Source organism: Oncorhynchus nerka, linkage group LG24 (genome assembly GCF_034236695.1).
Source record: "Oncorhynchus nerka isolate Pitt River linkage group LG24, Oner_Uvic_2.0, whole genome shotgun sequence".
Classification (NCBI taxonomy): domain Eukaryota; kingdom Metazoa; phylum Chordata; class Actinopteri; order Salmoniformes; family Salmonidae; genus Oncorhynchus; species Oncorhynchus nerka.
In genome coordinates, this window is record NC_088419.1 from 100,108,370 (window position 1) to 100,396,727 (window position 288,358).

The 288,358-nt window shown below is 47.0% G+C and overlaps 4 protein-coding genes across 9 annotated transcripts in view; 2 read left to right on the forward strand and 2 right to left on the reverse strand.

Annotated features, from left to right (window-relative positions):
* The window catches only part of herc2 (HECT and RLD domain containing E3 ubiquitin protein ligase 2), a 326,293-nt gene extending 269,469 nt beyond the window's left edge, over window positions 1-56,824 (reverse strand). The window contains 8 exon segments of the mRNA XM_065008536.1: window positions 4,956-5,060; window positions 6,124-6,265; window positions 7,882-7,982; window positions 8,262-8,484; window positions 45,590-45,721; window positions 49,019-49,112; window positions 52,906-53,015; window positions 56,719-56,824. Of these exon segments, the coding sequence (XP_064864608.1) occupies window positions 4,956-5,060; window positions 6,124-6,265; window positions 7,882-7,982; window positions 8,262-8,484; window positions 45,590-45,721; window positions 49,019-49,112; window positions 52,906-52,977 (869 nt within the window). The 5' untranslated portion in view covers window positions 52,978-53,015; window positions 56,719-56,824.
* Window positions 56,825-96,948: 40,124 nt separating this feature from the next.
* On the forward strand, window positions 96,949-119,184 carry LOC115125934 (magnesium transporter NIPA2-like). 2 transcript variants are annotated; one of them, XM_065009401.1, is made up of 6 exons: window positions 96,949-97,155; window positions 98,982-99,215; window positions 110,536-110,592; window positions 110,726-110,816; window positions 114,480-114,640; window positions 118,112-119,184. In XM_065009401.1, exons 2-6 carry the CDS (start codon window positions 99,077-99,079, stop codon window positions 118,762-118,764), a joined length of 1,101 nt encoding a protein of 366 aa, XP_064865473.1. In that variant the 5' UTR covers window positions 96,949-97,155; window positions 98,982-99,076; the 3' UTR covers window positions 118,765-119,184. The 2 variants fall into 2 exon arrangements, with proteins under 2 accessions (XP_064865473.1, XP_064865474.1); XM_065009402.1 differs by lacking the exons at window positions 96,949-97,155; window positions 98,982-99,215; window positions 110,536-110,592; window positions 110,726-110,816; window positions 114,480-114,640 and adding an exon at window positions 114,650-115,957 and having other exon boundaries at window positions 118,112-118,199.
* Window positions 119,138-242,147, reverse strand: LOC115121238 (cytoplasmic FMR1-interacting protein 1 homolog). Of its 5 annotated transcripts, XM_065009396.1 has the most exons (31): window positions 241,925-242,145; window positions 222,275-222,395; window positions 222,088-222,177; window positions 208,834-208,911; window positions 208,618-208,719; window positions 206,479-206,660; window positions 186,325-186,421; window positions 185,490-185,618; window positions 181,413-181,517; window positions 175,763-175,854; window positions 175,561-175,678; window positions 174,317-174,439; window positions 173,961-174,086; window positions 164,933-165,099; window positions 164,702-164,849; window positions 162,356-162,509; window positions 160,801-160,957; window positions 160,618-160,714; window positions 155,059-155,135; window positions 153,506-153,614; window positions 150,823-150,942; window positions 149,841-150,040; window positions 149,185-149,272; window positions 147,700-147,843; window positions 137,205-137,295; window positions 134,960-135,090; window positions 130,955-131,027; window positions 130,410-130,504; window positions 125,791-126,029; window positions 120,944-121,091; window positions 119,138-120,693 (listed from the first exon to the last, which is right to left on the reverse strand). In XM_065009396.1, the coding sequence occupies exons 2-31, from the start codon at window positions 222,389-222,391 to the stop codon at window positions 120,529-120,531; spliced, it is 3,762 nt and encodes a 1,253-aa protein (XP_064865468.1). In that variant the 5' UTR covers window positions 222,392-222,395; window positions 241,925-242,145; the 3' UTR covers window positions 119,138-120,528. The 5 variants fall into 5 exon arrangements, with proteins under 5 accessions (XP_064865468.1, XP_064865470.1, XP_064865469.1 ...); XM_065009400.1 differs by lacking the exons at window positions 119,138-120,693; window positions 120,944-121,091 and adding an exon at window positions 124,040-124,136 and having other exon boundaries at window positions 241,925-242,147; XM_065009398.1 differs by lacking the exons at window positions 222,088-222,177; window positions 222,275-222,395; window positions 241,925-242,145 and adding an exon at window positions 221,660-221,692.
* LOC135564268 (uncharacterized) lies at window positions 229,650-230,354 on the forward strand. The gene has a single exon (XM_065008537.1). The coding sequence runs from the start codon at window positions 229,650-229,652 to the stop codon at window positions 230,352-230,354; it is 705 nt and encodes a 234-aa protein (XP_064864609.1).
* Window positions 242,148-288,358: the final 46,211 nt, after the last annotated feature.

Below are 288,358 nucleotides of genomic sequence, written 5' to 3' on the forward strand. Positions count from 1 at the left end.
CGGCCAGAGAGGCCAGGTACTGTATGATATGAGGGCTGTGGTAGGTGCTGTCCCACAGACACAGCAGGACAGCAGCTGGCTGGAGAAGACCGGCCAGAGAGGCCAGGTACTGTATGATATGAGGGCTGTGGTAGGTGCTGTCCCAGAGACACAGCAGGACAGCAGATGGCTGGAGAAGACCGGCCAGAGAGGCCAGGTACTGTATGATATGAGGGCTGTGGTAGGTGCTGTCCCAGAGACACAGCAGGACAGCAGCTGGCTGGAGAAGACCGGCCAGAGAGGCCAGGTACTGTATGATATGAGGGCTGTGGTAGGTGCTGTCCCACAGACACAGCAGGACAGCAGCCGGCTGGAGAAGACTGGCCAGAAAGGCCAGGTACTGTATGATATGAGGGCTGTGGTAGGTGCTGTCCCAGAGACACAGCAGGACAGCAGCCGGCTGGAGAAGACCGGCCAGAGAGGCCAGGTACTGTATGATATGAGGGCTGTGGTAGGTGCTGTCCCACAGACACAGCAGGTACTGTATGATATGAGGGCTGTGGTAGGTGCTGTCCCAGAGACACAGCAGGACAGCAGCCGGCTGGAGAAGACTGGCCAGAAAGGCCAGGTACTGTATGATATGAGGGCTGTGGTAGGTGCCGTCACAGAGAATGAGTCACAAAAGTATTTATTGTTTCCTCGTCTCCACATCAAAAGACATTGGTGACATTGACATCTAGCCACTTAGCTAGCTAGTTAGGAAAGCACAAAAACACTGGACCCCCGAGCCGGATATAATTTAATTTACACATCTTACATTTCTTACAGTTATACTAGAATTAAGTATCAGTATCTCATCAGGAGGGGTCCTACCTCATAGTGAGTATCAGTGTCTCATCAGGAGGGGTCCTACCTCATAGTGAGTATCAGTATCTCATCAGGAGGGGTCCTACCTCATAGTGAGTATCAGTGTCTCATCAGGAGGGGTCCTACCTCATAGTATCAGTATCTCATCAGGAGGGGTCCTACCTCATAGTGAGTATCAGTGTCTCATCAGGAGGGGTCCTACCTCATAGTGAGTATCAGTGTCTCATCAGGAGGGGTCCTACCTCATAGTGAGTATCAGTGTCTCATCAGGAGGGGTCCTACCTCATAGTATCAGTATCTCATCAGGAGGGGTCCTACCTCATAGTATCAGTATCTCATCAGGAGGGGTCCTACCTCATAGTGAGTATCAGTGTCTCATCAGGAGGGGTCCTACCTCATAGTGAGTATCAGTATCTCATCAGGAGGGGTCCTACCTCATAGTGAGTATCAGTGTCTCATCAGGAGGGGTCCTACCTCATAGTATCAGTATCTCATCAGGAGGGGTCCTACCTCATAGTGAGTATCAGTGTCTCATCAGGAGGGGTCCTACCTCATAGTGAGTATCAGTGTCTTGTCAGGAGGGGTCCTACCTCATAGTGAGTATCAGTGTCTCATCAGGAGGGGTCCTACCTCATAGTATCAGTATCTCATCAGGAGGGGTCCTACCTCATAGTGAGTATCAGTGTCTCATCAGGAGGGGTCCTACCTCATAGTGAGTATCAGTGTCTTGTCAGGAGGGGTCCTACCTCATAGTGAGTATCAGTATCTCATCAGGAGGGGTCCTACCTCATAGTGAGTATCAGTATCTCATCAGGAGGGGTCCTACCTCATAGTGAGTATCAGTATCTCATCAGGAGGGGTCCTACCTCATAGTGAGTATCAGTATCTCATCAGGAGGGGTCCTACCTCATAGTGAGTATCAGTATCTCATCAGGAGGGGTCCTACCTCATAGTGAGTATCAGTATCTCATCAGGAGGGGTCCTACCTCATAGTATCAGTATCTCATCAGGAGGGGTCCTACCTCATAGTATCAGTATCTCATCAGGAGGGGTCCTACCTCATAGTGAGTATCAGTATCTCATCAGGAGGGGTCCTACCTCATAGTGAGTATCAGTATCTCATCAGGAGGGGTCCTACCTCATAGTGAGTATCAGTATCTCATCAGGAGGGGTCCTACCTCATAGTGAGTATCAGTGTCTTGTCAGGAGGGGTCCTACCTCATAGTGAGTATCAGTATCTCGTCAGGAGGGGTCCTACCTCATAGTGAGTATCAGTGTCTCATCAGGAGGGGTCCTACCTCATAGTGAGTATCAGTGTCTTGTCAGGAGGGGTCCTACCTCATAGTGAGTATCAGTGTCTCATCAGGAGGGGTCCTACCTCATAGTGAGTATCAGTGTCTTGTCAGGAGGGGTCCTACCTCATAGTGAGTATCAGTGTCTCATCAGGAGGGGTCCTACCTCATAGTGAGTATCAGTGTCTCATCAGGAGGGGTCCTACCTCATAGTGAGTATCAGTGTCTTGTCAGGAGGGGTCCTACCTCATAGTGAGTATCAGTGTCTCATCAGGAGGGGTCCTACCTCATAGTGAGTATCAGTGTCTCATCAGGAGGGGGAGGAGTATCAGTGTCTTGTCAGGAGGGGTCCTACCTCATAGTGAGTATCAGTGTCTCATCAGGAGGGGTCCTACCTCATAGTGAGTATCAGTGTCTCATCAGGAGGGGTCCTACCTCATAGTGAGTATCAGTGTCTTGTCAGGAGGGGTCCTACCTCATAGTGAGTATCAGTATCTCATCAGGAGGGGTCCTACCTCATAGTATCAGTATCTCATAAGGAGGGGTCCTACCTCATAGTGAGTATCAGTATCTCGTCAGGAGGGGTCCTACCTCATAGTGAGTATCAGTGTCTCATCAGGAGGGGTCCTACCTCATAGTGAGTATCAGTGTCTTGTCAGGAGGGGTCCTACCTCATAGTGAGTATCAGTATCTCATCAGGAGGGGTCCTACCTCATAGTATCAGTATCTCATCAGGAGGGGTCCTACCTCATAGTATCAGTATCTCATCAGGAGGGGTCCTACCTCATAGTATCAGTGTCTCGTCAGGAGGGGTCCTACCTCATAGTATCAGTGTCTCATCAGGAGGGGTCCTACCTCATAGTGAGTATCAGGAGGGGTCCTACCTCATAGTGAGTATCAGGAGGGGTCCTACCTCATAGTGAGTATCAGTGTCTCATCAGGAGGGGTCCTACCTCATAGTGAGTATCAGTATCTCATCAGGAGGGGTCCTACCTCATAGTGAGTATCAGTGTCTCATCAGGAGGGGTCCTACCTCATAGTATCAGTATCTCATCAGGAGGGGTCCTACCTCATAGTGAGTATCAGTATCTCATCAGGAGGGGTCCTACCTCATAGTGAGTATCAGTGTCTCATCAGGAGGGGTCCTACCTCATAGTATCAGTATCTCATCAGGAGGGGTCCTACCTCATAGTATCAGTATCTCATCAGGAGGGGTCCTACCTCATAGTGAGTATCAGTGTCTCATCAGGAGGGGTCCTACCTCATAGTGAGTATCAGTGTCTTGTCAGGAGGGGTCCTACCTCATAGTGAGTATCAGTATCTCATCAGGAGGGGTCCTACCTCATAGTATCAGTATCTCATCAGGAGGGGTCCTACCTCATAGTGAGTATCAGTGTCTCATCAGGAGGGGTCCTACCTCATAGTGAGTATCAGTATCTCATCAGGAGGGGTCCTACCTCATAGTATCAGTATCTCATCAGGAGGGGTCCTACCTCATAGTGAGTATCAGTATCTCATCAGGAGGGGTCCTACCTCATAGTATCAGTATCTCATCAGGAGGGGTCCTACCTCATAGTGAGTATCAGTGTCTCATCAGGAGGGGTCCTACCTCATAGTATCAGTGTCTTGTCAGGAGGGGTCCTACCTCATAGTATCAGTATCTCATCAGGAGGGGTCCTACCTCATAGTGAGTATCAGTATCTCATCAGGAGGGGTCCTACCTCATAGTATCAGTGTCTCATCAGGAGGGGTCCTACCTCATAGTGAGTATCAGTGTCTTGTCAGGAGGGGTCCTACCTCATAGTATCAGTGTCTCATCAGGAGGGGTCCTACCTCATAGTGAGTATCAGTATCTCATCAGGAGGGGTCCTACCTCATAGTGAGTATCAGTATCTCATCAGGAGGGGTCCTACCTCATAGTGAGTATCAGTATCTCGTCAGGAGGGGTCCTACCTCATAGTGAGTATCAGTATCTCGTCAGGAGGGGTCCTACCTCATAGTGAGTATCAGTATCTCATCAGGAGGGGTCCTACCTCATAGTATCAGTATCTCATCAGGAGGGGCCCTACCTCATAGTATCAGTATCTCATCAGGAGGGGTCCTACCTCATAGTATCAGTGTCTCATCAGGAGGGGTCCTACCTCATAGTATCAGTATCTCATCAGGAGGGGTCCTACCTCATAGTAGCAGTATCTCATCAGGAGGGGTCCTACCTCATAGTGAGTATCAGTATCTCATCAGGAGGGGTCCTACCTCATAGTGAGTATCAGTATCTCATCAGGAGGGGTCCTACCTCATAGTATCAGTATCTCATCAGGAGGGGTCCTACCTCATAGTGAGTATCAGTATCTCATCAGGAGGGGTCCTACCTCATAGTGAGTATCAGTATCTCATCAGGAGGGGTCCTACCTCATAGTATCAGTATCTCATCAGGAGGGGTCCTACCTCATAGTATCAGTATCTCATCAGGAGGGGTCCTACCTCATAGTATCAGTATCTCATCAGGAGGGGTCCTACCTCATAGTATCAGTGTCTCATCAGGAGGGGTCCTACCTCATAGTATCAGTATCTCATCAGGAGGGGTCCTACCTCATAGTAGCAGTATCTCATCAGGAGGGGTCCTACCTCATAGTGAGTATCAGTATCTCATCAGGAGGGGTCCTACCTCATAGTGAGTATCAGTATCTCATCAGGAGGGGTCCTACCTCATAGTATCAGTATCTCATCAGGAGGGGTCCTACCTCATAGTGAGTATCAGTATCTCATCAGGAGGGGTCCTACCTCATAGTATCAGTATCTCATCAGGAGGGGTCCTACCTCAGAGTGCCCCTCTGTACTGCCAGCTCCAGCAGGATGGCCAAGGCCAGGTGTTGGTCCTGTAGTGGGATGCTGCCTTTGGTACTGCCACTTCCATGGACGTCACTGGAAACCAACCAGTTTAAATAACACGTCACTAGAAACCAACCACAGTCAGTTTAAATAACACGTCACTAGAAACCAACCACAGTCAGTTTAAATAACACGTCACTAGAAACCAACCACAGTCAGTTTAAATAACACGTCACTAGAAACCAACCACAGTTTAAATAACACGTCACTAGAAACCAACCACAGTCAGTTTAAATAACACGTCACTAGAAACCAACCACAGTCAGTTTAAATAACACGTCACTAGAAACCAACCAGTTTAAATAACACGTCACTAGAAACCAACCACAGTCAGTTTAAATAACACGTCACTAGAAACCAACCACAGTCAGTTTAAATAACACGTCACTAGAAACCAACCACAGTCAGTTTAAATAACACATCACTAGAAACCAACCACAGTTTAAATAACACGTCACTAGAAACCAACCAGTTTAAATAACACGTCACTAGAAACCAACCACAGTCAGTTTAAATAACACGTCACTAGAAACCAACCAGTTTAAATAACACGTCACTAGAAACCAACCAGTTTAAATAACACGTCACTAGAAACCAACCAGTTTAAATAACACGTCACTAGAAACCAACCACAGTCAGTTTAAATAACACGTCACTAGAAACCAACCACAGTCAGTTTAAATAACACGTCACTAGAAACCAACCACAGTCAGTTTAAATAACACGTCACTAGAAACCAACCAGTTTAAATAACACGTCACTAGAAACCAACCAGTTTAAATAACACGTCACTAGAAACCAACCACAGTTTAAATAACACGTCACTAGAAACCAACCACAGTCAGTTTAAATAACACGTCACTAGAAACCAACCACAGTCAGTTTAAATAACACGTCACTAGAAACCAACCAGTTTAAATAACACGTCACTAGAAACCAACCAGTTTAAATAACACGTCACTAGAAACCAACCAGTTTAAATAACACATCACTAGAAACCAACCAGTTTAAATAACACATCACTAGAAACCAACCACAGTTTAAATAACACGTTACTGGCAGATCCAAGACAAACCAGACAGCAGGTAGTACTGACCTGAGGAACTTAGTGGCTCTCTCCACGACCTCCAGCCAGACCGACGACACGGTGCCCTCGTCAAACAGAGTGGCTTCTGGGAGGGCCCGCAGAGCGTCCAGGGACTCCTGGAGCAGCTCACTGCACAGGTCCGCGTCGTCACCTGATCAAAGCACCAATATGTTAGACACCACGGGACACTGGGGCTGGGAATGACCAGGGACAATACGATATGATCACCATGCTTAGGCACCAATATGTTAGACACCACGGGACACTGGGGCTGGGAATGACCAGGGACAATACGATATGATCACCATGCTTAGGCACCAATATGTTAGACACCACGGGACACTGGGGCTGGGAATGACCAGGGACAATACGATATGATCACCATGCTTAGGCACCAATATGTTAGACACCACGGGACACTGGGGCTGGTATGCTGTAGTGTTAAGATTTCCCTTCACTGGAACTAAGGGGCCCGAACCATGAAAAAGGGGGCATGGGAGGGTAGAAGGGGACATGGGAGGGTAGAAGGGGACAGGGGAGGGGGCAGGGGAGGGTAGAAGGGGGCAGGGGAGGGTAGAAGGGGGCAGGGGAGGGTAGAAGGGGGCAGGGGAGGGTAGAAGGGGACAGAGGAGGTAGAAGGGGACAGGGGAGGGTAGAAGGGGACAGGGGAGTGGACAGAGGAGGGTAGAAGGGGGCAGGGGAGTGGACAGAGGAGGGTAGAAGGGGACAGCGGAGGGTAGAAGGGGACAGGGGAGGGTAGAAGGGGGCAGGGGAGGGTAGAAGGGGGCAGGGAGGGTAGAAGGGGGCAGGGGAGGGTAGAAGGGGGCAGAGGAGGTAGAAGGGGACAGGGGAGGGTAGAAGGGGACAGGGGAGTGGACAGAGGAGGGTAGAAGGGGGCAGGGGAGTGGACAGAGGAGGGTAGAAGGGGACAGGGGAGGGTAGAAGGGGACAGAGGAGGGTAGAAGGGGACAGGGGAGGGTAGAAGGGGACAGGGGAGGGTAGAAGGGGCAGGGGAGGGTAGAAGGGGACAGGGGGAGGGTAGAAGGGGGCAGGGGGCAGGGGAGGGTAGAAGGGGGCAGGGGGGAGGGTAGAAGGGGGCAGGGGAGGGTAGAAGGGGGCAGGGGAGGGACAGGAAGGTAGAAGGGGGCAGGGGAGGGTAGAAGGGGGCATGGGAGGGTAGAAGGGGGCAGGGGAGGGTAGAAGGGGGCAGGGGAGGGTAGAAGGGGGCAGGGGGAGGGTAGAAGGGGGCAGGGAGGGACAGGAGGGTAGAAGGGGGCATGGGAGGGTAGAAGGGGGCAGGGGAGTGGACAGGGGAGGGTAGAAGGGGGCAGGGGAGGGGCAGGGGAGGGTAGAAGGGGACAGAGAGGGTAGAAGGGGGCAGGGGATGGTAGAAGGGGACAGGGAGGGTAGAAGGGGACAGGGGAGGGTAGAAGGGGGCAGGGGAGGGTAGAAGGGGGCAGGGGAAGGGGGACCACGGAGGGTCTGACACTCTGAACCATGTTGACTATGTGATGTCACCAGTAAAGGAGGCAGTCTACAGACTACGTGAAGGGTTGTCTAGACGATGGAGAGGAGGCTGTCTACAGACTAAGTGAAGGGTTGTCTAGACGATGGAGAGGAGGCAGTCTACAGACTAAGTGAAGGGTTGTGTCTAGACGATGGCGAGGAGGCTGTCTACAGACTAAGTGAAGGGTTGTCTAGACGATGGAGAGGATGCTGTCTACAGACTAAGTGAAGGGTTGTCTAGACGATGGAGAGGATGCTTACCAGACCTCCAGGCTCGTCGTAGGAAGGCAAAGGCGAAGGAGAGAGCTGCTCTGGAGCCGACTCTGGCCAGACCCTCCACACCCTTGCTGGCTGGCCGGGGACTAGAGAGAGAGAGAGAGAGAGAGAGACCTTTAACCCCAAGATGACACATGACTCAGATCAAGCGTATCATCTAAAGGGGAATGTTTCAGATGAATCACTTGCACTGGTGTGGCCCAGTCAGCGTAGCTAACAGTGAGATGACAGAACCATGGCTGCTACTTCCTGTACCATGGCTGCTACTTCCTGTATCATGGCTGCTACTTCCTGTATCATGGCTGCTACTTCCTGTTACCATCACTTGCAATACTGGATGAGCGTTTTCTCGGTTTACAGTGTACCTCTTGTTGTCTACGATGGGTGGAGGGGGGCTGGGGGGGCTCTTCCACCGGACCTTGTACTTCGCTTCCATCATACTGTGGCTCAGGGATATGAGGTATCTCTCTAGGATGACCAGGCGCTGGCGTAGACGCAGGGCAGACAGCGTGCTCTTAGCCATCTGAGCCGATAGCTTCTGTTGGTCATCTACCAGCACCATCAGACAGTCCTTCAGCTCCGTCTCATCTGAGAGAGACAGAGAGAGAGAGACACAGAGACATCAGGTGCTGTGAGTAGTAGAAATACAGTTTCATTACCAAACATGATTCCTTTACTAGTTGCAAACTTATTTTAGGGATAACATCCATAAGAGCATAACAAGCTCAGCATCAGATGTTTCAGTATGTCTCCGTGACGGCCCTACAGCCCCGTCTCCGTGACGGCCCTACAGCCCCGTCTCCGTGACGGCCCTACAGCCCCGTCTCCGTGACGGCCCTACAGCCCCGTCTCTGTGACAGCCCACAACGGCTTGTTCCCCATAACGACTTGTTCCCCACAACACCCCATAACGACCTGTTCCCCACAACGACCTGTTCCCCACAACGACCTGTTCCCCACAACGACCTGTTCCCCACAACGACCTGTTCCCCACAACGACTTGTTCCCCACAACACCCCATAACGACTTGTTCCCCACAACGACTTGTTCCACACAACGACTTGTTCCACACAACGACTTGTTCCACACAACGACTTGTTCCACACAACGACTTGTTCCCCACAACACCCCATAACGACTTGTTCCCCACAACGACTTGTTCCCCACAACGACTTGTTCCCCACAACGACCTGTTCCCCACAACGACCTGTTCCCCACAACGACCTGTTCCCCACAACACCCCATAACGACTTGTTCCTTCCCCACAATGACTTGTTCCTTCCCCACAACGACTTGTTCCTTCCCCACAACGACTTGTTCCTTCCCCACAACGACTTGTTCCTTCCCCACAACGACTTGTTCCTTCCCCACAACGACTTGTTCCCCACAACACCCCATAACGACTTGTTCCCCACAACGACTTGTTCCCCACAACGACTTGTTCCCCACAACATCCCATAACGACTTGTTCCCCACAACGACCTGTTCCCCACAACGACCTGTTCCCCACAACACCCCATAACGACCTGTTCCCCACAACACCCCATAACGACTTGTTCCCCACAACGACTTGTTCCCCACAACGACTTGTTCCCCACAACACCCCACAACGACTTGTTCCCCACAACACCACACAACGACTTGTTCCCCACAACGACCTGTTCCCCACAACACCCCATAACGACTTGTTCCCCACAACGACGTGTTCCCCACAACACCCCATAACGACTTGTTCCCCACAACGACAAAGCGAATACATGTTTTTAGACATTTTTGCTAAATTATTGAAAATAAAATACTGAAATGTAAAATGTATACTGTTCGTCAAACATCTCATTCCAAAATCATGGGCAATATTCTTGTTCTTATTATTATGGGATGAGTTGGACCGCAGAGTGAAGGAAAAGCAGGCAAAAAGTGCTCAGCATATGTTGGAAATTCTTCAAGAATGTTGGAAAAGCATTCCTCATGAAGCTGGTTGAGAGAATGCCAAGAATGTGCAAAGCTGTGGCTACTTTGGGTAGCTACTTTGAAGAATCCATGTGTTATTTCATAGTTTTGATGTCTTCATTATTATTCTACAATGTAGAAAATAGTAAAAATAAAGAAAAACCCTTGAATGAGTAGGTGTGTCCAAACTTTTGACTGGTACTGTATATATAGCAGCTAACTGACATCATCTAGATACAACACCTGTATATTTGGGGAGGTTCTCCCTTTCTTCTCTGCAGATTCCCTCAAGCTCCGTCAGGCTGGATGGGGAGCGTCACTGCACAGCTATTTTCAGGTCTCTCCAGAGATGTTCAAATCGGGTTCTGTCTGGGTCACTCAAGGACATTCAGAGACTTGTCCCGAAGCCACTCCTGCATTGTCTTGGCTGTGTGCTTGAAGCTGTGTGCTTAAGGTTGTTGGAAGATGAACATTGAGTTCTGCAGAGATGGTTGTCCTTCTGGAAGGTTCTCCCATCTCCACAGAGGAACTCTGGAGTTCTGACAGAGTGACCATCAGGTTCTTGGTCACCTCCCTGACCAAGGCCCTTCTCCCCCAATTACTCAGTTTGGCCGGGAGGCCAGCTCTAGGAAGAGTCTTGGTGATTCCAAACTTCTTCCATTTTAAGATTGATGGAGGCCACTGTGTTCTTGGAGACCTTAAATGCTGCAGAAATGTTTTGGTACCCTTCCCCCGATCTGTGCCTCTACACAATCCTGTCTCGGAGCTCTACAGACAATTCCTTTGACCTCTTGGCTTGGTTTTGGCTCTGACATGCAGTCAACTGTGGTACCTTATATAGACAGATGTGTGCCTTTCAAAATCATGTTGAATCAATTGGCCACCATGTCCTTTCTTTTGCCTTTGCCTCCCTTATCTCACCTCATTTGCTCACATCGTATATAGACTTGTTTCTACTGTATTATTGACTGTATGTTTGTTTTTACTCCATGTGTAACTCTGTGTCGTTGTATCTGTCGAACTGCTTTGCTTTATCTTGGCCAGGTCGCAATTGTAAATGAGAACTTGTTCTCAACTTGCCTACCTGGTTAAATAAAGGTGGGGGGGAAAAAAAAAAATATATATATATATATATTGTAATTAATTTATCACAGGTGAACTCCAATCAAGTTCTACAAACATTTCAAGGATGCAGTTTGAACTAGCAAAATTATTTTGTCAGACAACTTAAGCAGCTACTATCTCAGACAGTACAGTATGGGGAACAGAGATAACGTTAGAGGGTTGTCTGGCTGCTACCATCTCAGACAGTACAGTATGGGGAACAGAGATAACGTTAGAGGGTTGTCTGGCTGCTACTATCTCAGACAGTACAGTATGGGGAACAGAGATAACGTTAGAGGTTGTCTGGCTGGCTGCTACTGGCTGCTACTGGCTGAGCAGAGATCTGCTGAGTCTAGTGTGTCTGGCTGGCTGCTACTGGCTGCTACTGGCTGCTACTGGCTGCTACTGGCTGAGCAGAGATCTGCTGGGTCTAGTGTGTCTGGCTGGCTGCTACTGGCTGAGCAGAGATCTGCTGGGTCTAGTGTGTCTGGCTGGCTGCTACTGGCTGAGCAGAGATCTGCTGGGTCTAGTGTGTCTGGCTGGCTGCTACTGGCTGCTACTGGCTGAGCAGAGATTAGTCGACGACTTTAAGGAATTTAAAACTATCATCAACAAAAAACTTTAAGTAACATACCCAACTGAAATATGTTATTATTTCATAGTTACTTCCTTATCTTTCTATTGCTGTCTACCAATGTGGACCTGGTAGAGACAATGGAATGTTCACTATTTTTTAGCTTTGGAATTCCCTTTAAAAAGCAAACATAATAAAAACATCTTTTGAATGTAATGACTCTGCGCTACTGACTCAGCGCTACTGACTCAGCGCTACTGACTCAGCGCTACTGGCTCAGCGCTACTGGCTCTGCGCTACTGGCTCTGCGCTACTGGCTCTGCGCTACTGGCTCTGCGCTACTGGCTCTGCGCTACTGGCTCTGCGCTACTGGCTCTGCGCTACTGGCTCTGCGCTACTGGCTCAGCGCTACTGGCTCTGCGCTACTGGCTCTGCGCTACTGGCTCAGCGCTACTGGCTCAGCGCTACTGGCTCAGCGCTACTGGCTCAGCGCTACTGGCTCAGCGCTACTGGCTCAGCGCTACTGGCTCAGCGCTACTGGCTAAGCACTACTGGCTCTGCACTACTGGCTCAGCACACAGTACAGTACTATAATCAGGACTGGACAGGAGAGAATAGGGGCCACCCGGCTGGGCTGGTCCAGACAAGGACTCCCACCACCAAGTGCTTAATGCGTATCTCCTGCAGCCAGACATGCACCACCATGCTGCCACACCCAGCCCTGTGGATTGGAAACAGAGAAAGAAACCGACCGAGGCGCCAACATGTTGTATTTTTTAAGGCCCATTAAGGATCCCCATTAATATCTGCCAAAGCAGCAGCTACTTTTCCTGGGGTCCATTAAGGATCCCCATTAATATCTGCCAAGGGGTCCAGCGAAATGAAGGCAGGTAGATAATGTAACAAATACATTACATAACAGATTTCACAATACATTAAGGGTTCTCTCAGACCACTACTCTACAATACATTAAGGGTTCTCTCAGACCACTACTCTACAATACATTAAGGGTTCTCTCAGACCACTACTCTACAATACATTAAGGGTTCCCTCAGACCACTACTCTACAATACATTAAGGGTTCTCTCAGACCACTACTCTACAATACATTAAGGGTTCTCTCAGACCACTACTCTACAATACATTAAGGGTTCCCTCAGACCACTACTCTACAATACATTAAGTGTTCCCTCAGACCACTACTCTACAATACATTAAGTGGTTCCCTCAGACCACTACTCTACAATACATTAAGGGGTTCATTAAGGGTTCCCTCAGACCACTACTCTACAATACATTAAGGGTTCTCTCAGACCACTACTCTACAATACATTAAGGGTTCCCTCAGACCACTACTCTACAATACATTAAGGGTTCTCTCAGACCACTACTCTACAATACATTAAGGGTTCCCTCAGACCACTACTCTACAATACATTAAGGGTTCCTCAGACCACTACTCTACAATACATTACAAAGGGTTCTCTCAGACCACTACTCTACAATACATTAAGGGTTCCCTCAGACCACTACTCTACAATACATTAAGGGTTCTCTCAGACCACTACTCTACAATACATTAAGGTTCTCTCAGACCACTACTCTACAATACATTAAGGGTTCTCTCAGACCACTACTCTACAATACATTAAGGGTTCTCTCAGACCACTACTCTACAATACATTAAGGGTTCTCTCAGACCACTACTCTACAATACATTAAGGGTTCTCTCAGACCACTACTCTACAATACATTAAGTTCTCTCAGGTTCTCTCAGACCACTACTCTACAATACATTAAGGGTTCTCTCAGACCACTACTCTACAATACATTAAGGGTTCCCTCAGACCACTACTCTACAATACATTAAGGGTTCTCTCAGACCACCACTACATTAAGGGTTCTCTCAGACCAATACATTAAGGGTTCCCTCAGACCACTACTCTACAATACATTAAGGGTTCTCTCAGACCACTACTCTACAATACATTAAGGGTTCCTCAGACCACTACTCTACAATACATTAAGGGTTCCCTCAGACCACTACTCTACAATACATTAAGGGTTCCCTCAGACCACTACTCTACAATACATTAAGGGTTCTCTCAGACCACTACTCTACAATACATTAAGGGTTCTCTCAGACCACTACTCTACAATACATTAAGGGTTCTCTCAGACCACTACTCTACAATACATTAAGGGTTCTCTCAGACCACTACTCTACATTAAGGGTTCTCTCAGACCACTACTCTACACTCAGACCACTCTACAATACATTAAGGGTTCTCTCAGACCACTACTCTACAATACATTAAGGGTTCTCTCAGACCACTACTCTACAATACATTAAGGGTTCTCTCAGACCACTACTCTACAATACATTAAGGGTTCTCTCAGACCACTACTCTACAATACATTAAGGGTTCTCTCAGACCACTACTCTACAATACATTAAGGGTTCTCTCAGACCACTACTCTACAATACATTAAGGGTTCTCTCAGACCAATACATTAAGGGTTCTCTCAGACCACTACTCTACAATACATTAAGGGTTCTCTCAGACCACTACTCTACAATACATTAAGGGTTCTCTCAGACCACTATACAATACATTAAGGGTTCTCTCAGACCACTACTCTACAATACATTAAGGGTTCTCTCAGACCACTACTCTACAATACATTAAGGGTTCTCTCAGACCACTACTCTACAATACATTAAGGGTTCTCTCAGACCACTACTCTACAATACATTAAGGGTTCTCTCAGACCACTACTCTACAATACATTAAGGGTTCTCTCAGACCACTACTCTACAATACATTAAGGGTTCTCTCAGACCACTACTCTACAATACATTAAGGGTTCTCTCAGACCACTACTCTACAATACATTAAGGGTTCTCTCAGACCACTACTCTACAATACATTAAGGGTTCTCTCAGACCACTACTCTACAATACATTAAGGGTTCTCTCAGACCACTACTCTACAATACATTAAGGGTTCTCTCAGACCACTACTCTACAATACATTAAGGGTTCTCTCAGACCACTACTCTACAATACATTAAGGGTTCTCTCAGACCACTACTCTACAATACATTAAGGGTTCTCTCAGACCACTAGGGTTCTCTACAATACATTAAGGGTTCTCTCAGACCACTACTCTACAATACATTAAGGGTTCTCTCAGACCACTACTCTACAATACATTAAGGGTTCTCTCAGACCACTACTCTACAATACATTAAGGGTTCTCTCAGACCACTACTCTACAATACATTAAGGGTTCTCTCAGACCACTACTCTACAATACATTAAGGGTTCTCTCAGACCACTACTCTACAATACATTAAGGGTTCTCTCAGACCACTACTCTACAATACATTAAGGGTTCTCTCAGACCACTACTCTACAATACATTAAGGGTTCTCTCAGACCACTACTCTACAATACATTAAGGGTTCTCTCAGACCACTACTCTACAATACATTAAGGGTTCTCTCAGACCACTACTCTACAATACATTAAGGGTTCTCTCAGACCACTACTCTACAATACATTAAGGGTTCATTAAGGGTTCTCTCAGACCACTACTCTACAATACATTAAGGGTTCTCTCAGACCACTACTCTACAATACATTAAGGGTTCTCTCAGACCACTACTCTACAATACATTAAGGGTTCTCTCAGACCACTACTCTACAATACATTAAATACATTAAGGGTTCTCTCAGACCACTACTCTACAATACATTAAGGGTTCTCTCAGACCACTACTCTACAATACATTAAGGGTTCTCTCAGACCACTACTCTACAATACATTAAGGGTTCTCTCAGACCACTACTCTACAATACATTAAGGGTTCTCTCAGACCACTACTCTACAATACATTAAGGGTTCTCTCAGACCACTACTCTACAATACATTAAGGGTTCTCTCAGACCACTACTCTACACTCTACAATACATTAAGGGTTCTCTCAGACCACTACTCTACAATACATTAAGGGTTCTCTCAGACCACTACTCTACAATACATTAAGGGTTCTAAGGGTTCTCTCAGACCACTACTCTACAATACATTAAGGGTTCTCTCAGACCACTACTCTACAATACATTAAGGGTTCTCTCAGACCACTACTCTACAATACATTAAGGGTTCTCTCAGACCACTACTCTACAATACATTAAGGGTTCTCAATCAGACCACTACTCTACAATACATTAAGGGTTCTCTCAGACCACTACTCTACAATACATTTCTCTCAGACCAGGGTACAATCTCTCAGACCACTACTCTACAATACATTAAGGGTTCCTCAGACCACTACTCTACAATACATTAAGGGTTCTCTCAGACCACTACTCTACAATACATTAAGGGTTCTCTCAGACCACTACTCTACAATACATTAAGGGTTCTCTCAGACCACTACTCTACAATACATTAAGGGTTCTCTCAGACCACTACTCTACAATACATTAAGGGTTCCTCAGACCACTACTCTACAATACATTAAGGGTTCTCTCAGACCACTACTCTACAATACATTAAGGGTTCTCTCAGACCACTACTCTACAATACATTAAGGGTTCTCTCAGACCACTACTCTACAATACATTAAGGGTTCTCTCAGACCACTACTCTACAATACATTAAGGGTTCTCTCAGACCACTACTCTAGGGTTCTCTCAGAATACATTAAGGGTTCTCTCAGACCACTACTCTACAATACATTAAGGGTTCTCTCAGACCACTACTCTACAATACATTAAGGGTTCTCTCAGACCACTACTCTACAATACATTAAGGGTTCTCTCAGACCACTACTCTACAATACATTAAGGGTTCCTCAGACCACTACTCTACAATACATTAAGGGTTCTCTCAGACCACTACTCTACAATACATTAAGGGTTCTCTCAGACCACTACTCTACAATACATTAAGGGTTCTCTCAGACCACTACTCTACAATACATTAAGGGTTCTCTCAGACCACTACTCTACAATACATTAAGGGTTCTCTCAGACCACTACTCTACAATACATTAAGGGTTCTCTCAGACCACTACTCTACAATACATTAAGGGTTCTCTCAGACCACTACTCTACAATACATTAAGGGTTCTCTCAGACCACTACTCTACAATACATTAAGGGTTCTCTCAGACCACTACTCTACAATACATTAAGGGTTCTCTCAGACCACTACTCTACAATACATTAAGGGTTCTCTCAGACCACTACTCTACAATACATTAAGGGTTCTCTCAGACCACTACTCTACAATACATTAAGGGTTCTCTCAGACCACTACTCTACAATACATTAAGGGTTCTCTCAGACCACTACTCTACAATACATTAAGGGTTCTCTCAGACCACTACTCTACAATACATTAAGGGTTCTCTCAGACCACTACTCTACAATACATTAAGGGTTCTCTCAGACCACTACTCTACAATACATTAAGGGTTCTCTCAGACCACTACTCTACAATACATTAAGGGTTCTCTCAGACCACTACTCTACAATACATTAAGGGTTCTCTCAGACCACTACTCTACAATACATTACAAGGGTTCTCTCAGACCACTACTCTACAATACATTAAGGGTTCTCTCAGACCACTACTCTACAATACATTAAGTGGTTCTCTCAGACCACTACTCTACAATACATTAAGGGTTCTCTCAGACCACTACTCTACAATACATTAAGGGTTCTCTCAGACCACTACATTAAGGGTTCTACAATACATTAAGGGTTCTCTCAGACCACTACTCTACAATACATTAAGGGTTCTCTCAGACCACTACTCTACAATACATTAAGGGTTCTCTCAGACCACTACTCTACAATACATTAAGGGTTCTCTCAGACCACTACTCTCAGACAATACATTAAGGGTTCTCTCAGACCACTACTCTACAATACATTAAGGGTTCTCTCAGACCACTACTCTACAATACATTAAGGGTTCTCTCAGACCACTACTCTACAATACATTAAGGGTTCTCTCAGACCACATTAGGGTTCTCTCAGACCACTACTCTACATTAAGGGTTCTCTCAGACCACTACTCTACAATACATTAAGGGTTCTCTCAGACCACTACTCTACAATACATTAAGGGTTCTCTCAGACCACTACTCTACAATACATTAAGTGTGTTCTCTCAGACCACTACTCTACAATACATTAAGTGTGTTCTCTCAGACCACTACTCTACAATACATTAAGGGTTCTCTCAGACCACTACTCTACTATACATTAAGGGTTCTCTCAGACCACTACTCTACAATACATTAAGGGTTCTCTCAGACCACTACTCTACAATACATTAAGGGTTCTCTCAGACCACTACTCTACAATACATTAAGGGTTCTCTCAGACCACTACTCTACAATACATTAAGGGTTCTCTCAGACCACTACTCTACAATACATTAAGGGTTCTCTCAGACCACTACTCTACAATACATTAAGGGTTCTCTCAGACCACTACTCTACAATACATTAAGGGTTCTCTCAGACCACTACTCTACAATACATTAAGGGTTCTCTCAGACCACTACTCTACAATACATTAAGGGTTCTCTCAGACCACTACTCTACAATACATTAAGGGTTCTCTCAGACCACTACTCTACAATACATTAAGGGTTCTCTCAGACCACTACTCTACAATACATTAAGGGTTCTCTCAGACCACTACTCTACAATACATTAAGGGTTCTCTCAGACCACTACTCTACAATACATTAAGGTTCTCTCAGTTACATTAAGGGTTCTCTCAGACCACTACTCTACAATACATTAAGGGTTCTCTCAGACCACTACTCTACAATACATTAAGGGTTCTCTCAGACCACTACTCTACAATACATTAAGGGTTCTCTCAGACCACTACTCTACAATACATTAAGGGTTCTCTCAGACCACTACTCTACAATACATTAAGGGTTCTCTCAGACCACTACTCTACAATACATTAAGGGTTCTCTCAGACCACTACTCTACAATACATTAAGGGTTCTCTCAGACCACTACTCTACAATACATTAAGGGTTCTCTCAGACCACTACTCTACAATACATTAAGGGTTCTCTCAGACCACTACTCTACAATACATTAAGGGTTCTCTACAGACCACTACTCTACAATACATTAAGGGTTCTCTCAGACCACTACTCTACAATACATTAAGGGTTCTCTCAGACCACTACTCTACAATACATTAAGGGTTCTCTCAGACCACTACTCTACAATACATTAAGGGTTCTCTCAGACCACTACTCTACAATACATTAAGGGTTCTCTCAGACCACTACTCTACAATACATTAAGGGTTCTCTCAGACCACTACTCTACAATACATTAAGGGTTCTCTCAGACCACTACTCTACAATACATTAAGGGTTCTCTCAGACCACTACTCTACAATACATTAAGGGTTCTCTCAGACCACTACTCTACAATACATTAAGGGTTCTCTCAGACCACTACTCTACAATACATTAAGGGTTCTCTCAGACCACTACTCTACAATACATTAAGGGTTCTCTCAGACCACTACTCTACAATACATTAAGGGTTCTCTCAGACCACTACTCTACAATACATTAAGGGTTCTCTCAGACCACTACTCTACAATACATTAAGGGTTCTCTCAGACCACTACTCTACAATACATTAAGGGTTCTCTCAGACCACTACTCTACAATACATTAAGGGTTCTCTCAGACCACTACTCTACAATACATTAAGGGTTCTCTCAGACCACTACTCTACAATACATTAAGGGTTCTCTCAGACCACTACTCTACAATACATTAAGGGTTCTCTCAGACCACTACTCTACAATACATTAAGGGTTCTCTCAGACCACTACTCTACAATACATTAAGGGTTCTCTCAGACCACTACTCTACAATACATTAAGGGTTCTCTCAGACAATACACTACTCTACAATACATTAAGGGTTCTCTCAGACCACTACTCTACAATACATTAAGGGTTCTCTCAGACCACTACTCTACAATACATTAAGGGTTCTCTCAGACCACTACTCTACAATACATTAAGGGTTCTCTCAGACCACTAGGGTTCTCTCTACAATACATTAAGGGTTCTCTCAGACCACTACTCTACAATACATTAAGGGTTCTCTCAGACCACTACTCTACAATACATTAAGGGTTCTCTCAGACCACTACTCTACAATACATTAAGGGTTCTCTCAGACCACTACTCTACAATACATTAAGGGTTCTCTCAGACCACTACTCTACAATACATTAAGGGTTCTCTCAGACCACTACTCTACAATACATTAAGGGTTCTCTCAGACCACTACTCTACAATACATTAAGGGTTCTCTCAGACCACTACTCTACAATACATTAAGGGTTCTCTCAGACCACTACTCTACAATACATTAAGGGTTCTCTCAGACCACTACTCTACAATACATTAAGGGTTCTCTCAGACCACTACTCTACAATACATTAAGGGTTCTCTCAGACCACTACTCTACAATACATTAAGGGTTCTCTCAGACCACTACTCTACAATACATTAAGGGTTCTCTCAGACCACTACTCTACAATACATTAAGGGTTCTCTCAGACCACTACTCTACAATACATTAAGGGTTCTCTCAGACCACTACTCTACAATACATTAAGGGTTCTCTCAGACCACTACTCTACAATACATTAAGGGTTCTCTCAGACCACTACTCTACAATACATTAAGGGTTCTCTCAGACCACTACTCTACAATACATTAAGGGTTCTCTCAGACCACTACTCTACAATACATTAAGGGTTCTCTCAGACCACTACTCTACAATACATTAAGGGTTCTCTCAGACCACTACTCTACAATACATTAAGGGTTCTCTCAGACCACTACTCTACAATACATTAAGGGTTCTCTCAGACCACTACTCTACAATACATTAAGGGTTCTCTCAGACCACTACTCTACAATACATTAAGGGTTCTCTCAGACCACTACTCTACAATACATTAAGGGTTCTCTCAGACATTAAGGGTTCTCTCAGACCACTACTCTACAATACATTAAGGGTTCTCTCAGACCACTACTCTACAATACATTAAGGGTTCCTCAGACCACTACTCTACAATACATTAAGGGTTCTCTCAGACCACTACTCTACAATACATTAAGGGTTCTCTCAGACCAATCTACAATACATTAAGGGTTCTCTCAGACCACTACTCTACAATACATTAAGGGTTCTCTCAGACCACTACTCTACAATACATTAAGGGTTCTCTCAGACCACTACTCTACAATACATTAAGGGTTCTCTCAGACCACTACTCTACAATACATTAAGGGTTCTCTCAGACCACTACTCTACAATACATTAAGGGTTCTCTCAGACCACTACTCTACAATACTCCTCAGACCACTATACAATACATTAAGGGTTCTCTCAGACCACTACTCTACAATACATTAAGGGTTCTCTCAGACCACTACTCTACAATACATTAAGGGTTCTCTCAGACCACTACTCTACAATACATTAAGTGGTTCTCTCAGACCACTACTCTACAATACATTAAGGGTTCTCTCAGACCACTACTCTACAATACATTAAGGGTTCTCTCAGACCACTACTCTACAATACATTAAGTGGTTCTCTCAGACCACTACTCTACAATACATTAAGGGTTCTCTCAGACCACTACTCTACAATACATTAAGGGTTCAATCTCAGACCACTACTCTACAATACATTAAGGGTTCTCTCAGACCACTACTCTACAATACATTAAGGGTTCTCTCAGACCACTACTCTACAATACATTAAGGGTTCCTCAGACCACTACTCTACAATACATTAAGGGTTCTCTCAGACCACTACTCTACAATACATTAAGGGTTCTCTCAGACCACTACTCTACAATACATTAAGGGTTCTCTCAGACCACTACTCTACAATACATTAAGGGTTCTCTCAGACCACTACTCTACAATACATTAAGGGTTCTCTCAGACCACTACTCTACAATACTCTACAATACATTAAGGGTTCTCTCAGACCACTACTCTACAATACATTAAGGGTTCTCTCAGACCACTACTCTACAATACATTAAGGGTTCTCTCAGACCACTACTCTACAATACATTAAGTGTGTTCTCTCAGACCACTACTCTACAATACATTAAGGGTTCTCTCAGACCACTACTCTACAATACATTAAGGGTTCTCTCAGACCACTACTCTACAATACATTAAGGGTTCTCTCAGACCAACTCTACAATACATTAAGGGTTCTCTCAGACAATACACTCAGACCACTACTCTACAATACATTAAGTGGTTCCTCAGACCACTACTCTACAATACATTAAGGGTTCTCTCAGACCACTACTCTACAATACATTAAGGGTTCTCTCAGACCACTACTCTACAATACATTAAGGGTTCTCTCAGACCACTACTCTACAATACATTAAGGGTTCCTCAGACCACTACTCTACAATACATTAAGGGTTCTCTCAGACCACTACTCTACAATACATTAAGGGTTCTCTCAGACCACTACTCTACAATACATTAAGGGTTCCTCAGACCACTACTCTACAATACATTAAGGGTTCTCTCAGACCACTACTCTACAATACATTAAGGGTTCTCTCAGACCACTACTCTACAATACATTAAGGGTTCTCTCAGACCACTACTCTACAATACATTAAGGGTTCTCTCAGACCACTACTCTACATTAGGGTTCTCTCAGACCACTACTCTACAATACATTAAGGGTTCTCTCAGACCACTACTCTACAATACATTAAGGGTTCTCTCAGACCACTACTCTACAATACATTAAGGGTTCCCTCAGACCACTACTCTACAATACATTAAGGGTTCTCTCAGACCACTACTCTACAATACATTAAGGGTTCTCTCAGACCACTACTCTACAATACATTAAGGGTTCTCTCAGACCACTACTCTACAATACATTAAGTGTGTTCTCTCAGACCACTACTCTACAATACATTAAGGGTTCTCTCAGACCACTACTCTACAATACATTAAGGGTTCTCTCAGACTACACATTAACTCAGACCACTACAATACATTAAGTGTGTTCCCTCAGACCACTACTCTATACATTATACATTAAGGGTTCTCTCAGTTCTACAATACATTAAGTGTGTTCCCTCAGACCACTACTCTACAATACATTAAGGGTTCTCTCAGACCACTACTCTACAATACATTAAGGGTTCTCTCAGACCACTACTCTACAATACATTAAGTGTGTTCCCTCAGACCACTACTCTACAATACATTAAGGGTTCTCTCAGACCACTACTCTACAATACATTAAGGGTTCTCTCAGACCACTACTCTACAATACATTAAGTGTGTTCCCTCAGACCACTACTCTACAATACATTACATTAAGACCACTACTCTACAATACATTAAGGGTTCTCTCAGACCACTACTCTACAATACATTAAGGGTTCCTCAGACCACTACTCTACAATACATTAAGGGTTCTCTCAGACCACTACTCTACAATACATTAAGGGTTCTCTCAGACCACTACTCTACACATTAACCAGACACTACTCTACAATACATTAAGGGTTCTCTCAGACCACTACTCTACAATACATTAAGGGTTCTCTCAGACCACTACTCTACAATACATTAAGGGTTCTCTCAGACCACTACTCTACAATACATTAAGGGTTCTCTCAGACCACTACTCTACAATACATTAAGGGTTCCCTCAGACCACTACTCTACAATACATTAAGGGTTCTCTCAGACCACTACTCTACAATACATTAGGGTTCTCTCAGACCACTACTCTACAATACATTAAGGGTTCTCTCAGACCACTACTCTACAATACATTAAGGGTTCTCTCAGACCACTACTCTACAATACATTAAGGGTTCTCTCAGACCACTACTCTACAATACATTAAGGGTTCCCTCAGACCACTACTCTACAATACATTAAGGGTTCTCTCAGACCACTACTCTACAATACATTAAGGGTTCTCTCAGACCACTACTCTACAATACATTAAGGGTTCTCTCAGACCACTACTCTACAATACATTAAGGGTTCCCTCAGACCACTACTCTACAATACATTAAGGTGTTCCCTCAGACCACTACTCTACAATACATTAAGGGTTCTCTCAGACCACTAGACAATACACTCAGACCTCTACAATACATTAAGGGTTCTCTCAGACCACTACTCTACAATACATTAAGGGTTCTCTCAGACCACTACTCTACAATACATTAAGGGTTCAATCTCAGACCACTACTCTACAATACATTAAGGGTTCTCTCAGACCACTACTCTACAATACATTAAGGGTTCCCTCAGACCACTACTCTACAATACATTAAGGTTCTCTCAGACCACTTCCCATTAAGTGTGTTCAGACCACTTCTACAATACATTAAGGGTTCCCTCAGACCACTACTCTACAATACATTAAGGGTTCCCTCAGACCACTACTCTACAATACATTAAGGGTTCTCTCAGACCACTACTCTACAATACATTAAGACCACTGTCTCAGTACAATACATTAAGGGTTCTCTCAGACCACTACTCTACAATACATTAAGGGTTCCCTCAGACCACTACTCTACAATACATTAAGGGTTCTCTCAGACCACTACTCTACAATACATTAAGGGTTCCCTCAGACCACTACATTAAGGGTTCCCTTCTACAATACACAATACATTAAGGTGTTCCTCAGACCACTACTCTACAATACATTAAGTGTTCCTCAGACCACTACTCTACAATACATTAAGTGTTCCCTCAGACCACTACTCTACAATACATTAAGTGTCAGGTACAATACATTAAGGGTTCTCTCAGACCACTACTCTACAATACATTAAGGGTTCCTCAGTTCCCTCAGACCAATACATTAAGTGTTCCCTCAGACCACTACTCTACAATACATTAAGGGTTCCTCAGACCACTACTCTACAATACATTAAGGGTTCCTCAGACCACTACTCTACAATACATTAAGGGTTCTCTCAGACCACTACTCTACAATACATTAAGGGTTCCTCAGACCACTACTCTACACATTAAGGGTTCTCTCAGACCACTACTCTACAATACATTAAGGGTTCTCTCAGACCACTACTCTACAATACATTAAGGGTTCTCTCAGACCACTACTCTACAATACATTAAGGGTTCTCTCAGACCACTACTCTACAATACATTAAGGGTTCCCTCAGACCACTACTCTACAATACATTAAGGGTTCCCTCAGACCACTACTCTACAATACATTAAGGGTTCCTCAGACCACTACTCTACAATACATTAAGGGTTCCTCAGACTCTACAATACATTAAGGGTTCTCAGACCACTACAATACATTAAGTGTGTTCCCTCAGACCACTACTCTACAATACATTAAGTGTTCCTCAGACCACTACTACAATATACATTAAGGGTTCTCTCAGACCACTACTCTACAATCTCAGACCACTACTCTACAATACATTAAGGGTTCTCTCAGACCACTACTCTACAATACATTAAGTGTTCTCTCAGACCACTACTCTACAATACATTAAGTGTTCCCTCAGACCACTACTCTACAATACATTAAGTGTTCCTCAGACCACTACTCTACAATACATTAAGGGTTCTCTCAGACCACTACTCTACAATACATTAAGGGTTCTCTCAGACCACTACTCTACAATACATTAAGGGTTCTCTCAGACCACTACTCTACAATACATTAAGGGTTCTCTCAGACCACTACTCTACAATACATTAAGGGTTTCTACTCTACAATACATTAAGGGTTCTCTCAGACCACTACTCTACAATACATTAAGGGTTCTCTCAGACCACAATACATTAGGGTTCTCTAGACCACTACTCTACAATACATTAAGGGTTCCCTCAGACCACTACTCTACAATACATTAAGGGTTCCTCAGACCACTACTCTACAATACATTAAGGGTTCTCTCAGACCACTACTCTACAATACATTAAGGGTTCTCTCAGACCACTACTCTACAATACATTAAGGGTTCTCTCAGACCACTACTCTACAATACATTAAGGGTTCCTCAGACCACAGACAATACATTAAGGGTTCCCTCAGACCACTACTCTACAATACATTAAGGGTTCTCTCAGACCACTACTCTACAATACATTAAGGGTTCTCTCAGACCACTACTCTACAATACATTAAGGGTTCTCTCAGACCACTACTCTACAATACATTAAGTGTTCCTCAGACCACTACTCTACAATACATTAAGGGTTCTCTCAGACCACTACTCTACAATACATTAAGGGTTCTCTCAGACAATACATTAAGGGTTCCCTCAGACCACTACTCTACAATACATTAAGTGTGTTCCTCAGACCACTACTCTACAATACATTAAGGGTTCTCTCAGACCACTACTCTACAATACATTAAGGGTTCTCTCAGACCACTACTCTACAATACATTAAGGGTTCTCTCAGACCACTACTCTACAATACATTAAGGGTTCTCTCAGACCACTACTCTACAATACATTTCAGACCACTACTCTACAATACATTAAGGGTTCTCTCAGACCACTACTCTACAATACATTAAGTGTTCCTCAGACCACTACTCTACAATACATTAAGTGTTCCCTCAGACCACTATACAATACATTAAGGGTTCTCTCAGACCACTACTCTACAATACATTAAGGGTTCTCTCAGACCACTACTCTACAATACATTAAGGGTTCTCTCAGACCACTTCTCTCAGACCACTACTCTACAATACATTAAGGGTTCTCTCAGACCACTACTCTACAATACATTAAGGGTTCTCTCAGACCACTACTCTACAATACATTAAGGGTTCTCTCAGTTCTCTCAGACCACTACTCTACAATACATTAAGGGTTCTCTCAGACCACTACTCTACAATACATTAAGGGTTCCTCAGACCACTACTCTACAATACATTAAGTGTGTTCCCTCAGACCACTACTCTACAATACATTAAGGGTTCTCTCAGACCACTACTCTACAATACATTAAGGGTTCTCTCAGACCACTACTCTACAATACATTAAGGGTTCTCTCAGACCACTACTCTACAATACATTAAGGGTTCTCTCAGACCACTACTCTACAATACATTAAGGGTTCCCTCAGACCACTACTCTACAATACATTAAGGGTTCCCTCAGACCACTACTCTACAATACATTAAGTGTGTTCTCTCAGACCACTACTCTACAATACATTAAGGGTTCTCTCAGACCACTACTCTACAATACATTAAGTGTGTTCCCTCAGACCACTACTCTACAATACATTAAGGGTTCTCTCAGACCACTACTCTACAATACATTAAGGGTTCTCTCAGACCACTACTCTACAATACATTAAGGGTTCTCTCAGACCACTACTCTACAATACATTAAGTGTGTTCCCTCAGACCACTACTCTACAATACATTAAGTGTGTTCCCTCAGACCACTACTCTACAATACATTAAGGGTTCTCTCAGACCACTACTCTACAATACATTAAGGGTTCTCTCAGACCACTACTCTACAATACATTAAGGGTTCTCTCAGACCACTACTCTACAATACATTAAGGGTTCCCTCAGACCACTACTCTACAATACATTAAGGGTTCCTCAGACCACATCTACAATACAGGGTTCCCTCAGACCACTACTCTACAATACATTAAGGGTTCTCTCAGACCACTACTCTACAATACATTAAGGGTCTCTCAGACCACTACTCTACAATACATTAAGTGTGTTCCTCAGACCACTACTCTACAATACATTAAGTGTTCCCTCAGACCACTACTCTACAATACATTAAGTGTTCTCTCAGACCACTACTCTACAATACATTAAGGGTTCTCTCAGACCACTACTCTACAATACATTAAGGGTTCTCTCAGACCACTACTCTACAATACATTAAGGGTTCTCTCAGACCACTACTCTACAATACATTAAGTGTTCTCTCAGACCACTTCTACAATACATTAAGTGTTCCCTCAGACCACTACTCTACAATACATTAAGTGTTCCTCAGACCACTACTCTACAATACATTAAGGGTTCCCTCAGACCACTAAGGGTTCTCTCAGACAATACATTAAGGGTTCTCTCAGACCACTACTCTACAATACATTAAGGGTTCTCTCAGACCACTACTCTACAATACATTAAGGGTTCCTCAGACCACTACTCTACAATACATTAAGGGTTCTCTCAGACCACTACTCTACAATACATTAAGGGTTCTCTCAGACCACTACTACAATACATTAAGGGTTCTCTCAGACCACTACTCTACAATACATTAAGGGTTCCCTCAGACCACTACTCTACAATACATTAAGGGTTCCCTCAGACCACTACTCTACAATACATTAAGGGTTCCCTCAGACCACTACTCTACAATACATTAAGGGTTCCCTCAGACCACTACTCTACAATACATTAAGGGTTCTCTCAGACCACTACTCTACAATACATTAAGTGTGTTCCCTCAGACCACTACTCTACAATACATTAAGTGTTCCCTCAGACCACTACTCTACAATACATTAAGTGTTCCCTCAGACCACTACTCTACAATACATTAAGTGTTCTCTCAGACCACTACTCTACAATACATTAAGGGTTCTCTCAGACCACTACTCTACAATACATTAAGGGTTCTCTCAGACCACTACTCTACAATACATTAAGTGTTCTCTCAGACCACTACTCTACAATACATTAAGTGTTCCCTCAGACCACTACTCTACAATACATTAAGTGTTCCCTCAGACCACTACTCTACAATACATTAAGGGTTCCCTCAGACCACTACTCTACAATACATTAAGGGTTCTCTCAGACCACTACTCTACAATACATTAAGGGTTCTCTCAGACCACTACTCTACAATACATTAAGGGTTCTCTCAGACCACTACTCTACAATACATTAAGGGTTCCCTCAGACCACTACTCTACAATACATTAAGGGTTCTCTCAGACCACTACTCTACAATACATTAAGGGTTCTCTCAGACCACTACTCTACAATACATTAAGGGTTCTCTCAGACCACTACTCTACAATACATTAAGGGTTCCCTCAGACCACTACTCTACAATACATTAAGGGTTCCCTCAGACCACTACTCTACAATACATTAAGGGTTCTCTCAGACCACTACTCTACAATACATTAAGGGTTCTCTCAGACCACTACTCTACAATACATTAAGGGTTCTCTCAGACCACTACTCTACAATACATTAAGGGTTCCCTCAGACCACTACTCTACAATACATTAAGGGTTCCTCAGACCACTACTCTACAATACATTAAGGGTTCTCTCAGACCACTACTCTACAATACATTAAGGGTTCTCTCAGACCACTACTCTACAATACATTAAGGGTTCTCTCAGACCACTACTCTACAATACATTAAGGGTTCTCTCAGACCACTACTCTACAATACATTAAGGGTTCTCTCAGACCACTACTCTACAATACATTAAGGGTTCTCTCAGACCACTACTCTACAATACATTAAGGGTTCTCTCAGACCACTACTCTACAATACATTAAGGGTTCCCTCAGACCACTACTCTACAATACATTAAGTGTGTTCCCTCAGACCACTACTCTACAATACATTAAGGGTTCCCTCAGACCACTACTCTACAATACATTAAGGGTTCTCTCAGACCACTACTCTACAATACATTAAGGGTTCTCTCAGACCACTACTCTACAATACATTAAGGGTTCTCTCAGACCACTACTCTACAATACATTAAGTGTTCCCTCAGACCACTACTCTACAATACATTAAGGGTTCTCTCAGACCACTACTCTACAATACATTAAGTGTTCCCTCAGACCACTACTCTACAATACATTAAGTGTTCCCTCAGACCACTACTCTACAATACATTAAGGGTTCTCTCAGACCACTACTCTACAATACATTAAGGGTTCTCTCAGACCACTACTCTACAATACATTAAGGGTTCTCTCAGACCACTACTCTACAATACATTAAGGGTTCTCTCAGACCTCTACTCTACAATACATTAAGGGTTCTCTCAGACCACTACTCTACAATACATTAAGGGTTCTCTCAGACCACTACTCTACAATACATTAAGGGTTCTCTCAGACCACTACTCTACAATACATTAAGGGTTCTCTCAGACCACTACTCTACAATACATTAAGGGTTCTCTCAGACCACTACTCTACAATACATTAAGGGTTCCCTCAGACCACTACTCTACAATACATTAAGTGTGTTCCCTCAGACCACTACTCTACAATACATTAAGGGTTCTCTCAGACCACTACTCTACAATACATTAAGGGTTCTCTCAGACCACTACTCTACAATACATTAAGGGTTCTCTCAGACCACTACTCTACAATACATTAAGGGTTCTCTCAGACCACTACTCTACAATACATTAAGGGTTCCCTCAGACCACTACTCTACAATACATTAAGGGTTCCCTCAGACCACTACTCTACAATACATTAAGTGTGTTCTCTCAGACCACTACTCTACAATACATTAAGGGTTCTCTCAGACCACTACTCTACAATACATTAAGTGTGTTCCCTCAGACCACTACTCTACAATACATTAAGGGTTCTCTCAGACCACTACTCTACAATACATTAAGGGTTCTCTCAGACCACTACTCTACAATACATTAAGGGTTCCCTCAGACCACTACTCTACAATACATTAAGTGTATTCCCTCAGACCACTACTCTACAATACATTAAGTGTATTCCCTCAGACCACTACTCTACAATACATTAAGGGTTCTCTCAGACCACTACTCTACAATACATTAAGGGTTCTCTCAGACCACTACTCTACAATACATTAAGGGTTCCCTCAGACCACTACTCTACAATACATTAAGGGTTCTCTCAGACCACTACTCTACAATACATTAAGTGTTCTCTCAGACCACTACTCTACAATACATTAAGGGTTCTCTCAGACCACTACTCTACAATACATTAAGGGTTCCCTCAGACCACTACTCTACAATACATTAAGGGTTCTCTCAGACCACTACTCTACAATACATTAAGGGTTCCCTCAGACCACTACTCTACAATACATTAAGGGTTCTCTCAGACCACTACTCTACAATACATTAAGGGTTCTCTCAGACCACTACTCTACAATACATTAAGGGTTCTCTCAGACCACTACTCTACAATACATTAAGTGTGTTCCCTCAGACCACTACTCTACAATACATTAAGGGTTCTCTCAGACCACTACTCTACAATACATTAAGTGTGTTCCCTCAGACCACTACTCTACAATACATTAAGTGTGTTCCCTCAGACCACTACTCTACAATACATTAAGGGTTCTCTCAGACCACTACTCTACAATACATTAAGTGTATTCTCTCAGACCACTACTCTACAATACATTAAGGGTTCTCTCAGACCTCTACTCTACAATACATTAAGTGTGTTCCCTCAGACCACTACTCTACAATACATTAAGGGTTCTCTCAGACCTCTACTCTACAATACATTAAGTGTGTTCCCTCAGACCACTACTCTACAATACATTAAGTGTGTTCCCTCAGACCACTACTCTACAATACATTAAGGGTTCCCTAAGACCACTACTCTACAATACATTAAGTGTGTTCCCTCAGACCACTACTCTACAATACATTAAGGGTTCCCTCAGACCACTACTCTACAATACATTAAGGGTTCTCTCAGACCACTACTCTACAATACATTAAGGGTTCTCTCAGACCACTACTCTACAATACATTAAGGGTTCTCTCAGACCACTACTCTACAATACATTAAGGGTTCTCTCAGACCACTACTCTACAATACATTAAGTGTTCTCTCAGACCACTACTCTACAATACATTAAGGGTTCTCTCAGACCACTACTCTACAATACATTAAGGGTTCTCTCAGACCACTACTCTACAATACATTAAGGGTTCCCTCAGACCACTACTCTACAATACATTAAGTGTGTTCCCTCAGACCACTACTCTACAATACATTAAGGGTTCCCTCAGACCACTACTCTACAATACATTAAGGGTTCTCTCAGACCACTACTCTACAATACATTAAGGGTTCTCTCAGACCACTACTCTACAATACATTAAGGGTTCTCTCAGACCACTACATTAAGTGTTCCCTCAGACCACTACTCTACAATACATTAAGGGTTCTCTCAGACCACTACTCTACAATACATTAAGTGTTCCCTCAGACCACTACTCTACAATACATTAAGTGTTCCCTCAGACCACTACTCTACAATACATTAAGGGTTCTCTCAGACCACTACTCTACAATACATTAAGGGTTCTCTCAGACCACTACTCTACAATACATTAAGGGTTCTCTCAGACCACTACTCTACAATACATTAAGGGTTCTCTCAGACCTCTACTCTACAATACATTAAGGGTTCTCTCAGACCACTACTCTACAATACATTAAGGGTTCTCTCAGACCACTACTCTACAATACATTAAGGGTTCTCTCAGACCACTACTCTACAATACATTAAGGGTTCTCTCAGACCACTACTCTACAATACATTAAGGGTTCTCTCAGACCACTACTCTACAATACATTAAGGGTTCCCTCAGACCACTACTCTACAATACATTAAGTGTGTTCCCTCAGACCACTACTCTACAATACATTAAGGGTTCTCTCAGACCACTACTCTACAATACATTAAGGGTTCTCTCAGACCACTACTCTACAATACATTAAGGGTTCTCTCAGACCACTACTCTACAATACATTAAGGGTTCTCTCAGACCACTACTCTACAATACATTAAGGGTTCCCTCAGACCACTACTCTACAATACATTAAGGGTTCCCTCAGACCACTACTCTACAATACATTAAGTGTTCCCTCAGACCACTACTCTACAATACATTAAGTGTGTTCTCTCAGACCACTACTCTACAATACATTAAGGGTTCTCTCAGACCACTACTCTACAATACATTAAGTGTGTTCCCTCAGACCACTACTCTACAATACATTAAGGGTTCTCTCAGACCACTACTCTACAATACATTAAGGGTTCTCTCAGACCACTACTCTACAATACATTAAGGGTTCCCTCAGACCACTACTCTACAATACATTAAGTGTATTCCCTCAGACCACTACTCTACAATACATTAAGTGTATTCCCTCAGACCACTACTCTACAATACATTAAGGGTTCTCTCAGACCACTACTCTACAATACATTAAGGGTTCTCTCAGACCACTACTCTACAATACATTAAGGGTTCCTCAGACCACTACTCTACAATACATTAAGGGTTCTCTCAGACCACTACTCTACAATACATTAAGTGTTCTCTCAGACCACTACTCTACAATACATTAAGGGTTCTCTCAGACCACTACTCTACAATACATTAAGGGTTCCCTCAGACCACTACTCTACAATACATTAAGGGTTCTCTCAGACCACTACTCTACAATACATTAAGGGTTCCCTCAGACCACTACTCTACAATACATTAAGGGTTCTCTCAGACCACTACTCTACAATACATTAAGGGTTCTCTCAGACCACTACTCTACAATACATTAAGGGTTCTCTCAGACCACTACTCTACAATACATTAAGTGTGTTCCCTCAGACCACTACTCTACAATACATTAAGGGTTCTCTCAGACCACTACTCTACAATACATTAAGTGTGTTCCCTCAGACCACTACTCTACAATACATTAAGTGTGTTCCCTCAGACCACTACTCTACAATACATTAAGGGTTCTCTCAGACCACTACTCTACAATACATTAAGTGTTCTCTCAGACCACTACTCTACAATACATTAAGTGTATTCTCTCAGACCACTACTCTACAATACATTAAGGGTTCTCTCAGACCTCTACTCTACAATACATTAAGTGTGTTCCCTCAGACCACTACTCTACAATACATTAAGGGTTCTCTCAGACCTCTACTCTACAATACATTAAGTGTGTTCCCTCAGACCACTACTCTACAATACATTAAGTGTGTTCCCTCAGACCACTACTCTACAATACATTAAGGGTTCCCTAAGACCACTACTCTACAATACATTAAGTGTGTTCCCTCAGACCACTACTCTACAATACATTAAGGGTTCTCTCAGACCACTACTCTACAATACATTAAGGGTTCTCTCAGACCACTACTCTACAACACATTAAGTGGGTTCCCTCAGACCACTACTCTACAATACATTAAGTGTGTTACCTCAGACCACTACTCTACAATACATTAAGGGTTCTCTCAGACCACTACTCTACAATACATTAAGTGTGTTACCTCAGACCACTACTCTACAATACATTAAGTGTGTTACCTCAGACCACTACTCTACAATACATTAAGGGTTCTCTCAGACCACTACTCTACAATACATTAAGTGTGTTCCCTCAGACCACTACTCTACAATACATTAAGGGTTCTCTCAGACCACTACTCTACAATACATTAAGTGTTCCCTCAGACCACTACTCTACAATACATTAAGTGTATTCCCTCAGACCACTACTCTACAATACATTAAGGGTTCTCTCAGACCACTACTCTACAATACATTAAGTGTGTTCCCTCAGACCACTACTCTACAATACATTAAGTGTGTTCCCTCAGACCACTACTCTACAATACATTAAGGGTTCTCTCAGACCACTACTCTACAATACATTAAGTGTTCCCTCAGACCACTACTCTACAATACATTAAGTGTATTCCCTCAGACCACTACTCTACAATACATTAAGGGTTCTCTCAGACCACTACTCTACAATACATTAAGTGTGTTCCCTCAGACCACTACTCTACAATACATTAAGTGTGTTCCCTCAGACCACTACTCTACAATACATTAAGGGTTCCCTCAGACCACTACTCTACAATACATTAAGTGTGTTCCCTCAGACCACTACTCTACAATACATTAAGGGTTCTCTCAGACCACTACTCTACAATACATTAAGGGTTCTCTCAGACCACTACTCTACAACACATTAAGTGGGTTCCCTCAGACCACTACTCTACAATACATTAAGTGTGTTACCTCAGACCACTACTCTACAATACATTAAGGGTTCTCTCAGACCACTACTCTACAATACATTAAGTGTGTTACCTCAGACCACTACTCTACAATACATTAAGTGTGTTACCTCAGACCACTACTCTACAATACATTAAGGGTTCTCTCAGACCACTACTCTACAATACATTAAGTGTGTTCCCTCAGACCACTACTCTACAATACATTAAGGGTTCTCTCAGACCACTACTCTACAATACATTAAGTGTTCCCTCAGACCACTACTCTACAATACATTAAGTGTATTCCTCAGACCACTACTCTACAATACATTAAGGGTTCTCTCAGACCACTACTCTACAATACATTAAGTGTGTTCCCTCAGACCACTACTCTACAATACATTAAGTGTGTTCCCTCAGACCACTACTCTACAATACATTAAGGGTTCTCTCAGACCACTACTCTACAATACATTAAGTGTTCCCTCAGACCACTACTCTACAATACATTAAGTGTATTCCCTCAGACCACTACTCTACAATACATTAAGGGTTCTCTCAGACCACTACTCTACAATACATTAAGTGTGTTCCCTCAGACCACTACTCTACAATACATTAAGTGTGTTCCCTCAGACCACTACTCTACAATACATTAAGGGTTCCCTCAGACCACTACTCTACAATACATTAAGTGTGTTCCCTCAGACCACTACTCTACAATACATTAAGGGTTCTCTCAGACCACTACTCTACAATACATTAAGGGTTCCCTCAGACCACTACTCTACAATACATTAAGGGTTCTCTCAGACCACTACTCTACAATACATTAAGGGTTCTCTCAGACCACTACTCTACAATACATTAAGGGTTCTCTCAGACCACTACTCTACAATACATTAAGTGTTCCCTCAGACCACTACTCTACAATACATTAAGGGTTCCCTCAGACCACTACTCTACAATACATTAAGGGTTCTCTCAGACCACTACTCTACAATACATTAAGGGTTCCCTCAGACCACTACTCTACAATACATTAAGGGTTCCCTCAGACCACTACTCTACAATACATTAAGGGTTCCCTCAGACCACTACTCTACAATACATTAAGGGTTCTCTCAGACCACTACTCTACAATACATTAAGGGTTCTCTCAGACCACTACTCTACAATACATTAAGGGTTCTCTCAGACCACTACTCTACAATACATTAAGGGTTCTCTCAGACCACTACTCTACAATACATTAAGGGTTCTCTCAGACCACTACTCTACAATACATTAAGGGTTCTCTCAGACCACTACTCTACAATACATTAAGGGTTCTCTCAGACCACTACTCTACAATACATTAAGGGTTCTCTCAGACCACTACTCTACAATACATTAAGGGTTCCCTCAGACCACTACTCTACAATACATTAAGTGTGTTCCCTCAGACCACTACTCTACAATACATTAAGGGTTCTCTCAGACCACTACTCTACAATACATTAAGGGTTCTCTCAGACCACTACTCTACAATACATTAAGGGTTCCCTCAGACCACTACTCTACAATACATTAAGGGTTCCCTCAGACCACTACTCTACAATACATTAAGTGTTCCCTCAGACCACTACTCTACAATACATTAAGTGTATTCCCTCAGACCACTACTCTACAATACATTAAGTGTGTTCCCTCAGACCACTACTCTACAATACATTAAGTGTGCTCCCTCAGACCACTACTCTACAATACATTAAGTGTGTTCCCTCAGACCACTACTCTACAATACATTAAGGGTTCTCTCAGACCACTACTCTACAATACATTAAGGGTTCCCTCAGACCACTACTCTACAATACATTAAGGGTTCTCTCAGACCACTACTCTACAATACATTAAGGGTTCTCTCAGACCACTACTCTACAATACATTAAGGGTTCTCTCAGACCACTACTCTACAATACATTAAGTGTTCCCTCAGACCACTACTCTACAATACATTAAGGGTTCTCTCAGACCACTACTCTACAATACATTAAGGGTTCTCTCAGACCACTACTCTACAATACATTAAGTGTTCCCTCAGACCACTACTCTACAATACATTAAGGGTTCCCTCAGACCACTACTCTACAATACATTAAGGGTTCTCTCAGACCACTACTCTACAATACATTAAGGGTTCTCTCAGACCACTACTCTACAATACATTAAGGGTTCTCTCAGACCACTACTCTACAATACATTAAGGGTTCTCTCAGACCACTACTCTACAATACATTAAGGGTTCTCTCAGACCTCTACTCTACAATACATTAAGGGTTCTCTCAGACCACTACTCTACAATACATTAAGGGTTCTCTCAGACCTCTACTCTACAATACATTAAGGGTTCTCTCAGACCACTACTCTACAATACATTAAGGGTTCTCTCAGACCACTACTCTACAATACATTAAGGGTTCTCTCAGACCACTACTCTACAATACATTAAGGGTTCTCTCAGACCACTACTCTACAATACATTAAGGGTTCTCTCAGACCACTACTCTACAATACATTAAGGGTTCTCTCAGACCACTACTCTACAATACATTAAGGGTTCTCTCAGACCACTACTCTACAATACATTAAGGGTTCTCTCAGACCACTACTCTACAATACATTAAGGGTTCTCTCAGACCACTACTCTACAATACATTAAGGGTTCTCTCAGACCACTACTCTACAATACATTAAGGGTTCTCTCAGACCACTACTCTACAATACATTAAGGGTTCCCTCAGACCACTACTCTACAATACATTAAGTGTGTTCCCTCAGACCACTACTCTACAATACATTAAGGGTTCTCTCAGACCACTACTCTACAATACATTAAGGGTTCTCTCAGACCACTACTCTACAATACATTAAGGGTTCTCTCAGACCACTACTCTACAATACATTAAGGGTTCTCTCAGACCACTACTCTACAATACATTAAGGGTTCCCTCAGACCACTACTCTACAATACATTAAGGGTTCCCTCAGACCACTACTCTACAATACATTAAGTGTTCCCTCAGACCACTACTCTACAATACATTAAGTGTATTCCCTCAGACCACTACTCTACAATACATTAAGGGTTCTCTCAGACCACTACTCTACAATACATTAAGTGTTCTCTCAGACCACTACTCTACAATACATTAAGGGTTCCCTCAGACCACTACTCTACAATACATTAAGGGTTCTCTCAGACCACTACTCTACAATACATTAAGGGTTCTCTCAGACCACTACTCTACAATACATTAAGGGTTCTCTCAGACCACTACTCTACAATACATTAAGGGTTCTCTCAGACCACTACTCTACAATACATTAAGGGTTCTCTCAGACCACTACTCTACAATACATTAAGGGTTCTCTCAGACCACTACTCTACAATACATTAAGGGTTCCCTCAGACCACTACTCTACAATACATTAAGGGTTCTCTCAGACCACTACTCTACAATACATTAAGGGTTCCCTCAGACCACTACTCTACAATACATTAAGTGTTCCCTCAGACCACTACTCTACAATACATTAAGGGTTCCCTCAGACCACTACTCTACAATACATTAAGTGTGTTACCTCAGACCACTACTCTACAATACATTAAGGGTTCCCTCAGACCACTACTCTACAATACATTAAGGGTTCTCTCAGACCACTACTCTACAATACATTAAGGGTTCTCTCAGACCACTACTCTACAATACATTAAGTGTGTTCCCTCAGACCACTACTCTACAATACATTAAGGGTTCTCTCAGACCACTACTCTACAATACATTAAGGGTTCTCTCAGACCACTACTCTACAATACATTAAGGGTTCTCTCAGACCACTACTCTACAATACATTAAGGGTTCCCTCAGACCACTACTCTACAATACATTAAGGGTTCTCTCAGACCACTACTCTACAATACATTAAGGGTTCTCTCAGACCACTACTCTACAATACATTAAGGGTTCTCTCAGACCACTACTCTACAATACATTAAGGGTTCTCTCAGACCACTACTCTACAATACATTAAGTGTGTTCCCTCAGACCACTACTCTACAATACATTAAGTGTTCCCTCAGACCACTACTCTACAATACATTAAGTGTTCCCTCAGACCACTACTCTACAATACATTAAGTGTTCCCTCAGACCACTACTCTACAATACATTAAGTGTGTTCCCTCAGACCACTACTCTACAATACATTAAGTGTTCCCTCAGACCACTACTCTACAATACATTAAGTGTTCCCTCAGACCACTACTCTACAATACATTAAGTTTGTTCCCTCAGACCACTACTCTACAATACATTAAGGGTTCTCTCAGACCACTACTCTACAATACAATACTGTTATCGTGTGTGTGTAGGTTACGTGTGTAAGCATGTGTCTGTGCCTGTGTTTGTGTTGCTTCACAGTCCCTGCGGTTTTAGGCTGGGTTTCTGCACTTTGTGACGTCAGTTAATGTAACAAAGAGCTTTATAAATAAACGTCATTGATTGATTTCAACATGTTAATATCTTTCACAAATACAAGTAGCAATTTAGTCAGTTTCTCCTCCACAATCCAGGAGAGATTGACATGCATATTATTAATGCTCTCTGTGTACATTTAAAGCTGCAATGTGCCACTTTTTGGGTGACCCGACTAAATTCACATAGAAATGTGTGCTATAGATATGTCATTCTCATTGAAAGCCAGTCGAACTGACTGTAACTAACTGCAGCTCTATGTTAAGTGTTGCAGTCATTTCAGTCACTGTAGTAGCTGACGTGTATAGTGTTAAGTCATCCGCATACATAGACACTCTGGCTTTACTCAAAGCCAGTGGTATGTCGTTAGTAAATATTTTTTTAAAGTAAGGGGCCTAGACAGCTGCCCTGGGGAATTCCTATTTCTACCTGGATTTTGTTGGAAAGGCCTCCATTAAAGAACACCCTGTGTGTTCGGTCAGACAGGTAACTCTTGATCCATTAAGCTTTTTCTTGAGTGGGCAGCTTGATGAAAGCCAGTCAAGATTTAAAAATCACCCAGAAAATATACCTCTGTTGATGTCACATACATTAACAAGCATTTCACACATGTTATCCAGACACTGACTGTTAGCATTTGGTGGTCTATAGCAGCTTCCCACCAGAAAAGGCTTTAGGTAAGGCATATTAATCTGTAGATCCTCTCTAATACGAACATACGTGGCAACACCTCCACCATCGGCATTCCTGTCTCTTCTGAAGATGTTGAAACCATATACAGCTACCACTGTATCGTTTAAAGGAATTATCTAAGTCAGTTTCAGAGATAGTCAGTATGTGAATGTTATCCTTTATTATGACCAGACTAGACCCAGTAGAGCATACCGTGGGGGTTTGGGGATAGGGCCAGACTCGACCCAGCAGAGCATACCGTGGGGGTTTGGGGATAGGCCCAGACTAGACCCAGCAGAGCATACCGTGGGGGTTTGGGGATAGGACCAGACTAGACCCAGCAGAGCATAATGTGGGGGTTTGGGGATAGGACCAGACCCAGCAGAGCATACCGTGGGGGTTTGGGGATAGGGCCAGACTCGACCCAGCAGAGCATACCGTGGGGGTTTGGGGATAGGACCAGACTCGACCCAGCAGAGCATACCGTGGGGGTTTGGGGATAGGGCCAGACTCGACCCAGCAGAGCATACCGTGGGGGTTTGGGGATAGGGCCAGACTCGACCCAGCAGAGCATACCGTGGGGGTTTGGGGATAGGGCCAGACTCGACCCAGCAGAGCATACCGTGGGGGTTTGGGGATAGGGCCAGACTCGACCCAGCAGAGCATACCGTGGGGGTTTGGGGATAGGGCCAGACTCGACCCAGTAGAGCATACCGTGGGGGTTTGGGGATAGGGCCAGACTCGACCCAGCAGAGCATACCGTGGGGGTTTGGGGATAGGACCAGACTCGACCCAGCAGAGCATACCATGGGGGTTTGGGGATAGGGACAGACCCAGCAGAGCATACCGTGGGGGTTTGGGGATAGGGCCAGACTCGACCCAGCAGAGCATAATGTGGGTTTTGGGGATAGGACCAGACCAGACCCAGCAGAGCATACCGTGGGGGTTTGGGGATAGGACCAGACCCAGCAGAGCATACCGTGGGGGTTTGGGGATAGGACCAGACCCAGCAGAGCATAGCGTGGGGGTTTGGGGATAGGACCAGACTAGACCCAGCAGAGCATACCGTGGGGGTTTGGGGATAGGACCAGACCCAGCAGAGCATAGCGTGGGGGTTTGGGGATAGGACCAGACTAGACCCAGCAGAGCATAACGTGGGGGTTTGGGGATAGGACCAGACCAGACCCAGCAGAGCATACCGTGGGGGTTTGGGGATAGGACCAGACCCAGCAGAGCATAGCGTGGGGGTTTGGGGATAGGACCAGACTAGACCCAGCAGAGCATAACGTGGGGGTTTGGGGATAGGACCAGACCCAGCAGAGCATACCGTGGGGGTTTGGGGATAGGACCAGACTAGACCCAGCAGAGCATAGCGTGGGGGTTTGGGGATAGGACTAGACTAGACCAAGCAGAGCATACCGTGGGGGTTTGGGGATAGAACCAGACCCAGCAGAGCATAGCGTGGGGGTTTGGGGATAGGACCAGACTAGACCCAGCAGAGCATACCGTGGGGGTTTGGGGATAGAACCAGACCCAGCAGAGCATACCGTGGGGGTTTGGGGATAGGACCAGACTAGACCAAGCAGAGCATACAGTGGGGGTTTGGGGATAGAACCAGACCCAGCAGAGCATACCGTGGGGGTTTGGGGATAGGACCAGACTAGACCCAGCAGAGCATACCGTGGGGTTTGGGGATAGGACCAGACTAGACCCAGCAGAGCATACCGTGTGGGTTTGGGGATAGGACCAGACTAGACCCAGCAGAGCATACCGTGGGGTTTGGGGATAGGACCAGACTAGACCCAGCAGAGCATACCGTGGGGTTTGGGGATAGGACCAGACCCAGCAGAGCATACCGTGGGGTTTGGGGATAGGACCAGACCAGACCCAGCAGAGCATACCGTGGGGTTTGGGGATAGGACTAGGCTCAGCAGAGCATACCGTGGGGGTTTGGGGATAGGACCAGACTAGACCAAGCAGAGCGTACCGTGGGGGTTTGGGGATAGGACCAGACCAGACCCAGCAGAGCATACCGTAGGGGTTGGTGCTGGAGTTGGAGTGGTACCCAAATGAAACACTAGACATAACCGTCCTGGCCTGCAGTCTGTCCAGTCATTTGATAGTCCAGTCACACCTCGCGTGCCAGGAGAGGCACACCAGCAGGAGACCAGTCAGAATTCAGAGGGGACAGCCAGGTGGGGAAAGGGTCACTATTCCAATATCTCAGTCACATGTAGAAGTGGAGAGTCCATTGCTGTCAACACAGCACTCCATTTTAACATTACACTATCCTCTGGGCTTGTATACAAAAAAGCAGCTACAACGTCTGATGTCAGAACTGCAATTAGCAAGAGATGCATTATTTAAAACCATGATTGTGATGATTTCGTCTGAGACAACAACATCTCAGACCGAAACAGCAGCCTACAAGCAGTAAGCAGGTTGAAGACTCGAGTCAAGTAGGGTTGCACATATTCAGGAGGTGGAAACTTTCTGTGGAAATTAACGGGAATATATGGGAATTACCATTTAAAATGTAGATGTTTATACCATTGGATATATTTACCTTAACATAAGTAGACATAATTGTAAATGATTCATTCCTTCCAATAGAAAAAAAAAAAAAACCTATTTAGTTACGAATTGAACTTTAATTAAATTAGTTGACTCTTCACATGGGATGATTTCACTGAACAACAAAGCAAATATTGAATGATCCATCGCATCTCCCAAAAACATTTTCAACATACATCTGTAAAATGATAGTCTAGAAACGAAAGCTTTGGTTGTCTTCCTCTCAGACTTCCATGTCTTCTCCCTGCACCTCCTCCATGTCCACCTCTTGAACATCAGACTCTGAGGCCTCATCTTCACTGTCACTTTCCAACCTTGAGGATGGCTCGTTGTCAGGCTCAAAAAGCATCAGATTTGCCTGGATGACCACCAATGTTTCAACCCTTATATTGGTCAGCCTGTTGCGTGCTTTGGTGTGTGTGTTCCCAAACAAGGACCAGTTGCGCTCTGAGGTGGCTGATGTTGGTGGGATTTGGAGGATGATGGAGGCAACAGAGGAAAGAGCCTCAGATCCACAAAGTCCCTTCCACCAGGTGGCTGATGAGATATGTTGGCATGACTGCCATATCGCATCTCCATCCCAAAGCCCTTGGTTGGAAGTGTACTTCGCCAGACTGCCAAGAACCTTGCCCTCGTCCAGGCCAAGGTGGCGAGACACGGCAGTGATGACACCATAGGCCTTGTTGATCTCTGCACCAGACAGGATGCTCTTGCCAGCATACTTGGGGTCCAACAGGTACGCTGCGGCGTGTTTGGGCTTCAGGCAGAAGTCCTCACGCTTTTTGATGCATTTCAGAACAGCAGTTTCCTCTGCTTGGAGCAACAGTGAAGTGGGCAGGGCAGTACGGATTTCTTCTCTTACATCTGCAAGCAGAGTCTGAACATCAGACAGGACGGCATTGTCACCCTCAATCCGTGCAATGGCTACTGCTATAGGTTTCAGGCTGCTTACCACTCTCTCCCAAAATACACCATCCAGGAGGATCCTCTTGATGGGGCTGTCCATATCGGCAGACTGTGATATGGCCATTTCTCGGAGAGACTCCTTCCCCTCCAGGAGACTGTCAAACATGATGACAACACCACCCAACGGGTGTTGCTGGGAAGCTTCAATGTGGGGCTCTTATTCTTCTCACTTTGCTTGGTGAGGTAGATTGATGACCATTCACATACTTAACCATTTACTTGGCTCTCTTGTAGAGTGTATCCATTGTATCAGTGCCATGATGTCCTTGAGGAGCAGATTCAATGCATGAGCAGCACAGCCAATGGGTGTGATGTGAGGGTAGGACTCCTCCACTTTAGACCAAGCAGCCTTCATGTTCGCAGCATTGTCTGTCACCAGTGCAAATACCTTCTGTGGTCCAAGGTCATTGATGACTGCCTACAGCTCATCTGTAATGTAGATATCGGTTTGTCTATTGTCCCTTGTGTCTGTGCTCTTGTAGAATACTGGTTGAGGGGTGGAGATGATGTCATTAATTATTCCTCGCCCACGAACATTCGACCACCCATCAGGGATGATTGCAATACAATCTGCTTTTCTAGGATTTGCTTGACCTTCACTTGAACTCTGTTGAACTCTGCATCCAGCAAATTAGTAGATAAAGCTGTTTGGAGGGGTGTATGCTGGGTGAAGAACGTTCAGAAATCTCTTCCAATACACGTTGCCTGTGAGCATCAGAGGTGAACCAGTTGCATACACAACTCGAGCAAGACATTCATCAGCATTTCTCTGACTACGTTCCTCCATTGAGCCAAAAAAATGTATGATTCTAGGAGGACCATGAGCTGTTGCTGTCAATAAGGTGTCTGATTCCAGGAGGACCATGAGCTGTTGCTATCGATAAGGTGTCTGATTCTAGGAGGACCATGAGCTGTTGCTGTCAATAAGGTGTCTGATTCCAGGAGGACCATGAGCTGTTGCTATCGATAAGGTGTCTGATTCTAGGAGGACCATGAGCTGTTGCTATCGATAAGGTGTCTGATTCCAGGAGGACCATGAGCTGTTGCTATCGATAAGGTGTCTGATTCTAGGAGGACCATGAGCGGTTGCTATCAATAAGGTGTCTGATTCTAGGAGGACCATGAGCGGTTGCCATCAATAAGGTGTCTGATTCTAGGAGGACCATGAGCTGTTGCTATCAATAAGGTGTCTGATTCCAGGAGGACCATGAGCTGTTGCTATCAATAAGGTGTCTGATTCTAGGAGGACCATGAGCGGTTGCTATCAATAAGGTGTCTGATTCTAGGAGGACCATGAGCGGTTGCTATCGATAAGGTGTCTGATTCTAGGAGGACCATGAGCTGTTGCTATCAATAAGGTGTCTGATTCTAGGAGGACCATGAGCTGTTGCTATCGATAAGGTGTCTGATTCCAGGAGGACCATGAGCTGTTGCTATCGATAAGGTGTCTGATTCTAGGAGGACCATGAGCTGTTGCTATCAATAAGGTGTCTGATTCTAGGAGGACCATGAGCGGTTGCTATCAATAAGGTGTCTGATTCTAGGAGGACCATGAGCGGTTGCCATCAATAAGGTGTCTGATTCTAGGAGGACCATGAGCTGTTGCTATCAATAAGGTGTCTGATTCTAGGAGGACCATGAGCTGTTGCTATCGATAAGGTGTCTGATTCCAGGAGGACCATGAGCTGTTGCTATCAATAAGGTGTCTGATTCTAGGAGGACCATGAGCGGTTGCTATCAATAAGGTGTCTGATTCTAGGAGGACCATGAGCTGTTGCTATCAATAAGGTGTCTGATTCTAGGAGGACCATGAGCTGTTGCTATCGATAAGGTGTCTGATTCCAGGAGGACCATGAGCTGTTGCTATCAATAAGGTGTCTGATTCTAGGAGGACCATGAGCGGTTGCTATCGATAAGGTGTCTGATTCTAGGAGGACCATGAGCTGTTGCTATCAATAAGGTGTCTGATTCTAGGAGGACCATGAGCGGTTGCTATCGATAAGGTGTCTGATTCTAGGAGGACCATGAGCGGTTGCTATCAATAAGGTGTCTGATTCATCATTTACACCTCGCCCCCAGTCCCATGTCTCGATGATTGAGTGATGGATAAACACCCACCTGGCTGCCGCCCCCAGTCCCATGTCTCGATGATAGAGTGATGAACAGATGTCGACACTTCCTCCTCTTCCTTCTTCTCTTTATCGTTGGATTCTTCCTTCTTCTGAGTACCGAAGCAATCAGTGCAGTCTTCTGGAGGGAGGAGACAAACATACGCAGCATTACAGAACCATCACATTCATCTCCTCGCATCAAATTTATTTATATAGCCCTTCTTACATCAGCTGATATCTCAAAGTGCTGTACAGAAACCCAGCCTAAAACCCCAAACAGCAAGCAATGCAGGTGTAGAAGCACGGTGGCTAGGAAAAACTCCCTAGAAAGGCCAGAACCTAGGAAGAAACCTAGAGAGGAACCAGGCTATGTGGGGTGGCCAGTCCTCTTCTGGCTTCTGGCATCCTAGCTCCTAAGCAAACAATAAATCCTGGCTTCTTTAACAAGGTGGTGCTGATGAGTGATGCTTTGGACTCACAGATTTAAAAAATGTTTGTTTTTGAACACCTGTAACTGCCATTTCCTGCAATCCAGAGTCATAAACGATAACAAATAAAGTAGCAAACACAGTAAGTGCAAATTAATTATTTAAGTTTCATTTAAAATATTTTTCACAGTATTTTTCCTAGAATTATCCTAGCTATTTAATTTTTCAATGGTCAACAGATCAGGGACCATAAATATGAGGGCCAGGCGAGAGCAACTCAAGTAATTCACAGTGTGCTCACATATTGTGTGAGTGAGTCGGAATGCCGATTAATTAGGGCCGATTTCAAGTTTTCATAACACTCGGTAATCGGCATTTTGGGACACCAATTAGACAGATCATGGCCGATTACATTGCATTCCACGAGGACTACCTGTTACCTGTGACTACCTGTTACTCCACGAGGAGACTGCGTGGCAGGCTGACTACCTGTTACTCCACGAGGTGACTGCGTGGCAGGCTGACTACCTGTTACTCCACGAGGTGACTGCGTGGCAGGCTGACTACCTGTTACTCCACGAGGTGACTGCGTGGCAGGCTGACTACCTGTTACTCCACGAGGTGACTGCGTGGCAGGCTGACTACCTGTTACTCCACGAGGTGACTGCGTGGCAGGCTGACTACCTGTTACTCCACGAGGAGACTGCGTGGCAGGCTGACTAACTGTTACTCCACGAGGAGACTGCGTGGCAGGCTGACTACCTGTTACTCCACGAGGTGACTGCGTGGCAGGCTGACTACCTGTTACTCCACGAGGTGACTGCGTGGCAGGCTGACTACCTGTTACTCCACGAGGAGACTGCGTGGCAGGCTGACTACCTGTTACTCCACGAGGAGACTGCGTGGCAGGCTGACTACCTGTTACTCCACGAGGTGACTGCGTGGCAGGCTGACTACCTGTTACTCCACGAGGTGACTGCGTGGCAGGCTGACTACCTGTTACTCCACGAGGTGACTGCGTGGCAGGCTGACTACCTGTTACTCCACGAGGTGACTGCGTGGCAGGCTGACTACCTGTTACTCCACGAGGTGACTGCGTGGCAGGCTGACTACCTGTTACTCCACGAGGTGACTGCGTGGCAGGCTGACTACCTGTTACTCCACGAGGAGACTGCGTGGCAGGCTGACTACCTGTTATGTGAATGCAGCAAGGAGCCACGGTAAGGTAAACTTATCTTATAAAAAACAATCAATCTTCACATATTACTAGTTTAACTAGTGACTATCATCAACCATGTGTAGTTAACTAGCTTGTCCTGGGTTGCATATAATCAATGTGGTGCCTGTTAATTTATCGTCCAATCACAGCCTACTTCGCCAAACGGGGGATGATAGGGCTAGACCCCTTTTTTCTCCACTTCCTGTCTGAATGACGTGCCCAAAGTAAACTGCCAGTTGCTCAGGCCCTGAAGCCAGGATATGAATATAATTGGTACCATTGGAAAGAAAACACTTTGCAGTTTATAGAAATGTTAAAATAATGTAGGAGAATATAACACAATAGATACGGTAGGAGAACATACAAAGAAAAAAACAATTTGAGAGAGAGATAACATCCTCTTAGAAAATGCATGAGAAAGGTCATATTGTCAAATAGATGGATCCCTGGATGCCTTTCCTATGGCTTCCACAGGGTGTCAGCAGTCTGTTCAAGGTTTCAGGCTTAATTTTTGTCCAAAAGGAAAAGGCATGCTGTCGCACAAGGTTAGTAGCTACATTTTACAACAGATACAGGGTTTCCGGATACTCCCGTAAAACCCAGCTCATTGGCTATCTAGCTAGCTTCGTTTGACCCCAATTGGTACTTATTTGACAATGATACAGTTGATCAAATGAAGAACGGCCGCGTCATCGGCGTGCCATAAGGGCGTCGCTCTCTGACCATATTTGGTGTCCTATAGGATATGCTACACCCCTAATGATATAGTGAAGTCTGGTTACGTTCTAGGATCTCTGAGGAATAAATATGAACGTGATTTGACTGGTTGAAATAACCTTTAGGGTTAGATTTTCACAGATTCCTTTCTTTGCAAAATGAACAAGTGGGGGGGGGAAATAGATTGCGCATTCTATATGGACCTTTTTAGGATATGAAAAAGTATTTTATCTAACAAAACGACACTTCATGTTATCTCTGGGACCCTTTGGATGATTAATCAGAGCAAGACTTCAGAATGTAAGTACACATTTCACCTTCAGAGATGAATTTATCAAACCTTTCGTGGTGAAAAAAAGTGTTTTGTTGTTAGGAGCTCTCCTTAAACAATAGCATGGCATTTTTTCACAGTAATATCTACTGTAAATTGGACAGTGCAGTTATATTAACAAGAATTTAAGCTTTCAGACGATATATAGACACTTATATGTTCCGACATTTGTTGTTTCTCTAGAATCTGCGATGGTGACACAAGGCGCTGCATGGTTCACAACTGTCCCGACAATGGGACGCCTATCCCCAAGAAGCCTATCAACTCCTGAGATTAGGCTGGCAATACTAAAGTGCCTATTAGAACATCCAATAGTCAAAGGTACATGAAATACACATGGTAGAGAGAGAAATAATCCTATAATAACTACAACCTAAAACTTCTTAAACAGGGTATATGGAAGCAACAGCTTTCATATGTTCTGAGCAAGGAATGTTTTATATGGCACATATTGCACTTTTACTTTCTTCTCCAACACTTTGTTTTTGCATTATTTAAACCAAATTGAACATGATTCATTATTTATTTGAGACTAAATAGATTTTATTGATGTATTATATTAAGTTAAAATAAGTGTTCATTCAGTATTGTTGTAATTGTCATTATTACAAATAAATAAATATATATATATAGAAAAAAAAATAGTTTAAAAAATAATAATAATATACTAATATATTTAAAAGGTCCAGGGGTATTGTTGTCATGGAAAGGTACAGGGTAGATGGGTATTGTAGTTCCTACCTGGGTGAGCCGATTCTTCTCCATTGAAAGTGATCTCTTCATCCTTCACCATCTCATTCCACATCTCACTCAGCCCTTCTGGAGAGAACACTCGCTGCCACAGGAAAACACATCAACTTAGAGTTTATACCGTGCCTTTCAAAACATACCCACACGGAAACAGTCAGAACAACAACGGCCTAGCCAAGGAATAGGGCGCCCAGGTCAACAGTAGTGCACTATATAAGGAATAGGGCGCCCAGGTCAACAGTAGTGCACTATATAAGGAATAGGGCGCCCAGGTCAACAGTAGTGCACTATATAAGGAATAGGGCGCCCAGGTCAACAGTAGTGCACTATATAGGGAATATGGCTCTGGTCTAAAGTAGTACACTATATAGGGAATATGGCTCTGGTCTAAAGTAGTGCACTATATAGGGAATATGGCTCTGGTCTAAAGTAGTGCACTATAAAGGGAATAGGGCTCTGGTCTATAGTAGTACCACTATATAGGGAATAGGGCTCTGGTCTATAGAAGTGTATTATATAGGGAATAGGGCTCTGGTCTATAGTAGTACCACTATATAGGGAATAGGGCTCTGGTCTATAGTAGTACCACTATATAGGGAATAGGGCTCTGGTCTATAGAAGTGTATTATATAGGGAATAGGGCTCTGGTCTATAGAAGTGTATTATATAGGGAATATGGCTCTGGTCTAAAGTAGTGCACTATAAAGGGAATAGGGCTCTGGTCTATAGTAGTACCACTATATAGGGAATAGGGCTCTGGTCTATAGAAGTGTATTATATAGGGAATAGGGCTCTGGTCTATAGTAGTACCACTATATAGGGAATAGGGCTCTGGTCTATAGTAGTACCACTATATAGGGAATAGGGCTCTGGTCTATAGTAGTACCACTATATAGGGAATAGGGCTCTGGTCTATAGTAGTACCACTATATAGGGAATAGGGCTCTGGTCTATAGAAGTGTATTATATAGGGAATAGGGCTCTGGTCTATAGTAGTACCACTATATAGGGAATAGGGCTCTGGTCTATAGAAGTGTATTATATAGGGATGTTGTCAGGGACATAACGTGGGCAGTAGGTTGAATAATGTTGTCAGGGACATAACGTGGGCAGTAGGTTGAATAATGTTGTCAGGGACATAACGTGGGCAGTAGGCTGAATAATGTTGTCAGGGACATAACGTGGGGCAGTAGGTTGAATAATGTTGTCAGGGACATAACGTGGGCAGTAGGTTGAATAATGTTGTCAGGGACATAACGTGGGGCAGTAGGCTGAATAATGTTGTCAGGGACATAACGTGGGCAGTAGGTTGAATAATGTTGTCAGGGACATAACGTGGGGCAGTAGGTTGAATAATGTTGTCAGGGACATAACGTGGGGCAGTAGGCTGTTGTCAGGGACATAACGTGGGCAGTAGGTTGAATAATGTTGTCAGGGACATAACGTGGGGCAGTAGGCTGAATAATGTTGTCAGGGACATAACGTGGGGCAGTAGGTTGAATAATGTTGTCAGGGACATAACGTGGGGCAGTAGGCTGTTGTCAGGGACATAACGTGGGGCAGTAGGTTGAATAATGTTGTCAGGGACATAACGTGGGGCAGTAGGCTGTTGTCAGGGACATAACGTGGGCAGTAGGTTGAATAATGTTGTCAGGGACATAAGTAGGTTGAATAATGTTGTCAGGGACACGTGGGGCAGTAAGGTCAGGGACATAACGTGGGGCAGTAGGTTGAATAATGTTGTCAGGGACATAACGTGGGGCAGTAGGTTGAATAATGTTGTCAGGGACATAACGTGGGCAGTAGGTTGAATAATGTTGTCAGGGACATAACGTGGGCAGTAGGTTGAATAATGTTGTCAGGGACATAACGTGGGCAGTAGGTTGAATAATGTTGTCAGGGACATAACGTGGGCAGTAGGTTGAATAATGTCAGGGTCAGGGACATAACGTGGGCAGTAGGTTGAATAATGTTGTCAGGGACATAACGTGGGCAGTAGGTTGAATAATGTTGTCAGGGACATAACGTGGGTTGAATAGGTTGAATAATGTTGTCAGGGACATAACGGGGGCAGTAGGTTGAATAATGCAGTAGGTTGAATAATGTTTGTCAGGTTGAATAATGGACATAACGTGGGCAGTAGGTTGAATAATGTTGTCAGGGACATAACGTGGGGCAGTAGGCAGAATAATGTTGTCAGGGACATAACGTGGGGCAGTAGGTTGAATAATGTTGTCAGGGACATAACGTGGGCAGTAGGTTGAATAATGTTGTCAGGGACATAACGTAGGGTGAATAATGTTGTCAGGGCAGTAGGTTGAATAATGTTGTAAGGGACATAACGTGGGGCAGTAGGTTGAATAATGTCAGGGACATAACGTGGGGCAGTAGGTTGAATAATGTTGTCAGGGACATAACGTGGGCAGTAGGTTGAATAATGTTGTCAGGGACATAACGTGGGGCAGTAGGTTGAATAATGTTGTCAGGGACATAACGTGGGGCAGTAGGTTGAATAATGTTGTCAGGGACATAACGTGGGCAGTAGGCTGTTGTCAGGGACATAACGTGGGGCAGTAGGCTGATAGATAGATATATTGCTGAAGTTACTGAATGAATAGCGTGCCATTTGAAGGTCTGGGAAAACAGCGCAATTAAATCCATGTGTCAATGAGTGAAGAAATAAAGGCTTACGCTACTCACATTGCTTCATCAAGTAATCCAAGACCTATTGACTTAAATGGACTAACAGCCAAAACAGGCTTTCAAAGATTCAGCTTCCAATGTCAATAACATGGCCGACACCAGGCAGACGAACATCCAAGTCATGTGTCGGACAGGAAGGAACTGGAAAACTCTCAGCCCGTGTCCTAAACAGTATCCCATTCTCTATATAGTGCACTACTTCTGACCGGAGTCCTGTGGGCCTACATACGAAACAGGCTGCTATTTGGGATACACATTTGGACATCGTTGAGAGCTGCCAGTCTAATTATGGTAACAAGCATTTAGAGGAATACTTGTGCAATACTAGATCAGATGTCGGGAAGAAAAATAAACACAAACGTCACATTGCATAATTTCACACAGTCAGCTTGAATGTTTAAAAGGGACACTTCAAGGATTTTGTCAATGAGGCCATTTAGCCAACTCCGCTGGCAGAAACCCATAGACTTCTCGTCAATTGCGTTAAAAGTTCATCTGACTCTGGGGAAGTAGATAAAGGGCATCATTGCCAACATCCTGAAGTATCCCCTTTAAACTGCAGTGGGCCCAATGCTGGAGTTCTGCAGCTTACTTTGATCGAAACCAGTATCCCCTTTAAACTGCAGTGGGCCCAATGCTGGAGTTCTGCAGCTTACTTTGATCGAAACCAGTATCCCCTTTAAACTGCAGTGGGCCCAATGCTGGAGTTCTGCAGCTTACTTTGATCGAAACCAGTATGCCCTTTAAACTGCAGTGGGCCCAATGCACATATTGGATATAGACCGGTTGAGGAAGACCGATTCATTGGCCCGATAATACCATCACTACCACAGGGTAACTGTGCTAATCTTCCATCTGAGATCAGAGACCCAGTCAGTCTCACTAGATTACTCCAAAATACAGAAGGGAACTGAAAGCAAACATAATAAATAAACCTGGAATCAGGTGTATTGTGTGGGGCGTACACACCCAGTAGCCTTGCAGGAGGACAGGTTGGCGACCCCTGCAGGGTGTTCATCTCTAGGCAACACATCTACCTCCATGTTCAAGGTTTTAAATAATAAAAAGGTGGTGTCGACATGATGTTTAAAAGAACGAAAACACGATCACCGTTTCATTGTACAATAGGCCTGCTTTCCAGCCAAGAGGTGTCATGGCAGTGAAGAGAGTCTTACCTGCAAGTCTATCTTCAGCCATTTGTCATGGAACCTCAGTTGGGCATCCAGTGTAAAATACGGAGTAGGCATATTTACGTTTTCTCTCCTGGCTGCAACCGCACCAAAACCTAGAAATAGAAGAAAATTATTCAACACAAATACGGCCTCAGTACATCAGCAGCTAGCTATCTTTGACATTTTAAAAGCCTGTTTCCTAGGTGACGATACTCAGCTAGCGAACACGTTTGCAAGCTAGCTATGTTTGTAACAAGGGCAGGACTATTTTTAACAATTTAATAATTATTTTGTGGGGGCCAATAATAGTAAACGGTTGCATAATGCCAGCCACATAGAGCCGTGATATCTGGCAAACAAAATTGGGGTAACTAGCACATGAGCTAGGTAGCTGATGAAGCTAGCTCGCAATGGGGTTAGATGTTTGTCTTCCCCAAAAGCCAGAGACAGCAATATTTAGTAGTTTCATCTTATCATCGTGGCCAAGGAAACACAAAGTATGTTATCGTCCCTGAAGTGAATTAACCTTGAATTCAGAATTGAACTTCTTCAGGAAAACAGCCATAATGCTGCAACATGATCATGTGGTCGTATTTTCCAAGCTAAAACACAGTACAGTTCACACACACACAGCATTTCTTAAATCTACGTTTGTTTGGTTTCAGTCATTTCTGTTAATTCATTCAAATATTTATTATTATTATTATTACAGACTTCCTGTTCTCATTGTCGGAGGGGGACTCGTGAAAAAGAAGTTTTGGTTTATTTAATTTATCAGTTGTCAATTTATTCATTGTCTTTTGTTTGAAGCGTTCCTGGCAATGTTGAGTAAAGGACATAGAAGTAGGTCTGTGCTACCTGGCCATGTTGAGTAAAGGACATAGAAGTAGGTCTGTGCTACCTGGCCATGTTGAGTAAAGGACATAGAAGTAGGTCTGTGCTACCGGGCCATGTTGAGTAAAGGACATAGAAGTAGGTCTGTGCTATCTGGCCATGTTGAGTAAAGGACATAGAAGTAGGTCTGTGCTACCGGGCCATGTTGAGTAAAGGACATAGAAGTAGGTCTGTGCTACCTGGCCATGTTGAGTAAAGGACATAGAAGTAGGTCTGTGCTACCTGGCCATGTTGAGTAAAGGACATAGAAGTAGGTCTGTGCTACCTGACCTGCACGCAAATGTAGACTTATAAAATGTGCCCATGTGATAGTATGGTCTGATGGTCTTAACTCACCACCACTAATGAGCTGTGGAGCATAAGTAACATGTCTCTTCACCTCAAAACAGCAGGTAAACAAGGTCTGTTTTTACATCCATTGAGAATGACAATACAGACCACTTGACATTTCACACATTATTTTAACATTACAGCCAAATTCTAAATGGATTAAAGCAAAAACTGGTTATTTTATTTTTTCCGATTTATTAAAAATTAAAAATAAATTTAAACAAAAATCACATTTACACACTTAAATATTCAGACCCTTTACTCTGTATTTTGTCTAGAGTTTCTCTGTGGAGATGGGAGAACTTTCTGGAAGGACAACCATCTCTGCAGCACTCCACCAATCAGGCCTTTATGGTAGAGTGGCCAGTTGGAAGCCACTCCTCAGTAAAAGGCACATGACAGCCCGCTTGGAAAGGCACCTAAAGACTCTCAGACCATGAGAAACAAGATTCTCTGGTCTGATGAAAAAAAGATTGAACTCTTTGGCCAGAATGCCAAGTGTCATGTCTGGAGGAAACCTGGCACCATCCCTACGGTTAAGCATAGTGGTGGCAGCATCATGCTGTGGGGATGTTTTTCAGGGACTGGGAGACTAGTCAGGATCAAGGGAAAAATGAATGGAGCAAAGTACAGAGAGATCCTTGATGAAAACCTGTTCAGGACCTCAGACTGGGGCAAAGGTTCACCTTCCAACAGGACAACGACCCTAAGCACACACCCTAGACAACGCAGGATTGGATTCGGGGCAAGTCTAATATAATTTTTCCATAGGCACAAAAAGCATGTTTCTCTCAAATGCTGTGCACATCCCTGTTAGTGAGCATTTCTCATTTGCCAAGATAATCCATCCACCAGACAGGTGTGGAAAATGAAGCTGGTGAAAGAGCATGATCATTACACAGGTGCACCTTGTGCTGGGGGCAACAAAAGGCCACTCTAAAATGTGCAGTTTTGTCACAACACAATGCCACATACGTCTCAAGTTGAGGGAGCGTGCACTTGGCATGCTGACTGCATGAATGTCCAACAGAGCTGTTGCCACAGAATTTAATGTTAATTTCTCTACCATAAGCCATAATGTTGTTTTAGAGAATTTGGCAGCGTGTCCAACCAGCCTCATTACCACGTGTAACCACGCCAGCCAAGAACCTCCACATCCAGCTTCTTCACCTGCGGGATCGCCTAAGACCGGCCACCTAATGAAACTGAGGAGTATTTCTGTCTGTCATAAAGCCATCTTGTGGGGGAAAAACTCATTCTAATTGGCTGGGCCTGGCTCCCCAGTGGGTGGGCCTTTGCCCTCCCACATGAAATCCATAGATTAGGGCCTAATGAATTTATTTCATTTGACTGATGTCCTGATATGAACTGTAACTCAGTAAAATCGTTTAAATTGTTGCCTTTATATTTTTGTTCAGTATATTTATATTCCCGCCTCTGACATTGCTCGTTCTGATATTTCTTAAGTTTTGTGGGTTGTGTATTTTTTTTTATTATTATTGCTAGGTATCACTGCACTGTTGGACCTAGAAACATAAGCATTTCGCTGCACCTGCGGTTCTCTTTTATTTACGTTACCTTTATTTAACTAAGCAACAGGGGCCTGGGATTATAAAAATTGAAATATAGGGCAAAACACACATCACAACAAGAGACACATCACTACATAAAGAGAGACCTAAGACAACAACATAACAAGGCAGCAACACAACATGACAAACACAGCATGGTAGCAACACAACAACAACAATATGGCACAATCATTATTACGATAACATCTGCACATCTGTGTACGTGAACAATAAACTATGGTTTGAAATTTGAAAATGCGTTATACTCCGACTTTTCCCAATTACATGGAAAGACTGAACGACTGCTCGTTTATGTAAACTGGCAGATATTGTCATTGTGCTAAGCTAGCAGGAGCAGCCATTATGGAATGGGGTCGCGTTGAACAACAAAGGCGCTGATTGGCTGACACCGCCGTTCCAAGATGGCTGCTGTGGCTTCTATCATGAGGACAAAAAAAAAAAAAAAAGGACCGTGGTCCGGAAAACGAGCTATCCGCCGTTCAATCTTCTCCGTGTAACGTTAACAGTTGGGCTATTTGGACAATTCGGAGTTTAATGTATTTCTCATCCCCGGATAGAGGTACATTTTCTCCGAGCTTTATCTACCGCCGGCTCCGCGGTGTCTTTATATAATATACACGGGAATGATGTCCGACCGTAGTGCAGCTGTAAGCAAAGCGGTTCGGATCTGCAGGCTACTGTTTGGCTAGCTAAATGTTACTTCGACAGTAAGACAACGTTATAGCTACAAAACATATCTACACTAGTTACCACACACTTGTTTTTAGCTAAACTGTTGGATTACTTGATGTGTAATCATACTAGCGTTAGTGTTCGGTTAACCATAAATACATGAGTTTACTTTAGCGATGCGGCTAGCTGCATCCAAGCTAACTAACTTAACGCGCTAGGTCATAACAACTGCAAGGACAGAAGCGTTTCACGTCCTATACACTCGCCGATGTCGCTCACTTCATCTACATTTATACGACAAAATGTATGCAATTAGTTTTGTCCTTACTTGCAAGTTTTTCTTGTTTCTATTCTGGCCCCCTCCAGTCCTAACACGGGCTTTGCTGCATTACCAGGTCGTCCATATTGGACCCATGTGATTGACAGCTGAACCTTCCAGGGCGTCGAAACAGATGACGTAGCCAGACTACAGCCAGTCACCGGGACGTGTTAGAATATTGTGCATGCGTCCTTCATTCCTCCCTTGTTTCCTTGAAGTAGCCTAATTATTGAACGAACGTCACTACAACTTTAGAGAACGTTCCCTTTATTTAAATTGTCTCATAAGGTCATAAACTAACGTTTTCATATGAATAATACCGTGATTTCGCCGCAAAACAGAATGCTGCATTCATGGCAAATCAGAGGGTGATGACGCTTAATGGTATCATACAAACACTGCATGTGTTTCATTATTTTTTAGGTGGGTCCTATCTAAAAGATGGCGGTGCAGCGGTACTCTCTCCAGTAAGTAGTCTAGTTTACAGCTTCACCTCCTGGCATGTTTTAGCTGAAGTAGTCTACATGATCATGTTTTAAATGAGGCATATTTTCCTAACCCGAGTGGTGCAGTGGTCTAAGACACTGCAGTACCTGGTTCGAATCCAGGCTGCATCACATCCAGCCGTGATTGGGAATCCCATAGGGTGGCGCACAATTGGCCCAGCGTCGTCTGGGTTTGGCCAGGGTAGGCCTTCATTGAAATAAGAATTGGTTCTGAACTGGTTAAACTGGTTAAATTTAAATTATACAAAAAAAACATTATACTGCACCATTACTACTCATTGATTACATAATAGTTTCAAATCAAATTGTATTTGTCAGTTGTGCCGAACACAACAGGTGTGGACCTTACAGTGAAATGCTGAATACAACAGGTGTAGACCTTAGTGAAATGCTGAATACAACAGGTGTAGTAGACCTCACAGTGAAATGCTGAATACTACAGGTGTACACCTTACAGTGAAATGCTGAATACTACAGGTGTAGACCTACCTTACCTACAAGCCCTTAACCAACAATGCAGTTTTAAGGAAATACCAACAACAACAAGAGATAAGAATAACAAATCATTAAAGATTAGCAGTAAATGTATTATATTTATTTTCTATAGCCTTTATTTTAACTAAGCATGTCAGTTAAGAACAAAATCTTATTTACAATGACGGCCTACCTAAAGGCCTCCTGCGGGGACGGGGGCCTGGGAGTTAATTTTTTGGGGAAATACAGTAGAAATATAGGACAAAACACACATCACAACAAGAGCGAACACAACACGACATAAAGAGAGACCTAAGACGACAACATAGCAAGGCAGCAACACATGACAACACAGCATGGTAGCAACGGAACATAACATGGTAGCAGGACAACATGACAACAACATGGTAGCAGCACAACATGACAACACAGCATGGTAGCAGCACAACATGACAACAGCATGGTAGAAACACAACATGGTACATGGTACAAACATTATAGGGCACAGACAACAGCACAAAGGGTAAGAAGGTAGAGACAACAATACATCACACAAAGCAGCCACAACTGTCAATAAGAGTTTATGATTGAGTCTTTGAATGAAGAGATGGCGATAAAACTGTCCAGTTTGAGTGTTTGTTGCAGCTCGTTCCAGTTGCTAGCTGCAGCGAACTGAAAAGAGGAGCGACCCAGGGATGTGTGTGCTTTGGGGACCTTTAACAGAATGTGACTGGCAAAACGGGTGTTGTATGTGGAGGATGAGGGCTGCAGAAGAAATCTCAGATATCTCAGATAGGGGGGAGTGAGGCCTAAGAGGGTTTTATAAATAAGCATCAACCAGAGGGTCTTGCAGAGATGACCAGTTTACAGAGGAGTATAGAGTGCAGTGATGTGTCCAATTTTTTTTATTTTACCTTTATTTAACCAGGCAAGTCAGTTAAGAACAAATTCTTATTTTCAATGACGGCCTAGGAACAGTGGGTTAACTGCCTGTTCAGGGGCAGAACGACAGATTTGTACCTTGTCAGCTCGGGGATTTGAACTTGCAACCTAAGAAGCATTGGTGCATTGGTGGCAAAACTGATGGCCGAATGGTAAAGAACATCTAGCCGCTCCAGAGGTGTGGACTCGAGTCACAAATATGATGACTTGCAACTCGACTGTCTTTAACACAAATGACTTGTGACTTGCCTTGGACTTGAGCCTTTTGACTCGACCTGACTTGATACCCTCCCCAACCCTCCCTAAGCCCAAATAATAAAAATGATGCTATTTAAAAGTGTGCAGCGCATCAACTCTTCATTTAACGGATTACAGTTTGAATCGGACAGCAGCCAATCAAATTGTGCCAGCTGAGAAAAATTTGTGCTTTGCAAGTGCAGAGGAACATCGGCGGGTGAATTCAGATGGAGCCCTTGGAAAGATGATACCCCAAAGTATTGTTTTCGGATATAAAGACGATGCTGTATCAACAAAAAAACGGATTGCAAAACATACAGGAAGAAAATTACAGACGGAGGCGCAGCAAAATGTAATATACTATTACTCTTATTAAAAATATGAAATGGTATTCAATTTGGTGAAGAGCACATTATGACTTGTTTAGGACTCAACTCAAAGTTTAGGACTTGAGACTTGACGGTCTTGACTCGGACTTGATCTGGGACCTGACTTGGGACTTACTTGTGACTTGTAAAACAATGACTTGGTCCCACCTCTGGCCGCTCGAGATCACCCTTACCTGCCGATCTATAAATTACATCTCCGTAATCTAGCATGGGTAGGATGGTCATCTGAATCAGGGTTAGTTTGGCAGCTCGGGTGAAAGAGGAGTGATTACGATAGAGGAAACCAAGTCTAGATTTAATTTCAGCCTGCAGCTTTGTTATGTGCTGAGAGAAAGACAGTGCACCGTCTAGCCGTACTCCCAATACTCTCCCATACTTGTATGAGGTGACTACATCTGTCACGCTCGTCGAAATGATTGGACCAAGGCGCAGCAGCACGCGTAGAGTTCCACATATTTTAATAAATCAAAACTCACCGGACAAAACAATAAAGCACACACGAAACGTGACGATAACAGTGCTACTAGGCAAATAAACATAGTCAAGATCCCACAAATCACAATGGGGAAAATGGCTACCTAAATATGATCCCCAATCAGAGACAACGATAAACAGCTGTCTCTGATTGGGAACCATACCAGGCCAACATAATCCATTAATCACCCAGATGACCCACCCTAGTCACTATCGCGCCCCAACCAACATAGAGAATGAACAGCTCTCTATGGTCAGGGCGTGACAACATCAAGCTCTAAACCCTCAGAGGTAGTAATCACACCTGTGGGGAGAGGGGCATTTTTCTTACCAAAGCACATGACCTTTGTTTTGGAGCTGTTCAGAACAAGGTTAAGGGCAGAGAAAGCTTGTTGGACACTAAGAAAGCTTTGTTGTAGAGTGTTTAATACAAAATCCAGGGAGGGGCCAGCTGAGTTTAAGACTGCATATGAATGGATGAGAGAGTGGATGAGAGAGCTTCCTACTGCCTGAGCTATGTTGTTGATGTAAATTGAGAAGAGCGTGGGGCCTAGGATTGAGCCTTGGGGAACTCCCTTGATGTCAGGCAGTGGCTGAGACAGCAGATGTTCTGACTTTATACACTGCACTCTTTGAGAGAGGTAGTTAGCAAACCAGGCCAAAGACCCCTCAGAGACACCAATACTCCTTAGCCGGCCCACAAGACTGGAATGGTCTACCATATCAAAAGCTTTTTCCAAGTCAATAAAAATAGCAGCACAATATTGCTTAGAATCTAGGGCAATGGTGACATCATTGAGGACCTTAAAGTTTGCAGTGACACATCCATAAATAACAATAAGGCGGCTATGTACAGGGGGCACCGGTGTCGAGGTAATTGAGGTAATATGTACATGTAGGTAGAGTTATTAAAGTGACTATGTGTAAATAATAACAGAGTAGCAGCAGCGTAGAAGAAGGGGGGGCAATGCAAATAGTCTGGGTAGCCATCTGACTAGATGTTCAGGTGTCACGCCTTGGTCAATATGTTTTGTGTTTTCGTTATATATTTTGGTCAGGCCAGGGTGTGACATGGGTTATGTGTTGTGTTCGTATTGGGGTTTTATAGCATTGGGGTGTGTCTAGTTAGGCTTGGCTGCCTGAGGCGGTTCTCAATCAGAGTCAGGTGATTCTCGTTGTCTCGGATTGGGAACCATATTTAGGTAGCCTGAGTTTCACTTTGTATCTTGTGGGTGATTGTTCCTGTCTTTGTGTAGTGTGCACCAGATAGGCTGTTATAGGTTTCACGTTCCGTTTGTTGTTTTCGTCTTTGTAAATTATTTCATGTATCGTTCCGTTTTCATTCATTAAAGACATGAGTAACCACCACGCTGCATTTCGGTCCGCCTCTCTTTCAGCAAACGAAGAACGCCGTTACACAGGAGTCTCATGGTTTGGGGATGGAAGCTGTTTAGAAGCCTCTTGGACCTTGACTTGGCGCTCCGGTATGATACTGCACATGGGTACACTTTTTCAAAAACAAAATAAATATATAATTTTTGATATTCCTTGAATGCACTGACCTCTTGTGAATTTCTTCCAACAGTGATTATGGACCGGATTGGGGACTTCCTGACCTATAACCCCTGCTGTGAGGGTCACACTTGTAGGAACCCTGGGGTGCTGGTTTAGTGAGAATTATTGTTTGGCATGTTATCTTTGAGTGTGTAACTTAAATCAAATCAAATGTCACATGAGCCGAATACAACCGGTGTAGTAGACCTAACCATGAAATGCTGAATACACCAGGTGTAGTAGACCTAACCATGAAATGCTGAATACACCAGGTGTAGTAGACCTAACCATGAAATGCTGAATACACCAGGTGTAGTAGACCTAACCATGAAATGCTGAATACACCAGGTGTAGTAGACCTAACCATGAAATGCTGAATACACCAGGTGTAGTAGACCTAACCATGAAATGCTGAATACACCAGGTGTAGTAGACCTAACCATGAAATGCTGAATACACCAGGTGTAGTAGACCTAACCATGAAATGCTGAATACACCAGGTGTAGTAGACCTAACCATGAAATGCTGAATACAACAGGTGTAGTAGACCTAACCAGGAAATGCTACTTTACAAGCCCTTAACCAACAATGCAGTTCAAGAAAGAGTTAAAATATTTAATAAATAAACAAAAGTTTAAAAAAATTAAATACTAATAATGTAATAAAATAACAATAATGAGGCTATATACAAGGGGTACTGGTTAGTAACAAGGCTATATACAAGGGGTACTGGTTAGTAATGAGGCTATATACAAGGGGTACTGGTTAGTAACGAGGCTATATACAAGGGGTACTGGTTAGTAACGAGGCTAACAAGGGGAGGCTATATACAAGGGGTACTGGTTAGTAACGAGGCTATATACGAGGGTACTGGTTAGTACTGGTTAGTAACGAGGCTATATACAAGGGGTACTGGTTAGTAACGAGGCTATATACAAGGGGTACTGGTTAGTAACGAGGCTATATACAAGGGGTACTGGTTAGTAATGAGGCTATATACAAGGGGTACTGGTTAGTAATGAGGCTATATACAAGGGGTACTGGTTAGTAACGAGGCTATATACAAGGGGTACTGGTTAGTAATGAGGCTATATACAAGGGGTACTGGTTAGTAACGAGGCTATATACAAGGGTACGAGGCTATATACAAGGGGTACTGGTTAGTAATGAGGCTATATACAAGGGGTACTGGTTAGTAAGGAGGCTATATACAAGGGGTACTGGTTAGTAACGAGGCTATATACAAGGGGTACTGGTTAGTAACGAGGCTATATACAAGGGGTACTGGTTAGTAATGAGGCTATATACAAGGGGTACTGGTTAGTAACGAGGCTATATACACAAGGGGTACAGCTATCAAACTGGTTAGTGGAGACTATAACGAGGCTATATACAAGGGGTACTGGTTAGTAACGAGGTCAAGGGTACTGGTTAGGAGGCTATATACAAGGGGTACTGGCTATATACAAGGGTACTGGAGTAACTGAGGCTATATACAAGGGTACTGGTAGTAGGAGGCTATATACAATGTGGAGGCTATATACAGGCTATATACAAGGGGTACTGGTACAGGTACAAACTGTGGAGGCTATATACAAGGGGTACTGGTTAGTAACAGGCTATATCAAGGGGTAATTAGGAGGCTATATACAAGGGCTATATACAAGGGGTACTGGTTAGTAATGAGGCTATATACAAGGGTACAATGTGGAGGCTATATACAAGGGTAGGGGTACTATATGGTTAGTAACGAGGCTATACAATACAAGAGGCTATATACAGGTTAGTAATGAGGCTATATACAAGGGTACTGGTTAGTAATGAGGCTATATACAAGGGGTACTGGTTGTGGAGGCTATATACAAGGGGTACTGGTTAGTAACAGCTATATACAAGGGGTACTGGTTAGTAATGAGGCTATATACAAGGGGTACTGGTTAGTAAGGAGGCTATATACAAGGGTCACTGGTTAGGAGGCTATATACAAGGGGTACTGGGTACAGGTATACAAGGGGTACTGGTTGGAGGCTATATACAAGGGTACTGGTTAGTATATACAAGGGGAGGCTATATACAAGGGGTACTGGTTAGTCAATGTGGAGGCTATATACAGGGGTACTGGTACATATACAATACAAGGGGGAGGCTATATACAAGGGGTACTGGTAATGAGGCTATATACAAGGGTCTGGTTATAACGAGGCTATATACAGGGGTACTGGTTGAGTCAATGCTATATACAAGGGGTAACTGGAGGCTATATACAGGGGGTACTGGTTAGTCAATGAGGCTATATACAAGGGGAGGCTATATACAAGGGGTACTGGTTAGTAAGAGGTCACAAGGGGTACTGGTTAGTAGTAGGGGTAGGGCTATATACAAGGGGTACTGGTACGAGGCTATATACAAGGGTACTGGTTAGTATGTGGAGGCTATATACAGGGGTACTGGTTACGAGGCTATATACAAGGGTACTGGTTAGTGGAGGCTATATACAAGGGTACTGGTAACGAGGCTATATACAAGGGTACTGGTAACGAGGCTATATACAAGGGGTACTGGTTAGTAACGAGGCTATATACAGGGGGTTACTGGTTACTGGTACAGGAGGCTATATACAAGGGGTATGTTGGAGGCTATATACAAGGGGTACTGGTTACAGAGTCAACTGTGGAGGCTATATACAAGGGGTACTGGTTAGTAACGAGGCTATATACAAGGGTAATGTGGAGGCTATATACAGGGGTACTGGTTAGTACAGAGTCAATGTGGAGGCTATATACAAGGGTACTGGTTAGTAACGAGGCTATATACAAGGGGTCACTGGTTAGGAGGCTATATACAAGGGGTACTGGTTAGTAAGAGTCAATGTACTGGTTAGGAGGCTATATACAAGGGGTACTGGTTAGTGGTACAAGGGGTAGAGTCAATGTGGAGGCTATATACAAGGGGTACTGGGTAACAGAGTCAGTGTGGAGGCTATATACAAGGGGTACTGGTTAGTAACGAGGCTATATACAAGGGGTAGTCAATGAGGCTATATACAAGGGGTACTGGTTAGTAACGAGGCTATATGTACTGGGAGGCTGGTACTGGTTAGTAATGAGGCTATATACAAGGGTACTGGTTAGTAATGAGGCTATATACAAGGTACTGGTTAGTAGGAGGCTATATACAAGGGGTACTGGTTACAGGAGTCAGGCTATATACAAGGGTACTGGTTAGTAACGAGGCTATATACAAGGGTACTGGGTACTATATACAAGGGGTACTGGTTAGTAACAGCTATATACAAGGGTACTGGTTATGGAGGCTAGTACAAACTGGTTAGGAGGCTATATACAAGGGGGGGTACTAGTAACGAGGCTATATACAAACTGGTTAGGAGGCTATATACAAGGGTACTGGTTAGTACAGGCTAGTCAATACTGGAGGCTATATACAGGGGTACTGGTTAGTAACGAGGCTATATACAAGGGGTACTGGTTAGTAACGAGGCTATATACAAGGGGTACTGGTTTAGAGGCTATAATAGGCTATATACAAGGGGTACTGTTAGTAATGAGGCTATATACAAGGGGTACTGGTTAGTAACGAGGCTATATACAAGGGGTACTGGTTGGAGGCTATATACAAGGGGTACTGGTTAGTAACGAGGCTATATACAAGGGGTACTGGTTAGTAACGAGGCTTTATTTAACCAGGTACTGGTTAGTTGAGGCTATATACAAGGGGTACTGGTTATTTAAGGAGGCTATATACAAGGGGTACTGGTTAGAACAGGCTATTTAACAAGGTACTGGTTAGTTGAGGCTATAACAAGGGTACTGGTTAGTAACGAGGCTATATACAAGGGTACTGGTTAGTTGAGGCTATATACAAGGGGTACTGGTTTATGAGGCTATATACAAGGGGTACTGGTTAGTTGAGGCTATATACAAGGGGTACTGGTTTAATGAGGCTATATACAAACTGGTTAGTAATGAGGCTATATACAAGGGGTACTGGTTAGTAACGAGGCTATATACAAGGGTACTGGTTAGTAATGAGGCTATATACAAGGTACTGGTTAGTTGAGGCTATATACAAGGGGTACTTGAGGCTATATTACTGGTTTAACGAGGCTATAACAAGGTACTGGCTAGTAACGAGGCTATATATACAAGGGTACTGGTTAGTTGAGGCTATATACAAGGGGCTGGTTAGAACACCTTTATTTACCAGGTAGGCTAGTTGAGGCTATGTACAAGGGGTACTGGTTATTGAGGCTATATACAAGGGTACTGGTTAGTAACGAGGCTATATACACCTTTAGGCTATATACAAGGGTTTAACGAGGCTATATACAAGGGGTACTGGTTAGTAATGAGGCTATATTTAAGGGTACTGGTTAGTAATGAGGCTATATACAAGGGGTACTGGTTAGTAATGAGGCTATATACAAGGGGTACTGGTTAGTAAGGAGGCCTACAAGGGTACTGGTTAGTAATGAGGCTATACAAGGGGTACTGTTGAGAAAGGGGTACTTTAGGCTATATACAAGGGGTACTGGTTAGTTGAGGCTATATACAAGGGGTACTGGTTTAACCAGGCTATATACAAGAACACTGGTTAGGTAACGAGGCTATATACAAGGGGTACTGGTTAGTAACGATTATATACAAGGGGTACTGGTTAGTTGAGGCTATATACAAGGGTACTGTTAGGTTAGTTGAGGCTATAACAGGGTACTGGTTATAACGAGGCTAACAAGGGGTACTGGTTAGTAACGAGGCTATTTAACAAGGGGTACTGGTTAGTTGAGGCTATATACAAGGGTACTGGTTAGTAACGAGGCTATATACAAGGGTTGTTAGAAGGAGGCTATATTATTTAACCAGGCTATATACAAGGGGTACACCTTTATAACGAGGCTTATACAAGGGTACTGGGTAGGCTATATACAAGGTACTGGTTAGAACAGGCTATATACAAGGGTACTGGTTTAACGAGGTACAAGGGGTAGGTTAGTTGAGGCTATATACAAGGGGTTTGGTTTAACCAGGCTATATACAAGGGGTACTGGTTAGTTACAAGGGAGAACGAGGCTTTATTTAACAAGGGGTACTGGTTAGTTGAGGAACTGGTTAGTAGGAGGCTATATACAACCTTTATTTAACGAGGCTATATACAAGGGGTACTGGGTAGGAGGCTATATAGTTAGTAATGAGGCTATATACAAGGGGTAGGTTAGTTGAGGCTATATACAAGGGGTACTGGTTAGTAACGAGGCTATATACAAGGGGTACTGGTTGTAACACCTTTAGGCTATATACAAGGGGTACTGGTTAGTAATGAGGCTATATACAAGGGGTAGGCTAGTTAGAATGAGGCTATATTTAACCTGGGTAGGCTATATGGGTACCTTTAGTAACCAGGCTATATACAAGGGTACTGGTTAGTAGGAGGCTATATACAAGGTAGGCCAGTTAGTAATGAGGCTATATACAAGGGGTACTGGTTAGTAATGAGGCTATATACAAGGGGTACTGGTTAGTAACGAGGCTATATACAAGGGGTACTGGTTAGAGTTAATTTGTTTTTTAAATTTATTTTATTTCACCTTCAGTTGAGAACACCTTTATTTAACCAGGTAGGCTAGTTGAGAACACCTTTATTTAACCAGGTAGGCCAGTTGAGAACACCTTTATTTAACCAGGTAGGCTAGTTGAGAACACCTTTATTTAACCAGGTAGGCCAGTTGAGAACACCTTTATTTAACCAGGTAGGCTAGTTGAGAACACCTTTATTTAACCAGGTAGGCCAGTTGAGAACACCTTTATTTAACCAGGTAGGCTAGTTGAGAACACCTTTATTTAACCAGGTAGGCCAGTTGAGAACACCTTTATTTAACCAGGTAGGCTAGTTGAGAACACCTTTATTTAACCAGGTAGGCTAGTTGAGAACACCTTTATTTAACCAGGTAGGCTAGTTGAGAACACCTTTATTTAACCAGGTAGGCTAGTTGAGAACACCTTTATTTAACCTGGTAGGCCAGTTGAGAACACCTTTATTTAACCAGGTAGGCTAGTTGAGAACACCTTTATTTAACCTGGTAGGCCAGTTGAGAACACCTTTATTTAACCAGGTAGGCCAGTTGAGAACACCTTTATTTAACCTGGTAGGCCAGTTGAGAACACCTTTATTTAACCAGGGAGGCTAGTTGAGAACACCTTTATTTAACCAGGTAGGCCAGTTGAGAACACCTTTATTTAACCAGGTAGGCTAGTTGAGAACACCTTTATTTAACCTGGTAGGCCAGTTGAGAACACCTTTATTTAACCAGGTAGGCCAGTTGAGAACACCTTTATTTAACCAGGTAGGCTAGTTGAGAACACCTTTATTTAACCAGGTAGGCTAGTTGAGAACACCTTTATTTAACCAGGTAGGCTAGTTGAGAACACCTTTATTTATTTAACAAGGTAGGCCAGTTGAGAACACCTTTATTTAACCAGGGAAGCCAGTTGAGAACACCTTTATTTAACCAGGTAGGCTAGTTGAGAACACCTTTATTTAACCAGGTAGGCTAGTTGAGAACAAGTTCTCATTTGCAACTGCGACCTGGCCAAGATAAAGTAAAGCAGTGTGAACAGACAACACAGAGTTACACATGGAGTAAACAATTAACAAGTCAATAACACAGTAGAAAAAAAGGGGAGTCTATATACATTGTGTGCAAAAGGCATGAGGAGGTAGGCGAATAATTACAATTTTGCAGATTAACACTGGAGTGATAAATGATCAGATGGTTATGTACAGGTAGAGATACTGGTGTGCAGAAAAGTAAATAAATATAAACAGTATGGGGATGCGGTAGGTAAAATGGGTGGGCTATTTACCAATAGACTATGTACAGCTGCAGCGATCGGTTAGCTGCTCAGATAGCAGATGTTTGAAGTTGGTGAGGGAGATAAAAGTCACCAACTTCAGTGATTTTTGCAATTCGTTCCAGTCACAGGCAGCAGAGAACTGGAACGAAAGGCGGCCAAATGAGGTGTTGGCTTTAGGGATGATCAGTGAGACACACCTGCTGGAGCGTGTGCTACGGGTGGGTGTTGCCATCGTGACCAGTGAACTGAGATAAGGCGGAGCTTTACCTAGCATGGACTTGTACATGTAGGTAGGGGTAAAGTGACTATGCATAGATCATAAACTCCTGTTTTGTTTTACTACGGGGGTTACAGTGATATAATGTTCCCCTCAACGTATGACTGTTGATCACTGGATGTCCTGGGGGCCTCATATCTCCTTCAGCTGGATGTCCTGGGGGCCTCATATCTCCTTCAGCTGGATGTCCTGGGGGCCTCATATCTCCTTCAGCTGGATGTCCTGGGGGCCTCATATCTCCTTCAGCTGGATGTCCTGGGGGCCTCATATCTCCTTCAGCTGGATGTCCTGGGGGCCTCATATCTCCTTCAGCTGGATGTCCTGGGGGCCTCATCTCCTTCAGCTGGATGTACTGGGGGCCTCATATCTCCTTCAGCTGGATGTCCTGGGGGCCTCATATCTCCTTCAGCTGGATGTTCTGGGGGCCTCATATCTCCTTCAGCTGGATGTCCTGGGGGCCTCATATCTCCTTCAGCTGGATGTCCTGGGGGCCTCATATCTCCTTCAGCTGGATGTCCTGGGGGCCTCATATCTCCTTCAGCTGGATGTCCTGGGGGCCTCATAACTCCTTCAGCTGGATGTCCTGGGGGCCTCATAACTCCTTCAGCTGGATGTCCTGGGGGCCTCATATCTCCTTCAGCTGGATGTCCTGGGGGCCTCATATCTCCTTCAGCTGGATGTCCTGGGGGCCTCATATCTCCTTCAGCTGGATGTCCTGGAGGCCTCATATCTCCTTCAGCTGGATGTCCTGGGGGCCTCATATCTCCTTCAGCTGGATGTCCTGGGGGCCTCATATCTCCTTCAGCTGGATGTCCTGGGGGCCTCATATCTCCTTCAGCTGGATGTCCTGGGGGCCTCATAACTCCTTCAGCTGGATGTCATGGGGGCCTCATATCTCCTTCAGCTCTCCTTCAGCTGGATGTCCTGGGGGCCTCATCTCCTTCAGCTGGATATCCTGGGGGCCTCATATCTCCTTCAGCTGGATGTCCTGGGGGCCTCATATCTCCTTCAGCTGGATGTCCTGGGGGCCTCATATCTCCTTCAGCTGGATGTCCTGGGGGCCTCATCTCCTTCAGCTGGATATCCTGGGGAAGCTGGGCTGTGTGATGTGTTGCTCTGGTTCTGTCGTGCTCATCACACTCTCCCCTAAATCAAAGAGTGTCACCTCTAGTCTGGAGCTGGAGGAGAGGCTGGCTGGCTCAGGTGGGTGGGACCAGGACATGTCTATTACGTCTCAAATGGCACCCTATTCCCTATATAGTGCACTACTTTAGACCAGAACCCTATTCCCTATATAGTACACTACTTTATAGTAGTAGGGAATGAGATGACATTTATGACACATACAGTGACTGCTCCTGACTTATATGGTCAGAAAGGTACATTTAACTATAGTTTTCACATTTTGATTTGTGCCACAGTATCAAATAGTTCATGTAATTGCCCTCCACAAGAATCCATGATGGTTGTTGGGGGAGGATGATGAGTAGAGTACCGAGGTGAGTCCGTCTCTCCATGCAGTGTTTGTAACCTATGGCTCACTGTTTTAAAAAATGTGGCAGCATTTATTTATATAAAGGAAATCCATCTCAATTCTCAGCTTCCTCGTGTGTTTTTCAATGTGTGTTTTAAAAGACAGCATGTCATCAATCCAAATACCCAAATACTTAAAGCAGATTGGAGCCAAATGTGTTTGAAAAACTTTCAAGGTGAAACGGTCAATAGTTCAGAATATGGCAATGAAAAAGGGGACTTTGTATTAGTGTTGTTCACTAAAATATTAATCTAGATAGTTTCCGCTAGAATGAGAGGAAGTGTTATTTCACAGGACCTATTTCTACGCGTGTGTGAAGAATCACCTTTTCTCCCAAAAAGCGATAATCAACTAGATTAAACTGGATTAAGCTAGAATAAACTGGATTAAGCTAGAATAAACTGGATTCAACTAGAATAAACTGATTAAACTAGATTAAATTTAGAATTAAACTGGATTAAACTAGATTAAACTGGATTAAACTGGATTAAACTGGAATAAACTGGATTAAACTAGATTAAAACTGGATTAAACTGGAATAAACTAGATTAAACTGGATTAAACTGGATTAAACTAGAATAAACATTATTATTTGTATTAAACTAGAACATCACTGGATTAAATTAAAAAAATTTGGATTAAACTAGAATAAACTAGATTAAACTAGAATAAACTAGATTAAACTAGATTAAAACTGGATTAAACTAGAATAAACTGGATTAAACTAGAATAAACTGGATTAAACTAGAATAAACTGGATTAAACTAGAATAAACTGGATTAAACTGGATTAAACTGGATTAAACTAGAATAAACTGGATTAAACTGGAATAAACTGGATTAAACTGCTGTCTGAATATCATCATTATTATTTGTATTTCTTTCTTGGCGGACATCAGGGGAATAATTAAAAATCATTTGTCGACTACAAATTGACCGCACCAAGGCCAAACAGATGTAATATTTGACTAAAACTTAATCATTTCAAACATTGCAAAGACCAAACAGATGTAATATTTGACTAAAACTTAATCATTTCAAACATTGCAAAGGCCAAACAGATGTAATATTTGACTAAAACTTAATCATTTCAAACATTGCAAAGACCAAACAGATGTAATATTTGACTAAAACTTAATCATTTCAAACATTGCATCCATTTTGTATATGATGATCTGCAATAGAAATCTCTGAACACACTTGTAGGCGACATCGACATTAGCTAGCATAGGTCAACATGGTAAAGTGACGTTTTCAATCAAATTCACTCGAGCGGGGTCTTCAACCTAGAGTGGGGTACGGAAGCCATCTTTATCAATTGAAAGGGTTGTTACTACCTGCTACAGCCACAAATTCATAAACCCCGCCGATTTCTGCATTTCTACAATCTTATTTTAACCCTAACCCCACTGCTGACTTTATGCCTAACCCTCATCTTAAATTCAGCCAAAAATGCTAATTTTAGCTGTGGAATCTAACTTTCTGGCTGTGGAATCTAGCTTTGTGGTTTAAACTAGTGGAAACCCATTGAAAGCAGTGCAGCCAAGCAAAAAATTTTTTTTTAAGTATTTTAGCGTTGGTCCAAATGTTGTGAATGGTATATATTCATGTCATAGTCACCAGTCAAATCCATTAAACTCAAATGTTACTTCAACTTCAACCAGTGAATGCTAGCAATGGCTAGCTATTCTACAGGTCTGTGTTAACACGCTAATAACAAACCCTGCACACACATTTTGTTTATTTTTTGCAGTAGGTTGATAACGATTTCACCGAAGTATGTTTGTATCAGACATTTCAAACAACATTCACAGCTAAATGAGAAAACATTCATGGTATTTAATTTAAGAGCACGAACAAGGCAACCTTGGGGTTAATTTGAATGGGAGCCAACGTCAGATTGAGAGATTTTTACATCCGTACGGCCCATGTGACTTATGTGAACGTCAATCCGCGAGCTCATGCGCAGAAACATGTCATTGGGTCTAATATTTATGTCGTGCCTAACAAAAAGAAAAACTTGTCCGTTTTACAAGGTTGTAGTAATGGCAGGTTCAGCAACTTAAGGCATTGTCTCCAATCAAGGTTTTGCCTTTAGAATTGAAGAAAATTAACAACTAAGAACCCATTTTTCACATTTCCCATTGACTTGCCAAACCAAACTCCGACCTGGGGTGTAGCCTTACAACGAAAAACGTTTACCATTTTAAGAACCAAATGGAATGAAACGGGAAGGGACCTACCTGATTTTGTCCAATAGAAACTCTTGTTTTTGTTGCAAAACGTTTTCCCGTTTGGAGTAAACCGTTTCCTTTGTAAAACATTTTGCAACAGATTATACGTTTTCCAACAGAGTCGGCATAATGAATACACTCCGGTGTTGGAGAGCATCAAAACTCACTGATCTACAAATAATATTGAGTAGTTATTGTGGAAGGACCACCAGAGGGCAGGCTGGGCTCAGGGATAGCAGCCCAACAAGGCATGGGAGACAAGGTAACCAGAGGGCAGGCTGGGCTCAGGGATAGCAGCCCAACAAGGCATGGGAGACAAGGTAACCAGAGGGCAGGCTGGGCTCACGGATAGCAGCCCAACAAGGCATGGGAGACAAGGTAACCAGAGGGCAGGCTGGGCTCAGGGATAGCAGCCCAACAAGGCATGGGAGACAAGGTAACCAGAGGGCAGGCTGGGCTCACGGATAGCAGCCCAACAAGGCATGGGAGACAAGGTAACCAGAGGGCAGGCTGGGCTCAGGGATAGTAGCCCAACAAGGCATGGGAGACAAGGTAACCAGAGGGCATGATGGGCTCAGGGATAGTAGCCCAACAAGGCATGGGAGACAAGGTAACCAGAGGGCAGGCTGGGCTCAGGGATAGCAGCCCAACAAGGCATGGGAGACAAGGTAACCAGAGGGCAGGCTGGGCTCACGGATAGCAGCCCAACAAGGCATGGGAGACAAGGTAACCAGAGGGCAGGCTGGGCTCACGGATAGCAGCCCAACAAGGCATGGGAGACAAGGTAACCAGAGGGCAGGCTGGGCTCACGGATAGCAGCCCAACAAGGCATGGGAGACAAGGTAACCAGAGGGCAGGCTGGGCTCAGGGATAGTAGCCCAACAAGGCATGGGAGACAAGGTAACCAGAGGGCAGGCTGGGCTCACAAGGATAGCAGCCCCAACAAGGCATGGGAGACAAGGTAACCAGAGGGCAGGCTGGGCTCACGGATAGCAGCCCAACAAGGCATGGGAGACAAGGTAACCAGAGGGCAGGCTGGGCTCACGGATAGCAGCCCAACAAGGCATGGGAGACAAGGTAACCAGAGGGCAGGCTGGGCTCACGGATAGTAGCCCAACAAGGCATGGGAGACAAGGTAACCAGAGGGCAGGCTGGGCTCACGGATAGCAGCCCAACAAGGCATGGGAGACAAGGTAACCAGAGGGCAGGCTGGGCTCACGGATAGCAGCCCAACAAGGCATGGGAGACATCAGCCAACAAGGTAACCAGAGGGCAGGCTGGGCTCACGGATAGCAGCCCAACAAGGCATGGGAGACAAGGTAACCAGAGGGCAGGCTGGGCTCACGGATAGCAGCCCAACAAGGCATGGGAGACAAGGTAACCAGAGGGCAGGCTGGGCTCACGGATAGCAGCCCAACAAGGCATGGGAGACAAGGTAACCAGAGGGCAGGCTGGGCTCACGGATAGCAGCCCAACAAGGCATGGGAGACAAGGTAACCAGAGGGCAGGCTGGGCTCACGGATAGCAGCCCAACAAGGCATGGGAGACAAGGTAACCAGAGGGCAGGCTGGGCTCACGGATAGCAGCCCAACAAGGCATGGGAGACAAGGTAACCAGAGGGCAGGCTGGGCTCACGGATAGCAGCCCAACAAGGTAACCAGAGGGCAGGCTGGGCTCACGGATAGTAGCCCAACAAGGCATCTGGAGAGTAGTGGTGTGATGGGTCAGATCTGGAGAGTAGTGGTGTGATGGGTCAGATCTGGAGAGTAGTGGTGTGATGGGTCAGATCTGGAACATAGTGGTGTGATGGGTCAGATCTGGAACATAGTGGTGTGATGGGTCAGATCTGGAGCCTAGTGGTGTGATGGGTCAGATCTGGAGAGTAGTGGTGTGATGGGTCAGATCTGGAACATAGTGGTGTGATGGGTCAGATCTGGAGAGTAGTGGTGTGATGGGTCAGATCTGGAACATAGTGGTGTGATGGGTCAGATCTGGAACATAGTGGTGTGATGGGTCAGATCTGGAGAGTAGTGGTGTGATGGGTCAGATCTGGAACATAGTGGTGTGATGGGTCAGATCTGGAGAGTAGTGGTGTGATGGGTCAGATCTGGAACATAGTGGTGTGATGGGTCAGATCTGGAGAGTAGTGGTGTGATGGGTCAGATCTGGAGAGTAGTGGTGTGATGGGTCAGATCTGGAGAGTAGTGGTGTGATGGGTCAGATCTGGAGAGTAGTGGTGTGATGGGTCAGATCTGGAGAGTAGTGGTGTGATGGGTCAGATCTGGAGAGTAGTGGTGTGATGGGTCAGATCTGGAGAGTAGTGGTGTGATGGGTCAGATCTGGAACATAGTGGTGTGATGGGTCAGATCTGGAGCCTAGTGGTGTGATGGGTCAGATCTGGAGAGTAGTGGTGTGATGGGTCAGATCTGGAACATAGTGGTGTGATGGGTCAGATCTGGGGCGTAGTGGTGTGATGGGTCAGATCTGGAGAGTAGTGGTGTGATGGGTCAGATCTGGAACATAGTGGTGTGATGGGTCAGATCTGGAACATAGTGGTGTGATGGGTCAGATCTGGAGTGTGATGGGTCAGATCTGGAGAGTAGTGGTGTGATGGGTCAGATCTGGAACATAGTGGTGTGATGGGTCAGATCTGGAGAGTAGTGGTGTGATGGGTCAGATCTGGAATAGTGGTGTGATGGGTGGTGTGATGGGTCATAGTGGTGTGATGGGTCAGATCTGGAACATAGTGGTGTGATGGGTCAGATCTGGAGAGTAGTGGTGTGATGGGTCAGATCTGGAGAGTAGTGGTGTGATGGGTCAGATCTGGATCTGGAGAGTAGTGGTGTGATGGGTCAGATCTGGAAGTAGTGGTGTGATGGGTCAGATCTGGAAGTAGTGGTGTGATGGGTCAGATCTGGAGAGTAGTGGTGTGATGGGTCAGATCTGGAGAGTAGTGGTGTGATGGGTCAGATCTGGAACATAGTGGTGTGATGGGTCAGATCTGGAACATAGTGGTGTGATGGGTCAGATCTGGAGAGTAGTGGTGTGATGGGTCAGATCTGGAGAGTAGTGGTGTGATGGGTCAGATCTGGAGAGTAGTGGTGTGATGGGTCAGATCTGGAACATAGTGGTGTGATGGGTCAGATCTGGAGAGTAGTGGTGTGATGGGTCAGATCTGGAGATTAGTGGTGTGATGGGTCAGATCTGGAGAGTAGTGGTGTGATGGGTCATATCTTATTGGTGTCCTTTAGTAGTGGTTTCTTTGCAGCAATTCGACCATGAAGGCCTGATTCACACATTCTTCTCTGAACAGTTGATGTTGAGATGTGTCTGTTACTTTTCTTTGGTCTGCAATCTGAGGTGCAGTGAACTTTAATGAACTTATCTTCTGCAGCAGAAGTAACTCTGGGTCTTCCATTCCTGTGGCGGTCCTCATGAGAGCTAGTTTCATCATAGCGCATGATGGTTTTTGCAACTGCACTTGAAGACATTTTCTGGATTGACTGACCTTCATGTCTTCAAGTAATGATGGACTGTTCTTGGGCTTTTACCAAACAGGGTTATCTTCTGTATACCACTCTACCTTGTCACAACACAACTCATTGGCTCAAACGCATTAAGAAGGAAAGAAAATCCACAAATTAACTTTTGACAAGGTACACCTGTTACTTTAAATGCATTCCAGGTGACTACATCATGAAGCTGGTTGAGAGAATGCCAAGAATGTGCAAAGCTGTCATCAAGGCAAAGGCTGGCTACTTTGAAAAATCTCAAATATAAAATATATTTTGATTTACTTATCATGTAGTAACCAAAAAAGTTTTGAGTTATTTCATAGTTTTGATGTCTTAACTATTATTCTACAATGTAGAACATAGTAAAACAACAACAACAACAACAACACTGGAATGAGTGGGTGTGTCCTAACTTTTGACTGGTACTGTATGTTTGTCCCATAAAATATTTGGCATGGGTCCCCAGATCCTCAAAAAGTTCTACAGCTGCACCATCGAGAGCATCCTGACCGGTTGCATCACCGCCTGGTACGGCAACTGCTCGGCATCTGACCATAAGGCGCTACAGAGGGTAGTGCGTACGGCCCAGTACATCACTGGGGCCAAACTTCCTGCCATCCAGGACCTCTATACCAGGCGGTGTCAGAGGAATGCCCATCAAATTGTCAGACTGTTTTCTCTGCTACCACACGGCGGTACCGGAGCGGCAAGTCTAGGACCAAAAGGCTCCTCAACAGCTTCTACCCCCAACCAAGCCATAAGACTGCTGAACAACTAATCAAATGGCCACCGGACTATTTACATTGACCCCCCCCCCCCACTGACTATTTACATTGACCCCCCTCCATTTGTTTTGTACACTGCTGCTACTCGCTGTTTGTTATCTATGCATAGTCACTTCACCCCCACCTACATGTACGAATGATCTTGACTAACCTGTAACCCTCCACACTGACTCGGTGCCCCCTGTATATAGCCTCCACACTGACTCGGTACCGGTACCCCCTGTATATAGCCTCCACACTGACTCGGTACCGGTACCCCCTGTATATAGCCTCCACATTGACTCTGTACTGGTACCCCCTGTATATAGCCTCCACATTGACTCGGTACCGGTACCCCCTGTATATAGCCTCCACACTGACTCTGTACTGGTACCCCCTGTATATAGCCTCCACATTGACTCGGTACCGGTACCCCCTGTATATAGCCTCCACACTGACTCGGTACAGGTACCCCCTGTATATAGCCTCCACATTGACTCTGTACCGTAATACCCTGTATATAGCCTCCACATTGACTCGGTACCGGTACCCCCTGTATATAGCCTCCACATTGACTCTGTACCCCCTGTATAGCCTCCACACTGACTACAGGTACCCCCTGTATATAGCCTCCACATTGACTCTGTACCGTAATACCCTGTATATAGCCTCCACATTGACTCTGTACCGGTACCCCCTGTATATAGCCTCCACATTGACTCTGTACCGGTACCCCCTGTATATAGCCTCCACATTGACTCTGTACCGGTACCCCCTGTATATAGCCTCCACATTGACTCTGTACCGGTACCCCCTGTATATAGCCTCGTTATTGTTATTCTTATTGTGTAACTTTTTTGCATTATTGTTTTTACTTTACATGGTCGAATAATAATAAGGCAGAACAGTTGAAACTGGAGCAGCAGCACGGCCAGGTGGACTGGGGACAGCAAGGAGTCATCATGTCAGGTAGTCCTGAGGCATGGTCCTAGGGCTCAGGTCCTCCGAGAGAGAGAAAGAAAGAATTAGAGAGAGCATACTTAAATTCACACAGGACACCGGATAAGACCGGAGAAGTACTCCAGATATAACAAACTGACCCTAGCCCCCCCGACACAAACTACTGCAGCATAAATACTGGAGGCTGAGAGAGGAGAAGTACTCCAGATATAACAAACTGACCCTAGCCCCCCGACACATAAACTACTGCCGCATAAATACTGGAGGCTGAGACTCCACACACAGAGACGCATACACAGCTCTCCCTCGCCCTCCATTTTGCAAATCTGACCATAATTCTATCCTCATGATTCCTGCTTACAAGCAAAAACTAAAGCAGGAAGAACCAGTGACTCGGTCAATAAAGAACTGGTCAGATGACGCAGATGCTAAGCTACAGTACTGTTTTGCTAGCACAGGCTGGAATATGTTCCGGGATTGAGGAGTACACCACATCAGTCACTGTCTTCATCAATAAGTACATCAATGACGCCCCCCCAGTGACTGTACATACATACCCCAACCAGAAGCCATGGATTACAGGCAACATCCACACTGAGCTAAAGGGTAGAGCTGAGGCTTTAAAGGAGCGGGACTCTAAACCGGAAGCTTTTAAGAAATCCCGCTATGCCCTCCGACGAACCATCAAACAGGCAAAGCGTCAATACAGGACTAAGATTGAGTCATACTACACCGGCTCTGACGCTCGTCAGATGTGGCAGGGCTTGCAAACTATTACAGACATCAAGGGGAAGCACAGCCGAGAGCTTCCCAGTGACACGAGCCTACCGGATGAGCTAAACTACCTCTATGCCCGCTTTGAGGCAAATAACACTGAAACAAGCATGAGAGCACCAGCTGTTCCGGATGACTGTGTGATCACGCTCTCCGCAGCCGATGTGAGTGAGAACTTTAAACAGGTCAACATTCACAATGACGCAGGGCCAGACAGATTACCAGGACATGTACTGCGAACAGGCGCTGACCAACTAGAAAGTGTCTTCACTGACTTTTTCAATCTCTCCCTGTTCGAGTCTGTAATACCAACATGTTTAACCTGTAGTGACACCCCATCCCGTGAACGGGGCCGTTGTCATCATCATCTGACACTAATTAGCATAACGCAACGGACATAAATCTTCCTAGAAAATATTCCTATTCATGAAAATCACAAGTGAAATATATTGGAACACAGCTTAGCCTTTTGTTAATCACACTGTCATCTCAGATTTTCAAAATATGCTTTACAGCCAACGCTAGACAAGCATTTGTGTAAGTTTATCATAGCCTAGCATAGCATTTGGATGTTTTCACTCACGAGACTCCCAGGTAGACAGCCAAAGTTCATTTTTTCCCAAAATATTATTTTTGTAGGTGAAATAGCTCCGTTTGTTCTTCACGTTTGGCTGAGAAATCACCCGGAAATTGCGGTCACCACAACTCTGAAAAATATTCCAAATTAGCTCCATAATATCGACAGAAACATGGCAAACGTTGTTTAGAATCCATCCTCAAGGTGTTTTTCACATATCTATTCGATAATATATCAACCGGGACAATTGGTTTCTCAGTAGAAGCGATTGGAATAATGGCTACCTCTGTATTTTACACGAGAATCTCTCTCGGAGCCACCATGTGACCACTTACGCAATGTGGCCACCTACGGCTATTCTTCAACAGAAATGCGTAAAACTACGTCACAATGCTGTAGACACATTTACATTTACATTTAAGTCATTTAGCAGACGCTCTTATCCAGAGCGACTTACAAATTGGTGCATTCACCTTATGACATCCAGTGGAACAGTAGTGCATCTAAATCTTTTAAGGGGGGAGGGGTGAGAGGGATTACTTTATCCTATCCTAGGTATTCCTTAAAGAGGTTTGGGGAATACACCTTGGGGAATACGTAGAAAGCGTAAGCTCGTTGATGGTACATTTACAGCTGAATAGGGAGTCATTGGAACGCAGTCCTTTCAAAACCTGGGGCACTTCCGGATTGGATTCTTCTCAGGCTTTCGCCTGCAACATCAGTTTTGTTATACTCACAGACAATATGTTTACAGTTTTGGAGTGTTTTCTATCCAAAGCTGTCAATTATATGCATATTCTAGCATCTTTTCCTGACAAAATATCCCGTTTACTACGGGAACGTTTTTCAAAAATGAAAATACTGCCCCCTAACACCAAGAGGTTTTAATTAAGCAGACCTCCATAGTCCCTGTGCCCAAGAACACGAAGGTAACCTGCCTAAATGACTCATCCCAGACCCTAGACCCACTAGCATACTGCCCAACAGATCCCCTGTAGCCACCTGAAGTGTATTTGACTGCTGAAGGCTGGTCATGGCTCACATCAAGACAGAAATCATCCCAGAAACCCTAGACCCACTCCAATTTGCATACTGCCCAACAGATCCACAGATAATGCAATCTCCATTACACTCCACACTGCCCTTTCCCACCTGGACAAAAGGAACACCGACAGTGGGGAGAACAAGTATTTGATACACTGCTGATTTTGCAGGTTTTCCTACTTACAAAGCATGTAGAGGTCTGTAATTGTAACTGTGAGAGACCAAATCTAAAAACAAAAATCCAGAAAATCACATTGTATGATTTTTTTAGCCAGGAATTAATCTCAAGGTCCTGGAGTGGCCTTGCAGTTTTTTGGAGGGAGCTACAAAGGTTATCAAAGCCCCGAACAATGAAGGAGAGGTCTGTATGGAGGTTGCTGCTCCCTGGTCAAGAACTACAGGAAATGTATGATCTCTGTAAGCAAACAAAGGTTAAAACTGTGCACCAAATATTAAGTTCTGCTTTTCTGATGTATCCAATACTTATGTCAACAAAAATGCAAATGAATTACCCAAAAAATCACAATGTGATTTTTTGGATGCTTTTTTTGTTTTAGTCCATGATTTCTTTCAATCTCCTTCCCTCAGTTGAAGAAGTGTACCTATTAATTAGACCTCTACATGCTTTGCTTTTCTGCCGATTTTGCAGGTTATCAAATAGTTGTTCTCCCCTGTATGTGAGAATGCTATTAATTGACTACAGATCAGCGTTCAACACCATAGTCCCCTCAAAGTTAATTACTAAGTTAAGGAACATGGGACTAAACACCTCCCTCTGCAAGTGGATCCTGGACTTCCTGACAGGTCGCCCCCAGGTGGTAAGGGTATGTAACAACACATCCGCCACGCTGATCCTCAACACATCCTCAACACAAGGGCCCCTCAGAGGTGCGTGCTCAGTCCCCTCCTGTACTCCCTGTTCACTCATGACTGCATGGCCAGGCACGACTCCAACACCATCAAGTTTTCTGACGACACAAAAATGGTAGGCCTGATCACCGACAACGACGAGACAGCCTTTGGGAGGTCAGAGACCCGGCTGTGTGGTGCAAGGACAACAACCTCTCCCTCAACGTAATCAAGACTAAGGAGATGATTGTAGGCTACAGGAAAAGGAGGACAGAGCACGCCCCCATTCTCATCGACGGGGTTGTAGTGGAGCAGGTTGAGAGCTTCAAGTTCCTTGGTGTCCACATCACCAACAAACTAACATGGTCCAAGCACACCAAGACAGTCGAAGACGGCTCGACAAAACCTATTCCCCCTCCGGTAACTGAAAAGATTTGGCATGGGTCCTCAGATCCTCAAAAGGTTCTACAGCTGCACCATCGAGAGCATGGTTGCATCGGTTGCATCGCTGCCTGTTATGGCAACTGCTCGGCCCCCGACTGCAAGGCACTACAGAGGGTAGTATAAACAGCCCTGTACATCACTGGGGCCAAGCTTCCTGCCATCCAGGACCTCTATACCAGGCGGTGTCAGCCACCCTGGTCATAGACTGTTCTCTCTGCTATCGCACGGCAAGCGGTACCGGAGCGCCAAGTCTCGGTCCAAGAGGCTTCTAAACAGCTTCTACCCCCAAGTCATAAGACTCCTGAACATCTAATCAGATGGCTTCCTAGACTATTTGCATTGCCCCCCCATCCCTTCTTTATACCACTGTTACTCTCTGTTGTCATCTATGCATAGTCACTTCAATATGATTATCGAAAACTTCAACAAGCATTTCTCAACGGCTGGCCATGCCTTCCTCCTGGCTACTCCAACCTCGGCCAACAGCTCCGCCCCCCCCCCCCCCCCGCAACTACACGCCCAAGCATCTCCAGGTTCTCCTTTACCCAAATCCAGATAGCAGATGTTCTGAAAGAGCTGCAAAACCTGGACCCGTACAAATCAGCTGGTCTTGACAATCTGGACCCTCTATTTCTGAAACTATCCGCCGCCATTGTCGCAACCCCTATTACCAGCCTGTTCAACCTCTCTTTCATATCGTCTGAGATCCCCAAGGATTGGAAAGCTGCCGCAGTCATCCCCCTCTTCAAAGGGGGAGACACCCTGGACCCAAACTGTTACAGACCTATATCCATCCTGCCCTGCCTATCTAAGGTCTTCAAAAGCCAAGTCAACAAACAGGTCACTGACCATCTCGAATCCCACCGTACCTTCTCCGCTGTGCAATCTGGTTTCTGAGCCGGTCACGGGTGCACCTCAGCCACGCTCAAGGTACTAAACGATATCATAACCGCCATCGATAAAAGACAGTACTGTGCAGCCGTCTTCATCGACCTTGCCAAGGCTTTCGACTCTGTCAATCACCATATTCTTATCGGCAGACTCAGTAGCCTCGGTTTTTCTGAAGACTGCCTTGCCTGGTTCACCAACTACTTTGCAGACAGAGTTCAGTGTGTCAAATCGGAGGGCATGCTGTCCGGTCCTCTGGCAGTCTCTATGGGGGTGCCACAGGGTTCAATTTTCGGGCCGACTCTTTTCTCTGTATATATCAATGATGTTGCTCTTGCTGCGGGCGATTCCCTGATCCACCTCTACGCAGACGACACCATTCTGTATACTTCCGGCCCGTCCTTGGACACTGTGCTATATAACCTCAAAACGAGCTTCAATGCCATACAACACTCCTTCCGTGGCCTCCAACTGCTCTTAAACACTAGTAAAACCAAATGCATGCTTTGCAACCGTTCGCTGCCTGCACCCGCACGCCCGACTAGTATCACCACCCTGGATGGTTCCGACCTAGAATATGTGGACATCTATAAGTACCTAGGTGTCTGGCTAGACTGTAAACTCTCCTTCCAGACTCATATCAAACATCTCCAATCTAAAATCAAATCTAGAGTCGGCTTTCTATTCCGCAACAAAGCCTCCTTCACTCACGTTGCCAAACTTACCCTAGTAAAACTGACTATCCTACCGATCCTCGACTTCGGCAATGTCATCTACAAAATGGCTTCCAATACTCTACTCAGCAAACTGGATGCAGTTTATCACAGTGACATACGTTTTGTTACTAAAGCACCTTATACCACCCACCACTGCGACCTGTATGCTCTAGTCGGCTGGCCCTCACTACATATTCGTGGCCAGACCCACTGGCTCCAGGTCATCTACAAGTCCATGTTAGGTAAAGCTCCGCCTTATCTCAGTTCACTGGTCACGATGGCAACACTGTGATGTAGAAGTCCGTCACTGGCCGCGGGCAGCATTTGGTTCTTTAACGCACACACATATTCATCACTCCTCCCTGCGCTGTTGTAAGATAAGTTAACAATGTGGGTCGACACACAAATTAACTTCTGTCTTGGTGCACACTTGTCAATGTTCATATTTGAGAGATACAATAATTATTATACTTATCAATGTTGTGGATGAGCGCATTGTTTGTTTGTTCTGTTCCTCTCTCTCCATCTCTGTAGCTTCCGGGTATGCTGGAAAAGGACCCGAGCTAAGGGAATTGGGTTGGCTTTATAGTGCCTGTCCCAAATGGCTCATTAATGCATATGGGCATATTGAAAGATATTGTCAGTACTCTACTCAGCAAACTGGATGCAGTTTATCACAGTGCCATACGTTTTGTTACTAAAGCACCTTATACCACCCACCACTGCGACCTGTATGCTCTAGTCGGCTGGCCCTCGCTACATATTCGTGGCCAGACCCACTGGCTCCAGGTCATCTACAAGTCCATGTTAGGTAAAGCTCCGCCTTATCTCAGTTCACTGGTCACGATGGCAACACCCACCCGTAGCACGCGCTCCAGCAGGTGTGTCTCACTGATCATCCCTAAAGCCAACACCTCATTTGCCCGCCTTTTGTTCCAGTTCTCTGCTGCCTGTGACTGGAACGAATTGCAAAAATTGCTGAAGTTGGAGACTTTTATCTCCCTCACCAACTTCAAACATCTGCTATCTGAGCAGCTAACCGATCGCTGCAGCTGTACATAGTCTATTGGTAAATAGCCCACCCAATTTTGTCTACCTCATCCCCATACTGTTTATATTTATTTACTTTTCTGCTCTTTTGCACACCAGTATCTACCTGTACATGACCATCTGATCATTTATCACTCCAGTGTTAATCTGCAAAATTGTATTTATTCGCCTACCTCCACATGCCTTTTGTACACAATGTATATACTCTCTTTTCTTAACTAGCCTACCTGGTTAAATAAAGGTGAAATAAAAAAATAACTCTACCTACATGTACATATTACCTTAAATAACCGGTGCCCCCACACATTAACTCTGTATCGGTACACCCCTGTATATAGCCTCCACACTGACTCTGTATCGGTACCCCCTGTATATAGCCTCCACATTGACTCTGTACCAGTACCCCCTGTATATAGCCTCCACATTGACTCTGTACCGGTACCCCCTGTATATAGCCTCCACATTGACTCTGTACCGTAACACCCTGTATATAGCCTCCACATTGACTCTGTACCGTAACACCCTGTATATAGCCTCCACATTGACTCTGTACCGGTACCCCCTGTATATAGCCTCCACATTGACTCTATACCGGTACCACCTGTATATAGCCTCCACATTGACTCTGTACCGGTACCCCCTGTATATAGCCTCCACATTGACTCTGTACCGGTACCCCTGTATATAGCCTCCACATTGACTCTGTACTGGTACCCCTGTATATAGCCTCCACATTGACTCTGTACCAGTACCCCTGTATATAGCCTCCACATTGACTCTATACCGGTACCCCCTGTATATAGCCTCCACATTGACTCTGTACCGGTACCCCTGTATATAGCCTCCACATTGACTCTATACCGGTACCCCTGTATATAGCCTCCACATTGACTCTGTACCGGTACCCCCTGTATATAGCTCCACATTGACTCTATACCGGTACCCCTGTATATAGCCTCCACATTGACTCTATACCGGTACCCCCTGTATATAGCCTCCACATTGACTCTATACCGGTACCCCCTGTATATAGCCTCCACATTGACTCTATACCGGTACCCCCTGTATATAGCCTCCACATTGACTCTATACCGGTACCCCCTGTATATAGTCTCCACATTGACTCTGTACCGTAATACCCTGTATATAGCCTCCACATTGACTCTGTACCGTAATACCCTGTATATAGCCTCCACATTGACTCTGTACCGTAACACCCTGTATATAGCCTCCACATTGACTCTGTACCAGTACCCCCTGTATATAGCCTCCACATTGACTCTGTACCGGTACCCCCTGTATAAAGCCTCCACATTGACTCTGTACCGTAACACCCTGTATATAGCCTCCACATTGACTCTGTACCGTAACACCCTGTATATAGCCTCCACATTGACTCTGTACCGTAACACCCTGTATATAGCCTCCACATTGACTCTGTACCGTAACACCCTGTATATAGCCTCCACATTGACTCTGTACCGGTACCCCTGTATATAGTCTCCACACTGACCGGCACCGGTACCCTGTATATAGCCTCCACATTGACTCTGTACCGGTACCCTGTATATAGCCTCCACATTGACTCTGTACCGGTGCCCCCTGTATATAGCCTCCACATTGACTCTGTACCGGTACCCCTGTATATAGCCTCCACATTGACTCGGCACCGGTACCCCCTGTATATAGCCTCCACATTGACTCTGTACTGTAACACCCTGTATATAGCCTCCACATTGACTCTGTACCGGTACCCCTGTATATAGCCTCCACATTGACTCTGTACCGTAATACCCTGTATATAGCCTCCACATTGACTCTGTACTGTAACACCCTGTATATAGCCTCCACATTGACTCTGTACCGTAACACCCTGTATATAGCCTCCACATTGACTCTGTACCGTAACACCCTGTATATAGCCTCCACATTGACTCTGTACCGGTACCCCCTGTATATAGTCTCCACATTGACTCTGTACCGGTACCCCCTGTATATAGCCTCCACATTGACTCTGTACCGTAACACCCTGTATATAGCCTCCACATTGACTCTGTACCGGTACCCCCTGTATATAGTCTCCACATTGACTCTGTACCGGTACCCCCTGTATATAGCCTCCACATTGACTCTGTACCGTAACACCCTGTATATAGCCTCCACATTGACTCTGTACCAGTACCCCCTGTATATAGCCTCCACATTGACTCTGTACCGTAACACCCTGTATATAGCCTCCACATTGACTCTGTACCGTAACACCCTGTATATAGCCTCCACATTGACTCTGTACCGTAATACCCTGTATATAGCCTCCACATTGACTCTGTACCGTAACACCCTGTATATAGCCTCCACATTGACTCTGTACCGTAATACCCTGTATATAGCCTCCACATTGACTCTGTACCAGTACCCCCTGTATATAGCCTCCATATTGACTCTGTACCAGTACCTCCCTGTATATAGTCTCCACATTGACTCTGTACCAGTACCTCCCTGTATATAGTCTCCACATTGACTCTGTACCAGTACCTCCCTGTATATAGTCTCCACATTGACTCTGTACCAGTACCTCCCTGTATATAGTCTCCACATTGACTCTGTACCAGTACCTCCCTGTATATAGCCTCCACATTGACTCTGTACCAGTACCTCCCTGTATATAGTCTCCACATTGACTCTGTACCAGTACCCCCTGTATATAGTCTCCACATTGACTCTGTACCAGTACCTCCCTGTATATAGTCTCCACATTGACTCTGTACCAGTACCCCCTGTATATAGTCTCCACATTGACTCTGTACCAGTACCCCCTGTATATAGCCTCCACATTGACTCTGTACCAGTACCCCCTGTATATAGCCTCCACATTGACTCTGTACCGTAATACCCTGTATATAGCCTCCACATTGACTCTGTACCAGTACCCCTGTATACAGCCTCCACATTGACTCTGTACCGTAATACCCTGTATATAGCCTCCACATTGACTCTGTACCAGTACCCCTGTATATAGCCTCCACATTGACTCTGTACCGTAATACCCTGTATATAGCCTCCACATTGACTCTGTACCAGTACCCCCTGTATATAGCCTCCACATTGACTCTGTACCGTAATACCCTGTATATAGCCTCCACATTGACTCTGTACCAGTACCCCCTGTATATAGCCTCCACATTGACTCTGTACCAGTACCCCTTGTATATAGCCTCCACATTGACTCTGTACCGTAATACCCTGTATATAGCCTCCACATTGACTCTGTACCAGTACCCCTGTATATAGCCTCCACATTGACTCTGTACCGTAATACCCTGTATATAGCCTCCACATTGACTCTGTACCAGTACCCCTGTATATAGTCTCCACACTGACTCTGTACCGGTACCCCTGTATATAGCCTCCACATTGACTCTGTACCGGTACCCCTGTATATAGCCTCCACATTGACTCTGTACCGCAACCCCCTGTATATAGCCTCCACATTGACTCTGTACCGGTACCCCCTGTATATAGCCTCCACATTGACTCTGTACCGGTACCCCTGTATATAGCCTCCACATTGACTCTGCACCGGTACCCCCTGTACATAGCCTCCACACTGACTCTGTACCGGTACCCCTGTATATAGCCTCCACATTGACTCTGTACCGGTACCCCTGTATATAGCCTCCACATTGACTCTGTACCGGTGCCCCCCTGTATATAGCCTCCACATTGACTCTGTACCGGTGCCCCCTGTATATAACCTCCACATTGACTCTGTACCAGTACCCCCTGTATATAGCCTCCACATTGACTCTGTACCGGTACCCCCTGTATATAGCCTCCACATTGACTCTGTACCGGTACCCCCTGTATATAGCCTCCACATTGACTCTGTACCAGTACCCCCTGTATATAGCCTCCACATTGACTCTGTATCGGTACCCCCTGTATATAGTCTCCACATTGACTCTGTACTGGTACCCCCTGTATATAGCCTCCACATTGACTCTGTACCAGTACCCCCTGTATATAGCCTCCACATTGACTCTGTACCGGTACCCCCAAGGTCTACTACACCTGTTGTATTCAGCATTTCACTGTGAGGTCTACTACACCTGTTGTATTCAGCATTACACTGTAAGGTCTACTACACCTGTTGTATTCAGCATTACACTGTAAGGTCTACTACACCTGTTGTATTCAGCATTACACTGTGAGGTCTACTATACCTGTTGTATTCAGCATTACACTGTGAGGTCTACTACACCTGTTGTATTCAGCATTTCACTGTGAGGTCTACTACACCTGTTGTATTCAGCATTACACTGTGAGGTCTACTACACCTGTTGTATTCAGCATTTCACTGTGAGGTCTACTACACCTGTTGTATTCAGCATTTCACTGTGAGGTCTACTACACCTGTTATATTCAGCATTTCACTGTGAGGTCTACTACACCTGTTGTATTCAGCATTTCACTGTAAGGTCTACTACACCTGTTATATTCAGCATTACACTGTAAGGTCTACTACACCTGTTGTATTCAGCATTTCACTGTAAGGTCTACTACACCTGTTGTATTCAGCATTTCACTGTGAGGTCTACTACACCTGTTGTATTCAGCATTACACTGTAAGGTCTACTACACCTGTTGTATTCAGCATTACACTGTAAGGTCTACTACACCTGTTGTATTCAGCATTTCACTGTGAGGTCTACTACACCTGTTGTATTCAGCATTTCACTGTAAGGTCTACTACACCTGTTGTATTCAGCATTTCACTGTGAGGTCTACTACACCTGTTGTATTCAGCATTACACTGTGAGGTCTACTACACCTGTTGTATTCAGCATTTCACTGTGAGGTCTACTACACCTGTTGTATTCAGCATTTCACTGTGAGGTCTACTACACCTGTTGTATTCAGCATTTCACTGTGAGGTCTACTACACCTGTTGTATTCAGCATTTCACTGTGAGGTCTACTACACCTGTTGTATTCAGCATTACACTGTGAGGTCTACTACACCTGTTGTATTCAGCATTTCACTGTGAGGTCTACTACACCTGTTGTATTCAGCATTTCACTGTGAGGTCTACTACACCTGTTGTATTCAGCATTACACAGTGAGGTCTACTACACCTGTTGTATTCAGCATTTCACTGTGAGGTCTACTACACCTGTTGTATTCATCATTTCACTGTGAGGTCTACTACACCTGTTGTATTCAGCATTTCACTGTGAGGTCTACTACACCTGTTGTATTCAGCATTTCACTGTAAGGTCTACTACACCTGTTGTATTCAGCATTACACTGTGAGGTCTACTACACCTGTTGTATTCAGCATTACACTGTGAGGTCTACTACACCTGTTGTATTCAGCATTACACTGTGAGGTCTACTACACCTGTTGTATTCAGCATTACACTGTGAGGTCTACTACACCTGTTGTATTCAGCATTACACTGTAAGGTCTACTACACCTGTTGTATTCAGCATTTCACTGTGAGGTCTACTACACCTGTTGTATTCAGCATTTCACTGTAAGGTCTACTACACCTGTTGTATTCAGCATTACACTGTGAGGTCTACTACACCTGTTGTATTCAGCATTACACTGTAAGGTCTACTACACCTGTTGTATTCAGCATTACACTGTGAGGTCTACTACACCTGTTGTATTCAGCATTACACTGTGAGGTCTACTATACCTGTTGTATTCAGCATTACACTGTGAGGTCTACTACACCTGTTGTATTCAGCATTTCACTGTGAGGTCTACTACACCTGTTGTATTCAGCATTACACTGTGAGGTCTACTACACCTGTTGTATTCAGCATTTCACTGTGAGGTCTACTACACCTGTTGTATTCAGCATTTCACTGTGAGGTCTACTACACCTGTTATATTCAGCATTTCACTGTGAGGTCTACTACACCTGTTGTATTCAGCATTTCACTGTAAGGTCTACTACACCTGTTGTATTCAGCATTTCACTGTAAGGTCTACTACACCTGTTGTATTCAGCATTTCACTGTAAGGTCTACTACACCTGTTGTATTCAGCATTTCACTGTGAGGTCTACTACACCTGTTGTATTCAGCATTACACTGTAAGGTCTACTACACCTGTTGTATTCAGCATTACACTGTAAGGTCTACTACACCTGTTGTATTCAGCATTTCACTGTGAGGTCTACTACACCTGTTGTATTCAGCATTTCACTGTAAGGTCTACTACACCTGTTGTATTCAGCATTTCACTGTGAGGTCTACTACACCTGTTGTATTCAGCATTACACTGTGAGGTCTACTACACCTGTTGTATTCAGCATTTCACTGTGAGGTCTACTACACCTGTTGTATTCAGCATTTCACTGTGAGGTCTACTACACCTGTTGTATTCAGCATTACACTGTGAGGTCTACTATACCTGTTGTATTCAGCATTACACTGTGAGGTCTACTACACCTGTTGTATTCAGCATTTCACTGTGAGGTCTACTACACCTGTTGTATTCAGCATTACACTGTGAGGTCTACTACACCTGTTGTATTCAGCATTTCACTGTGAGGTCTACTACACCTGTTGTATTCAGCATTTCACTGTGAGGTCTACTACACCTGTTATATTCAGCATTTCACTGTGAGGTCTACTACACCTGTTGTATTCAGCATTTCACTGTAAGGTCTACTACACCTGTTATATTCAGCATTACACTGTAAGGTCTACTACACCTGTTGTATTCAGCATTTCACTGTAAGGTCTACTACACCTGTTGTATTCAGCATTTCACTGTGAGGTCTACTACACCTGTTGTATTCAGCATTACACTGTAAGGTCTACTACACCTGTTGTATTCAGCATTACACTGTAAGGTCTACTACACCTGTTGTATTCAGCATTTCACTGTGAGGTCTACTACACCTGTTGTATTCAGCATTTCACTGTAAGGTCTACTACACCTGTTGTATTCAGCATTTCACTGTGAGGTCTACTACACCTGTTGTATTCAGCATTACACTGTGAGGTCTACTACACCTGTTGTATTCAGCATTTCACTGTGAGGTCTACTACACCTGTTGTATTCAGCATTTCACTGTGAGGTCTACTACACCTGTTGTATTCAGCATTTCACTGTGAGGTCTACTACACCTGTTGTATTCAGCATTTCACTGTGAGGTCTACTACACCTGTTGTATTCAGCATTACACTGTGAGGTCTACTACACCTGTTGTATTCAGCATTTCACTGTGAGGTCTACTACACCTGTTGTATTCAGCATTTCACTGTGAGGTCTACTACACCTGTTGTATTCAGCATTACACTGTGAGGTCTACTACACCTGTTGTATTCAGCATTTCACTGTGAGGTCTACTACACCTGTTGTATTCATCATTTCACTGTGAGGTCTACTACACCTGTTGTATTCAGCATTTCACTGTGAGGTCTACTACACCTGTTGTATTCAGCATTTCACTGTAAGGTCTACTACACCTGTTGTATTCAGCATTACACTGTGAGGTCTACTACACCTGTTGTATTCAGCATTACACTGTGAGGTCTACTACACCTGTTGTATTCAGCATTACACTGTGAGGTCTACTACACCTGTTGTATTCAGCATTACACTGTGAGGTCTACTACACCTGTTGTATTCAGCATTACACTGTAAGGTCTACTACACCTGTTGTATTCAGCATTACACTGTAAGGTCTACTACACCTGTTGTATTCAGCATTACACTGTAAGGTCTAGTACACCTGTTGTATTCAGCATTACACTGTAAGGTCTACTACACCTGTTGTATTCAGCATTTCACTGTGAGGTCTACTACACCTGTTGTATTCAGCATTACACTGTAAGGTCTACTACACCTGTTGTATTCAGCATTACACTGTAAGGTCTACTACACCTGTTGTATTCAGCATTTCACTGTGAGGTCTACTACACCTGTTGTATTCAGCATTTCACTGTGAGGTCTACTACACCTGTTGTATTCAGTATTTCACTGTGAGGTCTACTACACCTGTTGTATTCAGCATTTCACTGTAAGGTCTACTACACCTGTTGTATTCAGCATTTCACTGTAAGGTCTACTACACCTGTTGTATTCAGCATTACACTGTGAGGTCTACTACACCTGTTGTATTCAGCATTTCACTGTGAGGTCTACTACACCTGTTGTATTCAGCATTTCACTGTGAGGTCTACTACACCTGTTGTATTCAGCATTACACTGTAAGGTCTACTACACCTGTTGTATTCAGCATTTCACTGTGAGGTCTACTACACCTGTTGTATTCAGCATTTCACTGTAAGGTCTACTACACCTGTTGTATTCAGCATTTCACTGTGAGGTCTACTACACCTGTTGTATTCAGCATTACACTGTGAGGTCTACTACACCTGTTGTATTCAGCATTTCACTGTGAGGTCTACTACACCTGTTGTATTCAGCATTTCACTGTGAGGTCTACTACACCTGTTGTATTCAGCATTTCACTGTGAGGTCTACTACACCTGTTGTATTCAGCATTTCACTGTAAGGTCTACTACACCTGTTGTATTCAGCATTACACTGTGAGGTCTACTACACCTGTTGTATTCAGCATTTCACTGTGAGGTCTACTACACCTGTTGTATTCAGCATTTCACTGTGAGGTCTACTACACCTGTTGTATTCAGCATTACACTGTGAGGTCTACTACACCTGTTGTATTCAGCATTTCACTGTGAGGTCTACTACACCTGTTGTATTCATCATTTCACTGTGAGGTCTACTACACCTGTTGTATTCAGCATTTCACTGTGAGGTCTACTACACCTGTTGTATTCAGCATTTCACTGTGAGGTCTACTACACCTGTTGTATTCAGCATTACACTGTGAGGTCTACTACACCTGTTGTATTCAGCATTACACTGTGAGGTCTACTACACCTGTTGTATTCAGCATTACACTGTGAGGTCTACTACACCTGTTGTATTCAGCATTACACTGTGAGGTCTACTACACCTGTTGTATTCAGCATTACACTGTAAGGTCTACTACACCTGTTGTATTCAGCATTACACTGTAAGGTCTACTACACCTGTTGTATTCAGCATTACACTGTAAGGTCTACTACACCTGTTGTATTCAGCATTTCACTGTGAGGTCTACTACACATGTTGTATTCAGTATTTCACTGTGAGGTCTACTACACCTGTTGTATTCAGCATTTCACTGTAAGGTCTACTACACCTGTTGTATTCAGCATTTCACTGTAAGGTCTACTACACCTGTTGTATTCAGCATTACACTGTAAGGTCTACTACACCTGTTGTATTCAGCATTTCACTGTAAGGTATACTACACCTGTTGTATTCAGCATTTCACTGTGAGGTCTACTACACCTGTTGTATTCAGCATTACACTGTAAGGTCTACTACACCTGTTGTATTCAGCATTACACTGTAAGGTCTACTACACATGTTGTATTCAGCATTACACTGTAAGGTCTACTACACCTGTTGTATTCAGCATTACACTGTAAGGTCTACTACACCTGTTGTATTCAGCATTACACTGTAAGGTCTACTACACCTGTTGTATTCAGCATTTCACTGTGAGGTCTACTACACCTGTTGTATTCAGCATTACACTGTGAGGTCTACTACACCTGTTGTATTCAGCATTTCACTGTGAGGTCTACTACACCTGTTGTATTCAGCATTTCACTGTGAGGTCTACTACACCTGTTGTATTCAGCATTTCACTGTGAGGTCTACTACACCTGTTGTATTCAGCATTTCACTGTAAGGTCTACTACACCTGTTGTATTCAGCATTACACTGTGAGGTCTACTACACCTGTTGTATTCAGCATTTCACTGTGAGGTCTACTACACCTGTTGTATTCAGCATTTCACTGTGAGGTCTACTACACCTGTTGTATTCAGCATTACACTGTGAGGTCTACTACACCTGTTGTATTCAGCATTTCACTGTGAGGTCTACTACACCTGTTGTATTCATCATTTCACTGTGAGGTCTACTACACCTGTTGTATTCAGCATTTCACTGTGAGGTCTACTACACCTGTTGTATTCAGCATTTACACTGTGAGGTCTACTACACCTGTTGTATTCAGCATTTCACTGTGAGGTCTACTACACCTGTTGTATTCAGCATTACACTGTGAGGTCTACTACACCTGTTGTATTCGGCATTACACTGTGAGGTCTACTACACCTGTTGTATTCAGCATTACACTGTGAGGTCTACTACACCTGTTGTATTCGGCATTACACTGTGAGGTCTACTACACCTGTTGTATTCAGCATTCCACTGTGAGGTCTACTACACCTGTTGTATTCAGCATTACACTGTGAGGTCTACTACACCTGTTGTATTCGGCATTACACTGTGAGGTCTACTACACCTGTTGTATTCAGCATTTCACTGTGAGGTCTACTACACCTGTTGTATTCAGCATTTCACTGTGAGGTCTACTACACCTGTTGTATTCAGCATTACACTGTGAGGTCTACTACACCTGTTGTATTCAGCATTTCACTGTGAGGTCTACTACACCTGTTGTATTCAGCATTTCACTGTGAGGTCTACTACACCTGTTGTATTCAGTATTTCACTGTGAGGTCTACTACACCTGTTGTATTCAGCATTTCACTGTAAGGTCTACTACACCTGTTGTATTCAGCATTTCACTGTGAGGTCTACTACACCTGTTGTATTCAGCATTTCACTGTAAGGTCTACTACACCTGTTGTATTCAGCATTTCACTGTAAGGTCTACTACACCTGTTGTATTCAGCATTTCACTGTAAGGTCTACTACACCTGTTGTATTCAGCATTACACTGTAAGGTCTACTACACCTGTTGTATTCAGCATTTCACTGTAAGGTCTACTACACCTGTTGTATTCAGCATTTCACTGTGAGGTCTACTACACCTGTTGTATTCAGCATTACACTGTAAGGTCTACTACACCTGTTGTATTCAGCATTACACTGTAAGGTCTACTACACATGTTGTATTCAGCATTACACTGTAAGGTCTACTACACATGTTGTATTCAGCATTACACTGTAAGGTCTACTACACCTGTTGTATTCAGCATTACACTGTAAGGTCTACTACACCTGTTGTATTCAGCATTACACTGTAAGGTCTACTACACCTGTTGTATTCAGCATTACACTGTAAGGTCTACTACACCTGTTGTATTCAGCATTACACTGTGAGGTCTACTACACCTGTTGTATTCAGCATTACACTGTAAGGTCTACTACACCTGTTGTATTCAGCATTACACTGTAAGGTCTACTACACCTGTTGTATTCAGCATTACACTGTAAGGTCTACTACACCTGTTGTATTCAGCATTTCACTGTAAGGTCTACTACACCTGTTGTATTCAGCATTACACTGTAAGGTCTACTACACCTGTTGTATTCGGCGCATGTGACTAATAACATTAGATTTGAAAACCCACATGGACTAGAATGGATTTCCATGTCCTGGCGTAGTACATTCTGGAACAGCTTAGTGATGTAATTTACTCTCGCTCCTGGATGGGACACACCAGGAACAGTCACATTTCTTACCATGGAGCTGCCCAAAATCACAGCTGGCAATAAGGACAAGGAAATCCGCCCACTCCCATGCTTCACAGGACGGTGCCTCCAACAGATGGAGAAGCCCCACTCCCATGCATCACAGGATGGTGACTCCAACAGATGGAGAAGCCCCACTCCCATGCATCACAGGATGGTGCCTCCAACAGATGGAGAAGCCCCACTCCCATGCATCACAGGATGGTGACTCCAACAGATGGAGAAGCCCCACTCCCACGCTTCACAGGATGGTGCCTCCAACAGATGGAGAAGCCCCACTCCCATGCATCACAGGATGGTGCCTCCAACAGATGGAGAAGCCCCACTCCCACGCTTCACAGGATGGTGCCTCCAACAGATGGAGAAGCCCCACTCCCACGCTTCACAGGATGGTGCCTCCAACAGATGGAGAAGCCCCACTCCCACGCTCCACAGGATGGTGCCTCCAACAGATGGAGAAGCCCCACTCCCACGCTTCACAGGATGGTGCCTCCGACAGATGGAGAAGCCCCAATCCCACGCTTCACAGGATGGTGCCTCCAACAGATGGAGAAGCCCCACTCCCACGCTTCACAGGATGGTGCCTCCAACAGATGGAGAAGCCCCGCTCGATCCAGAGCGGGGACGGAAGATTGCCAACGTCGACTTCAAAATCGTAGGGGAAGGAGTAGGAGTAGGCACAGTTGCCGCAGACACAGGTACCGCCAGGGGCAAGGAAGATCAGGCTCCAGGGTGGCGAACAACTATTTGTTGTTTGTATCCGTTCTTGGCCTCTCGTTGGGAGTTTAAACTGCTTTGCGGGAGGCCACTGTCTTCGGCTTCCACGGCTCGTTACATGCAACCATCGTTGATAACCATGCTCCTCTTGCTGTGCTCCTTTGACTCCTCTGTCAAATGGGGGAGGAGAAGTAGGAGATGGCTCCCCTGGTAAAGAAACTCAAGGCAACACCGACCAGTTGGATAATGACAAACGACAAGACGGAGATGCATCCAGCATGCGCAAACATCGTCCAGCCACCAGTGTAGAAAAGGTAAACATTCCACTCTGTTTTCCCCCAGTTTCTAACGTAAACTGGCAACCTACGTGAGGCCGGCTGCGACAGAGCCTGGGCGCGAACCCAGAGTCTCTGGTGGCACAGCTAGCGCTGCGATGCAGTGCCCTAGACCACTGCGCCACCCGGGAGGCTTGGGCCTCCAAGACTTAACGGCACGAGCACGGCAAGGACGACTGTCTCCAGGAAATATCTCGCCATCACAGGATCCTTCTGAGCCTATGTAGGGACCTGATTAAAACAGAAGAGCTGATTTGATTTCATTAGCATTGTTTTTTTTTTTATTGTACTTTTTTTTTAACACCGCATTTTTTTCCTTCTCCTTTTTGGATCCATTTATCCACCTGTACAGTAGGTGGCGGAATGCACATATCATTGTTGCGAACGGCATTCTACCAAAGAAGAAGAACAGCAGCAGCTCTGGACGTCGTTAATCACGTGGTAATGTTATTTTGAAAGGAACGTCCATACGTCGTGTCGGATAAGTAATGCGTCAGAGCGTACCGGAACTGCCTTTGGTAGCTGGTGCTTTGGAAACCGCATCGGTATCAATCGTCCCATCACTAGTAACGACCCGTGTGGTTGCGTCAACCTTGCTGTCAAGTTGGGTCGTAACAAAATGTGAAGAGATCTAGCTAACGATGTGATTAATATATAGTTAGCAAATTACCAACGTCTTATTGGTCAAACAAGGGATCTTTTTTTGCCAGGTATTTCGTATGGAAACATACCGAGGATATTAATGTTTACGATAGCATGCCAGTCAGCTAGCTTGCTAACGTTTAGTTATTTGGGCACGTTTACAAATAATGTCAGTTTGCTAAACTAGCTCAGTAGCTGGTACAGTTGTCAACGGATTAGCCTTATGCTAAAAATCTAGCTAGTGTCGTTCTGAGGTAGACAAGAAGGATTAAGCTTTAGCTCAATAAAATTACAAGTTAGATATGTTAACGTTAGTTAGTTAATGAGTTACTAGTCAAAGTGTTGTCACTAGCGAAATGCATGTGCTTCTAGTTCCGACAATGCAGCAATAACCAACGAGTAATCTAACCTAACAATTCCACAACAACTACCTTATACACACAAGTGTAAAGGAATGAATAAGAATATGTACATAAAGATATATGAATGAGTGATGGCCGTGCGGCATAGGCAAGATGCAGTAGATGGTATAGAGTACAGTATATACATATTGGGAGGCAGGTAGCCTAGTGGTTAGAGAGTAGGACCGGGAGGCAGGTAGCCTAGTGGTATGAGAGTTGGACCGGGAGGCAGGTTCCTAGTGGTTAGAGAGTTGGACCGGGAGGCAGGTAGCCTAGTGGTATGAGAGTTGGACTGGGAGGCAGGAAGCCCAGTGGTTAGAGTTGGACCGGGAGGCAGGTAACCTAGTGGTTAGAGAGTTGGACCGGGAGGCAGGTAGCCTAGTGGTTAGAGAGTTGGACCGGGAGGCAGGTAGCCTAGTGGTTAGAGAGTTGGACCGGGAGGCAGGTAGCCTAGTGGTTAGAGAGTTGGACCGGGAGGCAGAAGCCCAGGTTGGACCGGGAGGCAGGTAGCCAGTGGTTAGAGAGTTGGACCGGGAGGCAGGTAGCCTAGTGGTTAGAGAGTGGACCGGGAGGCAGGTTAGTGGTTAGAGAGTTGGACCGGGAGGCAGGTAGCCTAGTGGTTAGAGAGTTGGACCGGGAGGCAGGTAGCCTAGTGGTTAGAGAGTTGGACTGGGAGGCAGGTAGCCTAGTGGTTAGAGAGTTGGACCGGGAGGCAGGTAGCCCAGTGGTATGAGAGTTGGACCGGGATGCAGGAAGCCTTCTTTACCAGTGAGGAACTCGGAGCTTATCATTCTACGAGTTTAAAAGTCTGAAAGGTCATAGTTCCGAGTTGTCTTGAATGCGGAATTTCTGCAATCTAAATCACTTCCATAATTCTTGACTCATTGAATATTCATGAGTACATGTTGCGGAAGTGGCAGATTGGATTGATCCACATAGTCTTTGCACACAGATAGTCAATGTGCCATTTCTATAATGGAACCAACCAACTAGCCTAATTGGGAAATGGTCAGGTAGCCTAATTGAGAAATAGCCAGGTAGCCTAATTGGGAAATGGCCAGGTAGCCTAATTGGGAAATGGTCAGGTAGCCTAATTGGGAAATGGTCAGGTAGCCTAATTGGGAAATGGTCAGGTAGCCTAATTGGGAAATGGTCAGGTAGCCTAATTGGGAAATGGTCAGGTAGCCTAATTGGGAAATGGCCAGGTAGCCTAATTGGGAAATGGCCAGGTAGCCTAACTGGGAAATGGTCAGGTAGCCTACCTGGGAAATGGCCAGGTAGCCTAACTGGGAAATGGTCAGGTAGCCTACCTGGGAAATGGCCAGGTAGCCTAACTGGGAGATGGCCAGGTAGCCTAACTGGGAGATGGCCAGGTAGCCTACCTGGGAGGACTCTGATTTGACAATTTAATTACTAACATTAACAGTTGTAAACTTGATGTATATTGAGTTCCTAGGTACATTGATGTATGAGTCTTGTTTTGCTTACTAAAGGTACTTGGGTTGGTGACAAGTGCTCAGCTGGTCAGGAACTGCTGTGTGTGGTGGTCAATGTAACAGACAGTACGAACAACTCATCCAGCGTCGCCATGGGCCAGGACAGAGGGAAGTATGATTTCTACATCGGCCTGGGACTAGCCATCAGCTCCAGCCTCTTCATAGGAGGAAGCTTCCTCCTCAAGAAGAAAGGACTACTCCGCCTGGCCAGGAAGGGACAGTGCAGAGCAGGTAGTGTTTTTGTGTTCAGTCTAGGAAAGTTGACCATTAATCAGTGAAATGGTTAAAATACATTAATTTGCATAATTTAGTTGAATTAAATTGCTGCGTGTGTGTGTTCTCGATAGTCATGTATCTCACTTATCACGCGCATACAGAGCCTAGTTTGATGAGCGGAATAGCCTATCATCTGTCAGACAATGCGAGAGCAGCTCCTCAAAAAGCTGGTACTGGAGTGAAATGTGCTTTGGTAAGGCCAGTCATTGGTAAGGCCAGTCATTGGTAAGGCCAGTCATTGGTAAGGCCAGTCATTGGTAAGGCCAGTCATCGGTAAGGCCAGTCATCGGTAAGCCCAGCCATCGGTAAGCCCAGCCATTGGTAAGGCCAGTCATTGGTCAACCCAGTCATTGGTCAACCCAGTCATTGGTAAACCCAGTCATTGGTAGGGCCAGTCATTGGTAGGGCCAGTCATTGGTAAGTAGAGTCATTGGTAAGGCCAGTCATTGGTAGGGCCAGTCATTGGTAGGGCCAGTCATTGGTAAGGCCAGTCATTGGTAAGTAGAGTCATTGGTAAGGCCAGTCATTGGTAAGTCCAGTCATTGGTAAGTCCAGTCATTGGTAGGGCCAGTCATTGGTAAGGCCAGTCATTGGTAAGGCCAGTCATTGGTAAGGCCAGTCATTGGTAAGCCCAGTCATTGGTAAACCCAGTCATTGGTAAGTAGAGTCATTGGTAAGGCCAGTCATTGGTAGGAGCTCAGTCATTGGTAAGGCCAGTCATTGGTAAGGCCAGTCATCGGTAAGGCCAGTCATCGGTAAGGCCAGTCATCGGTAAGCCCAGCCATCGGTAAGCCCAGCCATTGGTAAGGCCAGTCATTGGTCAACCCAGTCATTGGTCAACCCAGTCATTGGTCATTGGTAGGGCCAGTCATTGGTAGGGCCCAGTCATTGGTAAGGCCAGTCATTGGTAGGGCCAGTCATTGGTCATTGGTAAGGCCAGTCCAGTCATTGGTAAGGCCAGTCATTGGTAAGTCCAGTAGAGTCATTGCCAGTCATTGGGCCAGTCATTGGTAAGGCCAGTCATTGGTAGGGCCAGTCATTGTCATTGGTAAGGCCAGTCATTGGTAAGGCCAGTCATTGGTAGTCATTGGTAGAGTCATTGGTAAGGCCAGTCATTGGTAGGGCCAGTCATTGGTAGAGCCAGTCATTGGTAGGGCCAGTCATTGGTAGGGCCAGTCATTGGTAGGGCCAGTCATCGGTAGGGCCAGTCATTGGTCAACCCAGTCATTGGTAAGTAGAGTCATTGGTAGGGCCAGTCATTGGTAAGCCCAGTCATTAAGCCCAGTAAACCCAGTCATTGGTAAGTAGAGTCATTGGTAAGGCCAGTCATTGGTAGGAGCTCAGTCATTGGTAAGGCCAGTCATTGGTAAGGCCAGTCATTGGTAAGGCCAGTCATTGGTAAGGCCAGTCATTGGTAAGGCCAGTCATTGGTAAGGCCAGTCATTGGTAAGGCCAGTCATTGGTAAGGCCAGTCATTGGTAAGGCCAGTCATTGGTAAGGCCAGTCATTGGTAGGGCCAGTCATTGGTAAGGCCAGTCATTGGTAAGGCCAGTCATTGGTAAGGCCAGTCATTGGTAGGGCCAGTCATTGGTAGGGCCAGTCATTGGTAGGGCCAGTCATTGGTAGGGCCAGTCATTGGTAAGGCCAGTCATTGGTAAGGCCAGTCATTGCGCAACAAATAACAATTCTAAATGCAAACGCGTGTTAACTGTTTTGATGGCCACGATTACAAATATATATTTTTATTTCTCAACTTGTAATTAAAGCACACCTCCCATTCAGAAAACCAGTCAGTAAATGAACACCATTTGCCTCATGCAGCATGACACGTCTCCTTCACGTTGAGTTGATCAGGCTGTTGATTGTGGCGGGAAACTGGAATACGTTGTCGTACACGTCGATCCAGAGCATCCCAAACATGCTCAATGGGTGACATGTCTGAGTATGCAGGCCATGGAAGAACTCGGACATTTTCACCTTTCAGGAATTGTGTTCAGATCCTTGCGGCATGGTACCGTGCATTATCATGCTGAAACACGAGGTGATGGTGGAGGATGAATGGCACGACAATGTTAAAGGAATTAAATAGCTCCATGTTTTAATACCCAATTCAAATTAAACACTCTGTCAATTCATAAGGATTTGTAATTCCCTTATTCTATAATGATAGACAGAGCCCAGTTTTAAAATCATACAGCAGAGTTTATTCACGAGAGTACTGCCACAATACAGGTTTACCACAGGTTATAAACTGAAAATGACGTCCTTAGTTCCAGCCCCAATCCGTGCCATCTCCGTTCCAGTACAAAGGCTGTATCTCCAGCCTTCCCACATCCGCCTCCCTACCAATTTAATATAATTTACGACTCAAGGCCTTCCCGTGCAGATAAGCATTCATTTACATTTACATTTAAGTCATTTAGCAGACGCTCTTATCCAGAGCGACTTACAAATAGCAGTCTGAAGATTTGTACCAAGGAACAGACAGTCATTGTTCTAACTTTTGACCACATTCACACACACATTATTTTCAGAACTGGGATCAAGAAAGAAAACTCATACATATACAGAATAGTATTCTGATTAGTACATATACAGTAACATAATAGTATTCGGATTAGTCAGTCCTGATTGAAATGTATACATAATTAGTCATCATTGATAAAAAATTCCCTTAACAGACAATGGGCCACAGGATCTCGTCACGATATCTCTGTGCATTCAAATTGCCGTCGATAAAATGCAATTGTGTTCGTTGTCCGTAGCTTATGCCTGTCCATATCATAACCCCACTGCCACCAAAGCGCTCGCCCACATAACGCCATACTGTCTGCCATCTGCCCGGTACAGTTGAAACCGGGATTCACCTGTGAAGAGAACAGTTCTCCAGCGTACAAACCCCCAGTTTCATCAGCTGTCTGGGTGGCTGGTCTGTCTGTCTGGGTGGCTGGTCTCAGACAGCTGTGGGTGGCTGGTCTCAACTGGTCCACAGTTTCATCTGTCCGGGTGGCTGGCAGACAAACCCCAGTTTCATCTGGGTGGCTGGTCTCAGACAAACCCACAGTTTCATCAGCTGTCTGGGTGGCTGGTCTCAGACAAACCCACAGTTTCATCAGCTGTCCGGGTGGCTGGTCTCAGACAAACCCACAGTTTCATCAAACAAACCCACAGTTTCATCAGCTGTCCAGACAAACCCACAGGTGGCTGGTCTCAGACAAACCCACAGTTTCATCAGCTGTCTGGGTGGCTGGTCTCGACAAAGGTGGCCCCAGTTTCATCAGCTGTCCGGGTGGCTGGTCTCAGACAAACCCACAGTTTCATCAGCTGTCTGGGTGGCTGGCAGACAAACCCACAGTTTCATCAGCTGTCCAGGTGGCTGGTCTCAGACAAACCCACAGTTTCATCAGCTGTCGGGTGGCTGGTCTCAGACAGCCCCACAGTTTCATCAGCTGTCCAGGTGGCTGGTCTCAGGTTTGGCTGGTCTCAGACAAACCCACAGTTTCATCAGCTGTCTGGGTGGCTGGTCTCAGCTGACAAACCCACAGTTTCATCAGCTGTCTGTGGCTGGCTGGTCTCATCTGAGGTGGCTGGTCTCAGACAAACCCACAGTTTCATCAGCTGGTCTCAGACAAACCCACAGTCAGGTGGCTGGTCTCAGACAAACCCACAGTTTCATCAGCTGTCTGGGTGGCTGGTCCCAGACGAACCCACAGTTTCATCAGCTGTCTGGGTGGCTGGTCTCAGACAAACCCACAGTTTCATCAGCTGTCCAGGTGGCTGGTATCAGACCAACCCACAGTTTCATCAGCTGTCCGGGTGGCTGGTCTCAGACAAACCCACAGTTTCATCAGCTGTCCGGGTGGCTGGTCTCAAACGTTTCATCATCAGACAAACCCCCGTCAGGTCCTGGTGGAAGAAAACAGATCAGCTGGAGGTCTGGTCTGGAATGGCGTGGTTTACACGTGGTCTGCAGACAAAACAGATTTCTGGAATGGCGTGGTTGGCTGGTCTCGGATTGTAAGACCGGTTGGACGTACTGCCAAATTCTCTAAAATGACATTGGAGGCGGCTTATGGTAGAGAAATTAACATTACATTTTCTAGCAACAGCTCTGGTGGACATTCCTGCAGTCAGATTTGCCCACTCCCTCAAAACTTGAGACGTCTGTGGAATTGTGTTGTGTGACAAAACTGCACATTTTGGAGTGGCCTTTTATTGCCCCCCCAGCACAAGGTGCACCTGTGTAATGATCATGCAGTTTCTTAATATGCCACAACTGCCAGGTGGATGGATTATCTTGGAAAAAGGAGAAATGCTCACTAACAGGGAATGTGTGCGCACAATTGGTATTAAACATTTCTGGGATCTTTTATTTCAGCTCTTGAACATGGGACCAACACTTCACATGTTGCGTTTATATTTTTGTTCAGTATAATATGACTAGGGTTGTGCTTTTTGTCTTCTGGACAATGAAAGAAAGATGATATGACAACCAATAGAACAGGAGAGAAATTCTGGTGAATGGCATGAGGAAATGTTTCTGAAATAACTGCCTCCACATTGCTATGGCTACTTTGAAGGAAGGTAAACATTGTGAAGTGGTGGACGACGGCCTGATAGCCAACCTTCTGTTGACTATAGCCAACCTTCTGTTGACTATAGCCAACCTTCTGTTGACTATAGCCAACCTTCTGTTGACTATAGCCAACCTTCTGTTGACTATAGCCTCTGCACTCCAGTGGAGAATGGGAGGCGCGCTTGAATTAAATGCTGGCTTCAATATACATCATTGAGGTCGCTCTTGCTGCTGGTGAGTCTCTGATACACTTCTACGCAGACGACACCATTCTGTATACTTCCGGCCCTTCTTTGGACACTGTGTTAACAACCCTCCAGGCAAGCTTCAATGCCATACAACTCTCCTTCCGTGGCCTCCAATTGCTCTTAAATACAAGTAAAACTAAATGCATGCTCTTCAACCGATCGCTACCTGCACCTACCCGCCTGTCCAGCATCACTACTCAGGACGGTTCTGACTTAGAATACGTGGACAACTACAAATACCTGGGTGTCTGGATAGACTGTAAACTCTCCTTCCAGACCCATATCAAACATCTCCAATCCAAAGTTAAATTTGGCTTCCTATTTCGCAACAAAGCATCCTTCACTCATGCTGCCAAACATACCCTTGTAAAATTGACCATCCTACCAATCCTCGACTTTGGCGATGTCATTTACAAAATAGCCTCCAATACCCTACTCAACAAATTGGATGCAGTCTATCACAGTGCAATCCGTTTTGTCACCAAAGCCCCATATACTACCCACCATTGCGACCTGTACGCTCTCGTTGGCTGGCCCTCGCTTCATACTCGTCGCCAAACCCACTGGCTCCATGTCATCTACAAGACCCTACTAGGTAAAGTCCCCCCTTATCTCAGCTCGCTGGTCACCATTGCATCTCCCACCTGTAGCACACGCTCCAGCAGGTATATCTCTCTAGTCACCCCCAAAACCAATTCTTTCTTTGGCCGCCTCTCCTTCCAGTTCTCTGCTGCCAATGACTGGAACGAACTACAAAAATCTCTGAAACTGGAAACACTTATCTCCCTCACTAGCTTTAAGCACCAACTGTCAGAGCAGCTCACAGATTACTGCACCTGTACATAGCCCACCTATAATTTAGCCCAAACAACTACCTCTTTCCCTACTGTATTTTATTTATTTTGCTCCTTTGCACCCCATTATTTTTATTTCTACTTTGCACATTCTTCCATTGCAAAACTACCATTCCAGTGTTTTACTTACTATATTGTATTTACTTTGCCACCATGGCCTTTTTTGCCTTTACCTCCCTTCTCACCTCATTTGCTCACATTGTATATAGACTTGTTTATACTGTATTATTGACTGTATGTTTGTTTTACTCCATGTGTAACTCTGTGTCGTTGTATGTGTCAAACTGCTTTGCTTTATTTTGGCCAGGTCGCAATTGTAAATGAGAACTTGTTCTCAACTTGCCTACCTGGTTAAATAAATAAAATAAAATAAATTAGATATACTGTAGCATGTAGCTCTGTGGCATACTGTAGCATGTAGCTCTGTGGCACTTAGACATACTGTAACATGTAGCTCTGTGGCATACTGTAGCATGTAGCTCTGTGGCACTTAGACATACTGTAACATGTAGCTCTGTGGCACTGAGATATACTGTAACATGTAGCTCTGTGGCACTTAGACATACTGTAACATGTAGCTCTGTGGCACTGAGATATACTGTAACATGTAGCTCTGTATGGCACTGAGATATACTGTAGCATGTAGCTCTGTATGGCACTGAGATATACTGTAACATGTAGCTCTGTGGCACTTAGACATACTGTAACATGTAGCTCTGTATGGCACTGAGATATACTGTAGCATGTAGCTCTGTATGGCACTGAGATATACTGTAGCATGTAGCTCTGTGGCACTTAGACATACTGTAACATGTAGCTCTGTATGGCACTGAGATATACTGTAGCATGTAGCTCTGTGGCACTTAGACATACTGTAACATGTAGCTCTGTGGCACTTAGACATACTGTAACATGTAGCTCTGTATGGCACTGAGATATACTGTAACATGTAGCTCTGTATGGCACTGAGATATACAGTAACATGTAGCTCTGTGGCACTTAGACATACTGTAACATGTAGCTCTGTGGCACTTAGACATACTGTAACATGTAGCTCTGTGGCACTTAGACATACTGTAACATGTAGCTCTGTGGCACTGAGATATACTGTAACATGTAGCTCTGTGGCACTTAGACATACTGTAACATGTAGCTCTGTGGCACTTAGACATACTGTAACATGTAGCTCTGTATGGCACTGAGATATACTGTAGCATGTAGCTCTGTGGCACTGAGATATACTGTAACATGTAGCTCTGTGGCACTTAGACATACTGTAACATGTAGCTCTGTATGGCACTGAGATATACTGTAGCATGTAGCTCTGTGGCACTGAGACATACTGTAACATGTAGCTCTGTGGCATATTGTAGCATGTAGCTCTGTATGGCACTGAGATATACTGTAACATGTAGCTCTGTGGCATACTGTAGCATGTAGCTCTGTATGGCACTGAGATATACTGTAACATGTAGCTCTGTATGGCACTGAGACATACTGTAACATGTAGCTCTGTGGCACTTAGACATACTGTAACATGTAGCTCTGTGGCACTTAGACATACTGTAACATGTAGCTCTGTGTGGCACTGAGATATACTGTAGCATGTAGCTCTGTGGCACTTAGACATACTGTAACATGTAGCTCTGTGGCATACTGTAGCATGTAGCTCTGTATGGCACTGAGATATACTGTAACATGTAGCTCTGTGGCATACTGTAGCATGTAGCTCTGTATGGCACTGAGATATACTGTAGCATGTAGCTCTGTATGGCACTGAGACATACTGTAACATGTAGCTCTGTGGCACTTAGACATACTGTAGCATGTAGCTCTGTATGGCACTGAGATATACTGTAACATGTAGCTCTGTATGGCACAGACATACTGTAACATGTAGCTCTGTGGCACTTAGACATACTGTAGCATGTAGCTCTGTATGGCACTGAGACATACTGTAACATGTAGCTCTGTATGGCACTGAGATATACTGTAGCATGTAGCTCTGTGGCACTGAGACATACTGTAACATGTAGCTCTGTGGCATATTGTAGCATGTAGCTCTGTATGGCACTGAGATATAATGTAACATGTAGCTCTGTGGCATACTGTAGCATGTAGCTCTGTATGGCACTGAGATATACTGTAACATGTAGCTCTGTATGGCACTGAGACATACTGTAACATGTAGCTCTGTGGCACTTAGACATACTGTAACATGTAGCTCTGTGGCACTTAGACATACTGTAACATGTAGCTCTGTGGCACTGAGATGTACTGTAACATGTAGCTCTGTGGCACTTAGACATACTGTAACATGTAGCTCTGTGGCACTTAGACATACTGTAACATGTAGCTCTGTATGGCACTGAGATATACTGTAGCATGTAGCTCTGTAACATGTAGCTCTGTGGCACTTAGACATACTGTAACATGTAGCTCTGTGGCACTGAGACATACTGTAACATGTAGCTCTGTGGCATATTGTAGCATGTAGCTCTGTATGGCACTGAGATATACTGTAACATGTAGCTCTGTGGCATACTGTAGCATGTAGCTCTGTATGGCACTGAGATATACTGTAACATGTAGCTCTGTATGGCACTGAGACATACTGTAACATGTAGCTCTGTGGCACTTAGACATACTGTAACATGTAGCTCTGTGTGGCACTGAGATATACTGTAGCATGTAGCTCTGTGGCACTTAGACATACTGTAACATGTAGCTCTGTGGCACTTAGACATACTGTAACATGTAGCTCTGTGGCATACTGTAGCATGTAGCTCTGTATGGCACTGAGATATACTGTAACATGTAGCTCTGTATGGCACTGAGATATACTGTAACATGTAGCTCTGTGGCATACTGTAGCATGTAGCTCTGTATGGCACTGAGATATACTGTAGCATGTAGCTCTGTATGGCACTGAGACATACTGTAACATGTAGCTCTGTGGCACTTAGACATACTGTAGCATGTAGCTCTGTATGGCACTGAGATATACTGTAACATGTAGCTCTGTATGGCACTGAGACATACTGTAACATGTAGCTCTGTGGCACTTAGACATACTGTAGCATGTAGCTCTGTATGGCACTGAGACATACTGTAACATGTAGCTCTGTATGGCACTGAGATATACTGTAACATGTAGCTCTGTGGCACTTAGACATACTGTAGCTCTGTGGCACTGAGATATACTGTAACATGTAGCTCTGTATGGCACTGAGACATACTGTAACATGTAGCTCTGTGGCACTGAGATATACTGTAACATGTAGCTCTGTGTGGCACTGAGACATACTGTAACATGTAGCTCTGTGTGGCACTGAGACATACTGTAACATGTAGCTCTGTGTGGCACTGAGATATACTGTATGGCACTGAGACATTCTGTATGGCATATCGTTAGGTTGAATTTGTACATTTGAGGCAGGGCTCGAGAAAGCGGGTACGTTCATATTTGAGCAGCTCATAGATCACTGCACCTGTACATAGACCATCTGTAAATAGCCCATCCAACTACCTCATCCCCATACTGTGATTTATCTTGCTCCTTTGCACCCCAGTATCTCTACTTGCACACTCATCATCTATCACTCCAGTGTTTAATACTAAATTGTAATTATTTTGCCACTATGGCCTATTTATTGCCTTACCTCCCTTATCTTACTACATTTGCACACACTGTATATAGACCTTTTCTACTGTGTTATTGACTGTATGTTTGTTTATTCAATGTGTGACTCTGTGTTGTTGTTTGTGTCACACTGCTTTGCTTTATCTTGGCCAGGTCACAGTTGTAAATGAGAACTTGTTCTCAACTTGCCTACCTGGAGCTGGGAGAACATGTTGCTGTTTTAAAGTACATTTTGCCATGGAGCTGAGAGAACATGTTGCGGTTATAAAGTACATTTTGCCATGGCTAATACTATGTTCTTTTGCGCAAACATAATAATTCTCAACTTTCAAATGTCCCTGAGTGTCTAGCTTTTATTTTGGTGATTGGTAGTTCTCAAAGATTCTGAAACATTATATAGGTCCATTATTTTCTCTCCATACTTCATATCTGGGTTTAGTCATTTTACAATCCCTAATTATTCTACATTTGTGTTGTACAGTTTGGACTCGACAAACGGCCTGCCCAAGGATTTCAATGGCAGGAAAATCCCTTTGCGCTATAGCTCAGTATGCCGTGTGGCTCGGTTGAATGTGTACACTTTGAGTCGCTCATCGAGAGGGACTTTAACACTAAAACCCAGCCCTTTCCATGCTGTTTGACAGGTGTGTGTGGGGGGGGGGGGGGGGGGTTAACTGGGTGTGATCTGAATTGTTGACAACCTGTCTTGTCTTGCGAGTCCAGCTTAGAATGTGAAAGCAACTGACTGGTACAAGCATGCAGAAGGCTGAGTTGACACTTGATCACTACCTTCTATATAAACACCCAAATGGTACCCTATTCCCTATGTAGTGCACTACTTTAGACCAGAGCCCTATGGTTCCCTATGTAGTGCACTACTTTAGACCAGAGCTCTATGGTACCCTATTCCCTATGTAGTGCACTACTTTAGACCAGAGCTCTATGGTACCCTATTCCCTATGTAGTGCACTACTTTAGACCAGAGCCCTATGGTACCCTATTCCCTATGTAGTGCACTACTTTAGACCAGAGCCCTATGGTACCCTATTCCCTATGTAGTGCACTACTTTAGACCAGAGCCCTATGGTACCCTATTCCCTATGTAGTGCCCTATGGTACCCTATTCCCTATGTAGTGCACTACTTTAGACCAGAGCCCTATGGTACCTTATTCCCTATGTAGTGCACTACTTTTAGACCAGAGCCCTATGGTACCCTATTCCCTATGTAGTGCACTACTTTAGACAAGGGCCCTATGGTACCCTATTCCCTATGTAGTGCACTACTTTAGACCAGAGCCCTATGGTACCCTATTCCCTATGTAGTGCACTACTTCAGACCAGAGCCCTATGGTACCCTATTCCCTATGTAGTGCACTACTTTAGACCAGAGCCCTATGGTTCCCTATGTAGTGCACTACTTTAGACCAGAGCCCTATGGTACCCTATTCCCTATGTAGTGCACTACTTTAGACAAGAGCCCTATGGTACCCTATTCCCTATGTAGTGCACTACTTTAGACCAGAGCCCTATGGTACCCTATTCCCTATGTAGTGCACTACTTTAGACCAGAGCCCTATGGTACCCTATTCCCTATGTAGTGCACTACTTTAGACCAGAGCCCTATGGTACCCTATTCCCTATGTAGAGCCCTATGGTACCCTATTCCCTATGTAGTGCACTACTTTAGACCAGAGCCCTATGGTACCCTATTCCCTATGTAGTGCACTACTTTAGACCAGGGCTCATAGGAAGTGGTGCCCTTTGGGACACAGACCAGATAAAGATGCAGCTAGTGTCATACAGGGTCAAAGTTCACTGTGGCCAAACCTTCAGCGTGACGACATCAGAGCATGTAACCCTGGTAGTTACCATAACACCCTAGACAGTCCACTGATATGGTGCAACCCTGGTAGCATTTGAATAGTAATATAGTTCTGTTGTTTTTCTGTTTAGGCCAGGGCGGACACACATATCTTAAAGAATGGCTCTGGTGGGCTGGCTTATTATCAAGTAAGTGAACATTTCTACACTAAGATGACCTGTTTCAGTTCACAGTTTCCATCTTGTTTTCTGTGGTTTTGTTTTACTAGATGTATTTCTGTTCACCTTCGTATGTGGGGTTGATATATCTGTGTTTTCACAGTGGCGGCTGGAGAAGGGGCGAACTTTGCGGCTTACGCCTTCGCTCCTGCTACTCTCGTCACCCCTCTGGGGGCCCTCAGTGTGCTGGTCAGGTAGGTCACCCCTCTGGGGGCCCTTAGTGTGCTGGTCAGGTAGGTCACCCCTCTGGGGGCCCTCAGTGTGCTGGTCAGGTAGGTCACCCCTCTGGGGGCCCTCAGTGTGCTGGTCAGGTAGGTCACCCCTCTGGGGGCCCTCAGTGTGCTGGTCAGGTAGGTCTGAACTACAGACAGAAGGTAGATCATTAATGTACAGGGTGAACAGGAGGGGCCCCAGTATTGACCCTTGGGGCACGCCCACATCATAGCTAAGAGTGGGCGACAGCTCATTGATCACTCTGACACACTGGGTTCTGCCTCCAAGGTATGATTTCATCCATCTCAAGGCATCGGGTGAAAGGTTGAACTTGGACAGTTTTGTGATGAGTATTTTTCCATTACTATTAGGCTTGGGTGATATACCGGGGTATTTCGAAATACCGACGTTATGCTTTTCAATACCCAAAATATGAATGGATTTTTATGCCGTATCTCCCAGCCCTAACTTTCTGTTTCCTATTTGTATCACGTTAAATATTAGCCACTATCAGTATGGACAGGCAGAGGTGATGAAGACGGTGTTGACAGACAGCAACTTAGTTTGTGTTATTTCAGAACGTACATACAGCTGGATATCAGAGCGGCGGTAACTCACCCGCATTACCACCAGAAATACCACTTTCAAGAATTGGATCCTTTGTTCGTACCCCCAAGGCCATTTAACTTATCCCAGAGGCTGCTCCACGATGCCGCCGGTGGAGAAGAGGTATTGGGAGAGATAACCCGGAGTGGACTTCTAGTCTGACTCTGGAGGCATGCACACCGTCCACCTCTTCTGAGTCTATTGCTATCTAATGTTGAGTCTCTGAACAATAGAGTAGACAAGCTCAGGGCGAGGATCTCCTTCCAGAGAGACATCAGGGACTGCAACATACTTTGTTTCACAAAATCATGGCTCTCTCTGGATATACTGTCCTCGTCCATACAGCCAGCTGGGTTCTCAGTTTATCAAGCAGACAGGAATATAGAACTCTCCGGGAAGAAGAAAGGTCGTGGTGTATATGTTTCATGATTAACTACTGTGATTGTGACATACAGGAACTCAAGTCCTTTTGTTCACCCGACCTAGAATCCCTCACAATCAAATGCCGATCCTATTACCTCCCGAGAGAATTCTCTTCAGTCGTCACAGCCGTGCATATATCCCCTCAAGCCGATACCACAATGGCCCTCAAAACTTGGCTGTAGTGTTTACAGACATATAACATTTCTCCCTCTCCCAGTCTGCTGTCCCCCACATGCTTCAAGATGGCCACCATTGTTCCTGTCCACAAGAAAGAAAAGGTAACTGAACTAAATGACTACGCCACCCCAATAGATCCACAGATGATGCACTGCCCTGTCCCCTCTGGACAAGAGGAATACCCCTGTAAGAATGCTGTTCATCGACTACAGCTCAGCATTCAACACCATAGTACCCTCCAAGCTCATCATTAGGTCTGGGCCTTGGGTCTCAACCCTGCCCTGTGCAACTGCAGCCACCACCATGCTTGACAATATGAAGAGTGGTGTGTTGTGTTGGATTTCCCCCCAAACATAACACTTTTGTATTCAGGACATAAAGTTCATTTCTTTACCACATTTTTTGCAGTATTACTTTAGTGCCTTATTGCAAACAGGATGTATGTTTTATTCTGTACAGGCTTCCTTTTCACTCAATTAGTCAATTAGTTTAGTATTGTGGAGTAACTACAAGGTCCTGAGCAACAGGCAGTTAGATTTGGGTATGTCATTTTAGGTGAAAATTGAGCACAGTGAGTCCATGCAACTTCTGTGCCTTTTCACTCCTGAACTCATTGAGGCTTTGCTCTAACAAAGGGACTGAATAGGAATTGACTCATGACATTTCAGCCTTTCATTTTGTAATTTGTAAACATTTCTAAAAACATCATTCCATTTTGACATTATGCAGTATTGTGTGTAGGCAAGTGACATTGTATCCATTTCACGCCAAACCAAAATATAAACACAACATGTGAAGTGTTGTTCCCATGTTTCATGAGCTGAAATAAAAGATCCCAGAAATGTTCCATAGGCACAAAAAGCTTATTTCACTCAAATGTTGTGCACATCCCTTGTTAGTGAACATTTCTCCATTTGCCCAGATAATCCATCCACCTGACAGGTGTGGAAAATGAAGAAGCTGATTAAACAGTATGATCATTACACAGGTGCACCTTGTGCTGGGGACAATAAAAGGCCACTCTACAATGTGCAGTTTTACATGTCTCAAGATTTGAGGGAGCGTGCATGTCATGTTGACTGCAGGAATATTTGCCAGAGAATTCCGCCCAACAGCCCAACTCCAGTCCCCCAACAGCCCAACTCCAGTACCCCAACAGCCCAACTCCAGTACCTCCAACAGCCCAACTCCAGTACCTCCAACAGCCCAACTCCAGTACCTCCAACAGCCCAACTCCAGTACCTCCAACAGCCCAACTCCAGTCCCCCAACAGCCCAACTCCAGTACCTCCAACAGCCCAACGCCAGTCCCCCAACAGCCCAACTCCAGTCCCCCAACAGCCCAACTCCAGTACCTCCAACAGCCCAACTCCAGTCCCCCAACAGCCCAACTCCAGTCCCTCCAACAGCCCAACTCCAGTACCTCCAACAGCCCAACTCCAGTCCCCCAACAGCCCAACTCCAGTCCCCCAACAGCCCAACTCCAGTCCCCCAACAGCCCAACTCCAGTCCCCCAACAGCCCAACTCCAACAGCCCAACTCCAGTCCCCCAACAGCCCAACTCCAGTCCCCCAACAGCCCAACTCCAGTCCCCCAACAGCCCAACTCCAGTCCCCCAACAGCCCAACTCCAGTCCCCCAACAGCCCAACTCCAGTCCCCCAACAGCCCAACTCCAGTCCCCCAACAGCCCAACTCCAGTACCTCCAACAGCACACGTTATTGTAACCCCGGGCAAACCTGATTCAACTCCAGGTTTTGATGATTAGTTGACCAGTTGAATCAGGTGTGCTCGTCAGTTAGGCCGGTTGGACCATATGGTCTAACAGTGATGGAAAGGTGTGTGTGTTGTTGCAGGGCTGTGTGTCCATGATGTGTGTGTGTTGTTGCAGGGCTGTGTGTCCATGATGTAACGGTGTGTGTGTTGTGTGTCCATGATGTAAAGGTGTGTGTGTTGTGTGTCCATGATGTAAAGGTGTGTGTGTTGTTGCAGGGCTGTGTGTCCATGATGTAACGGTGTGTGTGTTGTTGCAGGGCTGTGTGTCCATGATGTAAAGGTGTGTGTGTTGTTGCAGGGCTGTGTGTCCATGATGTAACGGTGTGTGTGTTGTGTGTCCATGATGTAAAGGTGTGTGTGTTGTGTGTCCATGATGTAAAGGTGTGTGTGTTGTGTGTCCATGATGTAAAGGTGTGTGTGTTGTGTGTCCATGATGTAAAGGTGTGTGTGTTGTTGCAGGGCTGTGTGTCCATGATGTAAAGGTGTGTGTGTTGTTGCAGGGCTGTGTGTCCATGATGTAAAGGTGTGTGTGTTGTTGCAGGGCTGTGTGTCCATGATGTAAAGGTGTGTGTGTTGTTGCAGGGCTGTGTGTCCATGATGTAAAGGTGTGTGTGTTGTTGCAGGGCTGTGTGTCCATGATGTAACGGTGTGTGTGTTGTTGCAGTGCGGTGCTGTCCTCGTACTTCCTGACCGAGCGTCTGAACCTGCACGGGAAGCTGGGCTGTCTGCTCAGTATCTTGGGTTCTACTACCATGGTGATCCACGCCCCTCAGGAGGAAGAGATCAACAGTCTGGACCACATGGCTCGGAAACTGGTCCAGCCAGGTCAGTACCAGACAGGAGAGGGAAACTGGTCCACCCAGGTCGGTACCAGACAGGAGAGGGAAACTGGTACAGCCAGGTCAGTACCAGACAGGAGAGGGAAACTGGTCCACCCAGGTCGGTACCAGACAGGAGAGGGAAACTGGTACAGCCAGGTCAGTACCAGACAGGAGAGGGAAACTGGTCCACCCAGGTCAGTACCAGACAGTAGAGGGAAACTGGTCCACCCAGGTCGGTACCAGACAGGAGAGGGAAACTGGTCCACCCAGGTCAGTACCAGACAGGAGAGGGAAACTGGTCCACCCAGGTCAGTACCAGACAGGAGACGGAATCTGGTCCACCCAGGTCGGTACCAGACAGACAGTAGAGGGAAACTGGTCCACCCAGGTCAGTACCAGACAGGAGATGGAAACTGGTCCACCCAGGTCAGTACCAGACAGGAGACGGAATCTGGTCCAACCAGGTCAGTACCAGACAGGAGAGGGAAACTGGTCCAGCCAGGTCGGTACCAGACAGGAGAGGGAAACTGGTCCACCCAGGTCGGTACCAGACAGACAGGAGAGGGAAACTGGTCCAGTCAGGTCGGTACCAGACAGGAGAGGGAAACTGGTCCACCCAGGTCGGTACCAGACAGACAGGAGAGGGAAACTGGTCCACCCAGGTCGGTACCAGACAGGAGAGGGGAAACTGGTCCACCCAGGTCAGTACCAGACAGGAGAGGGAAACTGGTCCACCCAGGTCGGTACCAGACAGACAGGAGAGGGAAACTGGTCCACCCAGGTCAGTACCAGACAGGAGAGGGAAACTGGTCCACCCAGGTCGGTACCAGACAGGAGAGGGAAACTGGTACAGCCAGGTCAGTACCAGACAGGAGAGGGAAACTGGTCCACCCAGGTCGGTACCAGACAGGAGAGGGAAACTGGTCCACCCAGGTCGGTACCAGACAGGAGAGGGAAACTGGTCCAGCCAGGTCGGTACCAGACAGGAGAGGGAAACTGGTCCACCCAGGTCGGTACCAGACAGACAGGAGAGGGAAACTGGTCCAGTCAGGTCGGTACCAGACAGGAGAGGGAAACTGGTACAGCCAGGTCAGTACCAGACAGGAGAGGGAAACTGGTCCACCCAGGTCGGTACCAGACAGGAGAGGGAAACTGGTCCACCCAGGTCAGTACCAGACAGGAGAGGGAAACTGGTCCACCCAGGTCGGTACCAGACAGGAGAGGGAAACTGGTACAGCCAGGTCGGTACCAGACAGACAGTAGAGGTAAACTGGTCCACCCAGGTCGGTACCAGACAGGAGAGGGAAACTGGTCCAGCCAGGTCGGTACCAGACAGGAGAGGGAAACTGGTCCACCCAGGTCGGTACCAGACAGACAGGAGAGGGAAACTGGTCCAGTCAGGTCGGTACCAGACAGGAGAGGGAAACTGGTACAGCCAGGTCAGTACCAGACAGGAGAGGGAAACTGGTCCACCCAGGTCGGTACCAGACAGGAGAGGGAAACTGGTCCACCCAGGTCAGTACCAGACAGGAGAGGGAAACTGGTCCACCCAGGTCGGTACCAGACAGGAGATGGAAACTGGTACAGCCAGGTCGGTACCAGACAGACAGTAGAGGGAAACTGGTCCACCCAGGTCAGTACCAGACAGGAGAGGTAAACTGGTCCACCCAGGTCGGTACCAGACAGGAGAGGGAAACTGGTCCTCCCAGGTCGGTACCAGACAGGAGAGGGAAACTGGTCCTCCCAGGTCGGTACCAGACAGGAGGAGATCATTTGGGATAGAGAACAAGGTCCTTCGGTTTAACCTTTGTAATGGGAGTAATTATTTTCCTGTATTTGAGTGACTTATGGATTGATATGATAAACATGGTGAGTGATATATAATACACATGGTTGTGTAGTTGACCAGTGATATATAATACACATGGTTGTGTAGTTGACCAGTGATATATAATACACATGGTTGTGTAGTTGACCAGTGATATATAATACACATGGTTGTGTAGTTGACCAGTGATATATAATACACATGGTTGTGTAGTTGACCAGTGATATATAATACACATGGTTGTGTAGTTGACCAGTGATATATAATACACATGGTTGTGTAGTTGACCAGTGATATATAATACACATGGTTGTGTAGTTGACCAGTGATATATAATACACATGGTTGTGTAGTTGACCATGTATGTTTGAGTACCATATTTATACGGCTGTTAGTCTATAATTATCTGTTTTAGGTACTGCTGTTCTTACCGTCTGACCTGTTTATCGCTGTTGGATTCTGGGTTCAACATGGAACATTGCTGTCCTAGAGACGGGTTTTTACACCAGAGGATTCTGGGTTCAACATGGAACATTGCTGTCCTAGAGACGGTTTTTACACCAGAGGATTCTGGGTTCAACATGGAACATTGCTGTCCTAGAGACGGGTTTTTACACCAGAGGATTCTGGGTTCAACATGGAACATTGCTGTCCTAGAGACGGGTTTTTACACCAGAGGATTCTGGGTTCAACATGGAACATTGTCCTAGAGACTGGTTTTTACACCAGAGGATTCTGGGTTCAACTTGGAACATTGCTGTCCTAGAGACGGGTTTTTACACCAGAGGACTCTGGGTTAAACTTGGAACATTGCTGTCCTAGAGACTGGTTTTTACACCAGAGGATTCTGGGTTCAACATGGAACATTGCTGTCCTAGAGACTAGTTTTTACACCAGAGGATTCTGGGTTAAACATGGAACATTGCTGTCCTAGAGACTGGTTTTTACACCAGAGGATTCTGGGTTAAACTTGGAACATTGCTGTCCTAGAGACTGGTTTTTACACCAGAAGGTAATGGTTGTCGGTAGGAACCAGATGGATGGGAGGAAGTCACAGGATTGCTAGAGGGGATATCTGTGGATTAGGCAAATGAGGGGTTGAAGTCAGATCCCCTTTAGGGAGAAATGATGGTTCATTACCCTATCACTTCCTCTTCCTGTGGAACCATAAGATGTAAGGATTGGAGAGGAGGAGGAGTATATACATACTAGTTGTGGTGGGAAGAATTCAACCTCCATAGTGTCTGTTTAGGTATTTACTCTGAATTAGAACTGAATGTTGTGGTTAAAGTTTGTCTTCAGACACCGATTCTGTAGCAGTGGATATTGTGACTTCCTACAAGCCTCTGGCTGGTGTTTACAGAACATTTGGTGCCGTCTGATTTAATATATATTTTAGAATGTTACTTTTTCTATGCTGGATGTTGCAACTTGATTTATGATCAACTTTATCCCGGACTGCTCTTTTAATCCCCTTTACAAGTGGTCTTTTGTAGCTCAGTTGGTAGAGCATGGTGCTTGTCATGCCAGGGTAGTAGGTTTGATTCCTGGGACCACTCATTTGTAAAAGTGTATGCACATGATTAAGTCGCTTTGGATGAAAGCATCTCCTTCGTTATGTTTCTAATGATCCTTCCTCTTCCTCAGGTTTCCTGGTGTTTGCCACCTTCGTCATCATCGTAGCGCTCATCTTCATCTTGGTGGTGGGCCCTCGGCACGGCCAGACCAACATCATGGTGTATATTACCATCTGCTCTGTGATAGGAGCTCTGTCGGTGTCGTGTGTGAAGGGGTTGGGCATCGCCATCAAAGAGGCCATAGCTGGGAGGTCCGTGGTGTGGAACCCTTTATCCTGGGTGTTACTGCTCGGGCTGGTGGCCTGCGTCTCCACTCAGATCAACTACCTGAACAAGGCTCTGGATATCTTCAACACCTCCCTGGTCACACCCATCTACTACGTGTTCTTCACCACCTCAGTCCTCTCCTGCTCTGCCATCCTCTTCAAGGAGTGGGAGCACATGGCTACTGCTGATGTTATCGGGACTCTGAGTGGGTTCCTGACCATTATAGTTGGTATCTTTCTGCTCCATGCCTTTAAGGACCTTAGTGTGAGCCTGTCCACGCTGGCGGTGTCCATCAGGAAGGACGAGAGGCCCGGGCCGGCAGCTAACGGAGTGGCAACACACGGCAGCTACGAACTGCTACGCAATGACTCCACAGACATGAACCTGAAGGAGAAGGAGGTGGGCCTGCCGTTTGACAGTCTGTCCCGGAGGAACGGTGATATGACAGCCTCTTAGAGGACCTAGCTGGCGGTCTGGTGTAGTTCTACTGACTAGGACCATTAACATTGGTGTGAACGTTTGGAGACACTCGACTCTAGGAAAGAAAAGAAAACCTGTGCCATGGATGGACCAACTGATTGTATTTCCCTTCTGTTTCCCTGGATATCTGACTGCGTGGACGGAGCTTCATAGAGCGGTCAATGTTTAACCAGCCACCGAGTGTCTACAAATCCACAGATTTATTTAGGTAAAATATTCAACCCCTGTGGAGATCCCAGGTCTTTGTCTGGTCAATATGACACTTGAAAGGAAGAGTTCTGAAAATCACCATTAACCTTTTTGTTGTTGTATTGTTTGCATAAAAAAATAAGTTCTCAAGAACAAGGCAGAGATTTGTTATATATTTATTGAATTAAAAATGATTCCAAAAAGGCACAGTGAATAAATGGTTATAAGTAAGAACTTGGTTTCCTTTAAGCTGCTGATGTTTAACGAATCACACTACTTCTCATTGACTACAGGCTACTGTTCACCAATTACATCCCACCACCGCAAACCCCCTTAAATAATCATTTGATAGTTTTAAATGCTCCATAAAACAGACGAGTTTAGAATGAAAACGGCTATTAAGATCATAAGGCACAATTAGGTACAAGCAGTTTGTCAGGGAAGTTAGACCTCACGCCTTGTTCACACTGGCAGTTAGAAGTGATCTGCTTCCTCACGCCTTGTTCACACTGGCAGTTAGAAGTGATCTGCTTCCTCACGCCCTGTTCACACTGGCAGTTAGAAGTGATCTGCTTCCTCACGCCCTGTTCACACTGGCAGTTAGAAGTGATCTGCTTCCTCACGCCCTGTTCACACTGGCAGTTAGAAGTGATCTGCTTCCTCACGCCCTGTTCACACTGGCAGTTAGAAGTGATCTGCTTCCTCACGCCCTGTTCACACTGGCAGTTAGAAGTGATCTGCTTCCTCACGCCCTGTTCACACTGGCAGTTAGAAGTGATCTGCTTCCTCACGCCTTGTTCACACTGGCAGTTAGAAGTGATCTGCTTCCTCACGCCCTGTTCACACTGGCAGTTAGAAGTGATCTGCTTCCTGCCGTCTGAACAGCCACACTGGCAGTTAGAAGTGATCTACTTCCTGCCGTCTGAACAGCCAAAACACACACGGAAGCAGATCTTTCAAGCCACATTTGTAGGGGACTTGCCTGAACGGTCAAATCTGATTTATTTCCCCAACATATCTTGTTGCTTGCTAGCTACTCTTGACAGTTTGACGAGAACATGTGGTAACTAACTAGCGTGTTATTTAGAAACGAATGAGTGATTGTGCCAGAAAGCCCAACGGCTAGCTAGTTGACTGCTGTGGCGAGCCAGAGAGGACTCCTTTTGAAAAGTTGGATCATCTCATCCTTCGAGGCAGGGGGTGTCAAACTCACCACCACCAATCAGCACACACCTGTTGTTACTATGACAACCAGCGTAGCCACGTCAGCAGTCTGAACACACATCTAGTTTGAGCATTATAAGGCATTAAGTGTGAACAAGGCTTTAGTCTCACTGCTGCTTTAAAACCTAAAAAGGTGGAAGAAGCAGATTAAGGAATATTGTGTGTCTAGTCTGATGGGTTTACGTTCCAAAAGGCACCCTATTCCCTATGTAGTGCCGTTTATATAAAGTAGTGTCCTATATAGGGCATAGGGTGCCATTTCAGACACATCCTTTGTGTCTAGTCTGACATGGGATGGTACTATATTGAAACGTGCACCGGTCAATCTCAGTTGCTGGCCAGTGATTGGTGGATAGGAGGCTGGAAACACCGGACGTGCTCCACTGGCATGTTCTCGCCATCGCCTGACTTCAGGTACTTGTTCAGGATGGCAAAGATCTCATCGTTGAGGACCTGGAACTTGCGGATTCTGTCCACCATCTTTTTAAGAGGCTGAGGAAGGAGAGGGAAAGTGATCATTGATCTAGAAGACAGAGGTGGATACCAAAAATACCCGACACCCCCTTGAAAAGTGTAAAATGTGCCCCATATTGACGAGGAACCAAAGGTAAGGGACTGACTAGAACTTATCCAATGACAAATGTTAGTTCTCGTTGCAAAACGTTTTTGCTACGGTTTGCACTAATGAACATGTTTGGGATCTGAAGGTTCTAGTGTCGCTGACCCCTGACCCTCCACTCACCACACTCTTGATGATCTCATCCTTTCCATCGTGTTTCTGCACCTTCAGCAGGTGATAGCTGAAGTCCAGGATGTCAAAGCGTCTCTGTTGACCCAGTAGGGAGATGATCATACAGCCGGCCCAGTGGAGACCGTCCCCGAAACACTGCCTGGAAAATACAACACAGGTTATACACCCAGCCCAGTGGAGACCGTCCCCGAAACACTGCCTGGAAAATACAACACAGGTTATATACCCAGCCCAGTGGAGACCGTCCCCGAAACACTGCCTGGAAAATACAACACAGGTTATATACCCAGCCCAGTGGAGACCGTCCCCGAAACACTGCCTGGAAAATACAACACAGGTTATATACCCAGCCCAGTGGAGACCGTCCCCGAAACACAGGTTATATACCCAGCCCAGTGGAGACAGTCCCCGAAACACAGGTTATATACCCAGCCCAGTGGAGACCGTCCCCGAAACACTGCCTGGAAAATACAACACAGGTTATATACCCAGCCCAGTGGAGACCGTCCCCGAAACACTGCCTGGAAAATACAACACAGGTTATATACCCAGCCCAGTGGAGACCGTCCTCGACACACAGGTTATATACCCAGCCCAGTGGAGACCGTCCCCGAAACACTGCCTGGAAAATACAACACAGGTTATATACCCAGCCCAGTGGAGACCGTCCCCGAAACACAGGTTATATACCCAGCCCAGTGGAGACAGTCCCCGAAACACAGGTTATATACCCAGCCCAGTGGAGACAGTCCCCGAAACACAGGTTATATACCCAGCCCAGTGGAGACCGTCCCCGAAACACTGCCTGGAAAATACAACACAGGTTATATACCCAGCCCAGTGGAGACCGTCCCCGAAACACTGCCTGGAAAATACAACACAGGTTATACACCCAGCCCAGTGGAGACCGTCCCCGAAACACTGCCTGGAAAATACAACAGAGGTTATAAACCCCCATCCAGTGGAGACCGTCCCCGAAACACTGCCTGGAAAATACAACACAGGTTATACACCCAGCCCAGTGGAGACCGTCCCCGAAACACTGCCTGGAAAATACAACACAGGTTATATACCCAGCCCAGTGGAGACAGTCCCCGAAACACTGCCTGGAAAATACAACACAGGTTATATACCCAGCCCAGTGGAGACCGTCCCCGAAACACTGCCTGGAAAATACAACACAGGTTATATACCCAGCCCAGTGGAGACAGTCCCCGAAACACTGCCTGGAAAATACAACACAGGTTATATACCCAGCCCAGTGGAGACCGTCCCCGAAACACTGCCTGGAAAATACAACACAGGTTATATACCCAGCCCAGTGGAGAAAGTCCCCGAAACACTGCCTGGAAAATACAACACAGGTTATATACCCAGCCCAGTGGAGACCGTCCCCGAAACACAGGTTATATACCCAGCCCAGTGGAGACCGTCCCCGAAACACAGGTTATACACCCAGCCCAGTGGAGACCGTCCCCGAAACACTGCCTGGAAAATACAACACAGGTTATATACCCAGCCCAGTGGAGACCGTCCCCGAAACACTGCCTGGAAAATACAACACAGGTTATACACCCAGCCCAGTGGAGACAGTCCCCGAAACACAGGTTATATACCCAGCCCAGTGGAGACCGTCCCCGAAACACTGCCTGGAAAATACAACACAGGTTATATACCCAGCCCAGTGGAGACCGTCCTCGACACACAGGTTATATACCCAGCCCAGTGGAGACCGTCCCCGAAACACTGCCTGGAAAATACAACACAGGTTATATACCCAGCCCAGTGGAGACCGTCCCCGAAACACAGGTTATATACCCAGCCCAGTGGAGACAGTCCCCGAAACACAGGTTATATACCCAGCCCAGTGGAGACCGTCCCCGAAACACTGCCTGGAAAATACAACACAGGTTATATACCCAGCCCAGTGGAGACCGTCCCCGAAACACTGCCTGGAAAATACAACACAGGTTATACACCCAGCCCAGTGGAGACCGTCCCCGAAACACTGCCTGGAAAATACAACAGAGGTTATAAACCCCCATCCAGTGGAGACCGTCCCCGAAACACTGCCTGGAAAATACAACACAGGTTATACACCCAGCCCAGTGGAGACCGTCCCCGAAACACTGCCTGGAAAATACAACACAGGTTATATACCCAGCCCAGTGGAGACCGTCCCCGAAACACTGCCTGGAAAATACAACACAGGTTATATACCCAGCCCAGTGGAGAAAGTCCCCGAAACACTGCCTGGAAAATACAACACAGGTTATATACCCAGCCCAGTGGAGACCGTCCCCGAAACACAGGTTATATACCCAGCCCAGTGGAGACCGTCCACGAAACACAGGTTATACACCCAGCCCAGTGGAGACCGTCCCCGAAACACTGCCTGGAAAATACAACACAGGTTATATACCCAGCCCAGTGGAGACCGTCCCCGAAACACTGCCTGGAAAATACAACACAGGTTATACACCCAGCCCAGTGGAGACAGTCCCCGAAACACAGGTTATATACCCAGCCCAGTGGAGACCGTCCCCGAAACACTGCCTGGAAAATACAACACAGGTTATACACCCAGCCCAGTGGAGACAGTCCCCGAAACACAGGTTATATACCCAGCCCAGTGGAGACAGTCCCCGAAACACAGGTTATATACCCAGCCCAGTGGAGACCGTCCCCGAAACACTGCCTGGAAAATACAACACAGGTTATATACCCAGCCCAGTGGAGACCGTCCCCGAAACACAGGTTATATACCCAGCCCAGTGGAGACCGTCCCCGAAACACTGCCTGGAAAATACAACACAGGTTATATACCCAGCCCAGTGGAGACCGTCCCCAAAACACAGGTTATATACCCAGCCCAGTGGAGACCGTCCCCGAAACACTGCCTGGAAAATACAACACAGGTTATATACCCAGCCCAGTGGAGACCGTCCCCGAAACACTGCCTGGAAAATACAACACAGGTTATATACCCAGCCCAGTGGAGACCGTCCCCGAAACACAGGTTATATACCCAGCCCAGTGGAGACCGTCCCCGAAACACAGGTTATATACCCAGCCCAGTGGAGACCGTCCCCGAAACACAGGTTATATACCCAGCCCAGTGGAGACCGTCCCCGAAACACAGGTTATATACCCAGCCCAGTGGAGACCGTCCCCGAAACACTGCCTGGAAAATACAACACATGTTATACACCCAGAGATCACCCCCCTCTATACAGAGCAGAGATCACCCCCTCTATACAGAGCAGAGATCCCCCTCTATACAGAGCAGAGATCACCCCCTCTATACAGAGCAGAGATCACCCCCCTCTATACAGAGCAGAGATCAGCAGAGATCCCCCTCTATACAGAGCAGAGATCCCTATACCTCTATACAGAGCAGAGATCACCCCCTCTATACAGAGCAGAGACCCCCCCTCTATACAGAGCAGAGATCACCCCCTCTATACAGAGCAGAGACCCCCCTCTATACAGAGCAGAGATCCCCCCTCTATACAGAGCAGAGATCACCCCCTCTATACAGAGCAGAGATCACCCCCTCTATACAGAGCAGAGATCACCCCCTCTATACAGAGCAGAGACCACCCCCTATACAGAGCAGAGACCACCCCCCTCTATACAGAGCAGAGACCCATACCCCCTCTATACAGAGCAGAGATCAGCCCCCTCTATACAGAGCAGAGATCACCCCCTCTATACAGAGCAGATCACCCCCTCTATACAGAGCAGAGATCCCCCCCTCTATACAGAGCAGAGATCACCCCCTCTATACAGAGCAGAGATCACCCCCTCTATACAGAGCAGAGATCACCCCCTCTATACAGAGCAGAGATCACCCCTCTATACAGAGCAGAGATCCCCTATACAGAGCAGATCCCCCTCTATACAGAGCAGAGATCACCCCCTCTATACAGAGCAGAGATCACCCCCTCTATACAGAGCAGAGATCCCCCCTACAGAGCAGATACAGAGCAGAGATCCCCCTCTATACAGAGCAGAGATCACCCCCTCTATACAGAGCAGAGATCATTCTATACAGAGCAGAGATCCCCCCTCTATACAGAGCAGAGATCCCCCTCTATACAGAGCAGAGATCACCCCCTCTCTATACAGAGCAGAGATCACCCCCTCTATACAGAGCAGAGATCCCCCCTCTATACAGAGCAGAGATCACCCCCCCTCTATACAGAGCAGAGATCACCCCCTCTATACAGAGCAGAGATCCCCCCCTCTATACAGAGCAGAGATCACCCCCCTCTATACAGAGCAGAGATCACCCCCTCTATACAGAGCAGAGATCCCCCCTCTATACAGAGCAGAGATCACCCCCCTCTATACAGAGCAGAGAGACAGAGCCCCCCTCTATACAGAGCAGAGATCACCCCCTCTATACAGAGCAGAGATCACCCCCCTCTATACAGAGCAGAGATCACCCCCTCTATACAGAGCAGAGATCACCCCCCTCTATACAGCAGAGATCACCCCCCTCTATACAGAGCAGAGATCACCCCCCTCTATACAGAGCAGAGATCACCCCCTCTATACAGAGCAGAGATCACCCCCCTCTATACAGAGCAGAGATCACCCCCTCTATACAGAGCAGAGATCCCTCCCCCCCTCTATACAGAGCAGAGATCCCCTCCCCCCTCTATACAGAGCAGACATCCCCCCCTCCCCCCTCTATACAGAGCAGAGATCCCCCCCCCTATACAGAGCAGAGATCACCCCCCCTCTATTCAGAGCAGAGATCCTCCCCCTCTATACAGAGCAGTGTAAACCCCTCAGGGATCCTTCTAGACCGATGCTGTGTCACTACTCACTCCACGGTGAACTCGTGTGCTCCTACAGGGATGCAGTAAACAAACTGCATGGCGCTCCACAGCCGGTGAAACTCCACACACTCGTCCACGTGCATCACGCCGTTGCTGGGCAACGGGCCGCGCCAGATGGGGTCGTCCAGGAAACCGCGGACGCGAGTCAGGATGACCTCGAACATGGACAGGCCACAGCACAGACGCTCTTTGGTCAGCAGGTCACCTTCACGGGCTATGGCTATTTGCTACGGGGGGAGACGGAGGAAGAGGAGGGAGGGAGACGGAGGAAGAGGGTAGAGATGAGATTCCGTGTACAGCCACAGAAGTATGGGGCAGTACTGGTGTTAACTAAGGCAGTGTGATGGTACCTGTGGGGTTCCCAGGGCTGGTGTTAACTAAGGCAGTGTGATGGTACCTGTGGGGTTCACTAAGGCAGTGTGATGGTACCTGTGGGGTTCCCAGGGCTGGTGTTAACTAAGGCAGTGTGATGGTACCTGTGGGGTTCCCAGGGCTGGTGTTAACTAAAGCAGTGTGATGGTTCCCAGGGCTGGTGTTCACTAAGGCAGTGTGATGGTACCTGTGGGGTTCCCAGGGCTGGTGTTTACTAAAGCAGTGTGATGGTACCTGTGGGGTTCCCAGGGCTGGTGTTAACTAAGGCAGTGTGATGGTTCCCAGGGCTGGTGTTAACTGATGGTTCCCAGGGCTGGTGTTTACTAAGGCAGTGTGATGGTACCTGTGGGGTTCCCAGGGCTGGTGTTAACTAAGGCAGTGGTGTTTACTAAGGCAGTGTGATGGTACCTGTGGGGTTCCCAGGGCTGGTGTTAACTAAGGCAGTGTGATGGTACCTGTGGGGTTCCCAGGGCTGGTGTTAACTAAGGCAGTGTGATGGTACCTGTGGGGTTCCCAGTACTGGTGTTTACTAAGGCAGTGTGATGGTACCTGTGGGGTTCCCAGGGCTGGTGTTTACTAAGGCAGTGTGATGGTACCTGTGGGGTTCCCAGGGCTGGTGTTAACTAAGGCAGTGTGATGGTACCTGTGGGGTTCCCAGGGCTGGTGTTAACTAAGGCAGTGTGATGGTACCTGTGGGGTTCCCAGGGCTGGTGTTTACTAAGGCAGTGTGATGGTACCTGTGGGGTTCCCAGGGCTGGTGTAATCTAAGGCAGTGTGATGGTACCTGTGATGGTTCCCAGGGCTGGTGTTTACTAAGGCAGTGTGATGGTACCTGTGATGATTCCCAGTACTGGTGTTTACTAAGGCAGTGTGATGGTACCTGTGGGGTTCCCAGGGCTGGTGTTAACTAAGGCAGTGTGATGGTACCTGTGGGGTTCCCAGGGCTGGTGTTTACTAAGGCAGTGTGATGGTACCTGTGGGGTTCCCAGGGCTGGTGTTAACTAAGGCAGTGTGATGGTTCCCAGGGCTGGTGTTAACTAAGGCAGTGTGATGGTACCTGTGATGGTCCCCAGGGCTGGTGTTTACTAAGGCAGTGTGATGGTACCTGTGGGGTTCCCAGTGCTGGTGTTTACTAAGGCAGTGTGATGGTTCCCAGTACTGGTGTTAACTAAGGCAGTGTGATGGTACCTGTGGGGTTCCCAGGGCTGGTGTTTACTAAGGCAGTGTGATGGTACCTGTGGGGTTCCCAGGGCTGGTGTTAACTAAGGCAGTGTGATGGTACCTGTGGGGTTCCCAGGGCTGGTGTTTACTAAGGCAGTGTGATGGTACCTGTGGGGTTCCCAGGGCTGGTGTTAACTAAGGCAGTGTGATGGTACCTGTGATGGTTCCCAGGGCTGGTGTTTACTAAGGCAGTGTGATGGTACCTGTGATGATTCCCAGTACTGGTGTTTACTAAGGCAGTGTGATGGTACCTGTGGGGTTCCCAGGGCTGGTGTTAACTAAGGCAGTGTGATGGTACCTGTGGGGTTCCCAGGGCTGGTGTTTACTAAGGCAGTGTGATGGTACCTGTGGGGTTCCCAGGGCTGGTGTTAACTAAGGCAGTGTGATGGTTCCCAGGGCTGGTGTTAACTAAGGCAGTGTGATGGTACCTGTGGGGTTCCCAGTGCTGGTGTTTACTAAGGCAGTGTGATGGTTCCCAGTACTGGTGTTAACTAAGGCAGTGTGATGGTACCTGTGGGGTTCCCAGTGCTGGTGTTTACTAAGGCAGTGTGATGGTTCCCAGTACTGGTGTTAACTAAGGCAGTGTGATGGTACCTGTGGGGTTCCCAGGGCTGGTGTTAACTAAGGCAGTGTGATGGTACCTGTGGGGTTCCCAGGGCTGGTGTTTACTAAGGCAGTGTGATGGTACCTGTGGGGTTCCCAGGGCTGGTGTTAACTATGGCAGTGTGATGGTACCTGTGGGGTTCCCAGGGCTGGTGTTAACTAAGGCAGTGTGATGGTACCTGTGGGGTTCCCAGGGCTGGTGTTAACTAAGGCAGTGTGATGGTACCTGTGGGGTTCCCAGGGCTGGTGTTAACTAAGGCAGTGTGATGGTACCTGTGGGGTTCCCAGGGCTGGTGTTTACTAAGGCAGTGTGATGGTTCCCAGGGCTGGTGTTTACTAAGGCAGTGTGATGGTACCTGTGGGGTTCCCAGGGCTGGTGTTAACTAAGGCAGTGTGATGGTACCTGTGGGGTTCCCAGGGCTGGTGTTAACTAAGGCAGTGTGATGGTACCTGTGGGGTTCACTAAGGCAGTGTGATGGTACCTGTGGGGTTCCCAGGGCTGGTGTTAACTAAGGCAGTGTGATGGTACCTGTGGGGTTCCCAGGGCTGGTGTTAACTAAGGCAGTGTGATGGTACCTGTGGGGTTCCCAGGGCTGGTGTTAACTAAGGCAGTGTGATGGTACCTGTGGGGTTCACTAAGGCAGTGTGATGGTACCTGTGGGGTTCCCAGGGCTGGTGTTTACTAAGGCAGTGTGATGGTACCTGTGGGGTTCCCAGGGCTGGTGTTTACTAAGGCAGTGTGATGGTACCTGTGGGGTTCCCAGGGCTGGTGTTAACTAAGGCAGTGTGATGGTACCTGTGGGGTTCCCAGGGCCGGTGTTTACTAAGGCAGTGTGATGGTACCTGTGGGGTTCCCAGGGCTGGTGTTAACTAAGGCAGTGTGATGGTACCTGTGGGGTTCCCAGGGCTGGTGTTAACTAAGGCAGTGTGATGGTACCTGTGGGGTTCCCAGGGCTGGTGTTAACTAAGGCAGTGTGATGGTACCTGTGGGGTTCCCAGGGCTGGTGTTAACTAAGGCAGTGTGATGGTTCCCAGGGCTGGTGTTAACTAAGGCAGTGTGATGGTACCTGTGGGGTTCCCAGGGCTGGTGTTAACTAAGGCAGTGTGATGGTACCTGTGGGGTTCCCAGTACTGGTGTTTACTAAGGCAGTGTGATGGTACCTGTGGGGTTCCCAGGGCTGGTGTTAACTAAGGCAGTGTGATGGTACCTGTGGGGTTCCCAGGGCTGGTGTTTACTAAGGCAGTGTGATGGTACCTGTGATGGTTCCCAGGGCTGGTGTTAACTAAGGCAGTGTGATGGTACCTGTGGGGTTCCCAGGGCTGGTGTTAACTAAGGCAGTGTGATGGTACCTGTGGGGTTCACTAAGGCAGTGTGATGGTACCTGTGGGGTTCCCAGGGCTGGTGTTTACTAAGGCAGTGTGATGGTTCCCAGGGCTGGTGTTAACTAAGGCAGTGTGATGGTACCTGTGGGGTTCCCAGGGCTGGTGTTTACTAAGGCAGTGTGATGGTACCTGTGATGGTTCCCAGGGCTGGTGTTAACTAAGGCAGTGTGATGGTACCTGTGGGGTTCCCAGGGCTGGTGTTTACTAAGGCAGTGTGATGGTACCTGTGGGGTTCACTAAGGCAGTGTGATGGTACCTGTGGGGTTCCCAGGGCTGGTGTTAACTAAGGCAGTGTGATGGTTCCCAGGGCTGGTGTTAACTAAGGCAGTGTGATGGTACCTGTGGGGTTCCCAGGGCTGGTGTTAACTAAGGCAGTGTGATGGTTCCCAGGGCTGGTGTTAACTAAGGCAGTGTGATGGTTCCCAGTACTGGTGTTAACTAAGGCAGTGTGATGGTACCTGTGGGGTTCCCAGGGCTGGTGTTAACTAAGGCAGTGTGATGGTTCCTGTGGGGTTCCCAGGGCTGGTGTTTACTAAGGCAGTGTGATGGTACCTGTGGGGTTCACTAAGGCAGTGTGATGGTACCTGTGGGGTTCCCAGGGCTGGTGTTAACTAAGGCAGTGTGATGGTACCTGTGGGGTTCCCAGGGCTGGTGTTAACTAAGGCAGTGTGATGGTTCCTGTGGGGTTCCCAGGGCTGGTGTTTACTAAGGCAGTGTGATGGTACCTGTGGGGTTCACTAAGGCAGTGTGATGGTACCTGTGGGGTTCCCAGGGCTGGTGTTAACTAAGGCAGTGTGATGGTACCTGTGGGGTTCCCAGGGCTGGTGTTAACTAAGGCAGTGTGATGGTTCCCAGGGCTGGTGTTAACTAAGGCAGTGTGATGGTACCTGTGGGGTTCCCAGGGCTGGTGTTAACTAAGGCAGTGTGATGGTACCTGTGGGGTTCCCAGGGCTGGTGTTAACTAAGGCAGTGTGATGGTACCTGTGGGGTTCCCAGGGCTGGTGTTTACTAAGGCAGTGTGATGGTACCTGTGGGGTTCCCAGGCGTTCTATCAGAGGAACCAGGTGCAGGGCTGTGTACTTAGCCTCCAGGCGTTTCATCTTGGCATCAAGACGCTCACCCTCTGAGAAGAGACAAGAGATCCACTCAGACAGAATGACACATGCACCACTCAGTAGTGATCCACTCAGACAGACAGTAGTGATCCACTCAGACAGACAGTAGTGATCCACTCAGACAGACAGTAGTGATCCACTCAGACAGACAGTAGTGATCCACTCAGACAGACAGTAGTGATCCACTCAGACAGACAGTAGTGATCCACTCAGACTGACAGTAGTGATCCACTCAGACAGACAGTAGTGATCCACTCAGACAGACAGTAGTGATCCACTCAGACAGACAGTAGTGATCCACTCAGACAGACAGTAGTGATCCACTCAGACAGACAGTAGTGATCCACTCAGACTGACAGTAGTGATCCACTCAGACAGACAGTAGTGACCCACTCAGACTGACACGTGCACTAGTCTGACACTAACACACAGCACAGAATAAATAAAGACATTATTACCTTTGACATGGACCCTGGGCAGAATGTTCTGGAACGGTGCGGCGTGAAGCAGGTCACACACTTCCTCCTGCGACTGAGAGGAAACACATATCATCACAGCTAGTGCCTTCAGAACGTATTCACACGAAAGGACATTCTCCACATTTCGTTGTGTTACAGCCTGAATTTAAAATGAATTACATTGAGATTGTGTCAGTGGCCTACACACAATACCCCATAATGTCAAAGTGAAATTATGTTTAGACATTTTTATAAATGAAAGCGGCCGGTACTAGCTCTCAGGCTAGTATGAAAGGCGGCCGGTATGAGGGTTAGCTCTCAGGCTAGTATGAAAGGCGGCCGGTATGAGGGTTAGCTCTCAGGCTAGTATGAAAGGTGGACGGTATGAGGGTTAGCTCTCAGGCTAGTATGAAAGGTGGACGGTATGAGGGTTAGCTCTCAGGCTAGTATGAAAGGCGGCCGGTATGAGGGTTAGCTCTCAGGCTAGTATGAAAGGTGGACGGTATGAGGGTTAGCTCTCAGGCTAGTATGAAAGGTGGACGGTATGAGGGTTAGCTCTCAGGCTAGTATGAAAGGTGGACGGTATGAGGGTTAGCTCTCAGGCTAGTATGAAAGGTGGACGGTATGAGGGTTAGCTCTCAGGCTAGTATGAAAGGTAGCCGGTATGAGGGTTAGCTCTCAGGCTAGTATGAAAGGTGGCTGGTATGAGGGTTAGCTCTCAGGCTAGTATGAAAGGCGGCCAGTATGAGGGTTAGCTCTCAGGCTAGAATGAAAGGTGGCCGGTATGAGGGTTAGCTCTCAGGCTAGTATGAGAGGCGGCCAGTATGAGGGTTAGCTCTCAGGCTAGTATGAAAGGTGGCCGGTATGAGGGTTAGCTCTCAGGCTAGTATGAAAGGCGGCCAGTATGAGGGTTAGCTCTCAGGCTAGAATGAAAGGTGGCCGGTATGAGGGTTAGCTCTCAGGCTAGTATGAGAGGCGGCCAGTATGAGGGTTAGCTCTCAGGCTAGTATGAAAGGCAGCCAGTATGAGGGTTAGCTCTCAGGCTAGTATGAAAGGCGGCCAGTATGAGGGTTAGCTCTCAGGCTAGTATGAGAGGCGGCCATTATGAGGGTTAGCTCTCAGGCTAGTATGAAAGGTGGCCGGTATGAGGGTTAGCTCTCAGGCTAGTATGAAAGGCGGCCAGTATGAGGGTTAGCTCTCAGGCTAGTATGAAAGGCGGCCGGTATGAGGGTTAGCTCTCAGGCTAGTATGAGAGGCGGCCATTATGAGGGTTAGCTCTCAGGCTAGTATGAAGGTTAGCTCTCAGGCTAGTATGAGAGGCGGCCATTATGAGGGTTAGCTCTCAGGCTAGTATGAAAGGCAGCCAGTATGAGGGTTAGCTCTCAGGCTAGTATGAAAGGCGGCCGGTATGAGGGTTAGCTCTCAGGCTAGTATGAAAGGCGGCCAGTATGAGGGTTAGCTCTCAGGCTAGTATGAAAGGCAGCCAGTATGAGGGTTAGCTCTCAGGCTAGTATGAAAGGTGGCCAGTATTTGGGAGAGAAAATATCTATAGACTTCCAAAAGTACTCGCACTCAAAACCATGAAGAGGATTAACCCAAGGAGGCGGAGATGCAAAAATAATATAATTCACGTTTAAAAGAATATCATTAATTTAATCCATATGAAGGTGGTAATACAACTACAGGTTAGTTTCAGCCTGATGCCTTCATCAGGGCTGAACAAACAGATGGTGGTTAACAGGATTTATTCATGACTACGGTACCTCATCTCTCTACCCCTCATCTCTGTACCCCACACATCTCTGTACCCCACACATCTCTGTACCCCACACATCTCTCTACCCCACACATCTCTCTACCCCTCATCTCTCTACCCCTCATCTCTCTACCCCACACATCTCTCTACCCCACACATAATCTACCCCACACATCTCTCTACCCCACACATAATCTACCCCACACATAATCTACCCCACACATAATCTACCCCACACATAATCTACCCCACACATACAATTATCTGGAAGGTCCCTCAGGTCGAGCAGTGAATTTCAACCACAAAGACCAGGGAGGTTTTCCAATGCCTCACAAAGAAGGGTCCTAAACCTAACCTATTGGTAGATGGGTAAAAAACAAAAACAAACCGACATTGAATATCCCTTTGAGCATGGTGAAGTTATTAATTACACTTTGGATGGTGTATCAATACACCCAGTCACTACAGAGATACAGGCATCCTTCCTAACTCAGTGTATCAATACACCCAGTCACTACAAAGATACAGGCATCCTTCCTAACTCAGTGTATCAATACACCCAGTCACTACAAAGATACAGGCATCCTTCCTAACTCAGTGTATCAATACACCCAGTCACTACAGAGATACAGGCATCCTTCCTAACTCAGTGTATCAATACACCCAGTCACTACAGAGATACAGGCATCCTTCCTAACTCAGTGTATCAATACACCCAGTCACTACAAAGATACAGGCATCCTTCCTAACTCAGTTGCCGGAGAAGAAGGAAACTGCTCAGGGATTTCACCATGAGGCCAATGGTGACTTTAAAACAGTTACAGAGTTTAATGGCTGTGACAGGAGAAAACTGAGGATGGATCAACAACGTTGTAGTTACTCCACAATACTAAACTAATTGACACAGTGAAAAGAAGGAAGCCTGTACAGAATAAAATATATTCCAAAACATGCACTAAGGTAAAAAATGTGGCAAAGAAATTATCTTTATGTCCTGAATACAAAGTGTTATGTTTGGGGTAGTACTTCTTCATATTTGCAAGCACAGTGGTGGCTGCATCATGTTATGGGTATGCTTGTCATCATTAAGGGCTAGTGAGTTAAGGATAAAAAAGAAACAGAATGGAGCTAAGCAAAGGCAAAATCCTAGAGGAAAACCTGGTTCATTCTGCTTTCCAGACGCTGGGAGATGAATTCACCTTTCAGCAGGACAATAACCTGGTTCATTCTGCTTTCCACCAGACACTGGGAGATGAATTCACCTTTCAGCAGGACAATAACCTGGTTCATTCTGCTTTCCAGACGCTGGGAGATGAATTCACCTTTCAGCAGGACAATAACCTGGTTCAGTCTGCTTTCCACCAGACACTGGGAGATGAATTCACCTTTCAGCAGGACAATAACCTAAAACACAAGGCCACATCTACACCAAGACAACACTGAATGTTCCCGAGTGGTCTAGTTACAGTTGTGACTTAAATTGTCTTGAAAACCAACTTGACAGAGCTTGAAAATATTGTTCAATCCAGGTGTGCAAAGCTCTTAAGAGACTTACCCAGGAAGACTCACAGCTGTAATCACTATTAGAGACTTACCCAGAAAGACTCACAGCTCTTAGAGACTTACCCAGAAAGACTCACAGCTCTTAGAGACTTACCCAGAAAGACTCCCAGCTGTAATCACTCTTAGAGACTTACCCAGAAAGACTCACAGCTCTTTGTTCAGGGGAACAGTGGGTTAACTGCCTTGTTCAGGGGAACAGTGGGTTAACTGCCTTGTTCAGGGGAACAGTGGGGTTAACTGCCTTGTTCAGGGGAACAGTGGGTTAACTGCCTTGTTCAGGGGAACAGTGGGGTTAACTGCCTTGTTCAGGGAAACAGTGGGGTTAACTGCCTTGTTCAGGGGAACAGTGGGTTAACTGCCTTGTTCAGGGGAACAGTGGGTTAACTGCCTTGTTCAGGGGAACAGTGGGTTAACTGCCTTGTTCAGGGGCAGAACCACAGATTTGTACCTTGTCAGCTCGGGGTTCCAGTTACTAGTCCAACGCACTAACCACGAGGCCGCCCGCCGTCCCCCCAAAAAACACATTTTCACTTTTTCATTATGGGGTTTTGTGTGTAGATGAGAGAGATGTTTTTATTTATTCCGGCTCTATATGGAATAAGTCAGGCGGTAGGAATACTTTCTGAAGACAACATCTAGCCCAGCGAAGAAGAATGGCTGCCAATCAGTGTGGTTGAAGATCTTACCAGGCTCTGTTCGCTGAGCAGACAGAAGAGGAGAGCATTGCCGACTTCTCTGAGGTTTTGGAAACAGACCGTCTTCAACTCGGCGTACTCCACTATGTCCTTCAGCTGGTGGTGGAAAAACTCCAGGATCCCTGGCAGGGAGGAGAGGCGGATATTGTTAGGTTAGATTACTTGTTAGATATTACTGCACGGTCGGAAACTAGAAGCACAAGCTTTTCGATACACTCGCATTAACATCTGCTAACCAGGTGTATGTGACAAATAACATCTGCTAACCATGTGACCAATAACATCTGCTAACCATGTGACCATTAACATCTGCTAACCATGTGACCAATAACATCTGCTAACCATGTGACCAATAACATCTGCTAACCATGTGTATGTGACCATTAACATCTGCTAACCATGTGACCATTAACATCTGCTAACCATGTGACCAATAACATCTGCTAACCATGTGTATGTGACCATTAACATCTGCTAACCATGTGACCATTAACATCTGCTAACCATGTGACCAATAACATCTGCTAACCATGTGTATGTGACCATTAACATCTGCTAACCATGTGACCAATAACATCTGCTAACCATGTGTATGTGACAATTAACATCTGCTAACCAGGTGTATGTGACCAATAAATCTGCTAACCATGTGTATGTGACCAATAACATCTGCTAACCATGTGACCATTAACATCTGCTAACCATGTGTATGTGACCAATAACATCTGCTAACCATGTGACCATTAACATCTGCTAACCATGTGACCATTAACATCTGCTAACCATGTGTATGTGACCATTAACATCTGCTAACCATGTGTATGTGACCAATAACATCTGCTAACCATGTGTATGTGACCATTAACATCTGCTAACCATGTGTATGTGACCAATAACATCTGCTAACCATGTGACCAATAACATCTGCTAACCATGTGACCAATAACATCTGCTAACCAGGTGTATGTGACCAATAACATCTGCTAACCATGTGACCAATAACATCTGCTAACCCTGTGACCATTAACATCTGCTAACCAGGTGTATGTGACCAATAACATCTGCTAACCATGTGACCATTAACATCTGCTAACCATGTGTATGTGACCAATAACATCTGGTAACCATGTGACCAATAACATCTGCTAACCATGTGACCATTAACATCTGCTAACCATGTGACCATTAACATCTGCTAACCATGTGTATGTGACCAATAACATCTGCTAACCATGTGACCATTAACATCTGCTAACCAGGTGTATGTGACCATTAACAACTGCTAACCATGTGTATGTGACCATTAACACCTGCTAACCATGTGTATGTGACCAATAACATCTGTTAACCATGTGTATGTGACCAATAACATCTGCTAACCCTGTGACCATTAACATCTGCTAACCATGTGTTATGTGACCATTAACATCTGCTAACCAGGTGACCATTAACATCTGCTAACCAGGTGTATGTTACCATTAACATCTGCTAACCATGTGACCAATAACATCTGCTAACCATGTGACCAATAACATCTGCTAACCATGTGACCAATAACATCTGCTAACCATGTGACCAATAACATCTGCTAACCAGGTGACCATTAACATCTGCTAACCAGGTGACCATTAACATCTGCTAACCAGGTGTATGTTACCATTAACATCTGCTAACCATGTGACCAATAACATCTGCTAACCATGTGACCAATAACATCTGCTAACCATGTGACCAATAACATCTGATAACCATGTGACCAATAACATCTGATGACCATGTGACCAATAACATCTGCTAACCATGTGACCAATAACATCTGCTAACCATGTGACCAATAACATCTGCTAACCATGTGTATGTAACCAATCAAATTGGATTTGATTTACATCAGCTAAACAGCTAGCTACTGTCGTCTACTTTGCTAAAACCTTTAATTACATAAAGATATGTCAAGACAATGAAGAAAGGTCCCTCTCCGGACTCACCCGGCGAGCCGTACTGAGGGGGGTTAATGACATACTGCACTCACCTGGCGAGCCGTACTGAGGGGGGTTAATGACATACTGCACTCACCTGGCGAGCCGTACTGAGGGGGTTAATGACATACTGCACTCACCTGGCGAGCCGTACTGAGGGGGGGTTAATGACATACTGCACTCACCTGGGGGTACTTAATGACATACTGCACTCACCTGGCGAGCCGTACTGAGGGGGGTTAATGACATACTGCACTCACCTGGCGAGCCGTACTCGTGGCGAGGGAGACGGCAGATCTTAGGCATCACCTCCATCAGGGTCTTCACATACTGCATGATGGTGCCCTGGAGCTGAGGGAGGGGGGGGGTGGCAGGGTTAATAACATACTGCATGATGGTGCCCTGGAGCTGAGGGGGTAATAACATACTGCATGATGGTGCCCTGGAGCTGAGGGAGGGGGTGGCAGGGTTAATAACATACTGCATGATGGTGCCCTGGAGCTGAGGGGGGTAATAACATACTGCATGATGGTGCCCTGGAGCTGAGGGGGGCAGGGTTAATAACATACTGCATGATGGTGCCCTGGAGCTGAGGGGGGACAGGGTTAATAACATACTGCATGATGGAGCCCTGGAGCTGAGGGGGGGGGGGTTAATAACATACTGCATAATGGTGCCCTGGAGCTGAGGGGGGCAGGGTTAATAACATACTGCATAATGGAGCCCTGGAGCTGAGGGGGGTTAATAACATACTGCATGATGGAGCCCTGGAGCTGAGGGGGGGGGTTAATAACATACTGCATGATGGTGCCCTGGAGCTGAGGGAGGGGTTAATAACATACTGCATGATGGTGCCCTGGAGCTGAGGGGGGCAGGGTTAATAACATACTGCATAATGGTGCCCTGGAGCTGAGGGGGGCAGGGTTAATAACATACTGCATAATGGTGCCCTGGAGCTGAGGGGGGCAGGGTTAATAACATACTGCATAATGGTGCCCTGGAGCTGAGGGGGCAGGGTTAATAACATACTGCATAATGGTGCCCTGGAGCTGAGGGGGGTTAATAACATACTGCATGATGGTGCCCTGGAGCTGAGGGGGAGGTTAATAACATACTGCATGATGGGGGGTTAATAACATACTGCATGATGGTGCCCTGGAGCTGAGGGGGTTAATAACATACTGCATGATGGTGCCCTGGAGCTGAGGGGGTAATAACATACTGCATGATGGTGCCCTGGAGCTGAGGGGGGTTAATAACATACTGCATGATGGTGCCCTGGAGCTGAGGGGGGTTAATAACATACTGCATGATGGAGCTGAGGGGGGCAGGGTTAATAACATACTGCATGATGGAGCTGAGGGTGGGGGGCAGGGTTAATAACATACTGCATGATGGAGCTGAGGGTGGGGGGCAGGGTTAATAACATACTGCATGATGGAGCTGAGGGGGGGGGCAGGGTTAATAACATACTGCATGATGGGGGGCAGGGTTAATAACATACTGCATGATGGGGGGGGCAGGGTTAATAACATACTGCATGATGGGGGGGTTAATGACATACTGCATGATGGAGCTGAGGGGGGGGGCAGGGTTAATAACATACTGCATGATGGAGCTGAGGGGGGCAGGGTTAATAACATACTGCATGATGGAGCTGAGGGGGCAGGGTTAATAACATACTGCATGATGGAGCTGAGGGGGGCAGGGTTAATAACATACTGCATGATGGAGCTGAGGGGGGCAGGGTTAATAACATACTGCATGATGGAGCTGAGGGGGGGGGGCAGGGTTAATAACATACTGCATGATGGAGCTGAGGGGGGGCAGGGTTAATAACATACTGCATGATGGAGCTGAGGGGGGAGGGTTAATAACATACTGCATGATGGGGGGGGCAGGGTTATAATGATGGTGTTCCATTCCACCCCACCATTCCACCACCCCTCCTCCATTCTACCCTCCTCCATCCCACCCCACCATTCCACCACCTCCTCCTCCATCCCACCCCACCATTCCACCACCCCTCCTCCATCCCATCCCACCATTCCACCACCCCTCCTCCATCCCACCCCACCATTCCACCACCCTCCTCCATCCCACCCCACCATTCTACCCCTCCTCCATCCCATCCCACCATTCCACCACCCCTCCTCCATTCTACCCCTCCTCCATCCCATCATTCCACCACCCCTCCTCCATTCTACCCCTCCTCCATCCCACCCCACCATTCCTCCTCCATTCTACCCCTCCTCCATCCCATCATTCCACCACCCCTCCTCCATCCCATCCCACCACCCCACCATTCCACCACCCCTCCTCCATCCCACCCCACCAGTCCACCACCCTCCTCCATCCCATCCCACCAGTCCACCACCCCTCCTCCATCCCACCATTCTACCCCTCCTCCATCCCATCCCACCATTCCACCACCCCTCCTCCATTCTACCACCCCTCCATCCCACCCCACCATTCCACCACCCCTCCTCCATTCTACCACCCCTCCATCCCACCCCACCATTCCACCACCCCTCCTCCATTCTACCCCTCCTCCATCCCACCCCACCATTCCTCCATCCCACCATTCTACCCCTCCTCCATCCCATCCCACCATTCTACCACCCCTCCATCCCACCCCACCATTCCACCACCCCTCCTCCATTCTACCCCTCCTCCATCCCACCCCACCATTCCACCACCCCTCCTCCATTCTACCCCCTCCCCACCATTCCACCACCCCTCCTCCATTCTACCACCCCTCCATCCCATCCCACCATTCTACCACTCCTCCTCCATCCCACCATTCTACCCCTCCTCCATCCCACCCCACCATTCCACCACCCCTCCTCCATTCTACCACCCCTCCATCCCACCCCACCATTCCACCACCCCTCCTCCATCCCACCCCACCATTCCACCACCCCTCCTCCATTCTACCCTCCCCACCATTCCACCACCCCTCCTCCATTCTACCACCCCTCCATCCCATCCCACCATTCTACCACTCCTCCTCCATCCCACCATTCTACCCCTCCTCCATCCCACCCCACCATTCCACCACCCTCCTCCATTCTACCACCCCTCCATCCCACCCCACCATCCCTCCTCCATCCCATCCCACCATTCCACCACCCCTCCTCCATCCCACCCCACCATTCCACCACCCTCCTCCATTCTACCCCTCCTCCATCCCACCCCACCATTCCACCACCCCTCCTCCATCCCATCCCACCATTCCACCACCCCTCCTCCATTCTACCACCCCTCCATCCCACCCCACCATTCCACCACCCCTCCTCCATTCTACCCCTCCTCCATCCCACCCCACCATTCCACCACCCTCCTCCATTCTACCACCCCTCCTCCATCCCACCCCACCATTCCACCACCCCTCCTCCATCCCACCCCCACCATTCCACCACCCCTCCTCCATCCCACCCCACCATTCCACCACCCCTCCTCCATTCTACCCCTCCTCCCATCCCACCATTCTACCACCCCTCCTCCATCCCATCCCACCATTCCACCACCCCTCCTCCATCCCATCCCACCATTCCACCACCCTCCTCCATCCCATCCCACCATTCCACCACCCCTCCTCCATCCCATCCCACCACCCCTCCTCCATCCCACCCCACCAGTCCACCACCCTTCCTCCATCCCATCCCACCAGTCCACCACCCCTCCTCCATCCCATCCCACCAGTCCACCACCCCTCCTCCATCCCATCCCACCAGTCCACCACCCCTCCTCCATCCCACCCCACCAGTCCACCACCCCTCCTCCATCCCACCCCACCATTCCACCACCCCCTCCTCCATCCCACCATTCTACCCCTCCTCCATCCCACCCCACCATTCCACCACCCCTCCTCCATCCCATCCCACCATTCCACCACCCCTCCTCCATTCTACCACCCCTCCATCCCACCCCACCATTCCACCACCCCTCCATTCTACCACCCTCCATCCCACCCCACCCCACCATTCCACCACCCCTCCTCCATTCTACCCTCCTCCATCCCACCCCACCATTCCACCACCCCTCCTCCATTCTACCACCCTCCATCCCACCCCACCATTCCACCACCCCTCCTCCATTCTACCACCCCTCCATCCCACCCCACCATTCCACCACCCCTCCTCCATTCTACCCCCTCCTCCATCCCACCCCACCATTCCACCACCCTCCTCCATCCCACCCCTCCTCCATCCCATCCCACCATTCCACCACCCCTCCTCCATCCCACCCCTCCTCCATCCCATCCCACCATTCCACCACCCCTCCTCCATTCTACCACCCCTCCATCCCACCCCACCATTCCACCACCCTCCTCCATTCTACCACCCCTCCATCCCACCCCACCATTCCACCACCCCTCCTCCATTCTACCCTCCTCCATCCCACCCCACCATTCCACCACCCCTCCTCCATTCTACCACCCCTCCTCCATCCCACCCCACCATTCCACCACCCCTCCTCCATTCTACCCCTCCTCCCATCCCACCATTCTACCACCCCTCCTCCATTCACCCCTCCTCCATCCCACCCCACCATTCCACCACCCCTCCTCCATCCCACCCCACCATTCCACCACCCCTCCTCCATCCCATCCCACCACCCCTCCTCCATCCCACCATTCTACCCCCTCCTCCATCCCATCCCACCATTCCACCACCCCTCCTCCATTCTACCACCCCTCCATCCCACCCCACCATTCCACCACCCCTCCTCCATTCTACCACCCCTCCATCCCACCCCACCATTCCACCACCCCTCCTCCATTCTACCCCTCCTCCATCCCACCCCACCATTCCTCCATCCCACCATTCTACCCCTCCTCCATCCCATCCCACCATTCTACCACCCCTCCATCCCACCCCACCATTCCACCACCCCTCCTCCATTCTACCCCTCCTCCATCCCACCCCACCATTCCACCACCCCTCCTCCATTCTACCCCTCCCCACCATTCCACCACCCTCCTCCATCTCCATCCCATCCCACCATTCTACCACTCCTCCTCCATCCCACCATTCTACCCCCTCCTCCATCCCACCCCACCATTCCACCACCCCTCCTCCATTCTACCACCCTCCATCCCACCCCACCATCCCTCCTCCATCCCATCCCACCATTCCACCACCCCTCCTCCATCCCACCCCACCATTCCACCACCCTCCTCCATTCTACCCCTCCTCCATCCCACCCCACCATTCCACCACCCCTCCTCCATCCCATCCCACCATTCCACCACCCCTCCTCCATTCTACCACCCTCCATCCCACCCCACCATTCCACCACCTCCCACCCCTCCTCCATCCCACCCCACCATTCCACCACCCCTCCTCCATTCTACCACCCCTCCTCCATCCCACCCCACCATTCCACCACCCCTCCTCCATCCCACCCCACCATTCCACCACCCTCCTCCATCCCACCCCACCATTCCACCACCCCTCCTCCATTCTACCCCTCCTCCCATCCCACCATTCTACCACCCCTCCTCCATCCCATCCCACCATTCCACCACCCCTCCTCCATCCCATCCCACCATTCCACCACCCCTCTCCATCCCATCCCACCATTCCACCACCCCTCCTCCATCCCATCCCACCACCCCTCCTCCATCCCACCCCACCAGTCCACCACCCTTCCTCCATCCCATCCCACCAGTCCACCACCCCTCCTCCATCCCATCCCACCAGTCCACCACCCCTCCTCCATCCCATCCCACCAGTCCACCACCCCTCCTCCATCCCACCCCACCAGTCCACCACCCTCCTCCATCCCACCCCACCATTCCACCACCCCTCCTCCATCCCACCATTCTACCCCTCCTCCATCCCACCCCACCATTCCACCACCCCTCCTCCATCCCATCCCACCATTCCACCACCCCTCCTCCATTCTACCACCCCTCCATCCCACCCCACCATTCCACCACCCCTCCATTCTACCACCCCTCCATCCCACCCCACCCCACCATTCCACCACCCCTCCTCCATTCTACCCCTCCTCCATCCCACCCCACCATTCCACCACCCCTCCTCCATTCTACCACCCCTCCATCCCACCCCACCATTCCACCACCCCTCCTCCATTCTACCACCCCTCCATCCCACCCCACCATTCCACCATCCTCCCACCTCCTCCATCCCACCCCACCATTCCACCACCCCTCCTCCATCCCATCCCACCATTCCACCACCCTCCTCCATCCCACCCCTCCTCCATCCCATCCCACCATTCCACCACCCCTCCTCCATTCTACCACCCCTCCATCCCACCCCACCATTCCACCACCCCTCCTCCATTCTACCACCCCTCCATCCCACCCCACCATTCCACCACCCCTCCTCCATTCTACCCTCCTCCATCCCACCCCACCATTCCACCACCCCTCCTCCATTCTACCACCCCTCCTCCATCCCACCCCACCATTCCACCACCCCTCCTCCATTCTACCCCTCCTCCCATCCCACCATTCTACCACCTCCTCCATTCTACCCTCCTCCATCCCACCCCACCATTCCACCACCTCCTCCTCCATCCCACCCCACCATTCCACCACCCCTCCTCCATCCCATCCCACCATTCCACCACCCCTCCTCCATCCCACCATTCTACCCCCTCCTCCATCCCATCCCACCATTCCACCACTCCATTCTACCACCCCTCCATCCCACCCCACCATTCCACCACCCTCCTCCATTCTACCACCCCTCCATCCCACCCCACCATTCCACCACCCCTCCTCCATTCTACCCTCCTCCATCCCACCATTCACCCCTCCTCCATCCCATCCCACCATTCTACCACCCCTCCATCCCACCCCACCATTCCACCACCCCTCCTCCATTCTACCCTCCTCCATCCCACCCCACCATTCCACCACCCCTCCTCCATTCTACCCCCTCCCCACCATTCCACCACCCCTCCTCCATTCTACCACCCCTCCATCCCATCCCACCATTCTACCACTCCTCCTCCATCCCACCATTCTACCCCTCCTCCATCCCACCCCACCATTCCACCACCCCTCCTCCATTCTACCACCCCTCCATCCCACCCCACCATTCCACCACCCCTCCTCCATCCCACCCCACCATTCCACCCCCCTCCTCCATTCTACCCCTCCTCCATCCCACCCCACCATTCCACCACCCCTCCTCCATCCCATCCCACCATTCTACCACCATTCCACCACCCTCCTCCATTCTACCACCCTCCATCCCACCCCACCATTCCACCACCCCCTCCTCCATTCTACCCCTCCTCCATCCCACCCCACCATTCCACCACCCCTCCTCCATCCCATCCCACCATTCCACCACCCCTCCTCCATCCCACCCCACCATTCCACCACCCCTCCTCCATTCTACCCCTCCTCCATCCCACCATTCCACCACCCTCCTCCATCCCATCCCACCATTCCACCACCCTCCTCCATTCTACCACCCTCCATCCCACCCCACCATTCCCTATCCTCCATCCCACCCCACCATTCCACCACCCCTCCTCCATTCTACCACCCTCCTCCATCCCACCCCACCATTCCACCACCCCTCCTCCATCCCACCCCACCATTCCACCACCCCTCCTCCATTCTACCCCTCCTCCCATCCCACCATTCTACCACCCCCTCCTCCATCCCATCCCACCATTCCACCACCCCTCCTCCATCCCATCCCACCATTCCACCACCCCCCTCCTCCATCCCATCCCACCATTCCACCACCCCTCCTCCATCCCATCCCACCATTCCACCACCCCTCCTCCATCCCATCCCACCACCCTCCTCCATCCCACCCCACCAGTCCACCACCCTTCCTCCATCCCATCCCACCAGTCCACCACCCCTCCTCCATCCCATCCCACCAGTCCACCACCCCTCCTCCATCCCATCCCACCAGTCCACCACCCTCCTCCATCCCACCCCACCAGTCCACCACCCCTCCTCCATCCCACCCCACCATTCCACCACCCCTCCTCCATCCCACCATTCTACCCCTCCTCCATCCCACCCCACCATTCCACCACCCCTCCTCCATCCCATCCCACCATTCCACCACCCCTCCTCCATTCTACCACCCCTCCATCCCACCCCACCATTCCACCACCCCTCCATTCTACCACCCCTCCATCCCACCCCACCCCACCATTCCACCACCCCTCCTCCATTCTACCCCTCCTCCATCCCACCCCACCATTCCACCACCCCTCCTCCATTCTACCACCCCTCCATCCCACCCCACCATTCCACCACCCCTCCTCCATTCTACCACCCTCCATCCCACCCCACCATTCCACCACCCCTCCTCCATTCTACCCCTCCTCCATCCCACCCCACCATTCCACCACCCCTCCTCCATCCCACCCCTCCTCCATCCCATCCCACCATTCCACCACCCCTCCTCCATTCTACCACCCCTCCATCCCACCCCACCATTCCACCACCCCTCCTCCATTCTACCACCCCTCCATCCCACCCCACCATTCCACCACCCCTCCTCCATTCTACCCCTCCTCCATCCCACCCCACCATTCCACCACCCCTCCTCCATTCTACCACCCCTCCTCCATCCCATCCCACCATTCCACCACCCCTCCTCCATTCACCCCTCCTCCCATCCCACCATTCTACCACCCCTCCTCCATCCCATCCCACCATTCCACCACCCCTCCTCCATCCCATCCCACCATTCCACCACCCCTCCTCCATCCCATCCCACCATTCCACCACCCCTCCTCCATCCCATCACCCCTCCTCCATCCCACCCCACCAGTCCACCACCCTTCCTCCATCCCATCCCACCAGTCCACCACCCCTCCTCCATCCCATCCCACCAGTCCACCACCCCTCCTCCATCCCATCCCACCAGTCCACCACCCCTCCTCCATCCCATCCCACCAGTCCACCACCCCTCCTCCATCCCACCCCACCAGTCCACCACCCCTCCTCCATCCCACCCCACCATTCCACCACCCCTCCTCCATCCCACCATTCTACCCCTCCTCCATCCCACCCCACCATTCCACCACCCCTCCATCCCATCCCACCATTCCACCACCCCTCCTCCATTCTACCACCCCTCCATCCCACCCCACCATTCCACCACCCCTCCATTCTACCCCTCCTCCCATCCCACCATTCTACCACCCCTCCTCCATCCCATCCCACCATTCCACCACCCTCCTCCATCCCATCCCACCATTCCACCACCCTCCTCCATCCCATCCCACCATTCCACCACCCCTCCTCCATCCCATCACCCCTCCTCCATCCCACCCCACCAGTCCACCACCCTTCCTCCATCCCATCCCACCAGTCCACCACCCCTCCTCCATCCCATCCCACCAGTCCACCACCCCTCCTCCATCCCATCCCACCAGTCCACCACCCTCCTCCATCCCATCCCACCAGTCCACCACCCTCCTCCATCCCACCCCACCAGTCCACCACCCTCCTCCATCCCACCCCACCATTCCACCACCCCCTCCTCCATCCCACCATTCTACCCCCTCCTCCATCCCACCCCACCATTCCACCACCCTCCATCCCATCCCACCATTCCACCACCCCTCCTCCATTCTACCACCCCTCCATCCCACCCCACCATTCCACCACCCTCCATTCTACCACCCCTCCATCCCACCCCACCCCACCATTCCACCCCTCCTCCATTCTACCCCTCCTCCATCCCACCCCACCATTCCACCACCCCTCCTCCATTCTACCACCCCTCCATCCCACCCCACCATTCCACCACCCCTCCTCCATTCTACCACCCCTCCATCCCACCCCACCATTCCACCACCCCTCCTCCATTCTACCCCTCCTCCATCCCACCCCACCATTCCACCACCCCTCCTCCATCCCACCCCTCCTCCATCCCATCCCACCATTCCACCACCCCTCCTCCATTCTACCACCCCTCCATCCCACCCCACCATTCCACCACCCCTCCTCCATTCTACCACCCCTCCATCCCACCCCACCATTCCACCACCCCTCCTCCATTCTACCCCTCCTCCATCCCACCCCACCATTCCACCACCCCACCTCCATTCTACCACCCCTCCATTCCACCACCCCTCCTCCATTCTACCACTCCTCCTCCATCCCACCCCACCATTCCACCACCCCTCCTCCATTCTACCCTCCTCCCATCCCACCATTCTACCACCACCCTCCTCCATTCTACCCCTCCTCCATCCCACCATTCCACCACCCCTCCTCCATCCCACCCCACCATTCCACCACCCCTCCTCCATCCCATCCCACCAGTCCACCACCCCTCCTCCTCCATCCCACCCCACCAGTCCACCACCCTCCTCCATCCCACCCCACCATTCCACCACCCTCCTCCATTCTACCCCTCCTCCATCCCACCCCACCAGTCCACCACCCTCCTCCATCCCATCCCACCAGTCCACCACCCTCCTCCATCCCACCCCACCATTCCACCACCCCTCCATCCCACCCCACCATTCCACCACCCCTCCATCCCACCCCACCAGTCCACCACCCCTCCTCCATCCCATCCCACCAGTCCACCACCCCTCCTCCATCCCACCCCTCCATCCCACCCCACCATTCCACCACCCCTCCATCCCATCCCACCAGTCCACCACCCCTCCTCCATCCCACCCCACCATTCTACCCCTCCTCCATCCCGTCCCACCATTCCACCACCCCTCCTCCATCCCACCCCACCATTCCACCACCATTCTACCCCTCTCCTTTCTCACCAGGCTCTTGACCACTTTCAGCAGCTCCTCCATGACCACAGCGATGCCCTGGTACCCCAGCAGACGACACATGGCCTTGATGTGAGGAGGACCAACAAAGTGTCTGTAGAAACCAAAGATACTGCTGTACGCCAGGTTCAGAGCCTGTAGAGAGGGGAGAGGTAGAGGGAGACAGGAAGTTAAGGGCCTGTGGAGAGGGGAGAGGTAGAGGGAGACAGGAAGTTAAGGGCCTGTGGAGAGGTAGAGGGAGACAGGAAGTTAAGGGCCTGTATCTATATCCACAGTAAAACGAGTTCTATATCGACATAACCTGAAAGGCCTCTCAGCAAGGAGGAAGTGGTCTAGGGCACTGCATTGCAGTGGTAGCTGTGCCACCAGAGACTCTGGGTTCCCAGGCTCTGGTATTGTTTGATGTTCTACGTCTGTTTGAGACCAGATAAACCAATAGCCGACATTTGAGACCAGATAAACCAATAGCCGACATTTGAGACCAGATAAACCAATAGCAGACGTTGGATACCAGATAAACCAATAGCAGACGTTGGATACCAGATAAACCAATAGCAGACGTTTGATACCAGATAAACCAATAGCAGACGTTGGATACCAGATAAACCAATAGATACCAGATAAACCAATAGCAGACGTTGATACCAGATAAACCAATAGCAGACGTTGGATACCAGATAAACCAATAGCAGTCGTTGGATACCAGATAAACCAATAGCAGACGTTTGATACCAGATAAACCAATAGCAGACGTTGGATACCAGATAAACCAATAGCAGACGTTTGATGTTCTACGTCTGTTTGGCTGAAACACATAATAAGTGTGTGAACGGCTAGAGAGAGTTTGATTTCAGGTAGTTTTACAGGGAGTTAGGGGTCAGGGATTAGGGTTGTACTGACCTTTGACCCGTACTGGGGCTGGGTAGGGTTGAACTGACCTTTGACCCGTACTGGGGCTGGGTAGGGTTGTACTGACCTTTGACCCGTACTGGGGCTGGGTAGGGTTGAACTGACCTTTGACCCGTACTGGGGCTGGGTAGGGTTGTACTGATCTTTGACCCATACAGGTACTGGGGCTGGGTAGGGTTGTACTGATCTTTGACCCATACAGGTACTGGGGCTGGGTAGGGTTGTACTGACCTTTGACCCGTACAGGTACTGGGTAGGGTTTTACTGACCTTTGACCCGTACAGGTACTGGGTAGGGTTGTACTGACCTTTGACCTGTACAGGTACTGGGGCTGGGTAGGGTTGTACTGACCTTTGACCCGTACAGGTACTGGGGCTAGGGCTGGGTACTGGGGCTGGGGGTTGTACTGACCTTGACCCCTGGTACTGGGTAGGGTTGTACTGACCTTTGGTACTGGGGCTGGGTAGGGTTGTACTGACCTTTGACCCGTACAGGTACTGGGGCTGGGTAGGGTTGTACTGACCTTTGACCCGTACAGGTACTGGGGCTGGGTAGGGTTGTACTGACCTTTGACCCATACAGGTACTGCGGCTGGGCGTTGGGTGGCTTGTCCCTCTGGAACTCCTGTGAGAACGGCAGGACCGTGCGGACGAACCTAGAGAGTGGTTGTTTAAAAAAAAAGCTGTGATGGAAACAGGAAGTTTTGATGTCATTTTGTAAATGCTGACAGAAAGTTTGTTAGACATGGTGTGATCTTTTTCTGTTGGTAACATTGTTCATGAGGGAAATGGCAGGGGAAATGTGGAGTCCCGCGATGATAGGGTGTGTGTGGTCTTCTCACTACAACTCAGGGAACTATGCTGATAGGGTGTGTGTGTGGTCTTCTCACTACAACTCAGGGAACTATGCTGATAGGGTGTGTGTGCAGTAGGTGTGTGTAGTTGTGTAGCAGTAGTTGGGTGTAGTTGTAGCAGTAGGTGTGTGTAGTTGTGTAGTATTAGTTGTGTGTAGTTGTAGTATTAGTTGTGTGTAGTTGTAGCAGTAGTTGTGTGTAGTTGTGTAGTATTAGTTGGTGTAGTTGTAGCAGTAGTTGTGTGTAGTTGTGTAGTATTAGTTGTGTGTAGTTGTAGTATTAGTTGTGTGTAGTTGTAGCAGTAGTTGTGTGTAGTTGTGTAGTATTAGTTGTGTGTAGTTGTAGCAGTAGTTGTGTGTAGTTGTGTTACCTGTTGGTAGATCCGTTGTAGCAGTAGTTGGGGAGGAAATCGTAGTTGAGTTCCCAGAAGACATGGAGTGTGATGCGTCCGTAGGGGGCGGAGACATTGTGATTGGCCTCCCGGAACATGGCGTCCATACTGTCCAGCGTCAGGAACTTAGACAGCAGCTTGTGGGTCATACGGTTGATGTTCATCAGACCTTCTAGTTCCTGTTACAAGGAGGAGAAGAAGACAGCTTGTGGGTCATACGGTTGATGTTCATCAGACCTTCTAGTTCCTGTTACAAGGAGAAGAAGACAGCTTGTGGGTCATACGGTTGATGTTCATCTTGACCCCTCCTGTCTCAGCCTCCAGTATTTATGCTGCAGTAGTTTATGTGTCGGGGGGGCTAGGGTCAGTTTGTTATATCTGGAGTACTTCTCCTGTCTTATTCGGTGTCCTGTGTGAATCTAAGTGTGCTCTCTCTAATTCTCTCTTTCTTTCTCTCTCGGAGGACCTGAGCCCTAGGACCATGCCCCAGGACTACCTGACATGATGACTCCTTGCTGTCCCCAGTCCACCTGGCCGTGCTGCTGCTCCAGTTTCAACTGACCTGAGCCCTAGGACCATGTCCCAGGACTACCTGACATGATGACAGTTTCAACTGTTCTGCCTTATTATTATTCGACCATGCTGGTCATTTATGAACATCTTGGGCCATGTTCTGTTATAATCTCCACCCGGCACAGCCAGAAGAGGACTGGCCACCCCACATAGCTTGGTTCCTCTCTAGGTTTCTTCCTAGGTTCTGGCCTTTCTAGGGAGTTTTTCCTAGCCACCGTGCTTCTACACCTGCATTGCTTGCTGTTTGGGGTTTTAAGCTGGGTTTCTGTACAGCACTTTGAGATATCAGCTGATGTACGAAGGGCTTTATAAATAAATGTGATTTGATCAGACCTTCTAGTTCCCGTTACAGAGAAAACAGTGAATACACGCTTAAAGCAGGTCGTACCACGATGGATGTGAGGTCCTCGCTCTCGAAGCGGTTGATGGCCAGCTCCAGAGACTTGTAGAGAGCAGCGGACACTCTCTGGGTGATCAGACGGTTCAGGTCTATGGAACGACCCAGCAGCTAGAGAGAGGAGAGGAACCAACATGAGACAACCCAGACAGACAAGGACTACATGAAGTAAAGAGAGAGGCAACACTGGGATGGGGAGTAGTGGGGGAAGTAGTGGAGTAGTGGGGGAGTAGTGGGGAGTAGTGGAGTAGTGGAGGGAGTAGCGGAGTAGTGGGGGAGTAGTGGAGGAGTGGGGGGGGAGTAGTGGGGAGTAGTGGGGGAGTAGTGGAGGAGTGGGGGGAGTGGGGAGAGCGGAGTAGTGGGGGAGTAAGGAGTAGTGGGTTGAGTAGCGGAGTAGTGGGGGAGTAGCGGAGTAGTGGGGGAGTAGCGGAGTAGTGGGTTGAGTAGCGGAGTAGTGGGGGAGTAGCGGGTTGAGTGGGTGGAGTAGTGGGGGGAGTAGTGGAGTAGTGGGGGGGAGTAGTGGGGGAGTAGTGGGGAGTAGTGGAGTAGTGGGGGAGTAGTGGAGTAGTGGGGAGTAGTGGAGTAGTGGGGGGAGTAGTGGAGTAGTGGGGGAGTAGTGGAGTAGTGGGGGAGTAGTGGAGTAGTGGGGGAGTAGTGGAGTAGTGGGGAGTAGTGGGTTGGTAGGGAGGAGTAGGGAGTAGTGGGGGGAGTAGTGGAGTAGTGGGTTGAGTAGTAGTGGAGAGTGGAGTAGTAGGGGAGTAGGGGGTGTGGGGGAGTAGTGGAGTAGTGGGTTGAGTAGGAGTGGAGTAGTGGAGTAGTGGGGAGTAGTGGAGTAGTGGGGGGTGAAGTACAGAGATGCAACACTGGGATGGGGAGTAGTGGTGGAGTAGTGGGGGAGTAGTGGGGCAGTGGGTTGAGTAGGAGTGGAGTAGTGGGGCAGTGGGTTGTGTAGGAGTGGAGTAGTGGGGGAGTAGTGGAGGAGTAGTGGGGCAGTAGGTTGAGTAGGAGGGAGTAGTGGGGGGGGGGTAGTGGGGAGTAGTGGGGAGTGGGTTGGGGCAGTGGGTTGAGGAGGAGTGGAGTAGTGGAGGGAGGAGCGGAGTAGTGGGGGGAGTAGCGGAGTAGTGGGGGAGTAGCGGAGTAGTGGGTTGAGTAGCGGAGTAGTGGGGGAGTAGCGGAGTAGTGGGTTGAGTAGCGGAGTAGTGGGGAGTAGTGGGTTGAGTAGCGGAGTAGTGGGGGGAGTAGTGGGGAGTAGTGGGGGAGTAGTGGGGGGAGTAGTGGAGTAGTGGGGGAGTAGTGGAGTAGTGGGGGGAGTAGTGGGGGAGTAGTGGAGTAGTGGGGAGTAGTGGAGTAGTGGGGGAGTAGTGGAGTAGTGGGGGAGTAGTGGGTTGAGTAGGAGTGGAGTAGTGGGGGAGTAGTGGAGTAGTGAGTAGGGGAGTAGTGGGGGGAGTAGTGGGTGGAGTAGTGGGTTGAGTAGGAGGAGTAGTGGGGAGTAGTGGGGGAGTAGTGGAGTAGTGGGGGAGTAGTGGAGTAGTGGGTTGAGTAGGAGTGGAGTAGTGGGGGAGTGGGGAGTAGGAGTAGTGGGTTGAGTAGGAGTGGAGTAGTGGGGAGTAGTGGGGGGGAGTAGTGGGGGGTGAAGTACAGAGATGCAACACTGGGATGGGGAGTAGTGGTGGAGTAGTGGGGCAGTGGGTTGAGTAGGAGTGGAGTAGTGGGGCAGTGGGTTGTGTAGGAGTGGAGTAGTGGGGGAGTAGTGGAGGAGTAGTGGGGCAGTAGGTTGAGTAGGAGTGGAGTAGTGGGGGGAGTAGTGGGGGGAGTAGTGGAGGAGTAGTGGGGCAGTGGGTTGAGTAGGAGTGGAGTAGTGGAGGGAGTATCCTTTCACTCCCTCTCTCCTCAGAAGCAGGCACACGTGAGGCGAGTGACTAGAACCAGTTTCAGCTGGACATCAGCTGTTCGTTTTATTGAGTTGTCATTGGCTGACACAGTTCTCATCACCTCACACATTAACAGAGGAGCGGTCTAGGCGGTAAATCTAAGACCCGTGGCAATTATATCAGACCCAACCCAGATACATTATGAAAATAAATCTGAATTTGGGACCTGGACCCGCTTGGATCTCGGAATTTCGGGTCTGTTGCACCCGTGAATACCTCTAGTTGGAGGGTTAGGGGTCAGAGGTCATCTGGACGTAGCGTTGTTTTAGCAGTCTCGAAGGCAGTTCGAGGGTTAGGGGTCAGATGGTTACCTGGACTTGCCGATTATTCAGCCTGGGTCTAGTAGTGGTTGGAGGGTTAGAGGGTCAGAGGTCAAGGTACATGGCGTTGTTTCAGTAGGGTCTCGTAGCAGTTGGAGGGTTAGGGGTCAGAGGTCAGGGGGTTACCTGAACGTGGCGTTGTTTCAACAGGGTCTAGCAGTGGTTGGAGGGGTAGGATTAGGGGTCAGAGGTCAGGGGGTTACCTGAACGTGGCGTTGTTTCAACAGGGTCTAGCAGTGGTTGGAGGGGTAGGATTAGGGGTCAGAGGTCAGGGGGTTACCTGAACGTGGCTTTGTTTCAACAGGGTCTCGTAGCGGTTGGACGGTTAGGGGGTCAGAGGTCAGGGGGTTACCTGAACGTGGCGTTGTTTCAGCAGGGTCTCATAGCGGTTGGAGGGTTAGGGGTCAGAGGTCAGGGGGTTACCTGCACGTGGCGTTGTTTCAGCAGGGTCTCGTAGCGGTTGGACGCGGGCCAGGGGATGTTAGCTCCCTGGTTCTTACAGTCCGCTCTCAGACGCTTGTCCAGCAGCAGACTGAGGAGAAGAGAAACACCATATAAACACCAGGGTAACACCAGGGATAACACCAGGGTAACAGGGTAACACCAGGGTAACAGGGTAAGCTCGAGGCCCCTACATCCTTCAGCAGGCCGGACACTACATCCGAGGCCCGGACACTACATCCGTGGCTCGAGGCCCGGACACTACATCCGTGGCTCGAGGCCCGGACACTACATCCGTGGCTCGAGGCATTCCACTGACTCAGACCGATACAAGCATCAGGTTATTGGGGCGAGAAAATCCCTCTAAACTCACACAGGTCTATTGTACCTTTATCAGATCCGCAGCCAGGCGTTTCACGTCAGACTCTAGAGAAGTAGTCAGGTCGGAGACACTGGTAGTCAGGTCAGAGATACCGGTCGTCAGGTCGGAGATACAGGTAGTCAGGCCCGGACACTACATCCGTCAGGTCAGAGATCCAGGTAGTCAGGTCGAGACACTGATACCAGATCAGGTTATCAGAGGGCGTCAGGTCAAAATCGTCAGGTCGGAGACACCGTAGTCAGGTCAGAGATACAGGTAGTCAGGTCAGAGATACAGGTAGTCAGGTCGGAGACACCGGTCGTCAGGTCAGAGATACCGGTCGTCAGGTCGGAGACACTGGTAGTCAGGTCAGAGATACAGGTAGTCAGGTCAGAGACACCGGTAGTCAGGTCAGAGATACAGGTAGTCAGGTCGGAGACACTGGTAGTCAGGTCGGAGACACTGGTAGTCAGGTCAGAGATACCGGTCGTCAGGTCGGAGACACTGGTAGTCAGGTCAGAGATACTGGTAGTCAGGTCAGAGATACTGGTAGTCAGGTCAGAGACACTGGTAGTCAGGTCAGAGACACTGGTAGTCAGGTCAGAGATACTGGTAGTCAGGTCAGAGATACTGGTAGTCAGGTCAGAGATACCGGTAGTCAGGTCAGAGATACCGGTAGTCAGGTCAGAGATACCGGTAGTCAGGTCAGAGATACCGGTCAGTCAGAGACACTGGGTCAGGAGACACTGGTAGTCAGGTCAGAGACACCGGTAGTCAGGTCAGAGACACCGGTAGTCAGGTCAGAGATACCGGTAGTCAGGTCAGAGACACCGGTAGTCAGGTCAGAGATACCGGTAGTCAGGTCAGAGATACCGGTAGTCAGGTCAGAGACACCGGTAGTCAGGTCAGAGATACCGGTAGCGGAGGTCTCCAGTGCTGTAATCGTCACAGTGTGCAACTCTGTTGTTATTTTGAGTGATACAAAGCGCGTACCTCCAGGTTTACAGTCTCAGGAGAGGACGGTGATGATGACAGTCTTGTAGGCCGGGTTTTCTCAGTCCTATTTTGGCTTTTTGTTTCATGACATGCTGACATTTGAAAGCAGGGTAGTCTTGCGTACTACAGACAGGGATCCCCAATTATTGAACAGTATTGATTCTGAAATGTAACGTACCTTCCAGCTAGAATCTTGTAGTAGGCAAATATCTGATCAGCCAGCTTGTAGACAAACTGATCAAAACACAGGTTGACCTGCAGAGGAAGTCAGAGAGGAAGTACAGTATCAGTCATCATACAGATTAATACAGGATGTCATAGAGGAAGTACAGTATCAGTCATCATACAGATTAATACAGGATGTCATAGAGGAAGTACAGTATCAGTCATCATACAGGTTGACCTGCAGAGGATGTCATAGAGGAAGTACAGTATCAGTCATCATACAGATTAACACAGGATGTCATAGAGGAAGTACAGTATCAGTCATCATACAGATTAATACAGCTGGCAAGCTCCCCTCAGTGATGACTAGTCTAATGGTGAACTAGTTACCTCTGCTGTAGTGATGACTAGTCTAATGGTGAACTAGTTACCTCTGCTGTAGTGATGACTAGTTACCTCTGCTGTAGTGATGACTAGTCTAACGGTGAACTAGTTACCTCTGCTGTAGTGATGACTAGTCTAATGGTGAACTAGTTACCTCTGCTGTAGTGATGACTAGTCTAACGGTGAACTAGTTACCTCTGCTGTAGTGATGACTAGTCTAATGGTGAACTAGTTACCTCTGCTGTAGTGATGACTAGTCTAATGGTGAACTAGTTACCTCTGCTGTAGTGATGACTAGTTACCTCTGCTGTAGTGATGACTAGTCTAATGGTGAACTAGTTACCTCTGCTGTAGTGATGACTAGTTACCTCTGCTGTAGTGATGACTAGTTACCTCTGCTGTAGTGATGACTAGTCTAATGGTGAACTAGTTACCTCTGCTGTAGTGATGACTAGTCTAATGGTGAACTAGTTACCTCTGCTGTAGTGATGACTAGTTACCTCTGCTGTAGTGATGACTAGTCTAATGGTGAACTAGTTACCTCTGCTGTAGTGATGACTAGTCTAACGGTGAACTAGTTACCTCTGCTGTAGTGATGACTAGTCTTGAACCTCTGCTGTAGTGATGACTAGTCTAACGGTGAACTAGTTACCTCTGCTGTAGTGATGACTAGTCTAACGGTGAACTAGTTACCTCTGCTGTAGTGATGACTAGTCTAACGGTGAACTAGTTACCTCTGCTGTAGTGATGACTAGTCTAACGGTGAACTAGTTACCTCTGCTGTAGTGATGACTAGTTACCTCTGCTGTAGTGATGACTAGTTACCTCTGCTGTAGTGATGACTAGTTACCTCTGCTGTAGTGATGACTAGTTACCTCTGCTGTAGTGATGACTAGTTACCTCTGCTGTAGTGATGACTAGTCTAACGGTGAACTAGTTACCTCTGCTGTAGTGATGACTAGTCTAACGGTGAACTAGTTACCTCTGCTGTAGTGATGACTAGTCTAACGGTGAACTAGTTACCTCTGCTGTAGTGATGACTAGTCTAATGGTGAACTAGTTACCTCTGCTGTAGTGATGACTAGTCTAATGGTGAACTAGTTACCTCTGCTGTAGTGATGACTAGTTACCTCTGCTGTAGTGACTAGTTACTAAGGTGAACTAGTTACCTCTGCTGTAGTGACGACTAGTTACCTCTGCTGTAGTGATGACTAGTTACCTCTGCTGTAGTGACGACTAGTTACCTCTGCTGTAGTGACGACTAGTTACCTCTCTGTAGTGACTAGTTACCTCTAGTGATGACTAGTTACCTCTGCTGTAGTGACGACTAGTTACCTCTGCTGTAGTGACGACTAGTTACCTCTGCTGTAGTGACGACTAGTTACCTCTGCTGTAGTGACGACTAGTCTAATGGTGAACTAGTTACCTCTGCTGTAGTGATGACTAGTCTAACGGTGAACTAGTTACCTCTGCTGTAGTGATGACTAGTTACCTCTGCTGTAGTGATGACTAGTCTAATGGTGAACTAGTTACCTCTGCTGTAGTGACGACTAGTTACCTCTGCTGTAGTGATGACTAGTCTAATGGTGAACTAGTTACCTCTGCTGTAGTGATGACTAGTCTAAAGGTGAACTAGTTACCTCTGCTGTAGTGATGACTAGTTACCTCTGCTGTAGTGATGACTAGTCTAATGGTGAACTAGTTACCTCTGCTGTAGTGATGACTAGTCTAATGGTGAACTAGTTACCTCTGCTGTAGTGATGACTAGTTAATGGTGAACTAGTTACCTCTGCTGTAGTGATGACTAATGGTGAACTAGTTATGGTGAACTAGTTACCTCTGCTGTAGTGATGACTAGTCTAATGGTGAACTAGTTACCTCTGCTGTAGTGATGACTAGTCTAATGGTGAACTAGTTACCTCTGCTGTAGTGATGACTAGTTACCTCTGCTGTAGTGATGACTAGTCTAATGGTGAACTAGTTACCTCTGCTGTAGTGATGACTAGTCTAATGGTGAACTAGTTACCTCTGCTGTAGTGACGACTAGTTACCTCTGCTGTAGTGATGACTAGTCTAATGGTGAACTAGTTACCTCTGCTGTAGTGATGACTAGTCTAATGGTGAACTAGTTACCTCTGCTGTAGTGATGACTAGTTACCTCTGCTGTAGTGATGACTAGTCTAATGGTGAACTAGTTACCTCTGCTGTAGTGATGACTAGTCTAATGGTGAACTAGTTACCTCTGCTGTAGTGATGACTAGTCTAATGGTGAACTAGTTACCTCTGCTGTAGTGATGACTAGATAGACTAGTCTAATGGTGAACTAGTTACCTCTGCTGTAGTGATGACTAGTCTAACGGTGAACTAGTTACCTCTGCTGTAGTGATGACTAGTCTAACGGTGAACTAGTTACCTCTGCTGTAGTGATGACTAGTCTAATGGTGAACTAGTTACCTCTGCTGTAGTGATGACTAGTCTAACGGTGAACTAGTTACCTCTGCTGTAGTGATGACTAGTCTAACGGTGAACTAGTTACCTCTGCTGTAGTGATGACTAGTTACCTCTGCCGTAGTGATGACTAGTCTAACGGTGAACTAGTTACCTCTGCTGTAGTGATGACTAGTCTAATGGTGAACTAGTTACCTCTGCTGTAGTGATGACTAGTCTAATGGTGAACTAGTTACCTCTGCTGTAGTGATGACTAGTTACCTCTGCTGTAGTGACGACTAGTTACCTCTGCTGTAGTGACGACTAGTTACCTCTGCTGTAGTGACGACTAGTTACCTCTGCTGTAGTGACGACTAGTTACCTCTGCTGTAGTGACGACTAGTTACCTCTGCTGTAGTGACGACTAGTTACCTCTGCTGTAGTGACGACTAGTTACCTCTGCTGTAGTGACGACTAGTTACCTCTGCTGTAGTGTGACTAGTTACCTCTGCTGTAGTGACGACTAGTTACCTCTGCTGTAGTGACGACTAGTTACCTCTGCTGTAGTGACGACTAGTTACCTCTGCTGTAGTGATGACTAGTTACCTCTGCTGTAGTGATGACTAGTCTAATGGTGAACTAGTTACCTCTGCTGTAGTGATGACTAGTCTAACGGTGAACTAGTTACCTCTGCTGTAGTGATGACTAGTTACCTCTGCTGTAGTGATGACTAGTCTAATGGTGAACTAGTTACCTCTGCTGTAGTGACGACTAGTTACCTCTGCTGTAGTGATGACTAGTCTAATGGTGAACTAGTTACCTCTGCTGTAGTGATGACTAGTCTAAAGGTGAACTAGTTACCTCTGCTGTAGTGATGACTAGTTACCTCTGCTGTAGTGATGACTAGTCTAATGGTGAACTAGTTACCTCTGCTGTAGTGATGACTAGTCTAATGGTGAACTAGTTACCTCTGCTGTAGTGATGACTAGTCTAATGGTGAACTAGTTACCTCTGCTGTAGTGATGACTAGTCTAATGGTGAACTAGTTACCTCTGCTGTAGTGATGACTAGTTACCTCTGCTGTAGTGATGACTAGTCTAATGGTGAACTAGTTACCTCTGCTGTAGTGATGACTAGTCTAATGGTGAACTAGTTACCTCTGCTGTAGTGATGACTAGTTACCTCTGCTGTAGTGATGACTAGTCTAATGGTGAACTAGTTACCTCTGCTGTAGTGATGACTAGTCTAATGGTGAACTAGTTACCTCTGCTGTAGTGATGACTAGTCTAATGGTGAACTAGTTACCTCTGCTGTAGTGATGACTAGTTACCTCTGCTGTAGTGATGACTAGTCTAACGGTGAACTAGTTACCTCTGCTGTAGTGACGACTGTAGTGATGACTAGTTACCTCTGCTGTAGTGATGACTAGTCTAATGGTGAACTAGTTACCTCTGCTGTAGTGATGACTAGTCTAATGGTGAACTAGTTACCTCTGCTGTAGTGATGACTAGTCTAATGGTGAACTAGTTACCTCTGCTGTAGTGATGACTAGTCTAATGGTGAACTAGTTACCTCTGCTGTAGTGATGACTAGTCTAATGGTGAACTAGTTACCTCTGCTGTAGTGATGACTAGTCTAATGGTGAACTAGTTACCTCTGCTGTAGTGATGACTAGTCTAATGGTGAACTAGTTACCTCTGCTGTAGTGATGACTAGTTACCTCTGCTGTAGTGATGACTAGTCTAATGGTGAACTAGTTACCTCTGCTGTAGTGATGACTAGTTACCTCTGCTGTAGTGATGACTAGTCTAACGGTGAACTAGTTACCTCTGCTGTAGTGATGACTAGTCTAACGGTGAACTAGTTACCTCTGCTGTAGTGATGACTAGTCTAATGGTGAACTAGTTACCTCTGCTGTAGTGATGACTAGTCTAATGGTGAACTAGTTACCTCTGCTGTAGTGATGACTAGTCTAATGGTGAACTAGTTACCTCTGCTGTAGTGATGACTAGTCTAATGGTGAACTAGTTACCTCTGCTGTAGTGATGACTAGTCTAATGGTGAACTAGTTACCTCTGCTGTAGTGATGACTAGTTACCTCTGCTGTAGTGATGACTAGTCTAATGGTGAACTAGTTACCTCTGCTGTAGTGATGACTAGTCTAACGGTGAACTAGTTACCTCTGCTGTAGTGATGACTAGTCTAACGGTGAACTAGTTACCTCTGCTGTAGTGATGACTAGTCTAATGGTGAACTAGTTACCTCTGCTGTAGTGATGACTAGTCTAATGGTGAACTAGTTACCTCTGCTGTAGTGATGACTAGTCTACCTCTGGTGAACTAGTTACCTCTGCTGTAGTGATGACTAGTCTAATGGTGAACTAGTTACCTCTGCTGTAGTGATGACTAGTCTAACGGTGAACTAGTTACCTCTGCTGTAGTGATGACTAGTCTAATGGTGAACTAGTTACCTCTGCTGTAGTGATGACTAGTCTAATGGTGAACTAGTTACCTCTGCTGTAGTGATGACTAGTCTAACGGTGAACTAGTTACCTCTGCTGTAGTGATGACTAGTTACCTCTGCTTGGTCAGGGCGTAGTGGGCACTAGTCTAATGGTGAACTAGTTACCTCTGCTGTAGTGATGACTAGTCTAACGGTGAACTAGTTACCTCTGCTTGGTCAGGGCGTAGTGGGCACTAGTCTAACGGTGAACTAGTTACCTCTGCTGTAGTGATGACTAGTCTAATGGTGAACTAGTTACCTCTGCTTCTATCTCATCGTAGAGAAACTGCTTCTTGAACTTGGTCAGGGCGTAGTGGGCACTGTCATTATAGAGGTCCAGAGGATACAGCACATACCTGGAGGACAGACACTTCATGAGACTGGCTCTGGATGGAAGACACGACTCTGTGTGTGTGTGTGTGTGTGTGTGTGTCCTCCTTACTCCATCATAGAGGCCTCCTTGGTCTCCAGAATGTGGTCTGTGAGGATCCAGGGCATGGACATCTCGATGGGGAACTGGATCCTGCGCCCCATGGTCAGCTCCAGGAAGAACTCTCTGAACCACAGCTGAGACAGGTCACAGCACTGCTGTAGGGTCTCTGTTAGGGGACAGAGGGTTAGAGAGGGGACAGGGGGTTAGAGAGGGGACAGACGGAGGGTTAGAGAGGGGACAGAGGGTTAGAGAGGGGACAGGGGGTTAGAGAGGGGACAGAGGGGTAGGGAGGGACAGGGGTTAGAGAGGGGACAGAGGGTTAGAGAGGGGACAGAGGGTTAGAGAGGGGACAGGGGTTAGAGAGGGACAGGCAGAGGGTTAGAGAGGGGACAGGCAGAGGGTTAGAGAGGGGACAGGCAGAGGGTTAGAGAGGGGACAGGCAGAGGGGTTAGAGAGGGGGGACAGGCAGAGGGTTAGAGAGGGGACAGGACAGAGGGTTAGAGAGGGGACATGGGGTTAGAGAGGGACAGAGGGTTAGAGAGGGGACAGAGGGGGTTAGGGAGAGGGGACAGGGGGTTAGAGAGGGGACAGGGGGTTAGGGACAGAGGGAGAGGGGACAGGGGTTAGAGAGGGGACAGGGGTTAGAGAGGGACAGGGGTTAGAGAGGGGACAGGGGGTTAGAGAGGGGACAGGGGGTTAGAGAGGGGACAGGGGGTTAGAGAGGAGACAGGGGGTTAGAGAGGGACAGGCAGGGGTTAGAGAGGGGACAGGGGTTAGAGAGGGGACAGGGGTTAGAGAGGGACAGGGGTTAGAGAGGGGACAGGGGGTTAGAGAGGGGACAGGGGGTTAGAGGGGGACAGGGGGTTAGGGAGAGAGGGGACAGGGGGTTAGAGAGGGGACAGGGGGTTAGAGAGGGGACAGGGGGTTAGAGAGGGGACAGAGGGGGTTAGAGAGGGGAGGGTTAGAGAGGGACAGGGGGTTAGAGAGGGGACAGACGGAGGGTTAGAGAGGGGACAGACGGAGGGTTAGAGAGGGGACAGACGGAGGGTTAGAGAGGGGACAGACGGAGGGTTAGAGAGGGGACAGACGGAGGGTTAGAGAGGGGACAGACGGAGGGTTAGAGAGGGGACAGACGGAGGGTTAGAGAGGGGAGGGGACAGAGGGAGGGTTAGAGAGGGGACAGACGGAGGGTTAGAGAGGGGACAGAGGGTTAGGAGGGGGGGGTTAGAGAGGGACAGGGAGGGTTAGAGAGGGGACAGGGGGACAGGGGGGATTAGGAGGGTTAGAGAGGGGAGGGGGGGAGGGGACGGAGGGGGTTAGAGAGGGGACAGACGGAGGGTTAGAGAGGGGACAGGGACAGACGGAGGGTTAGAGAGGGGACAGACAGAGGGTTAGAGAGGGGACAGACAGAGGGTTAGAGAGGGGACAGACAGAGGGTTAGAGAGGGGACAGACAGAGGGTTAGAGAGGGGACAGACAGAGGGTTAGGGGGGGGACAGACGGAGGGTTAGAGGTAGAGAGGGAACAGGGAGAGACAGAGCAGGATGGTTCTGTAAACTCCTTACCGCTGAAGTTGAGCAGGTGAGTATAGAAGAAGGACTCTCTGTGGAACTTCTCCATGTCCATGATGGTGGGTCCCTCCAGACTGCTGCGGAGGGTCTTCTTAGAACCACTCTTATCAGCTATCAGAGACTCCAGCATGGTGCGAACCATGTACAGCTACAGAGGAGGGGGAGGAGGAGGAGGAGGGGAGGAGGAGGAGGAGGAGGAGGAGGAGGAGGAGGAGAGGACATTAAACGAAAAGCCCAGGAGGCCGGACGTTGCAGAGATACTGGAACAGGCAGACCATGTTGTGTCTCACTAAAAGATCCATCCTGAAACCATGTGCTGAGAGAGGCCGAGGGTGCTGAGAGAGAGAGAGGCCGAGGGTGCTGAGAGGCCGAGGGTGCTGAGAGAGAGAGAGGCCGAGGGTGCTGAGAGAGAGAGAGGCCGAGGTGCTGAGAGGAGAGAGGTGCTGCTGAGAGAGAGAGAGGCCGAGAGGTGCCGACCATGGGTGCTGAGAGAGAGAGAGAGAGGCCGAGGGTGCTGAGAGAGAGAGAGAGAGGCCGAGGGTGCTGAGAGAGAGAGAGAGAGGCCGAGGGTGCTGAGAGAGAGAGAGAGAGGCCGAGGGTGCTGAGAGAGAGAGAGAGAGGCCGAGGGTGCTGAGAGAGAGAGAGAGGCCGGGTGCTGAGAGAGAGAGAGAGAGGCCGAGGGTGCTGAGAGAGAGAGAGGCCGAGGGTGCTGAGAGAGAGAGAGGCCGAGGGTGCTGAGAGAGAGAGAGAGGCCGAGGGTGCTGAGAGAGAGAGAGAGGCCGAGGGTGCTGAGAGAGAGAGAGGCCGAGGGTGCTGAGAGAGAGAGAGGCCGAGGGTGCTGAGAGAGAGAGAGAGGCCGAGGGTGCTGAGAGAGAGAGAGAGGCCGAGGGTGCTGAGAGAGAGAGAGAGGCCGAGGGTGCTGAGAGAGAGAGAGAGGCCGAGGTGCTGAGAGAGAGAGGGTGCTGAGGGTGCTGAGAGAGAGAGAGGCCGAGGTGCTGAGAGAGAGAGAGAGGCCGAGGGTGCTGAGAGAGAGAGAGGCCGAGGGCGCTGAGAGAGAGAGAGGCCGAGGGTGCTGAGAGAGAGAGAGGCCGAGGGTGCTGAGAGAGAGAGAGAGGCCGAGGGTGCTGAGAGAGAGGCCGGTGCTGAGAGAGAGAGAGGCCAAGGGTGCTGAGAGGCCGAGGGTGCTGAGAGAGAGAGGCCGAGGGTGCTGAGAGAGAGAGAGGCCGAGGGTGCTGAGAGAGAGAGAGGCCGAGGTGCTGAGAGAGGGTGCGAGGGTGCTGAGAGAGAGAGAGGCCGAGGGTGCTGAGAGAGAGAGAGGCCGAGGGTGCTGAGAGAGAGAGAGAGGCCGAGGGTGCTGAGAGAGAGAGAGAGGCCGAGGGTGCTGAGAGAGAGAGAGAGGCCGAGGGTGCTGAGAGAGAGAGAGAGGCCGAGGGTGCTGAGAGAGAGGCCGAGGGTATTGAGAGAGAGAGAGGCCAAGGGTGCTGAGAGAGACCCGAGGGTGCTGAGAGAGAGAGAGGCCGAGGGTGCTGAGAGAGAGAGAGGCCGAGGGTGCTGAGAGAGAGAGAGGCCGAGGGTGCTGAGAGAGAGAGAGGCCGAGGGTGCTGAGAGAGAGAGAGGCCGAGGGTGCTGAGAGAGAGAGAGGCCGAGGGTGCTGAGAGAGAGAGAGGCCGAGGGTGCTGAGAGAGAGAGAGTGCTGATCCAGAGGTAGCTGAGGGTGCTGAGAGAGAGAGAGAGGGTGCTGAGAGCAGAGAGAGAGGCCGAGGTGCTGAGAGGGAGAGAGAGGCCGAGGGTGCTGAGAGAGAGAGAGAGGCCGAGGGTGCTGAGACAGAGAGAGAGGTAGAGGGTGTGTAGTCTTAGAGTGAGGGTGCTGAGAGAGAGAGAGAGAGAGCCGAGGTGCTGAGAGAGAGAGAGAGAGGCCGAGGGTGCTGAGAGAGAGAGAGAGGCCGAGGGTGCTGAGAGAGAGAGAGAGAGAGGCCGAGGGTGCTGAGAGAGAGAGAGAGAGAGGCCGAGGGTGCTGAGAGAGAGAGAGAGAGAGGCCGAGGGTGCTGAGAGAGAGAGAGAGGCCGAGGTGCTGAGAGAGAGAGAGGCCGAGGGTGCTGAGAGAGAGAGAGAGAGAGGCCGAGGGTGCTGAGAGAGAGAGAGGCCGAGGGTGCTGAGAGAGAGAGAGAGGCCGAGGGTGCTGAGAGAGAGAGAGAGAGAGGCCGAGGGTGCTGAGAGAGAGAGAGAGAACGAGGGTGCTGAGAGAAAGAGAACAGAGGGTGCTGAGAGAAAGAGAACAGAGGGTGCTGAGAGAGAGAGGGAGAGAGACCGAGGGTGCTGAGAGAGGGGGCTCAGACAGACCTGTGTGCTGGAAGGGCCGACGGCGCGGCGAGGAACCTTGATGTCAAAGCCTCCCTTGGGGTCTTTCTCTCCTCGCAGGGCAGGGTCATTGTGGGGCTCATGTCCTGCCTCCCAATCACAGATGGTTTTCCTGATGGCCTGCAGGACACTGGGGAGAGAAACATGTTGATCAGTACATCAGAGTGACTGAGCGCGTGTGTGTGTGTGTGTGTGTGTTGCGCTCCGTAGTACCTCTGCACCACGTTCTTCTTCTTCTTGATGGCCTGCCGTAGCGGGTCTCTCAGGGTGAGCTGGGCGAAGTCCTGCAGGGCCGAGTAGATGGTGTGGCGGATAGCGTGGTTAAACACCGACTCCATACGACCCATCAGGACCTGTAAACCCTTTATCATGGCCATCACCTGGAGGGAAGGACCACCTTACGGTTAGTTAGTCTCTAACACACCTAGAGACAGGTTAGTTAGTCTAACACACCTAGAGACAGGTTAGTTAGTCTCTAACACACCTAGAGACAGGTTAGTTAGTCTAACACACCTAGAGACAGGTTAGTTAGTCTAACACACATAGAGACAGGTTAGTTAGTCTCTTACACACCTAGAGACAGGTTAGTTAGTCTCTAACACACCTAGAGACAGGTTAGTTAGTCTAACACACCTAGAGACAGGTTCGTTAGTCTCTTACACACCTAGAGACAGGTTAGTTAGTCTCTAACACACCTAGAGACAGGTTAGTTAGTCTCTTACACACCTAGAGACAGGTTAGTTAGTCTCTAACACACCTAGAGACAGGAACACGCCTCAGACATACATTTATAAACCCTTTATCATGGCCATCACCTGGAGGGAAGGACCACCTCACGGTTAGTTAGTCTCTAACACACCTAGAGACAGGTTAGTTAGTCTAACACACCTAGAGACAGGTCAGTTAGTCTCTAACACACCTAGAGACAGGTTAGCTAGTCTCTAACACACCTAGAGACAGGTTAGTTAGTCTCTAACACACCTAGAGACAGGTTAGTTAGTCTCTAACACACCTAGAGACAGGTTAGCTAGTCTCTAACACACCTAGAGACAGGTTAGTTAGTCTCTTACACACCTAGAGACAGGTTAGTTAGTCTAACACACCTAGAGACAGGTTAGCTAGTCTCTTACACACCTAGAGACAGGTTAGTTAGTCTCTAACACACCTAGAGACAGGTTAGTTAGTCTCTTACACACCTAGAGACAGGTTAGTTAGAGACAGACCTAGAGACAGGTTAGCTAGAGACAGGTTAGCTAGAGACAGGTTAGCTAGAGACAGACCTCACACAGGTTAGTTAGAGACAGACCTAGAGACAGGTTAGCTAGAGACAGACCTAGAGACAGGTTAGCTAGAGACAGGTTAGCTAGAGACACACCCAGAAACAGGTTGATTAGAGACACATCTAGACACATGTTAATTAGAGACAGGTAAGTTAGAGACACACCTCACACAGGTAAATTAGAGACAGGTTAATTAGACACACCTAGAGACAGGTTAATTAGAGACAGGTTAATTAGACACACCTAGAGACAGGTTAATTAGACACACCTAGAGACAGGTTGATTAGAGACAGGTTAATTAGAGACAGGTTAATTAGACACACCTAGAGACAGGTTAATTAGCCACACCTAGAGACAGGTTAATTAGAGACACACCTAGAGACAGGTTAATTAGAGACAGGTTAATTAGAGACAGGTTAATTAGACACACCTAGAGACAGGTTAATTAGAGACAGGTTAATTAGACACACCTAGAGACAGGTTAATTAGAGACAGGTTAATTAGACACACCTAGAGACAGGTTAATTAGAGACAGGTTAATTAGAGACAGGTTAATTAGAGACAGGTTAATTAGACACACCTAGAGACAGGTTAATTAGACACACCTAGAGACAGGTTGATTAGACACACCTAGAGACAGGTTAATTAGAGACAGGTTAATTAGACACACCTAGAGACAGGTTAACAGGTTAATTAGACACACCTAGAGACAGGTTGATTAGAGACAGGTTAATTAGACACACCTAGAGACAGGTTAATTAGACACACCTAGAGACAGGTTAATTAGAGACAGGTTAATTAGAGACAGGTTAATTAGAGACAGGTTAATTAGAGACAGGTTAATTTAGAGACAGGTTAATTAGACACACCTAGAGACAGGTTAATTAGACACACCTAGAGACAGGTTAATTAGACACACCTAGAGACAGGTTAATTAGAGACAGGTTAATTAGAGACAGGTTAATTAGACACACCTAGAGACAGGTTAATTAGAGACAGGTTAATTAGCCACACCTAGAGACAGGTTAATTAGACACACCTAGAGACAGGTTAATTAGAGACAGGTTAATTAGAGACAGGTTAATTAGACACACCTAGAGACAGGTTAATTAGACACACCTAGAGACAGGTTAATTAGAGACAGGTTAATTAGAGACAGGTTAATTAGACACACCTAGAGACAGGTTAATTAGCCACACCTAGAGACAGGTTAATTAGACACACCTAGAGACAGGTTAATTAGAGACAGGTTAATTAGAGACAGGTTAATTAGACACACCTAGAGACAGGTTAATTAGAGACAGGTTAATTAGAGACAGGTTAATTAGACACACCTAGAGACAGGTTAATTAGAGACAGGTTAATTAGACACACCTAGAGACAGGTTAATTAGAGACAGGTTAATTAGAGACAGGTTAATTAGAGACAGGTTAATTAGACACACCTAGAGACAGGTTAATTAGACACACCTAGAGACAGGTTAATTAGACACACCTAGAGACAGGTTAATTAGAGACAGGTTAATTAGACACACCTAGAGACAGGTTAATTAGACACACCTAGAGACAGGTTAATTAGAGACAGGTTAATTAGACACACCTAGAGACAGGTTAATTAGACACACCTAGAGACAGGTTAATTAGAGACAGGTTAATTAGAGACAGGTTAATTAGAGACAGGTTAATTAGACACACCTAGAGACAGGTTAATTAGACACACCTAGAGACAGGTTAATTAGACACACCTAGAGACAGGTTAATTAGACACACCTAGAGACAGGTTAATTAGACACACCTAGAGACAGGTTAATTAGACACACCTAGAGACAGGTTAATTAGAGACAGGTTAATTAGAGACACACCTAGAGACAGGTTAATTAGACACACCTAGAGACAGGTTAATTAGAGACAGGTTAATTAGAGACACCTAGAGACAGGTTATTAGAGACAGGTTAATTTAGAGACAGGTTAATTAGACACACAGGTTAATTAGAGACAGGTTAATTAGAGACAGGTTAATTAGACATCTAGACACACCTAGAGACAGGTTAATTAGACACACCTAGAATTAGGTTAATTAGAGACAGGACAGGTTAATTAGACACACCTAGAGACAGGTTAATTAGTCTCTTAGACACCTAGAGACAGGTTAATTACACACCTAGAGACAGGTTAATTAGCACACACCTAGAGACAGGTTAACACACCTAGAGACAGGTTAATTAGAGACATTTAGGTTAATTAGACACACCTAGAGACAGGTTAGTTAGTCTCTAACACACCTAGAGACAGGTTAATTAGACACACCTAGAGACAGGTTAATTAGAGACACCTAGAGACAGGTTAATTAGACACACCTAGAGACAGGTTAAGACACCTAGAGACAGGTTAGAGACAGGTTAATTAGAGACAGGTTAATTAGACACACCTAGAGACAGGTTAATTAGAGACACACCTAGAGACAGGTTAATTAGAGACAGGTTAGCTAGAGACAGGTTAATTAGAGACAGGTTAATTAGAGACACACCTAGAGACAGGTTAGAGACAGACCTAGAGACAGGTTAGCTAGAGACAGGTTAATTAGAGACACACCTAGAGACAGGTTAATTAGAGACATTAGAGACAGGTTAATTAGGTTAATTAGAGACAGGTTAATTAGAGACACACCTAGAGACAGGTTAATTAGAGACAGGTTAATTAGAGACAGGTTAATTAGACACACCTAGAGACAGGTTAATTAGAGACAGGTTAATTAGACACACCTAGAGACAGGTTAATTAGACACACCTAGAGACAGGTTAATTAGAGACAGGTTAATTAGAGACAGGTTAATTAGAGACACACCTAGAGGTTAATTAGAGACACACCTAGAGACAGGTTAATTAGAGACACACCTAGAGACAGGTTAATTAGAGACAGGTTAATTAGACACACCTAGAGACAGGTTAATTAGAGACAGGTTAATTAGACACACCTAGAGACAGGTTAATTAGAGACAGGTTAATTAGAGACAGGTTAATTAGAGACAGGTTAATTAGAGACAGGTTAATTAGACACACCTAGAGACAGGTTAATTAGACACACCTAGAGACAGGTTAATTAGAGACAGGTTAATTAGAGACAGGTTAATTAGAGACAGGTTAATTAGAGACACACCTAGAGACAGGTTAATTAGAGACAGGTTAATTAGACAGAGACAGGTTAATTAGAGACAGGTTAATTAGACACACCTAGAGACAGGTTAATTAGAGACAGGTTAATTAGAGACAGGTTAATTAGACACACCTAGAGACAGGTTAATTAGAGACAGGTTAATTAGAGACAGGTTAATTAGACACAGGTTAATTAGAGACAGGTTAATTAGAGACAGGTTAATTAGACACACCTAGAGACAGGTTAATTAGAGACACCTAGAGACAGGTTAATTAGACACACCTAGAGACAGGTTAATTAGAGACAGGTTAATTAGAGACAGGTTAATTAGAGACACCTAGAGACAGGTTAATTAGAGACAGGTTAATTAGAGACACACCTAGAGACAGGTTAATTAGACACACCTAGAGACAGGTTAATTAGAGACAGGTTAATTAGAGACACACCTAGAGACAGGTTAATTAGAGACAGGTTAATTAGAGACAGGTTAATTTAGAGACAGGTTAATTAGAGACAGGTTAATTAGACACACCTAGAGACAGGTTAATTAGACACACCTAGAGACATTAGAGACAGGTTAATTAGAGACAGGTTAATTAGACACACCTAGAGACAGGTTAATTAGAGACAGGTTAATTAGACACACCTAGAGACAGGTTAATTAGAGACAGGTTAATTAGACACACCTAGAGACAGGTTAATTAGAGACAGGTTAATTAGAGACAGGTTAATTAGACACACCTAGAGACAGGTTAATTAGGTTAATTAGAGACAGGTTAATTAGACACACCTAGAGACAGGTTAATTAGAGACAGGTTAATTAGAGACAGGTTAATTAGACACACCTAGAGACAGGTTAATTAGAGAATTAGAGACAGGTTAATTAGAGACACACCTAGGTTAATTAGATTAGAGACACACCTAGAGACAGGTTAATTAGAGACAGGTTAATTAGACACACCTAGAGACAGGTTAATTAGAGACAGGTTAATTAGAGACAGGTTAATTAGACACACCTAGAGACAGGTTAATTAGACACACCTAGAGACAGGTTAATTAGAGACACACCTAGAGACAGGTTAATTAGACACACCTAGAGACAGGTTAATTAGACACACCTAGAGACAGGTTAATTAGAGACAGGTTAATTAGAGACAGGTTAATTAGAGACAGGTTAATTAGACACACCTAGAGACAGGTTAATTAGAGACAGGTTACAGGTTAGAGACAGGTTAATTAGAGACAGGTTAATTAGACACCTAGAGACAGGTTAATTAGAGACAGGTTAATTAGACACCTAGAGACAGGTTAATTAGAGACAGGTTAATTAGACAGGTTAATTAGAGACAGGTTAATTAGAGACAGGTTAATTAGAGACAGGTTAATTAGAGACACACCTAGAGACAGGTTAATTAGAGACAGGTTAATTAGAGACAGGTTAATTAGAGACAGGTTAATTAGACACACCTAGAGACAGGTTAATTAGACACACCTAGAGACAGGTTAATTAGAGACAGGTTAATTAGACACACCTAGAGACAGGTTAATTAGAGACACACCTAGAGACAGGTTAATTAGAGACAGGTTAATTAGAGACACCTAGAGACAGGTTAATTAGAGACAGGTTACCTAGAGACAGGTTAATTAGAGACAGGTTAATTAGAGACAGGTTAATTAGACACACCTAGAGACAGGTTAATAGACACACCTAGAGACAGGTTAATTAGAGACAGGTTACCTAGAGACAGGTTAATTAGAGACAGGTTAATTAGACATTAGACACACCTAGAGACAGGTTAATTAGACACACCTAGAGACAGGTTAATTAGAGACAGGTTAATTTATTAGAGACAGGTTAATTAGGTTAATTAGAGACAGGTTAATTAGACACACCTAGAGACAGGTTAATTAGAGACAGGTTAATTAGAGACAGGTTAATTAGAGACAGGTTAATTAGAGACAGGTTAAGAGACAGGTTAATTAGAGACAGGTTAATTAGACACACCTAGAGACAGGTTAATTAGAGACAGGTTAATTAGAGACAGGTTAATTAGAGACAGGTTAAGAGACAGGTTAACACACCTAGAGACAGGTTAATTAGAGACAGGTTAATTAGAGACACACCTAGAGACAGGTTAATTAGAGACAGGTTAATTAGAGACAGGTTAATTAGACACACCTAGAGACAGGTTAATTAGAGACAGGTTAATTAGAGACAGGTTAATTAGAGACAGGTTAATTAGACACACCTAGAGACAGGTTAATTAGAGACAGGTTAATTAGACACACCTAGAGACAGGTTAATTAGAGACAGGTTAATTAGAGACAGGTTAATTAGAGACAGGTTAATTTAGAGACAGGTTAATTAGAGACAGGTTAATTAGAGACAGGTTAATTAGAGACAGGTTAATTAGAGACAGGTTAATTAGAGACAGGTTAATTAGAGACAGGTTAATTAGAGACAGGTTAATTAGACACACCTAGAGACAGGTTAATTAGAGACACCTAGAGACAGGTTAATTAGACACACCTAGAGACAGGTTAATTAGACACACCTAGAGACAGGTTAATTAGAGACACACCTAGAGACAGGTTAATTAGAGACACACCTAGAGACAGGTTAATTAGAGACAGGTTAATTAGACACACCTAGAGACAGGTTAATTAGAGACAGGTTAATTAGACACCTAGAGACAGGTTAATTAGACACACCTAGAGACAGGTTAATTAGAGACAGGTTAATTAGACACACCTAGAGACAGGTTAATTAGAGACAGGTTAATTAGAGACAGGTTAATTAGAGACAGGTTAATTAGAGACAGGTTAATTAGACACACCTAGAGACAGGTTAATTAGAGACACCTAGAGACAGGTTAATTAGACACACCTAGAGACAGGTTAATTAGAGACAGGTTAATTAGACACACCTAGAGACAGGTTAATTAGAGACAGGTTAATTAGAGACTAGAGACAGGTTAATTAGAGACACCTAGAGACAGGTTAATTAGAGACAGGTTAATTAGACACACCTAGAGACAGGTTAATTAGACACACCTAGAGACAGGTTAATTAGAGACAGGTTAATTAGACACACCTAGAGACAGGTTAATTAGAGACAGGTTAATTAGAGACAGGTTAATTAGACACACCTAGAGACAGGTTAATTAGAGACAGGTTAATTAGAGAGACAGGTTAATTAGAGACACACAGGTTAATTAGAGACAGGTTAATTAGAGACAGGTTAATTAGACACCTAGAGACAGGTTAATTAGAGACAGGTTAATTAGAGACACACCTAGAGACAGGTTAATTAGAGACAGGTTAATTAGAGACAGGTTAATTAGAGACAGGTTAATTAGACACACCTAGAGACAGGTTAATTAGAGACAGGTTAATTAGAGACACCTAGAGACAGGTTAATTAGAGACAGGTTAATTAGAGACAGGTTAATTAGAGACACACCTAGAGACAGGTTAATTAGACACACCTAGAGACAGGTTAATTAGAGACAGGTTAATTAGAGACACACCTAGAGACAGGTTAATTAGAGACACACCTAGAGACAGGTTAATTAGACACACCTAGAGACAGGTTAATTAGAGACAGGTTAATTTAGAGACAGGTTAATTAGAGACACACCTAGAGACAGGTTAATTAGAGACATTAGAGACAGGTTAAGAGACAGGTTAATTAGACACACCTAGAGACAGGTTAATTAGACACACCGAGAGACAGGTTAATTAGAGACGGGTTAATTAGACACACTTAGAGACAGGTTAATTAGAGACACACCTAGAGACAGGTTAATTAGAGACACACCTAGAGACAGGTAAGTTAGAGACAGGTAAGTTAGAGACAGGTTAATTAGAGACATACCTAGAGACAGGTTAATTAGAGACACACCTAGAGACAGGTTAATTAGAGACAGGTTAATTAGAGACAGGTTCATTAGACACACCTAGAGACAGGTTAATTAGAGACAGGTTAATTAGAGACAGGTTAATTAGACACACCTAGAGACAGGTTAATTAGAGACACACTTAGAGACACACCTAGAGACAGGTTAATTAGAGACAGGTTAATTAGAGACAGGTTAATTAGAGACAGGTTAATTAGACACACCTAGAGACAGGTTAATTAGAGACAGGTTAATTAGAGACAGGTTAATTAGACACACCTAGAGACAGGTTAATTAGAGACAGGTTAATTAGACACACCTAGAGACAGGTTAATTAGAGACAGGTTAATTAGACACACCTAGAGACAGGTTAATTAGAGACACACCTAGAGACAGGTTAATTAGAGACACCTAGAGACAGGTTAATTAGAGACACCTAGAGACAGGTTAATTAGAGACAGGTTAATTAGAGACACCTAGAGACAGGTTAATTAGAGACAGGTTAATTAGAGACACACCTAGAGACAGGTTAATTAGAGACAGGTTAATTAGAGACAGGTTAATTAGAGACACACCTAGAGACAGGTTAATTAGACCCACCTAGAGACAGGTTAATTAGAGACAGGTTAATTAGACACACCTAGAGACAGGTTAATTAGAGACAGGTTCATTAGACACACCTAGAGACAGGTTAATTAGAGACAGGTAAGTTAGAGACACCTCACAAAGGTAAATTAGAGACACCTCACAAAGGTAAATTAGAGACAGGTTCATTTGAGACAGGTAAGTTAGAGACACCTCACACAGGTTAATTAGAGACAGGTTAGTCAGAGACACTAAAGAGGAGTTAGGCTGACTGACCTCTACCAGGGAGAACGTCTCCTCACTAAAGAGGAGTTAGGCTGACTGACCTCTACCAGGGAGAACTTCTCCTCGCTGGTGTAGTTGTATCGTGTAGCTCGTTCATACTCCTCCGCGTTGTCAGGACACTCCTTGTTCGAGTACTTATCTGTTGGATGAACCAGCTTCCACGAGTACTGCAGGAAGAAGAGTCATCCTCATCATCATCATCATCCTCACCGTGTTAGAAAACCTGCTTTTATAACATCAAGTATTTAAACATCTTCAGCTTACTACAAGGACACTGCTCTATATTATAGCTTTAGTGAGATCAATCTGCATGAACCCAGTTCATTTATTCTGTCCTGTCGTGTTGTTTTAGTGCCAACCTTAACCCTGGATGGGTCCGAGGTCAGGGGTCACTCACCACTTCCATGACGTGTGCGCTCCACTGGGACAGTAGCTGCATCCCCTGCAGAGACAGGTCAAATAGCTTCCTGTACTCATGGTCTGTCTTGTGGGCCTCCTGTCGACCGGACCCCGTCACCACCTACAGAGAGACATCTTTATTAGGACATAACAGGTTAACAGACCCTGGTCTCCACCTAGAGAGAGACATAACAGACCCTGGTCTCCACCTAGAGAGAGACATAACAGACCCTGGTCTCCACCTAGAGAGAGACATAACAGACCCTGGTCTCCACCTAGAGAGAGACATAACAGACCCTGGTCTCCACCTAGAGAGAGACATAACAGACCCTGGTCTCCACCTAGAGAGAGACATAACAGACCCTGGTCTCCACCTAGAGAGACATAACAGACCCTGGTCTCCACCTACAGAGACATAACAGACCCTGGTCTCCACCTAGAGAGACATAACAGACATAACAGACCCTGGTCTCCACCTAGAGAGAGACATAACAGACCCTGGTCTCCACCTAGAGAGAGACATAACAGACCCTGGTCTCCACCTAGAGAGAGACATAACAGACCCTGGTCTCCACCTAGAGAGACATAACAGACCCTGGTCTCCACCTAGAGAGACATCTTTATTAGGACATAACAGACCCTGGTCTCCACCTAGAGAGAGACATAACAGACCATGGTCTCCACCTAGAGAGAGACATAACAGACCCTGGTCTCCACCTAGAGAGAGACATAACAGACCCTGGTCTCCACCTAGAGAGAGACATAACAGACCCTGGTCTCCACCTAGAGAGAGACATAACAGACCCTGGTCTCCACCTAGAGAGAGACATAACAGACCCTGGTCTCCACCTAGAGAGAGACATAACAGACCCTGGTCTCCACCTAGAGAGACATCTTTATTAGGACATAACAGACCCTGGTCTCCACCTAGAGAGAGACATAACAGACCCTGGTCTCCACCTAGAGAGAGACATAACAGACCCTGGTCTCCACCTAGAGAGAGACATAACAGACCCTGGTCTCCACCTAGAGAGACATCTTTATTAGGACATAACAGACCCTGGTCTCCACCTAGAGAGAGACATCTTTATTAGGACAGAACAGACCCTGGTCTCCACCTAGAGAGAGACATCTTTATTAGGACATAACAGACCCTGGTCTCCACCTAGAGAGAGACATCTTTATTAGGACAGAACAGGTAAACAGACCCAGACAGGACAAGGTGTGTTGCTAGGTGCTCACCTCACTGTTGCTGTAGCGAGCCAGCTCAGAGATGAACCTCATGTGGTCTTCCCTGATCTGAACCATCTGCTCACAGATATTATACTGAGGACTGCTGCCTGTTGAGGTACATGACCACCTGGGAACGGGGAGGAGAGAGAGGTGAGAAGAGGTGGATGGAGGAGAGAGGAGAGAGAAAGAGAGAGTAGAGAAAAGGCCTCACCTGTTCTTGTTCTCTTCAAAGTGTGCGCTGGTCTTGATGTACCTGGACAGCTCAATCTGCATGTCACCAAACAGAGGCACCACTTGCAGTTGCTGTTGGGGACAGAGCCATGAAGACCAGTCAGTTAGTCAGAGCCATGAAGACCAGTCAGTTAGTCAGAGCAATGAAGACCAGTCAGAGCCATGAAGACCAGTCAGTTAGTCAGAGCCGTGAAGACCAGTCAGTTAGTCAGAGCCGTGAAGACCAGTCAGTTAGTCAGAGCCGCGAAGACCAGTCAGTTAGTCAGAGCCGCGAAGACCAGTCAGTTAGTCAGAGCCGCGAAGACCAGTCAGTTAGTCAGAGCCGAAGACCAGTCAGTTAGTCAGAGCCGCGAAGACCAGTCAGTTAGTCAGAGCCGCGAAGACCAGTCAGTTAGTCAGAGCCGCGAAGACCAGTCAGTTAGTCAGAGCCGCGAAGACCAGTCAGTTAGTCAGAGCCGCGAAGACCAGTCAGTTAGTCAGAGCCGCGAAGACCAGTCAGTTAGTCAGAGCCGCGAAGACCAGTCAGTTAGTCAGAGCCGTCAGACCAGTCAGTTAGTCAGAAGACCAGTCAGTTAGTCAGAGCCGCGAAGACCAGTCAGTTAGTCAGAGCCGACCAGTCAGTTAGAAGACCAGTCAGTTAGTCAGAGCCGCGAAGACCAGTCAGTTAGTCAGAGCCGCGAAGACCAGTCAGTTAGTCAGAGCCGCGAAGACCAGTCAGTTAGTCAGAGCCGCGAAGACCAGTCAGTTAGTCAGAGCCGCGAAGACCAGTCAGTTAGTCAGAGCCGCGAAGACCAGTCAGTTAGTCAGAGCCGCGAAGACCAGTCAGTTAGTCAGAGCCGCGAAGACCAGTCAGTTAGTCAGAGCCGCGAAGACCAGTCAGTTAGTCAGAGCCGCGAAGACCAGTCAGTTAGTCAGAGCCGCGAAGACCAGTCAGTTAGTCAGAGCCGCGAAGACCAGTCAGTTAGTCAGAGCCGCGAAGACCAGTCAGTTAGTCAGAGCCGCGAAGACCAGTCAGTTAGTCAGAGCCGCGAAGACCAGTCAGTTAGTCAGAGCCGCGAAGACCAGTCAGTTAGTCAGAGCCGAAGACCAGTCAGTTAGTCAGAGCCATGAAGACCAGTCAGTTAGTCAGAGCCGCGAAGACCAGTCAGTTAGTCAGAGCCACGAAGACCAGTCAGTTAGTCAGAGCCACGAAGACCAGTCAGTTAGTCAGAGCCATGAAGACCAGTCAGTTAGTCAGAGCCAGTCAGGCCCATGTTCCCTAATTCAGACCAGACATTAGTCAGAGCCCATGTACCCTAATTCACTACACAGACCCCATTCACTACACAGGTATAAGGCCCATGTACCCCTAATTCACTACACTGACAGTAAGGCCCATGTACCCCTAATTCACTACACAGACAGTAAGGCCCATGTACCCCTAATTCACTACACAGACAGTAAGGCCCATGTACCCCTAATTCACTACACAGACAGTAAGGCCCATGTACCCCTAATTCACTACACAGACAATAAGGCCCATGTACCCCTAATTCACTACACAGACAATAAGGCCCATGTACCCCTAATTCACTACACAGACAGTAAGGCCCATGTACCCCTAATTCACTACACAGAGTATAAGGCCCATGTACCCCTAATTCACTACACAGACAGTAAGGCCCATGTACCCCTAATTCACTACACAGAGTATAAGGCCCATGTACCCCTAATTCACTACACAGACAGTAAGGCCCATGTACCCCTAATTCACTACACAGAGTATAAGGCCCATGTACCCCTAATTCACTACACAGACAATAAGGCCCATGTACCCCTAATTCACTACACAGACAGTAAGGCCCATGTACCCCTAATTCACTACACAGACAGTAAGGCCCATGTACCCCTAATTCCCTAATTCACTACACAGACAGTAAGGCCCATGTACCCCTAATTCACTACACAGACAGTAAGGCCCATGTACCCCTAATTCACTACACAGACAGTAAGGCCCATGTCCCCTAATTCACTACACAGACAGTAAGGCCCATGTACCCCTAATTCACTACACAGACAGTAAGGCCCATGTACCCCTAATTCACTACACAGACAGTAAGGCCCATGTACCCCTAATTCACTACACAGACAGTAAGGCCCATGTACCCCTAATTCACTACACAGACAGTAAGGCCCATGTACCCCTAATTCACTACACAGACAGTAAGGCCCATGTACCCCTAATTCACTACACAGACAGTAAGGCCCATGTACCCCTAATTCACTACACAGAGTATAAGGCCCATGTACCCCTAATTCACTACACAGACAGTAAGGCCCATGTACCCCTAATTCACTACACAGACAGTAAGGCCCATGTACCCCTAATTCACTACACAGACAGTAAGGCCCATGTACCCCTAATTCACTACACAGACAATAAGGCCCATGTACCCCTAATTCACTACACAGACAGTAAGGCCCATGTACCCCTAATTCACTACACAGACAATAAGGCCCATGTACCCCTAATTCACTACACAGACAGTAAGGCCCATGTACCCCTAATTCACTACACAGACAGTAAGGCCCATGTACCCTAATTCACTACACAGACAGTAAGGCCCATGTACCCCTAATTCACTACACAGACAGTAAGGCCCATGTACCCTAATTCACTACACAGACAGTAAGGCCCATGTACCCCTAATTCACTACACAGACAGTAAGGCCCATGTACCCCTAATTCACTACACAGACAGTAAGGCCCATGTACCCCTAATTCACTACAGACAGACAGTAAGGCCCATGTACCCCTAATTCACTACACAGACAGTAAGGCCCATGTACCCCTAATTCACTACACAGACAGTAAGGCCCATGTACCCCTAATTCACTACACAGACAGTAAGGCCCATGTACCCCTAATTCACTACACAGACAATAAGGCCCATGTACCCCTAATTCACTACACAGACAGTAAGGCCCATGTACCCCTAATTCACTACACAGACAGTAAGGCCCATGTACCCCTAATTCACTACACAGACAGTAAGGCCCATGTACCCCTAATTCACTACACAGACAGTAAGGCCCATGTACCCCTAATTCACTACACAGACAGTAAGGCCCATGTACCCCTAATTCACTACACAGACAGTAAGGCCCATGTACCCCTAATTCACTACACAGACAGTAAGGCCCATGTACCCCATATTCACTACACAGACAGTAAGGCCCATGCACCCCTAATTCACTACACAGACAATAAGGCCCATGCACCCCTAATTCACTACACAGACAGTAAGGCCCATGTACCCCTAATTCACTACACAGACAGTAAGGCCCATGTACCCCTAATTCACTACACAGACAGTAAGGCCCATGTACCCCTAATTCACTACACTAATTCACTACACAGACAGTAAGGCCCATGTACCCCTAATTCACTACACAGACAATAAGGCCCATGTACCCCTAATTCACTACACAGACAATAAGGCCCATGTACCCCTAATTCACTACACAGACAGTAAGGCCCATGTACCCCTAATTCACTACACAGACAGTAAGGCCCATTCACCCCTAATTCACTACACAGACAGTAAGGCCCATGTACCCCTAATTCACTACACAGACAGTAAGGCCCATGCACCCCTAATTCACTACACAGACAGTAAGGCCCATGTACCCTAATTCACTACACAGACAGTAAGGCCCATGTACCCCTAATTCACTACACAGACAATAAGGCCCATGTACCCCTAATTCACTACACAGACAGTAAGGCCCATGTACCCCTAATTCACTACACAGACAGTAAGGCCCATGTACCCTAATTCACTACACAGACAGTAAGGCCCATGTACCCCTAATTCACTACACAGACAGTAAGGCCCATGTACCCCTAATTCACTACACAGACAGTAAGGCCCATGTACCCCTAATTCACTACACAGACAGTAAGGCCCATGTACCCCTAATTCACTACACAGACAGTAAGGCCCATGTACCCCTAATTCACTACACAGACAGTAAGGCCCATGTACCCCTAATTCACTACACAGACAATAAGGCCCATACCCCTAATTCACTACACAGACAGTAAGGCCCATGTACCCCTAATTCACTACACAGACAGTAAGGCCCATGTACCCCTAATTCACTACACAGACAGTAAGGCCCATGTACCCCTAATTCACTACACAGACAGTAAGGCCCATGTACCCCTAATTCACTACACAGACAGTAAGGCCCATGTACCCCTAATTCACTACACAGACAGTAAGGCCCATGTACCCTAATTCACTACACAGACAGTAAGGCCCATGTACCCCTAATTCACTACACAGACAGTAAGGCCCATGTACCCCTAATTCACTACACAGACAGTAAGGCCCATGTACCCTAATTCACTACACAGACAGTAAGGCCCATGTACCCCTAATTCACTACTAACAGACAGAAGGCCCATGTACCCCTAATTCACTACACAGACAATAAGGCCCATGCACCCCTAATTCACTACACAGACAATAAGGCCCATGCACCCCTAATTCACTACACAGACAATAAGGCCCATGTAACCCAGACTAATTCACTAATTCACTACACAGACAATAAGGCCCATGTACCCCTAATTCACTACACAGACAATAAGGCCCATGTACCCCTAATTCACTACACAGACAGTAAGGCCCATGTACCCCTAATTCACTACACAGACAGTAAGGCCCATGTACCCCTAATTCACTACACAGACAGTAAGGCCCATGTACCCCTAATTCACTACACAGACAGTAAGGCCCATGTACCCCTAATTCACTACACAGACAGTAAGGCCCATGTACCCTAATTCACTACACAGACAGCACCCTAATTCACTAAGGCCCATGTACCCCTAATTCACTACACAGACAGTAAGGCCCATGTACCCCTAATTCACTACACAGACAGTAAGGCCCATGTACCCCTAATTCACTACACAGACAGTAAGGCCCATGTACCCCTAATTCACTACACAGACAGTAAGGCCCATGTACCCCTAATTCACTACACAGACAGTAAGGCCCATGTACCCCTAATTCACTACACAGACAGTAAGGCCCATGTACCCCTAATTCACTACACAGACAGTAAGGCCCATGTACCCCTAATTCACTACACAGACAGTAAGGCCCATGTACCCCTAATTCACTACACAGACAGTAAGGCCCATGTACCCCTAATTCACAGACAGTTTATGAACACACACAGACATAAAAACGATGAGATTTTCAATGTTGATTGAGGGTGAAAGGTCAGCCTTGGTTTAGACTGACAGCAACATGTCTCTCCTGAGTTCTGCTCACCTTGAAGAACTTGTCTCTCCTCTCTCCTACCAAGGTGAGTTCTGCTCACCTTGAAGAACTTGTCTCTCCTCTCTCCTACCAAGGTGAGTTCTGCTCACCTTGAAGAACATGTCTCTCCTACCAAGGTGAGTTCTGCTCACCTTGAAGAACATGTCTCTCCTACCAAGGTGAGTTCTGCTCACCTTGAAGAACATGTCTCTCCTACCAAGGTGAGTTCTGCTCACCTTGAAGAACATGTCTCTCCTACCAAGGTGAGTTCTGCTCACCTTGAAGAACATGTCTCTCCTGAGTTCTGCTCACCTTGAAGAACTTGTCAATCTTTGTCAGGTTGATCCTCTTCTTGGCGTCCATTTTGTAGATGTTGCTGTTACTGCCATCCATCAGGTACAGACCAAACCCCATCACCTAGAGGTAACAGACAGATACAGACCAAACCCCATCACCTAGAGGTAACAGACAGGTACAGACCTAACCCCATCACCTAGAGGTAACAGACAGGTACAGACTAAACCCCATCACCTAGAGATAACAGACAGGTACAGACCAAACCCCATCACCTAGAGGTAACAGACAGGTACAGACTAAACCCCATCACCTAGAGGTAACAGACAGGTACAGACTAAACCCCATCACCTAGAGGTAACAGACAGGTACAGACCTAACCCCATCACCTAGAGGTAACAGACAGGTACAGACTAAACCCCATCACCTAGAGATAACAGACAGGTACAGACCAAACCCCATCACCTAGAGGTAACAGACAACAGACACAAACCCCATCACCTAGGTAACAGACAGGTACAGACCAAACCCCATCACCTAGAGGTAACAGACAGGTACAGACTAAACCCCATCACCTAAGGCCCAGAGGTAACAATAAGACTAAGGTACAGACCTAAACCCCATCACCTAGAGGTAACAGACAGGTACAGACTAAACCCCATCACCTAGAGGTAACAGACAGGTACAGACTAAACCCCATCACCTAGAGGTAACAGACAGGTACAGACTAAACCCCATCACCTAGAGGTAACAGACAGGTACAGACTAAACCCCATCACCTAGAGGTAACAGACAGGTACAGACCCAAACCCCATCACCTAGAGGTAACAGACAGGTACAGACAATAAGGCCCTAAACCCCATCACCTAGAGGTAACAGACAGGTACAGACTAAACCCCATCACCAGAGAGGTAACAGACAGGTACAGAACCCCATCACCTAGAGGTAACAGACAGGTACAGACTAAACCCCATCACCTAGAGGTAACAGACAGGTCTCTCCTAAACCCCATCACCTAGAGGTAACAGACAGGTACAGACTAAAACCCCATCACCTAGAGGTAACAGACAGGTACAGACTAAACCCCATCACCTAGAGGAACAGACAGGTACAGACTAAACCCCATCACCTAGAGGTAACAGACCAGGTAAGACAAACCCCATCACCTAGAGGTAACAGACAGGCTCACAGACTAAACCCCATCACCTTTGTAACAGACAGGTACAGACTTCAAACCCCATCACCTAGAGGTAACAGACAGGTACAGACCAAACCCCATCACCTAGAGGTAACAGACAGGTACAGACTAAACCCCATCACCTAGAGGTAACAGACAGATACAGACCAAACCCCATCACCTAGAGGTAACAGACAGGTACAGACTAAACCCCATCACCTAGAGGTAACAGACAGGTACAGAAACCCCATCACCTAGAGGTAACAGACAGGTACAGACTAAACCCCATCACCTAGAGGTAACAGACAGGTACAGACTAAACCCCATCACCTAGAGGTAACAGACAGGTACAGACTAAACCCCATCACCTAGAGGTAACAGACAGGTACAGACCAAACCCCATCACCTAGAGGTAACAGACAGGTACAGACCTAACCCCATCACCTAGAGGTAACAGACAGGTACAGACCAAACCCCATCACCTAGAGGTAACAGACAGGTACAGACCAAACCCCATCACCTAGAGGTAACAGACAGGTACAGACTAAACCCCATCACCTAGAGGTAACAGACAGGTACAGACTAAACCCCATCACCTAGAGGTAACAGACAGGTACAGACTAAACCCCATCACCTAGAGGTAACAGACAGGTACAGACCTAAACCCCATCACCTAGAGGTAACAGACAGGTACAGACTAAACCCCATCACCTAGAGGTAACAGACAGGTACAGACCTAAACCCCATCACCTAGAGGTAACAGACAGGTACAGACCAAACCCCATCACCTAGAGGTAACAGACAGGTACAGACTACAGGTACAGACCAAACCCCATCACCTAGAGGTAACAGACAGGTACAGACTAAACCCCATCACCTAGAGGTAACAGACAGGTACAGACTAAACCCCATCACCTAGAGGTAACAGACAGGTACAGACTAAACCCCATCACCTAGAGGTAACAGACAGGTACAGACTAAACCCCATCACCTAGAGGTAACAGACAGGTACAGACTAAACCCCATCACCTAGAGGTAACAGACAGGTACAGACCAAACCCCATCACCTAGAGGTAACAGACAGGTACAGACTAAACCCCATCACCTAGAGGTAACAGACAGGTACAGACTAAACCCCATCACCTAGAGGTAACAGACAGGTACAGACTAAACCCCATCACCTAGAGGTAACAGACAGGTACAGACTAAACCCCATCACCTAGAGGTAACAGACAGGTACAGACCAAACCCCATCACCTAGATGTAACAGACAGGTACAGACCTAACCCCATCACCTAGAGGTAACAGACAGGTACAGACTAAACCCCATCACCTAGAGGTAACAGACAGGTACAGACCTAACCCCATCACCTAGAGGTAACAGACAGGTACAGACCAAACCCCATCACCTAGAGGTAACAGACAGGTACAGACCTAACCCCATCACCTAGAGATAACAGACAGGTACAGACTAAACCCCATCACCTAGAGGTAACAGACAGGTACAGACTAAACCCCATCACCTAGAGGTAACAGACAGGTACAGACTAAACCCCATCACCTAGAGGTAACAGACAGGTACAGACCAAACCCCATCACCTAGAGGTAACAGACAGGTACAGACCTAACCCCATCACCTAGAGGTAACAGACAGGTACAGACTAAACCCCATCACCTAGAGGTAACAGACAGGTACAGACAAACCCCATCACCTAGAGGTAACAGACAGGTACAGACCTAACCCCATCACCTAGAGATAACAGACAGGTACAGACTAAACCCCATCACCTAGAGGTAACAGACAGGTACAGACTAAACCCCATCACCTAGAGGTAACAGACAGGTACAGACCTAACCCCATCACCTAGAGATAACAGACAGGTACAGACTAAACCCCATCACCTAGAGGTAACAGACAGGTACAGACCTAACCCTATGGTCGAAGGGAATAGGAGGCCATGTTCGGAGCCTGCCAGCCAGACAGTATATAGGGACTAGGAGGCCATGTACGGAGCCTGCCAGCCAGACAGTATATAGGGACTAGAGGCCATGTTCGGAGCCTAGCCAGCCAGACAGTATATAGGGACTAGGAGGCCATGTTCAGGAGCCTGCCAGCCAGACAGTATATAGGGACTAGGAGGCCATGTACAGAGCCTGCCAGCCAGACAGTATATAGGGACTAGGAGGCCATCACCTAGAGGTAACAGCCTGCCAGCCAGACAGTATATAGGGAATAGAGGCCATGACCGGAGCCTGCCAGCCAGACAGTATATAGGGAACAGGAGGCCATGTACAGCCTGCCAGCCAGACAGTATATAGGGACTAGGAGGCCATGTTCGGAGCCTGCCAGCCAGACAGTATATAGGGACTAGGAGGCCATGTTCGGAGCCTGCCAGCCAGACAGTATATAGGGACTAGGAGGCCATGTTCGGAGCCTGCCAGCCAGACAGTATATAGGGACTAGGAGGCCATGTTCGGAGCCTGCCAGCCAGACAGTATATAGGGAATAGGAGGCCATGTTCGGAGCCTGCCAGCCAGACAGTATATAGGGACTAGGAGGCCATGTTCGGAGCCTGCCAGCCAGACAGTATATAGGGACTAGGAGGCCATGTTCGGGGCCTGCCAGCCAGACAGTATATAGGGACTAGGAGGCCATGTTCGGGGCCTGCCAGCCAGACAGTATATAGGGACTAGGAGGCCATGTTCGGGGCCTGCCAGCCAGACAGTATATAGGGACTAGGAGGCCATGTTCGGAGCCTGCCAGCCAGACAGTATATAGGGAATAGGAGGCCATGTTCGGGGCCTGCCAGCCAGACAGTATATAGGGAATAGGAGGCCATGTTCGGAGCCTGCCAGCCAGACAGTATATAGGGAATAGGAGGCCATGTTCGGAGCCTGCCAGCCAGACGGTAGCGTACCTTGAGCAGCATGTGTTTCTCGTTGGGGGTCAGGTACATCCTGTTCTCATAGTAATCAACACACAGGTTGACTATGTCAGCCAGCAGCTCATCGTGGCCGTTAATCACCTCCAACTGCTGCTGCAGAGACTGGAGACAGAGAGAGTGTGTGTTACCTGAGTGATCTTGTTGTGGTTGGCCAGGTGTGTGTGTTACCTGAGTGATCTTGTTGTGGTTGGCCAGGTGTGTGTGTTACCTGAGTGATCTTGTTGTGGTTGGCCAGGTGTGTGTGTTGCCTGAGGGATCTTGTTGTGGTTGGCCAGGTGTGTGTGTTGCCTGAGGGATCTTGTTGTGGTTGGCCAGGTGTGTGTGTTGCCTGAGGGATCTTGTTGTGGTTGGCCAGGTGTGTGTGTTACCGGAGTGATCTTGTTGTGGTTGGCCAGGTGTGTGTGTTACCTGAGGGATCTTGTTGTGGTTGGCCAGGTGTGTGTGTTACCTGAGTGATCTTGCTGTGGTTGGCCAGGTGTGTGTGTTACCTGAGTGATCTTGTTGTGGTTGGCCAGGTGTGTGTGGTACCTGAGGGATCTTGTTGTGGTTGGCCAGGTGTGTGTGTTACCTGAGGGATCTTGTTGTGGTTGGCCAGGTGTGTGTGTTACCTGAGGGATCTTGTTGTGGTTGGCCAGGTGTGTGTGTGTTACCTGAGTGATCTTGCTGTGGTTGGCCAGGTGTGTGTTACCTGAGTGATCTTGTTGTGGTTGGCCAGGTGTGTGTGTTACCTGAGTGATCTTGTTGTGGTTGGCCAGGTGTGTGTGTTACCTGAGTGATCTTGTTGTGGTTGGCCAGGTGTGTGTGTTACCTGAGTGATCTTGTTGTGGTTGGCCAGAAACATGGAGAGGTTCTGAGACTCCTGGATGGACGAGGGTTCTGACATCTTCCTGAGGAACTGGGCAGCTCTACAGGGAGGAGAGGAGAGGAAGGGGGGAGGAGATGGAGGGAGAGAGGGAAGGAGATAGAAGGCAGGAGGGAGAGAGGGAAGGAGAACAGTACGTGAGAAATCAAGGCGGCGAGGGGACGCTGAGTGGTGATACCATCTAGTGTCTATGATAGCAGGGAGGGGATGCTGAGTGATGATACCATCTAGTGTCTATGATAGCAGGGAGGGGATGCTGAGTGGTGATACCATCTAGTGTCTATGATAGCAGGGAGGGGATGCTGAGTGATGATACCATCTAGTGTCTATGATAGCAGGGAGGGGATGCTGAGTGGTGATACCATATACCATCTAGTGTCTATGATAGCAGGGAGGGGATGCTGATACCATCTAGTGTCTATGATAGCAGGGAGGGGATGCTGAGTGGTGAAACCATCTAGTGTCTATGATAGCAGGGAGGGGATGCTGAGTGATGATACCATATACCATCTAGTGTCTATGATAGCAGGGAGGGGATGCTGAGTGGTGATACCATCTAGTGTCTATGATAGCAGGGAGGGGATGCTGAGTGGTGATACCATCTAGTGTCTATGATAGCAGGGAGGGGATGCTGATACCATCTAGTGTCTATGATAGCAGGGAGGGGATGCTGATACCATCTAGTGTCTATGATAGCAGGGAGGGGATGCTGAGTGATGATACCATCTAGTGTCTATGATAGCAGGGAGGGGATGCTGAGTGATGATACCATCTAGTGTCTATGATAGCAGGGAGGGGATGCTGAGTGATGATACCATCTAGTGTCTATGATAGCAGGGAGGGGATGCTGAGTGATGATACCATCTAGTGTCTATGATAGCAGGGAGGGGACGCTGAGTGATGATACCATCTAGTGTCTATGATAGCAGGGAGGGGATGCTGAGTGATGATACCATATACCATCTAGTGTCTATGATAGCAGGGAGGGGATGCTGAGTGATGATACCATCTAGTGTCTATGATAGCAGGGAGGGGATGCTGAGTGATGATACCATCTAGTGTCTATGATAGCAGGGAGGGGATGCTGAGTGCTGATACCATATACCATCTAGTGTCTATGATAGCAGGGAGGGGACGCTGAGTGGTGATGATACCATCTAGTGTCTATGATAGCAGGGAGGGGATGCTGAGTGGTGATACCATCTAGTGTCTATGATAGCAGGGAGGGGACGCTGAGTGGTGATACCATATACCATCTAGTGTCTATGATAGCAGGGAGGGGATGCTGAGTGGTGATACCATCTAGTGTCTATGATAGCAGGGAGGGGACGCTGAGTGATGATACCATCTAGTGTCTATGATAGCAGGGAGGGGACGCTGAGTGGTGATGATACCATCTAGTGTCTATGATAGCAGGGAGGGGATGCTGAGTGGTGATACCATCTAGTGTCTATGATAGCAGGGAGGGGACGCTGAGTGGTGATACCATCTAGTGTCTATGATAGCAGGGAGGGGACGCTGAGTGATGATACCATCTAGTGTCTATGATAGCAGGGAGGGGATGCTGAGTGATGATAACATCTAGTGTCTATGATAGCAGGGAGGGGATGCTGAGTGGTGATACCATCTAGTGTCTATGATAGCAGGGAGGGGATGCTGAGTGGTGATACCATCTAGTGTCTATGATAGCAGGGAGGGATGCTGAGTGATGATACCATCTAGTGTCTATGATAGCAGGGAGGGGATGCTGAGTGATGATACCATCTAGTGTCTATGATAGCAGGGAGGGGATGCTGAGTGGTGATACCATCTAGTGTCTATGATAGCAGGGAGGGGATGCTGAGTGATGATACCATCTAGTGTCTATGATAGCAGGGAGGGGATGCTGAGTGCTGATGATACCATCTAGTGTCTATGATAGCAGGGAGGGGACGCTGAGTGGTGATACCATCTAGTGTCTATGATAGCAGGGAGGGGATGCTGAGTGGTGATACCATCTAGTGTCTATGATAGCAGGGAGGGGATGCTGAGTGGTGATACCATCTAGTGTCTATGATAGCAGGGAGGGGACGCTGAGTGGTGATACCATCTAGTGTCTATGATAGCAGGGAGGGGATGCTGAGTGGTGATACCATCTAGTGTCTATGATAGCAGGGAGGGGATGCTGAGTGGTGATACCATCTAGTGTCTATGATAGCAGGGAGGGGATGCTGAGTGGTGATACCATCTAGTGTCTATGATAGCAGGGAGGGGATGCTGAGTGGTGATACCATATACCATCTAGTGTCTATGATAGCAGGGAGGGGATGCTGAGTGATGATACCATCTAGTGTCTATGATAGCAGGGAGGGGATGCTGAGTGATGATACCATCTAGTGTCTATGATAGCAGGGAGGGGATGCTGAGTGATGATACCATCTAGTGTCTATGATAGCAGGGAGGGATGCTGAGTGGTGATACCATCTAGTGTCTATGATAGCAGGGAGGGGACGCTGAGTGGTGATACCATCTAGTGTCTATGATAGCAGGGAGGGGATGCTGAGTGGTGATACCATCTAGTGTCTATGATAGCAGGGAGGGGACGCTGAGTGGTGATACCATCTAGTGTCTATGATAGCAGGGAGGGGATGCTGAGTGGTGATACCATCTAGTGTCTATGATAGCAGGGAGGGGATGCTGATACCATCTAGTGTCTATGATAGCAGGGAGGGGATGCTGAGTGATGATACCATCTAGTGTCTATGATAGCAGGGAGGGGATGCTGAGTGATGATACCATCTAGTGTCTATGATAGCAGGGAGGGGATGCTGAGTGGTGATACCATCTAGTGTCTATGATAGCAGGGAGGGGACGCTGAGTGGTGATACCATATACCATCTAGTGTCTATGATAGCAGGGAGGGGACGCTGAGTGATGATACCATCTAGTGTCTATGATAGCAGGGAGGGGATGCTGATACCATCTAGTGTCTATGATAGCAGGGAGGGGATGCTGAGTGGTGATACCATCTAGTGTCTATGATAGCAGGGAGGGGATGCTGAGTGATGATACCATCTAGTGTCTATGATAGCAGGGAGGGGATGCTGAGTGGTGATACCATCTAGTGTCTATGATAGCAGGGAGGGGATGCTGAGTGATGATACCATCTAGTGTCTATGATAGCAGGGAGGGGATGCTGAGTGATGATACCATCTAGTGTCTATGATAGCAGGGAGGGGATGCTGAGTGATGATACCATCTAGTGTCTATGATAGCAGGGAGGGGATGCTGAGTGATGATACCATCTAGTGTCTATGATAGCAGGGAGGGGATGCTGAGTGGTGATACCATCTAGTGTCTATGATAGCAGGGAGGGGATGCTGAGTGGTGATACCATATACCATCTAGTGTCTATGATAGCAGGGAGGGGACGCTGAGTGGTGATACCATCTAGTGTCTATGATAGCAGGGAGGGGATGCTGAGTGATGATACCATCTAGTGTCTATGATAGCAGGGAGGGGATGCTGAGTGATGATACCATCTAGTGTCTATGATAGCAGGGAGGGGATGCTGAGTGGTGATACCATCTAGTGTCTATGATAGCAGGGAGGGATGCTGAGTGATGATACCATCTAGTGTCTATGATAGCAGGGAGGGGATGCTGAGTGATGATACCATCTAGTGTCTATGATAGCAGGGAGGGGACGCTGAGTGATGATACCATCTAGTGTCTATGATAGCAGGGAGGGGACGCTGAGTGGTGATACCATCTAGTGTCTATGATAGCAGGGAGGGGATGCTGAGTGGTGATGATACCATCTAGTGTCTATGATAGCAGGGAGGGGATGCTGAGTGATGATACCATCTAGTGTCTATGATAGCAGGGAGGGGATGCTGAGTGGTGATACCATCTAGTGTCTATGATAGCAGGGAGGGGATGCTGATACCATCTAGTGTCTATGATAGCAGGGAGGGGACGCTGAGTGGTGATACCATCTAGTGTCTATGATAGCAGGGAGGGGACGCTGAGTGGTGATACCATCTAGTGTCTATGATAGCAGGGAGGGGATGCTGAGTGGTGATACCATCTAGTGTCTATGATAGCAGGGAGGGGATGCTGAGTGGTGATACCATCTAGTGTCTATGATAGCAGGGAGGGATGCTGAGTGGTGATACCATCTAGTGTCTATGATAGCAGGGAGGGGATGCTGAGTGGTGATACCATCTAGTGTCTATGATAGCAGGGAGGGGATGCTGAGTGGTGATACCATCTAGTGTCTATGATAGCAGGGAGGGGACGCTGAGTGATGATACCATCTAGTGTCTATGATAGCAGGGAGGGGATGCTGAGTGATGATACCATCTAGTGTCTATGATAGCAGGGAGGGGATGCTGAGTGATGATACCATCTAGTGTCTATGATAGCAGGGAGGGGATGCTGAGTGATGATACCATCTAGTGTCTATGATAGCAGGGAGGGGATGCTGATACCATCTAGTGTCTATGATAGCAGGGAGGGGATGCTGAGTGATGATACCATCTAGTGTCTATGATAGCAGGGAGGGGATGCTGAGTGATGATACCATCTAGTGTCTATGATAGCAGGGAGGGGATGCTGAGTGATGATACCATATACCATCTAGTGTCTATGATAGCAGGGAGGGGATGCTGAGTGGTGATACCATCTAGTGTCTATGATAGCAGGGAGGGGATGCTGAGTGGTGATACCATCTAGTGTCTATGATAGCAGGGAGGGGATGCTGAGTGGTGATACCATCTAGTGTCTATGATAGCAGGGAGGGGATGCTGAGTGGTGATACCATCTAGTGTCTATGATAGCAGGGAGGGGATGCTGAGTGGTGATACCATCTAGTGTCTATGATAGCAGGGAGGGGATGCTGAGTGGTGATACCATCTAGTGTCTATGATAGCAGGGAGGGGACGCTGAGTGGTGATACCATCTAGTGTCTATGATAGCAGGGAGGGGATGCTGAGTGGTGATACCATCTAGTGTCTATGATAGCAGGGAGGGGACGCTGAGTGGTGATACCATATACCATCTAGTGTCTATGATAGCAGGGAGGGGATGCTGAGTGATGATACCATATACCATCTAGTGTCTATGATAGCAGGGAGGGGATGCTGAGTGATGATACCATCTAGTGTCTATGATAGCAGGGAGGGGATGCTGATACCATCTAGTGTCTATGATAGCAGGGAGGGATGCTGAGTGGTGATACCATCTAGTGTCTATGATAGCAGGGAGGGGATGCTGAGTGGTGATACCATCTAGTGTCTATGATAGCAGGGAGGATGCTGAGTGGTGATACCATCTAGTGTCTATGATAGCAGGGGGGGATGCTGATACCATCTAGTGTCTATGATAGCAGGGAGGATGCTGAGTGATGATACCATCTAGTGTCTATGATAGCAGGGAGGGGATGCTGAGTGATGATACCATCTAGTGTCTATGATAGCAGGGAGGGGATGCTGAGTGATGATACCATCTAGTGTCTATGATAGCAGGGAGGGGATGCTGAGTGGTGATACCATCTAGTGTCTATGATAGCAGGGAGGGGACGCTGAGTGGTGATACCATCTAGTGTCTATGATAGCAGGGAGGGGACGCTGAGTGATGATACCATCTAGTGTCTATGATAGCAGGGAGGGGATGCTGATACCATCTAGTGTCTATGATAGCAGGGAGGGGATGCTGAGTGGTGATACCATCTAGTGTCTATGATAGCAGGGAGGGGAGTGCTGATACCATCTAGTGTCTATGATAGCAGGGAGGGGATGCTGAGTGATGATACCATCTAGTGTCTATGATAGCAGGGAGGGGATGCTGAGTGATGATACCATCTAGTGTCTATGATAGCAGGGAGGGGACGCTGAGTGGTGATACCATCTAGTGTCTATGATAGCAGGGAGGGGATGCTGAGTGATGATACCATCTAGTGTCTATGATAGCAGGGAGGGGACGCTGAGTGGTGATACCATCTAGTGTCTATGATAGCAGGGAGGGGACGCTGAGTGGTGATACCATATACCATCTAGTGTCTATGATAGCAGGGAGGGGACGCTGAGTGGTGATACCATCTAGTGTCTATGATAGCAGGGAGGGGATGCTGAGTGATGATACCATCTAGTGTCTATGATAGCAGGGAGGGGATGCTGAGTGATGATACCATCTAGTGTCTATGATAGCAGGGAGGGGATGCTGAGTGATGATACCATCTAGTGTCTATGATAGCAGGGAGGGGATGCTGAGTGGTGATACCATCTAGTGTCTATGATAGCAGGGAGGGGATGCTGAGTGATGATACCATCTAGTGTCTATGATAGCAGGGAGGGGACGCTGAGTGGTGATACCATCTAGTGTCTATGATAGCAGGGAGGGATGCTGAGTGATGATACCATCTAGTGTCTATGATAGCAGGGAGGGGACGCTGAGTGGTGATACCATCTAGTGTCTATGATAGCAGGGAGGGGATGCTGAGTGATGATACCATCTAGTGTCTATGATAGCAGGGAGGGGATGCTGAGTGATGATACCATATACCATCTAGTGTCTATGATAGCAGGGAGGGGATGCTGAGTGGTGATACCATCTAGTGTCTATGATAGCAGGGAGGGGATGCTGAGTGATGATACCATCTAGTGTCTATGATAGCAGGGAGGGGACGCTGAGTGGTGATACCATCTAGTGTCTATGATAGCAGGGAGGGGATGCTGAGTGGTGATACCATCTAGTGTCTATGATAGCAGGGAGGGGATGCTGAGTGGTGATACCATCTAGTGTCTATGATAGCAGGGAGGGGATGCTGAGTGGTGATACCATCTAGTGTCTATGATAGCAGGGAGGGGATGCTGAGTGGTGATACCATCTAGTGTCTATGATAGCAGGGAGGGGATGCTGAGTGGTGATACCATCTAGTGTCTATGATAGCAGGGAGGGGATGCTGAGCTGATACCATCTAGTGTCTATGATAGCAGGGAGGGGATGCTGAGTGATGATACCATCTAGTGTCTATGATAGCAGGGAGGGGATGCTGAGTGATGATACCATCTAGTGTCTATGATAGCAGGGAGGGGATGCTGAGTGATGATACCATCTAGTGTCTATGATAGCAGGGAGGGGATGCTGAGTGGTGATACCATCTAGTGTCTATGATAGCAGGGAGGGGATGCTGATACCATCTAGTGTCTATGATAGCAGGGAGGGGATGCTGAGTGGTGATACCATCTAGTGTCTATGATAGCAGGGAGGGGACGCTGAGTGGTGATACCATCTAGTGTCTATGATAGCAGGGAGGGGATGCTGAGTGATGATACCATCTAGTGTCTATGATAGCAGGGAGGGGATGCTGATACCATCTAGTGTCTATGATAGCAGGGAGGGGATGCTGAGTGATGATACCATCTAGTGTCTATGATAGCAGGGAGGGGATGCTGAGTGATGATACCATCTAGTGTCTATGATAGCAGGGAGGGGATGCTGAGTGATGATACCATCTAGTGTCTATGATAGCAGGGAGGGGATGCTGAGTGGTGATACCATCTAGTGTCTATGATAGCAGGGAGGGGATGCTGAGTGGTGATACCATCTAGTGTCTATGATAGCAGGGAGGGGACGCTGAGTGGTGATACCATCTAGTGTCTATGATAGCAGGGAGGGGATGCTGAGTGATGATACCATCTAGTGTCTATGATAGCAGGGAGGGGACGCTGAGTGGTGATACCATCTAGTGTCTATGATAGCAGGGAGGGGATGCTGAGTGATGATACCATCTAGTGTCTATGATAGCAGGGAGGGGATGCTGAGTGGTGATACCATCTAGTGTCTATGATAGCAGGGAGGGGATGCTGAGTGATGATACCATCTAGTGTCTATGATAGCAGGGAGGGGATGCTGAGTGGTGATACCATCTAGTGTCTATGATAGCAGGGAGGGGATGCTGAGTGATGATACCATCTAGTGTCTATGATAGCAGGGAGGGGATGCTGAGTGCTGATACCATCTAGTGTCTATGATAGCAGGGAGGGGATGCTGAGTGGTGATACCATCTAGTGTCTATGATAGCAGGGAGGGGGGATGCTGATACCATCTAGTGTCTATGATAGCAGGGAGGGATGCTGAGTGATGATACCATCTAGTGTCTATGATAGCAGGGAGGGGATGCTGAGTGATGATACCATCTAGTGTCTATGATAGCAGGGAGGGGATGCTGAGCGATGATACCATCTAGTGTCTATGATAGCAGGGAGGGGATGCTGATACCATCTAGTGTCTATGATAGCAGGGAGGGGACGATGAGTGGTGATACCATCTAGTGTCTATGATAGCAGGGAGGGGACGCTGAGTGGTGATACCATCTAGTATCTATGATAGCAGGGAGGGGATGCTGAGTGATGATACCATCTAGTGTCTATGATAGCAGGGAGGATGCTGAGTGGTGATACCATCTAGTGTCTATGATAGCAGGGAGGGGATGCTGAGTGATGATACCATCTAGTGTCTATGATAGCAGGGAGGGGATGCTGAGTGATGATACCATCTAGTGTCTATGATAGCAGGGAGGGGATGCTGAGTGATGATACCATCTAGTGTCTATGATAGCAGGGAGGGGACGCTGAGTGGTGATACCATCTAGTGTCTATGATAGCAGGGAGGGGACGCTGAGTGGTGATACCATCTAGTGTCTATGATAGCAGGGAGGGGATGCTGAGTGATGATACCATCTAGTGTCTATGATAGCAGGGAGGGGATGCTGAGTGATGATACCATCTAGTGTCTATGATAGCAGGGAGGGGATGCTGAGTGGTGATACCATCTAGTGTCTATGATAGCAGGGAGGGGGCTGAGTGATGATACCATCTAGTGTCTATGATAGCAGGGAGGGGATGCTGAGTGATGATACCATCTAGTGTCTATGATAGCAGGGAGGGGATGCTGAGTGATGATACCATCTAGTGTCTATGATAGCAGGGAGGGGATGCTGAGTGGTGATACCATCTAGTGTCTATGATAGCAGGGAGGGGATGCTGAGTGATGATACCATCTAGTGTCTATGATAGCAGGGAGGGGATGCTGAGTGATGATACCATCTAGTGTCTATGATAGCAGGGAGGGGATGCTGAGTGGTGATACCATCTAGTGTCTATGATAGCAGGGAGGGGATGCTGAGTGGTGATACCATCTAGTGTCTATGATAGCAGGGAGGGGATGCTGAGTGATGATACCATCTAGTGTCTATGATAGCAGGGAGGGGATGCTGAGTGATGATACCATCTAGTGTCTATGATAGCAGGGAGGGGATGCTGAGTGATGATACCATCTAGTGTCTATGATAGCAGGGAGGGGATGCTGAGTGATGATACCATCTAGTGTCTATGATAGCAGGGAGGGGATGCTGAGTGAGGATACCATCTAGTGTCTATGATAGCAGGGAGGGGATGCTGAGTGAGGATACCATCTAGTGTCTATGATAGCAGGGAGGGGACGCTGAGTGAGGATACCATCTAGTGTCTATGATAGCAGGGAGGGGATGCTGAGTGAGGATACCATCTAGTGTCTATGATAGCAGGGAGGGGATGCTGAGTGATGATACCATCTAGTGTCTATGATAGCAGGAGGGGATGCTGAGTGATGATACCATCTAGTGTCTATGATAGCAGGGAGGGGATGCTGAGTGGTGATACCATCTAGTGTCTATGATAGCAGGGAGGGGATGCTGAGTGGTGATACCATCTAGTGTCTATGATAGCAGGGAGGGGACGCTGAGTGGTGATACCATCTAGTGTCTATGATAGCAGGGAGGGGATGCTGAGTGGTGATACCATCTAGTGTCTATGATAGCAGGGAGGGGATGCTGAGTGGTGATGATACCATCTAGTGTCTATGATAGCAGGGAGGGGATGCTGAGTGATGATACCATCTAGTGTCTATGATAGCAGGGAGGGGATGCTGAGTGATGATACCATCTAGTGTCTATGATAGCAGGGAGGGGATGCTGAGTGGTGATACCATCTAGTGTCTATGATAGCAGGGAGGGGACGCTGAGTGGTGATACCATCTAGTGTCTATGATAGCAGGGAGGGGACGCTGAGTGGTGATACCATCTAGTGTCTATGATAGCAGGGAGGGGATGCTGAGTGATGATACCATCTAGTGTCTATGATAGCAGGGAGGGGACGCTGAGTGATGATACCATCTAGTGTCTATGATAGCAGGGAGGGGACGCTGAGTGGTGATACCATCTAGTGTCTATGATAGCAGGGAGGGGATGCTGAGTGGTGATACCATCTAGTGTCTATGATAGCAGGGAGGGGATGCTGAGTGGTGATACCATCTAGTGTCTATGATAGCAGGGAGGGGATGCTGAGTGATGATACCATCTAGTGTCTATGATAGCAGGGAGGGGATGCTGAGTGGTGATACCATCTAGTGTCTATGATAGCAGGGAGGGGATGCTGAGTGATGATACCATCTAGTGTCTATGATAGCAGGGAGGATGATACCATCTAGTGTCTATGATAGCAGGGAGGGGATGCTGAGTGATGATACCATCTAGTGTCTATGATAGCAGGGAGGGGACGCTGATACCATCTAGTGTCTATGATAGCAGGGAGGGGATGCTGATACCATCTAGTGTCTATGATAGCAGGGAGGGGATGCTGAGTGGTGATACCATCTAGTGTCTATGATAGCAGGGAGGGGATGCTGAGTGGTGATACCATCTAGTGTCTATGATAGCAGGGAGGGGATGCTGATACCATCTAGTGTCTATGATAGCAGGGAGGGGATGCTGAGTGGTGATACCATCTAGTGTCTATGATAGCAGGGAGGGGATGCTGAGTGGTGATACCATCTAGTGTCTATGATAGCAGGGAGGGGATGCTGAGTGATGATACCATCTAGTGTCTATGATAGCAGGGAGGGGATGCTGAGTGATACCATCTAGTGTCTATGATAGCAGGGAGGGGATGCTGAGTGGTGATACCATCTAGTGTCTATGATAGCAGGGAGGGGATGGTGATACCATCTAGTGTCTATGATAGCAGGAGGGGATGCTGAGTGATGATACCATCTAGTGTCTATGATAGCAGGGAGGGGATGCTGAGTGATGATACCATCTAGTGTCTATGATAGCAGGGAGGGGATGCTGAGTGATGATACCATCTAGTGTCTATGATAGCAGGGAGGGGATGCTGAGTGTGATACCATCTAGTGTCTATGATAGCAGGGAGGGGATGCTGAGTGATGATACCATCTAGTGTCTATGATAGCAGGGAGGGGATGCTGAGTGGATGATACCATCTAGTGTCTATGATAGCAGGGAGGGGATGCTGAGTGGTGATACCATCTAGTGTCTATGATAGCAGGGAGGGGATGCTGAGTGGTGATGATACCATCTAGTGTCTATGATAGCAGGGAGGGGATGCTGAGTGATGATACCATCTAGTGTCTATGATAGCAGGGGGATGCTGGGATGCTGAGTGGTGATACCATCTAGTGTCTATGATAGCAGGGAGGGGATGCTGAGTGGTGATACCATCTAGTGTCTATGATAGCAGGGAGGGGATGCTGAGTGATGATACCATCTAGTGTCTATGATAGCAGGGAGGGATGGGGATGCTGATGATACCATCTAGTGTCTATGATAGCAGGGAGGGGATGCTGAGTGGTGATACCATCTAGTGTCTATGATAGCAGGGAGGGATGCTGAGTGATGATACCATCTAGTGTCTATGATAGCAGGGAGGGGATGCTGAGTGATGATACCATCTAGTGTCTATGATAGCAGGGAGGGGATGCTGAGTGGTGATACCATCTAGTGTCTATGATAGCAGGGAGGGGATGCTGAGTGATGTGATACCATCTAGTGTCTATGATAGCAGGGAGGGGATGCTGAGTGATGATACCATCTAGTGTCTATGATAGCAGGGAGGGATGCTGAGTGATGATACCATCTAGTGTCTGAGCTGATGATACCATCTAGTGTCTATGATAGCAGGGAGGGGATGCTGAGTGATGATACCATCTAGTGTCTATGATAGCAGGAGGGGATGCTGAGTGGTGATACCATCTAGTGTCTATGATAGCAGGAGGGGATGCTGAGTGATGATACCATCTAGTGTCTATGATAGCAGGGAGGGGATGCTGAGTGATGATACCATCTAGTGTCTATGATAGCAGGAGGATGCTGAGTGATGATACCATCTAGTGTCTATGATAGCAGGGAGGGGATGCTGAGTGGTGATACCATCTAGTGTCTATGATAGCAGGGAGGGGACGCTGAGTGGTGATACCATCTAGTGTCTATGATAGCAGGGAGTGGGATACCATCTAGTGATGATGATGATACCATCTAGTGTCTATGATAGCAGGGAGGGGATGCTGAGTGATGATACCATCTAGTGTCTATGATAGCAGGGAGGGATGCTGGGGATGTCTGAGTGATGTGATACCATCTAGTGTCTATGATAGCAGGGAGGGGATGCTGAGTGATGATACCATCTAGTGTCTATGATAGCAGGGAGGGGATGCTGAGTGATGATACCATCTAGTGTCTATGATAGCAGGGAGGGGATGCTGAGTGATGATACCATCTAGTGTCTATGATAGCAGGAGGGGATGCTGAGTGATGATACCATCTAGTGTCTATGATAGCAGGGAGGGGACGCTGAGTGGTGATACCATCTAGTGTCTATGATAGCAGGGAGGGGATGCTGAGTGGTGATACCATCTAGTGTCTATGATAGCAGGGAGGGGATGCTGAGTGATGATACCATCTAGTGTCTATGATAGCAGGGAGGGGATGCTGAGTGATGATACCATCTAGTGTCTATGATAGCAGGGAGGGGATGCTGAGTGATGATACCATCTAGTGTCTATGATAGCAGGGAGGGGATGCTGAGTGGTGATACCATCTAGTGTCTATGATAGCAGGGAGGGGATGCTGAGTGATGATACCATCTAGTGTCTATGATAGCAGGGAGGGGATGCTGAGTGATGATACCATCTAGTGTCTATGATAGCAGGGAGGGGGGCTGAGTGATGATACCATCTAGTGTCTATGATAGCAGGGAGGGGATGCTGAGTGGTGATACCATCTAGTGTCTATGATAGCAGGGAGGGGATGCTGAGTGGTGATACCATATACCATCTAGTGTCTATGATAGCAGGGAGGGGATGCTGAGTGGTGATACCATCTAGTGTCTATGATAGCAGGGAGGGGATGCTGATACCATCTAGTGTCTATGATAGCAGGGAGGGGATGCTGAGTGATGATACCATCTAGTGTCTATGATAGCAGGGAGGGGATGCTGAGTGATGATACCATCTAGTGTCTATGATAGCAGGGAGGGGATGCTGAGTGATGATACCATCTAGTGTCTATGATAGCTATGATAGAGGAGGGACGCTGCTGATACCATCTAGTGTCTATGATAGCAGGGAGGGATGCTGAGTGGTGATACCATCTAGTGTCTATGATAGCAGGGAGGGGATGCTGAGTGGTGATACCATTCTAGTGTCTATGATAGCAGGGAGGGGATGCTGAGTGATGATACCATCTAGTGTCTATGATAGCAGGGAGGGGATGCTGAGTGATGATACCATCTAGTGTCTATGATAGCAGGGAGGGGATGCTGATACCATCTAGTGTCTATGATAGCAGGGAGGGGATGCTGAGTGGTGATACCATCTAGTGTCTATGATAGCAGGGAGGGGACGCTGAGTGGTGATACCATCTAGTGTCTATGATAGCAGGGAGGGGATGCTGAGTGATGATACCATCTAGTGTCTATGATAGCAGGGAGGGGATGCTGAGTGATGATACCATCTAGTGTCTATGATAGCAGGGAGGGGATGCTGAGTGATGATACCATCTAGTGTCTATGATAGCAGGGAGGGGATGCTGAGTGATGATACCATCTAGTGTCTATGATAGCAGGGAGGGGATGCTGAGTGATGATACCATCTAGTGTCTATGATAGCAGGGAGGGATGCTGAGTGATGATACCATCTAGTGTCTATGATAGCAGGGAGGGGACGCTGAGTGATGATACCATCTAGTGTCTATGATAGCAGGGAGGGGACGCTGAGTGGTGATACCATCTAGTGTCTATGATAGCAGGGAGGGGATGCTGAGTGGTGATACCATCTAGTGTCTATGATAGCAGGGAGGGGATGCTGAGTGATGATACCATCTAGTGTCTATGATAGCAGGGAGGGGATGCTGAGTGATGATACCATCTAGTGTCTATGATAGCAGGGAGGGGATGCTGAGTGATGATACCATCTAGTGTCTATGATAGCAGGGAGGGGATGCTGAGTGATGATACCATCTAGTGTCTATGATAGCAGGGAGGGGATGCTGAGTGATGATACCATCTAGTGTCTATGATAGCAGGGAGGGGACGCTGAGTGAGGATACCATCTAGTGTCTATGATAGCAGGGAGGGGACGCTGAGTGATGATACCATCTAGTGTCTATGATAGCAGGGAGGGGACGCTGAGTGGTGATACCATCTAGTGTCTATGATAGCAGGGAGGGGACGCTGAGTGGTGATACCATCTAGTGTCTATGATAGCAGGGAGGGGATGCTGAGTGGTGATACCATCTAGTGTCTATGATAGCAGGGAGGGGATGCTGAGTGATGATACCATCTAGTGTCTATGATAGCAGGGAGGGGATGCTGAGTGGTGATACCATCTAGTGTCTATGATAGCAGGGAGGGGATGCTGAGTGATGATACCATCTAGTGTCTATGATAGCAGGGAGGGGATGCTGAGTGATGATACCATCTAGTGTCTATGATAGCAGGGAGGGGATGCTGAGTGATGATACCATCTAGTGTCTATGATAGCAGGGAGGGGACGCTGAGTGAGGATACCATCTAGTGTCTATGATAGCAGGGGGGGATGCTGAGTGGTGATACCATCTAGTGTCTATGATAGCAGGGAGGGGACGCTGAGTGGATGATACCATCTAGTGTCTATGATAGCAGGGAGGGGATGCTGAGTGGTGATACCATCTAGTGTCTATGATAGCAGGGAGGGGATGCTGAGTGATGATACCATCTAGTGTCTATGATAGCAGGGAGGGATGCTGAGTGATGATACCATCTAGTGTCTATGATAGCAGGGAGGGGATGCTGAGTGGTGATACCATCTAGTGTCTATGATAGCAGGGAGGGGATGCTGAGTGGTGATACCATCTAGTGTCTATGATAGCAGGGAGGGGACGCTGAGTGAGTGATACCATCTAGTGTCTATGATAGCAGGGAGGGGATGCTGAGTGATGATACCATCTAGTGTCTATGATAGCAGGGGAGTGGGATAGCTGCTGAGTGGTGATACCATCTAGTGTCTATGATAGCAGGGAGGGGATGCTGAGTGGTGATACCATCTAGTGTCTATGATAGCAGGGAGGGGATGCTGAGTGGTGATACCATCTAGTGTCTATGATAGCAGGGAGGGGATGCTGAGTGGTGATACCATCTAGTGTCTATGATAGCAGGGAGGGGCTGAGTGGTGATACCATCTAGTGTCTATGATAGCAGGGAGGGGGCTGAGTGGTGATACCATCTAGTGTCTATGATAGCAGGGAGGGGATGCTGAGTGGTGATACCATCTAGTGTCTATGATAGCAGGGAGGGGATGCTGAGTGATGATACCATCTAGTGTCTATGATAGCAGGGAGGGGATGAGTGATGATACCATCTAGTGTCTATGATAGCAGGGAGGGGATGCTGAGTGGTGATACCATCTAGTGTCTATGATAGCAGGGAGGGGATGCTGAGTGGTGATACCATCTAGTGTCTATGATAGCAGGGAGGGGATGCTGAGTGATGATACCATCTAGTGTCTATGATAGCAGGGAGGGGATGCTGAGTGGTGATACCATCTAGTGTCTATGATAGCAGGGAGGGGATGCTGAGTGTGATGATACCATCTAGTGTCTATGATAGCAGGGAGGGGATGCTGAGTGATGATACCATCTAGTGTCTATGATAGCAGGGAGGGGATGCTGTGGTGATACCATCTAGTGTCTATGATAGCAGGGAGGGGATGCTGAGTGGTGATACCATCTAGTGTCTATGATAGCAGGGAGGGGATGCTGAGTGATGATACCATCTAGTGTCTATGATAGCAGGGAGGGGATGCTGAGTGATGATACCATCTAGTGTCTATGATAGCAGGGAGGGGGCTGAGTGGTGATACCATCTAGTGTCTATGATCTAGTGTCTATGATAGCAGGGAGGGGATGCTGAGTGATGATACCATCTAGTGTCTATGATAGCAGGGAGGGGACGCTGAGTGATGATACCATCTAGTGTCTATGATAGCAGGGAGGGATGCTGAGTGATGATACCATCTAGTGTCTATGATAGCAGGGAGGGATGTGGATGATACCATCTAGTGTCTATGATAGCAGGGAGGGGATGCTGAGTGGTGATACCATCTAGTGTCTATGATAGCAGGGAGGGGATGCTGAGTGGTGATACCATCTAGTGTCTATGATAGCAGGAGGGGACGCTGAGTGGTGATACCATCTAGTGTCTATGATAGCAGGGAGGGGATGCTGAGTGGTGATACCATCTAGTGTCTATGATAGCAGGGAGGGGATGCTGAGTGATGATACCCATCTAGTGTCTATGATAGCAGGGAGGGGGAGTGATGATACCATCTAGTGTCTATGATAGCAGGGAGGGGACGCTGAGTGGTGATACCATCTAGTGTCTATGATAGCAGGGAGGGGATGCTGAGTGATGATACCAGATACCATCTAGTGTCTATGATAGCAGGGAGGGGATGCTGATACCATCTAGTGTCTATGATAGCAGGGAGGGGATGCTGAGTGGTGATACCATCTAGTGTCTATGATAGCAGGGAGGGGACGCTGAGTGATGATACCATCTAGTGTCTATGATAGCAGGGAGGGGACGCTGAGCGATGATACCATCTAGTATCTATGATAGCAGGGAGGGGACGCTGAGTGGTGATACCATCTAGTGTCTATGATAGCAGGGAGGGGATGCTGAGTGGTGATACCATCTAGTGTCTATGATAGCAGGGAGGGGACGCTGAGTGGTGATACCATCTAGTGTCTATGATAGCAGGGAGGGGATGCTGAGTGGTGATACCATCTAGTGTCTATGATAGCAGGGAGGGGATGCTGATACCATCTAGTGTCTATGATAGCAGGGAGGGGACGCTGAGCGATGATACCATCTAGTATCTATGATAGCAGGGAGGGGACGCTGAGTGATGATACCATCTAGTGTCTATGATAGCAGGGAGGGGATGCTGAGCGATGATACCATCTAGTGTCTATGATAGCAGGGAGGGGACGCTGAGTGATGATACCATCTAGTGTCTATGATAGCAGGGAGGGGATGCTGAGTGATGATACCATCTAGTGTCTATGATAGCAGGGAGGGGATGCTGATACCATCTAGTATCTATGATAGCAGGGAGGGGACGCTGAGTGGTGATACCATATACCATCTAGTGTCTATGATAGCAGGGAGGGGATGCTGAGTGGTGATACCATCTAGTGTCTATGATAGCAGGGAGGGGATGCTGAGTGATGATACCATCTAGTGTCTATGATAGCAGGGAGGGGATGCTGAGTGATGATACCATCTAGTATCTATGATAGCAGGGAGGGGATGCTGAGTGGTGATACCATATACCATCTAGTGTCTATGATAGCAGGGAGGGGATGCTGATACCATCTAGTGTCTATGATAGCAGGGAGGGGACGCTGAGTGGTGATACCATCTAGTGTCTATGATAGCAGGGAGGGGATGCTGAGTGGTGATACCATCTAGTGTCTATGATAGCAGGGAGGGGACGCTGAGTGGTGATACCATCTAGTGTCTATGATAGCAGGGAGGGGATGCTGAGTGGTGATACCATCTAGTGTCTATGATAGCAGGGAGGGGACGCTGAGTGGTGATACCATCTAGTGTCTATGATAGCAGGGAGGGGATGCTGAGTGGTGATACCATCTAGTGTCTATGATAGCAGGGAGGGGATGCTGAGTGGTGATACCATCTAGTGTCTATGATAGCAGGGAGGGGATGCTGAGTGGTGATACCATATACCATCTAGTGTCTATGATAGCAGGGAGGGGACGCTGAGTGGTGATACCAGCTAGTGTCTATGATAGCAGGGAGGGGATGCTGAGTGGTGATACCATATACCATCTAGTGTCTATGATAGCAGGGAGGGGACGCTGAGTGGTGATACCATCTAGTGTCTATGATAGCAAATGTGTTCCAGAATATACTGCATCTCCCATGGGACTGTAGTGTCACTGCTCATGATAGGATATCACTGCTCATATCACTGCTCATGATAGGATATCACTGCTCATATCACTGCTCATGATAGGATATCACTGCTCATATCACTGCTCATGATAGGATATCACTGCTCATATCACTGCTCATGATAGGATATCACTGCTCATATCACTGCTCATATCACTGCTCATATCACTGCTCATGATAGGATATCACTGCTCATATCACTGCTCATGATAGGATATCACTGCTCATGATAGGATATCACTGTTCATATCACTGCTCATATCACTGCTCATATCACTGCTCATGATAGGATATCACTGCTCATATCACTGCTCATGATAGGATATCACTGCTCATATCACTGCTCATGATAGGATATCACTGCTCATATCACTGCTCATGATAGGATATCACTGTTCATATCACTGCTCATATCACTGCTCATGATAGGATATCACTGCTCATATCACTGCTCATGATAGGATATCACTGTATAGTATAAACCCATGGGCCCAGTTCCACCACTGTTGACCAGAGACCTTTGGGCCCAGTTCCACCACTGTTGACCAGAGACCTTTGGGCCCAGTTCCACCACTGTTGACCAGAGACCCATGGGCCCAGTTCCACCACTATTGACCAGAGACCTTTGGGCCCAGTTCCACCACTGTTGACCAGAGACCCATGGGCCCAGTTCCACCACTGTTGACCAGAGACCCATGGGCCCAGTTCCACCACTGTTGACCAGAGACCTTTGGGCCCAGTTCCACCACTGTTGACCAGAGACCCATGGGCCCAGTTCCACCACTGTTGACCAGAGACCTATAGGCCCAGTTCCACCACTGTTGACCAGAGACCTTTGGGCCCAGTTCCACCACTGTTGACCAGAGACCTTTGGGCCCAGTTCCACCACTGTTGACCAGAGACCCATGGGCCCAGTTCCACCACTGTTGACCAGAGACCCATGGGCCCAGTTCCACCACTGTTGACCAGAGACCCATGGGCCCAGTTCCACCACTGTTGACCAGAGACCCATGGGCCCAGTTCCACCACTGTTGACCAGAGACCTTTGGGCCCAGTTCCACCACTGTTGACCAGAGACCCATGGGCCCAGTTCCACCACTGTTGACCAGAGACCCATGTGCCCAGTTCCACCACTGTTGACCAGAGACCTTTGGGCCCAGTTCCACCACTGTTGACCAGAGACCTTTGGGCCCAGTTCCACCACTGTTGACCAGAGACCCATGGGCCCAGTTCCCCCACTGTTGACCAGAGACCCATGGGCCCAGTTCCACCACTGTTGACCAGAGACCTTTGGGCCCAGTTCCACCACTGTTGACCAGAGACCCATGGGCCCAGTTCCCCCACTGTTGACCAGAGACCCATGGGCCCAGTTCCACCACTGTTGACCAGAGACCTTTGGGCCCAGTTCCACCACTGTTGACCAGAGACCTTTGGGCCCAGTTCCCCCACTGTTGACCAGAGACCCATGGGCCCAGTTCCACCACTGTTGACCAGAGACCCATGGGCCCAGTTCCACCACTGTTGACCAGAGACCCATGGGCCCAGTTCCACCACTGTTGACCAGAGACCTTTGGGCCCAGTTCCACCACTGTTGACCAGAGACCCATGGGCCCAGTTCCACCACTGTTGACCAGAGACCCATGGGCCCAGTTCCACCACTGTTGACCAGAGACCCATGGGCCCAGTTCCACCACTGTTGACCAGAGACCTAGTAGTAGTATAAAGTAGTGCACTATAAAGGGAATAGGTTCCCTTGTAGGACCTTTCTGTACCGTTTGTAGGCAGAGTGGTCGTTCTTGACGCTACACTTCATGTTCTTGAGTTCGTCCAGCACAGCGAACATGTTGATGAACTTCCCCAAGGTCAGAAGATAGGCCTCGGAGACAAAGTCCTTCCTCCTCTCAGCGTGGCAGAGACGACGCACCTCCCCACAGAACCGGTCTATAGCCAATCGCTGAGGGGGGGGGGGTCGACATGGATAGAAGGTTTAACAATTACATTTCAAGAACACATCTTTATATTAATTTAATTTGAACAAATTATTTTAATTAATGTGTATACAATATTTCACAGGACATATGAGAATATTATCTACAGAGAGAGAGGTGAGTGAGTGAGTGAGTGAGTGAGTGAGTGAGTGAGTGAGTGAGTGAGTGAGTGAGTGAGTGAGCCTCCGGCTGGTTGGTGTGGGAGGTGAGGTGAGGGTGTGTGAGTGAGAGGTGAGGGTGTGTGAGTGAGAGAGAGGTGAGGGTGTGAGAGTGAGAGAGAGGTGAGGGTGTGAGAGTGAGAGAGAGGTGAGGGTGTGTGAGAGAGGTGAGGGTGTGTGAGAGAGGTGAGGGTGTGTGAGAGGGGTGAGGGTGTGTGAGAGGGGTGAGGGTGTGTGAGAGGGTGAGGGTGTGTGAGAGAGGTGAGGGTGTGAGAGAGAGGTGAGGGGTGAGAGAGAGAGGTGAGGGTGTGTGAGAGAGGTGAGGGTGCCTCTGGCTGGTTGGTGTGACAGAGAGAGAGGTGAGGGTGTGTGAGAGAGGTGAGGGTGTGTGAGAGAGGTGAGGGTGCCTCTGGCTGGTTGGTGGGACAGAGAGAGGTGAGGGTGTGTGAGAGAGGTGAGGGTGCCTCTGGCTGGTTGGTGGGACAGAGAGAGGTGAGGGTGTGTGAGAGAGAGGTGAGGGTGTGTGAGAGAGAGGTGAGGGTATGTGAGAGAGAGGTGAGGGTATGTGAGAGAGGTGAGGGTATGTGAGAGAGGTGAGGGTATGTGAGAGAGGTGAGGGTGCGTGAGAGAGGTGAGGGTGCGTGAGAGAGAGGTGAGGGTGCGTGAGAGAGGTGAGGGTGTGTGAGAGAGGTGAGGGTGTGTGAGAGAGGTGAGGGTGCCTCTGGCTGGTTGGTGTGACAGAGAGACAGGTGAGGGTGTGTGAGAGAGGTGAGGGTGCGTGAGAGAGGTCTGGCGTGAGAGAGGTGAGGTGCGTGAGAGAGGGACAGTGAGAGAGGTGAGGGTGCCTCTGGCTGGAGGTGGGGGTGCAGAGAGAGAGGTGAGGGTGCCTCTGGCTGGTTGGTGGGACAGAGAGAGGTGAGGGTGTGTGAGAGAGGTGAGGGTGCCTCTGGCTGGTTGGTGTGACAGAGAGAGAGGTGAGGGTACCTCTGGCTGGTTGGTGGGACAGAGAGAGAGGTGAGGGTGCCTCTGGCTGGTTGGTGGGACAGAGAGAGGTGAGGGTGCCTCTGGCTGGTTGGTGTGAGTGAGAGAGAGGTGAGGGTGCCTCTGGCTGGTTGGTGTGACAGAGAGAGAGGTGAGGGTGCCTCTGGCTGGTTGGTGTGAGAGAGAGAGAGGTGAGGGTGCCTCTGGCTGGTTGGTGGGACAGAGAGAGAGGTGAGGGTGCCTCTGGCTGGTTGGTGGGACAGAGAGAGAGGTGAGGGTGCCTCTGGCTGGTTGGTGGGACAGAGAGAGAGGTGAGGGTGCCTCTGGCTGGTTGGTGGGACAGAGAGAGAGGTGAGGGTGCCTCTGGCTGGTTGGTGGGACAGAGAGAGAGGTGAGGGTGCCTCTGGCTGGTTGGTGGGACAGAGAGAGGTGAGGGTGTGTGAGAGAGGTGAGGGTGCCTCTGGCTGGTTGGTGGGACAGAGAGAGGTGAGGGTGCGAGAGAGAGGTGAGGGTGTGTGAGAGAGGTGAGGGTGCCTCCGGCTGGTTGGTGTGACAGAGAGAGAGGTGAGGGTGCGAGAGAGAGGTGAGGGTGTGTGAGAGAGGTGAGGGTGCCTCCGGCTGGTTGGTGTGACAGAGAGAGAGGTGAGGGTGTCTGGTTGGTGTGACAGAGAGAGAGGTCAGGGTTTCTCCGGCTGGTTGGTGGGACAGAGAGAGAGGTGAGGGTGTGTGTGAGAGGTGACGGTGTGAGAGAGAGGTGAGGGTGCCTCTGGCTGGTTGGTGTTACCTGGAAGTACATAAAGTTCATGAGCTTGGTGACCTCAGGCTCCAGCACCTCCACTGTCTTCTCATAGATCTCCACTCTGTTGGGCTGCTCATTACACTTCACCTGGTGAAGGGGAGATGATCGGTAACATATTTACATAGAGGCCCAGTGCACAACAGGTTGCAACTAGAACCCCACAGTATAGACGGTTTGTCAGGTGAGTTATATGGAGGTTACCTGTGGGATAGCTCGAGAGCAGCTCCTCCACGTGTACAGCATCACAGCATACTCCTGGCCCTCCTCCAGCATCTCATTCTAAAAGGAAGACAGTTACAAGGCTCTCAAACACAATACAGCTACTAGCCTCTCTCTCAGAGGTACAATACAGCTACTAGCCTCACTCTCTCTCAGAGGTACAATACAGCTACTAGCCTCACTCTCTATGAGGCACAAAACAGCTACTAGCCTCACTCTCTATAAGGTACAATACAGCTACTAGCCTCTCTCTCTATAAGGTACAATACAGCTACTAGCCTCACTCTCTCTCAGAGGTACAATACAGCTACTAGCCTCACTCTCTCTCAGAGGTACAATACAGCTACTAGCCTCACTCTCTCTCAGAGGTACAATACAGCTACTAGCCTCACTCTCTCTCAGAGGTACAATACAGCTACTAGCCTCACTCTCTGAGGCACAAAACAGCTACTAGCCTCACTCTCTATGAGGCACAAAACAGCTACTAGCCTCACTCTCTATAAGGTACAATACAGCTACTAGCCTCTCTCTCAGAGGTACAATACAGCTACTAGCCTCACTCTCTCTCAGAGGTACAATACAGCTACTAGCCTCACTCTCTCTATGAGGTACAATACAGCTACTAGCCTCACTCTCTCTATGAGGTACAATACAGCTACTAGCCTCACTCTCTCTATGAGGTACAATCCAGCTACTAGCCTCACTCTCTCTATGAGGTACAATACAGCTACTAGCCTCACTCTCTCTATGAGGTACAATACAGCTACTAGCCTCACTCTCTCTATGAGGTACAATACAGCTACTAGCCTCACTCTCTCTATGAGGTACAATACAGCTACTAGTCTCTCTCTATGAGGTACAATACAGCTACTAGCCTCTCTCTGAGGTACAATACAGCTACTAGTCTCTCTCTATGAGGTACAATCCAGCTACTAGCCTCACTCTCTATGAGGTACAATACAGCTACTAGCCTCACTCTCTATGAGGCACAAAACAGCTACTAGCCTCACTCTCTATAAGGTACAATACAGCTACTAGCCTCACTCTCTCTATGAGGTACAATACAGCTACTAGCCTCTCTCTCTGAGGTTCCTGAGGTACAATACAGCTACTAGCCTCACTCACTCTCAGAGGTACAATACAGCTACTAGCCTCTCTCTGAGGTTCCTGAGGTACAATACAGCTACTAGCCTCACTCTCTCTCAGAGGTACAATACAGCTACTAGCCTCACTCTCTCTATGAGGTACAATACAGCTACTAGCCTCACTCTCTCTATGAGGTACAATACAGCTACTAGCCTCACTCTCTCTATGAGGTACAATACAGCTACTAGCCTCACTCTCTCTATGAGGTACAATCCAGCTACTAGCCTCTCTCTCAGAGGTACAATCCAGCTACTAGCCTCACTCTCTCTATGAGGTACAATACAGCTACTAGCCTCACTCTCTCTATGAGGTACAATACAGCTACTAGCCTCACTCTCTCTATGAGGTACAATACAGCTACTAGCCTCACTCTCTATGAGGTACAATACAGCTACTAGTCTCACTCTATGAGGTACAATACAGCTACTAGCCTCACTCTCTCTATGAGGTACAATACAGCTACTAGTCTCTCTCTATGAGGTACAATACAGCTACTAGCCTCTCTCTGAGGTACCTACAGCTACTAGTCTCTCTCTATGAGGTACAATCCAGCTACTAGCCTCACTCTCTCTCAGAGGTACAATACAGCTACTAGCCTCACTCTCTATGAGGTACAATACAGCTACTAGCCTCACTCTCTATGAGGCACAAAACAGCTACTAGCCTCACTCTCTATAAGGTACAATACAGCTACTAGCCTCACTCTCTCTATGAGGTACAATACAGCTACTAGCCTCTCTCTCTGAGGTTCCTGAGGTACAATACAGCTACTAGCCTCACTCACTCTCAGAGGTACAATACAGCTACTAGCCTCTCTCTCTGAGGTTCCTGAGGTACAATACAGCTACTAGCCTCACTCTCTCTCAGAGGTACAATACAGCTACTAGCCTCACTCTCTCTCAGAGGTACAATACAGCTACTAGCCTCACTCTCTCTCAGAGGTACAATACAGCTACTAGCCTCACTCTCTCTCAGAGGTACAATACAGCTACTAGCCTCTCTCTCTATAAGGTACAATACAGCTACTAGCCTCACTCTCTCTCAGAGGTACAATACAGCTACTAGCCTCACTCTCTATGAGGCACAAAACAGCTACTAGCCTCACTCTCTCTATGAGGTACAATACAGCTACTAGCCTCACTCTCTCTATGAGGTACAATACAGCTACTAGCCTCACTCTCTCTCAGAGGTACAATACAGCTACTAGCCTCACTCTCTCTCAGAGGTACAATACAGCTACTAGCCTCACTCTCTCTATGAGGTACAATACAGCTACTAGCCTCACTCTCTCTATGAGGTACAATACAGCTACTAGCCTCACTCTCTCTATGAGGTACAATACAGCTACTAGCCTCACTCTATGAGGTACAATCCAGCTACTAGCCTCACTCTCTCTATGAGGTACAATACAGCTACTAGCCTCACTCTCTCTATGAGGTACAATACAGCTACTAGCCTCACTCTCTCTATGAGGTACAATACAGCTACTAGCCTCACTCTCTCTATGAGGTACAATACAGCTACTAGCCTCACTCTCTCTATGAGGTACAATACAGCTACTAGTCTCACTCTATGAGGTACAATACAGCTACTAGCCTCACTCTCTCTATGAGGTACAATACAGCTACTAGTCTCTCTCTATGAGGTACAATACAGCTACTAGCCTCTCTCTGAGGTACAATACAGCTACTAGTCTCTCTCTATGAGGTACAATCCAGCTACTAGCCTCACTCTCTATGAGGTACAATACAGCTACTAGCCTCACTCTCTATGAGGCACAAAACAGCTACTAGCCTCACTCTCTATAAGGTACAATACAGCTACTAGCCTCACTCTCTCTATGAGGTACAATACAGCTACTAGCCTCTCTCTCTGAGGTTCCTGAGGTACAATACAGCTACTAGCCTCACTCACTCTCAGAGGTACAATACAGCTACTAGCCTCTCTCTCTGAGGTTCCTGAGGTACAATACAGCTACTAGCCTCACTCTCTCTCAGAGGTACAATACAGCTACTAGCCTCACTCTCTCTATGAGGTACAATACAGCTACTAGCCTCACTCTCTCTATGAGGTACAATACAGCTACTAGCCTCACTCTCTCTATGAGGTACAATACAGCTACTAGCCTCACTCTCTCTATGAGGTACAATCCAGCTACTAGCCTCTCTCTCAGAGGTACAATCCAGCTACTAGCCTCACTCTCTCTATGAGGTACAATATAGCTACTAGCCTCACTCTCTCTATGAGGTACAATACAGCTACTAGCCTCACTCTCTCTATGAGGTACAATACAGCTACTAGCCTCACTCTCTCTATGAGGTACAATACAGCTACTAGCCTCACTCTCTCTATGAGGTACAATACAGCTACTAGTCTCACTCTATGAGGTACAATACAGCTACTAGCCTCACTCTCTCTATGAGGTACAATACAGCTACTAGTCTCTCTCTATGAGGTACAATACAGCTACTAGCCTCTCTCTGAGGTACAATACAGCTACTAGTCTCTCTCTATGAGGTACAATCCAGCTACTAGCCTCACTCTCTCTCAGAGGTACAATACAGCTACTAGCCTCACTCTCTATGAGGTACAATACAGCTACTAGCCTCACTCTCTATGAGGCACAAAACAGCTACTAGCCTCACTCTCTATAAGGTACAATACAGCTACTAGCCTCACTCTCTCTATGAGGTACAATACAGCTACTAGCCTCTCTCTCTGAGGTTCCTGAGGTACAATACAGCTACTAGCCTCACTCACTCTCAGAGGTACAATACAGCTACTAGCCTCTCTCTCTGAGGTTCCTGAGGTACAATACAGCTACTAGCCTCTCTCTCAGAGGTACAATACAGCTACTAGCCTCTCTCTCAGAGGTACAATACAGCTACTAGCCTCTCTCTCAGAGGTACAATACAGCTACTAGCCTCTCTCTCAGAGGTACAATACAGCTACTAGCCTCTCTCTCAGAGGTACAATACAGCTACTAGCCTCTCTCTATGAGGTACAATACAGCTACTAGCCTCTCTCTCAGAGGTACAATACAGCTACTAGCCTCACTCTCTATGAGGTACAATACAGCTACTAGCCTCACTCTCTATGAGGTACAATACAGCTACTAGCCTCTCTCTATGAGGTTCCTGAGGTACAATACAGCTACTAGCCTCTCTCTATGAGGTACTTGTAAAGTGAGTGTGGAAGAAGTGACATTATTTGTTGTCATCTATCAACAATGACAAGCCACCGGGGTCTGACATCTTGGATGGAAAATTACTGAGGATAACAATGGACGATATTGCCACATTTTCAATCTGTACCTAATGTAAAGGGTGTGTCCTCGGGCCTGAAGGGAGCAAAAGGGTGTGTCCTCGGGCCTGAAGGGAGCAAAAGGGTGTGTCCTCGGGCCTGAAGGGAGCAAAAGGGTGTGTCCTCGGGCCTGAAGGGAGCAAAAGGGTGTGTCCTCGGGCCTGAAGGGAGCAAAAGGGTGTGTCCTCGGGCCTGAAGGGAGCAAAAGGGTGTGTCCTCGGGCCTGAAGGGAGCAAAAGGGTGTGTCCTCGGGCCTGAAGGGAGCAAAAGGGTGTGTCCTCGGGCCTGAAGGGAGCAAAAGGGTGTGTCCTCGGGCCTGAAGGGAGCAAAAGGGTGTGTCCTCGGGCCTGAAGGGAGCAAAAGGGTGTGTCCTCGGGCCTGAAGGGAGCAAAAGGGTGTGTCCTCGGGCCTGAAGGGAGCAAAAGGGTGTGTCCTCGGGCCTGAAGGGAGCAAAAGTAATTCCACCACCTAAGAATAGTAGAGCACCCTTTACTGGCTCAAATAGCAGACCAATCAGTCTGTTACCAACCCGTAGTATATTTTTGCAAAAAATGGTGTTTCACCAGATACAATGCTATTTTATGGTGAACAAATTGACAACAGACTTTCAGCATGCTGATAGGGAAGGACATTCAACAAGCACAGCACTTACACAAATGAATGATGATTGGCTGAGAGAAATTGATGACAAAAATATTGTGGGGCTGTTTTGTTAGACTTCAACGCAGCTTTTGACATTATCGGTCATAGTCTGCTGCTGGAAAAACTTGTGTTATGGCTTTACACCCCCCCCTGCTATAACGTGGATAAAGAGTTAATTGCTGTTCCCCTCAGAATCATAATCCAGGTAGAGTCAGGAATTCCCCAGGGCAGCTGTCTAGGCCCCTTACTTTTTCAATCTTTACTAATGACATGCCACTGCAACACTTAAAGAGCTGCAGTTAGTTTCAGAATGGGTGGCCAGAAATAAATTAGTCCTAAATATTTAAACTAAGAGCACTGCATTTGGGACAAATCATTCACTAAACTGTAAACCTCAACTGAATCTTATAATGTGGAAAAAACCCACCACTCCTCCCCTATTATTTTCAGCTTATACATACTATACACATTTTATGGATACAGTCCATCTACAATAGTTATATTTTGTTTGTTTTTAGTCCTGTCCTTCCTCTACCCTCTCCCATCTATTACTGATGTCCTTCCTCTACCCTCAACCTCTCCCATCTATTACTGATGTCCTTCCTCTACCCTCAACCTCTCCCATCTATTACTGATGTCCCATCCAGTTTGATTTCTATTTGCCTTATATTTTTAACTGTGCTGTTTCCCAAACGTTCTGAACCTATATATGTTGTACGGTATGTTTAACATTAGTTGTTATCTTGTTATTATTCGCAACCTTCAGCTCCATTCAGCCCCTCCCATCTATCTCTCAACACCATCCAGTCCCTTCAGCTCCATTCAGCCCCTCCCATCTATCTCTCAACACCATCCAGTCCCAACCTTCAGCTCCATTCAACCCCTCCCATCTATCTCTCAACACCATCCAGTCCCTTCAGCTCCATTCAACCCCTCCCATCTATCTCTCAACACCATCCAGTCCCTTCAGCTCCATTCAACCCCTCCCATCTATCTCTCAACACCATCCAGTCCCACCCTTCAGCTCCATTCAACCCCTCCCATCTATCTCTCAACACCATCCAGTCCTTCAGCTCCATTCAACCCCTCCCATCTATCTCTTTACACCATCCAGTCCCTTCAGCTCCATTCAACCCCTCCCATCTATCTCTCAACACCATCCAGTCCCACCCTTCAGCTCCATTCAACCCCTCCCATCTATCTCTCAACACCATCCAGTCCCTTCAGCTCCATTCAACCCCTCCCATCTATCTCTCAACACCATCCAGTCCCAACCTTCAGCTCCATTCAACCCCTCCCATCTATCTCTCAACACCATCCAGTCCTTCAGCTCCATTCAACCCCTCCCATCTATCTCTCAACACCATCCAGTCCCTTCAGCTCCATTCAACCCTCCCATCTATCTCTCAACACCATCCAGTCCCTTCAGCTCCATTCAACCCCTCCCATCTATCTCTCAACACCATCCAGTCCTTCAGCTCCATTCAACCCCTCCCATCTATCTCTCAACACCATCCAGTCCCTTCAGCTCCATTCAACCCCTCCCATCTATCTCTCAACACCATCCAGTCCTTCAGCTCCATTCAACCCTCCCATCTATCTCTCAACACCATCCAGTCCCACCCTTCAGCTCCATTCAACCCCTCCCATCTATCTCTCAACACCATCCAGTCCCAACCTTCAGCTCCATTCAACCCCTCCCATCTATCTCTTTACACCATCCAGTCCTTCAGCTCCATTCAACCCCTCCCATCTATCTCTTTACACCATCCAGTCCCACCTTTCAGCTCCATTCAACCCCTCCCATCTATCTCTTTACACCATCCAGTCCCTTCAGCTCCATTCAACCCCTCCCATCTATCTCTCAACACCATCCAGTCCAACCTTCAGCTCCATTCAACCCCTCCCATCTATCTCTCAACACCATCCAGTCCCACCCTTCAGCTCCATTCAACCCTCCCATCTATCTCTGAACACCATCCAGTCCCACCCTTCAGCTCCATTCAACCCCTCCCATCTATCTCTCAACACCATCCAGTCCCTTCAGCTCCATTCAGCCCCTCCCATCTATCTCTCAACACCATCCAGTCCCACCCTTCAGCTCCATTCAACCCCTCCCATCTATCTCTCAACACCATCCAGTCCCTTCAGCTCCATTCAACCCCTCCCATCTATCTCTCAACACCATCCAGTCCCACCCTTCAGCTCCATTCAACCCCTCCCATCTATCTCTCAACACCATCCAGTCCTTCAGCTCCATTCAACCCCTCCCTTTTGTGAAACCTTTCTATCCTCATAGTTTATTTAGATTATCTTTAAATTTACAAACATTTTGGCTGAAAGTATTATTTTATTATTGATCGATTGAATATAACTTTTCAGATCCCCCAGTAGTGCTAACGGCAGGGTTAGCTCCAGGTAAATATTGCAATTCTTCAGCCATTCCTGGACCTGTGACCAAAAAACAAAATTAATTATATAATTTTTCTGCCTCATCGCAGAAAAATAGGCAGAGCTGGGAAGGTTGTATAAATAAATATAAACATAAATACATAAATAACCTTCTATTGGTTGCAAGAATTCTGTATAATAATTTAATTATAAAAATGTGATGTTTTGAATCTGGTGTCGTTTTTGCGTATCAGTTCATAAACCATGTGCCATGGAATCGGTACGTCAAAAATCTCTTAAAACTATTTTGCAATTTATATGGCACAGCTGTCAAATTTTGGATCATTAAAATTAAACTGGTATACTTTATTTATCACAATTTTAATTTTACCAATTTTGGTCTTTAATGCCAACAGGGTCCTTACTTCCTCCCCCTTCCACTTTTACAGTAATGCTGCAATTAGTTGGTTGTAATTTTGGGTAGAACAGACATTTCCATATGTTTTAATTCTCTCCAAAACTCACCAGTCCTATTTATGATGTCATTTACGAAGATGACGTTGTTTATATATATCTATCTGATGTATTATTTGTCCTGTTTTTTCTGCTGGATTACTGTGAAATTGCAACCAACTTTCTAGGACTTGTTTTAAAAATAGCGATACTTGGGAAATTATTTCCTATTCAAATAACAAAGGTTGTAATCTGAATAAAGGGAGAGGTTGTAATCTGAACAAAGGGAGAGGTTGTAATCTGAACAAAGGGAGAGGTTGTAATCTGAACAAAGGGAGAGGTTGTAACCTGAATAAAGGGAGAGGTTGTAACCTGAACAAAGGGAGAGGTTGTAATCTGAACAAAGGGAGAGGTTGTAATCTGAACAAAGGGAGAGGTTGTAACCTGAACAAAGGGAGAGGTTGTAATCTGAACAAAGGGAGAGGTTGTAACCTGAACAAAGGGAGAGGTTGTAATCTGAACAAAGGGAGAGGTTGTAATCTGAACAAAGGGAGAGGTTGTAACCTGAACAAAGGGAGAGGTTGTAACCTGAACAAAGGGAGAGGTTGTAACCTGAACAAAGGGAGAGGTTGTAATCTGAACAAAGGGAGAGGTTGTAATCTGAACAAAGGCAGAGGTTGTAATCTGAACAAAGGTAGAGGTTGTAACCTGAACAAAGGGAGAGGTTGTAACCTGAACAAAGGGAGAGGTTGTAACCTGAACAAAGGGAGAGGTTGTAACCTGAACAAAGGGAGAGGTTGTAATCTGAACAAAGGGAGAGGTTGTAATCTGAATAAAGGGAGAGGTTGTAACCTGAACAAAGGGAGAGGTTGTAACCTGAAAAAAGGGAGAGGTTGTAACCTGAATAAAGGGAGAGGTTGTAACCTGAATAAAGGGAGAGGTTGTAACCTGAGCAAAGGGAGAGGTTGTAACCTGAATAAAGGGAGAGGTTGTAACCTGAGCAAAGGGAGAGGTTGTAACCTGAGCAAAGGGAGAGGTTGTAACCTGAGCAAAGGGAGAGGTTGGAACTAATGGGGATCCATAATAAACCCCAGGAAGAGTAGCTGTTGCCTTGGCAGGAACTAATGGGGATCCATAATAAACCCCAGGAAGAGTAGCTGCTGCCTTGACAGGAACTAACGGGGATCCATAATAAACCCCAGGAAGAGTAGCTGCTGCCTTGACAGGAACTAATGGGGATCCATAATAAACCCCAGGAAGAGTAGCTGCTGCCTTGACAGGAACTAATGGGGATCCATAATAAACCCCAGGAAGAGTAGCTGCTGCCTGAACTAATGGGGATCCATAATAAACCCCAGGAAGAGTAGCTGCTGCCTTGGCAGGAACTAATGGGGATCCATAATAAACCCCAGGAAGAGTAGCTGCTGCCTTGGCAGGAACTAATGGGGATCCATAATAAACCCCAGGAAGAGTATCTGCTGCCTTGGCAGGAACTAATGGGGATCCATAATAAACCCCAGGAAGAGTAGCTGCTGCCTTGGCAGGAACTAATGGGGATCCATAATAAACCCCAGGAAGAGTAGCTGCTGCCTTGGCAGGAACTAATGGGGATCCATAATAAACCCCAGGAAGAGTATCTGCTGCCTTGGCAGGAACTAATGGGGATCCATAATAAACCCCAGGAAGAGTAGCTGCTGCCTTGGCAGGAACTAATGGGGATCCATAATAAACCCCTGGAAGAGTAGCTGCTGCCTTGGCAGGAACTAATGGGGATCCATAATAAACCCCAGGAAGAGTATCTGCTGCCTTGGCAGGAAGTAATGGGGATCCATAATAAACCCCAGGAAGAGTAGCTGCTGCCTTGGCAGGAACTAATGGGGATCCATAATAAACCCCAGGAAGAGTAGCTGCTGCCTTGGCAGGAACTAATGGGGATCCATAATAAACCCCAGGAAGAGTAGCTGCTGCCTTGGCAGGAACTAATGGGGATCCATAATAAACCCCAGGAAGAGTAGCTGCTGCCTTGGCAGGAACTAATGGGGATCCTGGTTGATGTGGTTGTTACTGACAGGCAGCACATGGCTGAGCTCTTTAATCACCACTTCATTAAGTCAGGATTCCTATTGGACTCAGCCACGCCTCCTTGCCCGTCCAACGTTTCCTCATCTCCCACGCCTTCTAATGCGTCTAGCCCCGGTGCTCCTCCCTAGCCCCGCTACAAAGTTTCTCCCTGCAGGGCGTCCCTTACTCCAAGGTGCTAAAGGGGCTCCTTAAACTGGACCCCAAAAAACATCTGGGTCAGATGGTTTAGACCCTTTCTTCTTTAAGGTTGCTGCCCCTATCATCACCAAGCCTTTCTCTGACCTTCTTAACCTCTCTCTCCTTTCTGGGGAGGTTCCCATTGTTTGGAAGGCAGCCACAGTGCATCTATTTTGCCCTGTTTATCCAAAGTGTTGTCAATAATCAACTGACTGGTTTTCTTAATGTCTATATTTCTCTCTGGTTTGTTATCTGGTTTCCACTCAGGTTATGGATGTGTCACTGGAACCTTAAAGGTCCTCAATGACATCACCATCGCCCTTGATTCAGGAATTGTGAAAAACTGAGTTGAAATGTATTTGGCTAAAGTGTACTGTATGTAAACTTCTGACTGCAACTGTATATGGCTCCCCCTCTTGGCCATTCATTGTACCGTGGCAAGTGTGGAAGTAGAAGGATAAAGACAGGAAGTTGGGCCTTCGGTGGGGGAAGTGCTTGGTCTGTTGACCATACACAGAGGAGATCAGATGATGTATTTTCCTGTCCTGTTGTCTATGCTTTAAGTTGATAGGATTTGTTCGATTAAAAGGAATATAAATTATTTTTTGTTGCACTGTGGCAAGTGTGCAGGTAAATGGAGGAAGTTGGGCCTTCTGTGGGAGGAGTCCTAGCTAGACGCAGGAGCTGCAAAGTCTTGACCATACCATGCCTTTTCATTTCAAATAGTCTGGGCTTTTAGTCGATCGGAGAATACTTTTTTAGATTTAAAGGAAAATAAATCCTATTTTTGCTGCACCATATCCCTGGCTCTCTCTGAATGCTGCGCCATATCCCTGGCTCTCTGTGAATGCTGCCCCATATCCCTGGCCCTCTGTGAATGCTGCGCCATATCCCTGGCTCTCTGTGAATGCTGCTCCATATCCCTGGCTCTCTGTGAATGCTGCCCAATATCCCTGGCCCTCTGTGAATGCTGCGCCATATCCCTGGCTCTCTGTGAATGCTGCGCCATATCCCTGGCTCTCTGTGAATGCTGCCCCATATCCCTGGCTCTCTGTGAATGCTGCGCCATATCCCTGGCTCTCTGTGAATGCTGCGCCATATCCCTGGCTCTCTGTGAATGCTGCGCCATATCCCTGGCTCTCTGTGAATGCTGCGCCATATCCCTGGCCCTCTGTGAATGCTGCCCCATATCCCTGGCTCTCTGTGAATGCTGCCCCATATCCCTGGCTCTCTGTGAATGCTGCGCCATATCCCTGGCCCTCTGAATGCTGCCCCATATCCCTGGCTCTCTGTGAATGCTGCCCCATATCCCTGGCCCTCTGAATGCTGCGCCATATCCCTGGCCCTCTGAATGCTGCGCCATATCCCTGGCCCTCTGTGAATGCTGCCCCATACCCCTGGCTCTCTGTGAATGCTGCCCCATATCCCTGGCTCTCTGTGAATGCTGCGCCATATCCCTGGCCCTCTGTGAATGCTGCCCCATATCCCTGGCTCTCTGTGAATGCTGCCCCATATCCCTGGCCCTCTGAATGCTGCGCCATATCCCTGGCCCTCTGAATGCTGCGCCATATCCCTGGCTCTCTGTGAATGCTGCCCCATATCCCTGGCCCTCTGAATGCTGCGCCATATCCCTGGCTCTCTGTGAATGCTGCGCCATATCCCTGGCTATGTCCACATGGTAGGGAACAACCCTGACACAGTCTGGGGTAGTGGCTATGTCCACATGGTAAGGAACAACCCTGACACAGGCTGAGGTAGTGGCTATGTCCACATGGTAGGGAACAACCCTGACACAGGCTGGGGTAGTGGCTATGTCCACATGGTAGGGAACAACCCTGACACAGTCTGGGGTAGTGGCTATGTCCACATGGTAGGGAACAACCCTGACACAGTCTGGGGTAGTGGCTATGTCCACATGGTAGGGAACAACCCTGACACAGTCTGGGGTAGTGGCTATGTCCACATGGTAGGGACAACCCTGACACAGTCTGGGGTAGTGGCTATGTCCACATGGTAGGGAACAACCCTGACACAGGCTGAGGTAGTGGCTATGTCCACATGGTAGGGAACAACCCTGACACAGGCTGAGGTAGTGGCTATGTCCACATGGTAAGGAACAACCCTGACACAGGCTGAGGTATAAGGGACAACCCTGACACAGTCTGGGGTAGTGGCTATGTCCACATGGTAGGGACAACCCTGACACAGGCTGAGGTAGTGGCTATGTCCACATGGTAGGGAACAACCCTGACACAGTCTGTGCTAGAGTGGACGGTGGCCTGCTCAATGTGTCTGGAACCTGGTACTTACCATGCTAGAGTGGACCGTGGCCTGCTCGATGTGTCTGGAACCTGGTACTTACCATGCTAGAGTGGACGGTGGCCTGCTCAATGTGTCTGGAACCTGGTACTTACCATGCTAGAGTGGACCGTGGCCTGGTACTTACCATGCTAGAGTGGACCGTGGCCTGCTCGATGTGTCTGGAACCTGGTACTTAACATGCTAGAGTGGACAGTGGCCTGGTACTTACCATGCTAGAGTGGACAGTGGCCTGCTACTTACCATGCTAGAGTGGACAGTGGCCTGCTCGATGTGTCTGGAACCTGGTACTTACCATGCTAGAGTGGACGGTGGCCTGCTCGATGTGTCTGGAACCTGGTACTTACCATGCTAGAGTGGACAGTGGCCTGCTACTTACCATGCTAGAGTGGACAGTGGCCTGCTCGATGCGTCTGGAACCTGGTACTTACCATGCTAGAGTGGACCGTGGCCTGCTCGATGTGTCTGGAACCTGGTACTTACCATGCTAGAGTGGACCGTGGCCTGCTCGATGTGTCTGGAACCTGGTACTTACCATGCTAGAGTGGACGGTGGCCTGCTCAATGTGTCTGGAACCTGGTACTTACCATGCTAGAGTGGACCGTGGCCTGCTCGATGTGTCTGGAACCTGGTACTTACCATGCTAGAGTGGACGGTGGCCTGCTCAATGTGTCTGGAACCTGGTACTTACCATGCTAGAGTGGACGGTGGCCTGGTACTTACCATGCTAGAGTGGACGGTGGCCTGCTCGATGTATCTGGCGATCCCCGTCACAAAGGCATTACGGTCCTCAAAGTTGGTGTTGAAGTTGGGCTTTGGAGAGAGAGAGAGGATGTGTTTTAATCAAATTAAATCTACATTCAGGTGTTTACCTGCTGAGCTTGACAGGAGATCTGAGAACAGTTCTTACCTGGTACATGAGGGAGCAGGGCAGGGGCTCGATGCAGGGCTGCTGGTCTGGGAGAGGCAGCTCCTCCAGAAGGTCCACATTGGACAGAGCATCCTCCAGGGTCACCGTGGACGCCATGATGCTGGAACAACACACAGATATAGGAGTTAGAGCTATGATGCTGCTGCAACAACACACAGATATAGGAGTTAGATATATGATGCTGCTGGAACAACACACAGATATAGGAGTTAGAGATATGATGCTGCTGCAACAACACAGATATAGGAGTTAGAGATATGATGCTGCAACAACACAGATATAGGAGTTAGAGATATGATGCTGCAACAACACAGATATAGGAGTTAGAGATATGATGCTGGAACAACACAGATATAGGAGTTAGAGATATGATGCTGCTGCAACACAGATATAGGAGTTAGAGATATGATGCTGCTGCAACACAGATATAGGAGTTAGAGATATGATGCTGCTGCAACAACACAGATATAGGAGTTAGATATATGATGCTGCTGCAACATCACACAGATATAGGAGTTAGAGATATGATGCTGCTGGAACAACACACAGATATAGCTTCGTTGCAGTCTTGATAATAGAGTCACATGCTTCTCTTCTCTTTCTCTCAACTGCTGATGGAGATTTATTGCCATGGAACAATAAAAACTCACTGCAATCAAAACAGACCGTCAGATCGGTATTACAAAGGACTGTGGGGACACACAATCACCCATGGACAGGGTGTGAGAGTGATACCGGCCAGACAGGCGGCAGACCGGGGCCAGACAGGCGGCAGACCGGCCCGACAGGCGGCAGACCGGGGCCAGACAGGCGGCAGACCGGGGCCAGACAGGCGGCAGACCGGCCGGCCAGACAACAGGCGGCAGACCGGCCAGACAACAGGCGGCAGACCGGCCAGACAGGCGGCAGACCGGCCGGCCAGACATGCGGCAGACCGGCCAGACAACAGGTGGCAGACCGGCCAGACAGGCGGCAGACCGGCCAGACAGGCGGCAGACCGGTTCAGGGGACGCTCCACTAACACAGACACTAGTGCTGAGAAATGAACTGAAATGTTGGCTATTTTTCGGGTTTTAAACAACTAATTGACCGACATCGGTTCAATAATATGAAGTTTTCCTCGAGCAGTGGTTCATCCTGGTCCTGGGGACCCACAGGGTGCACATTGTAGTTGTTGCATTCCACACCGGATTGAAATCATCAAAGATGATGAGTTGATCATTTGAATCTGCTGTGTAGTGCTAGGGGAAAAAACGACAATGTGCACCCTGTGGGTCCCCAGCACCAGGATGAACCACTGCTCTAGAGATACAGTAAATCAGACCAGCTGAACTGTGCGATGGGAGTTGTAGTTTCCAACAGGACAAAACTCGACATATTTTAGCTGAGAAACCGTGGTAATGAACTACAATGACCATATAATCCATTGCTCGCAGGTGTGTTTCTTTTACACCGGCTACGTTAGGTTAGTAGTGTTGGGCAGACACGGACAGTAGTGAGAAGAATGCATCGTGGGGTATCTCTACATGATCTCAGATCTCCAGGATTATAAATCTGTTGCATCTCGAGGTACTCGGGCAAAAAAAACGTTTAAAAATGCACCCAGGGGGGGCCCCAGGACCGAGTTTGGGAAACACTGATTGATAGTTGGTATTCAGCAGTCATGAAAGTATGCCTTATTTACTTTGAAGAACTACAAAATAGTGATTTTGTCAGACAGCGTAGGCAGCAGCTCTATCGGGATGAGATGATGACTTACTAAAAGTCATTAAATAAAACCAATGTAATATAGAACTGGAATACTGTGTTAAAAGGTCATAAATTATGGTTCATAAGTGATCAGTAGTGATGGACAGTCACCATCATCACGTGGCTCTGTTTTATTCTGTGATGTTACAGCATTCCACATAATGCACTGCATTTAATGTTTAAAAAAAAATAAGAAAACCGTAATATTGTATTTTTTTAGAATCGAACCGACCTCAAAAAGCACTAACCGCTCAGCAGTGTCAGACACACAGACAGATGTGAGGAATCAGAGGCCATGTGGACAGGAGAACACAAAAGCCTTGTTCACACTGCAGGCCTTTAATGCTCAAATCCCATTTGGAACATTGACTGTCCAAATCAGATGTGTGTTCAGGCAACAGTCATTAGCTGACGTGGCTACACTAGTTGTCATAGTAACAACAGGTGTGTGCACAGTGGTGTCGGCTGATTGGTGGTGGTGGTGCTCGTGCTTCCTATCACTCAGAAGTCATGTTGCAACATAAGGTGACAACGATGCCTGCCTGCCATGGATGTTTCCCAGTTGAGTTGAATGTTCAACATCACAGAACACTAAGTCTCAACGCACATGTCAAACTCAGAGGGTTTCGCTCCTCCCTTGTTCTTGAATGATGAATTAAGGTCACTAATTAGTAAGGAACTCCCCTCACCTGGTCGCCTAAGTCTTAATTGAAAAGAAAACCCAAAAGCCAGCAGACACTAGGACCTCCATGGAATGAGCTACGCTGGTTGTCATAGTAACAACAGGTGTGTGCTGATTGGTGGTGGTGAGTTTGACACCCCCTGCCTCGAAGGATGAGATGATCCAACTTTTCAAAACGAGTCCTCTCTGGCTCGCCACAGCAGTCAACTAGCTAGCCGTTGGGCTTTCTGGCACAATCACTCATTCGTTTCTAAATAACACGCTAGTTAGTTACCACATGTTCTCGTCAAACTGTCAAGAGTAGCTAGCAAGCAACAAGATATGCCAAATAATCCGTGCTTGACTTGGGCAGGAGCGTATTGTGGTACTCCTGCACCTAAAGTACATGTAGACAGTACCGCAGTGGTGTGCAGTACTGAAGTAAAAATACTTTAAAGTACTACTTAAGTCATTTTTTGGGTATCTGTACATTACAATTGATATTTTTGACAACTTTTACTTGACTACATTCCTAAAGAAAACAAAGTACTTTTTACTGCAGACATTTTCCCTGACAACCCAAAGTATTCGTTACATTTTCCCTGACAACCCAAAGTATTCGTTACATTTTCCCTGACAACCCAAAGTATTCGTTACATTTTCCCTGACAACCCAAAGTATTCGTTACATTTTCCCTGACAACCCAAAGTATTCGTTACATTTTCCCTGACAACCCAAAGTATTCGTTACATTTTCCCTGACAACCCAAAGTATTCATTACATTTTCCCTGACAACCCAAAGTATTTGTTACATTTTCCCTGACAACCCAAAGTATTCGTTACATTTTCCCTGACAACCCAAAGTATTCATTACATTTTCCCTGAAAACCCAAAGTATTCATTACATTTTCCCTGACAACCCAAAGTATTCATTACATTTTCCCTGACAACCCAAAGTATTCGTTACATTTTCCCTGACAACCCAAAGTATTCGTTACATTTTCCCTGACAACCCAAAGTATTCGTTACATTTTCCCTGACAACCCAAAGTATGTGTTACATTTTGAATGCTTAGCGGGGTTGGGGTCTAAACACGTGGGCTGTGAGGGGTTGGTCCACCAAGTTATGTTGCTACTGTGTGACTGACATGAAGTACGACTGGTAAGAAATAGTCATTAATACCCACATAGTAAAGCTATCATGTGCGTGGATAGAGTGTAGTTGTCGCATGTTTTCGTTTCAGATCATTTAGATTGCTGCTGCCTGCTACTACGACAAATCAAAAGGCGAGGACATTTATCATCAGGCATCAGGCTATCAATGTGTATACTATCTAACAGGCATCAGGCATCAGGCATCAGGCTATCAATGTGTATACTATCTAACAGGCATCAGGCATCAGGCTATCAATGTGTATAATATCTAACAGGCATCAGGCTATCAATGTGTATAATATCTAACAGGCATCAGGCATCAGGCATCAGGCTATCAATGTGTATAATATCTAACAGGCATCAGGCATCAGGCTATCAATGTGTATAATATCTAACAGGCATCAGGTTATCAATGTGTATAATATTTAACAGGCAACAGGCATCAGGCATCTGGCATCAGGCTATCAATGTGTATAATATCTACCAGGCATCAGGCTATCAATGTGTATAATATCTAACTGGCATCAGGCATCAGGCATCAGGCTATCAATGTGTATAATATCTAACAGGCATCAGGCATCAGGCTATCAATGTGTATAATATCTAACAGGCATCAGGCTATCAATGTGTATACTATCTAACAGGCATCAGGCATCAGGCTATCAATGTGTATACTATCTAACAGGCATCAGGCATCAGGCATCAGGCTATCAATGTGTATAATATCTAACAGGCATCAGGCATCAGGCTATCAATGTGTATAATATCTAACTGGCATCAGGCATCAGGCTATCAATGTGTATAATATCTAACAGGCATCAGGCAATCAATGTGTATAATATCTAACAGGCATCAGGTTATCAATGTGTATAATATCTAACAGGCATCAGGCATCAATGTGTATAATATCTAACAGGCATCAGGCATCAGGCTATCAATGTGTATAATATCTAACAGGCATCAGGCATCAGGCATCAGGCTATCAATGTGTATAATATCTAACAGGCATCAGGCATCAGGCTATCAATGTGTATACTATCTAACAGGCATCAGGCATCAGGCTATCAATGTGTATACTATCTAACAGGCATCAGGCTATCAATGTGTATACTATCTAACAGGCATCAGGCATCAGGCTATCAATGTGTATACTATCTAACAGGCATCAGGCTATCAATGTGTATACTATCTAACAGGCATCAGGCATCAGGCTATCAATGTGTATAATATCTAACAGGCATCAGGCTATCAATGTGTATAATATCTAACAGGCATCAGGCTATCAATGTGTATACTATCTAACAGGCATCAGGCTATCAATGTGTATACTATCTAACAGGCATCAGGCATCAGGCATCAGGCTATCAATGTGTATAATATCTAACAGGCATCAGGCATCAGGCATCAGGCTATCAATGTGTATACTATCTAACAGGCATCAGGCTATCAATGTGTATAATATCTAACAGGCATCAGGCATCAGGCATCAGGCTATCAATGTGTATAATATCTAACAGGCATCAGGCATCAGGCTATCAATGTGTATACTATCTAACAGGCATCAGGCATCAGGCTATCAATGTGTATAATATCTAACAGGCATCAGGCATCAGGCTATCAATGTGTATACTATCTAACAGGCATCAGGCATCAGGCTATCAATGTGTATACTATCTAACAGGCATCAGGCTATCAATGTGTATACTATCTAACAGGCATCAGGCATCAGGCTATCAATGTGTATAATATCTAACAGGCATCAGGCTATCAATGTGTATACTATCTAACAGGCATCAGGCATCAGGCTATCAATGTGTATAATATCTAACAGGCATCAGGCATCAGGCATCAGGCTATCAATGTGTATAATATCTAACAGGCATCAGGCTATCAATGTGTATACTATCTAACAGGCGGGGTAAGAGTAGAGTAGACACTATGAAATGCTAATGCACATTGTGACTGAGTGACAGTAAACTTGGCTGCCTGCTGCTACCTGACCACAGACACTCAGAGTGCTAATCTGAAGCATTTTTGCAGTGACGTATTTAGCCAACATCTATTTACATTAAAACACTTCTTTATTCACAAGTATCATCCGATCCAACTGTCAATTTACGGATATGATTACGAGTATAGCCATGTCAGCAAACCCCTGGCAGGAACTTACACATAACTGAACAATAAGACATCCGATTGGCTTAGAATAAACACTGGGATACAACAATCACACTTCCTGGTTGAAACGCTCAATCTAAAAGATGGAAGTAGACCGAATACGTACACTAGTTGTGGAGCTCTTCAACACGTACAGTAGTTGTGGAGCTCTTCAACACGTACACTAGTTGTGGAGCTCTTCAACACGTACACTAGTTGTGGAGCTCTTCAACACGTACACTAGTTGTGGAGCTCTTCAACACGTACACTAGTTGTGGAGCTCTTCAACACGTACACTAGTTGTGGAGCTCTTCAACACGTACACTAGTTGTGGAGCTCTTCAACACGTACACTAGTTGTGGAGCTCTTCAACACGTACACTAGTTGTGGAGCTCTTCAACACGTACACTAGTTGTGGAGCTCTTCAACACGTACACTAGTTGTGGAGCTCTTCAACACGTACACTAGTTGTGGAGCTCTTCAACACTTATAGTTGTGGAGCTCTTCAACACTTACACTAGTTGTGGAGCTCTTCAACACTTATAGTAGTTGTGGAGCTCTTCAACACGTACACTAGTTGTGGAGCTCTTCAACACGTACACTAGTTGTGGAGCTCTTCTTCTAGTTGTGGAGCTCTTCACGTACACTAGTTGTGGAGCTCTTCAACACGTACAGTAGTTGTGGAGCTCTTCAACACGTACACTAGTTGTGGAGCTCTTCAACACGTACACTAGTTGTGGAGCTCTTCAACACGTACACTAGTTGTGGAGCTCTTCAACACGTACACTAGTTGTGGAGCTCTTCAACACTTATTATAGTTGTGGAGCTCTTCAACACTGACTGACTGGCAGACCTGTGAAATACAGTCTGGCAGAGCAGGGTAGTAACTGGAGAGAACTACACATGGTATTTTATGCTTACGTTTCAACAAATGACTGAACAGGATTCACTATGCAGATATCACTCTGCCATTTCCTGGTTCATAAAACTAGTAGTTTGACTAATTCCAGTTTATGTGACAAAACAAACAAGTGTAGTGTAGAGAATCACTGTTCCCTCTCAACCACTGACATTTATTATCCATAACCAGGAATACTCTATTTTCAGCTGTTTGAAGCTGGTGTACAAAACCCCTATGTAAAAGACCCCAAAACAGCAAAGATGCAAACCCAGAAGCTAAATAGAATAGTTATACTTTCACTGTAGAAAAGCAGGAAGACTCGGTAACTTCTGGTTCAGTTTACAGTTCCTCTTGAAGCTGCAAAGTCTCCAGTAGTCTTCTCCTTCCCTTAAGAATAGGGTTAAATGCCTTGTCCCAGGATTAGGTCTAAGCCCTAGGAGGTCGGGGCCCTAGGGAGGTCCGGGCCCTAGGGAGGTCCGGGCCCTAGGGAGGTCGGGGCCTTAGGGAGGTCGGGGCCCTAGGGAGGTCGGGGCCCTAGGAGGTGGGGAGCAGCAGAGTAGAGAGACAAGTAGGACTGAAAGACAGCTAACTAAGACAGACTGAGGAGGTGTCCCTGATCTCTCTCTGTACTGTAATTGATTCCACCCAAATTGGTCATTTCAATGTATAGGATTCATGTCATATTAATATAATATCCAAACGATTTCATCCAAACCACTGAACGGTTAAGACATGAGGACCCCCTCCCAAACCAAGAGCCACCCACGGACCCCCTCCCAAACCAAGAGCCACCCACGGACCCCCTCCCAAACCAAGAGCCACCCACGGACACCCTCCCAAACCAAGAGCCACCCACGGACCCCCTCCCAAACCAAGAGCCACCCACGGACCCCCTCCCAAACCAAGAGCCACCCACGGACCCCCTCCCAAACCAAGAGCCACCCACGGACCCCCTCCCAAACCAAGAGCCACCCACGGACCCCCCCCCTCCCAAACCAAGAGCCACCCACGGACCCCCTCCCAAACCAAGAGCCACCCACGGACCCCCTCCCAAACCAAGAGCCACCCACGGACCCCCTCCCAAACCAAGAGCCACCCACGGACCCCCTCCCAAACCAAGAGCCACCCACGGACCCCCTCCCAAACCAAGAGCCACCCACGGACCCCCTCCCAAACCAAGAGCCACCCACGGACCCCCCTCCCAGACCAAGAGCCACCCACGGACCCCCTCCCAAACCAAGAGCCACCCACGGACCCCCTCCCAAACCAAGAGCCACCCACGGACCCCCTCCCAAACCAAGAGCCACCCACGGACCCCCTCCCAAACCAAGAGCCACCCACGGACCCCCTCACTCCCAAACCAAGAGCCACCCACGGACCCCCTCACTCCCAAACCAAGAGCCACCCACAGACCCCCCACTCCCAAACCAAGAGTAACCCACATACCCCCCCTCCAAAACCAAGAGCCACCCACAGACCCCCCAAACCAAGAGCAACCCACAGACCCCCCACTCCTAAACCATGAGCCACCCAGACCCCCCCTCCCAAACCAAGAGCCACCCACAGATCCCCCTCCCAAACCAAGAGCCACCCACGGACCCCCCCCTCCCAAACCATGAGCCACCCACGGACCCCCTCCCAAACCATGAGCCACCCACGGACCCCCCACTCCCAAAACATGAGCCACCCACAGACCCCCCACTCCCAAACCAAGAGCCACCCACAGACCCCCCACTCCCAAACCAAGAGCCACCCACAGACCCCCTCCCAGACCAAGAGCCACCCACAGACCCCCCCACTCCCAAACCAAGAGCCACCCACAGACCCCCCACTCCCAAACCAAGAGCCACCCACAGACCCCCCACTCCCAAACCAAGAGCCACCCACAGACCCCCCCACTCCCAAACCAAGAGCCACCCACAGACCCCCCCAAACCAAGAGCAACCCACAGACCCCCCAAACCAAGAGCAACCCACAAACCCCCCAAAAAAACATGAGCCACCCACAAACCCCCCCTCCCAAACCATGAGCCACCCACAAACCCCCCCTCCCAAACCATGAGCCACCCACAAACCCCCTCCCAAACCATGAGCCACCCACAAACCCAATGTCAATGGTACCTATATTAGCATTTTCACGCATCATATCCAATGCAAGTCAATGGTACCTATATTAGCATTTTCACGCATCATATCCAATGCAAGTCAATGGTACCTATATTAGCATTTTCACGCATCATATCCAATGCAAGTCAATGGTACCTATATTAGCATTTTCACGCATCATATCCAATGCAAGTCAATGGTACCTATATTAGCATTTTCACGCATCATATCCATCTATAAGTAACATAATTGAGCCACAACATTTTTAGATACTTTATTGTGAGTTGGATATGAAGCGTGAAAATGCTAATATAGGTACCATTGACTTGCATTGGATTTGTGTTAAAAATGCTAATATAGGTACCATTGACTTGCATTGGATTTGTGTTAAAAATGCTAATATAGGTACCATTGACTTGCATTGGATTTGTGTTAAAAATGCTAATATAGGTACCATTGACTTGCATTGGATTTGTGTTAAAAATGCTAAAAAGTTAGCATCTGAAACAGGGTCCAACAAAACCAAAGCATGGACTGCTGTCATACCTTATCCACAGACTGCTTACAGTCTAATGTCATTTACTCCACCCTTTATCAAAGGGCCACAGACTGCTTCAGGTCTTATGTCATTTACTACACCCTTTATCAAAGGGCCACAGACTGCTTCAGGTCTTATGTCATTTACTACACCCTTTATCAAAGGGCCACAGACTGCTTCAGGTCTTATGTCATTTACTACACCCTTTATCAAAGGGCCACAGACTGCTTCAGGTCTTATGTCATTTACTACACCCTTTATCAAAGGGCCACAGACTGCTTCAGGTCTTATGTCATTTACTCCACCCTTTATCAAAGGGCCACAGACTGCTTCAGGTCTTATGTCATTTACTACACCCTTTATCAAAGGGCCACAGACTGCTTCAGGTCTTATGTCATTTACTCCACCCTTTATCAAAGGGCCACAGACTGCTTCAGGTCTTATGTCATTTACTACACCCTTTATCAAAGGGCCACAGACTGCTTCAGGTCTTATGTCATTTACTACACCCTTTATCAAAGGGCCACAGACTGCTTCAGGTCTTATGTCATTTACTCCACCCTTTATCAAAGGGCCACAGACTGCTTCAGGTCTTATGTCATTTACTACACCCTTTATCAAAGGGCCACAGACTGCTTCAGGTCTTATGTCATTTACTACACCCTTTATCAAAGGGCCACAGACTGCTTCAGGTCTTATGTCATTTACTCCACCCTTTATCAAAGGGCCACAGACTGCTTCAGGTCTTATGTCATTTACTACACCCTTTATCAAAGGGCCACAGACTGCTTCAGGTCTTATGTCATTTACTACACCCTTTATCAAAGGGCCACAGACTGCTTCAGGTCTTATGTCATTTACTCCACCCTTTATCAAAGGGCCACAGACTGCTTCAGGTCTTATGTCATTTACTCCACCCTTTATCAAAGGGCCACAGACTGCTTCAGGTCTTATGTCATTTACTACACCCTTTATCAAAGGGCCACAGACTGCTTCAGGTCTTATGTCATTTACTCCACCCTTTATCAAAGGGCCACAGACTGCTTCAGGTCTTATGTCATTTACTCCACCCTTTATCAAAGGGCCACAGACTGCTTACAGTCTAATGTCATTTACTCCACCCTTTATCAAAGGGCCACAGACTGCTTCAGGTCTTATGTCATTTACTACACCCTTTATCAAAGGGCCACAGACTGCTTCAGGTCTTATGTAATTTACTCCACCCTTTATCAAAGGGCCACAGACTGCTTCAGGTCTTATGTCATTTACTACACCCTTTATCAAAGGGCCACAGACTGCTTCAGGTCTTATGTCATTTACTACACCCTTTATCAAAGGGCCACAGACTGCTTCAGGTCTTATGTCATTTACTACACCCTTTATCAAAGGGCCACAGACTGCTTCAGGTCTTATGTCATTTACTACACCCTTTATCAAAGGGCCACAGACTGCTTCAGGTCTTATGTCATTTACTCCACCCTTTATCAAAGGGCCACAGACTGCTTCAGGTCTTATGTCATTTACTACACCCTTTATCAAAGGGCCACAGACTGCTTCAGGTCTTATGTCATTTACTCCACCCTTTATCAAAGGGCCACAGACTGCTTCAGGTCTTATGTCATTTACTACACCCTTTATCAAAGGGCCACAGACTGCTTCAGGTCTTATGTCATTTACTCCACCCTTTATCAAAGGGCCACAGACTGCTTCAGGTCTTATGTCATTTACTCCACCCTTTATCAAAGGGCCACAGACTGCTTACAGTCTAATGTCATTTACTCCACCCTTTATCAAAGGGCCACAGACTGCTTCAGGTCTTATGTCATTTACTACACCCTTTATCAAGGGCCACAGACTGCTTCAGGTCTTATGTCATTTACTACACCCTTTATCAAAGGGCCACAGACTGCTTCAGGTCTTATGTCATTTACTACACCCTTTATCAAAGGGCCACAGACTGCTTCAGGTCTTATGTCATTTACTCCACCCTTTATCAAAGGGCCACAGACTGCTTCAGGTCTTATGTCATTTACTACACCCTTTATCAAAGGGCCACAGACTGCTTCAGGTCTTATGTCATTTACTCCACCCTTTATCAAAGGGCCACAGACTGCTTCAGGTCTTATGTCATTTACTACACCCTTTATCAAAGGGCCACAGACTGCTTCAGGTCTTATGTCATTTACTCCACCCTTTATCAAAGGGCCACAGACTGCTTCAGGTCTTATGTCATTTACTCCACCCTTTATCAAAGGGCCACAGACTGCTTACAGTCTAATGTCATTTACTCCACCCTTTATCAAAGGGCCACAGACTGCTTCAGGTCTTATGTCATTTACTACACCCTTTATCAAAGGGCCACAGACTGCTTCAGGTCTTATGTAATTTACTCCACCCTTTATCAAAGGGCCACAGACTGCTTCAGGTCTTATGTCATTTACTACACCCTTTATCAAAGGGCCACAGACTGCTTCAGGTCTTATGTCATTTACTACACCCTTTATCAAAGGGCCACAGACTGCTTCAGGTCTTATGTCATTTACTCCACCCTTTATCAAAGGGCCACAGACTGCTTCAGGTCTTATGTCATTTACTACACCCTTTATCAAAGGGCCACAGACTGCTTACAGTCTAATGTCATTTACTACACCCTTTATCAAAGGGCCACAGACTGCTTCAGGTCTTATGTCATTTACTACACCCTTTATCAAAGGGCCACAGACTGCTTCAGGTCTTATGTCATTTACTACACCCTTTATCAAAGGGCCACAGACTGCTTCAGGTCTTATGTCATTTACTCCACCCTTTATCAAAGGGCCACAGACTGCTTCAGGTCTTATGTCATTTACTCCACCCTTTATCAAAGGGCCACAGACTGCTTACAGTCTAATGTCATTTACTCCACCCTTTATCAAAGGGCCACAGACTGCTTCAGGTCTTATGTCATTTACTACACCCTTTATCAAAGGGCCACAGACTGCTTCAGGTCTTATGTAATTTACTCCACCCTTTATCAAAGGGCCACAGACTGCTTCAGGTCTTATGTCATTTACTACACCCTTTATCAAAGGGCCACAGACTGCTTCAGGTCTTATGTCATTTACTACACCCTTTATCAAAGGGCCACAGACTGCTTCAGGTCTTATGTCATTTACTCCACCCTTTATCAAAGGGCCACAGACTGCTTCAGGTCTTATGTCATTTACTACACCCTTTATCAAAGGGCCACAGACTGCTTACAGTCTAATGTCATTTACTACACCCTTTATCAAAGGGCCACAGACTGCTTCAGGTCTTATGTCATTTACTACACCCTTTATCAAAGGGCCACAGACTGCTTCAGGTCTTATGTCATTTACTACACCCTTTATCAAAGGGCCACAGACTGCTTCAGGTCTTATGTCATTTACTCCACCCTTTATCAAAGGGCCACAGACTGCTTCAGGTCTTATGTCATTTACTCCACCCTTTATCAAAGGGCCACAGACTGCTTCAGGTCTTATGTCATTTACTACACCCTTTATCAAAGGGCCACAGACTGCTTCAGGTCTTATGTCATTTACTACACCCTTTATCAAAGGGCCACAGACTGCTTCCAGGTGAAGGAAACCAATATGTCCTTTTTGTAATTTACGAGGCCAATTTGTTTTCAGCACTTCTCTTCCCATGACGGATTGAAACTAGATGTTTTCTCATGACTCGTCTCTCTGCAGCAGACACATGGTGAGCAAAATATGTTCGCAACATCGAATCACAATAAAATCACAGTATGCAATTACAATACACATCACAGAAGCGTTGTGATAATATCGGATCGTGAGGTCCCTGGTAATTCCCAGCCCTAATATCTGGGGGGGGGTGTTCAGTTCACTCAAACGTTTGCTACGTTGTGGAATGGTTCGTACATGAATGGCACATTTTCCCCAAAAACATTTTTTGTAAGTTCTTGAACAGAAAGATAAGTTCTCCATTTAGGTGGGTGTGGCTTGAAGCAAAGAGCGGCGTAATTTTAAAAGGGAAACGGTGCATTTTTAACCCCACAACCCAACCCCCCAACTAGTCATTCAATTCAGCACCGTTTCAATTCAATTGAAGGTAAAAATGTAGTGAACCCAGCCCAGTAGTCCAGCGCTGTTGGAAATCAGTCTCCTCTCACAGACTCTCGTCTGGATGAAGCCTTGCGTGGTAGAAACTCCGTTCAAGTAATGTTATGTTTTGTGGCCCTGTTGTCGAGACCAGCAGAAAAAGACGTAGCCAATGACACCTCTGAACAGGAGATTGACAGAGTCACACCTCCAACAGTAGCTGTGCAGTTGCAACAAGTTGTCACGTTGCAAATATACAAGAGGTGTGAAATCACATGAAAACGTCAGCTTCCAAGGAAACCACTTCGCTCGAAGCCTCACTTTGCCACAAGAAAAACAACTACAGAGGTAGAAACCCTGCGGAGATAAATGACGTCCCCCACCACAAACCAAACTTGCAATACCAAGATCCAGATATACTAGGGTCCAGCTGTCACCCTCCCCCATCTACAGTTTCTCTCTTTCGCTTCTAAACCTCAGCAGCAACTCTCACTTCTCCTAAACCTCAGCAGCAACTCTCACTTCTCCTAAACATCAGCTGCAACTCCCTCTACCCTGCCCCCTCTCTCAACTGTGCTTCACCAGATCACACAAGGAAGGAAGACACTGAGCAAATACAAAACACACAGAGTTCCTTGGGCCTATACCAGACTGCTGGAGGGCCTATACCAGACTGCTGGAGGGCCTATAGCAGACTAGATCTAGGCCTATAGCAGACTAGATCTAGGCCTATAGCAGACTAGATCTAGGCCTATAGCAGACTAGATCTAGGCCTATAGCAGACTAGATCTAGGCCTATAGCAGACTAGATCTAGGCCTATAGCAGACTAGATCTAGGCCTATCTGGTCTCAATAGAGACGTGTTGAGCTTTAAGAGAAACTTCTCCTTATCCAATTGCAGAGTTGGTTTGTGGTGGCAGAATGACTACAGGTTAGTGGTGGCAGAATGACTACAGGGTAGTGGTGGCAGAATGACTACAGGGTAGTGGTGGCAGAATGACTACAGGGTAGTGGTGGCAGAATGACTACAGGGTAGTGGTGGCAGAATGACTACAGGGTAGTGGTGGCAGAATGACTACAGGGTAGTGGTGGCAGAATGACTACAGGTTAGTGGTGGCAGAATGACTACAGGTTAGTGGTGGCAGAATGACTACAGGGTAGTGGTGGCAGAATGACTACAGGGTAGTGGTGGCAGAATGACTACAGGGTAGTGGTGGCAGAATGACTACAGGGTAGTGGTGGCAGAATGACTACAGGGTAGTGGTGGCAGAATGACTACAGGGTAGTGGTGGCAGAATGACTACAGGTTAGTGGTGGCAGAATGACTACAGGGTAGTGGTGGCAGAATGACTACAGGGTAGTGGTGGCAGAATGACTACAGGGTAGTGGTGGCAGAATGACTACAGGTTAGTGGTGGCAGAATGACTACAGGTTAGTGGTGGCAGAATGACTACAGGTTAGTGGTGGCAGAATGACTACAGGGTAGTGGTGGCAGAATGACTACAGGGTAGTGGTGGCAGAATGACTACAGGGTAGTGGGTGTATTACAAAGCAAGGATCCAACCAACCGGTGAATGGTTACATTGTGGTTTTGCAGGAACGTGGGCCGTGCCACCCAGCCCACACCCAACAGATATGATACGAGTACATAGAACAAACATTTATAAATCAACAATACAAGTCACTACAGACATCTGGTTCGAATGCACTGACACCAAATACAATTTAACCCTTGATTTTTGCAGAGCAAATGGATATGACTTCAGTTCAGAAAGAATGAAATGTCAACGTTGAAATCTGTTCCTCAGTAACAACCCAACAGCAGTGACCGACACGAAGTTCAACTAGTAGTTCAACTAGTAGTTCAACTAGTAGTTCAACTAGTAGTTCAACTAGTAGACATTTTGCAGGTGGCTGAACTGAACACAAACAGAAGAAACTCAACATGTGAAGTGTTGGTCCCGTGTTTCATGAGCTGAAATTACAAAAATCACAGAAACATTCCATACCTGCAAAAACTCCCCACCCATAGCCGCACCCCTGCACCCACTGCACCCACTGCGCCCCTGCACCACTGCACCCACTGCGCCCCTGCACCCACTGCACCCCTGCACCCCTGCACCCACTGCACCCCTGCACCCACTGCACCCCTGCACCCACTGCACCCCTGCACCCCTGCACCCACTGCACCACTGCACCACTGCACCCCTGCACCCACTGCACCCCTGCACCCCTGCACACACTGCACCCACTGCACCACTGCACCCACTGCGCCCCTGCACCACTGCACCCACTGCGCCCCTGCACCCACTGCACCCCTTGCACCCCTGCACCACTGCACCACTGCACCCACTGCACCACTGCACCCCTTCACCCACTGCACCACTGCACCCCTGCACCCACTGCCCAGTCAAGTGAAATCCATAGATAAGAGCCTTGTGAATTTATTTCAATTGACTGATTTCCTTCCATGAACTGTAACTCAGTAAAATCGTTGCGTTTATATTTTTGTTCAGTATTGTTGGATTTGACATATGAAAGACATGATAGATCAGACACATATTAAGGAGAGAGATCTGTAGAAAGACATGATAGATCAGACACACTGTGGGATGTGTTGGGGGACGGGAGCAGAGCAACGTGTTGATACAGGGGAGACAGATGGACATCTGTGGACTAGGGGAAGGAGGGGTTGAGGTGAGGACAGTGGTGTGTTGACAGGGGAGACAGATGGACATCTGTGGACTAGGGGAAGGAGGGGTTGAGGTCAGGAGGTGAGGACAGAGATGTGTTGATACAGGGGAGACAGATGGACATTTGTGGACTAGGGGAAGGAGGGGTTGAGGTCAGGAGGTGAGGACAGAGATGTGTTGATACAGGGGAGACAGATGGACATTTGTGGACTAGGGGAAGGAGGGGTTGAGGTCAGGAGGTGAGGACAGAGATGTGTTGATACAGGGGAGACAGATGGACATCTGTGGACTAGGGGAAGGAGGGGTTGAGGTGAGGAGGTGAGGACAGTGGTGTGTTGACAGGGGAGACAGATGGACATCTGTGGACTAGGGGAAGGAGGGGTTGAGGTGAGGACAGTGGTGTGTTGACAGGGGAGACAGATGGACATCTGTGGACTAGGGGAAGGAGGGGTTGAGGTCAGGAGGTGAGGACAGAGATGTGTTGATACAGGGGAGACAGATGGACATCTGTGGACTAGGGGAAGGAGGGGTTGAGGTCAGGAGGTGAGGACAGAGATGTGTTGATACAGGGGAGACAGATGGACATCTGTGGACTAGGGGAAGGAGGGGTTGAGGTCAGGAGGTGAGGACAGAGATGTGTTGATACAGGGGAGACAGATGGACATCTGTGGACTAGGGGAAGGAGGGGTTGAGGTGAGGAGGTGAGGACAGTGGTGTGTTGACAGGGGAGACAGATGGACATCTGTGGACTAGGGGAAGGAGGGGTTGAGGTGAGGACAGCGATATGTTGATACATGGGGGAGACAGATGGACATCTGTGGACTAGGGGAAGGAGGGGTTGAGGTGAGGAGGTGAGGACAGCGATATGTTGATACATGGGGGAGACAGATGGACATCTGTGGACTAGGGGAAGGAGGGGTTGAGGTCAGGAGGTGAGGACAGCGATGTGTTGTAAGGATTGAAGAGGAGGAGGAGCAACGAACCACTCTTGCTGTCTCTGACTGGCCGGCTCCCCTCTCTCTACTAGGATTCTCTGCCTCTGACCCTATTACGGGGGCTGAGTCACTGGCTTAGTAGCGCTCTTGCATGACAGTCCTAGAAGGGGTGAGTCACTGACGTGATCTTCCTGTCCGGTTTCGCAGCCCCTCGGGCTGGTGCAGTGGATGATACCTTCGTGGCTATACTCAGCCTTGCTTCAGGGTCGTAAGTTGGTGGTCTGTTGATATGCCTCGTGGTGTTGGGGCTGTGCATTGGCTAAGTGGGTGGGGTTATATTCTGCCTGGTTGACCCTGTCTGGGGGTATCGTCAGACAGGGCCACAGTATCCCCCGACCCACCCCTGTCTCAGCCTCCAGTATCTATGTTGCAATAGTTTGTGTGTCAGGGGGCTAGGGTCAGTATGTTATATCTGGTGAAATTCTCCTGTCTTATCTGGTGTCCTGTGTGAATTTAAGTATGCTCACTCTAATTCTCTCTTTCCCCTCCCGGAGGACCTGAGCCCTAGGACCATGCCTCAGAACTACCTGGCCTGATGACTCCTTGCTGTCCCCAGTCCACCTGGTCATGCTTCTGCTCCAGTTTCAACTGTTCTGCCTGCGGCTATGGAACCCTGACCTGTTCACCGGACGTGCTACCTTGGGTTTCTGTATCGAACTTTGGGACAAAGGCCTTTACAAATACATTTAATTCAAATTTGATTAACTTTCAACGTGGCACCGTCATAGGATGCCACCTTTCCAACAAATCTGTTTGTCAAATGTCTGCCCTGCTAGAACTGGCCCAGTGGAAGTGCTGTTAATGTGAAGCGGAAACTTCTAGGAGGAACAACGGCTCAGCTGTGCCGTGGTAGGCCACACAAGCTCACAGAACAGGACCACTGAGTGATGAAACGTGTAGCGTGTAAAAATCGTCTGTCCTCGGTGGCGACACTCACTACCGTGTTCCAAACTACCCCTGGAAGCAACGTCAGCATAAGAAGTGTTCATGGCCTAGCAGCCGTACATAAGCATGAAATCACCATGCACAATGCCAAGCGTCAGCTGGAGTGGTGATAAGCTCACCGCCATTGGACTCTGGAGCAGTAGAAACGCGTCAAACAGACTAATCATATGTATGTATATATATATATATAGCTATGGTGTAAACTCAGCAAAAAAAGCTAAGTCCCATTTTCAGGACCCTGTCTTTCAAAGATAATTCGTAAAAATCTAAAACACTTCACAGACCTTCATTGTAAAGGGTTTAAACACTGTTTCCCATGCTTGTTCAATGAACCATAAACAATTAATGAACATGCACCTGTGGAACGGTCGTTAAGACACTAGCAGCTTACAGACGGTAGGCAATTAAGGTCACAGTTATGAACGTTTAGGACACTAAAGAGGCCTTCCTACTGACTCTGAAAAAGAGTGTCCCTGCTCTGCATGAACGTGCCTTAGGCATGTTGCAAGGAGCCATGAGGACTGCAGATGTGGCCAGGGCAATAAATTGAAATGTCCATACTGTGAAACACCTAAGACAGCGCTACAGGGAGACAGGACGGACAGCTGATCGTCCTCGCAGTGGCAGACCACGTGTAACAACACCTGCACAGGATCGGTACATCCGAACATCATCCTGTACATTCTCTTGAATGTACAGGATGGCAACCATAAAGGCCTGATTGGTGGAGTGCTGCAGAGATGGCTGTCCTTCTGGAAGGCTCTTCCATCTCCACAGAGGAACTCTAGATTTCTGTCAGAGTGACCATCGGTTGGGTTCTTGGTCACCTCCCTGACCAAGGCCCTTCTCCCCTGATTGCTCCGTTTGGCCGGGCGGCCAGCTCTAGGAAGAGTCTTGGTGGTTACAAACTTCTTCCATTTAACAATGATGGATCTTCAATGCTGCAGAAAATGTTTTGGTACCCTTCCCCAGATCTGTGCCTCGACACAATCCTGTCTCAGAGCTCTCCCCAGATGTCATTCACTTTGTCATAATATGATAGTGTGTAAATTGATGAGTAAAAACATTTAATCCATGTTAGAATGAGGCTGTAAAATAACAAAAATGTGGAAAAAGTCGAGGTGTCTGAATACTTTCCGAATGCCCTGTAAACAGAGTCATTATCAACCAGTAGCTTTCACAGTAACTTCCCCAACAGGCAATTATTTGGATCACTTTTAGTATTTTCTCATTGATGTGTCAGTCAACATCCACCATGATTGGTACAAATAATTCCTGCCAGCTGTGACTCGCCTGTATAAGAGTTACTCTCGACGGGCGGATCTGTGTCAGATTCCTGCGTGTCAAGATCCTATCTAGTCTGATTAGTCGCACTGTTTGAGGCCTAGGGCGTTGAAGGAAAATATGCAGTTTATAGAGTTAACTTTTCATTCATTAAATCAAAATAATAAGCGCATAAGTAATTTTTTTATCGTCTAAATTCGATAAAAACTGTAATTATCTTGAATAGCAAACCCATCCAAACTCATAAGGAGTAAAACAACGCGAAGCCACAAAAGGCAACACCCATCCAGAGAAACATCACAGAAAGTTTTCGTAGGCGTTGGTTACACAGCTAAAACTTCCCGAACTGATTAGATACTCACCCGGAGTTGTTTTCCTGGGAATTTGGTCCACTTCAACGACTTAGAAATCCATTCAACACTAATATTAACACGCTTGACGCCCCTGGAAAGCAATGGCGGTGAAAAAGCATAAATAGCACCGTTTTTTTTAGTCTGGGGCAATCTTCTTCCCTGTTTGAGGCTATCGCGTCAGGCAGGCGGGGAGTCGAGAGCAGGGAGTTCCTGTCCCACTGAAGCAGGGAAATGGAACAGGAAACCCCTCCACTGCGGTGCAGATGTTATCCGCTAGGGACGGTGTGGGGAACGACCTCACAGGAAAGGCCTCCTCACTACTTACCATAACCACAGAGTCAGCCTACTCCACCAATCAGATGAGGGAGCGTGATGACGCGTAACGTCGAGATACATTCCTTTCTTTTTTTTTGATGAACTGTTTCACAGAAAGAGACATCTTTGAAATTGGCAGATTTTTGCCTGATAAAATATGATTTATTTGGCACCTATAAACTTACTATAGTAATTTATTTATTGAACTTAAAATAGCCTTGTAGTACACCCTAACTCCACTCGATAGAGGGGTAACTCACCACCCTAACCCTACACAGGGGTAACTCACCACCCTAACCCTACTCTATACAGGGGTAACTCACCACCCTAACCCTACTCTATACAGGGGTAACTCACCACCCTAACCCTACACAGGGGTAACTCACCACCCTAACCCTACTCTATACAGGGGTAACTCACCACGATAACCCTACTCTATACAGGGGTAACTCACCACCCTAACCCTACTCTATACAGGGGTAACTCACCACGATAACCCCACTCAATACAGGGGTAACTCACCACCCTAACCCTACTCTATACAGGGGTAACTCACCACGATAACACCACTCGATACAGGGGTAACTCACCACCCTAACCCTACTCTATACAGGGGTAACTCACCACGATAACCCCACTCAATACAGGGGTAACTCACCACCCTAACCCTACTCTATACAGGGGTAACTCACCACGATAACACCACTCGATACAGGGGTAACTCACCACCCTAACTCCACTCGATACTGGGGTAACTCACCACCCCACTCTATACAGGGGTAACTCACCACCCTAACTCCACCCTAACTCCACTCGATACAGGGGTAACTCACCACCCTAACTCCACCCTAACTCCACTCGATACAGGGGTAACTCACCACCCCACTCTATACAGGGGTAACTCACCACCCTAACACCACCCTAACTCCACTCGATACAGGGGTAACTCACCACCCTAACTCCACCCTAACTCCACTCGATACTGGGGTAACTCACCACCCCACTCTATACAGGGGTAACTCACCACCCTAACTCCACCCTAACTCCACTGGGGTAACTCACCACCCCACAGGGGTAACTCACCACCCTAACTCCACCCTAACTCCACTCGATACAGGGGTAACTCACCACCCTAACACCACTCTATACAGGGGTAACTCACCAGCCTAACCCTACTCTATACAGGGGTAACTCACCACCCTAACACCACTCTATACAGGGGTAACTCACCACCCTAACACCACTCGATACAGGGGTAACTCACCACCCTAACCCTACTCTATACAGGGGTAACTCACCACCCTAACCCTACTCTATAGAGGGGTAACTCACCACCCTAACACCACTCTATACAGGGGTAACTCACCTCCCTACTCGATACAGGGGTAACTCACCACCCTAACACCACTCTATACAGGGGTAATGCACCACCCTACTCTATACAGGGGTAACTCACCACCCTAAGCCTACTCTATACAGGGGTATCTCACCACCCTAACCACACTCTATACAGGGGTAACACACCACCCGAACACCACTCGATACAGGAGTAACTCACCACCCTAACCCCCCTCTATACAGGGGTAACTCACCACCCTAAACCTACTCTATACAGGGGTAACTCACCACTCTGACCCTACTCGATACAGGGGTAACTCACCACCCTAACCCTACTCTATACAGGGGTAACTCACCACCCTAACCCCACTCAATAAAGGGGTAACTCACCACCCTAACTCCACTCGATACAGGGGTAACTCACCACCCTACTCTATACAGGGGTAACTCACCACCCTAACCCCACTCGATACAGGGGTAACTCACCACCCTAACACCACTCTATACAGGGGTAACTCACCACCCTAACACCACTCTATACAGGGGTAACTCACCAGCCTAACCCTACTCTATACAGGGGTAACTCACCACCCTAACACCACTCTATACAGGGGTAACTCACCACCCTAACCCCACTCGATACAGGGGTAACTCACCACCCTAACACCACTCTATACAGGGGTAACTCACCAGCCTAACCCTACTCTATACAGGGGTAACTCACCACCCTAACACCACTCTATACAGGGGTAACTCACCAGCCTAACTCCACTCGATACAGGGGTAACTCACCACCCTAACCCTACTCTATACAGGGGTAACTCACCACCCTAACCCTACTCTATACAGGGGTAACTCACCACCCTAACACCACTCGATACAGGGGTAACACACCACCCTAACACCACTCGATACAGGGGTAACTCACCACCCTAACCCTAATCTATACAGGGGTAACTCACCACCCTAACCCTACTCTATAGAGGGGTAACTCACCACCCTAACACCACTCTATACAGGGGTAACTCACCTCCCTACTCGATACAGGGGTAACTCACCACCCTAACACCACTCTATACAGGGGTAATGCACCACCCTACTCTATACAGGGGTAACTCACCACCCTAAGCCTACTCTATACAGGGGTATCTCACCACCCTAACCACACTCTATACAGGGGTAACACACCACCCGAACACCACTCGATACAGGAGTAACTCACCACCCTAACCCCCCTCTATACAGGGGTAACTCACCACCCTAAACCTACTCTATACAGGGGTAACTCACCACTCTGACCCTACTCGATACAGGGGTAACTCACCACCCTAACCCTACTCTATACAGGGGTAACTCACCACCCTAACCCCACTCAATAAAGGGGTAACTCACCACCCTAACTCCACTCGATACAGGGGTAACTCACCACCCTACTCTATACAGGGGTAACTCACCACCCTAACCCCACTCGATACAGGGGTAACTCACCACCCTAACACCACTCTATACAGGGGTAACTCACCACCCTAACACCACTCTATACAGGGGTAACTCACCAGCCTAACCCTACTCTATACAGGGGTAACTCACCACCCTAACACCACTCTATACAGGGGTAACTCACCACCCTAACACCACTCTATACAGGGGTAACTCACCAGCCTAACCCTAGTCTATACAGGGGTAACTCACCACCCTAACACCACTCTATACAGGGGTAACTCACCAGCCTAACTCCACTCGATACAGGGGTAACTCACCACCCTAACCCCACTCTATACAGGGGTAACTCACCACCCTAACCCTACTCTATACAGGGGTAACTCACCACCCTAACCCTACTCTATACAGGGGTAACTCACCACCCTAACACCACTCTATACAGGGGTAACTCACCAGCCTAACCCTACTCTATACAGGGGAAACTCACCACCCTAACACCACTCTATACAGGGGTAACTCACCACCCTAACCCTACTCTATACAGGGGTAACTCACCACCCTAACATCACTCGATACAGGGGTAACTCACCATCCTAACACCACCCGGCACAGGGGTAACTGACCACCCTACTCGATACAGGGGTAACTCACCTCCCCACCATATACAGGGGTAACTCATCACCCTAACCCCACTCTATACAGGGGTAACTCACCACCCTAACTCCACTCGATACAGGGGTAACTCACCACCCTAACACCACCCGATACAGGGGTAACTCACCACCCTAACACCACTCGACACAGGGGTAACTCACCACCCTACTCGATACAGGGGTAACTCACCACCATAACACCACTCGATACAGGGGTAACTCACCTCACCACTCGATACAGGGGTAACTCACCACCCCAACTCCACTCTATACAGGGGTAACTCACCACCCTAACCTTACTCTATACAGGGGTAACTCACCACCCTAACCCTACTCTTTACAGGGGTAACTCACCACCCTAACACCACTCTATACAGGGGTAACTCACCACCCTAACTCTACTCGATACAGGGGTAACTCACCACCCTAACCCTACTCTATACAGGGGTAACTCACCACCCTAACTCCACTCTATACAGGGGTAACTCACCACCCTAACCCTACTCTATACAGGGGTAACTCACCACCCTAACCCCACTCTATACAGGGGTAACTCACCACCCTAACCCTACTCTATACAGGGGTAACTCACCGCCCTAACCCTACTCTATACAGGGGTAACTCACCACCCTAACACCACTCGATACAGGGGTAACTCACCACCCTAACACCACTCGATACAGGGGTAACTCACCACCCTAACCCTACTCTATACAGGGGTAACTCACCACCCTAACACCACTCTATACAGGGGTAACTCACCACCCTAACCCTACTCTATACAGGGGTAACTCACCACCCTAACACCACTCGATACAGGAGTAACTCACCACCCTAACCCCCCTCTATACAGGGATAACTCACCACCCTAAACCTACTCTATACAGGGGTAACTCACCACTCTGACCCTACTCGATACAGGGGTAACTCACCACCCTAACCCTACTCTATACAGGGGTAACTCACCACCCTAACCCCACTCAATAAAGGGGTAACTCACCACCCTAACTCCACTCGATACAGGGGTAACTCACCACCCTACTCTATACAGGGGTAACTCACCACCCTAACCCTACTCTATACAGGGGTAACTCACCGCCCTAACCCTACTCTATACAGGGGTAACTCACCACCCTAACACCACTCGATACAGGGGTAACTCACCACCCTAACACCACTCGATACAGGGGTAACTCACCACCCTAACCCTACTCTATACAGGGGTAACTCACCACCCTAACACCACTCTATACAGGGGTAACTCACCACCCTAACCCTACTCTATACAGGGGTAACTCACCACCCTAACACCACTCGATACAGGGGTAACTCACCACCCTAACACCACTCGATACAGGGGTAACTCACCACCCTAACCCTACTCTATACAGGGTAACTCACCACCCTAACACCACTCTATACAGGGGTAAGTCACCACCCTAACTCCACTCGATACAGGGGTAACTCACCACCCTAACCCTACTCTATACAGGGGTAACTCACCACCCTAACACCACTCGATACAGGGGTAATTCACCACCCTAACACCACTCTATACAGGGGTAACTCACCTCCCTACTCGATACAGGGGTAACTCACCACCTTAACACCACTCTATACAGGGGTAATGCACCACCCTACTCTATACAGGGGTAACTCACCACCCTAAGCCTACTCTATACAGGGGTATCTCACCACCCTAACCACACTCTATACAGGGGTAACACACCACCCGAACACCACTCGATACAGGAGTAACTCACCACCCTAACCCCACTCTATACAGGGGTAACTCACCACCCTAAACCTACTCTATACAGGGGTAACTCACCACTCTGACCCTACTCGATACAGGGGTAACTCACCACCCTAACCCTACTCTATACAGGGGTAACTCACCACCCTACTCGATACAGGGGTAACTCACCACCCTAACACCACTCTATACAGGGGTAATGCACCACCCTACTCTATACAGGGGTAACTCACCACCCTAACCCTACTCTATACAGGGGTAACTCACCACCCTAACCCTACTCTATACAGGGGTAACTCACCACCCCATTCTATACAGGGGTAACTCACCACCCCACTCTGTACAGGGGTAACTCACCACCCCATTCTATACAGGGGTAACTCACCACCCCACTCTGTACAGGGGTAACTCACCACCCCATTCTGTACAGGGGTAACTCACCACCCCATTCTATACAGGGGTAACTCACCACGCTAACCCCACTCTATACAGGGGTAACTCACCACCCCATTCTATACAGGGGTAACTCACCACGCTAACCCCACTCTATACAGGGGTAACTCACCACCCTACTCTATACAGGGGTAACTCACCACCCTAACCCTACTCTATACAGGGGTAACTCACCACCCCATTCTATACAGGGGTAACTCACCACCCCATTCTGTACAGGGGTAACTCACCACCCCATTCTATACAGGGGTAACTCACCACCCCATTCTATACAGGGGTAACTCACCACCCTAACCCCACTTACATACTCTTTATTAGTATATATTTTGGTGGCCCATCCACCCCCCTCTTCGGAGGTAATTTTGTTTTACATTTTCGTTTCTTTTACAAATATTTTGTTCCATCCTGTGTACAATAACAGTCAACAGTTTAAGACACACCTACTCATTCAAGGGGTTTTCTTTATTTTTACTATTTTCTACATAGTAGAATAATAGTGAAGACATCAAACTATGATATAACACATATGGAATCATGTAGTAATTAAAAAAGGGCTAAACAAATCAAAATATATTTCATATTTGAGATTCTTCAAAGTAGCCACCCTTTTTTAATTACTACATGATTCCATATGTGTTATATCATAGTTTGATGTCTTCACTATTATTCTACTATGTAGAAAATAGTACAAATAAAGAAAAACCCTTGAATGAGTAGGTGTGTCCAAACTGTTGACTGGTGCCCAGCTTTACAGAGAAGCACCAGGGAGATGAGGGGGTTGAGGTCGACCAAGTGAGGGGGGGCCGTCCCCGAGAGAAGGGGACCAACCCCCGCCCATGGCAACCAGGGGACACCAATACATCCACCCAGCTCCCTTCCCCAGAGATATGGGGGGAGAGAGCCAGAGATCTGAGGCAGACCCAGGGAGAAGGGGCGACCCCCACCCAGGGCAACCAGGGGACACCAATACATCCACCCAGCTCCCTTCCCCAGAGATATGGGGGGAGAGAGCCAGAGATCTGAGGCAGACCCAGGGAGAAGGGGCGACCCCCACCCAGGGCAACCAGGGGGCACCAATACATCCACCTAGCTCCCTACAGAGGGTCAGAGAGGGGTGGGGCCAAACCAGGGAAAGGGGGGCGTAGACCTCCACTCACGACCAAAAGAGGGTGCCACTACATCCAGCCAGCTCTCCCTGCGCAGGGAGATGGGGGAGAGGACCAGAGATGGCTGGGGCCACCTCAGGGCGGGTGGGGGTGTCCCCCGGAGAGGGGTGCCGACCCCCTGCCCTCGACACCCAGGAGGCGCCACTACATCCCTCCTGCTTTCTTCACCAGGAAGAGAGAGGGGAGACAGCCAGAGAGGGATGGACAAACCCAGGGGGGGCGACCGCAGGAGAGAGGGCCCGTCCCCTGCTCGTGGCCACCATAGGGTGCTACTAAATTCACCCAGAAAGGGCTGGAGCTAGCCCAGGGAGCCGGAGTCAATCTTAGGGCAGCACTAACGCCGCCATGGTTTGTTCAACAGCCTGTAGGGTAATAAATTACGTTTATGTATCATTAAAAATATATATATATTCTTGTATTATTGCAGAAAATGACTTATTTGATAAATACAGGCTGAGGAAATGTTCATTAAACCTGTTCAGCCTGTTGGGGAAGAAATGGCGTTTTGTAGTTGTTTTTGGATAATTGCCGAAAACAACTTATTTGGTAGCAAACGTCACATTCAGCCATCCAGCCAGGCAGTCAGTCAGCCAGTCAGGCAGTCAGTCAGTTGGACCCTTTTATTTGGTAGCAAACGTCACATTTTGTGATTTTATTATGCATTTATGTATTGAAAAAAAACCTCCTAAAGGCTTCATAACTGCTAAATGTCATGTTAAATGACTGATATTATCTCATAGATGGAAACGGATCTGATCTCCTGAACCCGTCTGTCTGAACCTGACCTTTTTGTCAGATTTCTCCCATTATCACATTTACATTTGAGTAATTTAGCAGACGTTCTGGTAATATTTAGAAAAATACATATACTGGGACATCTTTTAGCATTTTCCTCACAGTAACACACATTATCCAGCTTTATTAGTCTTACTACACCAATTATTTACAGGATCGATTTGTCCGCGATGGGACGGTTGAGCTGACGTTGTAAGTAAACAACAAAGAAATCCCAGGAAATAGACATATCTGATATGGGCAGAAAGCTTGAATTCATGTTAATATAACTGCACTGTCCAATTTACAGTAGCTATTACAGTGAAATAATACCATGCTATTGTTTGAGGAGAGTGCACAATTAAGAACCCTGAAAATGTATTAATAAACCAATTAGGCACATTTGGCCAGTCTTGATACAACATGTTAAACAGAAATGCAATGGTTCATTAAATCAGTCTAAATTCTATATCTATATTGCACCTGGACTGACATAAGACATAAGATGATAGAGAAAAAAAACCAGGGAAAAAACACGTTTTCTTCTTTTCATTATCTTCTACCAGATCTATTGTGTTTTATTCTCCCACATTCATTTCACATTTCCACAAACTTCAAAGTGTTTCCTTTCAAATGGTATCAAGCATATACATATCCTTGCTTCAGGTCCTGAGCTGCAGGAAGTTAGATTTGGGTCACTTCAGGCGAAAATTGCAAAAAAAGGGTCCGATCCTTGAGAAAAGATGTACTCAGTTCCTCCACATTGAAATGAATGGCGGCCAACGTGAAACTACGCTGCTGTGACTGATTTGACACTGAATCCATGATGACTATGAAACGTTTCTAATGGGTCTCCTTGTTCTGTGGGATGTTTGGTGTAGTTCTCATCTAGGGTACAATGTGATACTAATGCACATCCCAGAGCTGCCCATTCTGTCTCATCAATATACCCCAAAATGCATGCAGGTATGACCTTTGACCCCCCAAGGTGGACCCACGGAGATGTCATTAACGTTCCAATTATTTTATACATTATTTCATACCTCAAGTTAACCACATTGAGCCTTTTCCTATAGGTGGTTATGCCAGTGATAACCACATTGAGCTCCCTCCTATAGGTGGTTATGCCAGTGATAACCACATTGAGCTCCCTCATATAGGTGGTTATGCCAGTGATAACCACATTGTGCTCCCTCCTATAGGTGGTTATGCCAGTTATAACCACATTGAGCTTCCTCCTATAGGTGGTTATGCCAGTGATAACCACATTGAGCTCCCTCCTATAGGTGGTTATGCCAGTGATAACCACATTGAGCTTCCTCCTATAGGTGGTTATGCCAGTGATAACCACATTGAGCTCCCTCCTATAGATGGTTATGCCAGTGATAACCACATTGAGCTCCCTCCTATAGGTGGTTATGCCAGTGATAACCACATTGAGCTCCCTCCTATAGGTGGTTATGCCAGTGATAACCACATTGAGCTCCCTCCTATAGGTGGTAATGCCAGTTATAACCACATTGAGCTCCCTCCTATAGATGGTTATGCCAGTGATAACCACATTGAGCTCCCTCCTATAGGTGGTTATGCCAGTGATAACCACATTGAGCTCCCTCCTATAGGTGGTTATGCCAGTGATAACCACATTGAGCTCCCTCCTATAGGTGGTAATGCCAGTGATAACCACATTGAGCTCCCTCCTATAGGTGGTTATGCCAGTGATAACCACATTGAGGTCCCTCCTATAGGTGGTTATGCCAGTGATAACCACACTGAGCCTCCTCCTATAGATGGTTATGCCAGTGATAACCACATTGAGGTCCCTCCTATAGGTGGTTATGCCAGTGATAACCACATTGAGCTCCCTCCTATAGATGGTTATGCCAGTGATAACCACATTGAGCTCCCTCCTATAGGTGGTTATGCCAGTGATAACCACATTGAGGTCCCTCGTATAGATGGTTATGTCAGTGATAACCACATTGAGCTCCCTCCTATAGATGGTTATGCCAGTGATAACCACATTGAGCTCCCTCCTATAGGTGGTTATGCCAGTGATAACCACATTGAGCTTCCTCCTATAGGTGGTTATGCCAGTGATAACCACATTGAGCTCCCTCCTATAGGTGGTTATGCCAGTGATAACCACATTGAGCTCCCTCCTATAGATGGTTATGCCAGTGATAACCACATTGAGCTCCCTCCTATAGGTGGTTATGCCAGTGATAACCACATTGAGCTCCCTCCTATAGGTGGTTATGCCAGTGATAACTGAGCTTCCTCCTATTGGTGGTTATGCCAGTGATAACCACATTGAGCTCCCTCCTATAGATGGTTATGTCAGTGATTACCACATTGAGCTTCCTCCTATAGGTGGTTATGTCAGTGATAACCACATTGAGCCTCCTCCTATAGATGGTTATGCCAGTGATAACCACATTGAGCTTCCTCCTATAGGTGGTTATGCCAGTGGTAACCACATTGAGCTCCCTCCTATAGGTGGTTATGCCAGTGATAACCACATTGAGCTTCCTCATATAGATGGTTATGCCAGTGATAACCACATTGAGCTTCCTCCTATAGGTGGTTATGCCAGTGATAACCACATTGAGCTCCCTCCTATAGGTGGTTATGCCAGTGATAACCACATTGAGCTCCCTCCTATAGGTGGTTATACCAGTGATAACCACATTGAGCTCCCTCCTATAGGTGGTTATGCCAGTGATAACCACATTGTGCTCCCTCCTATAGGTGGTTATGCCAGTGATAACCACATTGAGCTTCCTCCTATAGGTGGTTATGCCAGTGATAACTGAGCTTCCTCCTATAGGTGGTTATGCCAGTGATAACCACATTGAGCTCCCTCCTATAGGTGGTTATGCCAGTGATAACCACATTGAGCCTCCTCCTATAGATGGTTATGCCAGTGATAACCACATTGAGCTTCCTCCTATAGGTGGTTATGCCAGTGATAACCACATAGAGCTTCCTCCTATAGGTGGTTATGCCAGTGATAACCACATTGAGCTTCCTCCTATAGGTGGTTATGCCAGTGATAACCACATAGAGCTTCCTCCTATAGGTGGTTATGCCAGTGATAACCACATAGAGCTCCCTCATATAGGTGGTTATGCCAGTGATAACCACATTGAGCTCCCTCCTATAGATGGTTATGCCAGTGATAACCACATTGAGGTCCCTCCTATAGGTGGTTATGCCAGTGATAACCACATTGAGCTCCCTCCTATAGGTGGTTATGCCAGTGATAACCACATTGAGCTCCCTCCTATAGGTGGTTATGCCAGTGATAACCACATTGAGGTCCCTCGTATAGATGGTTATGTCAGTGATAACCACATTGAGCTCCCTCCTATAGATGGTTATGCCAGTGATAACCACATTGAGCTCCCTCCTATAGGTGGTTATGCCAGTGATAACCACATTGAGCTTCCTCCTATAGGTGGTTATGCCAGTGATAACCACATTGAGCTCCCTCCTATAGGTGGTTATGCCAGTGATAACCACATTGAGCTCCCTCCTATAGATGGTTATGCCAGTGATAACCACATTGAGCTCCCTCCTATAGGTGGTTATGCCAGTGATAACCACATTGAGCTCCCTCCTATAGATGGTTATGTCAGTGATTACCACATTGAGCTTCCTCCTGTAGGTGGTTATGCCAGTGATAACCACATTGAGCCTCCTCCTATAGATGGTTATGCCAGTGATAACCACATTGAGCTTCCTCCTATAGGTAGTTATGCCAGTGGTAACCACATTGAGCTCCCTCCTATAGGTGGTTATGCCAGTGATAACCACATTGAGCTTCCTCATATAGATGGTTATGCCAGTGATAACCACATTGAGCTTCCTCCTATAGGTGGTTATGCCAGTGATAACCACATTGAGCTCCCTCCTATAGGTGGTTATGCCAGTGATAACCACATTGAGCTCCCTCCTATAGGTGGTTATGCCAGTGATAACCACATTGAGCTCCCTCCTATAGGTGGTTATGCCAGTGATAACCACATTGTGCTCCCTCCTATAGGTGGTTATGCCAGTGATAACCACATTGAGCTTCCTCCTATAGGTGGTTATGCCAGTGATAACTGAGCTTCCTCCTATAGGTGGTTATGCCAGTGATAACCACATTGAGCTCCCTCCTATAGGTGGTTATGCCAGTGATAACCACATTGAGCCTCCTCCTATAGATGGTTATGCCAGTGATAACCACATTGAGCTTCCTCCTATAGGTGGTTATGCCAGTGATAACCACATAGAGCTTCCTCCTATAGGTGGTTATGCCAGTGATAACCACATTGAGCTTCCTCCTATAGATGGTTATGCCAGTGATAACCACATTGAGCTTCCTCCTATAGGTGGTTATGCCAGTGATAACCACATTGAGCTCCCTCCTATAGGTGGTTATGCCAGTGATAACCACATTGAGCTCCCTCCTATAGGTGGTTATACCAGTGATAACCACATTGAGCTCCCTCCTATAGGTGGTTATGCCAGTGATAACCACATTGAGCTCCCTCCTATAGGTGGTTATGTCAGTGATAACCGCATTGAGCTTCCTCCTATAGGTGGTTATGCCAGTGATAACTGAGCTTCCTCCTATAGGTGGTTATGCCAGTGATAACCACATTGAGCTCCCTCCTATAGATGGTTATGCCAGTGATTACCACATTGAGCTTCCTCCTGTAGGTGGTTATGCCAGTGATAACCACATTGAGCTTCCTCCTATAGGTGGTTATGCCAGTGATAACCACATTGAGCTTCCTCCTATAGATGGTTATGCCAGTGATAACCACATTGAGCTTCCTCCTATATGTGGTTATGCCAGTGATAACCACATAGAGCTTCCTCCTATAGGTGGTTATGCCAGTGATAACCACATTGAGCTTCCTCATATAGATGGTTATGCCAGTGATAACCACATTGAGCCTCCTCCTATAGATGGTTATGCCAGTGATAACCACATTGAGCTCCCTCCTATAGGTGGTTATGCCAGTGATAACCACATTGAGCTCCCTCCTATAGATGGTTATGCCAGTGATTACCACATTGAGCTTCCTCATATAGATGGTTATGCCAGTGATAACCACATTGAGCTTCCTCCTATAGGTGGTTATGCCAGTGATAACCACATTGAGCTCCCTCCTATAGGTGGTTATGCCAGTGATAACCACATTGAGCTCCCTCCTATAGGTGGTTATACCAGTGATAACCACATTGAGCTCCCTCCTATAGGTGGTTATGCCAGTGATAACCACATTGAGCTCCCTCCTATAGGTGGTTATGCCAGTGATAACCACATTGAGCTTCCTCCTATAGGTGGTTATGCCAGTGATAACTGAGCTTCCTCCTATAGGTGGTTATGCCAGTGATAACCACATTGAGCTCCCTCCTATAGATGGTTATGCCAGTGATTACCACATTGAGCTTCCTCCTGTAGGTGGTTATGCCAGTGATAACCACATTGAGCTCCCTCCTATAGATGGTTATGCCAGTGATTACCACATTGAGCTTCCTCCTGTAGGTGGTTATGCCAGTGATAACCACATTGAGCTCCCTCCTATAGATGGTTATGCCAGTGATAACCACATTGAGCTCCCTCCTATAGGTGGTTATGCCAGTGATAACCACATTGAGCTCCCTCCTATAGGTGGTTATGCCAGTGATAACCACATTGAGCTCCCTCCTATAGGTGGTTATGCCAGTGATAACCACATTGAGCTTCCTCCTATAGGTGGTTATGCCAGTGATAACTGAGCTTCCTCCTATAGGTGGTTATGCCAGTGATAACCACATTGAGCTCCCTCCTATAGATGGTTATGCCAGTGATTACCACATTGAGCTTCCTCCTGTAGGTGGTTATGCCAGTGATAACCACATTGAGCTCCCTCCTATAGATGGTTATGCCAGTGATTACCACATTGAGCTTCCTCCTGTAGGTGGTTATGCCAGTGATAACCACATTGCGCTCCCTCCTATAGGTGGTTATACCAGTGATAACCACATTGAGCTCCCTCCTATAGGTGGTTATGTCAGTGATAACCACATTGAGCTCCCTCCTATAGGTGGTTATACCAGTGATAACCACATTGAGCTCCCTCCTATAGGTGGTTATGTCAGTGATAACCACATTGAGCTCCCTCCTATAGGTGGTTATGCCAGTGATAACCACATTGAGCTCCCTCCTATAGGTGGTTATACCAGTGATAACCACATTGAGCTCCCTCCTATAGGTGGTTATGCCAGTGATAACCACATTGAGCTCCCTCCTATAGATGGTTATGCCAGTGATAACCACATAGAGCCTCCTCCTATAGGTGGTTATGCCAGTGATAACCACATTGAGCCTCCTCCTATAGATGGTTATGCCAGTGATAACCACATTGAGCTCCCTCCTATAGGTGGTTATACCAGTGATAACCACATTGAGCCTCCTCCTATAGGTGGTTATGCCAGTGATAACCACATTGAGCTTCCTCCTATAGGTGGTTATGCCAGTGATAACCACATTGAGCCTCCTCCTATAGGTGGTTATGCCAGTGATAACCACATTGAGCTCCCTCCTATAGGTGGTTATGCCAGTGATAACTGAGCTTCCTCCTATAGGTGGTTATGCCAGTGATAACCACATTGAGCTCCCTCCTATAGATGGTTATGCCAGTGATTACCACATTGAGCTTCCTCCTGTAGGTGGTTATGCCAGTGATAACCACATTGAGCTTCCTCCTATAGGTGGTTATGCCAGTGATAACCACATTGAGCTTCCTCCTATAGATGGTTATGCCAGTGATAACCACATTGAGCTCCCTCCTATAGGTGGTTATACCAGTGATAACCACATTGAGCTCCCTCCTATAGGTGGTTATGCCAGTGATAACCACATTGAGCTCCCTCCTATAGGTGGTTATGCCAGTGATAACCACATTGAGCTTCCTCCTATAGGTGGTTATGCCAGTGATAACTGAGCTTCCTCCTATAGGTGGTTATGCCAGTGATAACCACATTGAGCTCCCTCCTATAGATGGTTATGCCAGTGATTACCACATTGAGCTTCCTCCTGTAGGTTGTTATGCCAGTGATAACCACATTGAGCTCCCTCCTATAGGTGGTTATGCCAGTGATAACCACATTGAGCTCCCTCCTATAGATGGTTATGCCAGTGATAACCACATTGAGCTCCCTCCTATAGGTGGTTATGCCAGTGATAACCACATTGAGCTCCCTCCTATAGGTGGTTATACCAGTGATAACCACATTGAGCTCCCTCCTATAGGTGGTTATGCCAGTGATAACCACATTGAGCTCCCTCCTATAGGTGGTTATGCCAGTGATAACCACATTGAGCTCCCTCCTATAGATGGTTATGCCAGTGATAACCACATTGAGCTCCTCCTATAGGTGGTTATGCCAGTGATAACCACATTGAGCTCCTCCTATAGGTGGTTATGCCAGTGATAACCACATTGAGCTCCCTCCTATAGGTGGTTATGCCAGTGATAACCACATTGAGCTCCCTCCTATAGGTGGTTATGCCAGTGATAACCACATTGAGCTCCCTCCTATAGGTGGTTATACCAGTGATAACCACATTGAGCTCCCCTCCTATAGGTGGTTATGCCAGTGATAACCACATTGAGCTCCCTCCTATAGGTGGTTATGCCAGTGATAACCACATTGAGCTCCTCCTATAGGTGGTTATGCCAGTGATAACCACATTGAGCTCCCTCCTATAGATGGTTATGCCAGTGATAACCACATTGAGCTCCCTCCTATAGGTGGTTATACCAGTGATAACCACATTGAGCCTCCTCCTATAGGTGGTTATGCCAGTGATAACCACATTGAGCTTCCTCCTATAGGTGGTTATGCCAGTGATAACCACATTGAGCCTCCTCCTATAGGTGGTTATGCCAGTGATAACCACATTGAGCTCCCTCCTATAGGTGGTTATGCCAGTGATAACCACATTGAGCTTCCTCCTATAGGTGGTTATGCCAGTGATAACTGAGCTTCCTCCTATAGGTGGTTATGCCAGTGATAACCACATTGAGCTCCCTCCTATAGATGGTTATGCCAGTGATTACCACATTGAGCTTCCTCCTCTAGGTGGTTATGCCAGTGATAACCACATTGAGCTTCCTCCTATAGGTGGTTATGCCAGTGATAACCACATTGAGCTTCCTCCTATAGATGGTTATGCCAGTGATAACCACATTGAGCTCCCTCCTATAGGTGGTTATGCCAGTGATAACCACATTGAGCTCCCTCCTATAGGTGGTTATACCAGTGATAACCACATTGAGCTCCCTCCTATAGGTGGTTATGCCAGTGATAACCACATTGAGCTCCCTCCTATAGATGGTTATGCCAGTGATAACCACATAGAGCCTCCTCCTATAGGTGGTTATGCCAGTGATAACCACATTGAGCCTCCTCCTATAGATGGTTATTCCAGTGATAACCACATTGAGCTCCCTCCTATAGGTGGTTATACCAGTGATAACCACATTGAGCCTCCTCCTATAGGTGGTTATGCCAGTGATAACCACATTGAGCTTCCTCCTATAGGTGGTTATGCCAGTGATAACCACATTGAGCCTCCTCCTATAGGTGGTTATGCCAGTGATAACCACATTGAGCTCCCTCCTATAGGTGGTTATGCCAGTGATAACTGAGCTTCCTCCTATAGGTGGTTATGCCAGTGATAACCACATTGAGCTCCCTCCTATAGATGGTTATGCCAGTGATTACCACATTGAGCTTCCTCCTGTAGGTGGTTATGCCAGTGATAACCACATTGAGCTTCCTCCTATAGGTGGTTATGCCAGTGATAACCACATTGAGCTTCCTCCTATAGATGGTTATGCCAGTGATAACCACATTGAGCTCCCTCCTATAGGTGGTTATACCAGTGATAACCACATTGAGCTCCCTCCTATAGGTGGTTATGCCAGTGATAACCACATTGAGCTCCCTCCTATAGGTGGTTATGCCAGTGATAACCACATTGAGCTTCCTCCTATAGGTGGTTATGCCAGTGATAACTGAGCTTCCTCCTATAGGTGGTTATGCCAGTGATAACCACATTGAGCTCCCTCCTATAGATGGTTATGCCAGTGATTACCACATTGAGCTTCCTCCTGTAGGTTGTTATGCCAGTGATAACCACATTGAGCTCCCTCCTATAGGTGGTTATGCCAGTGATAACCACATTGAGCTCCCTCCTATAGATGGTTATGCCAGTGATAACCACATTGAGCTCCCTCCTATAGGTGGTTATGCCAGTGATAACCACATTGAGCTCCCTCCTATAGGTGGTTATACCAGTGATAACCACATTGAGCTCCCTCCTATAGGTGGTTATGCCAGTGATAACCACATTGAGCTCCCTCCTATAGGTGGTTATGCCAGTGATAACCACATTGAGCTCCCTCCTATAGATGGTTATGCCAGTGATAACCACATTGAGCTCCCTCCTATAGGTGGTTATGCCAGTGATAACCACATTGAGCTCCCTCCTATAGGTGGTTATACCAGTGATAACCACATTGAGCTCCCTCCTATAGGTGGTTATGCCAGTGATAACCACATTGAGCTCCCTCCTATAGGTGGTTATACCAGTGATAACCACATTGAGCTCCCTCCTATAGGTGGTTATACCAGTGATAACCACATTGAGCTTCCTCCTATAGGTGGTTATGCCAGTGATAACCACATTGAGCTCCCTCCTATAGATGGTTATGCCAGTGATTACCACATTGAGCTTCCTCCTGTAGGTGGTTATGCCAGTGATAACCACATTGAGCTTCCTCCTATAGGTGGTTATGCCAGTGATAACCACATTGAGCTTCCTCCTATAGATGGTTATGCCAGTGATAACCACATTGAGCTCCCTCCTATAGGTGGTTATACCAGTGATAACCACATTGAGCTCCCTCCTATAGGTGGTTATGCCAGTGATAACCACATTGAGCTCCCTCCTATAGGTGGTTATGCCAGTGATAACCACATTGAGCTTCCTCCTATAGGTGGTTATGCCAGTGATAACTGAGCTTCCTCCTATAGGTGGTTATGCCAGTGATAACCACATTGAGCTCCCTCCTATAGATGGTTATGCCAGTGATTACCACATTGAGCTTCCTCCTGTAGGTTGTTATGCCAGTGATAACCACATTGAGCTCCCTCCTATAGGTGGTTATGCCAGTGATAACCACATTGAGCTCCCTCCTATAGATGGTTATGCCAGTGATAACCACATTGAGCTCCCTCCTATAGGTGGTTATGCCAGTGATAACCACATTGAGCTCCCCTCCTATAGGTGGTTATACCAGTGATAACCACATTGAGCTCCCTCCTATAGGTGGTTATGCCAGTGATAACCACATTGAGCTCCCTCCTATAGGTGGTTATGCCAGTGATAACCACATTGAGCTCCCTCCTATAGATGGTTATGCCAGTGATAACCACATTGAGCCTCCTCCTATAGATGGTTATGCCAGTGATAACCACATTGAGCTCCCTCCTATAGGTGGTTATGCCAGTGATAACCACATTGAGCTCCCTCCTATAGGTGGTTATGCCAGTGATAACCACATTGAGCTCCCTCCTATAGGTGGTTATGCCAGTGATAACCACATTGAGCTCCCTCCTATAGGTGGTTATGCCAGTGATAACCACATTGAGCTCCCTCCTATAGATGGTTATGCCAGTGATAACCACATTGAGCTCCCTCCTATAGGTGGTTATACCAGTGATAACCACATTGAGCCTCCTCCTATAGGTGGTTATGCCAGTGATAACCACATTGAGCTTCCTCCTATAGGTGGTTATGCCAGTGATAACCACATTGAGCCTCCTCCTATAGGTGGTTATGCCAGTGATAACCACATTGAGCTCCCTCCTATAGGTGGTTATGCCAGTGATAACCACATTGAGCTTCCTCCTATAGGTGGTTATGCCAGTGATAACTGAGCTTCCTCCTATAGGTGGTTATGCCAGTGATAACCACATTGAGCTCCCTCCTATAGATGGTTATGCCAGTGATTACCACATTGAGCTTCCTCCTCTAGGTGGTTATGCCAGTGATAACCACATTGAGCTTCCTCCTATAGGTGGTTATGCCAGTGATAACCACATTGAGCTTCCTCCTATAGATGGTTATGCCAGTGATAACCACATTGAGCTCCCTCCTATAGGTGGTTATACCAGTGATAACCACATTGAGCTCCCTCCTATAGGTGGTTATGCCAGTGATAACCACATTGAGCTCCCTCCTATAGGTGGTTATGCCAGTGATAACCACATTGAGCTTCCTCCTATAGGTGGTTATGCCAGTGATAACTGAGCTTCCTCCTATAGGTGGTTATGCCAGTGATAACCACATTGAGCTCCCTCCTATAGATGGTTATGCCAGTGATTACCACATTGAGCTTCCTCCTGTAGGTTGTTATGCCAGTGATAACCACATTGAGCTCCCTCCTATAGGTGGTTATGCCAGTGATAACCACATTGAGCTCCCTCCTATAGATGGTTATGCCAGTGATAACCACATTGAGCTCCCTCCTATAGGTGGTTATGCCAGTGATAACCACATTGAGCTCCCTCCTATAGGTGGTTATACCAGTGATAACCACATTGAGCTCCCTCCTATAGATGGTTATGCCAGTGATTACCACATTGAGCTTCCTCCTGTAGGTTGTTATGCCAGTGATAACCACATTGAGCTCCCTCCTATAGGTGGTTATGCCAGTGATAACCACATTGAGCTCCCTCCTATAGATGGTTATGCCAGTGATAACCACATTGAGCTCCCTCCTATAGGTGGTTATGCCAGTGATAACCACATTGAGCTCCTCCTATAGGTGGTTATGCCAGTGATAACCACATTGAGCTCCCTCCTATAGGTGGTTATGCCAGTGATAACCACATTGAGCTCCCTCCTATAGGTGGTTATGCCAGTGATAACCACATTGAGCTCCCTCCTATAGATGGTTATGCCAGTGATAACCACATTGAGCTCCCTCCTATAGGTGGTTATGCCAGTGATAACCACATTGAGCTCCCTCCTATAGGTGGTTATACCAGTGATAACCACATTGAGCTCCCTCCTATAGGTGGTTATGCCAGTGATAACCACATTGAGCTCCCTCCTATAGGTGGTTATGCCAGTGATAACCACATTGAGCTCCTCCTATAGGTGGTTATGCCAGTGATAACCACATTGAGCTCCTCCTATAGATGGTTATGCCAGTGATAACCACATTGAGCTTCCTCCTATAGGTGGTTATACCAGTGATAACCACATTGAGCTCCCTCCTATAGGTGGTTATGCCAGTGATAACCACATTGAGCTCCCTCCTATAGGTGGTTATGCCAGTGATAACCACATTGAGCTCCCTCCTATAGGTGGTTATACCAGTGATAACCACATTGAGCTCCCTCCTATAGGTGGTTATGCCAGTGATAACCACATTGTAGGTGGTTATGCCAGTGATAACCACATTGAGCTCCCTCCTATAGGTGGTTATGCCAGTGATAACCACATTGAGCTCCCTCCTATAGATGGTTATGCCAGTGATTACCACATTGAGCTTCCTCCTGTAGGTTGTTATGCCAGTGATAACCACATTGAGCTCCCTCCTATAGGTGGTTATGCCAGTGATAACCACATTGAGCTCCCTCCTATAGATGGTTATGCCAGTGATAACCACATTGAGCTCCCTCCTATAGGTGGTTATGCCAGTGATAACCACATTGACTCCTATAGGTGGTTATACCAGTGCACATTGAGCTCCCTCCTCAGTGATAACTATTAGGTGGTTATGCCAGTGATAACCACATTGAGCTCCTCCTATAGATGGTTATGCCAGTGATAACCACATTGAGCTCCCTCCTATAGGTGGTTATGCCAGTGATAACCACATTGAGCTCTCCTCCTATAGGTGGTTATGCCAGTGATAACCACATTGAGCTCCCTCCTATAGGTGGTTATGCCAGTGATAACCACATTGAGCTCCCTCCTATAGATGGTTATGCCAGTGATAACCACATTGAGCTCTCCTCCTATAGGTGGTTATGCCAGTGATAACCACATTGAGCCTCCTCCTATAGATGGTTATGCCAGTGATAACCACATTGAGCTCCCTCCTATAGGTGGTTATGCCAGTGATAACCACATTGAGCTCCCTCCTATAGGTGGTTATACCAGTGATAACCACATTGAGCCTCCTCCTATAGGTGGTTATGCCAGTGATAACCACATTGAGCTCCTCCTCCTATAGGTGGTTATGCCAGTGATAACCACATTGAGCTCCCTCCTATAGGTGGTTATGCCAGTGATAACCACATTGAGCTTCCTCCTGCCAGTAGAGTGGTTATGCCAGTGATAACCACATTGAGCTCCCTCCTATAGATGGTTATGCCAGTGATTACCACATTGAGCTTCCTCCTGTAGGTGGTTATGCCAGTGATAACCACATTGAGCTTCCTCCTATAGGTGGTTATGCCAGTGATAACCACATTGAGCTTCCTCCTATAGATGGTTATGCCAGTGATAACCACATTGAGCTCCCTCCTATAGGTGGTTATACCAGTGATAACCACATTGAGCTCCCTCCTATAGGTGGTTATGCCAGTGATAACCACATTGAGCTCCCTCCTATAGGTGGTTATGCCAGTGATAACCACATTGAGCTTCCTCCTATAGGTGGTTATGCCAGTGATAACTGAGCTTCCTCCTATAGGTGGTTATGCCAGTGATAACCACATTGAGCTCCCTCCTATAGATGGTTATGCCAGTGATTACCACATTGAGCTTCCTCCTGTAGGTGGTTATGCCAGTGATAACCACATTGAGCTCCCTCCTATAGGTGGTTATGCCAGTGATAACCACATTGAGCTCCCTCCTATAGATGGTTATGCCAGTGATAACCACATTGAGCTCCCTCCTATAGGTGGTTATGCCAGTGATAACCACATTGAGCTCCCTCCTATAGATGGTTATGCCAGTGATAACCACATTGAGCTTCCTCCTATAGATGGTTATGCCAGTGATAACCACATTGAGCTCCCTCCTATAGGTGGTTATACCAGTGATAACCACATTGAGCTCCCTCCTATAGGTGGTTATGCCAGTGATAACCACATTGAGCTCCCTCCTATAGGTGGTTATGCCAGTGATAACCACATTGAGCTTCCTCCTATAGGTGGTTATGCCAGTGATAACTGAGCTTCCTCCTATAGGTGGTTATGCCAGTGATAACCACATTGAGCTCCCTCCTATAGATGGTTATGCCAGTGATTACCACATTGAGCTCCCTCCTATAGGTGGTTATGCCAGTGATAACCACATTGAGCTCCCTCCTATAGGTGGTTATGCCAGTGATAACCACATTGAGCTCCCTCCTATAGATGGTTATGCCAGTGATAACCACATTGAGCTCCCTCCTATAGGTGGTTATGCCAGTGATAACCACATTGAGCTCCCTCCTATAGGTGGTTATGCCAGTGATAACCACATTGAGCTCCCTCCTATAGGTGGTTATACCAGTGATAACCACATTGAGCTCCCTCCTATAGGTGGTTATGCCAGTGATAACCACATTGAGCTCCCTCCTATAGATGGTTATGCCAGTGATAACCACATTGAGCTCCTCCTATAGGTGGTTATGCCAGTGATAACCACATTGAGCTCCTCCTATAGATGGTTATGCCAGTGATAACCACATTGAGCTCCCTCCTATAGGTGGTTATGCCAGTGATAACCATTGAGCTCCCTCCTATAGGTGGTTATGCCAGTGATAACCACATTGAGCTCCTCCTATAGGTGGTTATGCCAGTGATAACCACATTGAGCTTCCTCCTATAGGTGGTTATGCCAGTGATAACCACATTGAGCCTCCTATAGGTGGTTATGCCAGTGATAACCACATTGAGCTCCCTCCTATAGGTGGTTATGCCAGTGATATTGAGCTTCCTCCTATAGGTGGTTATGCCAGTGATGAGCTTCCTCCTATAGGTGGTTATGCCAGTGATAACCACATTGAGCTCCCTCCTATAGATGGTTATGCCAGTGATTACCACATTGAGCTTCCTCCTGTAGGTGGTTATGCCAGTGATAACCACATTGAGCTTCCTCCTATAGGTGGTTATGCCAGTGATAACCACATTGAGCTTCCTCCTATAGATGGTTATGCCAGTGATAACCACATTGAGCTCCCTCCTATAGGTGGTTATGCCAGTGATAACCACATTGAGCTCCCTCCTATAGGTGGTTATGCCAGTGATAACCACATTGAGCTCCCTCCTATAGGTGGTTATGCCAGTGATAACCACATTGAGCTCCTCCTATAGGTGGTTATGCCAGTGATAACTGAGCTTCCTCCTATAGGTGGTTATGCCAGTGATAACCACATTGAGCTCCCTCCTATAGATGGTTATGCCAGTGATTACCACATTGAGCTTCCTCCTGTAGGTTGTTATGCCAGTGATAACCACATTGAGCTCCCTCCTATAGGTGGTTATGCCAGTGATAACCACATTGAGCTCCTCCTATAGATGGTTATGCCAGTGATAACCACATTGAGCTCCCTCCTATAGGTGGTTATGCCAGTGATAACCACATTGAGCTCCCTCCTATAGGTGGTTATACCAGTGATAACCACATTGAGCTCCCTCCTATAGGTGGTTATGCCAGTGATAACCACATTGAGCTCCTCCTATAGGTGGTTATGCCAGTGATAACCACATTGAGCTCCCTCCTATAGGTGGTTATGCCAGTGATAACCACATTGAGCTCCTCCTATAGGTGGTTATGCCAGTGATAACCACATTGAGCTCCCTCCTATAGATGGTTATGCCAGTGATAACCACATTGAGCCTCCTCCTATAGGTGGTTATGCCAGTGATAACCACATTGAGCTCCTCCTATAGGTGGTTATGCCAGTGATAACCACATTGAGCTCCCTCCTATAGGTGGTTATGCCAGTGATAACCACATTGAGCTTCCTCCTATAGGTGGTTATGCCAGTGATAACATTGAGCTTCCTCCTATAGGTGGTTATGCCAGTGATAACCACATTGAGCTCCCTCCTATAGATGGTTATGCCAGTGATAACCACATTGAGCTTCCTCCTATAGGTGGTTATGCCAGTGATAACCACATTGAGCTCCCTCCTATAGGTGGTTATGCCAGTGATAACCACATTGAGCTCCCTCCTATAGGTGGTTATGCCAGTGATAACCACATTGAGCTCCCTCCTATAGGTGGTTATGCCAGTGATAACCACATTGAGCTCCTCCTATAGGTGGTTATGCCAGTGATAACTGAGCTTCCTCCTATAGGTGGTTATGCCAGTGATAACCACATTGAGCTCCCTCCTATAGATGGTTATGCCAGTGATTACCACATTGAGCTCCCTCCTATAGATGGTTATGCCAGTGATAACCACATTGAGCTCCCTCCTATAGGTGGTTATGCCAGTGATAACCACATTGAGCTCCCTCCTATAGGTGGTTATGCCAGTGATAACCACATTGAGCTCCCTCCTATAGGTGGTTATGCCAGTGATAACCACATTGAGCTCCCTCCTATAGATGGTTATGCCAGTGATAACCACATAGAGCCTCCTCCTATAGGTGGTTATGCCAGTGATAACCACATTGAGCCTCCTCCTATAGATGGTTATGCCAGTGATAACCACATTGAGCTCCCTCCTATAGGTGGTTATGCCAGTGATAACCACATTGAGCTCCTCCTATAGGTGGTTATACCAGTGATAACCACATTGAGCTCCTCCTATAGGTGGTTATGCCAGTGATAACCACATTGAGCTTCCTCCTATAGGTGGTTATGCCAGTGATAACCACATTGAGCCTCCTCCTATAGGTGGTTATGCCAGTGATAACCACATTGAGCTCCCTCCTATAGGTGGTTATGCCAGTGATAACCACATTGAGCTTCCTCCTATAGGTGGTTATGCCAGTGATAACTGAGCTTCCTCCTATAGGTGGTTATGCCAGTGATAACCACATTGAGCTCCCTCCTATAGATGGTTATGCCAGTGATTACCACATTGAGCTTCCTCCTGTAGGTGGTTATGCCAGTGATAACCACATTGAGCTTCCTCCTATAGGTGGTTATGCCAGTGATAACCACATTGAGCTTCCTCCTATAGATGGTTATGCCAGTGATAACCACATTGAGCTCCCTCCTATAGGTGGTTATACCAGTGATAACCACATTGAGCTCCCTCCTATAGGTGGTTATGCCAGTGATAACCACATTGAGCTCCCTCCTATAGGTGGTTATGCCAGTGATAACCACATTGAGCTTCCTCCTATAGGTGGTTATGCCAGTGATAACTGAGCTTCCTCCTATAGGTGGTTATGCCAGTGATAACCACATTGAGCTCCCTCCTATAGATGGTTATGCCAGTGATTACCACATTGAGCTTCCTCCTGTAGGTGGTTATGCCAGTGATAACCACATTGAGCTCCCTCCTATAGGTGGTTATGCCAGTGATAACCACATTGAGCTCCCTCCTATAGATGGTTATGCCAGTGATAACCACATTGAGCTCCCTCCTATAGGTGGTTATGCCAGTGATAACCACATTGAGCTCCCTCCTATAGGTGGTTATGCCAGTGATAACCACATTGAGCTCCTCCTATAGGTGGTTATGCCAGTGATAACCACATTGAGCTCCCTCCTATAGATGGTTATGCCAGTGATAACCACATTGAGCTCCCTCCTATAGGTGGTTATGCCAGTGATAACCACATTGAGCTCCTCCTATAGGTGGTTATGCCAGTGATAACCACATTGAGCTCCCTCCTATAGATGGTTATGCCAGTGATAACCACATTGAGCTCCCTCCTATAGGTGGTTATGCCAGTGATAACCACATTGAGCTCCCTCCTATAGGTGGTTATGCCAGTGATAACCACATTGAGCTCCCCCTATAGGTGGTTATGCCAGTGATAACCACATTGAGCTCCTCCTATAGGTGGTTATGCCAGTGATAACATTGAGCTTCCTCCTATAGGTGGTTATGCCAGTGATAACCACATTGAGCTCCCTCCTATAGGTGGTTATGCCAGTGATAACCACATTGAGCTCCCTCCTATAGATGGTTATGCCAGTGATAACCACATTGAGCTTCCTCCTATAGGTGGTTATGCCAGTGATAACCACATTGAGCTTCCTCCTATAGATGGTTATGCCAGTGATAACCACATTGAGCTTCCTCCTATAGGTGGTTATGCCAGTGATAACCACATTGAGCTCCTCCTATAGGTGGTTATGCCAGTGATAACCACATTGAGCTCCCTCCTATAGGTGGTTATGCCAGTGATAACCACATTGAGCTCCCTCCTATAGGTGGTTATACCAGTGATAACCACATTGAGCTCCCTCCTATAGGTGGTTATGCCAGTGATAACCACATTGAGCTCCCTCCTATAGGTGGTTATGCCAGTGATAACCACATTGAGCTTCCTCCTATAGGTGGTTATGCCAGTGATAACTGAGCTTCCTCCTATAGGTGGTTATGCCAGTGATAACCACATTGAGCTCCCTCCTATAGATGGTTATGCCAGTGATTACCACATTGAGCTTCCTCCTGTAGGTGGTTATGCCAGTGATAACCACATTGAGCTCCCTCCTATAGATGGTTATGCCAGTGATTACCACATTGAGCTTCCTCATATAGATGGTTATGCCAGTGATAACCACATTGAGCTTCCTCCTATAGGTGGTTATGCCAGTGATAACCACATTGAGCTCCCTCCTATAGGTGGTTATGCCAGTGATAACCACATTGAGCTCCCTCCTATAGGTGGTTATACCAGTGATAACCACATTGAGCTCCCTCCTATAGGTGGTTATGCCAGTGATAACCACATTGAGCTCCCTCCTATAGGTGGTTATGCCAGTGATAACCACATTGAGCTTCCTCCTATAGGTGGTTATGCCAGTGATAACTGAGCTTCCTCCTATAGGTGGTTATGCCAGTGATAACCACATTGAGCTCCCTCCTATAGATGGTTATGCCAGTGATAACCACATTGAGCTCCCTCCTATAGATGGTTATGCCAGTGATAACCACATTGAGCTCCTCCTATAGGTGGTTATGCCAGTGATAACCACATGATTGAGCTCCCTCCTATAGATGGTTATGCCAGTGATAACCACATTGAGCTCCCTCCTATAGGTGGTTATGCCAGTGATAACCACATTGAGCTCCCTCCTATAGGTGGTTATGCCAGTGATAACCACATTGAGCTGCCAGTGATAACTGAGCTTCCTCCTATAGGTGGTTATGCCAGTGATAACCACATTGAGCTCCCTCCTATAGATGGTTATGCCAGTGATAACCACATTGAGCTTCCTCCTATAGGTGGTTATGCCAGTGATAACCACATTGAGCTCCTCCTATAGGTGGTTATGCCAGTGATAACCACATTGAGCTTCCTCCTATAGGTGGTTATGCCAGTGATAACCACATTGAGCTTCCTCCTATAGGTGGTTATGCCAGTGATAACCACATTGAGCTTCCTCCTATAGGTGGTTATGCCAGTGATAACCACATTGAGCTTCCTCCTATAGGTGGTTATGCCAGTGATAACCACATTGAGCTTCCTCCTATAGATGGTTATGCCAGTGATAACCACATTGAGCTCCCTCCTATAGGTGGTTATGCCAGTGATAACCACATTGAGCTCCCTCCTATAGATGGTTATGCCAGTGATAACCACATTGAGCTTCCTCCTATAGATGGTTATGCCAGTGATAACCACATTGAGCTTCCTCCTATAGGTGGTTATGCCAGTGATAACCACATTGAGCTCCCTCCTATAGGTGGTTATGCCAGTGATAACCACATTGAGCTCCCTCCTATAGGTGGTTATACCAGTGATAACCACATTGAGCTCCCTCCTATAGGTGGTTATGCCAGTGATAACCACATTGAGCTCCCTCCTATAGGTGGTTATGCCAGTGATAACCACATTGAGCTTCCTCCTATAGGTGGTTATGCCAGTGATAACTGAGCTTCCTCCTATAGGTGGTTATGCCAGTGATAACCACATTGAGCTCCCTCCTATAGATGGTTATGCCAGTGATTACCACATTGAGCTTCCTCCTGTAGGTGGTTATGCCAGTGATAACCACATTGAGCTCCCTCCTATAGGTGGTTATGCCAGTGATAACCACATTGAGCTCCCTCCTATAGGTGGTTATGCCAGTGATAACCACATTGAGCTCCCTCCTATAGATGGTTATGCCAGTGATAACCACATTGAGCTCCCTCCTATAGGTGGTTATGCCAGTGATAACCACATTGAGCTCCCTCCTATAGGTGGTTATGCCAGTGATAACCACATTGAGCTCCGTCCTATAGGTGGTTATACCAGTGATAACCACATTGAGCTCCCTCCTATAGGTGGTTATGCCAGTGATAACCACATTGAGCTCCCTCCTATAGGTGGTTATGCCAGTGATAACCACATTGAGCTTCCTCCTATAGGTGGTTATGCCAGTGATAACTGAGCTTCCTCCTATAGGTGGTTATGCCAGTGATAACCACATTGAGCTCCCTCCTATAGATGGTTATGCCAGTGATTACCACATTGAGCTTCCTCCTGTAGGTGGTTATGCCAGTGATAACCACATTGAGCTCCCTCCTATAGATGGTTATGCCAGTGATAACCACATTGAGCTCCCTCCTATAGGTGGTTATGCCAGTGATAACCACATTGAGCTCCCTCCTATAGGTGGTTATGCCAGTGATAACCACATTGAGCTCCCTCCTATAGGTGGTTATGCCAGTGATAACCACATTGAGCTCCCTCCTATAGGTGGTTATACCAGTGATAACCACATTGAGCTCCCTCCTATAGGTGGTTATGCCAGTGATAACCACATTGAGCTCCCTCCTATAGGTGGTTATGCCAGTGATAACCACATTGAGCTCCCTCCTATAGGTGGTTAACCAGTGATAACCACATTGAGCTCCCTCCTATAGGTGGTTATGCCAGTGATAACCACATTGAGCTCCCTCCTATAGATGGTTATGCCAGTGATAACCACATTGAGCTCTCCTCCTATAGGTGGTTATGCCAGTGATAACCACATTGAGCTCCTCCTATAGATGGTTATGCCAGTGATAACCACATTGAGCTCCCTCCTATAGGTGGTTATGCCAGTGATAACCACATTGAGCCTCCTCCTATAGGTGGTTATGCCAGTGATAACCACATTGAGCTTCCTCCTATAGGTGGTTATGCCAGTGATAACCACATTGAGCCTCCTCCTATAGGTGGTTATGCCAGTGATAACCACATTGAGCTCCCTCCTATAGGTGGTTATGCCAGTGATAACTGAGCTTCCTCCTATAGGTGGTTATGCCAGTGATAACCACATTGAGCTCCCTCCTATAGATGGTTATGCCAGTGATTACCACATTGAGCTTCCTCCTGTAGGTGGTTATGCCAGTGATAACCACATTGAGCTTCCTCCTATAGGTGGTTATGCCAGTGATAACCACATTGAGCTTCCTCCTATAGATGGTTATGCCAGTGATAACCACATTGAGCTCCCTCCTATAGGTGGTTATACCAGTGATAACCACATTGAGCTCCCTCCTATAGGTGGTTATGCCAGTGATAACCACATTGAGCTCCCTCCTATAGGTGGTTATGCCAGTGATAACCACATTGAGCTTCCTCCTATAGGTGGTTATGCCAGTGATAACTGAGCTTCCTCCTATAGGTGGTTATGCCAGTGATAACCACATTGAGCTCCCTCCTATAGATGGTTATGCCAGTGATTACCACATTGAGCTTCCTCCTGTAGGTGGTTATGCCAGTGATAACCACATTGAGCTCCCTCCTATAGGTGGTTATGCCAGTGATAACCACATTGAGCTCCCTCCTATAGATGGTTATGCCAGTGATAACCACATTGAGCTCCCTCCTATAGGTGGTTATGCCAGTGATAACCACATTGAGCTCCTCCTATAGGTGGTTATGCCAGTGATAACCACATTGAGCTCCCTCCTATAGGTGGTTATGCCAGTGATAACCACATTGAGCTCCCTCCTATAGGTGGTTATGCCAGTGATAACCACATTGAGCTCCCTCCTATAGATGGTTATGCCAGTGATAACCACATTGAGCTCCCTCCTATAGGTGGTTATGCCAGTGATAACCACATTGAGCTCCCTCCTATAGGTGGTTATACCAGTGATAACCACATTGAGCTCCCTCCTATAGGTGGTTATGCCAGTGATAACCACATTGAGCTCCCTCCTATAGGTGGTTATGCCAGTGATAACCACATTGAGCTCCCTCCTATAGGTGGTTATGCCAGTGATAACCACATTGAGCTCCTCCTATAGGTGGTTATGCCAGTGATAACCACATTGAGCTCCTCCTATAGATGGTTATGCCAGTGATTACCACATTGATAGGTGGTTATGCCAGTGATAACCACATTGAGCTTCCTCCTATAGGTGGTTATGCCAGTGATAACCACATTGAGCTCCTCCTATAGATGGTTATGCCAGTGATAACCACATTGAGCTCCCTCCTATAGGTGGTTATACCAGTGATAACCACATTGAGCTCCCTCCTATAGGTGGTTATGCCAGTGATAACCACATTGAGCTCCCTCCTATAGGTGGTTATGCCAGTGATAACCACATTGAGCTTCCTCCTATAGGTGGTTATGCCAGTGATAACTGAGCTCCCTCCTATAGGTGGTTATGCCAGTGATAACCACATTGAGCTCCCTCCTATAGATGGTTATGCCAGTGATTACCACATTGAGCTTCCTCCTGTAGGTGGTTATGCCAGTGATAACCACATTGAGCTCCCTCCTATAGGTGGTTATGCCAGTGATAACCACATTGAGCTCCCTCCTATAGATGGTTATGCCAGTGATAACCACATTGAGCTCCTCCTATAGGTGGTTATGCCAGTGATAACCACATTGAGCTCCCTCCTATAGGTGGTTATGCCAGTGATAACCACATTGAGCTCCCTCCTATAGGTGGTTATGCCAGTGATAACCACATTGAGCTCCCTCCTATAGGTGGTTATGCCAGTGATAACCACATTGATGGTTATGCCAGTACGCATTGAGCTCCCTCCTATAGGTGGTTATGCCAGTGATAACCACATTGAGCTCCCTCCTATAGGTGGTTATGCCAGTGATAACCACATTGAGCTCCTCCTATAGGTGGTTATGCCAGTGATAACCACATTGAGCTCCCTCCTATAGGTGGTTATGCCAGTGATAACCACATTGAGCTCCCTCCTATAGGTGGTTATGCCAGTGATAACCACATTGAGCTCCCTCCTATAGGTGGTTATGCCAGTGATAACCACATTGAGCTCCCTCCTATAGGTGGTTATGCCAGTGATAACCACATTGAGCTCCCTCCTATAGGTGGTTATGCCAGTGATAACCACATTGAGCTCCCTCCTATAGGTGGTTATGCCAGTGATAACCACACCTCCATAGGTGGTTATGCCAGTGATAACCACATTGAGCTCCCTCCTATAGGTGGTTATGCCAGTGATAACCACATTGAGCTCCCTCCTATAGGTGGTTATACCAGTGATAACCACATTGAGCCTCCTCCTATAGGTGGTTATGCCAGTGATAACCACATTGAGCTTCCTCCTATAGGTGGTTATGCCAGTGATAACCACATTGAGCCTCCTCCTATAGGTGGTTATGCCAGTGATAACCACATTGAGCTCTCCTCCTATAGGTGGTTATGCCAGTGATAACCACATTGAGCTTCCTCCTATAGGTGGTTATGCCAGTGATAACCTCCTATAGGTGGTTATGCCAGTGATAACCACATTGAGCTCCCTCCTATAGATGGTTATGCCAGTGATTACCACATTGAGCTTCCTCCTGTAGGTGGTTATGCCAGTGATAACCACATTGAGCTTCCTCCTATAGGTGGTTATGCCAGTGATAACCACATTGAGCTTCCTCCTATAGATGGTTATGCCAGTGATAACCACATTGAGCTCCCTCCTATAGGTGGTTATGCCAGTGATAACCACATTGAGCTCCCTCCTATAGGTGGTTATGCCAGTGATAACCACATTGAGCTCCCTCCTATAGGTGGTTATGCCAGTGATAACCACATTGAGCTTCCTCCTATAGGTGGTTATGCCAGTGATAACTGAGCTCCTCCTATAGGTGGTTATGCCAGTGATAACCACATTGAGCTCCCTCCTATAGATGGTTATGCCAGTGATTACCACATTGAGCTTCCTCCTGTAGGTGGTTATGCCAGTGATAACCACATTGAGCTCCCTCCTATAGGTGGTTATGTGATAACCACATTGAGCTCCCTCCTATAGTGGTTATGCCAGTGATAACCACATTGAGCTCCCTCCTATAGGTGGTTATGCCAGTGATAACCACATTGAGCTCCCTCCTATAGGTGGTTATGCCAGTGATAACCACATTGAGCTCCCTCCTATAGATGGTTATGCCAGTGATAACCACATTGAGCTCCTCCTATAGGTGGTTATGCCAGTGATAACCACATTGAGCTCCTCCTATAGGTGGTTATGCCAGTGATAACCACATTGAGCTCCCTCCTATAGATGGTTATGCCAGTGATAACCACATTGAGCTTCCTCCTATAGGTGGTTATGCCAGTGATAACCACATTGAGCTCCCTCCTATAGGTGGTTATGCCAGTGATAACCACATTGAGCTCCCTCCTATAGGTGGTTATGCCAGTGATAACCACATTGAGCTCCCTCCTATAGGTGGTTATGCCAGTGATAACCACATTGAGCTCCCTCCTATAGGTGGTTATGCCAGTGATAACCACATTGAGCTCCCTCCTATAGGTGGTTATGCCAGTGATAACCACATTGAGCTCCTCCTATAGGTGGTTATGCCAGTGATAACCACATTGAGCTCCCTCCTATAGGTGGTTATGCCAGTGATAACCACATTGAGCTCCCTCCTATAGATGGTTATGCCAGTGATAACCACATTGAGCTCCTCCTATAGGTGGTTATGCCAGTGATAACCACATTGAGCTCCTCCTATAGATGGTTATGCCAGTGATAACCACATTGAGCTCCCTCCTATAGGTGGTTATGCCAGTGATAACCACATTGAGCTCCCTCCTATAGGTGGTTATGCCAGTGATAACCACATTGAGCTCCTCCTATAGGTGGTTATCCAGTGATAACCACATTGAGCTTCCTCCTATAGGTGGTTATGCCAGTGATAACCACATTGAGCCTCCTCCTATAGGTGGTTATGCCAGTGATAACCACATTGAGCTCCCTCCTATAGGTGGTTATGCCAGTGATAACCACATTGAGCTTCCTCCTATAGGTGGTTATGCCAGTGATAACTGAGCTTCCTCCTATAGGTGGTTATGCCAGTGATAACCACATTGAGCTCCCTCCTATAGATGGTTATGCCAGTGATTACCACATTGAGCTTCCTCCTGTAGGTGGTTATGCCAGTGATAACCACATTGAGCTCCTCCTATAGGTGGTTATGCCAGTGATAACCACATTGAGCTTCCTCCTATAGATGGTTATGCCAGTGATAACCACATTGAGCTCCCTCCTATAGGTGGTTATGCCAGTGATAACCACATTGAGCTCCCTCCTATAGGTGGTTATGCCAGTGATAACCACATTGAGCTCCCTCCTATAGGTGGTTATGCCAGTGATAACCACATTGAGCTCCCTCCTATAGATGGTTATGCCAGTGATAACCACATTGAGCTCCCTCCTATAGGTGGTTATGCCAGTGATAACCACATTGAGCTCCCTCCTATAGGTGGTTATGCCAGTGATAACCACATTGAGCTCCCTCCTATAGGTGGTTATGCCAGTGATAACCACATTGAGCTCCCTCCTATAGATGGTTATGCCAGTGATAACCACATTGAGCCTCCTCCTATAGTGGTTATGCCAGTGATAACCACATTGAGCTCCTCCTATAGATGGTTATGCCAGTGATAACCACATTGAGCTCCCTCCTATAGGTGGTTATGCCAGTGATAACCACATTGAGCTCCCTCCTATAGGTGGTTATACCAGTGATAACCACATTGAGCCTCCTCCTATAGGTGGTTATGCCAGTGATAACCACATTGAGCTTCCTCCTATAGGTGGTTATGCCAGTGATAACCACATTGAGCCTCCTCCTATAGGTGGTTATGCCAGTGATAACCACATTGAGCTCCCTCCTATAGGTGGTTATGCCAGTGATAACCACATTGAGCTTCCTCCTATAGGTGGTTATGCCAGTGATAACATTGAGCTCCCTCCTATAGGTGGTTATGCCAGTGATATTACATTGAGCTCCCTCCTATAGATGGTTATGCCAGTGATTACCACATTGAGCTTCCTCCTGTAGGTGGTTATGCCAGTGATAACCACATTGAGCTTCCTCCTATAGGTGGTTATGCCAGTGATAACCACATTGAGCTTCCTCCTATAGATGGTTATGCCAGTGATAACCACATTGAGCTCCCTCCTATAGGTGGTTATACCAGTGATAACCACATTGAGCTCCCTCCTATAGGTGGTTATGCCAGTGATAACCACATTGAGCTCCCTCCTATAGGTGGTTATGCCAGTGATAACCACATTGAGCTTCCTCCTATAGGTGGTTATGCCAGTGATAACTGAGCTTCCTCCTATAGGTGGTTATGCCAGTGATAACCACATTGAGCTCCCTCCTATAGATGGTTATGCCAGTGATTACCACATTGAGCTTCCTCCTGTAGGTGGTTATGCCAGTGACATTGAGCTCCTCCTATAGGTGGTTATGCCAGTGATAACCACATTGAGCTCCCTCCTATAGATGGTTATGCCAGTGATAACCACATTGAGCTCCCTCCTATAGGTGGTTATGCCAGTGATAACCACATTGAGCTCCCTCCTATAGATGGTTATGCCAGTGATAACCACATTGAGCTTCCTCCTATAGATGGTTATGCCAGTGATAACCACATTGAGCTCCCTCCTATAGGTGGTTATACCAGTGATAACCACATTGAGCTCCCTCCTATAGGTGGTTATGCCAGTGATAACCACATTGAGCTCCCTCCTATAGGTGGTTATGCCAGTGATAACCACATTGAGCTTCCTCCTATAGGTGGTTATGCCAGTGATAACTGAGCTTCCTCCTATAGGTGGTTATGCCAGTGATAACCACATTGAGCTCCCTCCTATAGATGGTTATGCCAGTGATTACCACATTGAGCTTCCTCCTGTAGGTGGTTATGCCAGTGATAACCACATTGAGCTCCCTCCTATAGGTGGTTATGCCAGTGATAACCACATTGAGCTCCCTCCTATAGGTGGTTATGCCAGTGATAACCACATTGAGCTCCCTCCTATAGGTGGTTATGCCAGTGATAACCACATTGAGCTCCCTCCTATAGGTGGTTATGCCAGTGATAACCACATTGAGCTCCCTCCTATAGGTGGTTATGCCAGTGATAACCACATTGAGCTCCCTCCTATAGGTGGTTATGCCAGTGATAACCACATTGAGCTCCCTCCTATAGATGGTTATGCCAGTGATAACCACATAGAGCCTCCTCCTATAGGTGGTTATGCCAGTGATAACCACATTGAGCCTCCTCCTATAGATGGTTATGCCAGTGATAACCACATTGAGCTCCCTCCTATAGGTGGTTATGCCAGTGATAACCACATTGAGCTCCCTCCTATAGGTGGTTATACCAGTGATAACCACATTGAGCTTCCTCCTATAGGTGGTTATGCCAGTGATAACCACATTGAGCTTCCTCCTATAGGTGGTTATGCCAGTGATAACCACATTGAGCCTCCTATAGGTGGTTATGCCAGTGATAACCACATTGAGCTCCCTCCTATAGGTGGTTATGCCAGTGATAACCACATTGAGCTTCCTCCTATAGGTGGTTATGCCAGTGATAACTGAGCTTCCTCCTATAGGTGGTTATGCCAGTGATAACCACATTGAGCTCCCTCCTATAGATGGTTATGCCAGTGATTACCACATTGAGCTTCCTCCTGTAGGTGGTTATGCCAGTGATAACCACATTGAGCTTCCTCCTATAGGTGGTTATGCCAGTGATAACCACATTGAGCTTCCTCCTATAGATGGTTATGCCAGTGATAACCACATTGAGCTCCCTCCTATAGGTGGTTATACCAGTGATAACCACATTGAGCTCCCTCCTATAGGTGGTTATGCCAGTGATAACCACATTGAGCTCCCTCCTATAGGTGGTTATGCCAGTGATAACCACATTGAGCTTCCTCCTATAGGTGGTTATGCCAGTGATAACTGAGCTTCCTCCTATAGGTGGTTATGCCAGTGATAACCACATTGAGCTCCCTCCTATAGATGGTTATGCCAGTGATTACCACATTGAGCTTCCTCCTGTAGGTTGTTATGCCAGTGATAACCACATTGAGCTCCTCCTATAGGTGGTTATGCCAGTGATAACCACATTGAGCTCCCTCCTATAGATGGTTATGCCAGTGATAACCACATTGAGCTCCCTCCTATAGGTGGTTATGCCAGTGATAACCACATTGAGCTCCTCCTATAGGTGGTTATACCAGTGATAACCACATTGAGCTCCCTCCTATAGGTGGTTATGCCAGTGATAACCACATTGAGCTCCCTCCTATAGGTGGTTATGCCAGTGATAACCACATTGAGCTCCCTCCTATAGATGGTTATGCCAGTGATAACCACATTGAGCTCCCTCCTATAGGTGGTTATGCCAGTGATAACCACATTGAGCTCCCTCCTATAGGTGGTTATGCCAGTGATAACCACATTGAGCTCCCCTCCTATAGGTGGTTATGCCAGTGATAACCACATTGAGCTCCCTCCTATAGATGGTTATGCCAGTGATAACCACATAGAGCCTCCTCCTATAGGTGGTTATGCCAGTGATAACCACATTGAGCCTCCTCCTATAGATGGTTATGCCAGTGATAACCACATTGAGCTCCCTCCTATAGGTGGTTATGCCAGTGATAACCACATTGAGCTCCCTCCTATAGGTGGTTATACCAGTGATAACCACATTGAGCCTCCTCCTATAGGTGGTTATGCCAGTGATAACCACATTGAGCTCCCTCCTATAGGTGGTTATACCAGTGATAACCACATTGAGCTCCCTCCTATAGGTGGTTATGCCAGTGATAACCACATTGAGCTCCCTCCTATAGGTGGTTATGCCAGTGATAACCACATTGAGCTTCCTCCTATAGGTGGTTATGCCAGTGATAACTGAGCTTCCTCCTATAGGTGGTTATGCCAGTGATAACCACATTGAGCTCCCTCCTATAGATGGTTATGCCAGTGATTACCACATTGAGCTTCCTCCTGTAGGTGGTTATGCCAGTGATAACCACATTGAGCTCCCTCCTATAGGTGGTTATGCCAGTGATAACCACATTGAGCTCCCTCCTATAGATGGTTATGCCAGTGATAACCACATTGAGCTCCCTCCTATAGGTGGTTATGCCAGTGATAACCACATTGAGCTCCCTCCTATAGATGGTTATGCCAGTGATAACCACATTGAGCTTCCTCCTATAGGTGGTTATGCCAGTGATAACCACATTGAGCTCCCTCCTATAGGTGGTTATGCCAGTGATAACCACATTGAGCTTCCTCCTATAGGTGGTTATGCCAGTGATAACCACATTGAGCTTCCTCCTATAGGTGGTTATGCCAGTGATAACCACATTGAGCTCCTCCTATAGGTGGTTATGCCAGTGATAACTGAGCTTCCTCCTATAGGTGGTTATGCCAGTGATAACCACTGAGCTCCCTCCTATAGATGGTTATGCCAGTGATAACCACATTGAGCTCCTCCTATAGGTGGTTATGCCAGTGATAACCACATTGAGCTCCCTCCTATAGGTGGTTATGCCAGTGATAACCACATTGAGCTCCCTCCTATAGGTGGTTATGCCAGTGATAACCACATTGAGCTCCCTCCTATAGGTGGTTATGCCAGTGATAACCACATTGAGCTCCCTCCTATAGGTGGTTATGCCAGTGATAACCACATTGAGCTCCCTCCTATAGGTGGTTATGCCAGTGATAACCACATTGAGCTCCCTCCTATAGGTGGTTATGGTGATACATTGAGCTCCCTCCAGATGGTTATGCCAGTGATAACCACATTGAGCCTCCTCCTATAGATGGTTATGCCAGTGATAACCACATTGAGCTCCCTCCTATAGGTGGTTATGCCAGTGATAACCACATTGAGCTCCCTCCTATAGGTGGTTATACCAGTGATAACCACATTGAGCCTCCTCCTATAGGTGGTTATGCCAGTGATAACCACATTGAGCTTCCTCCTATAGGTGGTTATGCCAGTGATAACCACATTGAGCCTCCTCCTATAGGTGGTTATGCCAGTGATAACCACATTGAGCTCCCTCCTATAGGTGGTTATGCCAGTGATAACCACATTGAGCTTCCTCCTATAGGTGGTTATGCCAGTGATTGAGCTCCTCCTATAGGTGGTTATGCCAGTGATAACCACATTGAGCTCCCTCCTATAGATGGTTATGCCAGTGATTACCACATTGAGCTTCCTCCTGTAGGTGGTTATGCCAGTGATAACCACATTGAGCTCCCTCCTATAGGTGGTTATGCCAGTGATAACCACATTGAGCTTCCTCCTATAGATGGTTATGCCAGTGATAACCACATTGAGCTCCCTCCTATAGGTGGTTATACCAGTGATAACCACATTGAGCTCCTCCTATAGGTGGTTATGCCAGTGATAACCACATTGAGCTCCCTCCTATAGGTGGTTATGCCAGTGATAACCACATTGAGCTTCCTCCTATAGGTGGTTATGCCAGTGATAACTGAGCTTCCTCCTATAGGTGGTTATGCCAGTGATAACCACATTGAGCTCCCTCCTATAGTGGTTATGCCAGTGATTACCACATTGAGCTTCCTCCTGTAGGTGGTTATCCAGTGATAACCACATTGAGCTCCCTCCTATAGGTGGTTATGCCAGTGATAACCACATTGAGCTCCTCCTATAGATGGTTATGCCAGTGATAACCACATTGAGCTCCCTCCTATAGGTGGTTATGCCAGTGATAACCATTGAGCTCCTCATTGAGCTAACCCCTCCTCCTATAGGTGGTTATGCCAGTGATAACCACATTGAGCTCCCTCCTATAGGTGGTTATGCCAGTGATAACCACATTGAGCTTCCTCCTATAGGTGGTTATGCCAGTGATAACTGAGCTTCCTCCTATAGGTGGTTATGCCAGTGATAACCACATTGAGCTCCCTCCTATAGATGGTTATGCCAGTGATTACCACATTGAGCTTCCTCCTGTAGGTGGTTATGCCAGTGATAACCACATTGAGCTTCCTCCTATAGGTGGTTATGCCAGTGATAACCACATTGAGCTCCCTCCTATAGATGGTTATGCCAGTGATAACCACATTGAGCTCCCTCCTATAGGTGGTTATGCCAGTGATAACCACATTGAGCTCCCTCCTATAGGTGGTTATGCCAGTGATAACCACATTGAGCTCCCTCCTATAGGTGGTTATGCCAGTGATAACCACATTGAGCTCCCTCCTATAGGTGGTTATGCCAGTGATAACCACATTGAGCTCCCTCCTATAGGTGGTTATGCCAGTGATAACCACATTGAGCTCCTCCTATAGGTGGTTATGCCAGTGATAACCACATTGAGCTTCCTCCTATAGATGGTTATGCCAGTGATAACCACATTGAGCTCCCTCCTATAGGTGGTTATGCCAGTGATAACCACATTGAGCTCCCTCCTATAGGTGGTTATGCCAGTGATAACCACATTGAGCTCCTCCTATAGGTGGTTATGCCAGTGATAACCACATTGAGCTCCTCCTATAGGTGGTTATGCCAGTGATAACCACATTGAGCTCCCTCCTATAGGTGGTTATGCCAGTGATAACCACATTGAGCTCCCTCCTATAGGTGGTTATGCCAGTGATAACCACATTGAGCTCCTCCTAGGTGGTTATGCCAGTGATAACTGAGCTTCCTCCTATAGGTGGTTATGCCAGTGATAACCACATTGAGCTTCCTCCTATAGATGGTTATGCCAGTGATAACCACATTGAGCTCCTCCTATAGGTGGTTATGCCAGTGATAACCACATTGAGCTCCTCCTATAGGTGGTTATGCCAGTGATAACCACATTGAGCTCCCTCCTATAGGTGGTTATGCCAGTGATAACCACATTGAGCTCCCTCCTATAGGTGGTTATGCCAGTGATAACCACATTGAGCTTCCTCCTATAGGTGGTTATGCCAGTGATAACCACATTGAGCTCCTCCTATAGGTGGTTATGCCAGTGATAACCACATTGAGCTGATCCTCCTATAGGTGGTTATGCCAGTGATAACACATTGAGCTCCTCCATTGAGCTCCCTCCTATAGGTGGTTATGCCAGTGATAACCACATTGGTGGTTATGCCAGTGATAACCACATTGAGCTCCCTCCTATAGGTGGTTATGCCAGTGATAACCACATTGAGCTCCCTCCTATAGGTGGTTATGCCAGTGATAACCACATTGAGCTTCCCTCCTATAGGTGGTTATGCCAGTGATAACCACATTGAGCTTCCTCCTATAGGTGGTTATGCCAGTGATAACCACATTGAGCTCCCTCCTATAGATGGTTATGCCAGTGATTACCACATTGAGCTTCCTCCTCCTATAGGTGGTTATGCCAGTGATAACCACATTGAGCTCCCTCCTATAGGTGGTTATGCCAGTGATAACCACATTGAGCTCCTCCTATAGGTGGTTATGCCAGTGATAACCACATTGAGCTTCCCTCCTATAGGTGGTTATGCCAGTGATAACATTGAGCTCCTCCTATAGGTGGTTATGCCAGTGATAACCACATTGAGCTCCCTCCTATAGGTGGTTATGCCAGTGATAACCACATTGAGCTCCCTCCTATAGGTGGTTATGCCAGTGATAACCACATTGAGCTCCTCCTATAGGTGGTTATGCCAGTGATAACCACATTGAGCTCCTCTCCTATAGGTGGTTATGCCAGTGATAATTGAGCTTCCTCCTATAGGTGGTTATGCCAGTGATAACCACATTGAGCTCCCTCCTATAGATGGTTATGCCAGTGATAACCACATTGAGCTCCTCCTATAGGTGGTTATGCCAGTGATAACCACATTGAGCTTCCTCCTATAGGTGGTTATGCCAGTGATAACCACATTGAGCTCCCTCCTCCTATAGATGGTTATGCCAGTGATAACCACATTGAGCTCCTCCTATAGGTGGTTATGCCAGTGATAACCATTGAGCTTCCTCCATTGGTTATGCCAGTGATAACCCCTCCTCCTATAGGTGGTTATGCCAGTGATAACCACATTGAGCTCCCTCCTATAGATGGTTATGCCAGTGATAACCACATTGAGCTCCCTCCTATAGGTGGTTATGCCAGTGATAACCACATTGAGCTCCCTCCTATAGGTGGTTATGCCAGTGATAACCACATTGAGCTCCCTCCTATAGGTGGTTATGCCAGTGATAACCACATTGAGCTCCCTCCTATAGGTGGTTATGCCAGTGATAACCACATTGAGCTCCCTCCTATAGATGGTTATGCCAGTGATAACCACATTGAGCCTCCTCCTATAGGTGGTTATGCCAGTGATAACCACATTGAGCTCTCCTCCTATAGATGGTTATGCCAGTGATAACCACATTGAGCTCCCTCCTATAGGTGGTTATGCCAGTGATAACCACATTGAGCTCCCTCCTATAGGTGGTTATACCAGTGATAACCACATTGAGCTCCTCCTATAGGTGGTTATGCCAGTGATAACCACATTGAGCTCCTCCTATAGGTGGTTATGCCAGTGATAACCACATTGAGCTCCTCCTCCTATAGGTGGTTATGCCAGTGATAACCACATTGAGCTCCCTCCTATAGGTGGTTATGCCAGTGATAACCACATTGAGCTTCCTCCTATAGGTGGTTATGCCAGTGATAACATTGAGCTTCCTCCTATAGGTGGTTATGCCAGTGATAACCACATTGAGCTCCCTCCTATAGATGGTTATGCCAGTGATAACCACATTGATAGGTGGTTATGCCAGTGATAACCACATTGAGCTCCTCCTATAGGTGGTTATGCCAGTGATAACCACATTGAGCTTCCTCCTATAGATGGTTATGCCAGTGATAACCACATTGAGCTCCCTCCTATAGGTGGTTATACCAGTGATAACCACATTGAGCTCCCTCCTATAGGTGGTTATGCCAGTGATAACCACATTGAGCTCCCTCCTATAGGTGGTTATGCCAGTGATAACCACATTGAGCTTCCTCCATAGGTGGTTATGCCAGTGATAACTGAGCTTCCTCCTATAGGTGGTTATGCCAGTGATAACCACATTGAGCTCCCTCCTATAGATGGTTATGCCAGTGATTACCACATTGAGCTTCCTCCTGTAGGTGGTTATGCCAGTGATAACCACATTGAGCTCCCTCCTATAGGTGGTTATGCCAGTGATAACCACATTGAGCTCCCTCCTATAGGTGGTTATGCCAGTGATAACCACATTGAGCTCCCTCCTATAGGTGGTTATGCCAGTGATAACCACATTGAGCTCCCTCCTATAGATGGTTATGCCAGTGATTACCACATTGAGCTCCCTCCTATAGATGGTTATGCCAGTGATAACCACATTGAGCTCCCTCCTATAGATGGTTATGCCAGTGATAACCACATTGAGCTCCCTCATATAGGTGGTTATGCCAGTGATAACCACATTGAGCTTCCTCCTATAGGTGGTTATGCCAGTGATAACCACATTGAGCTCCCTCCTATAGATGGTTATGCCAGTGATAACCACATTGAGCTCCCTCCTATAGGTGGTTATGCCAGTGATAACCACATTGAGCTCCCTCCTATAGGTGGTTGCCAGTGATAACCCATTGAGTGTCCTATAGGTGGTAATGCCAGTGATAACCACATTGAGCTTCCTCCTATAGGTGGTTATGCCAGTGATAACTGAGCTTCCTCCTATAGGTGGTTATGCCAGTGATAACCACATTGAGCTCCCTCCTATAGGTGGTTATGCCAGTGATAACCACATTGAGCCTCCTCCTATAGATGGTTATGCCAGTGATAACCACATTGAGCTTCCTCCTATAGGTGGTTATGCCAGTGATAACCACATAGAGCTTCCTCCTATAGGTGGTTATGCCAGTGATAACCACATTGAGCTTCCTCCTATAGATGGTTATGCCAGTGATAACCACATTGAGCTTCCTCCTATAGGTGGTTATGCCAGTGATAACCACATTGAGCTCCCTCCTATAGGTGGTTATGCCAGTGATAACCACATTGAGCTCCCTCCTATAGGTGGTTATACCAGTGATAACCACATTGAGCTCCCTCCTATAGGTGGTTATGCCAGTGATATCCACATTGAGCTCCCTCCTATAGGTGGTTATGTCAGTGATAACCACATTGAGCTTCCTCCTATAGGTGGTTATGCCAGTGATAACTGAGCTTCCTCCTATAGGTGGTTATGCCAGTGATAACCACATTGAGCTCCCTCCTATAGATGGTTATGCCAGTGATTACCACATTGAGCTTCCTCCTGTAGGTGGTTATGCCAGTGATAACCACATTGAGCTCCCTCCTATAGATGGTTATGCCAGTGATTACCACATTGAGCTTCCTCATATAGATGGTTATGCCAGTGATAACCACATTGAGCTTCCTCCTATAGGTGGTTATGCCAGTGATAACCACATTGAGCTCCCTCCTATAGGTGGTTATGCCAGTGATAACCACATTGAGCTCCCTCCTATAGGTGGTTATACCAGTGATAACCACATTGAGCTCCCTCCTATAGGTGGTTATGCCAGTGATAACCACATTGAGCTCCCTCCTATAGGTGGTTATGCCAGTGATAACCACATTGAGCTTCCTCCTATAGGTGGTTATGCCAGTGATAACTGAGCTTCCTCCTATAGGTGGTTATGCCAGTGATAACCACATTGAGCTCCCTCCTACAGATGGTTATGCCAGTGATAACCACATTGAGCTCCCTCCTATAGATGGTTATACCAGTGATAACCACATTGAGCTTCCTCCTATAGGTGGTTATGCCAGTGATAACCACATTGAGCTCCCTCCTATAGATGGTTATGCCAGTGATAACCACATTGAGCTCCCTCCTATAGGTGGTTATGCCAGTGATAACCACATTGAGCTCCCTCCTATAGGTGGTTATGCCAGTGATAACCACATTGAGCTCCGTCCTATAGGTGGTAATGCCAGTGATAACCACATTGAGCTCCCTCCTATAGGTGGTTATGCCAGTGATAACCACATTGAGGTCCCTCCTATAGGTGGTTATGCCAGTGATAACCACACTGAGCCTCCTCCTATAGATGGTTATGCCAGTGATAACCACATTGAGCTCCCTCATATAGGTGGTTATGCCAGTGATAACCACATTGAGCTCCCTCCTATAGATGGTTATGCCAGTGATAACCACATTGAGGTCCCTCCTATAGGTGGTTATGCCAGTGATAACCACATTGAGCTCCCTCCTATAGATGGTTATGCCAGTGATAACCACATTGAGCTCCCTCCTATAGGTGGTTATGCCAGTGATAACCACATTGAGCTCCCTCCTATAGGTGGTTATGCCAGTGATAACCACATTGAGCTCCCTCCTATAGGTGGTTATGCCAGTGATAACCACATTGAGCTCCCTCCTATAGGTGGTTATGCCAGTGATAACCACATTGAGCTCCCTCCTATAGGTGGTTATGCCAGTGATAACCACATTGCGCTCCCTCCTATAGGTGGTTATACCAGTGATAACCACATTGAGCTCCCTCCTATAGGTGGTTATGTCAGTGATAACCACATTGAGCTCCCTCCTATAGGTGGTTATGCCAGTGATAACCACATTGAGCTCCCTCCTATAGGTGGTTATGCCAGTGATAACCACATTGAGCTCCCTCCTATAGGTGGTTATACCAGTGATAACCACATTGAGCTCCCTCCTATAGGTGGTTATGCCAGTGATAACCACATTGAGCTCCCTCCTATAGATGGTTATGCCAGTGATAACCACATAGAGCCTCCTCCTATAGGTGGTTATGCCAGTGATAACCACATTGAGCCTCCTCCTATAGATGGTTATGCCAGTGATAACCACATTGAGCTCCCTCCTATAGATGGTTATGCCAGTGATAACCACATTGAGCTCCCTCCTATAGGTGGTTATACCAGTGATAACCACATTGAGCCTCCTCCTATAGGTGGTTATGCCAGTGATAACCACATTGAGCTTCCTCCTATAGGTGGTTATGCCAGTGATAACCACATTGAGCCTCCTCCTATAGGTGGTTATGCCAGTGGTAACCACATTGAGCTCCCTCCTATAGGTGGTTATGCCAGTGATAACCACATTGAGCTTCCTCCTATAGGTGGTTATGCCAGTGATAACTGAGCTTCCTCCTATAGGTGGTTATGCCAGTGATAACCACATTGAGCTCCCTCCTATAGATGGTTATGCCAGTGATTACCACATTGAGCTTCCTCCTGTAGGTGGTTATGCCAGTGATAACCACATTGAGCTTCCTCCTATAGGTGGTTATGCCAGTGATAACCACATTGAGCTTCCTCCCATAGATGGTTATGCCAGTGATAACCACATTGAGCTCCCTCCTATAGGTGGTTATGCCAGTGATAACCACATTGAGCTCCCTCCTATAGGTGGTTATGCCAGTGATAACCACATTGAGCTTCCTCCTATAGGTGGTTATGCCAGTGATAACTGAGCTTCCTCCTATAGGTGGTTATGCCAGTGATAACCACATTGAGCTCCCTCCTATAGATGGTTATGCCAGTGATTACCACATTGAGCTTCCTCCTGTAGGTGGTTATGCCAGTGATAACCACATTGAGCTCCCTCCTATAGGTGGTTATGCCAGTGATAACCACATTGAGCTCCCTCCTATAGATGGTTATGCCAGTGATAACCACATTGAGCTCCCTCCTATAGGTGGTTATGCCAGTGATAACCACATTGAGCTCCCTCCTATAGATGGTTATGCCAGTGATAACCACATTGAGCTCCCTCCTATAGATGGTTATGCCAGTGATAACCACATTGAGCTCCCTCCTATAGATGGTTATGCCAGTGATAACCACATTGAGCTCCCTCATATAGGTGGTTATGCCAGTGTTAACCACATTGAGCTTCCTCCTATAGGTGGTTATGCCAGTGATAACCACATTGAGCTCCCTCCTATAGATGGTTATGCCAGTGATAACCACATTGAGCTCCCTCCTATAGGTGGTTATGCCAGTGATAACCACATTGAGCTCCCTCCTATAGGTGGTTATGCCAGTGATAACCACATTGAGCTCCGTCCTATAGGTGGTAATGCCAGTGATAACCACATT

What these genes read in the sequence shown, in the direction of transcription:
- LOC115125934 (XM_065009401.1), top strand. Translation starts at nt 99,077, where the DNA reads ATGGGCCAGGACAGAGGGAAGTATGATTTCTACATCGGCCTGGGACTA. An exon ending in GAAGGGACAGTGCAGAGCAG is followed by an intron (nt 99,216 to 110,535) that starts GTAGTGTTTTTG and finishes TTTTCTGTTTAG; the next exon opens with GCCAGGGCGGACACACATAT. An exon ending in GTGGGCTGGCTTATTATCAA is followed by an intron (nt 110,593 to 110,725) that starts GTAAGTGAACAT and finishes GTGTTTTCACAG; the next exon opens with TGGCGGCTGGAGAAGGGGCG.
- LOC115121238 (XM_065009396.1), bottom strand. Translation starts at nt 222,391, where the DNA reads ATGGCGTCCACGGTGACCCTGGAGGATGCTCTGTCCAATGTGGACCTT. An exon ending in AAGGAGGCCTCTATGATGGA is followed by an intron (nt 160,715 to 160,800) that starts GTAAGGAGGACA and finishes TCTGTCCTCCAG; the next exon opens with GTATGTGCTGTATCCTCTGG. An exon ending in GCACACGAGTTCACCGTGGA is followed by an intron (nt 121,092 to 125,790) that starts GTGAGTAGTGAC and finishes TGTATTTTCCAG; the next exon opens with GCAGTGTTTCGGGGACGGTC.
- LOC135564268 (XM_065008537.1), top strand. Translation starts at nt 229,650, where the DNA reads ATGAGGACCCCCTCCCAAACCAAGAGCCACCCACGGACCCCCTCCCAA.